The 254,566-nt window shown below is 43.8% G+C and overlaps 1 protein-coding gene and 1 pseudogene across 1 annotated transcript; one reads left to right on the forward strand and one right to left on the reverse strand.

Moving 5' to 3' along the window:
- The first annotated feature begins 26,918 nt into the window (after positions 1 to 26,918).
- On the forward strand, positions 26,919 to 27,395 carry LOC118592757 (annotated as a pseudogene).
- A 4,946-nt stretch (positions 27,396 to 32,341) lies between these two features.
- Positions 32,342 to 180,661, reverse strand: Niban1 (niban apoptosis regulator 1). The gene is given in 15 exon segments (XM_036202396.1): positions 32,342 to 33,910; positions 35,402 to 35,513; positions 40,570 to 40,677; positions 44,196 to 44,306; positions 45,148 to 45,309; positions 48,826 to 49,013; positions 53,760 to 53,826; positions 53,828 to 53,923; positions 54,214 to 54,318; positions 61,426 to 61,541; positions 100,883 to 101,047; positions 105,262 to 105,376; positions 109,096 to 109,227; positions 113,271 to 113,401; positions 180,531 to 180,661. Coding segments are annotated over 15 exon segments (2,802 nt in total). The 5' UTR covers positions 180,586 to 180,661; the 3' UTR covers positions 32,342 to 32,771.
- Between the last annotated feature and the right edge of the window lie 73,905 nt (positions 180,662 to 254,566).

Raw genomic sequence — 254,566 nt, forward strand, 5'->3', positions numbered from 1 at the left:
ACCGTGTCCCCAACCCCCTGCTTTGCTTTTATAAAAGCACATCCTGGGGCTGGAGAGGTGGCTCAGCAGTTGAGAACTTACACCGTGCCTGTATGTATGTGTTCCCAGCACCCACAGCAGGTGACTCACAACCTCCTGCAACTCCAGCTCCAGGGGCGCGCGCGCGCACGCGCGCGCACACACACACACACACACACACACACACACACACACACACCCTTTAAAGTTCTTTTTTTTTTCCTTTGCATTGGGTATGAGCTTGGCACTGCGGCATGAAAAGATATGACTGTCAGCTCATCCCTGAAAACTGGGGGACTTTATTGAATATTTGTGCAACTAATCGATAAGCAAATTTTACCTTCAGAACCTTCTTAGGCCTTCTGTGGGGGCTTGCAGCTAGTTTTGGTGCCAATCGTTCCTAGGATCCTGCTTATACTATGCCACGTGAGATCATTTCCAGTTTATGCGGCATGCCTGTTCATATACCTGTACATGGGGCCTAATCCTAAGTGTTGAACTTTGCGTAGTGTGTGAATGAGATGTATTATAAGTCTAAGACCTATAATAATATAATACACTTTTATGGTGTATAAAACAGTTTCTTAAATGTTCAGTTTTAAGTTGTATTTTTTCTCAATGTAAATGATCAAATGAAGTGAGCAGAGGTTCCAGGTGTGAATCTGGTTAGTTTAAAAGCAGGGAATAACTGTTTCACACAGTCTGTGCTGCCTAGTTTTCTATGAACTTGACACAAGCTAGAGTCATCCGAGAAGAGGGGGCCGCGACTGAGAAAAAGCCCCGACCGGATTGGCCCATAGGCAAGCATGTGGAGCATTTGCTTTATTAATGATGTGAGAGGGTCCAGCCCGTTGTGAGTGGTGCTGTCCCTGGGCTGGTGGTCCTGGGTTCTATAAGAAAGCAGGCTGAACAAGCCATGAGGAGCAAGCCAGTAAGCAGCACCCCTCCACGGCCTCTGCATCAGCTCCTGTCTCCAGGTTCCTGCCTTGAGTTTCTGCCCTGACTTCCCTGGATGATGGATTCAAGCTGTGGGACGAAATAAACCCTTTCCTCCCCAAGTTGCTTTTGGCCGTGATGTTTTATCACAGCAATAGATACCCTGACTAGAATACAGTAATCGTACAAAACTACTAGCTTGCTTTCAGCAAATAATTATAGTGGCCAAATTACAGGAGCTGGGAGAAAATTAACTATTACCTGACCACCTCATACCCATTAAGACAAACCTCAGGCTGATTTCTCTTGGCAAGCAATGACAAGGTAACACATACAGCCAATTAGAGTTTTGTTAAATCCCAGGTTCTGTATGTTTAGGGTCTGCAGCTGTGGCCCACATGAAACAATCACTTGAGGCAGGCAGGACACACAACAGCCTGTAATTCCAGCTTCGGGACTCCTCCAACACCCTCTCCAGACTTCTTCAGGTACCTGTGCTCACATGTACATATCCCCACACACATACACATAATTGAAAAGAAAGCTTTAAACCGGGCAGCGGCGGCATTTACCTTTAATCTCAGCACTAGGGAGGCAGAGGCAGGCAGATCTCTCTGAGTTCAAGGCCAGCCTGGTCTACTAAGTGAGCTCCAGGACAATCAAAGCTATTCAGAGAAACCAGGTCTCAAAAACCCAAAATAATAAATAAATAAATAAATCTTTAAAGAGAGGGAACACTGGGAAAGATCGGCACGGTCAGCTGGACAAGCTGGAATGCACTGGCTGTAATATTTTACCTTGAACCTTAGATTTGGCTGGACCCTTTCTCTTTCCATAAACTACAGGAAGGTTTTGGGTGGTGGGGGATAAGCCAGGGAGTAGAGAAAAGGGGAGCATCGCTAATCAGAATTAGCATGATCTGCAAGGAAAAATACGTTTCTTCAGCAAAGAATGCTAAAAATACAGAGCACAGTATTGTGTGAAATTATGCCTATTTAACTCTAAATCACAAGTCTCCTTATAAAATCCTCCTCAAGGAACAAGAAGTAAAAATCATTTTCTAGTAAAATTGCTTTCTACAATTTAATGAACAATACGTAATAATGAGTATTTATTATTCATTTCAGAGGATCAGAACTCAACGTTAAAAATAAAAATGTGTGCAAAAAAAAAAAAAAGATTACCTTATGGCAGACTCTACCATGTAAATAGTTGTGAAAAAGCAACTTTTTGTTATTTTTTGCTAAAACAATATTCAGTATGCATAAATCCATTTAATAAATATTTACTGAGCCAGGTATGATAGCTTACACTTATAATCTCAGCAGTCAGAAAGCAGACAGAAGGCTCACCACAAACCGGAGGGCAGCCTGGTCCACATAGAAGTGAGTTCTAAGCCAGCCAGGGCTACATAGTGAGATCCTGTCTCAGTAATCCATTAATAAATAAATATTGATAAAATAAGCCTAACTTACACGGTGAAAACACCCTCTGGGTATTTGTAGTGTCATAAACAAAGTGGTAGTCCTGGGGCTGTGTTGACCTGGGTAGATAGGAGAATTATCTTTCCCTATTTTCCATTCTTTCCTCATCTAGACAAGCATCCCCTTATCCTCTGTTCTCGTGCTTTCTTCCTGTAGACTAATAAGAAAATAATGGTTTGTGTCTTTTGAACTTTGAAATGATTGTGCACGGAGTGCTTTGTTTTCATCCTTTAACAGTATCTCGGTGAGCACTGTTTGTAATGTGTCTCCATTCCAAAAGAAAAAGGTAAGGTACCAAGAAGCCCTTCTCTCCCACAGTGGAGCTGAGTCTCAAATCCATGCATGCTAGCCTTGAAGCAGCATTCAATCACCCAGTACCTGGCCTCATCTGTCCTTCCTATGGTGAGTTAGTGTATCCCCTACTGCCTTATCAACTAAAGCACAACTCTAAAGTTTATGTAAATACTGAGCTTGCTGCTCTCATATTTAAAAAAAAAAAAATAGAAGGGGGCTGAAGATATGTCATTAACATTAGTTGGGGACATATGTTCTTGCAGAGCACTGGGGTTTAATTCCCAGCACCAATATGGCGCCTCACCAACCATAGGTAATTCTAGACCCAAGGGATCGAACACCCTTTTCTGGCCTCTGGGGGCACTGTGTACATGTGGTGCACAAAATACATGCAGATTATACACCCCCACACATGAAAATTTTGAAATCAACATAAACTTTATACTATTTGTAATATTGACTTGATGTGTAAGATATTTACACTATCTCTAAATGAGTTTTTGTAAATAATGAAAAACGTTTCATTAACTCAATTACGAACTTACTCTCCTCTTCCGAGTTATAAGTCTCAGAACCTGGAGCAGGGTTGGAGAGAGATCTCTTTGCTAGGATACAGGATAGACACAAAAATCATGAAGCAGTCGGTATCTGCCACCAACAAAATGCAAATAAAAATCAAAGAGAGTGCAGGGAGGTGATGCCGCCAGATTTGGTGACCTAAAACTCAAAAGGGGATCCCGTCTTCCTGAGCATCTTTAATAGCTGCTGTGTATAAGTCGTGCTGAGCTCTTTGGGGCTTACATAAGGAGTGAGATATCAGAGAAACTATTAATAATTGAGCATGTCTTAGTCATGTGGTAAAATTAATAAACTTCAATAAATTATATTTATATCACCTGAAACAGTATTTTCTGACCAACTCTGCTCTGTAATCTCCTGAAAATGTTATCAAATTTAAATTTTTAATGAAATCTGTACTTAGCATTGTCCCTTAAGGTAGTAAATACTCAGCAGTATGCAGAATTGAAAATAGGCTTGCTGACATCATTCTCAATAGTGATTATTGCCTTCATTATATTTGATTAATTTTTCCATTCATTCATTACTTCAGATATTTAGCAAGCATTTGTTAATAAGTAGCAATTTTGGGATGAATCCCTTACATCTTTATTATTTAGGAGAGTGATTAAATGGTGTTGCCACTTACTCCAATGGAAACCATAGGGAAAAACGATGTCCATATGACTCTGACAATTATAAAAGACTTGAGCATTACCAACCAAATGGTACTTATAGCCACAAGAAAATGGCTCTTGCCAGCCAGTGGTAGCACATGCCTTTAATCCCAGCACTTGGGAGATAGAGGCAGGAGGATCTCTGAGTTTCAGGCCAGCCTGGTCTACAAAGCTAGGTCCAGAACAGCCAAGGCCATGCAAAGAAATCCTGCATCAAACTACCCCCTCCCCCCAAAAAGTGGTTCTTAACCTGAAGATTGGGCACTCCTACAGAAGTCTACCAGTTGCTTTGGGATGTCCATGTCACCCTAAAATTAATTAAATTTATGTCTGCATTCACAAATTAAACACATAGGAAATAAGACAATGCTTTATTTATTAGGTCATTTATAAAGTTTCTTTTATGTAGTTCACTGAATCATTCTCCCAAATAATTAAAGTGAACTCTGTACACAGGCAAAGTTGATACCCACTTCCGTGGGGGTGATTAAAGATGTCTCTGCTTCACTATCTCTCCTGTCATGGCACACTAGTGTTCCAAGGACCAGTCATTCTGGAAGCAAGTACATGTCACCTGGATTTCATGGGATATGAGCCACACTGGCTGTGTAAATTACTACAGAAATATTATTAATCCATATGATAACTCTTTCTTCTTTCTTATTGAAAGTAGTTTTTCTCATACAATATATTCTGATTACAGTTTCCTCTCCCCCAACTCTTCCCAGACCGTTCCCGAACTCCCCACCCACCCAAATCCATGTCCTTTCTCTGTCTCTCATTAGAATACAAACAGGCATCTGAAAATAATAAAATGATAACAAACTGGAATAGGACGAGACAAACAAACAAAAGAAAAAGACCCAAAAGAAAAGAACGAGAAACAGACACAGAGACACACACATTCACACACACAGAAATCCCATAAGAACACAACATCAGAAACCATAATATATCTGCAAAAGACCTGTAAAGGAAAGAGGGGAGGGAGGGACGGGGGAGGAAAAAATTAAAGTAATGCTCAAAGTATTACGAGACAACCTCCAAAAATACCTTTGAGTTTGTTTTGTGTTGGCCATCCACTGCTGGGCACGGGGTCTGTCCTTAAGAGTAGTTGTATACCCAGTGAGACTCCATTGGAGAAAACTCAGTTTTCCTTTGCGGGCAGTTAACAGCTGGAGATAGCTTCTGGGTTAGGGATGGGGACTTGTGTCCAATTCCCCTCCCAGTGCTGGAGCTCTATCTGGCACAGACCCATGCAGGCCCTGTGCACACTGCCACAGTCTCCATGATTTTCAACGTGTGTCAGTCCTGCTGTTTACAAGGCCCTGTTTCCTTCCTGTCCTCCATCTTTCTGGCCCTCTCTCCCATAGCTCCCTGATTCCTGGTGGGCAGGGAATTGATAGAGACATCCCATTTAGGACGAAGTGTTGGGAGGTCTCACTCTCTGCACATTGTCCTGTTGTGAGTCTTTGTTTTTGTTCCCATCTACTACTGTAGGAGGAAGCTTCTCTGGTGATGGCTGAGCAAGACTCTGATCTATGGGTATAATAGAAGGTCACCAGGAGTCATTTTATTGCTACATTCCTTTAGCAGAACAGTTGTATTTAGGTTTCCTCTAAGTCCCTGGCCTATCTAGACTCATGTTCTTGGTCACCCAAGCAATGTCATGTATGGGTTCCATCTCAGGGAGTGGGCCTTAAATTCAGTCAAATATTGTTGGTTACTCCCACATGCTTTGTACCACTATCACACCAGCGTATCTTGCAGGCAGGTCACCACTGCATTCTGCAGGGTTTGCAGCTGGGTTGGTGTTTACCTTTCTCCCTTAGTAGCATGCAGAGTTACCTTCCAGTACCATGAACACTAGTCCGTAGGGGTGGAAGATGCTAGCTAGATACCAGCTCAACTTCATATTCAACGAGTTGTGTAGATGTGATGACTCCTTGACAACTCTTTTTAATTTAAAGAGGTAGATCTTAGATGCTTAATTGCATCATTTAATACTAACAATCTGCTCAAAGCTGGTAGTTATAGGAGCTTTTTAAAGAAAAAAAATGTCCTGGAAAAAAGAGACCCCAAAGATATCAGCTTGTACAAGATGGTGAGTGTCTTGATTTATTTTCCCATTACTGACTAAAGCAATTAAGGGAAAAAAAGGTTTGTTCATTTCACAATTCCAGGTCACACACCATCACGACAGGGAAGTCATAGCCGTAGGAATTAAGGGAACTGGTCACATTTCAGCCATAGTCAAGAGCAGAGAGCAGAGAATTAATGCTTGCTAATTCTCAACTTGCCTTTACCACCTCATATAGTCTGGGATCCCCCGCCCAGGGAACTGTCCAACTCATAGTTAACGTGGACCTTCCCATATAAATTAGTGTAACCAAGATAATCTCCAATAGACATTCTTAGCAACTAACCTTAATCTAGACAACTCCTCACAGGTGTGCCCAAAGACAATTAGTATTAACCATCACAGAAAGACTTAATGTTTTAGCTGTTTCTTTTTTACTTTTCATGTGAATTAAATTAAATTTGAAATTACATTAGATTCATTTCTGTTGGGCAGTGCTGATTTAGAAGCTATGTAAGAGAAGTGATAGATGACCACATTTACAAGCTTGAATTGGGCTATGCTACAGCACTTTGTCTTGTCCCAAAGGCTAGAAAGGTTCAAGCTTCACCACCCTAAAATCCTTTAGAGTCCAAATCAGTGCAATGTTCAGAAGTGAGTGGGCAATCCAGGGCTAGTGGGCAAATCTATCCCTCGTTCATCTAGGAACTCAGGTTGCTGTCCCATCCACTGAAAGGCCCTGTGTGACTGGCTCACCAGTGTCATAAACACCCAGGTAGCCTGAAGGCAGAAAGGAGAAGGAAGGAAAGCAAGCAGCTTCCTTTGGAAGGGATGTGAATGGGAAGTGGAACATGTCTCTTTCCTCATATCCTTTTCCAGTGGAGTTACGAATTGGTCACACCTAGTTACAAGGCTTGGGATTTGATTCTCAGTGAGCACACATGTGCCCAGCCTTAAACTCAAGGGATTCTGTAACTGGAAAGGAGAACAGTAGTTGCTGGCTTGGCTTGGTAGTCCATGCCAAGTCCTTGTTGGATGTCCTTCAGCATGCTCACTTAGGAAGGTGCAAGTAGGAATTTTTGGTTCATTCATAGTTTGTTTTTTTTTTAAACCAGGTTAGTTGTGAAAAGCAATCCCCTTAAAATATTATTATATATAATTTTGTTCAGAAAAATAATGAGGTTCCTGGAGGAGTAAGAGTATATATAACACTCATTATTTTTACTAGGAAAACCAAATAGTTGCAAAAGGGGTCATTTTTATTATCATGACTTCCCTTTCCTTTTCTGTCTGCATGAGATGTGCAGAGATAATGTGTTATTGGAAGTGCAGTGAGGCAGCCTCCCTTGTGAGTATCTAAGTCCCATGGTGATGAGAGAGGCAGTGAGTAAACAGTAAAAGCTATGTCAGTCATTTCAGGGGCTCCTGGAATGGTGTATTAGCATCAACAAGCCGCAGGACTGGTATTTATTGTTCCACCTTTGGAAACGGGGACTCTGTTAGAAGTTGATAAGGAAGCTCAATAGTTTGCAAAATTGGTTGATACATTTAATAAAAGGTTTGGTAAGGAGGCACAGAAATGATTAGTGCTGTCGGCCAAGGAAACAAGGACGTGTATTTGTTAAATGGAACTCTTTCTCCATCATATCCATTCCCCTAGGATGCCAGAGAACCTGGAGTTTAGAAACCATTTATACGGATTTGTGAAAGTGTTCCTCCCCTACTCCTACAAAATTGATTAATGGTTTCATCAATGGCGCATGCTAGAACTGTGCAGACCAGCACAGTGGCACCAACCACATGTGGCCAGCAAGCACTTGAAATATAGTTAATTTGTAAGTGCAGATATACTTTTAGATTTTCTTCCAAGATACTAGGTTTTAAAGGCTTGTTAAAAGTGTAAAATAAGGGGGCTGGAGAGATGACTCAGTGGTTAAGAGCACCGACTGCTCTTCCAGAGGTCCTGAGTTCAATCCCCAGCACCCACATGGTGGCTCACAACCATCTGTAATGAGGTCTGGTGCTCTCTTCTGCATACATAATAAATAAATAAATACCTCCTTTTTAAAAAGTGTAAAATAAGGCCGTTGATAAGGTTCAGTAGGTAAAGTCACCTGCTTCCAAGCCCTGTGACCTAAGTTTGATTCCCAGATCCCACATGGTAGAAGGGAACTAGCTCCCGAAAATTGTCCTCTGCCCTCCACGCTCATGCTGTGGCAGTGCACACGCACACGCACACACGCGCACACACACACACACACACACACACACACACACACGCACATGCACGCACACGCGCACACACGCGCGCACACACACACACACACACACACACACACACACACACGCACGCACGCACACACGCACACACGCATGCATGTACTTTAGATAGACTGGGTTAAATAAACTATCATCACTAAATTTTATGTAAGGCTCAGCTCTGTTGGGCAGTGCTGATTTAGAAACCACGTAAGAGAAATGATAGACGGCTATATTTACACGTTTGAATGGCCTATTCTCCAGCACTTTGTCTTGTCCCAAAGGCTATAAGGATTTAAGCTTCCCCACCCTAAAACCCTTTAGACCCCAGACCAATGCAAGATCATTGCTAGCATTTCCAGGACTATTGGTGTTGGGTTAAGCCTTCTCTGATGGTGAATGTTTTGCTATTCTGCTTAATACTAACCATTTATAACTATTCTAATGACCAGAAAGCCCTCCTCACACTGGGAAGAATTTTGTTCTTTGTACTTTCAATGTCTGAGATTTTTTTTTTTTTCTTGAGCATAACGAAGTCTAATCCTTGCATTATTTAGACTTTTTGTTCCAGAGACAAGTACCCATGAGAAGCAGGCAATGAAGTGAAGTTTTTTGTTTATTTGTTTCTTTTGGCACCTGCTGCTTTTGGAGGTTTCAGTCAGTGATCTCTGGCTCCATTGCTCTTAGGTCTGTGCAAGGCCTTAGGGACTTCCTTAAGTGATGAACTCTATAGGAGATGACCTCTTAAGATTATATCTCCAGTCTACTTTTGGGACTCCTAACACTGGGAGCAGGGCTGTCCCTAATGCTTTGGCTGGCTCTTGGGAACCTGTTCCTCATAGTGGGTTGCCTTGCCCAGCCTGAACACAAGAGAGGTGCTTAGTCTTACCACAACTGGCTATGCCATGCTTTGCTGATTGATAACCAAGGGAGGCCTGCGCCTTTCTGAGGAAGAGTGGGTGAGGGGATGTACAAAGGGGAGGGGAGGGGAGGGGGGTGGGAGGAGAGGAGGGAGGGGGAACTTAGGTCAGGATGTAAAATAAATAATTAAAAGGAAAGAAACGACACCAGCGAGGTCATTTGCTGTTTACTGCCCGAGTCAGAAAACGACCACTTCAGCTTTTCTTCCCACTTAATAAAGGATCTCTCTGTGAGGCAAAAAAAAAAAAAAGATTCTATCTCTACATAAAGTTTTATAACTATCCATTTATTGTGTGTGTTGGAGGCATTGAGCGCACTCTACCTACAGTCTTGCTGTAGGAGTGTTGTGATTACAGATGTGCACTGCCACAGCTGGCTTTTTCCGTGGGATTGGACACAGGCTGTCAGACTTGCTCAGCTAGTGTCTTCACCAGCCAGTATGTTCCCGTAAGAGCTACAGCTAGCTGTGCATTTATCTTTTAGTACTACGTTTTTGTGTTTGACAGTACTCTTTCTTTGTTAAAAAGAACCTTACTTTATTTTTAATTGCGTATGTATGTGGGTGTGTGGTGCACATGAGTGCACGTTCCTGCAGAGGCCAGAGGTGTCAGGACCCCCGGAGCTGGAGTCACGGGTGGTCATGAGTGCAGTATGCGCTCGCACACCTCCTGAGGTTACTCTGTTTTGTCCCTGATCTATTTGCTTTTGTCGATCCAATGATCATCTGGTAGAAGGAACCAATGGAATTGTTTGAATACCTGGGATCTGGACTCTAAACTTTATATACTGAATTTTCTTGAAATTCTGACATTTTCATTTCTAGTTCTTCATCTTAATTCAAATAAATACTTTTCCAATCTCTCCTCCATATTTTTAGGAGCATTATATAAGTGTGTGTGTGTGTGTGTGTGTGTGTGTGTGTGTGTGTGTGTGTTATAGAAGTACTGTATTAGGCCTTTGTGGTGGTTTTAATAGTGCCCCTCCACCCTCACAAATATGTCAATGCTCTCTCCCCATAACCTGGAAATGTAGTCTTGTTTGGGCAAAGAATCTTTGCAGATATGACCAAATGGAAGACTTCAGGGTGAGATGACTCCAGATTATCCAGATGGGCTTAAAACCCTGCAGAAAAGCAGAGCTGGGAGATGTGCAGCCACGTGGGCATGGCCAGGGCTTTGACTTCAGGCTTTCTTCGGATGAAGGCAGCCATTGTATTTTCCTTGGTACCCAATTAGGTTGAAGCTGCAGAGTCATTTCCTCGGGCAGAAATCATGCTCTTTTCTCAGCCGTTATCTTGGTAATTTGAGCAAGTTATTATGCCTCTTTGGGCCCGGGCTTGGCTACTCTTTAAAAGTAGGGAATTAGACCAGAGCATCCCAGACTGATATCTTTCTGATGTAAAGGATATAAATGAGAGCCTCCTGCAACTTCTAAAAAGCCAAGAACTTGCCAGGTGGTGGCAGTGGCGGTGGTGCACACCCTTAGTCCTAGTACTTGGAAGGCAGAGGCAGACGGATCTCTGTGAGTTCAAGGCCAGCCTGGTCTACAGAGTAAGATCCAGGACAGGGCTTGTTCTTTTCTGGGGAGGGCGGGGGAGGAAAAGAAAAAAAGACCAGGAACTTTGACTAGTGTTCTGAGTTCAGGTTAAGTATAGAAATACTGTGACCCACAGCATTTTTCTCTCACTATAGCTGATTGGGGATCGATGCCTGCTCCAAATGAGACCTCACAAAGTCTCTCTCCCAGGGATTTTAAATTGAGATTTATTTCGTGTGTATGTGTACGAGAGAGGGTCAATAAGTGTGTATGTGCCGCAGCTGTGTACGTGTGGTAGTCAGAGGACAGTTGGCAGGAGCTGGCTCTCTCCTTCCATGAAGGTTCTAGAGATCAAACCTGGGTCTTCAGGCTTTGTGGAGAGAGCCTTTTTTTACCTGCTGAGCCTTCTTGCTATCATCCCAAGTCTTCTCTCTTTTAGCCCAAGGTTTAAGTAGTGTTTTGTTAAACCCAGAGGAGCATTGATTGAGACAGATTAGACTCTAGTATGTTGCATTTTATCTGGGCATCTAAAATAGGCAAAGAGAACAGTGCTAATAAACAAACCCTGAGGGGTGGGAATCGAAGATGCCGAGAGATAATAGAGAAGAAAGCAAACTTTGGATAACTTCACAGCTCCCCCACATCCTGGTGCTGATAGGATGCCCAGAGTGTGTGCCCAGGCCATCAGCACAGGAATAAAAGGGAGGGCTTGTTTGGCTCTTAGTTCCAAAGGTTTCAGGTCCATGGTTTGTTGGCTCTGTTACTTTGGGGCCTGTGAGGCAGTGGCTGGGAAGTGGGGTGGGGCACAAAGTGCCCACTTTGTGGCATCAGGAAAGCAAAGAACATAAGAGGAGGGGCTAGGGTCAACGATAGGCCCTTCCATGCCAGGCCCTCAGACATCCCCTCCATGGCAGCCCTCCAATATCCCCTCCATGGCAGCCCTCCCCCCATCCCCATGGCAGCCCCCTCTATGGCAGCCCTCCCCCGATATCCCCTCCATGGCAGCCCTCCCCCCAATACCCCCTCTATGGCAGCCCTCCCCCCATATCCCCTCCATGGCAGGCCCTCTGACATCCCCTCCATGGCAGCCCTCTGACATCCCCTCCATGGCAGCCCTCCCCCCATATCCCCTCCATGGCAGCCCTCTGACATCCCCTCCATGGCAGACCCTCGGCGACCTAACTTACTCCCAGCAGGCTCCATGTCTTAGAAGTCTCACTGCCTCCCAGGAATACCACAGGCTGAAGATCAAACCCTTAATACATGGAGACACAAGCCTTTTAGGGGACATTTCAGACACAAGCTATAACAAGGAGATAACCCTAACATGTGACAGTCTCCTTTCTCAAGGCTTTTACTGTAATGTTATTGCTTCCGGATGAGTAGTTTTTCAAAGAAGATTCTCAATGGCAGTCGTTTGTAAAGGATGACTAGTTTTAATTAAGTATGATCAAGTCACTGCTTCTGTGATTAACTATTCTGTAAGTGGGAGGAGAAAGAGATTTAAAGGCATATCCTTCCAATTTTTAGGGGGTTGCTAAATTATAAAGACTATCATTGAACCTATTCTGCTCCTATAAACAAACTTGAATGCTTTTTGAGTACATGTTTTTCTTTTATTTGGTTTGGCTTTTTGGTTTTATTATTATTATTTATTTATTTTTTGCTTTTGGCTTATATGTTTAACCCTATCTCCTTAAATAGAGTCTAGCAACTTTATCTTAAGTTAACGTTTTCCCTAGCAAGAAGAAATTTCTGGTTTTGTGGCTTTAAGTATTATTTGACATCAAAAGAACCATCTGGACACCAAAAGACACGCAGGTGAAAAATTTTAAACTCGGTATGTTTTTCAGACTTCAAATACCATCCGTGTGTTTTCACAGCACGGCATGGCACACTTTCTCAGCAGGAGTCCTCGCATTCCTAATTTCTTCAAGTGTATCAGGAATGGCAGTGAGCGAAACCGTCTTTCACAGCAGCCCTCATGAGAGAGTTCTCAGCGATGCTCAGCTGAAAACACAGCTCGGGCCTTTCCTATTCCCACCTGGGCAGTCTGTCATAGCTCTTCATGTTTGCATGCCTGGCTTCCCACAGTAGGAGGCGGCCGCCAGCCAAGTGGCTTGGAAGGTGCCATAGAGAAATCTTTGTAGAGAAGATCAGAGGCAACACCAGGATGCCATCCACATTTTTAAAAGTGTATTACTCATTTCTTGAAATTTTCATAGTTGTATACAAAGAATGTTGATCATATCTACCCTGACTTCCCTCCTCCAGTTCCCCTGTAGTGGCTCCCCCAACACATCTCTCTCCCAGATTCATGTCCTCTTCCTTTTTATTTATTCTCTCTTTCTCTCTCTCTCTCTCTTTTTCTTTCTTTCGTCTTCCTCTCTCTCTCTCTCTCTTCTCTCTCCCTCTCTCTCTCTTCTCTCTCTCTCTCTCTCTCTCTCTCTCTCTCTCTCTCTCTCTCTCTCTCTTCTCTCTCTCTCTCTCTTTCAAGAATTCTCTGGCCGGGCAGTGGTGATAGACATGCCTTTAATCCCAGGGAGGCAGAGGCAGGTGAATCTTTGAGTTCAAGGCCGGCCTGGTTTACTTAGCAAGTTCCAGGACAGCCAGGAATACACAGAGAAACCTTGTCTTAAAAAAAAAACAAAAAGAAAAAGAAAAAAAAAAGCGAAGAAAAAAGAAAGAAAGGAAGGAAGGAAGGAAGGAAGGAAGAAAGAAAGAAGGAAAGAAAGAAAGAAAGAAAGAAAGAAAGAAAGAAAGGAAGAAAGAAAGAAAGAAAGAAAGAAAGAAAGAAATATAGAAAGAAAGAATAATTCACTGAGTCCAATTAGTGCTGTCCACATGAACATGGTGTGAGACCACCTACTAGAACATGGACAACCTGCTCCCAAAGAAAACTGACTGCGCTCCCCCCAGAAGCTGCCATGCAATAGCTCCTCAGCTAAGGTGTCCCCTCTTGAGTCTGTCTCATCCATGCAAGAATTTTGACTGGCTTGATCTTGGGCGGGTCTTGTACAAGTAACATCAGCTGCCGTGAACTCGCAAGCTCAGCAGCTGTGGCATGTCCACAGGCTATTTGGCAACATTATTTCTCAACTTTGGGCTCTTACAGTCTTTCTACCCCTTCTTCCACAAAGCAAGCAGAGGAGGCCTTTCAGAATAGTGTCCTCAAATGATTCATCATGAAGCCACACGTCCATTCGTTATTTGTTTGTTTCTGGGGTGCTGAGCATCTAACAACACATGGCCTCATGCATCCCTGGACAAGTGTTCCATCACTAAGCTGTATGGCCACCCCCAGGGACCCAATTTTTAACTTGTCGAAGACTTCTTCTCCTTGCTTATGGGTCACTCCTAGTTATGTACTGTTGTTAAAGGGGCTGACTGTAAGTGAATGCACCGAAAGAATCCTTTAACCTATGGGATTCTGGGGAAACAGGACAATTTTGCACATTTTATATTTTAATTATTTTTAAATATTCTAGTTTGATATTGCAATGTACATTGTATTGATAAGTTGTGTTTATTTGAGCTCACTGAGAAGTGGGTTCTGGAAGTAAGGTTGCACACAGCTTCCCATCTCACACCCAAACACCGGTGTCTCAAAGTGTCCTTCTAAAACCTTTGTCTGGGGACAGACTAGCCCCCCTAAACTCTGTATCAGGGAGGGAAAAGCCCAGGAATAAAAATATTATATCCTTAAAACTGGCTAGAAGATAAGGCATTTCCAACAAATGTTACTACTGTTTATCCCATGATTCAAAGATGTTTTTAGTGAAAAAGAGAGTGTTCACCCAGAAAGAAATCTCTGCTTCCCTGGCCCTTCAACAACTTCTGCTGATGTTGTCGGGATCCAACCTGATGATGCTGTCTCTACCCATTTTATTTGTTCTTTTACTCGGAAGCCTCACCTCAGAAGACAGTGCTCTGCCAGAAACTCCAGCTGGCTTCCCTACAAGGGCTTCCTCGGGCAGTTTCTGCTGGATGTTGAGAAGCTCCTGATTTGATGGTGCAAAGTTCCTGATATTTTTTTTAAAGATTCATTCTATTTCCTGTGTGTCTGAGTGCCTGTATGGATGTTTGTGGACCATGTGTGTGTGTGTGTGATGCCTACAGTGGCCAGATCCTGGAGCTGGAGTTATTGGTGGTTGTGAGCCACCAAGTGAGTGCTGGGAACTGAACCCAGGTCCTCTGGAAGAGCAGCCAGGGCTCTTAACCACTGAGCCATCTCTCCAGCCCCTGCCCTTCTGCTGTTACTTGTTCTTTTCCTTGGAAGCCTCACCCAAGGGGACACCAGCTCATTGCCTTAACAGGCTTCCCCAGTTGATTCCTGCTGCTTGTTTTGAGCACTTGATGTAATAATATTTTGATATCTATATCTATCTATCTGTCATCACTATTTATTTTTTTATTCTGGCTTACTATACATCTAATAAACTCCTAACTCATTCAAACCCAAAGTATGACTGTCATAACTCCCTGTCCAGAACAGAGCGTAACACGTCTTCATCGTGAGGCACGGCATAGAGTGGCAGCTAGACAAAGCAACAGCCACCATTTAAAATCCCTCCCGACCAATCTGCCCTTCCCACATCACCAGCTTTCCTCAGGACTCTTTTTCATGTATATATTTAATCTCTGATGATGTTTCTTAAAACATACCCACGGTTTTCCCACATTATTAAAATTCGTTCGCACATCTTTCTAAAGCTGCTGCACCCAAAATCGCTACGCATTGAAGATAAAATAGCTCAGCAGAGATTCAGATGGCTTCTCTTGGTGTTCTGAAGTTTGTGACAGCCGTGAGCTTGGAGAGCACAGGCAGAGAAGACAGTCGTCTTCCTTCTTCTCTTCTTGTGGTCTCGATGGAGACTCAACCTGCTTCATGTAGATGAGGAAGTCAGGCTATACCTCAGTGCAGGTAATGACACCCTCTCCTCTATGCTGTAGTGAGGCAAAGGTTATCCCTAGGACAAAGCCACTGATCTCAGTGATGGTCCAAGGCAGCATATCCATGGCGTAGTCATTACCCAGACTGTAAGGGTCTGGAGGAAACACGATATCTAATGCTTATTCTGTCAGTCATTGTTCTTGGCTGTAAACGTTGGATAGTTTAAGAAATTAATTTCGAATGTAAATGAGTGTAAATGTGCTCTTAGAAAGCCCAAGATCCTGGCTTGAAGAGGTTGTACTCTCAGCTCTAGAGGAAGAACACAGTCACTGCCATTGTGAGGCCTGGCTGTCACTCTGCTGAGCAACCACACTCAGAGTGGATTTGCCATAGGTAACCAGCACCTGATTCCAAACAGTCTTTGCAACTGGACTTTTATGAGTGTGCTGACTGTTAGCATCCACCCGTGCCCTTGGATGCGAAGGGCAGTACCAAAGGAAGCTGGTGGCTTCTAACTCAAGAACAGGTAGACTCACTGGGCATGGAAGTACATTTAGGGTCCCAGAACTCTGGAGGCTTGGACAGGAAGATCCAGAGTTCAGAGCCAACCAGGACAGCATAACGAGACTCTTTTTCAACAAAACAAAACAAAGAACAAAAAGAAGGTGGATTTTTAAGGTAAGTTCTTCTCCCTCACAAAAGAGACTCTTCATAAGCTGCTGGGCAGATGAAAAGTATGATGAAGTTCAATACAGCTATGTATTGCCAGATTACATAAACTTTTCATAATATATTTAACAATTCCTTATTAACAATTGTTGGAGCACGTAAAACTGTTTTCACGGGGAGAGACTCAAGCTGACACGTTCTTTGCTAAGGACTTACTGGCAGCTGATGATGGTTGCAGAAGGGAGAGTCATTTTTTTTTTGGCGTTGTGGCCACTGTAGGTTGACCATGCTCCTGTGGGTGTCTTGAGGAAAAGAAGTTGGGAGTGGAACATGGTGGGTCCAGAGGATTTCAGAGGAACGGGTGGTGGATATGATTAAAATACATTGTATACATGTATGAAATCTTCAAATAATAATGTTATTGTATAAAATATTTTAAAATACTTTATTTAAAACATTTTAGATTGCCGGATGTGGTGGCACATGCTTTTAATCCCAGCTTTCGGGAGGCAGAGGCAAGTGGATCTCTGTGAGTTCAAGGCTAGCCTGGTCTACAAAGCAAGTTTTTGGACAGACAGGGCTGTTACACAGAGAAACCATGTCTTGAAAAAAAAAATAGATCTATTGAGGTAAAATTTATATGTGAGAAAAAATGGATACTTTTATACCCTAACCTTCTTAATACATAGTTTAATGAGTATTGACAACTGCATACAGTCATAGTGCAGCCACTATAATCAAAATATAGAACAGTTAGGGCTGGAGAGATGACTCAGCTGTTAAAAGCTAGCCTCACAACCAAAGTATAGAACAGTTTAATCATCCCCTGAGATTTCCTCATGTGCCCCCCACAGCATCCCAGCTGCTAGCAACTAGTGATCTACGCGCTCTTGCTTTATGTGATGCTTTGGATGAAACTTCTTTCTCACAGGCTCACGTGTTTGGACACCTGGTCCCCTGCTGGTGGTGCTGTTTGGGGAGGTCATGGAGCCTTTGGGAGGTGTGTCCATGCTAGAGGAAGTACATCCCTGGGGGTGGGCTTTGAGAGTTTATGACCTCACCTCACTTCCTGTGCCCTCTGCTTCCTGTGTGCGGTTGAGGTGTGACCTCTATGGGCGTCTAGCTCTCTGGAAACATAAGTCAAAAGAAAGGCTTCCTTAGGTACACTTTGGTCATGGTATGTTATCCCAGCAACAGAAAGGTACCTGCTGCGCTGTCTACTAAAATTCTTGGGAGACCAAGAGGAAGACTCATTTGAGTTCATGGACTGAGTAGCTCCAGTCCATCATGACAAGGGTGGCAAGGTAATGCAGCTCACCTCATGGCTGACAGGAAATAGATGGAGCCATAACAGGAAGTGGGTATGTCAAGTTCTAACTCACAAGGATATGCTTCCAATGGTCTTCTTCCTGCAACTTTTCCCCCACCTTCCACATTCTACCACCTTGTAGTCAATTCAAAATTTTAATTCATTGAGGTGTTAAGATACTTATTAGATGCTGGGAGATGGTGGCTCATGCCTTTAATCCCAGCACTTGGGAGACAGAGGCAGACAGATCTCCCATTTCGAGACCAGCCTGGTCTGGCAGAGTGAGTTCCAGGACAGCCAGGGCTACACAAAGAAACCTTGTCTCAAAACAAAACAACAACCCATATGTGTGTGTGTGTGTGTGTGTGTGTGTGTGTGTGTGTGTGTGTGTGTGTCTGTCTGTCTGTCTGTATGTATGTATATATGTATGTATATGTATGCATTTAGAGGCTGTACAATCTAATCAATTATCTCTAGATATGCCCTTGTGGACACACCCAGAGGTGCAATTTAGTAATCTCCTATATATGCCTCAGTTCAAGGAAACCGACAATCAGATTAACAGTCAGATTTCCCCACACCATGTAAAAACAACCACATAGTATGTAGGCTCTTAAGTTGTCTAGTGTTTTTCACTCTTCCAAGTTACTCTGATAGTCATTTTTGTTACTGGGCCTATCAGTAGAACATTCCTTCTTTTTATTGTTGTGTAGAGTTCCATGACATGGATAGACCTCAGCTTCCTTGTCCATTCTCCAGCTGAAGGACATTTGGGGTATTTCTAGCTCTTGGAAGTTCCAAAGACAACAACCATCGGTGCGTAGGAACTAGTGTTTATATGAACAAGAATGTTCATCTCTCCGTATATGTGTAGGGGTGACAGTACTAGATCAGATGGTAACGGGATGCTTACTCTGATAATGCTGACCTGTTCTCCACAATGGCTATGGCATCTGCATTCATCACCTGTGAGGACTGAGAGTGGTGGTTTCATCCTCATCAGCCCTCAGTTTTGTTTTCAGTTTTAGCTGTAATGTATGTTCAAAATAATATGGGTCACAAGCCAAGCACTGCTGCATACTGCCGTAATCCTAGCACTCAGGAAGCAGAGGCAGGAGGATGATAAGTTTGAAGGACAGCCAGAGCCACAAAAGCAAACCCTGTTTCAAAAAACCAAGGGCTGGAGATGTAGCTCAGAGGAAGAGCTCTCACCTAGCACGTGCAAGGCCCCAACTTCAATCCCCAGCACCACAGTGCTAATCCTGGATGAAATTCCAGGATGGAAAAGAGAACTGGGCTGTAACACAGGATACCCAGGGAAGTCAGACTCTTTCCTTGTGACAGATCATCTGCTTGGAAACAGGTGTGGAATAGGAATGGAATGGAAACAGGCAATGGGGTGAGTTCAGAGTTGCTTCCCTGAGCACCCACACAAAGGGCATAAAGCCCTTAGAAAGGAGCTAGGAGACCAGTCTTGTATCATGCTTTTCCTTATCCAAAAGCCTTTGGAAGTGTGAAGGACTATTGCCTTTGCATATGGAGAAGAGGAAATCAAAGCCAGTGGAAACCCCAGAGGTCTACCAGCTGGTTAAGTCCCTCCATTGAGCCTACTGTCCCTGGATGATTCTTTACTTTCTCTAAATTCCAGCTCTGTCCTTTGTATTAAGTCTGCTCATCTAGGCAGTGATTTGGCTTTGTTCCAAGGTTCCAGGCCATTCCTTAGCCACTACCCTTCTCCTCCTTGAACAACTTCTGCTGTCAAAGTCATCCCCCTGCTCCAGACCTGCTAATATCAGTGTTTTGACACTTCTTATTGGCACCTCTGACTCAGCCCTACCCCCACCCCCAAACCCCGGCTCTTACCTGAAAGCATGGGACTTGACATTATCACTAACTTGGATAGAAACGACAGGTGAATCAAATGTATGGATGACATGAAACCAGGAGAATAGCTAATATCCCAGATGACAACAGAGTTATGCCAAAGATTGCCATAATCTGGAACAAAGAACAAAAATGAACTAACAGGAACTGTCGCTGAGTAGAACTCTGAGCTTAGATCTCTACTATGTAAGCACAGGATGGGGAGTCATGAGTTTCTGCTGCTAGTGTCATGCAGGTGACAGGAAAGCAGGTTCTATTGCACTTGAATCCGTTGAATGGCGTACTACATAGTACTGTCCCCTAAAAACACAATAATTAAAATAATCCTCTCCGACCTTAATAGGGTATGATGCTCTTGACCTCAGTTTACTGTATCAGTCAGACTACACATAGCACTTAAAACATGGTAACTCAACATGTAACTCACCCCAAGGCAGATAAAGAGAAATGAGTGTGTCTGCTCCCATCTCCTATTACAGTCCAGATGCTGTCCTACCAAGGTACCAATGACTTTTTAGGATAAACGATGGACAGATTTCATCACTTACCAAACCCAAGCTGTCCAAATCACTTGGAACACCGATTGCTTCCTCTTTCAGGTTGTTCCCTGGCTTTTCATCTTTACATTTAAAACAACAAAAACACAAACCAACAAACAGACTTCTGTCTTTTTTCTCTCCTTATTCCACAAATGATGTTACCAAAGTACCCTGGCTCACTTGTCTATAGATTTTCTATCTATTCCCCAAGAGCTTCAATCACCAAATTCTTATTTCTAGACTAACCTTTTTTGAACTCTTGAACTCCTGTCCTGTTTAATTTATGGCGTGTAAAGAATTTGGTCAATAAACATCCATTAGAAAACAAAGAGGTCTCTAAAGGGAATGGGACAGTGTCAGAGGGGATTCACAGGACAAACCTGTAGAGAGTTAGTGCATTCTGGAAGCCCTTGCAGGTAACAGCATGAAAGCCCTGGGTTTGCTCGAATTGCATTCTGGGGAGAATTGTTTTCTTGAGGGAGTAGATCCATACACTCTGCGATCAGTAATAGAAGATAGCAGGGCTAGAAAGAAAGCTCAAGCTCAGTTAGGAATGTGTTTGCTATGTACGCACACACGTAGCCCTGAGTTTGACTCCCAGAACCTACAGGAAAACACCAGGTGTGTTGGCACAAGCTTTTAGACCCCTGGGGCTTCCCGGTTGGCCTGTCTAACTTAATGGGCATGCTCCAGGCCAATGAGAGACCATGTCTCAAAATAGGGTTCTGAGGAACAAAAGTTGAGATCATCTTCTGGTCTCCATACTCACGTGTTTACATGTGCATGTACCTGTACACATAAACACACACACACACACACACACACACACACACACACACACACACTAATAGTAGTGGTAGTGGTAGCAGTAGTGGTAGTGGTAAAGAAATGGAAATGTGTGTTTGGTGAGTTCTACTTGTTTAGAAGTAAGCAGTGGGCCGACAAGCAACAATTATTTCCTCACTTTCTCAGGAGTCAAACCTTGATAACCTTGGAAACATAAATAAAAATGTTTATTCTTGTAATTTCAGAGGTTTTATCATTGTTATCTGGGTTATCTTCCCATAGTGTTTGGAAACAAACGCTATAGCAAGGAGGAGGGGGGAAGGAGGAGGGGGAGGAGGAGGAGGAGGAGGAGGAGGAGGAGGAGGAGGAGGGAAGAGGGAGGGGGAGGAGGGGGAGGAGGAGGGGAGGAGGGAGGGAGGAGGGAGGAAAGAGGGAGGGGGAGGAGGGGGAGGAGGGGAAGGAGGAGGGGGAGGACGGGGAGGACAAGGACGAGGAAAGGGAACAAAGGAGGAAGAAGGGAGGGAATTATTTGTTTCCTGCATTCCTGTGATATGGAGGAAGCCAGGTGTGGGGAGCTGAGGTCCCAGAGCAAACAACTTAGCCCAGGATAGAGAGGCCATGGGAGATTTCGGTGTTTTGAGGAACTTCAAAAAGTAAAACACGCGGGTTGGGGATTTAGTTCAGTGGTAGAGCATTTGCCTAGCAAGCACAAACGAGGTCCTGGGTTCGGTCCTCAGCTAGAGAGGGAGAGACAGAGAGAGGCAGGCAGAGAGAGGCAGGCAAAATGGGTCAGTGGGTAAAGGTGATTGTGGCTAAGTCTGATTGCTTGTGTTCAGTCCCTGGAATCCAAATGGTGGAAGGAGAGAACCAACTCTCACCTGCTGTCCCCTGAATGCCACACATGCACCGAGGCACATGTGCACACATACTTGCATGCACACACACACAAACACACACATAAAATAAGTGAATAAAAGTTTAAAAAATACTGACAGATTTACCTATTCAAGTACTTATAGTTACAATACCTGACAGACTGGAAGAGGGAAAGAGAGTTGTGTGTGTGTGTGTGTGTGTGTGTGTGTGTGTGTGTTTAAATTCTTCAAAGCAACACTGATGATAAAAGGTGGCTTTCGTTCACCGAGAGACTTGGATAAAGACATTTACAGGAGTGCCGGGCAGCAGGGGTACATTCCAGCACTCGGGAGGCAAAGCCAGGTGGATCTCTGTGTCTACAGAGCGAGATCCAGGATAGGTACCAAAACTACACAGAGAAACCCTGTCTCGATAAACAAAAAACAAAAAACAAACAAACAAAGACATTCACAGCAGCTTCCCGACATGGCCAAGACTACAGATAACTAATAGAAGTGCAGATACATAAATTGGACTATACACACTCAATGAAATATCACACAATAATTTTCTAGGAGTAGTAGCGTCTGCCTGCAACGACAGTATTAGAGGCAGAGTCAGGGAATCATGGGATCTAACCCAGATTGGGCTACAGACTAAGTTTCAAGCCAGTGTACACTAAACAGTGAGACTGTCACGAAAGGAAGCCAACAAGCCAGGTGTTGTGGCACACGTTTTTAAATTCCGGCATCCAGGAGGCAGAGGCAGGCAGATCTCGGTGAGTTTGTAGCTAATCTGGTCTACATAGTGAGTTCCAGGCCAGTGGGGGCTATGTAGACCCCTTGGGGCAGGGAGGCAGAACGATAATTTACTTCCTAGGTGGTGGCATACAGCTAACACCAGTACTCGTGAGGTGGAATCAGAAGCATTAGGAGTTCAAACCAGCTTTGGCTACTTAATGAGTCTGAAGGCAGCCTGGGCTACACAAGAAACCAGAGGGAGGGGGAGGGAGGGAAGGAAGAAAGGAAAGGAGAGGGGGCAGGCGGGGGGTGAGGTGGGGGGTGGGGGGGGAACTATAGCAATTTAAAAAGTAAGCAAGTAAGCTGACAGGTGATGGTGCACACCTGTAATTCTAGCACTGTAGAGGTGGAAGCGAGAGCATCAGATCAGGTCAGCCGTGGTTACACAGCCTGTGCTATATGAGATCCATGTTAAAAAAAAAAAAAAAGCAAAACCTAGAAAATAATGACTACCTTACAACATAGATGACTCTCACTGGCATAATGGACCCTCTAAAGACAGTCACCCCATTATCTGTCCCAGAGTCTTCTAGAATGTTTCCATAGCCAAGTCTAGAGATAAAGTCTATGTGCTCTCCCCTAGATTCCAGAGAGACTCTATCTCAACACACAGAAGGTAGTAGATATGAGGCAGTATTACCTAAGGCTAGACAATAAAGTCTTGCTCTTTCACCTTGCTCTCAGGATGGTCCTCTCTTAGAAGGAGCCACCATGCTGTATGGAAACCCAAACAGCTCAGGAAAGACACACATGCATGATCAGTAAGCCTGAGTAAGCTGCACTGCTGTAGCTGAGCTGCTCACCAAGAGCAGCACACACTCTTGTCCACCACATCCCTTCCTGATCTGTCCATTCCAAAATGGGTAATCTGCTCTCTTCCCATCTGCATGGTCTCCTCATCTCCAAATACGTCAGCAACTTACGATGTTTAAAGAGCAGGCATGGTGGACACATGTGCAAATCTAGCCTTTGGGAAGTGGGAGAAGGGGATCAAGAAGTCCAAGGCCAGCCTGGGCTACCCAGTGAGCTACAGGACAACCTGGTCTACAAACTGAGACCCTGCTTCACAGAACAACAAAGATTGGGAGCTGGAGAGATGGTTCAGTAGTTAAACAAATATATTGCTTTTGCAGAGGACCCAAGTTTGATTCCCAGATATATTATAAATTATGAAAGGTTAACATCTCTAAACTATAAACTCTTACAAATGACCAAAAAAAAAAAGAAAAGAAAAAAGAAAAAAGGAAGAAAGAAAGAAAGAAAGAAAAAACATGTAAAAGCTCAAATCAACGAAGGTGAGAGGATAGGGATGTCACAAAATACTTTAAAAATTCAAAGTTAAGGAATACCAATGAGTGTCAGGTGTGGTGGCCCATGCCTTTAATCTCAGCACTCAGGAGGCAGAGGCAGGAAGATCTCTGAGTTCAAGGCCAGACTGGTCTACACAGCTGTTCCAGAACAGCCAAGCATGTTACACAGAGAAACCCTATCTTGAAAAACAAAAGAGGAGGGGTGGAGATTTAGCTCAGTGGTAGAGCACTGAAGGCCCTGGGTTCCATCCTCAGGGCAGAGGAGAGTTCATTTAGCCGAACCAAAAAAACCAAAAAAACAAAACAAAACAAAACAAAACCCACAAGGAATTCATTTATCTAAGAGAAAGAGAGAGGGAGAAAGATCCTTTCAAAGCCATGGAAAGAAAGAGGACAGGAAGGAGGGAGAGGGAAGAGGAGGTGTTATAGAATATTACTTTAAGATGTGTTACATTTGTTTATGCTGTGGAACATTTATTTAATGATGTAAAGATGTGTTGCATTCTTTTATGTTGCAATTGTTTAACTCTGTGAAGCTGTGTCACTTTGTCTAAAACACCTCATTGGTCTAATAAAGAGACAAACAGCCAATGGCAAGACAGGAGAAAGGATAGGTGGGGCTGGCAGGCAGAGAGAATAAATAGGAGGAGAAATCTAGGAAGAAAAGAAGAAAGAGCAAGAGAACAAGGAGAGGAGGGTGCTAGAGGCAGCCACCCAGCCACCCAGCCAGTAATGGAGTAAGACTGAAAGTAAGATTACAGAAGTAAGAAAAGGAAAAAGCCCAGAGGCAAAAGGTAGAGGGGATTATTTAAAGTAAAGAGAGCAAGAAACAAGCCAAGCTAAGGCCAGGCGCTTATAATTAAGAATAAGCCTCTGTGTGTGATTTATTTGGGAGCTGGGAGGTGGGCCCCCAAAAGGTCTAAGAACAAGAGTAAAGAAAACAGTCAACAACAGAGGGGAGAGTGGGGGAGGAGAGTTGAGTTAGGGTCACTCAGCCATTTGGAGGTGTAGATTGGTGAGTACAGCCCTGATGGACAGAATGGGGCCCATAGGCAGAAATTATGGCTGTGGCTGGTTCCAGAAGGAAAGGAGAGGATATCTTTGTGCTCTAGCTATAGTTGTCTGGAAACGGAACGTGCTCCTTGGGGAGACGGTGCATTTCCCATCCCTGGCAGGTGACCACATAGCAGAAAAGCCTAAGGAAGGAAATGCGGGCACAGTGGGTGGAACCACACTGGAAGAACCCACCCCCGTGAGTGTGTGACCGGCTGTATGTCACTAGGCATTTATAGAAAACTCTCTTCTAAAAGCTGCCCATCTGGTTATGAGTCAAAGCACACAGGAAATCATTAACATTTTCTTGGTAGCACATACTTAAACACCAAAACCAACATTGTCAGCAGTAATAGCTGAGAGAATGTACCAACAGGAAGCTTGAAGGTGTTGGAGTAGCCAGTGTCTTGCTACGTCCTTATGGAAAGGGAAGAATGTTCTTGGTGCATAGCATGTTCAACATGTAGAATGAGGGCTAGGCCTATAGCTCCATGGTGGAGTGCTGGCCTTGCATACCCAAGGCCCGAGCACCACAAAAAATGTGGGATTGTATAGGCCTCACGACCAAGCCTTTGGTCTTACTTTAAACAGTAAGGAAGGGCAGCCTCTGCCTGAGAGCTTTAAAGACTTGGGATTCACACTAACGGGTGAAGGGGATGCAATGGATATTCGCAGATCAGTGACTAGGGTCACTAAGAATAAAGATGATGACCATGCATAAACATTGTAAGATCTCTGTTTGGTGGCAGAAAATTGAGTTCTAGCTAACTTTCTGGGGCCAGGAGGTTGCTTTAGAGCAGTGGTTCTCAACCTGATATGAGACCTCTTTGGGGTTTGCATTTCAGATATCCTGCATATCAAATATTTAAATTACAATTCATAACAGCAATCAAGTAGCAATGAAATGATCTTATGGTGGGGGTCACCATCACATGAGGAACTGTATTAAAGGGTTGCAGTGTTAGGAAGGTTGGGAACCCCTGCTGTAGAGAGAAGAAAGGAATTCTCTTTAAAAGTGGGTACATATTTAAAGTTACCCTCATAGATGGCAGCCTCTTCAAAAGACTATGATTAGATGTTATAGAAAAAACATGTCTGAGTCTGAAATCATAAAAAGTGTTTGTCCGTCCCTCATCTTGAGAGGATAAACATGTTGGCCATGACTCCTGGTTGCCTTGGGAGTAACCTCACAGTATATAAGCAATGTGAATTTTGTTGCTTAGTTACAGAGGGAAACATCTTAGTTTTAAAATATTTTGGATGACCAAAGAGATGACTCAGTGGTTAAGAACAAGTCCTGCTCTTATAGAGGACCCAGGTTTAGTTTCCAGCACCCACATAGGAGCTAATAGCTGTCCCTAACTCCAGTTCTGGGGATCCAGAACCCTTTCCTGGCCTCCACCTGCACCAGGCATGCATACAGTACACATATATCATGCAAGCAAAATACCCATCCAAATTAAAAAATCAAATACATCTTTAAAACATCTTGGGGCTGGAGAGATGGCTCAGAGGTTAAGAGCACTGGCTGTTCTTCCAGAGGTCCTGAGTTCAATTCCCAGCAACCACATGGTGGCTCACAACCATCTACAGTGAGATCTGGTGCCCTCTTCTGGCCTGCAGGCCGAACACTTACTGTATACATAATAAATAAATCTTAAAAAAAAACAAAAAAACAAAAAAACAACCTTAAACCTTAATCAAAGTATCTTCATTTTTATTGTTTTTAAAATCTTTTTTGTATAGACAGGGTTTCATGTGCCTTGAGGTGGCCTGGGCCTGCATATGTAGCTGAGGATGACCTTGAACTTTTGACCCTCTTGTCTCCATCTACCAGGTGCTGGGATTACAAGCATAAGCCACCATGACCATTTGTTTTTGTTGTTCTGTTTTCTTTTTAATTTTCTCTTTTAAGATGGGGTGGGGGGGGGGTCTCAATCACTTTCAGGCTCCCTCTGGCTGCCGTCTTGCCTCCCCATGTGAGTGCGCCTTATCTCAGCTGATCTGCTGAGACCACCTGAGCAAGAACCCTACTCCCCCTAGTTCCCGGGACAAGATGGAAGAAACGACCATGAACCAGGAGAAACTGGTCAAACTGCAAGGGTGCATTGGTGGGAAAGGAACTGTGCGCAGATGGAAGGAGGTGGGTCACAACAGCCGCAGCAGATGATAAAAAAAAAACCTGCAGTTCTCCTTAAAGAAGTTAGGGGTGAACAATATCTCTGGTATGAAGAGGTGGACATGTTTACAAACCAAGGAACAGTGATCCGTTTTAACAGCCCTGAAGCTCAGGCATCTCTGACAGTGAACACCTTCACCATCACAGGCAAAGCAGCTGACAGAAATGCTTCCCAGCATCCTAAACCAGCTCGGGGCAGACACTGTGACTAGTTTAAGGAGACTGGCTGAAGCTCAGCCCAAACAATCTGTGGATGGAAAAGCACCACTTGCTACCGGAGAGGAGGAGGATGATGATGAAGTCCCAGATCTGGCGGAGAATTTTGATGAGGCGTCTAAGGAGGCGGCAAACTGAACTGAGGTGACTTCTGAAGGTGACGCCTGCAGAAATGACAGGAGCTGCTATTTGATATCATGACTGCTTTTTAAAACGCTTTTGTTTATGGGTCTGGCAAAATCTAGATCGCTAATATTCTTAAGCCCGAGCCCCTTGGACACCACAGCTCTTTCAGTTTTTGCTTGAAGACAATTCATTCTTTGCAGCAAATTAAGCTGAAGAAGTCTGGGAATGAAGTTTGGAAAAGGGTTAATAAAATTCTTTTTCTAGTTAAAAAACAAACAAACAAAAAAAGGGAGGTCTCACACTGTTCTCCAAGTCCTGAGCTCAAATAATCTCCCTCTTTTGGCCTCCCAATATCTGGGACACCATCATGCCTCACTCAAAAATCTCATTTACGTCTTTCTTAGGAGATTTAAAAAAACGGGAATAACACAGTCCCTTCCCACAAAGAGGGGACCCAGCTGAGTGTGCAGAAGGTCTAGAGCAGAGTCCATGGAAGACCTCTGCTTCCTGGAAAGAGCTGAGGTAGGGGGCGGGGTAAAGGAATCCTGGGAAGATTTCTCCTTTAGGTCTGCACGGTCTTCCCTGCCCAACCCAAGAGAGCTGGCCTGATGGCCATGGTGTTCATGGTCATTTGCTCGTGTTGTGCAGACCAGATTGCACTCCAAGGGAACTTCTTAACCTTTTCGGATAGTTTACATCAGAGACCTTAGGAAAATCTAGTGGTGACTGCCTACTACCCTGAAAACTAGTTCTATAGTCCTTAGCATGATTTTTTTTAAAAAAAATGATGTGGCTCTTCAGGACACTTCCAGAGATGTATGCAAAACACATGGTCAAGCTACTACAACAGATGTAACTCAGAAAGCTGAGGATGCATGAATAAACTTCTAGCACCCCAAGCCCTGTGCTGAAGGGACAGCATCTACCCTATCTTCTCTTGTCTCCATCTGGGATGAAGGATGTCTGTCAATTCATTCATTCAACTTGGGTTGAGCATTTTCTCTGTGCAAGGATCCCTTCCCCAAAGGCACCAAGAAAGTAGATGGCTGCCCTGGAGGGAGATAGGATGATCAGAAGTATAGGTAAGTGAATTAGGGTCAAAGTTCAGAAAGTGATCCTGGAACAGAGTGTCCTGAGTCTCCAAGGGAAGAAAAATGGGAACTGGCCAGCTGGAGAACGGGGAATCAGATGCTTTGGATGGGTGAAGATTATGGCAAAGGTTCTGAGCAGTTCAGAGGCAGAGCCACGTGACCGCTCCCAAGACCTCCGTGTCTTCCCTAAGTCACTCGCAGCCAATAACCATCTCATCTAAGAAGGACTTGCAGGAAGAGTTTCAAGGCAAACTCCCCCACCTCCAACTCCCATCTTGTTAGTGTCTCTATGTAGAACTCCTGGAGAGGCCACTCTGGATGACCTTTACACACCGGGAGCCTGGGGGGCAGGTGGAGGGAGTGAGGAAGTATCAAACATCTCGAGTGCCTCCCGTCCCTACTGGACTTGCCTTTTCCACTGTGTTCTTTTCTTCTCCTGAATTAAGCTGTTGGTACAGAGCTAAGACTAACATCATAGAGGAAGTTTATGACATTAGAGGAAGCAAACGTGCACTGTAGGTTCTGCCTGGCTCTATCCACCCTGAGAATTTGAGAATGTCGAGGGTCCTACCCATGCAGTCACTACTAGTCTACCATTCTCTGCAGCAGCTGCCTCTAAGAGACACACAGTGACTCTCTGTGGATGCCTGAATCCACGGAAAAATGAGCAACTGTGAATGTTGGTAAGTAAACAGTTTTAATTATAATTACAGCAGGAAAAAAATGTTTGACTCAATCTCGCCCACTGAAAATATACTTACGTTTGAACAGCCGTTCAATACATCAAGAGTAATTGCCCATTGCTGGATTATGATCCAATTCACTGAAAAGTAAGCTTGTGTGTTATCAAAGCAGAATTTCATTGGGCATTAAGTGGTGCCCCAGCAGATTTCACCCTGACAACAGAGCGAGAGGGTTAGTCTCCAAAGCCAGCAAGAGTGACTCACCTTTTCATTTTTAAGGACTGTTCCTTGCAGCTCCAGTATGGCATTTGCTTAAAAGATGAAGCCAGCCCCATCCCAAATAAAAGACATCTGGACAACCCTTTAGGGATGAATATTTTATTGGAATATAGGCACTTGGCAGAGTAAATACATGGTTACAAAGTGTTTTTAGTTTACTTGCTTTATATAATGAATGCAAAAATAAAACCACAGTGTAGAATTCTTTTTCACAAAGTCCCAGACTTGAGAAAGCAAATCCCTAGTCGCGTACGTTTATGGTAAAGAAGGCACAGGGTACCAGCTTTCTCACATAGTGAAACTATATGATGGTTTACGACTTTGAGTTAATAATGTCATTTCTTCCCCCATATTGAAATGACTGATGACTATTTAGCACATGTCACATAGCTCCCCTGCCGCCCCCACTTTTGGGTTAAAGTAGGACCTCCAGCCTGCTAGGCAAGTACTCTCTCTGAAACCATACCCTCAGGTCACACTTTACAAAAATAACAAATCAAAATCACTTTTGTCTGGGAGAACTGTAAAATCCTCTGAAGCCACTGGCTTTAATCTGAAGAATTACAAGAGCACACATGAGGATCTGCATAATAAAATCTACAGAAGGACAAACCTAATGACCTGCCATTCTTCACAACTCAACCTCTGTGGAAACAACAACAGGAACCTGACGCGTGTGTGTGTGGGTGTGTGTGTGTGTGTGGTGTGGTGTGGTGACTGCATAATTCCATACACTGTGCCAAGTTACACAGAACAAAATGACAAGTCATTTCTTTTTTTCAAGGAAAATCTCTTAGTGAAAGGTCAGTAAGTAGCATAACTGGTTTAAAGTCCTGGTGTTTTGGCCAAGAACCAGGAGTCTGTAACAGCTTTGCAGAGGCAGAGATTGCCCATTCAGATTACCAGCACCTCGCTCCCCCATGGAAACACTAGGCCACACACAAATTAATGAAAAGCAAGACATGCTTTCGACGTGTTACCACACATGCAGACTTTTTCAATGGGCTGCAGGTTCCTCATCCATGACCCAGTGTAACGGCTGCCTTGCCTATTTTGGAGAACTTGGCTGCGTGAAACATGCCCAGAAGGGTTCTTGGTGTGTTCTAGAATGGCTTGCTACTTAGAGCCTATTCTTCTCTGGCCTTCCTGATTGGCACTACTTCCTATCCAGCTAATTCAGTGACATGAACTCTCATTTATACTTCGATTCTCATGGAGTGAGCAAAAGCAGGCCAGATGGAATGTTCTAGAGTGGGGTTGGCATCAGCTGGGACTCTGTGATAGCCATGGCTCTCTGAGAAAGCAGGGCAATGTTTGTGGGGCTAGACACTGTTCTCTTGGCTCCCTGCCTTACTGGGCAGTGCTGTGGGCCATTTGGCCACCTGCCCCTTCAGCGTTGGACTGTATGGGGAGATTCAACATGGTCAGAAAGTTAATTAAAAACCTTTCCCTGTCTAAAAGCAAGCTCCAAACACAGTAGTGTGCCAGGTGTTCAGTTCCCACCTCTCAGGAGCAGCAACAAAGCTTCTCAGTCCTTGTGCTAGGCCCTGGGACGTTAAAGTTACTTGGCATGCAGGAAGCCATTATTCAAGGCTGTGGGTTTCCAGCAGAAAGAACAAATGGTGAGTAATCCCTAGTTTCAGTCCTTGAAGAAAGGAGGTTGTGGAAGAGACAGGAAGTAAACACTAATTTTGGTACAGCATGCCGAAGGCCAGGTATCAGGTAAGCAGGGACCATGGGAGATTGGCCATAGCTTCCTTACTTAATGATGGGCTATCTCATGGACACTGAGGATACAAATGTTCTAAAGAAAAGGTGCAATGATTCAATATGAGGCCATGCTGATGTGATTATTACTCATCCTTGATGACTTAGAAATCACACAAATTCTTGGTGGGAGAGGTGGGGGGGGGGAATAGCTCCATTCCTGCTTAAATGACTCAAGTGTGGGATAACTTCTCTGAAGGAGATTCTTGATGGTGCTGAGTCAAAACAAGCTTGGAAGACCAAGTGTGAGGTTCTGATGTTAAAATGTGAAAGGAAGTTTTGGGCCCACTGCCTGGGACTGCAGCTTTCAGGGAATGCTCTGGGATTTTTCTGGGAGCCAATAAGATACATCTTTTTGATTGCACCTTAGTCCGCTCATCTCTTAGACTAACGGTTACACAGGCTTTGATCTCCTTTAAAGGTGAATTCCTTCCTGGCTCCTTCAGAAAGGAGGAGCAGTGGTCTTTTCTTCATGGTATCCCCAGGCTTGGTACCTGACAGAGTACCTAAGGAATTAATTTGTTGAATGATGAAATCATTTCTACTTTTGGTGATGTCTTTGGTAATAACATAAACTTGACCGATTTCATTCATTCCTGCGTTCATTATGCATTCCCGTTCCCTTCTGAGACTAAACCAGGACTGTGAATGGAAGGAGTCAAGGCTGTCACTGAAACTTCAAAATTGGAAAAGATATTCTTTCCTTCTAAATTTTCACGAGCCCTTTCATTTATATGAAGCAAAACACCTGATCTTCTATTTATTCCTGTGCCTAACAGAGCAGACACTAGCCGTTGAAATAATGCCTGTGTGATTGGCAGGTTTTGAGCTAGAAAATGTAGCCACCAAGCTCTTTGCATGCTCTAAGGCTAATTTGTGCCAATGAAATCTCTTGCCCCATCTGAATTTCCTGAAAAGGTGATTAATTAATGCAAATCAACAAAATGAACCAACCAAAAATTGATAGTAGGATTAGGAACAGGGCTTCTAGATGGTTCCACAGATCTTCCATCTTGGGGTCTTTGCTCCGCCTCGCCTGAGATCTACCTTCACAGGGCAGGGGTGCTTGGTGTTCAAGACTTCCTTTTTCCTGTGCCCTGGCAATGGACAGATGCCACTTAAGAGGCAGTGAAGCTGATAGAGTGGGGGGGGGGGTGGCTGGAGTCACCATAGACCTTTGCACTCTCGTTAAAAATACCTTAAAGTGCAGTACAAAATTTGCACCACATTTCAGTGAAGAGAATATTGAGGTGCCAGTTCCTGCTCTTTCAGTCTCTGCTGCAGGACTTCTCCCTCTCTGGAGCCCCCTTCACTGCTTTTCACCCCAACACTCTGGTTCTCTCATCATTTCTATTAAGATGCTAAAGGAACCATTCACAGGGAGCAGGTCAGCTCCCCCTAGTTGGCCTCGGTGTTCACACCCTGCATACATTCCCTTTGGCTTTATCATTCAAAGGAAGAAAATATTTCCAAGTTTTTATAGCAACCCACATGCATCCCCCTATGGATACCCATAACTAAAACCCTTGACTGATAGTCTTGAAAGAAAAACTACAGACATTATGTTTTTAGCACTCCTCAGAGGGCTGTTCTGGGGAGCTCACAGCATCGCCAAGCACATCAGGGCTGTCAGTGCCTGGAGCATCCTCTACCACCCACTGGCACCCATGGACATGGGTAGCATTGACTTGCTCTGTAGCCATAGCAAGGGCTGGCCTATCATTCCCTCCCAGTACCTCTTGATCCTCAGAAACCTGGGGTACCTCATCCCTCTCCACAGAAGAGATGGGATTGGAACTTAGTGTGGCCTCCTCATGCAGTGTGACTGCCACAGCATGCACAGCCTCGCCTCCTGCATGGGTGGCGTCCTGTGTGGACACCATGGCTGGGTGTGCCTTCTCAGTGGGCTCTGGAGCCTCAGATGGCTCCCCTGAGGGATCTAGACAGCTGGTGTCCTCCGTGAACCCCCCACCAATGGACTGAGAGGTAGGGCTGCTAGCCTCTGGCAATGCCCCTCCGTCTACCCTAGGAGCCTCAACTTCCAAAGGGGTAGGATGAGCTCCCCCCTCTCCGACCTCACTTTCTTCACAGTTGTCCTGCTGGCTGGCAGCTGGCTGGCTGGCTTCTGGGTAGATCTTGTTTTCTTCTTCTTCTTTTTCATTTTCTTGGGGAACAGATGTCCCCTTGTATGTATCGTTTTCAGTCACTGGGGCAGACTCCACAGACACCGTCACAGTCAGCAACTCTTTCAGCTCCTTCAAGGACCCTGGGATGGTGACAGACTCTGGCCTTTCACGGGTCGGTTCTTCATCTTTAAGGGTCTCCCCACCTTCCACCTTCGACAAGTGTGAGCTGAGGGGTCCTGCTGTGTCCTCTGCAGTGAGAGGACTCCCAGCAGAGTTATCCACACTGGACACAGTCACCTGCCCATCCCCACCTGTAGGAGGACCGGACTCAGGGATGGGAGTACTTTCTTCTCCAGCCAATGAGCCAGGCACCCCAGGCTGCTGCCTCTTTTCCTCTGGCTCCTGGAACACTTCATTATCTGGAGCTCCTGGTAGAATGGCAGACACTCTTCTGGCTGGGCTAGCTTGATTTGACCCCATGGGGGTTTTGAGATCTGTCAGGCTGGATACGCTTTCACTGGGCAAGGCCATGTTGTCTTCAAATAAATTGTGTTTCTTCAAGACAGCCGCCTCTGTTATCACTGAGAGAGACCAGACAACAAAACACGACATTAGCACTCTGCCAAGCAAACCTGGGTTTTCTGATTTTACCCTAGAAGGCAGCCTTCCTACCAGCTCCTCTGGCTCTCCAAATTCTCAGTTTCAAGATCCAGCTTAGGACCAATCTCCTCCAGGTAGCCTTTTCCTGATGATTTAACTTTCCCACCTCTGAATCTGAGTAGTGTTCATTCACAAATGTCTTTAACCAAGAAACCCTTGCTGGGCCTCTAAGCTGAGGCCAGCATCAATCCAGGAGACTGGAAGAAAGCAAGCCTGGGCTTTCAAAGAGCTCCAAGTCTACAGGGGTGTCATCTACATCGGTGTGGCTGGATACAAAGATGAGTAGCTTGTTTGGAACCCCACCACGACAGGGGCAGGCTTCCCACTTCCTTGTTTTGTCTGACAGTGTGTGGTCCTGACTGGATAGTGGGTCTTCAGTGCGAAGTGTACAGCGGAGAGAGCTTGTGTGGCCTGGAGTGGCCATTTGTTTGCACCTTTCTCAGTCTCGAAGGCATGGAGAAGAGCATCGTCAGGAACAACAGAAACAATGGTGCCTGGCCATCTGACCACAGACCTCTGCGCGGGGGTGTAGTGTCGAACAATGCCACCTCGAAGAGGGTGTCACTCCTGACGGAGACAGAACTAACTGCTAAGGGCAGTGGGCACGATTTTTTTCAGCAGGCAGCACTCGTGGGTGCTCTGGCAGAGGGCATGTTTCAGGCAGACGGCAGGTTGTGGAGGAGAGGAACCCTCTGTAGCAGGCTGTCCACGACCTCTGTGCTGATGCCATGTCAACACCTTTGCCGTCCTCCTCTGGGACCCCCCTCTGATTGACTACCGTGACCTGAGGCTTGGGCTGGCCCAGTTCTCTCACAGGAGGAGGTGTTTTAGTAATAAACACTAAGTATGTTTCACTCACACAGACGGCCGCCTCCTCTAAAGTATTTTCAGTGTCTATCTGTCCACACTGTAATCTTAGACAGGGCCCCATTACACAGTGCGGTGGATGCCAGGCTCCTAAAGAGGCTCTCAGAGTGCCATGCCATGGGCCTGTGTTTCTGTCTGGCTGAGCGGAGGGGAGGAATGTGCTGCCAGAGCAACGGCTGGCCCTGCTGCTGGAGTCACCTCTGTTCAGCTGTGAAAGCCTTTTGTTGTCCTGACACAGAGCAGCAAAGACCCTCAGTTCAGCCCCACTAAGCCTCGGCTTCTTTCCTCTCCAGTGATAAAGCTCTCACCCTGCAGATTTCATGCTTGCTTTGAAAGCGGCCGGCCTGTCATGACCACAGGGTGCAGCCCTCGTGCATGCACAGTCAAGGTTGGTCCTGCCTGCCGGCCTGCCTGCCCTCTCCTGGCTGTCTCCCCTGCACACCAAAATCAGTCGCAGCTCTTCCTCACTCTGGGTTCTGTTTCAGGAGTGCCTGCCACGAAGGAGCGAGCATTCCCTTTGCACAGTGCCGGCAAGCTGACCTTACCTTTCAGGGTTTCGTCAAGGAGGATCTGATACAAAATCTCTTCGTAGACGTTCTCGACATGGATCATGTTGGTATGATCTGCAAAGATGAACTGCTCATATTTCTGAAGCTCCTGGGGAGTGAGGAGAGAGAAAAGGATGGAGAAGAGGAGTACAACTGCTGCCTCAGAGTTCCATCTCACGCTATCAGAATGGCAGAAACCCAGTGCTGGGGAGGATGTGGCGAGGAGGAGACCTTTCCACATGGCTCAGAGGTATGGGAGTTAGTTGAGGCGTTGTTTACATTTGTATGGACCTTCCTGGGAAAACTAAAATTAGAACTACCGTAGGATCCAGCTACCACTCCTCCTGCACCTGTATCTGAAACTGTTCTTTCTTTCTTTTTTTTTTTTTTTTGGTTTTTCAAGACAAGGTTTCTCTGTGTAACAGTCCTGGCTGTCCTGGAACTCTCTTTGTAGAACAGGCTGGCCTTGAACTCACAGAGATCCGCCTGCCTCTGCCTCCCAAGTGCTGGGATTAAAGGCGTGCGCCACCACCGCCCAGCTAAAGGACACTGTTCTAACAGCCAGGCTATGGAGCCAACTTAGGTGCCCATCAACAGATGACTGAATAAAGAAAATGTGTTCCAAATACAATCAAATGAAAGTGTGTCCTATGCAGGAAAGTGGATCAAATGGAGATCCGTGGAATAATCCAGACCCAGAAGGAAAGATTTAACAAGACAAACAGCAGAAGGAAGGCTATTTGGAAAGGTGATTAGATGAGAGAAGAGTGGGGACAAGAGAGGGTGACAGGTTGAGAAAAGTAAAAATGCATTCTGTGCACACATGAAAATAAAGAGAAACCCATTATGTTTTAATTAATGTATGATACTGAAAGCAAAAGGGAAAAACTCAAAATGCTTATCTTCCAAAGAGATAAGGACAGGGTGACTCCCACACGCCTCCATGTAGAGGAGTGTGGGAAGACAGCATCTGGTCCCACAGGTTAAAGCTGCTGGGATAACAATGCAGCCAATGGCTCCCTGTGTTCCCTTTGCCTCCAGCCTATGTACTAAACACCTTGTACCTCTTAACTGTGGAAGGAGGCACTCAGCCGCTGGTCATGCCCATCCCTTTCTGTGCACTGGGAATACATATATGGAGCAGCAGCTCATTCCTCTTTATTGATAAATGTCATTCACTACATAGTTAAGTTGGAATTGATCATCCATACTAATTTGACATTGACTGTGGTGATATGAATAAGAATGGCCCCCATAGGGTCATATATTTAAATGCTTAATCATGGAGGACTGGCACTATTTGATAAGGATAGGGAGGTGTGGTCTTGTTAGAGGAGGTGTGGTCTTGTTGGAGGAAGTGTGTCACTGGGGGTGGGCTTTGAGGTTTCAAAAGTGCACACCAGGCCCAGTTTCTGTGTCTCTGCCTCTCTGTCTCCCCAACCCCTTGTGTGTCCATAGGTAAGATGTAGCTCTCAAATACTTCCTCAGCACCATGCCTGCCTTGCATGTTGCTGTGCTCCCTGCCAAGATGATAACGGACTAAACCTCTGAAACTGTAAGCCAGCCCCAATTCAATGCTTTTTCTTATAACTTGCCTTGGTCATGGTGTCTTTCCATAGCAACAGGACAGTCATTAAGACACTGACTTCTTCACTAATGGGCATTTTTGTGTACATTCTATTCTGTATGGACAACTTAAGAACTTGTTTCTCTTAGGTAGATACCTAGAAGTGAGGTCCCTGGATCAGGTGTAGCTGTATGGTCAACATTATTAACGCACAAGTCCTTTTCCAGCTGAGAACCTTTTCAACTGGCACTGATGGTCTCCAATTCCAAGACAGCCCAGACAAGATACAAAACCCCTTGACTTTCCCAGCCTCCCAAAGCCTTCCAAAACAATGCCTTATTACCAGCATGAAGACCAGGCAGGGATAAAATGCTACTAATTATATGCCAGAGATGAGTTATCCAGGCACATGACAGTGCTGGAGGAGGGCTCCCTGTTATGCAGCTTTTAGAAAACCCAGGGACTTGGCAGTAGGAGTTGATGCCTTTTGCTCTGATTGCCAGCATCTGTAGCAGGCAGTAAGAAACAACCCCATTCAGACAGCTTTCCTTGCTAAGACATGGGGGTGCTGTGGCCCAGGATTTTATGCTACCACCAATGGGTGGCAATGGGGCCTGTTTATGTCCACCTGAGAAGGAAGGGGAAAGACCAAAGAGACATGAGCTTCAGTGAGCTCTAGAAGGTCATAAAGATACAGAAGGGGCACTGCCTCGGAGACTAGACACTGCTCGTGGGAGCCTGGGTAAACGGGACACCACTCTGAGTCTGTCTTTACTTCTATTATATGAGGGGTACAAGCTCAGACCTCAGTGGCCCTGTTATTTCTCACCCCTCTGTTACTCAGCCACTGGCACCAAGTGCAAGCATGACTCTGGGGAGTCCCCTGAAGGGCCCAAGCTCAGCTATGGAAGTTGCTACCTTTGCTAGAAGCTGCCACCCGGGGCGGCCACTCTACTGTTGCTCACATGGCAACTCCCTCTATACTGTGAACTCCAGGACAGCAGGGACGGTGACCTGGATGCATGTTTTATGCATGCCACAGTACCTGGATCTTGTTTGATACACTTTTGAGGTGTGTTAGCTGAATAAATAGAAAACAAATTCCCATCCAGTTAAATAATCCTGTGGGAAGGGAACAGAGGAATATTTGTGTTGCTGGGATGTGTCTGATTTTACAAAGCACATCTTCCATGATGAGACAATTGAACTGGGTCAGATGCTTAATTTTCTGGATCAACTAACATGGAATCCTGACATTGGGACTTGGAGGATAGTTAGGAAAAAGAAATTGCCACCACAGGCAATTCTAATGCATAGCCAGGGAGGAATGGAGTGTCACAGACCTGGGAAACTGCTACTAAAAGAACTAAGAAAACTTCTCTTTAGGAAAATAAAGACTTCTATGAAGCAGATAATCCTCTACTATATCTGCCTATAAACCTGGGGTTTTCAAAAGCTCTTGAGACCAACACAATATCCTTTATCACTGAAAAGTCAGGGTCATGGGCTCTTTTGAAAACAACCTCTCTCAACTACAAATGGCAAGAGCCGTGGCTGGGGGGCATGGCTCATTGGGAAAAGCATCATTTTTGCCTGTATTCAGGTCTCTAACACCCACATAAAGGTAGGTGGACACAGAGGGGGGTTAGACTGCCTGTAAACCCAGTGCTTGGAAAACAGAGACAGGGTCCCTAGGCCCAGTTGTCTAGATGGACTGATTGGCAAGCTCCATGTTCAGTGAGATGGAGGAAAAGATTCTGTGGCAATCTCTGGCCTACATGCACACAGACATACATACCTGAAAACATATGTGCACCCATGCATGCAAAAGACATGTACACACACACACACACACACACACACACACACACCCCACATGCACCAAAAAAAAAAAAAAAAAAAAAAAACACCAGCAAGAGCTGCACAGATTGGGCACAGGAAGAAGGGGAGCCCTCCTTCCTCCCCCTCACATGGGGAAGGAGGTAGTAAGGCCTCCACACTTCCTTTGGGAGTGAAAACACATTTTAAGCAGCATATCTGTGTGAAGACACATTCTAAGGTAGACTAGTAATCCCTCAGGCTGTCTATCACATTCAGCCAAGGGACACTCATACAAACCGATTGCTTTCTCCTGTGGTTCCTCAGATCCTTTCCACCAAAGAAATACTCCAGGAATAAATAAATACAAGACTGAATATGCCAATGACTATCTGAAGAAAAACAGCATTTATAGAATATGAAAACAACCAGAGAAAATTCCACAGTATAATAACCGACACAAAGGATTTTAATGTTCAGTGCTTGGAGACTCTCCAAACTGTCAAAAAGCCATTTAAAAATTCTATGATGCTCTTTCTTATTGACTCCAGTGGAGAATGGGCCTTGAAAATGGCCAGGCTCCTCAGTCATTTTTTGGAATGCGGGAGCAGTCATTGTAACAGTTGGAGTAGAGGCTGATGCCATTTGCTGAGTGCCAGCTGGGTCATAGGTAAATACAAACTGGATTCAGCCAGTGGTAACTGGCTTTGTGACCCTGGGCTTGCTATTCAACCACTTAGCTTCCCTCTTTTACATCATGAGGATGTGAATAGTCTCCTCTGAGGACTGCTGGGAAATTCATTTTGATGACGGATAAGAAACGTTTAACACCATGCCTGCTATACGGTGTGAACTCCATCAGATGGAAAATGTGTCATCTGAATGTTCTCATTCTTGAGACAGACAATGCAGTCCAGGTGTGGAGGTGTAATTTCAGCATGGCGGGGGTGCTAGGTCAGATGGGTCAGGAGTTTAAAGCCTAGCCTGGGCTACACAGCAAGATACTATCCAAAAAAAACAAGCAAACAACCAACCAAAAACCAAAAAACAAAGGAGAGTTGAAAGTAAAAGCAAAAGAAAAAGGAAGATACACATTATTAGATGGATTTCATAAATGGTGGGAATTGATCAAAACAAGAACAGGGGCCCAGAGCGGAGCACAGGGGCCCAGGACTTAGACACAAGCCTGGAAGAATCCTCCAGGTGCTTCTCGTCTATTGCTCTGCTCACACCTCATAACCATGGCTGTCCTGCAGCCCCATGCTCACAACAGCTTATGTCAGAGATGCCAGTAAACTAAAGTTACAAAAGGTAAGAGAACAAGTCGGCCTGTGATCACACTTAAGATCTTTTCGGGGTATAGCGGCCAACTTTGAGTGCACATGCTGAACGAGACTAACAGTAAAACGGGAGACCATCTCATCTCCTTTGGCAATCCATGACAGCCCTTAGAGCTTGGCTCAAGTCTGATCATTAGCCTTTGAGATTTCCTGTAGTTCAGGAGTCACAAATCCTGGGCTGCATGCCTACATGCGTGTGTGCGTAAGTGTACCGAACTGTAGACTTTGTCTATATATTTGTGTACTATCTGTGGCTGCTGTAGCACCACACAGCAGTGCTGAGCGCTTGCAACAGAAATACCCACAAACCCTAAAACATCTACCTCACCACTTATCCCTGCTGGTTTAGTCTAACATTTGCCAATGCAGGAGTGCCAGATAAAACATTTGAACTGAAGGGTCAACAGGAGCAGGCTCCTGGGAGCAGCCCCGTTCCTTACTGGTTTGCATGTGGATGCCAGTGCCTTCTGCACGGTGGGCAGTGTGATTTGAATCAATGCCTCCTGGAAGATCTTCTTCCGGATGGTGCTGCTGTCATAGTCATATTGCTGTGAACACAGAGACACATGCTAAGGAGCACAATTTCCATCCATAACTCTTCGCTTCAACAAGAAGACAATACACCCACCCGGTCATCTCCCTTCCTCAGCCTCCACTAACTTCTGAGGACTCTCATAAGTTTAGGGTGTCAGAGATCTTTTTCTGGAACTCTTGCATAAACTGGGTATTGGGCTGTGAAGTCATGACCCATTTCACCCACCCCTTTTACAAATACGGAAACTGAGGCAAGATCAAAACAAAAAAGGTGATATGTTTTATAAAGATGTGGCTCAAACTAGAGAGTGAGTTTGTGCTTCATTAGTCCCAGCTGGGTAGACACAGGGGAGCCACGAATATCAATTATTCTCTGTCCTGCAAGGGTGTGTGTGTGTGTGTGTGTGTGTGTGTGTGTGTGTGTGTATGTGTGTGTGTGGTAATTATGTCCATGAGAGGAGAGAGAACATGGCTTAAAGCGCCATCAACCCAGCAAGCACACTGGACGTCCCACACTGGAGATACACAGCAGAGCTGAGTGGCTGCAACAGAAACAGGCCGCTGAGACTAAAGCATCTACTTCCTGTCACTTACAAAAGAGTTCACCCACGGCTCTCTGGTTTAGTCTAGTGCTTGAGAGTACAGGAGTGTGAAAGAACACATTGGAACTTAAGAGTCAGCAAGAGCAGGCTCTTGGGAGCAGCCCATGTCGATCCTGGTTTGCGTGTGGACACTGGTGCCTTGTGCACGGGCTCTCTGGAGAACTGCCGTGGGCATGTAAAGACAAGGGTTCAGCAAAAGAATGGCTGGAGAGGAGAGCGCTTGCTCTGGAGATCATAAATGAGAGCAAAATTACATCCTATGCAACCAAAAGCCCCCAACTGGAGAAGGCACTCCCCCAAGTGGAGGAAGGTAGAATTGCCAGTACCAAGAGCCTGGATCTAACATGGGTAGGCCTGTTCTTGCAGGCAAATTTGTGAGAGGTAGAAGCGGCTGTCTTGGGAGGTGAAATCTGTTCTGAGTTTGGAGGTGTCTGAGTACTTGTGGGACCATCCTTGGCACCCTGGCAGGAACTTTTTTTTTTGTTTTTTTTTTTTTTTTTTTTGAGTAGCAAATAGTTCATTGGTAAGTTCATGGTTTTAGCTGCAGCAATAAGTTCATTTGAATAGGAGTGTGGTGGTTTGAAAGAAAATGGCCCCCAAAGGGAGTTGTACCATTTGGATGTGTGACCTTGTTGGAGTAGGTGTGGTCTTGTTGGAGGAAGTGTGTTATTGTGGAGGTGGGCTTTAAAGTCTCGTGTTTTTATTATTTTTTAATTTTTAAATTTTTATTTTTTTAAAGATTTATTTATTTATTATGTATACAGAAGAGGGCGCCAGATCTCATTACAGATGATTGTGAGCCACCATGTGGGTGCTGGGAATTGAACTCAGGACCTCTGGAAGAGTAGTCAGTGCTCTTAACCTCTCATTTATGCTCAAGATACTGCCCAGTGTCTCAGAACATTTCTTGTTGCCTGTGAGTCAAGATGTATGTGAATTCTCAGCTACTTCTCTAGCACCATGTCTCCTGCATACCATTAAGCTTCCTGCCATGATGATAACCAACTAAACCTCTGAACTGTAAGCCGCCACCCCCAATTAAATGTGTCCCTTTATAAGAGTTGCCGTGGTCATGGTGTCTTTTCACAGGAACAGAAAACCTAAGACAAGGAGACAATAAGCAAGTCAAAACAATAAATGGTTGCAAATTACCAGAAAATCTGTGGCCATTTAGGCTTCATATAGAAATCCAAAATCACTGAAAGGCCAGATCTTGAAGATCTGCCTTTTTTTGTTTTTGTTTTGTAGAGCTGAGGATCAAACCCAGGGCCTTGTGCTTGCTAGGCAAGCACTCTACCACTGAGCTAAATCCCCAACCCAAAGATCTGCCTTTTTGTTAGTCCATATGATGTCGGTCCCTGGTATCTGATGTCTGTAGAATTCAGTAAGTTATCACCTTCTAACCACACATATAACTACAGCTTTCACAGGTACTAGGTGGGAGGATTTTGTCTCCTTCCAAGCCAATTGCTCTTTCACAAATATTTGATTTTCGGATCACTTGAACTTTTCTGCAGCTACAGTGTCGCCGCCTCTCTAAACAAAAGGAAGGCTGAGCTGAACACGGTGAAATGTCGCCAGTAGACCCGGGATGTTTGAGTTGAGGAATGCAAAACCATCAATAGCTAGACGCCCACCACACAGGTCTGTTCTACGGTTCATCCAACGTCTAGGATGGTTGCAAGGCTTCCAGGAAACCCCGACTCTAGCGCACGTGTCAAAGGGTATGTGAGTCATCCACAGCTGTATTCCTGTAGCCCCAAACACCCCTGGAAGTTCCTGCCCCAGGACTCAGGTGGGCCCTGTTCACTGGGCAGGAACAATTTGGCACTGGCTGCACTGTTGACCTGGAGGTGTTCTAAGGGCCTTTCACCCCAATGCCTGGAGACTGGGACACCTTTCTCCCGTCTGCCGGAGCATGTGATGACCTTTCCCCTCAATCGCGAGTGTGTTAGTATTTGTGTTGTGATGATCCATGCTTTCCAGCTCGTGGTTCACCAGCTTGCTGGGCTTGAGTCAGAAGTCCAGCCTTCAGAGCACTGGCTTCCTCGTCTGCCATGGGCTGAAGTCTAATGAGCTCAGGGTGAGTCAAAGGAAATGGTACACTTCTGGGGTCTTTTTCTTCGAGGCTTTAAACAGGCCTGAAGGGATGGCTCTGTGGATAAAAGTGCCTCCTGCTCTTTAGAGGACCCAGATTCTGTGCCCGGCACCTACATTGGATAACTCCCAACCACCTGCACATCCAGTTCCAAGGGCTCTGACGTCCTCTTCTGGCCTCCATGGGAACCCAAGTACAGATGGCATACGTTCACACAGACATGTGTAAACATGCATAAATAATAAAAACTAGAAATATAAATCTTCGGAGTGACAATTTAGGAACAACAAATGTTAGGAACGTGAATTTTTTAAAAGGCTTTAAGTAAGTACCAGATACATGTAAGTTCCTATTATCACAACAGTCTTATTATGCACTTATACATAAAGCTCATTAAAAACCATCTCATGTGGCAGGTATACTTTCCCTTGGGATGGTTCCTTTGGCTCTAAGTTTTGGTTTGTATTTAAAATGTTGACTAATTTAATAAATTTTATTGTGCTTGGAATGCTGGGCTGCATCTGACCTACGTCATATACCATGCAATGTCTGTCACAGTGTTCGCAGTGGCCAGTCAATACGCATTTGTCAAACTGTGAAAGTAAACCCACAGGTCACATCTAGCTCGTTTGTGCTGAGGACATGTGGTTCCTGAAGAGGCCACTAGATGGCAGGAGAGTCGCGCTAGGGAAACTGCTGCGAACCACGGTCATCTGCGCTTGGGAAAAGACCGGACGGGTGAAAGGGCGGTCAGGGTATTTCCCACTGAGGAACAGGACAGGGGTCACAGTCTCGTCAGATGCTCCCTCCCAAATGAAGACGAAGCTCTTACCTTTAAGACACGGAGCTTAACCTTCTCGATGGCAGCTGCTGTTCTGGAAGCCTCTCCTTGGAGATGTGGGGTGAGCAACTGCTCAAAGGTGAACACAGCGTTCTCCATGAGCTGTCCATCAAACCACAGAAGCATACCACAGTCAGGGGCTGGGAACTGATCCAGCTCAGGTGTCTTAGTCTATAATTGTGCCTGTGTTTCTCCAGCATCCAGAATCATCCAAGGGACTGTTTTTACACTGTCACATAAGTCTGCCATTTATCCCTTATGTTTTTTAAGGCAGGGTTTCATTCAGCCTAGGCTGGCCCTGAACTTGCAATATAGACAAAGGAAGACCTTAAACCCCTGATCTGATCCTCCCTCCCCGAATTTCAGGCATTAACTCTAGGTATCTGACACCCTCTTCTAGCCTCCAAGGGCACCTGTGTGTTCATGGTACACAAACAGGCAAGCAGGCATGCACAAACATACATGTAATCAAATAAATTAAAAACAAAAAACAAAAATCAAATATGAAGCTGTAGCAGGTCTCTTTGCAATGAGGTAGGGAACTCAGCCAGTGTTTCTGGATCCTGGCTGCATATTACAAATAGTAGGATAGAAGTAGAGGCCATTCTCTAAGAATTTCAAATATATTATAAAACATATATATTTGAAATCACTAGAGATCAGTAGTTCTTAAAATTTCCCCACGTTTCTAACATGCAGCCCAAGTTTGAAGTCTGACTCAACCCATCAAATAATTACCAGCTAATGTTACTTTATTTCTGAGGAAAGATGAAGCCAACTGGAAGGAGTGTGTGTCCTCAGTCAACCTGTCTCTGGGAAGAGGCCTCACTTCCCTGAGCTGCAGAGCACCCCCGCCACATCTGCCAGCATGCATTTCTCCTTCTCTCCCTCTTTGCCACTTCATCCTCATCCTCATCCTCCCTCGGTTCCCTTCTTCTCCCACCTCTTGCATGTAGTTCTGTGTCCTCTGGACCACCAGATCAACGTGAGGGAACCGGAAGCGGCTCTGCAGATCCAGCAGGCGCTCAGGAAGCAAGGTGACTTTAGTATAACAAGGCTCCATCTTCACAGACTCCAGAGGAAGCTTCATCAGCTGGTCCAGATGCTGCATTTTGGTGAAGGAGAAAAGCAAATGCCCTTAGATTTAGGAATCCTTCCTCGATATTACATAATACTAAGACCTACATTTGCAATGGTCAAGTGTGTGTTCTGAGGATGAATCACTACTTGCACATTCTATCTGAGACCTCTTCAATTGTCTTCCTTCTTTCTGTGGTTCCCTAGGGCGGCTTTACTGCTGGGAAAGAAACAGAAGAACCAAGGAGGTATCAGGAAGTCTCAGAGGCACACCCAAGCAGGGGCTCCTGTCTCCTTAAGTCCTCATTAGCTTCCAAAGTCCCCACTTCCGGAACTCAAGAACCAGCAGGCAGGCTCGTTGGCAGCGAGAACTGTTGCTGAGCCCATGAGGCTGCATAAGGTTCTTTAAGGAGTGGAAACTTGTTCCATTTTCTAAGCTTAGCTTAAAATGGTTTTAAATTTGAACACTGGAAGCTTAAAATAAACAGGAGACTGGGTGAAGACAGGGAAAAAATGCTGACATGGAGAGCTCCCTAGAGAAGCTGTGTGAAAGGCAGGTGAGTGTGAATAACACAGGAGAGCCCGTGTGGTGGGAATTTTCAAAGGGCCCATGCCACGGTGCTTTAAAGGGGAAAGTATTCACTTTAAGTAGTGAACAGTGACAAGGCCTGCTGAAGCAGAGTTAAAGATTAGGAGGGGGAAAATCATATTGTTACATTTGCTTTTGTCCTATGATTGTAGGACAAAATGTATCACTTCTTTTTTAAAGACTCAGTGTATTTTTAAATATGAGTATATGTGTATGTCTGTGTGAGTATGTGCATGTGAGTGTAGGTACTCATGAAGGCCAGGAGAGGGCATCAGATCCCCCTGGAGCTGGAGTTACAGGTGGTTGTGAGCCATCTGACATGGGTGCTGGGAACTCAGTTCAGGTCCTGTGGAGGAGCAGCAAGTGCACTTAACTGCTGAACCATCACTCCAGTGCCAGGAATACATTACTCTGAAAAATGAATTAAATAGGCAAGAGAGGAAAAATGGGTGCCTACGTTATTACTATCAAATTATTGAGAGTTTAAATAAATGATAATGCCCCTCACAGATGGTAACATGGGGAGAAGGCTCCCTGCCACAAACAAATCAGTACAATGCAAAACTTAAAATTCTTTCAAAATTGAAGGGAAACATCTGTTAACATGGAAATATATCTTTTAGCCTAGGGATCTATCCCACTGAAACAAAAGCATCAAGATATAAGGACCATGCATGTGTACGCACATATGTGTATCTACAATGATAGGATATATGTACAAGGTTATTAATTATAGCTTTGCTCATGGTATCAGCAATAATGGGATGGCTGAATAAATCATGGCATTTCTAAACAAGAAATATCATGCTATCATTACGAAAAGTGGCTCAGAACTAGATCAGTTACCTTGGAAACAGTTTCATGAAATCATTTTGAAGAAGAAACCTGATAAGCAGTTTAGTATATAAAATAACTGTGTTTTTCTAAAAGTGAGCAATGTAAGACAACAGCTCTGAAATGTGTGCATTTTCTCTATCTTCTAAGAGGGAGAGAGTACAGAACAGCTCAAGCTGAGGTGGTGCTTTTATCTATCATCTATCTATCTATCTATCTATCTATCTATCTATCTATCTATCTATCTATGCAAGGAAGTGAGTGGTGCCCGGAAATGAAGAGGAATAAAGCCAAATTGAAACACACACACACACACACACACACACACACACACACACACACACAAAGTACCTGCACACGCATACCCATACACATGCACACACACATATCACACAGGCATCCATACACACATAGCCATACATACACATATGCACACACATACTCACATGCTTACACCCTCACACAGGCGCGTGTGTGCACACACATGCACACGTACGGCTGTAATAAGAAGCATCAAGGCATTTATGAACCGATTTTGGTTTTGTACAATCACACACGTGGGTATGTGCATAAAGAAAATGCAGCATGGGAGGGCGGCTGTGGCTTACAACAATCTATCATGTATTTTATAATGAGCTCAAGGAGCTGCCAACCCACAGAAATGGAAAGTGTTTAAGGGAATGGAAGTGGTCATTACTTCCATCATTCCACACCATCTGCACATATAAACTGCTGAAGCAGGCATGTAGAAGCTGCTTGTGTTAGAAAAGCAGGGACTCCTCCAGCAGGTCGGCAGGTCACTGAAGCAGAGTAAGTAAGTAAAACGCTGGCATCTCCACCTTCACTTCAGATCTCTCTGGCTCCTTTCCTTTGGCTGAAGGCACAGAGATAAGTCATTGTCCTAAACCGACACTCACTTTGGATCCTAGGAGGAGCAGAGCCTCCAGGATTAGCCACATATAGATGACGGCGTTACCCTTGCAGGCACAGCTACCCCTGAGAGATCATCCTGCAGGGATCAGATGGATCCCCTTATGTGTTAAGATAAGAGCTATGTGGAAACTGAAGAGTTGGAGGTGGAGCAGTGGTCAAGGAGACCAGGAGAGCCGAACAGGGCCCCTCCCCCCAGTTCTCCCTCCATTGAAGCCTAAAGCTCACGCCAGCCCCTCGGAGACAGACTTGGGTCTCTGGACTCCTTTATCCGCTCCTCTCCCAAGGTGGGCACATTGAACAGACCTCTTTCCTCTGCCTGTCACCATTACTCATCTCTTTTATTGGCATTTTGTGACAGGTAGCTGAGCGTAGCCTGTTGGGGCTGCTGGAGGCAGGCTTCTGCCTTCAAAGATCTGTGTAACACGGTCACACTGTAGCCCATAAATGTGTATAGTTACAATGTACCAATTAAAAGGACAGCCCTTTTAACTGATAACAGGAAGGAGGGAGAAAGAACCATCACCCTAACAAACCCTGTCCTTAATGATATGCTAAGTGCAAGGCAAGCTGCCCGTGTCTATGGCAGCAAATCTCCGCTGGGGTTCTATTAGAGCAGATCACACCCCTCCCTTACTTTCCGATTCAATAGAATGAGGGGTCACTGCTGCTTGACAAGCATGGGTTTATTATCAGGAATCTATAGCTGTGGAAACAAAGCAGCGAGTGTTATTTAAAAGAAGGAGATAGGCTTACACATGAACAAATGAAGCACGCGGGTAAATACACACTGGATTATTTCTACCAGTCAGTTCCAAGGCCTGGGAATGGAGGCAGAGGGAGGCAATAGGTATCAGTTCTGGCTACTAATTTTGCCAATTTGTGGACATAGAATTATAGATTTGAGTTGGTTGTTTCACCGGTACAAACGTTATTTTTGCAACTTGAAAACCATTAATAAGGAAAATTAGGTGGGTTTACTTATGAATGGATGGGTGAATGAGTTAGCTGGACAGATGGTAGAAATACCAGATAAATGGACAGAAGGGGAAAAGGGGAGAGAAGGAGAGGTTAGCTAGAGGGGACAGGAAGAGAGGGGAGGACCAAGACGGGGTGGGGAGGGGGGTGGGGGAAGAAAGGCACCATGGGAAGGCAGGCCAGCAGCTACTGGGAACTTGCTTGCTCTCCTACCTCCTTCAGCTGGACACCGTCCTGGGTGGCCTGAAAGCTCTGCCTGAGCTCATCTACTTCTTTTTCGAAAAGGGCACGGACTTCACTGAAGCCTGAGCTCACCGGCCCCATCAGCTCCTCCAGAATGGACGCCAGGAACGGCTGCACACTCTCGCTGCAGCTCTTCGCCGCCGGCTGAGCCACCATCGCTGAGGAAGGAAAAGGTCAAAAGGAAGCATGACTTAGGGCAAAAATTAGATTCAGAGGCCACATCACAGCTACATGGCCCCACGGGCAAGTTCAGATGGGCAGAGCAGACTAGCATAATGGATCCTTTGCCAGCATCCACCAGGCTGGAAACCCACTGAGTGCTTTGAGACCTAGGGTGTCTCCAGGATGTCTCCTTCCCCGAGCGCCATCCTGCCCTGGGAAGAATGGAGTTCTCTGTTTGATCTCCACAAATGTGCAACGGCCAGATTCCCTCTCCACCGTCATCGTCACAGATGAACGCTTTGTCATCGTCACAGATGAACGCTTTGTCATCTAAAATAGAATTTATCAGTTTTCATTCATTTCTCTGAGCACTAATTCAGTGTAGCTCCACCACCTTCTACCGTCAAAGAGACCTTTAAAGCCCCCAAATACAGCCTCAGGCAAATGGCACCAAGTTCCATTCAGATACACACACACACTTAGGAAATCATAGGAGGGATGAGAACAATCAATTTCACCATCGTCCCACCCTCTAGAGACAGACACTGTTTTTGATCCTGGCTCTGCGGAAGCTGAGCAGGGCAGGGAACCTGCATGGTTTGGGTGCAGAGGACATCCTCCTGGCCACCCAGGTTCAGAAGCAGCGATGTGGTGGGAGAGGAGTCTCACAATGCATGGGCTGGGAAGGCCAACTTGGGAAAGTTCAGTGGGTCACATTATCACAGACCCAAAAGGGAGGAACCAACGGCCTTGGCTGCCCAACTGTTCCACTTTCCTTATAGAAACAAGAGAAAGCTGACCAGGTTAGATGACTTTACCAACGTCAAGACTAATGTGCAAATGGAGGACTGTAATTCAGAACGGTGTTTAAGTTATGCTGGACATGGCATAGCTGTTGCATTCATGAACTCACTGCATGATGGTTACCCGCTCAAGACCTGCACAGGGGCCAGCAAGATGGTCCAGTGGGTTAAGACTGTCAAGTCTGGTGTTCTGAGGTGACCCCCAAGACCCACATGGCAGAAAGAGAATGCTGGCTCCTGGAAGATGTTCTTTGACCTCCACACATGGGAAATGTGCACACACATGTGCAGACCCATTTGCATACACGCACACACACAAGAAAAGGGTTAAAAAATAAAAGGCCTCATAAGACCAGTCAACATTCTCACAGGTAGCACTAATTGGACTTGGTGGTTTACCGAGAAGAGAGAGAGAATGAAGATGGGGTGTGGGGGGGATGTGGAGGGTGGAAGAGGGGAGTCATGAGTGGGTATAATCAAGATATATTGTATACATGTATGAAATAATCAAAGAATAAATAAAAGACCCTCTTGCTGATAGATTTTGAATACGAAACAATTTGAGTATTGTAAAATTCTAAAGAAGGACTCATTTGAAACCAAATTGCAAAGGTGCTTGCCAAGAAAATAAACTGTTGGTTAATCAACTGTGAGAGGAACAGTTTGAAAAGCATCTAATTGGAGTTTTGGGATAATCCTGAGCATTGACAACACCCAGTGAAGGTCTGGCAGAGCTGGGGATGCCATTTGTGAGGTGAGTAGAGATGCCATATCCCTCTCCTCAGTTTTCTGTCTGCTACTGACAGCCCTGCGCTCCAGCCCCAACTCCACCCCACCCCCATCCAGTGTCCTTCCTTCCTCCACCCCTGCATGTCAACATCCTCTTCATCGTGTCTTCAGGGTCCAGTTCATAGGGCACATACTTGGGACAGCCTAATGACCTCCATCACCAAACTTCGTGACCTGTGGCCTGCAGGTGTTTCCTTCCGGGCAGAGTCAAATTTGAATCCCACATACATACACGGGTGCCCTCTTCCAAGTACACAGGGATGAGGCTGCGGTGACTATGGTGGTGTGACCCTAATTCAAGGGCCTCCCTGATGTTTGGCAGCTGTGGAGAAGCCTAGACAGCTGGAGCTGCTGGGGCTGGAGTCAAGAGCCTGCTGCACACTAGCTTCGGGGAGTCAGGAATGCTCCTTAACTGTGGTCTCAGATTTCTTATCTGTTAAGCAGAGGTCATAGGAGTAATTATTCTTAGGGTTATGGTGAGAAGGAAAAGGTTACTATTTTCAATAGTTGTGATGCTTGAGGAGCATAGGGCTGCAGGCCTTCTCACACTTTCTCATCACCTAATACTAAAGCAGTACCCTCCTTAAGAGGCCCCCAGTTTTCTGAAATGGCCCTTTTTATTCTGGCTTCTCTTGGAGTATTTAACACATTTTCTTTCTGTCTCAGCATCTACAAAATCTTCATGTCTTCCGTGGGTAAAAACGTGTTGATCAGAAGCCTCTGGGTCCTTACACTCAGAAAGAGCTGAGTAAGTTCTTATTGAACAGATAATTGTGGAGCAGAACTGAAGACCAACGGCTTTTCTCCCAACTGCCATATGGAAGAAATGAAGAGATGACCACTGTGGTGTTTGAATAGGAATGGTCCCCATAGGCTCATCTATTTTAATGCTTAGTCATCGGGAACGATGCTACTTGAGAAGGATTAGGAGGTGCGGCCTTGTTAGGGTAGGTATGGCGTTGTTGGAGGAAATGTGTCACGGGGAGCCAGGACCAGTGTCTCTCTCTTTCAGCAGCCCATGGATCTGGATGTAGACCTCTCAGCTACTTCTCCAGCACCATGTGCACTCCCATGCTCCCAACGTGATGATAATGGACTGAACCTCTGAAACTGTAAGCCAGCCCCAATTAAATGTTTTCCTTCTATAAGAGTTGCTGTGGTGATGGTGTCTCTTCACAGCAATAGAAACCCTGAGGAAGACAGCTGCTTAATACTCCCAAAGCTTTCCCAAAATCCAGCACCCTTCATCAATGCAGTTGGCTTGCTTATTTTAAAGGTAGACAGGCAGAGGCCCAGTTACAATATGCCTGATATGTTTTTCTTCCTTTCTGCCTTTCTTCCTTCCTCCCCTCTCTTCCTCTTTCTTTCTTTCCAATGTCACACTTTCTTTTCCAGCCTGGAACTCACCATCCTCCTGACCATAGCCTCCTGAATGCTGAAGATTACCAGTGAGTCCACTGCACCTGCCTGATACTTGTTTTCAGAAAGGTTTGCCTATTACTTCCTCACAAGAGTTATTTTAGGGAACAACTACCAGTCTGGGAGCTACAGAGGATCAGGTAAAAGACACTGGTCTAATTTCAGCCTGGGTAGTTAGGCCCGGATGGGTCTGAGAGAACAGAACGTTGGCAGTTTTAGGTATATATAGAATTGCAACATACATTCCCCTATGTGGGCTGTGAGGCTGGACAGTATCAAACAGAAATCACTCTGATGCTAATCTGTACCTGGCGTTGGAGGCAATGCAGAGACAGGCCCACACACACCACACACTTGCAGAGTTAAGCCTCTTCTAACCTCCTCTCAGGAGGAACCGCCCATCCTAAGAGCTCTGGAGCATGTTGGGCTGTAGTATGGAGAAGGTATGAATTGCAGAAGAAGCCAGGCAGACAACCCCCTTTTAGACAGGCTACTTCAGGAGCACAGAATCTCAAGCTCTATTGCTAGCTCAGAAAGCACTTAGCAAATGTTCAGTGTGTGAGCAATTACCTGCGCACTGACTATCTAGAAATACTGCTGAGAAACAATAGCTGAGGAGCTTCCAGGCCCTCCCTTCCTCCTTCCTCAGAGACATTAGATACACTATGTGCATCAGGGTCAGGACTTAGACAGGATATGAAACTGCAGAAAGTATCCTATAGACCCCTCCAAGGTTACCTAAGGTGTCTCTGTGGGGATGGGCCAGTCATTTTCTGCCAAGGGCCAGATAATCTGTGGCCCTGCAGTTCTTCCGGTCCCTCTTAAGGTTCCAACAACTCAGTTCTAATGTGGCAGCACAAAGCAGCTTAGACTGTGAACTTATGAATGAGCATGGCTGTGTTAAGTACGACATCATCGACGAAATCAAGTGGGACCAGATCCAGCCTGAGGACCACAGTTTGCCAGCCACACTCTTGTTGGCCCTTCCAATTTCAGATTAGGAGACTAAGGCAAACAGAGGCGAAGCGACCTCCTTGGGAACACCTGACTGGCTCATATACACACTGACTCGGGGCTACAGATACAAGTTGGCTGACCCTCAGCAAAAACTGGAGGCTTTTCTGTCAAAGAAAAATGCATTCTTTACCACAACACACAGGCACCATCACCAGACAGGAAGCAAGATCCCCTCCGCCTTGAGTCTACAAAGCATCCAGGATAAGTTGAGGGTCCTTAATAACTATGGATGCTCCTACTGCAGCTGCTATCAGCTCCCCTCAATTCCCTCAGCTTAATCCTTCTTCTCTGAAGGCAGATATACGATCTGAGGGCAGTCGGTTCTGGGATCCCCCACCCCCACCTTAGAGGAGGCCAAAATCCTTCAACACTAAAATTCCTGCTAGCAAATGATAGAGTCTTTTAATAGAACCTTGCACATCCAACCACAGGCCTCCCATGCTTAAAGTCATCTTTGGTTTACTTTTAATACTGATTACAATGTAGATGTCACATAGCTGCCACACTATTGTTTGGGGAATAATAGGAAAGTCTACACTTGATCATCGCCAGACATTTTTCTCTGGGCATTTTCAATCTGTGGGTGGTTGAATCCATAGATGTGAGACACCTCCCCCGCCCCCCAGGTACAAAGGATCAACACATTCTCTCTCTGTGTGGATCTCTAAGTAGACAGCTTATTTATTAGGAACAGCAAGGGGTTGTTCTACCAACCTCGGATCTTCCCGGCTAGAAAGTTCTTTGAGTTCACGATCTGATCCATGTCTGAGCGGATGGTCCCCTTCTAGGCCCTTGGTCAGAGCTCGGCACTCCTCCTTCAAGGCACTTAATCCTTCCGAAACTTGGTGCTGAACCAGAGTGTAGGCTTCCTCCAGAAGCTGTAACAAGGAACACAGCACAGGACCCATGGCTGAGGGGGTCACAGAGGGGAGAGAAGCAGGCCCAGCATAGACCCCCCCCCTACCTAAACAAGACCGAGTGCACATTCAACGTCAAGTTCAACTCTGTTTACATTAGTTCTTAGGTCAGTGAGATGGAGCAGGCTCGAGGTAGACAGTTTTCTACCTAGAAAGGAATTATTTGAAAATGACACCAGATGCCCTAAAAACGCAAAGAGATGGGAGCGTCCACCTCGACAGCACAGCTGCAAAGCCATGTTGTCACTTACACCAAACCAGGCTCTCTTCCTCTCGTTCCTCCTCCCCTTCATCTTGGGCAGCAGGTCGGTCTGAAGGGTTGGCAGGAGCTCCTCCATCACCAGCTTACTCAGGACCTGCAGGGGAAAGGGGAACCCCGCAGGATGAAGGCCAGCTAGAGGTCTCCTGACAGTGTCCCTGTCCTGGGCTACACAGGCTCACAGGTGGGGGCAGGGGGTGAGGAATGAGAGAATATGCGTGTGGATGCTGGGGATGGGACTCATGGCTGTGCATATGATAAGGACCTGAAATCTGGGTCCACAATCTCAGAGGTGAATATTCTTCAACATTCACAGGGAACAGAAGTGTGCTTATTGCTGTTATCTCAATGGGAAGAACATTTTCCTCAAATTCAAACTCTTACGTTCATGCTAAAAGGACTTCATGCATTTAGAATGAGAGGGGAGCTTGCTTTCTTTATTTTTTTTCCAATGTAGTATTGACATTATTTGGGAGTTTCACATAATGCACCCCAATCACACTTACTTCCCAGTCTTCCCAGGTCTCCCCTCCCCTCCCTTGTGATCTCCCTCAAAGAAAAGAAAAAAAAGAAAAACAAAGAAAAAAAGATACCAAGTCCAATTTGTGTTGCCCATATACTCACTGAAATATCATCCACCTTCCGGTGGCCAGCCCCTTAAAGAAAACTGAGTCCTTCCTCACCCCCCCCCCTACCCCGTCAGAAGGCATCAACTGTGAAGAGCTACACTTCAGCATCCCTATCGCAGTTTTTAAGAGTCGAGAGGGGAGCTTTCAATGGCAGACAAGGCATCCTTAAACAGGAGCATCAAGTTTGAACGTGATGGCGTGAGCCTGGTCTGTCTTCCTAGGACGATCATTCTCTGTCATGTCTCTATCTCCTTATTCCTGCTCTTCCCAAAGATGCTTTCCATCCTCCAGGGTTGACATAAAGAAGGAAGGGACAGAGTAAAGAGGGGGTGACAACAACTGCCAGACCATCCAGACCCGCACCACACTGCCCAGCTCAGTACTCCTGCCCCATCACTGCTAGCTTGCCCGAGGAAAGGGTTGGAGGGGGTGCTGTGGAAGACAAGGCCAAGGAAATGCACAAAACTGGAGACGCTCTTCAGGTAGTTGGCTAAACCTCCTCCAAAGAGATCAAGCCTTGGGAAAGGAAGAGACTGTACCAGAGGGACAAGGCAGAAGCCGATGCTGGCAAAAAGGGGAATCACCTGCAGGAAACATATGTCCAAACATAACAGGCATGGAGATCTGAAGGCACTGTTGATGCCTCTGTGTGTGTGTGTGTGTGTGTGTGTGTGTGTGTGTGTGTGTGTGTACGCGCATGCACGTGTGTGTATGTCTGTGCATACCTGGACACTGCCTACTTTAAAATATTATTTTTAAAGGACATTTTGCAGGATGTGCTTGCATGTGCCTATAATCCCAATACTTAAGAGGTTGAAGCAAGAGGATCAAACATCCTGGGGGTCAGTGTGAGCTACATGGTGAGATCCTGTCTCAAAAAACAACCAAGACGAAGCTACAGAATTGTTTTATTTGTTTTTAAGCTTACATTGTTAAGCAACGGAATGTTTCACTGCGTTTTAAAGGGGAGGGGGCCTATGTCATTAATAAACGTCTCCCAGGCTGGATCGCCGTGGCAGAAATATTTTTGCTGTATAGTTTGGAAGGACTATTTCTTGGCTCTCAGGAGAAGGGATTTCCTTCCAGGGACACACAGCCATCTGGGCTAATGTCCAGGGCACAGAAAAAGCTAAACTACTTTTTTATGGTCTCTTCTCCCACACTGCTTTCTGTATGCAATGTCATTAAACGCAGAGGCCTGTGAAAACCAGACTCCTGAAACCGGCTACTGGTATGCCGACTTTGCAGCAAGGCTGTGAAGATGGAGTCCCCTAGAAGAGCAAGTGGCTCCTTTTCTTGGCTGGAGAGCATCAGGCTACGTCTGCTACTTCCCTGTCATTTCCTGAGAGCCAAGGTTGGCTGATGAAAATGTGCTCAACAACATGTTGACTGTGGAGTGGTAACCCTCATTCTAAACAGTTCCTGTTGACCGAATGAAGACAACATTGTGTTTATTTAGACAGCAGCTTTCCCTGCAATCATCCATTAAAGAAGGGGGCTGCAAACTTGCTCCACACTTTTTTTAGCTGAGGATTGAACCCAGGGCCTTGTGCTTGCCAGGCAAGCGCTCTACCACTGAGCTAAATCCCCAACCTGTGCTCCACACTTTTAATTATGCATGCATTGGCTGGAATATACTATGAAACAATTTGACAGTTGTGGGCTAAGCAGCATTAATGGGACATTGAAAGTTTTTGGAGTGCTTTGTGGGAATTTTCCCAAAGCTATCCTAAAATTTTGTGCTGATCAATGCACATGTTCCCTTGGATCTGAGCAGTTCTCCACCCATCCACTCATAACGTCCCCACCCTTCCTTCTCTGCTCCCAGACCCTGACTTGGGGTGTCTCTGCTGCTCAGGCTCACTTAACCAGAAGTCTTCTCAGGGTCACAGCTTGGCTGCAACAGCAGCCTGCAGACTAAGGTCTGCTAAAAGGCGAGGGCATCGCAGCAGGCGGTGGAGCACACGACCACGCGAGACATCTGCTCTGTGAAGTTGCAATAATATTTATTCAAAACAACTGACCTCCTCCTACTCATAAAAATTAAAACTACATCGGGAGTTAAGGAAGTTCTCTCTGAGCTCATGGGTCAGCCACAAGCCAGTGGAAATCCTCACAAACTCACTGGACTTGGCCTTTCTCCAGGGCTCCATTATGGCAGGGTGGAACACGTTGGACTGAGCAACAAGCAGGCTGCTCCCTTAAGTCCCCTGGGCTCCTGGGAATGGAGCTGCTAGGCTCAGTACAGCCTGAAGGGCTGCAATGTGGATCTACCTCAAGTGATGAAGAAAGACAGGCCTTGAAAATTCACTGATGGATTGTGTTTGCCTTCCTTAACACTCTCTGTGGCCAACTAGAGATAAATTGCCATTTTTTTTTTTTAAAGGAAATTCTAAGAAACTTGACATGGGTAAACATCATGGAATCAGCAGGTTCAACAATTTGATTCAGTGGGTAACTAGTGGTCCCCAGGCCCCCTCCTGGGTAAGTTTTTGTTTGGAACCAATGCCCTAGAGTCACCCAGTGAGACGTGAGGAGACAGAGCTAAGAGGTGCAGAGACCAAAGCAAAACTGAATAGGAAATGCCATCATGGCTGAAAAGCCTTAAACTCAAGAGTCACAGTTATCCTGATTTGTCCTTCTGCAGAGACTGGATGGATTTTGAGTGTGAACGGATTTGAGAAGACACAGATGTCACACACAAAGGCCAAAGAAAACGAATATTCCATTTGGGTGGGCTTGCAGTTTTCTGGCCTTTCCCACACAATGTTCCAAGAAATTTGCTTCTATTTTACAATTCAGGGACTTAAAAAGAAAATATGTCTGGGAAGAAAAGAAAGAGGCGGGAGAGAAGCATAGGGTGGTGAGCGGGTGGGGGCTGGGAGCAGCCTGAAGCTGGCAGAGCCTGTGGTACTGAGGCCCAGCCACACCTTATCCCGACACCATCTTCCTCAGGATGCCAGCTCTAGCCTGACACCACTTTGTCCCTCTCCTGCCCACTCAGGGTCACCTGACCTGGCCAGCTCTCCATAAGCAAAGTCCTTTTGGAGGGAAAGTAGCTAATCTAATAAATACAATAGTGAAGGTTCTCTGACCTCCCCATCAAACGGGACATAATGAGTTTTTACCGTAAGGAACCTGAAAATATAATTTTCATAATTTTGTATTTTAAAAAGGAGAGAAGGTGGTCGGAACTTTTAACTGCTGGGACATGGAGACTAAAATTTCATCATACATATAAGAAGCCAAACGTGGGCCAGGCGTTGGTGGCACACGCCTTTCATCCCAGCACTCGGGAGGCAGAGGCAGGCGGATCTCTGTGAGTTTGAGGCCAGCCTGGGCTACAGAGTGAGATCCAGGAAAAGTGCAAAGCTACACAGAGAAACCCTGTCTCGAAAAACAAAACAAAACAAAACAAAAAAACAAGAAGCCAAACGTGTCATCAGATTAATCAAAACGAATAAACCAAGCAGGGCATGGTGGTGTAGGCCTCCAATCTATGACTAAGGAAGCTGGGGAGAGGTGGGGTAGGCAAGAGTTTTGAGGTCAGCCTGAGCTACATGCTGAGACCCTGTCCCCCAAAACAATAACAACAAATTCTAAACCACTCACAGAAGGCCACACCACTGTGCCCCCAAACAACTGGAGTGCACTCACTGAAAGGCTACCATACTTCCTTTCAGACCGAAAGCTGTGTGGAGGGGTGAATCCAAGAAAGAATGATGCCCTACCGAAGGCAGGCCCCAGGTCTAAATTATGGTGATATTTTATTTGTGCTGAAATGTGATTTTATTTGTATGTTAATAAATAAAGTTGCCTGGGGGTCAGGGCTAATAGCAAGCCATAGCAGAAGTCTGGCAGTGGTAGCACACGCCCTTAATCCCAATCACATGACAGGCAGACCTCTGCGTGTTCAAGGACACAGCCAGTAATGGAGACACTCACCTTTAATCTCAATACCAACCATAGAGACCAGGAGGTCTGTATAGATAGACAGTGACGAGGAGGTCATGCGGTTGGGTTTACAACCAATGAGAAGGCAGAAATAGAAAGTCAATAAAAAGACAGATACACAGGAAGTAGGTCTCTTTCTCAGGGTAAGGACAGCAGCGGCAGCGAGGGGTAATTAGGCGGTTTTAGTCTCAGCTCTTGGCTACTGCTCTGACCTCTTGGGCTTTTAACTGCATTTGGCTCTCGGTTTCTTATTTAGTAAGACCGTTACATCTACACTGACTAGCCCCTGTGTTACTGAAGGATGGTAGGTGAGCGTATCTATTTAGAGGACGAGGACCACATTGCAGATCATTTGAACTAAGACCAGTCTAGAAGGAATGGGCAAGACCTCCAATGTGGAAAGTTTTCTGGTCGTAGAGTCAGGCAGCTCTGTGGGAAGCACACGCTAGTCTCACCTCCCTGGCTGATAAAGGCAAATGATCAATGCACCTTGTGCCTGCAGCTACGTGACATTTTTGCAGGTAGCTTTCTCTCGTGATTTCAGTTGGCAGTGCTCGTAGTTCATATTGACAAATAGAAAATATGTTGATGTGTTTACTAGCATACAAATAGTTTCACCTTAATAGCCTGCCAGGCATGCTATTCTGAGACACTTCTCTGCCTGGACCTTTGCCTAAAATAACCATCACCATGAAAGGCCTGCCATACTTGTGCGAGTCATTACTACAAAGAGAACAACGTAAAAAGTGTCATTCAGCTTTCTCACACTGTCTGTAGCACTTAGCACAGGTTAGCCTAAAGGATAAAGTAGACAGAAAACACAAAAAAACTTAAAGACTCAGGCCCAGAAAAGATCTGTTAAAGATTTGTTTTCAGTGTAAAGGAAAGTGAACTGACATACGATTAGATTGTGAGCAGAGTTGGGTGGTGGTGGTGGCGGCAGTGGCGTTGTTGCAAGCCTTTAATGCTGGCACTCAGGAGGCAGAGCCAGGCAGATCTCTGTGAATTTGAGGCCAGCCTGGTCTACAGAGTGAGATCCAGGACAGGCACCAAAGCTACACAGAGAAACCCTGTCTTGAAAAAAACCAAAAATAAAAATAAAGATTGTGAACGGAATAAAATATGAAGCGAGGGGCATAGTCCAAGCCCAGGAAATGATAAATACCAGCCTATCTCCATGGTTAGTGTTAGGCTCCTGGATCAGGGGCAGAAGAAAGCCTTCCTTTGACATCTGCCCACTCACATATAACCCTGAGACCATCATCCACAAAGGCAGGAATCATTCTCTCATGAGCTCTGAACTACAGGCACCCAGCACAATGCCTGGGTAGAGTGGGCACTCAAAGTTACAGTATGTGTAAGTCTGCAAGGTCACTTAGCTCTTCCGTACCTCCCAGGTCCCTCGCATGACTTTCCACTCCCTAAGACTGTCAAGACAGACTCAGGATTTGAACATTATCAAATAGCACACACAAGCATTTTGATACATGTCTCTCTACTAACTATCCGTTAACTGTTAAATGTGTTGTCTGTTTCCTAGGCTGGTCAGTATTAAATGCTCCTACTTCTTGGACTTGGGGTTTTCTTGGGGGCATAAAGTATTGTAAATCTTTCATCTTCTCAAAGTTTTAAATGGATGCGCTTCTGCAAAGTATCAGAGTCCAAGAATTGTTGAAAATTCTACAGTGTTCTTAAGTTGGGAATATACAAATACGTGTGTGTGTGTGTGTGTGTGTGTGTGTGTGTGTATGTGTGTGTGTAGTGATGTGTAAAGTAAAGCCTTTTATGTCTGGCTTTAAGTGTCATGTATAGTAAAGACTTTGTGTCTGTCTGTCTGTGAGTGAAATGTTTCAGCAAAGCCTTTGCTATGTTTGGGTTAATAGTAGAGGCTGAGAAATTGTTTTGAGACTTGTTAAACCTTGAAGAAGTGTTGACTCTCTGGAGAATCTGCACTTGGTGCTATGTGAGAGCTTGCAGCTGCACTGATCTGGGTCCTAAGACATTTCTGGCAGACCTGGAGTCCTTACTTTTGATTACGGCTAGGCATGGTCAAAAGGGACTGAGATGTGTGGGTTGTCTGCTCTCATGGGCAGCAAAAGCAAGATAGCTGGAACCTTTCCCACTCCCTATTAACCTTGTGTATGTTTGAATAAGTAACTCGAGTGAGCTAGCTGGGTGTCAGTCTTTTCCAAGAAGGCTGTATCCCTCTGCTCCTTCGGAAAATGAAGGCTTAGCATCTTGGTGAGCGTCTCTCTCTACTGCGGCACCCACGACGCAACATCAAACAATATGTGGATGTGTATAAACATACTCAACACAGAGAGAGGGGAAGCCTTTGGCTCATTCTCTAAAACAACCAAGAGCATGTCCATTATTGTGAGCAAACGTCTGGCTTTGCACATTTAGTGACCTAACAGAAGTGTGTGGGCTGCCCTGCTGAATGCCAGGTCTGCTGGTCTTCATATTAGGTACCCAACGGCTTACTAACAAGGTGCTCTTCGACAACTGAAGGAAATGGCTTGGGAACCACAACTTGTATTTGTGCAGCTTTCTGAGGCTCGTTCGTTAAAGGGCCTCCTACTACACAGATAGAGGAGCCATAGCTCTGAGCCCCACATTACCTGGACTTCATCCCCAGTGATCATCTCCCATGAGCCATAGTGACCCTTCTCCTGCCGGAAGAACTGCACAGCTTCTAAAAAGGCTTGGGCTTCAAATGTCGTCTGCTTCGTGTAATCTACAAGAGAGAACGGGGGAGGGGGGGCGTTTAATGAAGAGAAACGCGGTCTTGCATTTTTTATGTGGTTCTTCAAGTCCAAGGAAGAAACTTTTTTATTACAAGGCACAAAACTATGAGAAAACAGAAAGCTAAGCAAGTCATCCATCAGCTATACATCTGCAGGTGTACATCACACTGCTTACTCACCATCCAAACTGATGATTCCATCACTTACTGAGCAAAGTGGTCAGGACCACCACCACCTTCCCCTACCTGTCTCTTCCCCCCCCTCCCTCCCTCCCTTGCCTCAAATGCTTCCTCCAGGCACCCAGTGATTGCATGTTACCAATAACAAACCCTCGTATGAGCAACCCCTCAGTGGTGCATCTGAACCCAAGGTAAAGTCCCATTTCTCTGTGAGCGGACATCAGCCCTTTCTGTCAAAAGCATGTCTATAGAGAATGCTAATTTATGTAAATGAAAGTGATAATTGATAGCACATAGGAGGATGCTGTTTATTTAAGCATATCACCTATTTCATGGAGAACTAACAAAAATCCCAGAGGAAAGCATGGTTATCACCTCCTTTGACAGAGGAGGCTGACAAGGCACAGAACGCTGAATTGACTACAGATAGTGAGCAGAGGATCCAGGTAGACCTGGGGTAGGCATCTGACTTGAAGCCTGCTTTTTTTTTTTTAAATATATTTATTTATTTTTTCATTTTACATACCAACCCCAGTTCCCCCTCCCTCCCCTTCTCCCGCCTCCTCACTTCCCTCCCTCTCTGCCCCCATCCACTCCTCAGAGTGGGTAAGGCCTCCCATGGTAGTCAACAAAGTCTGGAAACCTGCTTCTAATCATTACATTACATGTCCTAACTTGATGAGCTTGTCCCTTAAAAAATATGGCTTTTGGCTGTTCTGGGACTCGATCTGTAGCCCAAGCTGGCCTAGAACTCACAGAGATCCACCTGCCTCTGCCTCCCAAGTGCTAGGATTAAGGGTGTGTGCTACCACTGTCTGGCTAAGATCCTGCATTTTAACGGTGTTATAGCTGACAAATAATATATCACCAGAAAGGAATGACTGTTCAGTGGTGGGATTTAAGGTATGGAGCTGGGAGCTGGGACTGAATAACCTACACAGAATTCCATAGGTCATACTATATGTCTTCCTTCCCAACACATAAAACTAGCTTGGGGTCGTGTGTTTCTTTGTTTTTTGTTTTTGTTTTTTTGTTTTGTTTTGTTTTGTTTTGGGGTTTTTATTGGTTTGTTGTTGTTGTTGTTGTTGTTTAGGGTTTGTGGAGGGACTCACTCTGTAGGCCAGGCACACTTGGAACTCACAATCCTGTCCCAGCCTCCTGAGTGCTGGAATTACAGGCATGTGTCACCACACCAGCTAAAACCAGCTCTTGGAGGAGGAAATGTAACAGAATTGTAGAGATTTTCATGTGTGAAATGAACTTTAAAAATAATCTTGGACCAGCAAGATGGCTCAGAGGGCAAAGGTGTTTGCCGCCATGGTAGTTTGAAAAAAAAAAAAAAAATGACCCCCCCAAAGGGAGTGGCACTATTAGGAGGTGTGGCCTTGTTGGAGTAGTTATAGCCTTGATAGAGGAAGTGTGTCACTGTGGAGGTGGGCTTTGAGGTCTCATATATGCTCAAATCATGCCCAGTGTCTCAGGATCACTTCCTCTTGCCCAAGAGTCAAGACATAAGAATTCTCAGTTCCCTCTCCAACACCATGTCTGCCTGCATGATGCCATACTCCCACCCACTGTGTCCTACCATGATGATAACGTACTAAACTTCTGACCTGTAAAGGAGCCACTACAATGAAATGTTTTTCCTTTATAAGACTTTCCGCGGTCATGGCGTCTCTTCACAGCAATAGAAATCCTAACAAAGACAGCCATCACGTTTGATGATCTGAGTTCAATTCCTTAGATGTGCATGGTGAAAGGAAAGAACTAATTCTTATAAGTTGTCCTCTGACCTATATCATGGCACACATACCTCCACAATCAATCAATCAATGTAAATAAAATTCAAAGATAATCTAACTAGGCACTTCTGGGAGTGCAACTCAGTATAGAGAGTTCACGTAGCAGGTATTGGTCCTAAATTTGGTAAGTCTCATGTCCAACACACACACACACACACACACACACACACACACACACACACACCCCTAATCAAATCATAAAGAAATCCACTCCTAGAAGGGGGAAATATAGGGTGGTTAAAGGGTAAGCTTCCACTACAAAATGGCTCACAGCTCTCTTGCTAGAAACTGTAGCATATATATATAATCTATAATCTGCAAATATTGGTGCTATTAGAATGAAGGCAGCTGGCTGTCCTCTGGGAGATGTGGCACCATAGCTTTAGGCCAGCAGAATTACTCAGTCGAGGTTCAATGGTTGTTATGGGGACTGGGTATGACTTAAGAGACTCAGTCTGTCCTGGCAGGCAGCAACCAACCGCCAAATTGAGAATTACCTTCTGTGAGGTTGGTAATCTAGCTTATAAAGCACCAGGCACTTACAAGAAGAAACACAGCATCTACAAGAGTTAAAGAATCTTCACAGTCAGGGTGCCACAAAGCCTAAGAGAGACACCTTCGAAATCACAGAAGAGGAACCAACATTTCTAACATCAACAGAGTTTTGCTCCAAAGGGAAAATTGGAAAAATGGCCTGCCCCACAAATCAAGTTTTCAAATTGAAATATCTTCTTTCTTGCCATTTTTCTTGGCTTGGCAACTCATTCAGTGTTTAGCCTCAGAGGATTAGAAAATGAAAACGAAGGACATCGTCTTCTACAATTACCAATGCCAGCTGCGGGGCTCTCCCCACAGTGGGACTGTGATCCAGGGCTCAGCACGCTGGGAAGGACTGGACAGAGTGAAGTGGAAACTGTAATTATCATGTGGAGACTCGAGATGACTCATGTGCTCTTATTTTTAACAGCTGTTTTCATTTCCAATCTCAGGAAACAAAGAGATGGGGAGAAAATGTGACTCTGAATTTGGATCGGATGAGTATGGCCACGTCTGCCCGCCAAGGAACCAAGGTTTAGATTCCTCAGCACTTTACAAGCAGCCCGGCTCCTCTTACTTCTTCCCCAGATGACCTCAGTAACTGCAGGAGATATTTTATAAACTGTCCATGGCCTTCTATGTCTGTATCAAAGCAAACTGACATGTGTACCGATAAGTATATGTTAAAGGTCTTTAGGGGGGAAATGGAAGAAATTGGTTTTTGGAGACTATGATATCAGCTTAGACAAAAGTCAAAAAAGGAATGTCAGAAAGCAAACATGCAATAGCGTCGGAATGATACACTTTACCTCAGGCAGAGAAGAAAGGGACAAGGGACAAAATGGGCCACAAAAGAAGCCACAGCTGGTCAACAATGGAATCCGGGAGATAAAGTGCTCTTTCATCATTAGGACGAAGGAAAATTTTAGCTTTCCCCTTTCTATAGTGGGAGAAAGATCTATGTTGCTAATCTGTCGTTAGATTTTTCAACCGATAAGCTAATTAAACAAATTGATTTATGAAAAACTTAGAGAAGAAATCTGCCACAGAGTAAGACTCTCTGTGAGTGTCAGTTCTGGTGATCATAAGCAAAACTCCAAAAGCAATCGCCAGCTCACTAAGCAAATAGAGAATGAAGTTTGCCAAAGACAGAGCTGTGGGCGCAGTTGAGAAACGACCTCCCATTCTCTCCTGTTCTGTCTGGTTCTCTCCGGGTGTTTCAAGAGGCAGAGCTGAAGTCAGTACAGGTGTCTGACAGAAGGCAGATGACCAAGTTGTGTGATCAGCTTCCTGTTGGCATTCTCCAGGGAACACACTGCAGCTGCACAGCTGCCCTCTGTACCGCCCCCCACCCCCCACCCTCCCATGAGCAATCGAGAGTTTAGATCCCTGGCCTCCAGCATCAGTGGTTTGGGCTCTTCCACAAAGCTTTCCCTCTGCAGGAAGACTTATGGCAGGTAGCAAGCAGGCCAGAAACTTCCTTTTCCCACATGCTGTAAAGCTATACAAGGGGCCAGATGTACCAGGGAGCAACTGAGGCATTTGTTGAAGCCAGACGAAGAAACTGGGGGTGGAGGTGCTTTCTTAGCTAAAGGTCATACGGCTGGTCAGAGTCGGAGCCACGAGCTGAAAACTCGGCTCTGCCGGGTTCTTCGTGACCTTGGCATTCACACTTAAATCGTAGATTTCGAGAACCAGGAGTGATCTCACTGGTCACCGACCATGAGCTCTAGTGTCGAGAACCTTCAGAATGCCAGAGCTGCGCTCTCAAATAGTTCTAGAGGCAGAAAGCTCAGGATTTAATGAAATGCTTCTTTCTGCTTCTGAACTGCTCTAATTATTTTAAAATTTAAATTGTTTCCTTCTTCCAAGCCATTATGTTTCATGCACACAACCACCACCACCACCACCACCACCACCACCTCCACCACCTCCACCACCTCCACCACCTCCACCACCTCCACCACCTCCACCACCTCCACCACCTCCACCACCTCCACCACCTCCTCCACCTCCTCCACCACAATCCAATTCCCCTCTTTCAGAGTCATTCATTGCCATTATTCCTTTCCCATATCGCAGGGCTAAATCCCAGGCATCCGCTGAGTGGACCGATTTTCCTTCAACCACTCTTTAAAGAATTTACTCCTTGGATCTTTTGAATCTGACCCTCTTTTCTCCTCGGTGATCAACTCTAATTCATCATCCTTTTGGCTCTAGAACTCACCCCAACACATGGGATAGTCCCCTGTCCCTTTTCTGGTTTCTTCTTTAACGCAGCCACAGCATCCGGGTGACTCATACCTTTCTTGACATCCAATAAAATCCATAAATGGTTTTCATCTGAGACGCCTGCCAGCCTATGTGTCTCCTAACTGGCACTTCCCCTTTTGACTTTAGGACGGCCTTTAAAGCATAGCCATATTAAGTGACAACTTGCTGGGACCAGCCCCACTTGCCAAACCATTTAAAAATCATAATTCTGTCTCATATCCCCTTTCATCCAAGAACCAGAAAATTAGCTACATTTGCCTTCTTAGTTTTTATCCAATTCACTGGTAAAAATGTTCCTAAAGTCCAGAGCACAGACAAACCCTGGGAAACTATAAGTGTTTTTGGAGACATGTGGGAGACACATTGCATCCATTCATTCAACATTCAGTATCCCCAGGGCCAAAAAATGTCTAGGAAGCACGGCCCTCTTTGGTCTCTGCCTAGGTCCTCATCCGTGCAGCTGCATGGAAAACTCGTATTTGAAAGAGATGATTAAGGATTTTGCAAGGGAAGTTGTGCTTTCCTAGGCCTCTTGGGGACAGTTATTCAGGGGGCCAGCCAGAGAGACATCATTTTTGTTTTTTTTCACTTGTACAGATTTATAACATGCCTGAGTTAACCGAAACCCCAAAGCTCCCAGGCCTGTTGAGTCGCTGTATGCTGTGACTCTGGCCAGGCTGGGCCAGATCTGGGCTTGGAAGCAGCCTTGTTATTCTATTTTATGGATAACCTGTACTAAGCCCTGTTAACTGATCTGCCTAGCAATTTGGACAAGTTACGTAACAGCGTTACTCCCGGGCTGCTGTGGTTCCCCTTACCACAGACACGTTAAACTGTCCTTGGTGCCAGTTCCTAGTGCCCTCCTAGGCGAGTTTCTTGTCCTAGTGTTCTTCCTAGAACAAGGAAGAAAAGGTGTGTGGCCAAGATGACCAAGATTTATGAGTTACTCCCCTGGATTAGACACTGTCTCATAAAATCCCCATATTATAAAGATTAGGGCCTGAGCTTCTGAGTTAGCTCATGGACAAGCAAGGCCCGCTCACCTCCAGACACTTTTCTAACACTTTATGATTTAACACTTCCAAACCACTCTGAGATAATTCTGGATTCACACGCCGTGATGTAACGTGTGTTCTATATAATATATGTTTATACATATATAAATGATATAGGAAGAGCCTTGAATGCTCTTTTCCCAGTTTTTATCCCATGAAGACACATTTTTTGATTATCATAACATGAAACTGATGTGGATGCAACCTAAATTTCTCATTCAGATTTTCATAATGTTGCATGCGTTTCCCCCCCCCACCGTGTGTGTGCACGCACATGTGTGTGCGTGCAAGTGTGTTTGTGCAAGTGTGTGTGTGTGTGTGTGTGTGTGTGTGAATGAGAGAGAGAGATAGATAGATAGATATTAATGTTTGAAGTTATTTTCAAGGGGTGTTTTGTCCAAAGTTTAGAACCATGTAATTCAGAACTTTGATTACATGGCAGGTCTGTCTACCCTAGACTCTTCACTTCGCAACTGATCTGATCAAGATCTAAACAGACCACGAACAATATTATTAAAATTAAAGCAAAATAAACATAAATCTCCTCTCTAGAATTAATAATGGTTGGTTTCCACTCTAATAAAATGGGGTGAATGTTTTTTACTTTAAGAACTATTTCTACGTGACCAGCCTAAGTAAACATCCAGTATTACATTATAGGGGCTAACCCCAGGGAACGAGAAGATTGCTAAATTACCACACATCCCTGAAAGACATTTTAGAAAACTATTAGACTAAAATATAAGTCTATTACTCACATCATCTGTGTGCTAGTTAGTGGACATGGGCCCATTAGGCGTAGAAGATGAACACATCAGGAATATATGAACCCATTTCAGAATCCAGTGTCAGTTGCTCTGGGTGAATATATAAAAACTCAGAACTCCCTCAGAGGAGATGGAATACTTCTCAACAAATGCAGGGGAAAAAAGTATAGTGAAGAAAAATTACTTTGAGACAACTTTTAACCGCACAGAAAAAAAACCACATAGATGAGACATACCCAATCATCTCGTGAATTCTTGACTTGTCAATAAAACCCAAAAGACTATGAACAGAGAAAAGGAAATGGTGGTCATCAGAACAAGGAAAGGCAGACTGGCCTTACTTCCTTCAGATTGAGTGATTAGCAGGCTGTTGAAGACATCCTGTGTCTAGATTTTAGCAAGACACTTGCCAACAGCTTACATGATTTTGATTGGCACACCCAAGATAATGCAAATGAACTAGCAAAAACAGTTAAAATAAATGATGGGTGCTTGTTAAAGAGCTGAGATTATTGACTTCGTGGAGGGAGATCTGTAGAAGACACTAATGCATTGTCAATTCCTTGGAAATGTATATATCAATCTAGCTATCTAATACATCAAATATCAGATCTTATTTACCTATCAACATACCACAAACTGGGGTAAGCCCTGAGGATATGACAAAATGGAGAAAGTTTTTAACTCCAAGGTCTCTAATGTCTACTAGGTTACAGAATCTGAATCTAAAATAAATATGATATGGATAAATGAATTTAGAACTTACACCAAAAACATAACCACAAAATTAAGTGGCACATGCCCCACACGTTGTAGGTTCACAACAAAAGACTGGTAAGTAAATTCTTTTTTGTGAAATTCTAATCTTTAATTCCTTCTATATTTGTGGCATATATATGGACAGTTGTTTATATGTGCACATTTGAACATTCTACAAGCAGATGAAATCCTATCCTCAGATGCACACTTAAGGTAAGACATTGTGAAGTACAAAACTTGAAGGCTGCCCCTAAGCCTGGGCTTCTGAGTATCTGTGAGAGCAGTGGGAGAGGTCTAACATGGTCATCCATAAAGAGAGGGAAGCTGGGCTTCAGCCCTGTGGGTTTCAGCCAAGTCATGGGTAGACTCTGAGATTTGTTCTTCTGAGTTTATCATTCTATACTAGCCTCTCTTACAGAGCACCCAAAAATATGTTGCAAATATTTTTATTTGAGCTGAGGATCGAACCCAGGGCCTTGTGCTTGCTAGGCAAGCACTCTACCACTGAGCTAAATCCCCAACCTACAAATATTTTTAAATAAAGAAAAAAAAGAAGGCAGAGTACTTCAGAATTTGACTGAAAGAATGCAGAATCTCATGGCCTTGGAGAGTGAAATCCAGAGTGGAGGGGTCCTGGTGACTGAAGATTTGCTGTAAGAGCTCTGGTCTTGCTCCATGTCGATTCAGATCCTCGAGTCAGGATGGGCAAGAGTACACAGAGCGTGGCTGACTCTAACTCAACCTACGGAATGAATTTCTAACACCTAAGCTGATATAAAAATCAACCAGGTCCCAGCAGGCTGTTAAGAGTTCTCCAAAGGGGAAATGCTCTGTCATGGCTCAGTTACTTTGTAGAAGATTCGCTCAGATCCCTTTGGTAAATCCTCTGTGGCAACACAGTCTCCCCATCATGGCAATGATCATTTCATAGCTAGTATGATCATGTTGGATATATCTCAGTAAGCTCTGGGAAGATTAGGGCTGCTCTTTGTATTAATCTCAGCTTCCTCGGTTCCCAGTGCACAGGATTTATCAGATGATCAAAGAAAGAAGAGAGGGATTAAAATGGTTGATTGAGTATTAGACTAAATCTCCTATAAGGTTCCTTCTAATCAGAACCTTCGTGGTTACAGACAAAACCCAAGAGATGCCAATAATGAGAGTGTCTTAATGAGTCCCTCCCTTACTGCTTTAAAGAGCCACCAAAGGGATGGAGCTCCACCTGTGCCCCCAGATGAGCATCAGTGTGCCCTAATGACTTGTTCAAAAGATCGCTGGACACTCCACTCCCACAGGTTCTGATGTGGTGGACCTGAGATGGGGCCCAGAGTTTGCATATCTAATATGCGTCTAGGTGAAGTTCACTCATGCTGCGGCTCAGGGACACACTTACAGGAGCATTCCGCCACAGCATTGGGAGTATGAGTCTCACACATCAGAAGCACCAATGGATAGTAATTCCCAATAGTGGTCCAGTAGGCCTGGGATTGGAGCCGGGGTGATTCTGTTGCGGTGGTTTACAGACACGTATGAGTGGGGAGGGATGAATAACAGAAGAAATAGGTATAGAAAAATCTGATGCTTGAATATTCAGGGTCTTAATGACCTTGTTCCCCCATCAGCATCAAGTTAAGAAACGTCCTTTTTGGCCAGCTGTCATCCACTTAATACAAATGAAAACTTACAGTTACCAAATTAGTATTTAAAAATGGTATAAGGCTGAGATGTATCTGAGAATATATGGACAAATGGTAACCACTTGGGAAAGGTCAAAAGACCCGTGAAACTCCACCCCCCTTCAGAAGCAGTCACTGACTAGACATAAATCCTCAGATATAATCCTAGTTAATTTCATTTTCCCTTTTTGTGAGTGCTGTAGATATGCGGTCACTATTCCGTATGTGACAGCAGCCTACTCTTCTCTAGGATAAATGATCTCAGTTCCCTTTGCTTTAACTTTTTTTTTTTCAAAGCCGTAAAAAATAAAAATGGCCCATATCCAGCCTCATCCAAACAATATGGGTGCTGTCCTAGTTCCCTCTTTCTGAATTCCATGAAACACGCTGTGGTCAGAAGATGAGATGCACTGCAATGCTCTCCATGGCATGAATTCATTTATCACACTATGGGCCTCGACTACCTGGATGGAGCAAGGCCAAGAGGATAATGACAGAATCGATGACTTTCTGTGGACAAACAAAGGTGGCTGGGTGAGCAGGTTTTTGTCCTGAGGCACTAAGTTCAAAACCAGCACTCAAGACTCTGACAACCACTTGGGAGATGCCGCCAAACCCCAGCAAAGTGAATGAAAATGATCTCATTCCCTTTTGAAAAGGTGACTTTCAAAGTGTCTACCATCAAATGTTTTTTCAGGCAGGTGTGGTGACGCACACACTCAAGTTGCCTTTCTGCCCTCAACCACAGAAACCGAGTCACCCGCTTCTCTGTGACATTGTGGAAAGTGGTGTGGCTAACTCCCTGCAGGCAAACCTTTACCATACAACCTGGACAAAATGTAATGCATACCTGTGTTTTAAAACAGGGAAGATTCTCTCCCAGCCATGGACTGGTCTTTATCCATATTAGAACTGTATCTGGTTCCTGGAAATGGCTACTAACAAACTAGTATAATGTATCACAATAGCACAGGAGATGTTGGATGGAGTCTTCCCAGCCAATTCTATAGACAGTCTTCCCTTGTGAACCCAGAACACTGAAGTCTTAGCCACACTCATGAGAGCACACTTTCCACAAGTAGGAGCTGGCAGTGCAGTGTAATGACTGGACCAGGCTGACTTCAGAGAATGAATCACTGGCATGAATTGGTATCGCTCCATCAAATCCTAGCCTGACGCACCCACAGGGCCCAGCACAGTCTTTTGACCCTATCTGGCAGTATCCAAGCATCGTCATTACTGATGATGAATAGCGGCATCTACCTTCAACTTATCAGAATTTACAGTTTACAACATCTCATTTGATTCCCATAGCAATCTCATGAGGCAGGCAAGCCAGACGTAATCATTCTAGATAAAAAATGGGAAAAATCTGAGAAGCAAAGAAATTTATATCCCTGCCCAGGGTCATAGCAATAAATAACTCATTCTATCAAGCCATCAAGTGAGAATTAAAATAATAGGCAGACAACGAATTTCTAGTCTGATACAGACTCAACTTCAAAATGGACCTAACCTTACTTAAAACTTGTAACCATGGTCTACCTTATCTAGAGTGATATATTTCACTTTCCTTATTTATAACTTTCTCCCAAAGACCTGAAAAATTCAATTGACCCATACTCTCCTTCCTTCTTAAGAAAAAGGAATGAATGATAGCCCCTAGTGCCTGGGAACCTATTGACTGCCATGACTATGAAAGTGAGAACATGGGCTAATTTCTGGCATCCTCCTTAGGTTTTGAGGGGCAGTAAACTATTTGGGGCTTAAGTTCTTAGGGACCAGGTCCTTTAAAAATAATGGGAACCCCAGCAAGCATGTATCAATAAAAATAGTGTCTACATTCCTGACCCATGACGAGGAGCAGCTTGTGTCTAATCTCTGGGTTAGCTGATCCCATGCAGCATACCAGTTTTCATAACTGCTTTAAGCCAAAAGACACTTGGCAAGCATTTTGCTGTTGGGGTTTTTGAGGGCCTGGGACTCTGTATCGGTATGCGTTGTCTCACAAAGTAGTTACTTAATACGACTTTACACTTGGGCTCAACTGTGTGATTTGTGAAAACTTAAAGCATTTATAGTTATTTTCAGGAAGGGCCAAAGATGTCTTGTTAAATAACTAGCTTACAGCAAGTTTACAACAAGATAGAATTCCTGACTGGGATGGAAAGAGTAAAGCAAGAGTTGAGCTAGGAAGGTCATGGAAAAGTAGTCTACGATTGTTTTAACTGCAAAAATTATAAAATGACATACCCATCCTGATTTAGCAATGTACAGTGACTGGAAGGGAAAAGTAAGAAATGAAAAGAGTTATGGGGAATTTTTATATTCCGGCCTTAACATTTATGAAATGTATTAGCTGTCCTTTGGAAGATACATGTCGATTTAAAAAACATTTAAAATATGCTAGGCACCCTCAGGAGGCTGAGGGCAGAAGACTGCTGAGAATCGGGAGGCCAGGGTAGGATACAGTGAGTTCTAAGCCAGCCTGGGCTACACTAGGACCTGTCTCAAAAGAACACAATGATGATGGTGATGATGATGGTGATGATGATGATACATATATATATACATACATTTACTTATCTGCATGACCATGAGCTATTTTTATATCTCCAGAGTCAAAAGTAGTCCCATGGCACTTTGCCCCTTAGATTCTAAGAGAGTACCCATGAGCACATTCTAGGGTCCCCACATGTAGGGGCTGTGCCCAGGAGCCAGGAAGTAATTAGCACTAGTGGGTGGGATGCAGATGTCACACCTAAAGGATGGCTTTTTCACCCTGGAGGCATGTGGAGCTTGAGCCTGGCTCTCTCTTGAGCTCTCCTAGCAGTTACCTAAGGAGGTAGTTCTTGTCTCCTCTCCTTAAAAACACTGCTTAGCAGGGGTTCACTCAGAAGGCCCCTCTGCTTCCTTCCAGAGCTTAGCTCTTCTTGAACAGAGAACAAACCCTGAGGTCATGTAGTACTCCTGGGGCTTCTTACAAAAGTCTGTGAAAGTATGATTATCATCTGCTCTTCACCAAAGCTGAGCAAGATCAGAGAAGAACATGTCTACATGCATCTGCAATAAAACTGGGAGAACTTGTGTGCTGTCTGTGACTGCATCCTTAGGGACAAGGTCTGTCCTGTTTATCTTGCTACCCTGAATCAGTAGCGACTGCTGCTTCTACTGTGGGACTTAAGGCAAGTATTTTTCTTCTGGCGGTCTAATTTCAAATGAGAGGCAGCCCCTCTTAAAGGGCAGTTAGTTTGTCATATAGTGATTGCCATAACTGTATTCTTCTTTGGGGACAGAACGTTCTAGACTCGAGGCCACGTGTCCCTTTTCTTTCCCTGCCTTCTTGCCCAACCTCCCAAACTCATCTGTCTCTAGGCTGTAGGAAGTCACCTGGGTAGCTATAAGGATGCACTAAGTGACTGATGTGCCTTCCGTAATGCTTCTGCTGGCCAGTTGGTGTCCGCTGATCTCTCCCCCCGCTCCTGGAACAACACTTCATGTTATTTCCTTCTCTGAGCTCATCAATGGGCAGTCTAATTCAATGAGCCCATAAAACAGTGAGAATAGTTTAGTTTGCCACTATGCCAAAGTTAGAGTAAATCTGACACATAGGGCATTAAATCATTATAGTCACATGTGTGGGGGGGGGAGTAGACTGCCTGAGAGAAGTCATTCAATACCCATCCAAACACTGAACTTTATAAATTATCCAGTTCTTAGAAATACTGTCATATATGTTGACATGTAACTCTAAGGCCATTAAGACAGTCTATCTCAACCAGCATTTCCTCACTACTAAAATGCTATAGAACCAGATGTGTTATGACAAAACGCTGCAGAACCAAATGCACTTTGTCCAAACCAAGACTATCAACTAGAATATAGGTCAGTCTTCGATCGCCCATGTTAACCAAGGAAAGTGATGCCAATCATTCTGAAAACTTGCTGCTTGGATTTGTGCTGGAGCTCTGTGTGTGTGTGTGTTTACTCTTTTTTTTTTTTTTTTTTTGGGGGGGGGGGGAGCTGAAGATGGAACCCAGGGCCTTGCGCTTGCTAGGCAAGCACTCTACCACTGAGCTACATCCCCAACCCCTGTGTGTTTACATTTGAATGCTGCTGACTCTATTTACTTTAGAACAAAGCACAGATCTGCCCTATGGGAAGCCAATTTGTGCTTAGCTAGTCTTTGTTCTTTACTTAAAGTGACAGGTGGCATCTTAGCCCAAACAACTTGCTTCCTTTCCCTCCTTTGTTCTTTCGCTCCCTGCAGCTTTTTCCGCAGGTGAGCACACAGGTTCTCCAGGCTGCAGAAGATAATGAATACTTGGTTCTAAAGACTTCCTGTAGGAACTAACAGAGGACATGGAAGAGCAAAGAGCTTCCTGTCTACTGTCATTCAATAGACAGTTGATGGGAACTACATAGTCCATTTTAAATTTATTAGTAGCCACATTAAAAATAAAACAGATAAAAGTTAACTTTAGTAACACATAGCACTTACCCACAAATATCTAAAACATGTAACCAGTAAATACTGTCTTATTCATTTTTTTCTTTGTTCATTTGTTTAACTTTATGTGTGTGGATGTTTTGCCGGCCTGTATGTATGCGCACCATGTGCATGTCTGGTACCTGTTAAGGTCAGCAGGGGGCATCAGATCCCCTGGAATTGGAGTTAGGATGGCTGTGAATCATCACGTGGATGGGTCCTCTGGAAGAGCAACAAGTGCTCTTAACCTCGGAGCCATCTCTCCAGCCCCAGCTATGTTTAATCTTGATTGTCACCCTGACCGACTTGAAAAGTGCATGGGACGTTCATCAAGTACCTCTCCATGTATCTGTGGGGACATTTCCAGACAGGATTGACGAAGACCAGAAGACCTGCCCTAAATGTGAGCAGCACTAACCCCCCATACCAGGGTCCCCCCACATGGACTAAAAGAAAGGAAAAGTACAGAGATGATGCGTACTGGCATGCTCTCTCCTGGCTTCCTGGATGCCATGATGTGAGCTGTCCTGGCCCAACCTCCTAGATGTGATGGACTAAAATCATGAACAAAATGAGCCCTTCCTTATTGTTCCACCAACTATTCTGTCACAGAGAGAAGCCTGGTTAACAGTACAAGTGCTGTCAAGGAAACATCTCACACCCTTTTTCAGTACTAAGCCTCTGGGATCTGATATAACTTCCACACGTACAGAATATCTCAGTCTGGATATTTCAAGTACTCAGTGACCATGGGTGACTAGTGTCTGCCTTATGGATCAGGAAAACTCGGGGTTTAGAGGTAGTTGCTTATCCCAGTGGGGACATAGACAGAAAGAACACATAACCACTGTCCACCCCGGGAAGTTCAAACAACATCGTTAAAAAAGGATCTATTCTATACCAATAAAGGAAGCTCTGATCCATCATTACACAAGAGCAGAGCTCACCTAAAGGATCAATAGGAACTTGACTTGTAACAAGTCCCTACGTAGATTAAGCTTGGCTCAAGTTTCAGACGTTAACCATTGTCTCTTACAGACCCTCCTGGTGGCCAGTGAGGAGTCTGCAGTTTAACTTTGAGGGCTTTCCCCCAGGGCTGAATCATAGCAGCCCTGCTCCGAGTGGAGGAAAATTGCTAACTACCAACAGACATAGTAGATGAGCTCATTTCCAAACAGGATACAGCCTTACAACAACCTGCTTCATTTACAGAAACAACTTCTTCACCCGACTCCTACCCTCTACCAAAAAGAAAAACAGCCCAAGGGGGGTTTGATAAATTTTGGTGCCTCTGGCACCTATTGTCAGGAATGGCTAAAACTTTGGGTTACATGGTGTAATTACATCCCACGGAACTATATAAAGAATTGATTCAGTGATCAGATTCCCTTATGGTAAAACAGAGAAAGAGGAAATTAAAAAATAGCAAACCCTCCACCCCTGCTGGATGGGTCAGAGGCTTGAATAGACAACACATGCGATTTGCTTCCTATGGGAGTTTCTGTGTGAGTAAGCCAGCCAACGCCTCTTGTGTATTCATAGTTCCTAGTGGTATTTTGTGATTAAGGAAGACACAGTGGAATTACAGAATTAAAATGGGCTCTTACTGTCTCCTCAATTACCCTAAACACAGCAGTGTCTATTTATTGAATAACTGTGATAGCATATAAATTATTTCAGGCCTATTATCATTACTGATAATGGCAAAGACTACTGTGTATTAAATAGTGTGGGTTTACAGATCAAAACTAATCAAATGGAAGTCGTTCAGAAGACATTGCTTTAATTTCTCCATGTTTCACGTGTTAGAGCACGGGCCCTCTCATAAGCAAGGAGCGCCGGGGGTCGCTAGGGCCCCAAGTGAGGACATTTCTACAAGTAGCATCTTGAAGGCAGGTGGGTGTGTCACTGGGAAACCATGATGTCTTCCCAGGACTCTTCTCTCAAGCTGAGAGCTATGGTTGGATACTCTTGGACTAGGTCCCCAGGCTCCATACAGTGGAGCTCAGGCCCCACTATGAAGAAGTAAGGTGGAACTCAATCTGACCACAGTGCTGAACTGAGACCTTCCAGAGACAGTCAGGATTTGATAGGGACAACAGTTAAGGGCGCTGACTGCTCTTCCAGAGGACCCTGGTCCATTCCCAGCACCCACATGGTGACTCACAACCACCTAGAACTCCAGTTCCAGGGGAGCTGACACCCTCTTCTGGCCATTTTGAACACCAGGCATACACATGATACACTGATTCACATGCAGGCAAAACTCAAATACATAAAATAAACTAAAAAAATAATTAGTAACACAGCATCTCTACATCTCAACATTTCTTTCTAGTTCTAAGCTGGGCACAGTTCCCCTATTTAAGTTTGTATGTTTAATGCAATTCGTTTTATACATTTTAGCCGGCCATCACTCCTTTGCCCCCCAGCATGCCTTGGACTCCCTTAATCTATTATTTTTCACAGTATTTATGACATTAATCTAAGTTAATCATTTGTATTTATATTTATGGCTTATTTTCTATTTCTGCCATTGGCCCCTAATTATGCTTGACATATACTGTACACTCAATAAATATCTGCTAAATGAATGTTGTTCTGATCAGTACAGATTCTGAGTTTCTAATTAAGATAAAATTAATATGACACTTTTCATCTAAAGCCCATATTTCTGGTTGACCAGTAAGTGTACGAGGCAAGACAACAGTTAATTCTAAATTAAAAACAAATATTACTACAGTCACGGAAGCAACTGGGAATAACAGTGAGAGTATGGGAAATCAGCCCACAGATGTTCACCACTAGACCCCCAGCACTCTGCTTAATGTGTGTTTGCTAAAGGAATGCACAGCTACCTACAGCAAGATAAGTCACATGGCGTAGGTTGAGCTGCAGAGGGGGGCACGGGGGTGGGGGACGGGACAGACACTCAAGGCAAAGGGAGGGCTATGCCCCAGCATACAGAGGCACATCCCCGGCTCACCAAACACCATTTCCTGCTTCAAACACCCAAGCTATGAAGCTCTCAACCCACCTGGAGTTGAGATTTAATTTATGTCAGGTTCAGATGCAGAGACCTCCAGCAGAGTTCCATGGGGTGGGTTCCCCCCAAGCTCGGAAACTACCTAACTGTGATTGCAGTGGGGGTGTAAGGTGACACACCAGGAGTAAAGGACCCAAGACAGCCTGGCATTGGTAGTCTCTCTACAGCCACTCATACTTTCTTCCTCTCTTTTCCTCACATCCAAACTGCAGCCTCAGGCTCCACCAGGGCAGGGGGAACGCCCATTATGACAGGTCTAGCCCAGGAGCGAGAGCCTGGTCTTTCATGCAAATTTCTAACATCACCTGTAGACAATGTCAGGTGATCATTTGGATTGTTTTTCAAAAATAATTTAGAGCTTAATGAGCTTGCAATTAGAATCTCAGCAGGCATTAGGAGCTAATTAGCTACAATGAGTTAACAATAAGAATCTATGCTTAATATTGTCAAGAAAGAATCAATTGCAAGGGGGAAAGTCTTCATATCAGGTGTAATATTGCACAACAAATACCTATTATCTACCATAAACAAAAATTGCAACCACATGGTAAAAAAGAATACCCAGTTAACCATAAGATATAGGCTTATCATTTTAATATTCAGTGGGAAAGCTGTATTATTTCATAAATGATGCTGATACAACTGTTTATCCACTTAAGGAAAAACAGTAGACCACAGGCATACATCACATTTGAACATGATTTCTGCACAGATGAGAGACTTCAGTGTAAAACTCTAGCACTATAGGGAGCTGGAGAGATGGCTCAGCGGTAAAGAACACTAGCTGCTCTTCCAGAAGACCTGGGTTCAATTCCCAGCACCCACATACAACTTACAATCACCTGTAATTCCAGTTCCAGGGGATATGATGCCCTTTTCTGTTCCCTAGAAGCAACAGGTACACATGTGGGAACATAGACATACATGTAGGCAAAGCATTCAGACACATAAAATCATTATTTATATATATATATATATATATAAATATATATATATATATAATTTTTATAAATAATCAAGAAAATTACCTATATAATCTAAGGTTAAGGAAAATCTCAGCAAAGGCAGGAAATCCAAAAAACATGAAAAAAAAGATAGACATATTTGACAACAGAAAAATCAGACATCTTTGCATGGCAAAATATATTCTAATTAAAAGCTAATAGTAGCATAATGAGTTAATGGTAACAGATAAATGATGAACTTGAAAAAAATGTCAATGGAGATATACAAATATATATTATACATAATTTTCATAGGACTCTGTAAAACAATAATAAAACAATAGGAGAATGAATGAGTGAAAATAAAAATGGAAAATTCACCGGGCGGTGGTGGCGCACGCCTTTATTCCCAGCACTCTGGAGGCAGGGACAGGTGGATCTCTGTGAGTTCGAGGCCAACCTGGTCTACAGATCGAGATCCAGGACAAGCATCAAAACTACACAGAGAAACCCTGTCTTGGGAAAAAACAAAAAAAGGACAATTCACACAAAAAGGAAGTCTAAATGTTGACAACTACTAGGTAAGATGCTCAGATCCCATGGCAGTCAGGGAAGGGCCACCAAAATAAAGAAGAGTCATTTTTAATCTGGCAGTTTACCAGTGCTCACAAAGAACAGAAAGTCTAATGCCAGGATGCTGCTGAAGAGTGCTCTTGTGTACTGTAGAAATGTGAATGTTAGTCCAGCTGAAAATTGAAAATTCATTTACTCACCAACCGTACTTCCTGGGCACAGAAGTCTTTACAGAATATCTTTACAGAAATAGGAACATGAGGACATATATACAAGGATGTTAATATAATCGTGGATTTTAGTCACTGTGAGAAAAAAAAGGAAAGGCTATTAACAAGAGCTTGACTGACCAGCGCAGAGCATGGCTGACCAGCGCAGAGCATGGCTGACCAGCGCAGACCATGGCTGACCAGCGCAGACCATGGCTGACCAACGCAGACCATGGCTGATCAGTGTAGACCATGGCTGACCAGCGCAGAGCATGGCTGACCAGCACAGAGTGACCAGCGCAGACCATGGCTGACCAGCGCAGACCATGGCTGATCAGCGTAGAGCATGGCTGACCAGTACAGAGCATGGCTGACCAGTGCAGAGCATGGCTGATTAGTGTAGACCATGGCTGACCAGTGCAGAGCATGGCTGGTCAGTGTAGACCATGGCTGACCAGCGCAGAGCATGGCTGATCAGTGTAGACCATGGCTGACCAGTGCAGAGCATGGCTGGTCAGTGTAGACCATGGCTGACCAGCACAGAGCATGGCTGGTCAGTGTAGACCATGGCTGACCAGCACAGAGCATGGCTGACCAGCACAGAGTGACCAGCGCAGACCATGGCTGACCAGCGCAGAGCATGGCTGACCAGCGCAGAGCATGGCTGACCAGCGCAGACCATGGCTGACCAGCGCAGAGCATGGCTGACCAGCGCAGAGCTTGGCTGACCAGTGCAGACCATGGCTGACCAGTGCAGAGTGACCAGTGTAGACTACAAACCATGGAATATTATAATCTGCTGAGCAATGATTTAGAACCATGTTGGTTAACCAGAAGAGGTTTCCACAAGGCTGCACCAGGTAAGAACAGCAAAGGCAGAAGAGTAGGATCAGATGATCTTACTTTGAAAATAGCAACCAAACAACAAGCTTTGCCGGGCGGTGGTGGTGCACACCTTTAATCCCAGCACTCGGGAGGCAGAACCAGGCGGATGTCTGTGAGTTCGAGGCCAGCCTGGTCTACAGAGTAAGATCTAGGACAGCCACCAAAACTACACAGAGAAACCCTGTCTCAAAAGAAAACAAAACAAAACAAAATAAACCAACAAGCCTTATCATGTGTACATGCACATGGGAAAACATGCAGAAGACAGAGTTTAATATTGCTTGTGAAGGGGTGGAAGAAGAGAATGAGGAAAATGGCCTAGCTTTTATGATATGATCTGAGTTATGTGTTTACATAAACTGTGTGGATGTGTGTATACTATATGGGACTTTAAAACAAAACAAAGAAGGGAAAACACTCGCCTGAAAAGAAATCACTTGGCTTTGTACTTCTTACATGAATGCCCCCGCCTTCTGCTGTTACAAGTGCCCTCTTCCTCCGTGCCCCTGGGTAAGCCACTCAGCCTCCCGCCGCCATCTCTCAAATGATGGGTATGAAACACCATCTGTAAGATGAGTTCCAGCTCTGGTGTCCTTATTCGATGCCTCCCCTTCCACAGTCACGAAGGGTTAGAGAACACCAGTTTGATTTTGGTTTCCCTAACAGCACTGTAGCTGGTGGAAACTAGGCAACAGGATCCAAAACAGAAACCAAGCACATTCCACTACCTGTTCTCTGTTTCACCCACTCTGACTTTGTTTTCTCAGCCTGGCAGTGCTTCTTTTCACGATGCTGTGACACTGTCATGTGCTGGGCACAGTCGGTATGCCCCACAAGGCAACTGGGAGGCCTGGGTGCCTGCTTCATGGACAGAATGGTGGGAATGCTTTGCTATGGAAATTGAGGTCTGGGTAAGGAAAGGGGACAGTTGGCAAAGCAGTCAGTCTCCACCGTCAGCCTAAACCCTCAGATCGAATCCATAGCTTTTAGAATCATGACCCAGCAGCAATTACACGCTTCTCCAAGGCAGAAATCAAAGCCAGAACTCGAGGAGAGAGTGGGCTGAAGGAAGAGGACAGTGTAGTGCTCAGATCAATGACTGTAGGAAAGAAAGTGACAGAAAATTAGAGAAGACCCCAAGAACAGAGTCCCCTGAAGCAGCCGGAGAGGACCCTAGAACTACTGTGCACGGTGGGGTTGGACTTAAGCTGCGGGGTTAGTTCAGGGCTGCAGCCTGAGGCAGTGACCAGGAAGAAGACGTGCACTGGGGGTCATCCAAGAATGCCAAGGCTGGAGGAATATGGGAATAAGAGTAAGGTTTCAAGCCAGGCAGCGTTGGCCCACGCCTTTAATCCCAGCACTCGGGAGGCAGAGCCAGGCGGATCTCTGTGAGTTCGAGGCCAGCCTGGGCTACAGAGTGAGATCCAGGACAGGCATCAAAACTACACAGAGAAACCCTGTCTCGAAAAACCAGAGGAGTAAGATTTCAGTGGGATGTGTGCTTCCCTGCAGATAGCAGGGAATGGGAATGGAAGAAGGGAGGTGGGACACACACACACACACACACACACACACACACACACACACACACAGACAGAGAGAGAGAGAGAGAGAGAGAGAGAGAGAGCGCTCAAACTTACAGAGACAATATTATTTTGTAAATACACTAAAATTTTCAAAATATTATGAAATAATCTTAAAAAAAACTGAGGAATCATAATTTATACCATAGTTAGCTTTAATTATCAACTTGTCATAGCAAGGCACCATCTGAGAAGAAATCCTCACTTCAGAAACTGCCTAGAACAGATTGGCCTATGGGCATTTGTACCAAGGATTGTTATTAATCAATGCAGGAGGGCCCAGGCCGCTGTGGGTGGTACCAATCCTAGGCAGGGGGTCCTGGGCTATAAAAGCAAGCTATCTAAGCATGAGTTTATGAGAGAGCCAGCAAGCCGTGTTTCTCCATGGTTTCTGCGTCAAGCTCCTTCGCTGACTTCCCTCAATGATGGGCTGTGACCTGGAAATGTAAGCCAAATAGACCCTTGCCTCCCCGAGTAGCTTTTGGTCAGTGTTTTATCACAGCAACAGAAAAAAATCTAGAACAATTTACAAGCTATCACTTTTATTTGAGAATAAACATCATGAAAAAAAAATATATTGCCGCCAGGCAGTGGTGGCGCACGCCTTTAATCCCCGCACTCAGGAGGCAGAGGGAGGTGGATCTTTGTGAGTTCGAGGCCAGCCTGGGCTACAAAGTGAGATCCAGAAAAGGCACAAAGCTACACAGAGAAACCCTGTCTCGAAAAACAAAAACAAAAAAATATATTGGGCTAGGATAGAAAATAAAACAGAAACAATGGTCCTTTTTGTAAGATGGTATGAGGTGTTATTTTATTTTATTTTATTTATTTTTATTTATTTATTTATTTTTTGGCATCAGGTTGGGCCTCCAGATCACATATGTCGACTTTTGCTCCAGATCACATGGAGGGAGAGAGCGGAAGGTAGATAGGCCAGTCCTCATCCTTAACCTGTCCTGTGTGCTGCTCTAGAGTTCCTCAGAAAGGCACCAGTACCTCTCCCTCTACTACTGTGCATTCTTCTATCTTTCATCAAGAAACTATTTTATGTGTATCTGTGTTTTGCCTGCACGTATGCCTGAGTACTGTGCGCATGCTTGGTGCCAGCGGAGGCCAGAACTGGAACTGGAGTTACAGACAGTTGTAAGCCACCATGTGGGTGCTGGGAATGGAACTCTAGAAGGGCAAGTGCTCTTAACAGCTGAGTCATCTCTTCAGCCCCACTACCATCCATCCTTAAGATACCGTTAGAAGTCAAGTGTCCTCCTGTCAGTGGCCAGGGATGGAAATGTGGCTCTAAGCTATCGCTGGCCAGCCCTCAGCAGCTTGAAGAGTTCCCTTATTCTTTTGGAGACTCAGTTCCAGTGAAACTGCATCCTTGGCTTTGATACACAAAAGAATTTCAGGATGTGCCGGTAGGAAGCATGAGTTAGAGTTTATTAAAAATAGAAAGAAAGGCCGGGCGTTGGTGGCGCACACCTTTAATCCCAGCACTCGGGAGGCAGAGGCAGGTGGAGCTCTGTGAGTTTGAGGCCAGTTTGGTCTACAAAGCTAGTCCAGGACAGGCTCCAAAGCTATAGAGAAACCCTGTCTCGAAACCCATCCCCCCAACAAAAAAAAAAAAAGGAAAAGAAAAAGAAAAAGAAAGACAGACCCAGGGAAAGAATGGAGCATAGCTGTGGGCTCTCAGAGTAGAGTTACAATTAAGTGGCTGAACCTTAGCCACAGTTACCATTTTGGTGGCTCAAGTTACACCTCTAAGCCTTGCTAAGAAGCCTTTTCTCTCTCTTTGTGAGAGTGAGATTATAGGGTAGCTCCAGAGATGCCTTGGATAGGACTACAGTATGAAACCAGGAGCCACTAGGATTACACAAGAGTTCAAAAGGGAGATTTCTGGTGAGATCCAAGATAACCGGGTTTATAGCTGGAGGAGAAGCCTTAGGTGGCTGCTGATAACTGAGCCAGAGTTCTTGATTGTCAACGGTAGAGGCTTCAACCAGGTTTCTAGGTGAGAGTGTCCTTTTCCTTCCCAGGTCCCTAAGGGTTACTGTCTTTTTGTCCTGCCTTGCTTCTATATAGTAACAATTCCCTACCATCCTCTTCACAGATTCAAGTTACTGTGCCATTCAAAGAGAGTAGAAAATGGTAAGGTTCATCTGGTCTTTTTCTTGCCAAAAGTCAACATGAGAGTGTGCCCGGCACATATTATAAAACTGCCTACTGTCTTTATTTGCTCTACTGTTGCTGTGAGAAACACTGGTCAAAACCAACTTGGAGAAGGAATGTGTTTATGTGGCTTACAAGGTCCACCACTGAGGGAAGCCAAGACAGGAACCTGGAGGCAGAATCTGAAGCAGAGTCCATAGGGAACACTGCTCACTGGCTTGCTTCCCCCTGATTTGCTCAGCTAGCTTTCCTATGTAGCAGTGGGCCTACCTATCCAGGAATGGTACTGCCAACATGGCCTAAGCCCTCAGACATCAATTAGCAATCAATAAAGTGCCCCCGCAGATATGCACACAGGCCAATCTGATAAAGGCAGTTCCTCAATTGACTATCCTTCTTCCCAGGTGTGTGGAGGTGCCAACCAACAGCCACCATCACATCCAGACTCGTCTTGATACCTGCAGACCTCTCCTTGTTCATTTCTGAAGTCTCCTCCCCACCTCTCTCTGCTGCCTGCTGCCTCCTGCCAAGTTCAACAACAGCCATTGTGACGGGAGGGGAAAAAGCTGATGGACTAACCTACGTGATCTCCCTCCTCCTCTAGTCCTCTTGCCAGCGAGTGCTCCATTCCTCATCAGGTTCTATCAGTGTAAGAGCACCTGCTTCCTCTGAGGAGTGACAGGAACTTCGTGTTTAGCGGCTCGATCCCTCCTCTCCTCCACACCGTTCGTGAGATGTTTCTAGCTGACCTGTCCAATGCTGTCTGCTTTGTGGAGGCTTTGAACATGGAGACCAGTCCCCTCCACACACCAATGTTTGACCTTATCTTCCTCCAGAACAACTGACACTCTTAAGTGAATATAAAAGGAGGACTGTTCTTGTTCTCATCTGGCACGTTGAGGGCCAGCCCAAGGCTTCACCTCCAGTGTTCAGGAAGCACTAGTCCTTGAAGATGTGTGTGTGAGAGAGAAGCCACCCAAGGGCTTTAACTAAGTTCGTATTCAGTTTTCTCCATTTTAAACAGTAGACCCAACTTCTCTTTTATTAAATAAAATTCCAGGAAGCAAGCAAGTACACCAGTAATTTCAGAATCTAGCTTGCCTACGATTATAAGGGACACTTTTTACCCTTTGGATCCTTCTAACCGACACGATATTTGAAGACTCTTCCCTGCATAAATCACTAAACCAAATATTCTCAGTCTTCTCATCCCATAACCTGGTTTCTAGACCCCACAGAATTCAACCTTATCTGAACACATTCTAGAAAATAACACAAACATGGATCTGGGTGTCAGGCAGCTTACCCCTAATAACTTATGGTCTTACTGGTCTCAATTTCCAGGAGACTCACTTTGTCTGTAAAATGCAGGCTGACGTTACCTCTGCACAGCACTGTCAAGGAGACTGAATGAGTGTATTAAGCACCCAGTACACTCAGTGAGCATTTAGTAATTGGCTGTTCGTATCCTTACTTTCTGAAATCCTTCTTAAGATGTGTCGAGGAAAATCAAATACAATCCTCCCAGACCTGAGCTCTTTAACAGACAGCAGATAGGAGCCGGTGCTTCAGAGTCAAACACTTAGGCTTGAACTAGGAATCCAGCACTTGGTGACCATGCCATCTCAAGTTCTCTTAGCTGCCTCAACTTCAGCTCCTGCAAGACAGCAAAGCTCTCTCCTGAAAAGACTTGCTGTCAACAGTGGTTGTCCCGTAACAAGTGTGCAGGAATTAGTAACAGTGTTAACTAGCATGCTGCCACTAACTAGGTCATCACCCATGCAGCAAACCATGAGGTACAAACTATTTCATTTCTAGTTCATTCCTTCAGGAAGTTCAGAGAAACAAGTAGACATTTAGTATATGTGTTGTTGTAGTCTGTGAAGCGGTGTGATTACACCTCCGAATACGGCAGAATTAGTGGGAGCGGTTATCTTCCCTGCTCTAAGGACAGTCTGAGGCCACTTTAGTGTGAGGATAAAAGTTTGCACATGTGGAGAAGTACTGTCTAGTTTCTTTTGTTGTTGCTGAGGTCATTCATTCTGAACCAAACAGTAAGTTGCAATCACCGGAGTGACTGTAAAGAATTATGTGGAGAATGGCATCCAATGTACAAAAACCATTTTTTTTTTTTTTTAATGTAAGGAAGGAACATACCATGTGGTACAGCCAAGAAAATCAGTAACTTAAAAGATGGCACAACGCAACATGTTTCACTCTGCCTGTTCAGTCTTGGAAATCAATTTAAGTGGATTCTCATGAGTTAACCAAATAAGAATGCAAAAGTATTATTTGATGTTTTAAAAAAAAAAAAGGAGTCTAAATCGGAAGGGTAATGGGTGACAAGAAACATGAAAAAAGGTTACAAGGCGATGCACTTTTGGGAAAGTCAGTGGTAGCGTGGACAAATCACTGTGTAGACAGTCAAGAGAGAACTCTGTCTCCCAGAGAACGTGTGCTGTTAATGCAGTAAAGCAGGACTCTCCCCACAGCCGTGTGATTACACCAGTTTAAGAGTTCTTGCTCCTCTTCCAGAAGACCCACATTTGGTTCCCAGCGTCCATGTCAGGCTGCTCACAGCTGCCTGCATCTCCAGCTCAGGACAGCCTTCTTCTGGCCTCTGCAGGAACCCACATACCACCCACATGTGGCACATACATACACATGCATGTACACACATTCACACCACACATATATAATTTTTTTTTTTAAAATAAAGACTTCTGAGGAGATCACATAGATCCTAAGGCCTTGGAAAATTAAAGAACCCCAAAGTGAGTCTGGCCTAAGATTTGGTTCCCAAAGGAGAAGGAAGCAAAGTGTAGTGAACATAGCCAGTGAGAAGATAAGGAACACACTTCCGAGGTTATAATGTGGACCAATCCATTCATTGTTAGTTCCCTGTTATATGGTATTTCCATTTCAAATATGCTCCCTTCTTTTCAGTTATGAAATTTATATTTCCAGAGACATCTTCATTAGTCTATAGGCTGGCAAAGGGAACAGTACAATTTTATTTTAAATTATCAAATGTGAAACTAGGAATGGGAAGAGAAACTAGACATGGCCGCTGGCAAGTACTTCACCATTGCTGGGGATTTCCCTATACTTCATTACGACCAAACCCAACTATAAAAATCAATCAAGCTATCAGAAAACCAGAGATAGTCAGAACCACCCTTGGCAGTCCTACCTTAGGAAACTTTTAGCTCATGAAATATCTGCAGAGGAAAGAACAGAAGTTTCACACTTCCTCCAGACAACCAGACTTCAATTCACCTCTGTTCTTGTGCGTTTATCAGCACCCGCGTCAGTAAGGTGATTCATTTTGAGCGCAAGCACCAAATATTGTTGCCCTATCTGTTGCTGTTTTTCTTTTCCAACCCCTCCCCATGCTGGGGATTGAGCTAGAAGAAGGCTCCCATGCAGGGGGAGATGAAAGCAGTTGTGAGCTGCCTGACATGGGTGCTGGGAACTGAATGCTGGACATCTGCACAACTATGGCCATGACATTAGGCAAGGCCAACCAGAAAAGTAATTTGTAACCCCAATAAAGCACACACACTCACAGAGTACACACTGCACAAGTTGCCCTCCTGCCACACTGAATGCCCTCAATTAATAGTCTTGCTGCAAAATGTCACAGGTTTCAATTAGAGCACACAGTTTCAGAGAGCATAGCTCAAACTTCATTAAGGTTCTACAGGCAAGAAGTACTGGCCAGATGCAAACGACCTTGCTCTCAGTGAGGATGACTCACTGTTGTGGCCAAAGGGAATCTACAGCTTCATGGAAAGGCTGCTGACTTCTCAAAATTTTAAATGTTGAATCCACCATCTTAATGCTTGGAAATGCAACCTGGGAGCTTAGTTCAGTCATGGGGCATTTGCTTATTATTCCTGAGGCCCTGGGCTTAATCCCCAGCATGGGGAAGGGTCTTGGAAAAGAAATTCAGAAGGGTCCATCAACAACTGTCCTCCTTGCAGGAATCCAAGAAGGACAAGGCAGTGATCAGAAATGTCCCAGGAGGACATCTGTCCTGACTTAACACGCTCTTTGGAACTGAACCACTTGGGGTTGGCCAAGTGTTGACATGAAATGGGATGGAATGGGCTCAAGTGACATTCCTATTTCATGTTTCTTTTATTCCACTTCTTTAGCACCAGGAGCAAATAATTCCCCAAATTCTCCACTGTTGATAGAAGGGGCTAGCTTCACAAATACAAACACACAAATTGTCTGCCGGAAATTCCCTTGTGTTTCTGCTTTGCCCCCAGAATTTAGGACAATGGTCTAGACACAACACATCCTTTATTTAAGTTCTTTTGTTCCAACTTTTGTCTCTCCTGTAACTTGAAGGACATATTTGCATAATGCCAGTTGGAAACTGGAGATGGCCACCCAAGGGAACGGGCAGTGTGACTGGTCATCCAATTCCTTTGGGGAGTAGAGGAGAAACAGAGATGTTCAGATGAAATAGAAAGTCTTGGCTCATCTCACAGCTGGTCCTGACAGAGACCATGCCCTAATCTCCAGCAGGAAAGGAGGTTGGCAGGGAGTAGCTTGGCCTGGTAAGGTGTCGAAGTGACTATTAAGATATGGCTTCTCTCCAACTTTGCTCCCTTTTCTAAGCCCCATAAAGTAGGAGAGTCTCATTGACTGCTCAGTGTTGGTGACTTCAGGCATGACTTTTAGTTTCCTGAAGAAATCACTGAGAAACAAAATCAGGTCACAGCAGGATTCCTCTCAGCTGTAGCCAAGAATCTATCTTTTTAACAAGCCAAACATGGTGTCTCCGACCAGTAAGTAATTCCAGCACTCAGCAGGCTGAGGCAGGCAGATTAGAAATTTTAGGCTATCCTGGGCATCATAATGAGTTAGAGGCTAACCTGGGCTATGTGACATCCTGTCTTAAACAACAGTCCAGTTAACATAAAAAAAAGTTCTGGCTGGGCGGTGGTGGCACACTCCTGTAATCCCAGCACTCGGGAGGCAGAGGCAGGTGGATCTCTGTGAGTTCAAGGCCAGCCTAGGCTACAGAGCGAGATCCAGGACAGGCACCAAAACTACACAGGGAAACTCTGTCTCGAAAAACCAAAAAAAAAAAAAAAAAGGTTCTGAAGGGAAAACAGAGCAAAGAAGAAGTATTAATAGTGGTTCTCAACCTGTGGGTCTCGACCACTTTGGGAGTCAAATGACACTCTCACAAAGGTTGCCTAACACTATTGAAAAACACAGATGTTTACATTATGATTTGTAACAGTAGCAAAATTACAGTTATGAAATTGCAACAAATTTTTTTCTTTTTGGGACAGGGTTTCTCTGTGTAGCTTTGAGCCTTTCCTGAATCTCACTCTGTAGACCAGGCTGGCCTCCAACTCACAGAGATCTGCCTGGCTCTGCCTCCTGAATGCTGGGGTTAAAGGCATGCGCCACTACTGCCCAGTACGGAAATAAATTGTATGGTTGGGGGTCAGTACCACACGAGGAACTATATTAGGAAGGTTTAGAACCACTGATTTAAAACATAAAGAACTAGAGTACATAAGCACTATGAGTTCCCAACTGCATGCCTGCAATATATCCCACAACATTATTCTCAGCTATCTGTTTACACAAGCAAAGCCAATTCCAGCATCGGAGAGCAATTTTATAGCAGTTGACCACAGAAACATCCATTTGGGTTAAGTTACAACTTCATGTTTCCAAGTGAAGACTTCTGCATCTCAATTGCCACCCGAATTTCAACAGATGTACAGCGATTCACTCCCTTCTCAAACTAATACTAAGAAATGATCCATGTCAAGCGTAGTGTGAAATGACTAACCACAAATCACCGGGCCCCAAAGAGGAATTGGATTCGATTTTTCATAACTAGCAGCTAGTCAAATACTGGCTTACAGTAGGCGCTTAATAAGTACCTGGTGATAAAGAGTGTCCACAAGAACCATGGCTCTCACCTCACACGGATTAAGAGTTTATTCTTGAGCCAAATATGAACAACTGCAGCTGGGATTCAGGTTGCCCCAGCGAGCATGTTCCGACATGGGGACCGTTTCATCAGGCTTTCATAGAGACAGAACAAAAGAGGTCATAAGTCAATGAATCTTTAAATGTCCTGGGAGCCAAACATCAGTGAGGTGGGCTCAAGCAAAGAGAGGTTTCAAATGCCATCCCACAACATTATTAGTTTGGGGATGGAGGAAGTTAGTGGCCTGTTAATACATTCCGAAAGGTTCCTCATGGCAGTCACAAGGTTTTTAACCTGGACTCAAAGGTGGGATAACAAAATGGCCTCAAAGGAGCCTAGAGATAGCTCAAGAGGATATGACTCTCTGGTCCTGCAACATTCCAACTCTCCACAAGATCTGAATCAGTCTTGGAAAACTTTAGGCAGGGGAGTGGCCTTTCTCTGGAAGCTTCAGTTGAAGGAAAAGGAGTTTAAGGTTTATCTTCAAACTTCCTGGGTTTAAAACTTTGTGTTCAGAGACCTCATCTACACCATGAGAAGGATGTAATTAGCGACAGCACACACCACACAGTCAGGCCCTGAGGCGTCAACAGAGTGCTTTCCCAAGCACAGCACCCTAGGCCAGAAAGCGACTTTATCTGGAAACAAAGTCCTTGTAGACATACTTAGTTAAGATGATGTCATTCCAGAGTAGGCCAGGCCCCTCATCTGGTGTGACTGGTGTTTTTAAAGGGGAAGTTCTGGGTCAGCAAGATGGCTCAGTAGGTAAAGGTACTCATCAAACAACTGACATCCATCCCCAGAACTCACTTGGAAGGAGAGCACCAACTGCTACTGTCTTCTGACCTCCACATTCCACACACAAATAAATAAATAGATATGTAAATAAATGCAGGTGTGAACGGTGAAGGAGAGGGGACATTCAGACATAGACACAGTCATGAACATGAGCACAGACATAGGGGAAATGCCATGTGAAGACACAGACAAGTCTCAGTCCTTGGAGGAAACAGCCCTGCCTGCATTGTGATTTAGGACTTCCAGGCTCTAGAACTAGAAACACGTTTCCAGTGCTGAAGTCACCCAGCCACAGCAGCTCTGGCACACTACCACAGAAGCCCGAACCCAAGGTGGTCCTTGAAGCTATTTGAAAGTGTTATCAGCACCTAAGAAAATGCACAGCTAGACACGTTCTTATAAAACTCCAGAATACCCAGGACAAAGAGAGAGGCTGGCCTCAAACCTGCTAAGTACCGGATGCTGGCCTTGAACTCTTGCTCTTCCTGCCTTTACCCTCTCAAGTGCTGGGATTACAGACATGCATCTCCACACCCAGCTGAGAAAATGTTTTTGAAATAAAACAAATTATCCCCAAAGAAGCAACTGAGCTGACAGCAAATACCTCAACCTCAGTGATGGATGCTAGATGCTCACAGAGGACCTACTGTCTTCAGTGAAATGGCGGAAAAATAATGGCCGCCCCAGAATCTCATAGGCAGTGAAAAGAAATAGAACCTTGTCACAGTCCTAAAACAATTTACAAATAGAAGTCACTGGTTTTAAGTCTGCCCTCAGGAAGAGCTCCAAGAGGGGCTACACTGAGCCCTGCCCTGGCTTCTTAGCAGCTGCTGGCTTGCTGAGAGAAGTTAGCTTTCTGGGGTTGGGTGGAGGATGACCACTGGTGGATTGCACATGCAGCCGTGGATGACCTCACACCATGCCCATATGGGCAGCACTAATCAGACTCAGTGGATTTAAATAAATAAATAAATAAATAAATAAATAAATAAATAAATAAATAAGGAGAAGAATTGGGAGGGAGACATGTTGGGGGGACCCTGGGAGGAGGTGAAGGGGGAGAAGAAGGTGGTACTATCAAGACATAGCACCATGTATATGAACTTGACAAAGAGGAGCCTTAAGCTAAGAGGCATGAATGTGCACGATCCACCAAATACTAAACACATGCATCATTCCAATGTTACCTACTTCCTATTATAAAAAGGGGGAAAGAGAAGCAGGAATATTCCTTGATTCTTTTTAGGGAATACAGTTAGCTCAGGATTCTACCCAGGGCCTCATGCATGCTAGGCATGTGCTCGACCACTAAGTAACAAGTCCAGCCTTCCAATCCATTTTATAAAGCATAAATGACCTTAACAGCTAGATCTAAGAACATCAATAACCAACAGGAAACATACATACCAAATACACTCATTAACTTAGATGAGAAGATTCCTTAAGATATTACTAAACAAAATAAAAATCAAATTCCTATAAACAAGCAACACACAGAAAGTACTCACAGTAGTACTCTGAGTAACAAATGCTGGAAACAGCCCAGGTCCATGTCAACAGCCAGTTGAGTCTTAGAGATTACAGCATATTAATATGATGCAATAGATTTAGCACTGAAAGTCAGTGGCTTACCATTACAAGCAATAACACAAGTGAGGCACTGGAGCAGAATATTAATAAGGAAATCATGGGAGAAGACGAGGTCAGAATCCATGCGGATAAAGTCTTACGGTATGCCGGATGATCGATCACTCATCCATGACAAGGCTATACAAAAAAGCAACCCAAAAGCATCCAGGATGGCCTGACTTTAAAGGAGAGGATGGACAAAGGGCAGTGAGAGGCTTCAGGGGTAACAGTAATGCTCACTACTTCTAATAAATAAATCATAAGTATTCTTTCATAGCTACTCAATGTTCAACTTTCAAATCCCCACACAGAAAATAGAATGAGCCACAGCTCCTGATCAAGACTCTTCCCTCTCTCACCCTCCAAATCTACTCATAGCATGGGATGAGGGAGACACAGCTCACCATTCCACAGCCCAGCAGAATTTCCTCCAAATTCTCCTAAGTGCTGGTTTTTAAAAGAAACATATGCCAAGTAGAATCCTTTCATAATTCTGACTACCTCATCACATACTAAAGCAGCCATTACATAATCTCTCTCTGATGTGTTCCGAACTTTACATATCCCAACTACAAGTTAAAAAAAAAAACAAAAACAAACAAACAAAAAAAAAAAAACAAAACTTGAAAGCTATTCAAATTACTTCACAGGCAATAATATATATATAAAAAAACCACATGGGCTGGAGAGATGGCTCAGAGGTTAAGAGCACTGACTGCTCTACCAGAGGTCCTGAGTTCAATTCCCAGCACTCACATGGTGGCTCACGACCATCTGTAATGAGATCTGGTGCCCTCTTCTGGCCTGTAGGGATACATGCTGTATACATAATAAAGAAATAAATCTTTAAAAAAAAAAAAAAAAACCATAGTGATTTTGGAATATACCCAATCTTAATGATACAGATTTTAAATTCTTGCATGAATTAACTCTTCAATTATTTGCTTACTTAATTGTTTTCATTATTGGTCTAATTGGTGACCCTTAACTATTATAACTGCATCATTTTCAGACCTCTGTGCCAAAATAACTACTTAGCTCAGCAGAAGTGGCAAAAGGAATAGGTGCTGGGGTCCCTGAAACGCCATTGTCTGACAAGAGGTATTCAAATGTAGTTCCCTGGCAACAAGGCTTTAGGCAACCAAGAAACCCAAGACTGTGCTGGGGTAATGGACCCGAATGCCTGAAAGGCATGAGCTCTATTATTTCAGTCTCTGGGGGAGACCCTTCTTCCACTTCCAGCTCTTACACTGCTTTGAGAACACTAAGTAATTTAAATAGAATCAAAAGCATAAGTATTATAAAGGCATATTTAAAATCAATGATGTCTAAAGTGTTCCAGGCCGTGTATTCAAACGCAGAAGAAATTTTTAAATTGCATAAAATCATGCACATTTGCATTTTAACTATATAAATTTAACTAGCACACAGCCTACAGTATCAAACACTTTCTATTCCAGGTCTATCTAAGCTAAATGATCTGGTCGTGTTTACCCATTGGACAGAATACTAAGGCCAGCTTAGATAGCTCCACTAACCAAGAAACCCACACATCCCAGGTCTCCAAGGACCTTAGATGACAACTCCAGATCTATTTCACTGTGGATCATGGCAACAGATCATAAGAGTAGTTTGATTTAAGAATCATGTGTTCAAAATGTCCAGAAGATGGCTTGTCTTTTGGAAAGTAATGTTGAGAATTAGTAAATGGATGTCGGGGACCAGGAGTGAAGGCACTGGGTTCTCTTCACCGACCAGCAGTGTCCTACTTAAGCTTTATCATAAGTAAACTCGAAGACATAGATTAGGGAACCACGAACTTCCTTCCCAAGTCTAGGGTCTTATAAACAACCAGCAAGGTCAGAAAAGGACAAGTAATGACTTCAGAGAAACCCTCACACCCACAGAGGGACAAAGAGAAGTATTTGCCATTTTAGAGTATTAGCCCGGTCACACAATAAGCACGGGTGACCTCTAGAAGTGGTCTTGGTGAAGAGAGTGAGTTTAAGATCGTCCCTTCTAAAACAAGAAACTGGCATCTCATTTTTAGGGAACAGTAATTACCAAGCACTTTGTTCCCAGCTTATAAAGGGTGTGTGCTTGTGTATTTTGGGGGTTCACAGCTGTGTGGGTGCATGTGTTCATGCACACACATGCATGTGGAGGCTGGAGGTGGACAGTGGGTATCTCCGGCATCATTTCACCATTTTTGAGATGAGGTCTCTTGCTTAAAGGTTTTCTATGCATTGGAAGAAAAGGAAAGAATTTCTATAATTTCTACAAGTAAAAGCATTCAAAGAGCTGTTTATAAAAATTGTGGATTTTCTGTTTTGCTTATCTCCCAATATTGTTTATTTGTAATACATTGGCCAAAAATGATTAGGCATCAGTTAGAATTTTCCAACTCATAGGTCTGCTTGTTCATAAACATGTGTGCCACAAATTCAAAAGTGTTCCCTATTACATAATAAAATTCACTCAGTATTTTCAGTTAGCATTGATTGGTACCCACACCAGACAGTCCCTCACGTAATAAACTTGCTTTGTAGGTATTACTAGACTGTGTGTAGATATTAAGTTGGTGAAAATAAACCTTGAGATCTGCTGCAGACTGCTGAAGAACAGAAAACACCACATCGAAATAAACGCATTAAAAGGACTGACTGCATCTCATTTGAATTGAAAAGTCCTTTTCTGTTTCTGAAATCTAATTTAACTCAGCAACATGTATTGAACACTTGAAAATGTGAAGTGTCAAAATCAAATCTAATGCAAGTGTTTGCTTTCACCTGGGAGTTCTGGCTAAGAGCTCAAGGCACACGGCACTGTCAAAGGAACCGATTCAAAAATGCAATCACGTAGTAATAATATCCCATTGAGCCGGCTCACCCCACCACCAGAGCCCTTGGAAGTCACAAGTGTGATTGAATTGCTTTCAGGGTGTCCTTAGTGACATCACTGTGATCTCTTGGCCTGGGAGATCACCCTGGGTTCTTCTAGACATTCTCAACCCGCTGTCCTCTGTTTCCCAGATAGCCTACCCTCCCTCTTCCTGGGTGTTCCTAATGATGGAAATAAGCACAGCACTTGTTCAGTGGGAGTACTGGCTGTCCTTCAGGCTAGCACAGCACCACTGAACGAAGGTGTCAGCATTTACTTCCATGGAAGAGTCACCAAATACTGGATCTTAATAGCTACTCCATGTTCTCTTTTGTCCTGCTCCTTTAGAGCAAGAACTATGGCTTCCTATTGATGAGTTCCCACTAATTGAGGCTCTCTGGTGTAGGCTATGGCCATCTATTGTTGCTAGCCCCAAATTCCTAAGCACACCACAGAATGCTATGCTGCTTACGCTGCAGCCAACTGTGACCCCTTGAAAGGACATGAGTGGCAGGTCCCTTACCTACTTACAACTTTCAGAAGAAGTCCAAATCTTAATATGTAATACAAAGCCCCTTTCTAGTTGGGATCTAGTCCATTTCCCCATCTCCACTTCTCTCCTCTTTCTGATCTGTGCCCTCCAGCTCACAGAATTCCTTCAGCTCTCCTAAGAGTCCATAATCTGTGTTGCTTTTCAGCTCTCCATTACCCCGTTCCTCCTGCCAGGAACACATTCCCCCTGTCCTGTGTCTCCTGAGCTGGAGAAGCAGATGCATGCTGATAATGACCATTATCCCCATAGCCTGTGTTCAGCTCTGTATCTGTGAAGCACAAGATGGAGTTTTGGAGAAAGCTGCCTCAGAACATCTTGGAACTCTAAGTCCCACTTGGTGGCACCTGACATGGTCAGGGACTGGGAACTGCCGTGTGAATTCTAAATGGACAGGTGGCAGCAGCTGCTGTTCACAGATGCCATGCAATAAAATTGAGTTGGAATGTGATGTCCTATAAAGATTAATCTTGTGATATCTTCTTCTATCTACTCAAAAAAGAAAAACAAAACCAAACCAGACATGTGTCCACTGCCCAGTACAGTTGGAGCTCCTTGGCAAAAATAATCCTAGTGACTGCTCGCTCGCTCTTGCTCTCTCTCTCTCTCTCTCTCTCTCTCTCTCTCTCTCTCTGAAGGATGAAGGACCATAAATCTCTCCACTTGTCTTCATCTATCTTGAGACAGCCATACTATATAAAAAGAAGGTCAAGACAGGACCTTTGACAAGGTTAAAGAGGAAATACATAAACCTCTTAAGTACAACAGCAGTGCTTCTGGATTCAGAATGGATATGAATATCTAGAACAATTAGGACCTAACATTTTTGGGACAAATGGGCTGGGCTGTTGTTGACCTGAGCACCAGGGAATGTATCTTAAGAAGCCCACATAGTCGGGGCAGTGGTGGCACACGCCTTTAATCCCAGCACCTGGGAGGCAGAGACAGGTGAATCTCTGTGAATTCGAGGCCAGCCCTATAGAGTAAGTTCCAGGACAGCCAGGGCTACATAGAGAAACCCTGTCTCAAAAAACAAAACAAAACAAAACAAAAGAAGCAGCAGCCCATGTGGGATGGGCAGAGGCTGATACCAAGCACTCAAACATCTAGGACCCCGTTCTCCGCAGAGATGTAAGGTGGCCTTAGAGTCAAGGGAGCAGAGACAACAGCAGGCTGGGTCCTTTGGCTTGCTTGTGGCAGAAGATGACAGTAGCCCCTTCAGAGTTTCTGACCCTAGTTACAGCCAGTGTTTTATAGCCCTTCTGAACAACTCTGGTAAATACAGTGAACCAGCAGCTTGAGAAACCCCTTAATGCCTTATTCAAGACCACACAATGAATAATAGGTAGAGACTTGGGACAGAAAAAGTGATTCAGTAAAAACAGTGGTACATTGTGCCATCAAACACAAGGGGAAAAAATCAGGGGGTGGGGCAAGATGGGGAAAACCCCCATGAGCTCATTGGCCTGCAACAGCCAAGGACTGCTCTCTGTAATGCTATGATGGCCCATGCCCAGTTGTCTGCATACAGACTCAGTGGGGGAACAAATGGTCTTTGAAGAATATGCCACAGACCAGGGAACTATAACTAGACTTCATTGTCTTCGTGCCTTGACAACATCCTAGAGAGCAGAGCTGGGCTCTGAATTGGCTGAGATCTTCCATAAATGGTGTCTAAATGCAGGCTCCACATCATCCAAAACTCCCCAGAGAAATTCCTATTATGTACAAGGAATGGAAAATGCAGCAAGTCCCTTGACTGGGCAGAACTCATTCTCTGTTCAGTACAACTCTGTATTTCCTGAGTTAGTGCCAGCTGTGTGTTCTGACTAGACCAAGACTCGAAGTGCAGAGGTTCTAAGTCTACAGAAAACTAAGCTAGTGCCAGGTAGACAGGCATGATAGTAATAAGGGAATCATTTTTATAAAGGCTCTAATTCAGAGTCAATATTACGTTACCTGGAGTTGCTGTAGGAAAAGTTACATCTATTTTTTTTTTTTTATTAGCATCTATTGACATACACATTAAAACCAAGAGTTGGGAACTGGCTCTGCAGGTAAGGGCACTTGTTTCCAAGCCTGACAAAGTGAGTTTGGTCCCCAGAACCCATGTGGTGGCAGGAAAGAACAAACTCCCAAAAGTTATCAACTGATCTCCACATGCATGCTCTGACACATACACATACATGGACACATACACCATCCATCCACCCATAGATATATAACCAAGAACTGGCCGAGATGTAGCACTAGTGACTGTCAACTCTGTGGAACTGATAATGTCAGGGAAACCTCCAAACATGAAAATAAGTGTTTTACAAAATTAGCTGCAGCGTGTGTGTGGTGGGGTGCTTTTTACTATGACTCAGATCAAAACGCATCTGTTCAGAGATCTCCCCTGCAAAACAAAATTCTGTACAAGGCTGTAGGTATTGCTCAAGACTTGACAAAGTGCTTACTTAGCATGTCCACAGCACTATGCATACAAGTGCTCCTTGACTTACCATGGAGCAGCATCGTGACACGCCCACCGTAAACTGAAATTGCAGCTGATACACCTAACCTGCATCCCAGCTTAGCCTAGCCTGCCTTAGACAAGCTCAAATATTTACCTAATACTACCATGGAGTAAAAAAACCATCAGCTGCAAAGCCTATTTTACAACAAAGTGTTAAATCCCTCCCATACAGAGTACAGCGACGGGGGGTTGTTTTGTTGACTGGTAGACTGTGAAACCACAAAACACAATACTCAAAACGCTCTGGTGACCAGGCAGAGAGGGCCCTTGTCAGCATCAGGGAAGGGCACCACACTGCACACAGCCCACCCTGTGGGTACCACTTTTACACTCTCGTGATCTACAAGATCCTTAAGTTAAGCTACTTTGGGGTTGGGACCATCTGTTACACTTTTTCACTCCCTGTGACTTCTAGTTACTCTCTACCACAGTAACTTTGCTAGCTATCAACTTAGAACTTGTGGGTGTGTTTCTTCCTCCATCCCATTTGCGTTCAGACTCCCAAAGAGAGCAAATGCTTCCTTATTCTACACTTGTACAAGGTAAGCCCCTCTGTGACATTTGACTGCCTGTCTTTCTAACTGCCAAAGAACACAGTTCAGTTATCTGCAAGCCCAGACAAAACCATATTCATATAAAAAATGTCAGAGATGACACACTGGAATGAAAAATTTTTACTTACAGATGGATTAGTAAGTAAATCCATACTGAAAAGCAAAATAACACTATCTAAAGCTGTGCCACTTCAAGTGTGGCCAGTGACATCACTTGGCAGCTTGTTAGAAATGCAGAACCTGCCTCCCACCAATTGCACTGAATCGGACTATCTCGGGTAGAACTGAAGCTCCTGGGTTTTAGTTAAGTTTTAAGATGTGTTTTATTTTAAATCGCATGTGTGTATCTATGTGGGATTATATGCACATGGGTGCAGTTGTCCACAGAGGCCAGATGAGAGCATCAGACCTCCCTGGAGGTGGAGTTACAGACAGTGTGAGCTCCGCAAAGTGGGTGCTAGGAACTGACCTCTAGTCCTTTGAGAGAGTAGCAAACACTCATAACCACTAAGCTGTCTCTCTGGGCTTCAATCAGGTTCTCCTCACAATTCTTACGCCCCTTCCAAGTTTTAAGAACTGCCTCTGGGGTTTGGGTAAGTCCTCCTAAGGGCTGTGTGTTAAAGACTCAGTCCCCAGCTTTGGGCTTGTGGCAGTATTGTCAATGGTTGGAGTTCCTGAAGATGATTAAGAACCTTCCCTTGAAGCAGATTATGGGACCCCAGCCCCCTCCTCTCTCCTGCTTCCCTCTTGCTGAGATATGCAGCCTCATCACAGGCCCAGAACCACAGGGCCAATCCACCACAGACAGCAACCTCCAAAACGTAAGACAAAATAAACTTTATCCACCACAGCAACAGGGAGCTAACCAACATGCCTGCTAATTGAAAAACAAGTATTAGACTACAATCAACCTTCTCATTGATCTTAACTGAGTAACTATTACACAGAAATAAAAGAAAAAATGATATAGAGATTACAGCTTTACCAGGGTCAACTGGTACATTCTTGCTGGCTTATAATTAAAAGTACCAGGAAAACTGGGAATGGTGGTACCCGCTCATAGTCCCAGTGCTCAAGAGATTGAGGCAAGAAGTTTACTGTGAGTTCAAGACTGGGATGCATAGTGGGTATCAGAGCAGCTAGTATTACATAGCAAGACCCTGTATTCAAAATCAAATAGTTCCCCAAAACAAACAAACAAGGTAAAAGCACCAGGGAAAAGGAGTAGGAAGAAGGATATGATTGATGGAATGGCCAGGATAATGAATTACCAGAAAGCAGTCTAGAACAGGCCTGCACCTGCCAACACGCTCTGCTCTCTGTCCCACCAAGACTTCGGGCTCCTTGTTTTCAAGGCTCACTGCCCATGGCTCCCCTTTCCTTCCCGAGGGCAATGCCCTCTGAGGCTCTAAGAATTATGGTAGCAGATGACTGAGCGAGGCAGTTCAGAAAATGTGGCCACGAGGGAAGCCAGCCGCCGAGCCTACCATGATTCAGGTGTCTGATGCAGTCACTGAGAAGAGCGCTGAACCGCTGCTGCTCAGCGGCCTCCTGGAAACAGAAGTAGCCATGCCTGAGGTAAGGCTGCCACAGGTACACCGGGAATGCCTTGGGCAGGACCACGAAGGGCTGAGAGTTCTTCTCACTGGAAGCTAGAACGGAAGAACAGATAGTTGTGAAGCATGAGTTGTGTCTTAAATACTTATTTCAGTCTGTAAAAGTATCCAGGGAAGACAGGGGATGGCAGGGTGGTAGGGAAGTGGGGGTTCTTCATCCTACTGTCTGCACAGTCTGTCCTTCCCACAGGTATAGCCTACTCCTCCACAGAGAGAGGCAGACAGCCAACACACCTTCCTCGGCTCCCTGCTGTTGAAAGCATCTCCAAGACCCACCCGCAGAGCCCCCTTCCCTGCATCTCTGGGCCTCACCCACTCCTTGCGGGCTCTGGTTCCCCCAGGTTTCTCCCCCCTCTGTGGTAAAGCTGAGCAACATGTGCTGACTGCACAGCATACTCCTCTCCTCACTCCGCCTGATTGCTGCCACACCAGCTCCTGAACCCAATGGCTGAAGTCACGAATGTCACCGTGGCCACCAGCCCGCGGCTTACCTACCCATTGTCCGTTGACTTTGGTCTGTGACACGTGTGCTGCCAGCACTCCATTCTTCAGACAACATTCCCTCCCCGGCTGAATGTGCATCTCTCCTGGTTCTCATGGGGGTCTATGTTTATCCCCCCCACAAAGTGTCATCTCTTACATCCTTCGCCACCTCTCTCCCCGTGTCAAGGGTTGGCACTTGTACAGTTGTGTGTTTGGCTCCACTCTACTTGTGGTCTTTACCCCTCCAAAGGGTGTCCATCCCTTCCACAACTTGAAGTGATTCCTGCAATCCTTATCACCTTCCTTCTTTCCCATCATACTCTCTTAGAGAAAAATCATTTTACCTTCCACTAAGTGATTCAAAAGGTCACCTTCTCTGATAAGCCTTCACTGGCACCTGCCACCAGGACAGAACTATGTGATCTCTAATATTCTCTGAAAATAGGACAGTGGCCAGTTTCCATGCCTGCCCCCCACGGAGGAGGAAGGGTGGGTAGAGGAACCTTGCTTCTTGATTCTTGGATACACCCTTCTCTGAAGAGTGGCTTCTAGAGGATGGAGTCACTTCTGACATAGCCTTTGTGTGTGTGTGTGTGTGTGTGTGTGTGTGTGTGTGTGTGTGTGTGTGTGTGTAGAGTTGTAGAACCTAGAAGACATTCAACTTCATCGTGTTGAACGAACAGATATGCTCTGTTGATCTAAAAAAGTTGAGAAGCCCTGAAAAGACAAGACTAGGAGGCTACAGGTCTAGCTCAATGGTAGAGTAGCTGCCCAATATCTGGGTTCAACTCTATCAACACATGAGCAAACACAAAGATATAGCTAGAGAGACAGAGAGATAGATAGCTATAGATAGATATAAATATAAGGAGAGGTCTAACTATTTCTTCAAAATCAATCCCAGAAACTAATGTGAAACCATGCCTCTCTTCAGAAACCCTACCCAGCCTAATCCTTGCATCCCTATCACATGACATCACATTGGTTAGAAGATCCAACTTCTTTCTACAGCCATGGGGAACACACAGAAGGTACAGTGTGTCCTGTGAGAACAAATCTCTAGGAAAGGAAGGAAAGTGGATCCCTCTAAGAGGCTGGAGCATGCTGGGCATACCAAGAAATGGATCAGAACCATAAGGGAAGCTTTCAGAACTAAGTCAGCTCTTGGAAAATGAATAATCCAAGATAAAATGAGATTTGGTTACAACAAGTACAGGTTTCCACTGCCCTGAAATCTAAAGGCAAGAGACAGAATGGCCTGGGAACACAAGCTGAGCCCACTAGTGACAGCACAACACCCAGAACATAAGAAGGAATCAACACATGTACACAAAAACAAACCAACAGTTACACACGGAAGAGACTCCCCATTCCTGCAGTTGTGAGCTCGTCTTAACGGAGCAGGAAGTTTTGAAAAATGAAAATTTCACATACATTTCAGCCTCCCTTGGAGTATGGCAGCCTACTGTTCCTAAGCTATAGCCAATGTGAAATAACCTGAACTGCCATATCAGACCTCCTGCAGGCATCCTTAAAGAAAGCAAACACCCCCACTTCCTCCCTTTTCTCCTTCTTGCTACATGGAAGGAGCCATGGCTCCAGTATCCATGCTGCTGTTAGAATAGCAAGTGCTAATAAGCACCCAAACTTTAAAAAGGAGAAAGCCAGAAGAACCCAAGTCCTTGACAAATACATGGATCTGCCACACTAAGCCTGGAGTAGCACTCAAGTACTTTATATGAAGATAATAAAACCTTGCAGACTTAACTTGAATTTCATTGTGTGCAGCAAACCAGATTCTATCTAATAAAATGCCCAATGATTGACTCACAGTGGTAAAGCATGGGGCACTTTTGATAGATCACGCTGGCAGATCATGCCACAGAGAACATACACTAATCCCCTAGTGTCCAGTGCCTCCCCTCCAGCAATGTTAGCACCTCACTTTTTAAACATGTTTAAATTTGTTCTCGTGGGTAGAAGTAGCAGCATGGGGTAAATTTGACTCATGTGGTTTATGAAGCAAGTCTTCCTGCCCTTTCTGAGATGTCACAAATGTCACACAAATGGCAGAAAGTAACACTGACTCTCTCTATTCAAGAACTTCAGCAATCCCTACAAAATCCACTCCCTCTAATCTCCAGTTACCTCTCATTAAACCTTCCACAACATTTCCTAGATTCCATCCATCTACATTTTTTTCTGAGTTGATTTCCAAGACTTATCACAAATGAGCTATTGTGGAATATTCTATTTTTAAAACTCAGCAGGCCACACCATACAATAAAAATAGTCACTGAAATGCTGTGTGTGAAGCCCTGGGCTATCTAGGCATGAGTCACACAAGCTTTATGCTTTTCATTCCTTATGATATGATTTCATCAATAAATCCATAAGTGTATTGTCTGTTCTGACAGATTACATTGGAAAGTTCTGGAGAGATTCTCAAGAATCAACATGCTGGTATTCTCATTTTTAGTTGCGGGTACACAGCCAACGTAGCAGACAGGTAGATGTTGGGAAAATTTTTCATGTATTTGCTAGGTAGTAAGCACATAAAACATTGCTTTAGCCTGAATTACTTAGTAATAATTTGATAATCTAGTTTTATGGTCCGTGTACTATCCATAATTGTATTATTAAAAACACCACACTAAGCAATCTACCCCAGACTAACAACTGATGGAATGATTATATAGTTCTCCATAAATTCTGATGAAATGATGATGCCTATTAATAAGATCCAGGGCTCTCTTCAAGAAAGCAAGTAATGAATGTGCGGGGTGATTTACACAAAGGCAGATGGAGTTATTATATTATGTACAGTTCATGAATTTCTATGAAACGCCCTATTTAGCCTATATAGTATCCATCATTTTCTTCACATAAAAATAAGTGAAATGAATGAGAATCAAAGAATTTTAAAGCTGGAAAGAATCTTCCAAAAATTTCAAGTTCAAGGCTCCATTTTAAAGCAGAAGAAAGAAAGAGAAGCCAGAAGTGCTCAGGGCCTGCTACCCTGAAAACCATTGCTAAGCCTCGCAGTGGGAGCTACATCCGCATCCAGGCCCCCAGTTCTCAGCCAATGCTCTTTCTACAGCAGCGCTTGGCGTTGTTTATAGACGGGTGAACAAAGGCGGTGCTTTCTTTTACTCCGTAGCTATGAGTTCCTGTAGTATTTACTTAACATGTGCTTACTTTTCAACAACTGAGAATATTTTATTGCATATCACTGTAAAAATGAGGTAATAATCCCTAACAGGTCAAGACTTGCTTACTGAAAAAATGAAACTGTACCTGCCACACAGAATGCCTGACCTGTGTGTTTCTGCCATCTTGAGTGTTATTATCAAATTCTATAGTGTATCCCTACAGCTCTAAGATACCTGACTGAGAACACACTTTCCATTGCCTGAAACACGGTAATTGCCTGTGTGATTCAATGGATGTGAAGTAATAGAAACAGTATAACGTCCACCTAGAGTAACAAATTCCATTATCTAGCTGTATATGGAATGCCAGGGTTCAGCACAGGGTTTCCCCACCATAGCATTATCACTGGTACCTTAGGCTACTCATCTCTCTCTTTGGGGTTGCCCTGTGAACTGTGGGTTGTTTAACAGAATTGCTGGTCTAGATGTCTGTATCGCTCACCTTCCAAGTCTCCAGACACTGCCAAATGTCCCTGGAAGGGGACTATTCTCCCTCATTGAGGACTGCTGGTCTAGCTACACAAAGTAAGTTCAGGGAAAGACGGGGGAACTCACCAATGGGGTCTGGGAAATGCCTATCAGATAAGAGATTATATTCCTCTTCTGAGGTTAAAACCTTGCCTCCTGCTGGAAGAATTCGGCCTTTAGGAACAGCTCCTCTCTGATAGGCCTAAGAAGAAGAGACACGAATGAATGATTTCCCCCAATACATGTATTTTTAAAATGTCAGAAATCTTAAAAAAAAAAAAAAAAGACCAAACAAGTCCAGACACATATATCCAGTGTTAGACATCCCCACACTACGACATTCATCTTGTTTGGGTTTTCTTTGTTGGTGGTGGTGGTGGTGGTGTTTTTTCGAGACAGGGTTTCTCTGTGTAGTTCTGCAACTTTCCTGGAACTTGCTCTGTAGTCCAGGCTGGCCTCGAACTCACAGAGATCCGCCTGCCTCTGCCTCCCGAGTGCTGGGATTACAGGCGTGCGCCACCACCCCGGAGTATTTTTTTTCTTCTGTTTGACAGTCACTCCCGGAATCGTAAACCAGAGTCCCTAATCTCGAGGAGACTCCCGGGAGGTGTTCTTAAATGGAAAAACGGGATATCAGTAACATCTATGTCTATACCGCGGTCACCCCTTCAGATGCTGATGTCTCTGACTCATTCTGATAACCACAAGGTTGGCAACCTTCTCTCTCTCTCTCTCTCTCTCTCTCTCTCTCTCTCTCTCTGTCTGTCTTTCTCTCTCTCTCTCTGTCTGTCTTTCTCTCTCTCTCTCTGTCTGTCTTTCTCTCTCTCTCTGTCTGTCTTTCTCTCTCTCTCTGTCTGTCTTTCTCTCTCTCTCTGTCTCTGTTTTCTCTCTCTCTGTCTCTGTTTTCTCTGTCTCTGTCTCTCTGTCTCTGTCTCTCTGTCTCTCTGTCTCTGTCTCTCTGTCTCTGTCTCTCTGTCTCTGTCTCTCTGTCTCTGTCTCTCTGTCTCTGTCTCTCTGTCTCTGTCTCTCTGTCTCTCTCTCTCTGTCTCTCTCTCTCTGTCTCTGTCTCTCTGTCTCTCTCTCTCTGTCTCTCTCTCTCTGTCTCTGTCTCTCTGTCTCTGTCTCTGTCTCTCTCTCTGTCTCTCTCTCTGTCTCTCTGTCTCTCTCTCTCTCTCTCACACACACACACACACACACACACAATGCACGAAGTACTCAGCTGTCGTGGGCCACATAAGATGCTGAGTGACACCGTGGAACACGTAACTACGATGATGGTTACCATGGAGTCTCACCAAAAACACAAAGATGTTGCCATAATAAACGCACAGTCATTTGCCCTCAGACATGGCTGGATTGTTTGCAGTGAAGCTCTGGGTCAGCAGTGCAGTTTTAGGACATCAGAAGGCATTCTGGCTGGCAGATAAGACATTCTGCTGCCTGAGAAACCCAAATGAAATCCAGTGCCCTGCTAAGTGCCTAAGCCAACACCCGCCCCCCAGGGGCAAACAGAGGAGATGAAAATGCAAGTGTGTGCATCTGATGGGCAGGCTGGTTGTCAAGACAAATTACTGAAAGTAGTAACTTGGGGGCTAGTTGAGAATTGAAACCAAGAAGCTGTGGGACCCAAAGTCTCAAGTGTGCCCTTGGGAATAACTAAAATAACATTGATCTGGGCAACAAACTCAAAATAACAGTAACACATTCTCCATCTGTAAGGCGGGGCCTGGAGAGCCACAAACAAAACTTGTTTTAATTCTTGGAAGAACCACTAATCAGCTACTTCACCACACTGGGGACCCAGAGTATAACAGAAGAATCTTTATCTGTATCATTTTGAGATAGTGTGAAGCAATTGATTCAGACAGGACTCAGCTGTGAATTTTGTTTGGGGCTATAAGAAGCTTCTAAACACATTGTATCATTTGGTCCTCAAGACGGCACTGTGAATTAGATACTATCTCCATTTTACAAGTGAGAAAACTAAAACTCACAGAGGCCCAATAATGTGCAATGACCCAGCGGTGACAGATTCTGGACTCATCCTGGCATCTACCAAGTCCCCAGCGAATGTGAGGGAAATTGGGATGAAGTATGAATGAGAATGCTTTGGTGCCCCTGTGCTCACCACCAAAGTGGGCTCTCAATAAAGTAACAAAATATTAACAAATAATGTCTAACTCTTTCCAATGATTTATATTTGCTCTATGTGCATTGATGTTTTACCTGCATGTACGTCTGTGTGACGGTGTCAGATCCCCTGGAACTGGAGTTACAGACAGTTGTGAGCTGGCATGTTGGTGCTGGGAATTGAACCCAGGTCCTCTGTAAGAGCAGCTGGTGCTCTCTCTAAACTGCTGAACCATCTGTCCAGCCCCTAGCTAATGTCTTACATGTGATTTTAAGAAATACTTCTATAAATTAACAAACAGGACCTTGTTATAATGTCCAGCAATGATGACAAATTACATGGAATTTTTATTTAAATACCCAGGTGGTCTTGATAACTATTTAATCATTATCAAATTTACTCATATCTTTATAACCTAAACAAATTACTTGAAAATAATGAGCAAAGAAAAGAAAGAATAAATTTCAAATTGAGGGAGAACATCTTTAAAAGTGAAAAAAGGGGGAAAACCACCAAAATTTAATTCACAAAGAAATTTCATTTACTGTTAAATATGGGTGCAAAGCTCAATAAACCTGATAACAAGCTCTCTCGGTTAATAGCAATCCTATCAGGAACTGCTCTGTGCTGGACTACACCATGGGCTAGCTATACACTCGGTGCCTTGGTGTATTTATTCATTTTATTCTGGGGCTACACTTGTCATTGTGAGAAGAGAAAACTGAGCTTAGAGCAGATACATATGTAACTTAGCTAAAGACATGTATCTGGTAACTGTCAGAGGTGTAATTCAAAGCCCATAATGTTAACTGCCCACTGAGATACTGTACCTCACCTCAGCCTTCCAAGAGGACATTGTAGGAAGTCTCTGAAAAGCCTATGGTAATTTGTTACCATTGTCTGTAACATGTTGATACTTGGGGCTATGGACTGAATGAAATCCTAATATAGGTGAGCATTTCAGGGCACTTGAGACTGAGTCTGAATGAGAAATGCATATAGTATGGGATTTCCAAGGATCTGCTGGGATCATTCGAGCTCACCCCTCAGTTCAGCTGATGCTCGGGGACAGGTACGTCTCTTTATCCATAGTTTAATTCTAGCCTCTGGCACAAGTTGATCTAAACTTTAGATTTCCAAATTCACTCACTGCTCACTTCCCTCTCTAGGAGGGAAGGAAGCAGAAACATTAAAATCTCAAGTCCTCCAACTCTAGATGTGTTACACCCCTGATCTCATTTTCCCCTTTGTACAGATAAGACAAATAATGAGGGAAAAGTCTAACTGAATAAAAATCCCTGAGTCTAAGGGAAACGAAGCATTCAGAGTGCTCTCAGTTTGTGGGAACCCCTGGAAATGCAGACACTGTCTTACCGAATAACTAACTCCTCAGCCATGTATCATATGTGATGCTTCAGGTGGGAAGATACGGAGACAGAGCAGAGGGAACAGCAGCAAGCCAGTGGCTGAGAAGAACCCTGGGGTTGAATGAATGATCACTGAAAATGCTCCTACACCAAACACAGGTCACGCAGCACAACCTATTCCCACACTCATCCGCCACCACTTTTCCCAAGCCTGTCTTTTCCCAGACTGCAAGCATGTGTCTAGTCAACTACTATTCTTTCTGATGCATACAAGACATGTGGCATACAGTGGATATTCAACAAATATCTATTAATTGAGACGAGCACCCAATCAATCAAAGGCCAAAGCCAGGGCATGTCAATTAATGCATCCAAAGTTTTAGGAATATTGCAAGAACTGGTGGTTACCTGGGCATAGCTTACCTCTTTGTTCTCATAGCTTTCCACAGCAAAATCATTTTTAATCACAATGTATCTGTCCTTCCATTTCCTGATGTCGTCAACAAACTGGGAGAGCTCAGCTTCATACAAAACAGTTCCTGGTTCCAATGGGGGCTGAAAGAAGATGAGTACAATTAATTGTCACAAGAGATAATATACCTTACTAACACTACATTATTCATGATATTCAGGGAATAATTTAGGAAATTATGGTGTGCAGCGACCCTGAGGAAATTGTTGCTTTCTTTTAGATACCACAAATCATCCCTTCCTATTCCTTCAAAGAAAATGCAGACACTTGTTACATGGTTTTCTTCTGATTTTTATTTCCCTCTATATGGATTAGGAATGAGAGCATATGGTAGAAAGCCTATCCTTTGCATGCACGTGGCACTTAATACATGCTTGATAAACTGTAGGTAAGAATGAGTGAGGCAGTGTAATGAGTTCCCATACAGCCGTCTACTGTAACTCACTGACATGCCTCAAGGTTACTTCTAGAATCAATTGTTTTCCTATTGTCCTAGCTTCGTTTCTGTTGTGATAAAAATACCTTGACTTCCTAAAGCAACTTTGAGAATAAAAAGGTTGTTTGGCTCACAATTCCAGGCCATGGTTCATCATTTCAGGGAATTCAAGATGGTAACTCAAGCAGCTAGTCACATCAAATCCAGTCAAGAGCAAAGAGAATAAGTACATGGATTCTTGCTTGCTTGCTTGATTGATTGATTGCTCTCTCTCTCTTGTATTGCTCAATGGTGCTGCCCACAATGGGAGGCTGGGTCTTCCCATATCAATCAACAACTAAGACAATCTCCTAGAACCATAATGTAGTAGTTTGAATGAGAATGACCCCCATAGGCTCATATGTTTGAATACTTGGTCCCAGATTGTTGGAACTGCTTTGGAAGGATTAGGAGGTGTGTCCTTGTTGGAGGAAGCATGTGGCATTGAAGTGTGTTGGCGGGGAGGCGAGCTTTGAGGTTTCAGAACACTTGCACCATTCCAAGTCTCTGTCATTCTCTGCCTATGGCTGTATCTCAAGATGTGAGCTCTCAGCTACTACTCTAACACTATGCCTACCTGCCTGCTGCCATTCTGCCTGCGATGATGGTCATGGACTCTAGCCCTGTGGAACTGTGAGACCCAAACAAACTCTTCTATAAGAAATTTGCCTTGGTCACAGTGTGCTATTGCAACATTAGGAAAGTACCCAAGACACATGTCCACAGGCCAACTTGATGCAGATAATTCCTCATTAAGTGTCTCTTCCCAAGTGATTCTAAATTGTATCATATTGACAGTTCTGCCAGGTGTGGTGGCAAAGGCCTTTAATCCCAGTACTTGGGAGGCAGATGCAGGTGGATCTCTGTGAGCTCCAGGACAGCCAGGGCTACATAGAGAGACCCTGACCCAAACAAATAATGATTGACAGTTCAATCAAAGCAACTTTCTATACATCTCATCTTCTCCAAAAGCAGTGGTGACCTAGGTTGTGAACACTTTACCCATCTGCCTGCTTTTTAAGGAGTGCATGTTTGGCTGAAGAACAAGGCAAGCCAGCACCAATCAGTTCTACCTCTTGTATTCATGAGCAGCTCTCATCAATCTTGATATATGTGTTGTAGAGGAGCCTCTGTTGGTCCTCATTAGGTCTTTATTGAGTTTTCTGTATAAGGAGAATACTCACCCTGCTTTGCTACACAATTTCCACATTATTGTAAAATATAGGAATGTGCCTCTTGTCTTACCTGTCACTGGCATTACATTGATTTCTCCCTGCTAAACAAACATGCTACCTTCAAACATATATCACTATACTTTAAAGCAAGAAAATTATAGGATTCAGATGGAGGAGACAGGCCTATTTCTTTTAAGACTCATCTAAGGGAGAAAATAAATTCCATTCTGAATTCCAGGGCTTAAAGACTGTCCTGCCAGATAATGAGGCAACCTCCTATCTCGCCTCATTAAAAGATAAAAAGGATCTTTAAATGAGGCAGAAAGCACCTTTACAGTCCTTCTGTGCAGCTTTTCTCAAACTTAATCGAAACTATGGTCTCCTGCTAGACTTACTCTGTCTGAGTCTCTGGATTTGGGGAACAGAATTCACACTTGTTTTGTTTAAGGCAGGAATTCGTTGCCCAGGCTGGTCCCTCCTTAAATTTATTTATGTATGTAAGTGTTTCGTGTGTGTGTGTGTGTGTGTGTGTGTGTGTGTGTGTGTGTGTGTGCACCACATGTGTGCTTAGCACCCACAAAGGACAGAAGAGCACCAGATCCTTGGGAACTTGGGATCTGGAGTTGTGGATTTTGTGAGTCACCATGTGGTGCTTGGAACCGAATCCACATCCTTAAGGTACTCTTAATTGCTGAGCATCTCTCTAGCTTCAGAACATGCAACCTTAACATGCTCCCTATATTCTGAGACTCTTTTGTGGGATCTGCATGCTGTTAAATTCTCTGGTTAACCCCTCATCCTCTTAGCAGTCACTGGCCGTTCATCACTCATTCTCTCTTAACTCATTTCTCCTACTCCTCAGGGTGTTCTCTCTTAGTGTTTTTGTCCGGACTCTCTCCTCTTCAGGGTCTACAAATGGGGCTGAAGCTGGTGCTTCCTCCCTCTGTCATCCTCCCTCCATCATACGTCAGGACATTGCTCTTGGTTATAAACTAACAATCCCAGCCTCCAGCTATCTCCTGGGCTGCAGGTCAGACCAACCAACCACCTGGTCAACATAACCACAGATGCATGTAAAAATCACCGCCGCCACCATCATCACCACCACCATCATCATCTTCACCATCTCAGGGGCTAGAGAGCTGGCTCAGTAGTTAAGAGTGCTTGCTGCTCTTGCAGAGGATCCAAATTCAGTTCCCAGCACCCACACCAGGTGGCTCACAACCACCTGTAACTCCAGCTCTAGGGAACATAACACTATTTCTGGACTCCCTAAGGCACCTACACACACACACACACACACACACACACACACACACACACACACTTAAAATTCTGTGTCAATCTATGTGGTAATTTGAATAAAAATGGCCCCCATGGAGAACGTTACTATTAGGAGGTGTAGGAAGTGTGTCCTTGTTGGGGTAGGTGCAGCATTGTTGGAGGAAGTGTGTCCCAGACTTTTTCCTGCTGCCTGCAGCTCAAGATGTAGAACTCTCAGCTCCTTCTCCAGCACCATGTCTGCCTGCATGCTGCCATGGTTCCCATAATGATGATAATGGACTAAACCTCTGAACTGTAAGCCAGCCCCAATTAAATGTTTTCCTTTATAAGAGTTGCTGTGGTCATGGTGTCTCTTCATGGCCATAGAAACCCTGACTAAAACACTCTGTATATGGTACCCAGTCCTGGGACTTCCCATCACACTTAAAATCAAGCCTTTACAATGGACCTACAGTCTCTGGTCCCTACCAGTCTGCATGCAGTCACTGCCCACTGCTCTCCCTGACTCACAGAGCTCTCAGCAGGCTGATAATCTCAGGACTGAAGGTCTTCCCACTTCCTGCTCCCTCTCCTTGGGATGCTCTTTCCACAGCTATCCACTGTCTCTTCCTATTTCATCATCAGATGCAGTGCCGTCTCTACAGAGGGCTTCCTTCCCAACCAGCTTCCCCCAAAGGAGACTCTTGCTTCACGTTTCTCTGTAGCTTCTAGCATTACCTCACCATCACCTGCTATCAACTTCTCCCAGTGTTTATTGTCTGTCTCCTACATTGGAGCACAAACTCCAGGAAGGTAGGGAGTTTGTTTTGAAACACACTTACCAGATCAAAGACAATTCAGAGGAAATCATGTTTGATCATTGACCAAAACAAACCTAATCATGGTTTTGTTTTGTTTTGTTTTGAACTGAATTTCACAACAGCAAGCTAAATTTCCTGGTATCAAAACATTAATGATAAAAAAAAAAACATATAATGAGATTTAAAGCCTTCTAGCTTTGTTTCCATATAGATCATACAATAATCAAGAAATCATATATAGTCTCATGTCAAGGTGGTATTTTTTTAATTAATTTAAGCATAAAATGATTTTAGTGTTGTTTGAAAAACTGTAATCGGAATAATTGAAATATTAGCATCGCTATCCTTTTCTCCAGTGAGGGGAAGATGCACATCAAATGTCCTTGGATTACCTTGGTCTTCAGGAATTGTGACGTTAAATCTCTTTGCTCTTCCACCTCACTGCGCACATGATTACAGAAAGCCACCGAGTATTGACGGCTGTAGTAGGGACTGAAGTTTTTGATAGAAGCCTCAGTTTTTCCTGGAAAAATACAAGAACCCGAATTTTGAAATGTAGCATGCCTCACAGAGCACACATCAAACTACTTTGAATTATCCCCACCCCCGCCCCGTCATCTCCCAAACACCGCTGTTGACTGGGGTACCAGGGTTTGTTACCAGCCTGTCTTCCCTGGGAGTGTTGCTACCTGCTGCACCTGCTTTGAACCCTCTCTCATCTTCTAGCATCAGTCATTCGGAGGAGCTCAGAGTCCCCAGGGACCATTCGGAAGTAAGAGAAGTCTTTGGTGTACATTTTACTCCCTGCTATGACCCTAAGAGTAATCTGTCTTGCTTCCTCTCCAGGCTAGCTTGTTGTTTACTCTCCTACATGACAGTCATCCCAGAGTCTACCCTTCCAGACTCTGTATACCCAACTCTCGTTTTTCTTCAGCACCTGAAAGGTGAGCCTCTAGTCTTTTTGCCTCCACAGCCCTGGATGAAAACACAACACTGAGGTGGGAAGATGGCTCAGTTGGTCAAGGGCTGGTTATGCAAGCCGAAGACCTGAGTCTAGATCCCAACATCCATGTGAAAAGCTTGGCGATGGGGAGACAGGGGGATCCAGGGACTTGCTGGCCGGGGGACGAGCTAAATCAGTGAGATCAGGGTTCAGTGAGAGACCCTGACTCAAAAAACAAAGTGGAGAGCGGCTGAGGACATCCCTTGTCATCAACCTCTGCCCCCCCCCCCCTACTGTATGTGCACACACACAAAGAGTGAGGAAGGAAGAGAGAGGGGGAGGGAGGGAGGGAAGGGAAGAGAGAGACTTGTGCTCTTGTTCTCCTAGTTTAGGAGACTTTTGTGATACAAAGTGTCATATGATTGCCATGAGGTAGAGGGAGGGACTGATTTAAAAGTCTAGAGGCCTGGACTGTGAACACCATTCTGACTGTGTTAGAAATCACCATCTAACCCCAGCCAACTCCCTCAGCTCTCCGGACCCACTGTCCCTGATACTGAAGGGAGGTAGACTTGGGTCCACATTCTTCTTTGAGTTCAGGTGACTCTGGCTGACTCTGAAGCATAATCCTGAAGGCACAGCTCCATCATCACACTGGTCAGCAAGGATACCTCGGTCTCTTGGTAACAGGGGTGAAACTTGTTGTCAATCATGTAGGGCCTGGAGTTGGAGGAAGCAGAACATTTCCAAGCCTTGCTTGGCATGGGGGAGGACAGAAAAAGGAGTGTCCTGCATCAGATGAGAAAGCCTCTTGGCATGCGGTGCTTCTTTCCAAGTACCGAGGTTGATTTCACCATCTATTCAGACAAGCAGGAACAACATGGCATAGGTAGGAGAGGAGCTTGAGGGGAAACAAACCAGAGATAACTTTCCAAAATAGTTTTAAATACTTCACGGGAGGCTCAGCTTAACGGCTGTTTTTCAAATCTGATATTTTAGCTGACAGATAAATATTAAAATATAACTTGCTGGCAAGATTTCCACAGAGCTATTATGCATGTAAAATTTCAGAAATAAATGAATCTGAGTCAGGTATATGGAGATGCTCAGTAGGAGAACCCTGAATCCCACAGCCGTCTGGTTGTATGCCTATGAAATCACAGCTAAAGACCCATGTGTTCAAATACCCTCTACAGACAGAGACGCCTACTTTTGCTTGGGCATTTTTTATTCTTAAAATGTGTATGAGAAAAGAGAGTTCTTTTGTATTCCCTTAATAAAATGACATTTATGGGTTATATTTATGGGCTTTAGTAATTATTACTTGTAAGGTCCTTTGAGACCCACTAATAATAGATTCCATAGAAATGCAAATAAAAGCCCCTATAATTTGAATCAGGCATGCTTTTGCTTGCTCCCCGAGTTTATGGTATTACAATTAATCAGTATTTGCATAATACTTTAATATACTCGGGCTTAATAAGCATCTAATTGGTTATTATTTTATTAGCTTTTATTACAACGCATATATCCTTGTCTATAATTGTCTTACAATAGGAGTGGGACATCTTCGAGGATTCCCACAATGAGAGCGAGTCTCACTTTATAGAAACATGTCAGTGATGAGCAAAATTTGCCCTTTAATTCCAGGCAGGCCCTGTTTGGTCTGTCTGAAGAGCGCCGTGCTAATTGTTGATGCCAATTTTTGCTCTCTTCCAAGCACTGTAATGAAACAAAAGGAGGTGGTTGTCCTTTCGTGATGACGCCTGTGAAGCGGTTAAAGCTGATTTCCTACTACCTCACCAAGCCTCCTGCAGGGATCCCCTGCTCCTACCAGGATGCCTCAATGCCACCCCTCCCAACATATGAGAAAAACGTCTCTGGGATTTGAACATCTGCACATGGCATCATCAACACACCACCACCACGTCACACTTAGAACAAAAAGACCGCAGATTTCTTGCATCCTCTTAATGTAAATAAGAGAGCTAACAGCATCACAAGATCCAAGAAGAGAAGAAACAAAAGCTGATATCCAAATGCATCTAGACATTAGATAACTTTTCTAGACCTACATAGGAGCACCCAGTGTAAAAACTGTGAGGATGAAAGCAAAGTCTGGGGTTGGGAGGAAATAACAGTGTGGTAGGAAGACTGTGGAGTCAGACAGAGATAGGCTCAAGTATTTCTGCCACTTGCTGGCTATATGACCTCCTAGGAGTCACCTTTTCCTGCTTCCCATGTGAAAAACAGTAGTGGCTTCACAGAATTATTGTAAAGATCACACAAAGTAACTCAGTAAAGTACTTGGAGCAGTAGCTGACACACAGTTAACTTGAAAGTGACTAAACTGTTGGGGATGCTGGTAGTGAGGAAGCCCCAGCCAAGTACCAGGAGAGAGTCTTCAGTCTGAACTAATGAATTAAGAAAAAAAAAAAAAAAGCAATGTGTCTACTGTACTGTTGAGTGGACACATCTTGGCTTGCAGAATTGAGACTAGCTGCCCCACCCACTGCAAGCCTCAAACAAATATTACCCACAGTCCCATAGATGTTTTGGCTTAAGATGCCCTCCGTGTATCCCTCAGGTAAAAATCAACTACATAATGCCAGGCATAGCGGTGTGTGCCTGTAATTACAGCACTTAGCTGTCCAGTGCCAATAAGGGCTAAATAGTGAGGCCCTGTCTCAAAAGGAAAAACTAAATTAAAAAAAAAAAAAAAACAACTCAATTCCATAAAACATCAGCATTAATCAACTGGAGACAAAAGCATAGTTAGTATCTGTGTTACACTGAGCCCTGCCTGGTCCTCCTACCTGTAAAGTACAGATCCAGAGGAACCCCATCACAGGATTTTATGAGGAGTAAATGAAATACTACATATGCTAAAAACAGTATCTGGAATAGTGCCTGACCATTGGTTAAATAATACATTTTAACTATTATTTAGCATTTCTTTGTGAAAACATTCAAGTAAGTGGATCAGCCCATAAGCGCCCTAAAAAATAAACTCTGTGGAAAATAGCTTACTTTCCAGTTTTCAAGATTCCAGAGTATTGGACCTCCCTCATCTCCTCCCCCCCCCAATTCAGTGTGATACCCTCCTTTCTGAAAGTCAGGAACGCAGCAGAAAGGCTTCTTCTCCATTTGGAATATCAACGCTTTTGACACAGGCACAATTCTGCTAATCCTATTCAGTGGCTCCAGCCTGTGCTCAGCATCATATTGCAACAACTTACTCCTTCAGTGCAATCCTTACTAAAACCAAAAAAAGGCCCATTCCCGTTCTCGCCACAAAGCTTAGCTTTGCTTTGGCTTTGTACCGAAAAGGCATTTGTGGGTCCTTCCAAAACCATTTTCATACACAGAGACTCAAAACCTTGGTTCCTATTCAGTTCCTTTCTCTCTGATTCCTAGGTTCAATCACATCCTGTTACTTTTATTTCTACACTATTTTGAGTTTTATTTTTATTTTATTTATGTATGTTTGTATGAATGTATGTCATGCGTGTGCAGGTGCTTCCAGAGTCCAGTAGAGGGCACCAGATCCCCTGGAGCTGCAGTTTAGACAGTTACCAGCTTCATGGTGTGGGTGCTGGGATCTGAACTCAGGTCCTCTGAAGGGCAGTGAGTGCTCTTAACTGCTGAGCCATCTCTCCAGCCCCTTTGCACTGTTTCTTGAATCCATCCCCTTTCCCCCACTTCAACCTCCATATCATCTATTGAGCCTTTATTAAATCTCAACCCCCATAAGAATCTCTTAATTTGCTCTGTGCAAGAAGCTCAGAAAGATTAAATCCTTAGCTCTCTGCTCTAACACATGGACAAAAATGTGCAGAGCAGAAGAGGGGAATTCTGGGATGGAGACAGAGATCCCTAAAGATTTATGGAGTAGCAAGCAGCAGATTCTAAGAAGGGCTAGGGTCTTGGATGATGGGACAGGAGAGGTAAAGACAATACAGCCACTGGGACCTGTTCATACTAAACTGAGGAGAACAGTTTCCTGGCAACGGGACTGTCGGGACATTCTTTGTAAGGGTGGAAAGGACAGACCTCATTAGTTACAAAGGTCACAGATCTCTGAGGCCTGGCCTGCCAAGCTCCAGTGACAGGGAGCTGTCGTCACGCCATGTCACCTGTGTGTGTGTGACATCCCTCGATCGCGCCCCACTGCCTGTAACCTCCCAGTCTGCCACAGAAGGACCCAATGCACCTGTCTTAGATCATAGTACTTCCACGCATTTCAACCTTGCCCAGTGCAGACTGTCCATTCCACACCTGTTCCTTTCTCCCCATAAGAGTTCCAGCGTTCATTTTCACACCCTTCAAGCCACAGGCCGATGCCAACCCCAGAATGACCCTTTTCAGATCTGGCCAGTCGGAAACAATCTCACCACCTTCAGCCCTTCAGCATTCGGCCACTGTTGCTACAACTGTGTAAATATGGCTTATCTCTCCGCCAAGGGCACACTGTATTTGTACACTCAACACATACTTGGGGAGATGGATGGGAGAACAGCTGAGTAAATACTCAAGACTAAAGAAAATCACAATGCATAATAATAATGAAACCCATGATATAACCCAGGAAGGAAGGTCTGGGGCGTGGATTACTTTTTTTTTTTTTTTTTTTTTTTTGAGCTGAGGATCGAACCCAGGGCCTTGTGCTTGCTAGGCAAGTGCTCTACCACTGAGCTAAATCCCCAACCCTGGATTACTTATTATTAAAGGTATGCATCCATGAAGTCCAATGCATATTTGTTTACAGAAATCTGAATCTTACAGATTAATTCCTTTTAAGCTTTTAAATAAGTTTTGCCCATGAAAATATTTGAAATGATTAACAATCACTTCTTGGTTTGTTTGATTTGATCAGTATAAAAAGATGGAAAACATGTTAACAGTCTGACTGAAATTTATATAAAGTCTTAAGAATCTGAATTTGCTTGTTTCCTCATTCCAGAACAGTGGTTCCCAATCCATGAGTTACAAACCCTTTGAGGATCGAAAGATCCTTTCACAGGGGTCACCTAAGACCATCGGAAAACACAGATATTTACATTACAATTCATAACAGCAGCAAAATTACAGTTATAAAGTAGCAATGAAAATAATTTTAGGGTTGGGTCACCACAACATAAGGAACTGTATTAAAGGGTCGCAGCATTAGGAAAGTTGAGAACCAGTGATCTAGAAGGTTCTTTGAAAGATAGTACCCACAGCCACAATAGTTTACTCAAATCTGTTTCCCAGTTCCTTGATCTCTGCTCTATCAGACTGCTCATGGGCTTATGGTAGATCCTGCTGTTACTTCAGGAACTATAAATACACTAAAATCTGAAATCCTCTCAAAGAGGGAGGGGGTTCCTCTATTTCAATTCCTTTTAGAAAACTAGCTCATAAGAAATTATAACACGATTGTGTCATGAAACATAAAACAATTCCAACACTAATTTTGTTGAATTCCTTCCTAATCTTTTAAAATTATAGTACAGTTTTTATCCAATGTTATTTAGTTACCAGTTGATCTGTGACTTTTCCTGTAACATGGGGGGGGGGGTCATTGTTTTTAAGATACTAGCTTTCAATTATGAAAGATAAAAGTATAGATATCAGAAAAACTTTGAACAAGATGGCTATTTCACTGGGAACTGAGGTGAGCCACATAATAGAAAGACTAAGTGGGCTTTGATACAGTTTCTTAAGATCTGCTAACATTGCAGATGAAGATTAATTTTGATAAACAAGACAAATGCCTCCAAAAATTTGGTAATTTTAAGATATAATATATGCCAATGTGTATTTCTCCTGGGTTTCTAAAATTGTAGAGATTTATTAGTCCTCATGAATTACAGCATCAGCCATGATCTTGGGTTGCTAAGCACCATAACTTTACACCTTAGGGTGGAAAATTGGAAATCCCAATTCACAATACAGAGGTGCAGAAATCTAATTACATACAATGATGCCCAAGGACTCTCTTTCTTCAAGTAAATGCCTTAGAGAATGAGGATAAATTGGATTCTCCATAATTGAAGTAAAGACAGGAAGGGAAGAAGGGGGAGGGAGGGAGGAGGGAGGACAAGGGAGTGTGTGGGGGGAGAGAATGAGAACACATTTATTACTGGTGCTAGGTGACAGGCTTTTAAGCGGTTCCACCAGGAAATGGCAGAATGATTCATGGGCGGCCTTGAGTCTGCAGATTCCGCAGGCTTCTTGCAAAAACTCCACCATGAGGTAAAAGGTGAGAGGTATATAAACCAAGTTAAGCTCTCTATGATTTACTTTGGATGTTAATCCACAGAGAAACACACAAATATGCATGCTTCCAGGAGCTTACATCAAGCATATTAAAGTCACCAGCAATCACTCAGGGCTCAAGTATACATCTGGATTAAAAGCAGGCGTCAGGAATAAACAACACAACCCAGTTTCCTGGGTTTCCAAACTCATACTCAGAGGTCCAAAATGGTGAGGACAGTTTGCAATGGACCTGCCATCAGACCATTTAAATGTTTCGCAATCCCCGTCCATAGAGCAAGTCCCGCATCTTGTAATATGGCAGCAGAGCTCAGTCCTTTAAAGGCATGTAGATATTGTCTAAGGGAGCAAGAGCCAGCTTCGGTAAGCAGAGAAGCAAAAATGGTATTTTCTGCAAAAGACCACAGTCACGGAAGTAAACGAAAGTACCATTGGTACCACACGTTTGCAAAACAATAGTTCATGAGTTAATGCAAATAAGCAAAGCAGAAAACAATACAAGTGGGTACTCCACTATTTAATGAGTTTCATCACTACCTCATTCTACAGGAAAAATAAAAGCCTCGCTGTGGCCAGCTTGCCCAGGTTAAAAGGGAATCTGGGACAGATGTATAAAACTAACCCTAAAGTCTGGTCTGGTCTCTGGTTTTGTTGTTGGCTTTTAGTATTGTTAGACGCACACTCGCACCTGTACACACACACACACACACACACATACACACACACACACACACACACACACATTTCTTTAGCCATAGTCAGGTAGAAGTGATAAAGTGGCCCCTGTTTTTTGTTTCCCCTCTTCATTTTGATAAAGTGCTTGGATATTTTCAAGATTACTTTGCCATTTCTCATGCGTGCTTCTAGTGTCCTATGACACATCTGAGCGAGAGAATAAATCTTATTTATCTGGCCACTTCTCTAAGTTGCCCAATGTCCTCCAAGGAGTGAGAAAGAATTTAAACTGCTCTGACAGCTGATTTTCCAGACATTACAAGGATAATTATGCTTTTGTCCATCAGACAACTTCCTCTGGACTCAGGACAATATTACTGAAAATCAGGAACAGAGAGGATGAGATTTTCTTGGCTGTTTGGGAGGGTTAATCATAATTATTAAGTCCTTTATGCACATATTTTATATGCTTTTAAAGTATTCCAAAATCATTACAAAATTCCTTGCAAGTAAGTGTAACATGCACATTTTAAAAAGTCAGACCCGGTTAAAACAGACCAGAAACCACGCTGGGATATTCCCGATTTCTCCATCTAACACAGGAAGTTCTCTGCTAATCTTTTTCTTCACTTTTCTTTCAAACTATGCCCTTCTTTTTCTTATTTCCTTTTCTTGTCTCCACACAGACATTTATCGGTTTGATATACTCCGTATTTTCTGTCTCTTCTCTCAGGGATCTACACTGGACTGGCAAGATGGCTAATTAGGAAATGCATCTTGTGCTGTGAGGCTAGGGACCTGAGTCCAACCCCCAGAATCCATGTAAAGGCAGATGGACAGAAGTGAGTCCACAAAGTTGTGCTCTGATCTCCACATGAACCATACCACATGCAGATCCCTTGGCACAAAAAATATATATATTTATTATTTATTTATTTTAAGAATCCATGTCATTAATGTGAAAAAAAAAATCTATAGGTAAGTGGGGCCCAGATATGCTTACATTTGCTCATCTAGGATAAGGGTGGCAATAAGAAGGTGGCGCTAAGCCAGGAGGTGGTGGTGCATGCCTTTAATGCCAGCACTCAGGAGGCAGAGGCAAGAGGATCTCAGAGTTCAAGGCCAGCCTGGTCTACAAAGCAAGGGCCAAGACAGCCAGGCGTACACAGAGAAACCCTGTCTCAAAAATAAAACAAAACAAAAAATGTGGCGCTAACAAACTTCATGAAAAACTTGGTAGAACATTCAGCTTTCTGTGGGCCAGCCAACATTCTGAAACTATTTATGAGGGGGGATAGGGTACTCGTTAATAAAAATTATTTTTGCGTGCCTTAATTTATAAGATTTGAGAGCTGCCAAAATGATTCAGACCTGCCGGCTCCTTGGATTTAGCCGGTGCCAAATCTCTGCACACAGCTTTCGTGATAGCAACCCAAAATGGAACCTGACTGATGATAGTTTGGGACATGGCACAACACAGAAGCCAAACTTGATTTTTAGGGAACTCAATTGGTGCCAGCCGGTCACCTGGCTCTGCTAATCACTAAACTTGAAATTCCCTGAGTGACATACAACTGAAAACCACACAGAAGTGTCACATGGGATGCTCTAAAACTAGACAGGAAACTCCTGATCTGCTAGCTATTTAGATGGCACAAGATCATCCAAGATGCCCCTTTTCTATGGAAACTGTAAACTACAATCACAGGGCATTTAACAACTGTGCTGAGACCTCATGACAACAGCCCTACTTGGAGCCCAGCCCTCACAGGTGAAATTCACAGACCTCCAGAACTCAATGGATGATGATGGTAGGTAGTCTCAGATGCTCTCCTCTTTTCAAGCAAAGAACTTACCCATCCTAAGGTAAAACACAAAACTAGTTGGTAATAGCACATTTGTGAAATCTGTAAAACTCAGTGCCAAGATGTTAAGAGCATTTTCCTCTGTTAATTCCTACATCAATTTTAATGGAGAAACTCAAACATTTTTATTACGGAAGAAGGTAAACAGTCCTTGGTAATAAAAAGAGAGCAGTCAAGGAGCCTTGTGAAAAGATGTGCAGGCTAATTGTGTATTAGCCTGACCTAGACACTACTATCCTGAATGTCTCCAAGGGTATCTATACATGAGCTCTTCTCTCAAGTGGTAAGGCACATTTCTTCTGACTGACAGCTCTGAGCTTGGATATTAGCTGTGGTGGTTGAAATGAAAGTGGCCTCATAGGCTCATAGGGAGTGGCATTATTAAGAGGTGTGGCCTTGTTGAAGGAAGTGTGTCCCTGGGGATGGGCTTTAAGGTTTCAGATGCTCAAGCCAGGCCCAGTGGCTCACTCTCTCTTCCTGCTGCCAGCCGATCCAGATGTAGAACTCTTAGCTGCTTCTCCAGCACCATGTCTGCCTGTGTGCCAACATGCTTTCCTGCCCTGGCAATAATGGACTAAACCTCTGGACCTGTAAGCCAGGCCCAATTAAATGTTTTCCTTTATGAAAGTTGCCGTGGTCATGGTGTCTCTTCACAGCAAAGAAACCCTTAAGACATACTTTCCAGCCTTTGGACTCTTCCAGGTTCTGTGACCTTTCATCATTTGGATTGAAAGTACCCTATTAGCTTTTCTGGGTCTCCAGCTTGCCAACTACAGATTTTGAAACTTGTGAGCCTCCACAACGACATGGGCCAATTATTTATACTACATATATATTCAATCAGATACAACTGATTGAACCACATTATTAAATCCCAACACAATCCTCCATTTATTTCACTTAATAGATACCACGCTTTAGATCAATAACAAGTTAAAAGCTATGCAAACATATAGTGCCTAGTATTAAGCTCTAAACATCATCAGTTAAAAAAAATACTTGCTAATCCCAGCACTCAGGAAGCAGAGGCAGGCAAGTGGATCTCGGTGAGTTCAAGGCCAGCCTGGTCTACAAAGCAAGTTCCAGGAAAGGCACAAAGCTTCACAGTGAAACCCTGTCTTGGAAAAGAAAAAAAAAAAAAAAACACTCTGAAAAACAGGGAATCTATACTTATATCATTCCAACAAGCAAGTCATCTATGAAAGAAAATTAAAGCATTCAGCTCAGCTTTATTCCAGTCGGCAAAAGTTGGCATTAAAAAAAAGGGCAAAAATTCAGCAAAGTTCTGGGTACCAGGGAAACCAGCTAGTCTTATCTGAGCATTAATCCTATTCAGGTGTTCCAATTAAGTGGCATCAGCATCTCAATTAAAGCTGCAGTCTTTGCTGGCTGGTGCAAGAAGGTCCCCTGGGAAAGGCACTAATTCAGTTTTCTTGTCTAGTGATTACAAATTTGTTTTGCACAAATCGAGGTTAAGAGGTATTAGCATGGGCCAACTCTGTCATCTGAATATTTGAAATGGATGTTAACCAAGTTGCTCTGGTCTCTACTCTGCATCCAACTTCATATGCTCAACGGGGTGAGATATGTTGGGCAGGCCACTAGTTTGTACATTTGTGAGTTTTCTTTATTCATGAGATATTTCCAATATAGAGACTAATATGTTGGGTATTACATATGTAAAGTCTACTTGATAATAAAATACTATACCAGGGGGCACTCATTTTTTAAACCCAATGTTGTAAGTCTACCTGTAGGTTTTATCATCTACAACTTCACCTGGCACCATGACATTGAAAGAAGTGTTTATTCCTATAAATTGTTTTCAAATTCCAACAACGTATGTGGTACTTATGTCTAAGTAATACCATTACTGTGCATACTCTCAAACTTGACTCAAACCTCTCATTCTGCTGCCTCGTTTCTGACCCTTATTACATTCTGTATATGTGTGTATGTGTATATACAACATTAAAATATAATTATCATATCAATTACTCCACCACTGTAATAACTTAGACAGTATTGTATTACTATTTCCAGGATGGACATCAGACCACTGGAATAGAACAGAAAACTCAAAACAACCAATTCAAAGCTGGAAATTTGATATGCATCAGAACACACTATAGACAGACACACAGACACCCCCCCCCCAACACACACACACCATGATTTAGCATGTTCATTTTAATTGCAATATTTAACAGCAGGGTTTGGTTCCTTTTGCCTCTTACTTGTTTCCTCTTTCACCCTTACAATCAGCACTGGTGTGAACATTAGTGTATGAAGCTCCCGGTGCGTACATGTGAGTTCCTCTTAATGTGCATCTAGAATACTGGGACAAAGGGTGAGGATCTCACTGGCCCTCAGGATTGCCAAGCTTCCCACCAAGGCAGCAGCAACTGATATCTCAAATCCTCAGAATAGACCGTGCTAATATTCCTAACAGGTAAAAATCACACTTATTAGGAAGTTGAGTAGCTCTTCGGGTGTTCCTTGGCCATTCAGTTTCTTTGTCCCCAAATGCAGTTTCTCTGTCCCCAAATGCACACCCTCTCCCCACAGGTCTTTCTACTGACGTTATACACTGTTTATACAGTTCAAGAAAGAATCCTCCTCAGACGTAAACATGAACTATCATTTCCCAATCTCCGCCTGTTCAGTTACTTCAGCTATGGCGTTCTGTTGAGCAAAAGTTATAGAGTTTAATGAAGTAAGACTTAAGCCCTGTCTATGTTAGGAAACCCTCCTTCCTCTTTTGCTGACAGGGCTAGTCTCCTGCATTTTCATTTAAAAGGGCTTTTACGGGAAGGTCTTTCACAACCTGGAGTTTGTTTTATCTATCCTTTGGGACTCCATAGTTTCCATATGTAACACATATGCACCCTTTCCATTCTTGAGTGTTTTGCTTGGAGTTCTCTGCTCGGTCCAGTGGCCTAATGTTGACTTTGGAACTATCTGTACCATACTGTCTCAATTATTATAATATTAGACTAATTTCTATGTCTTCCCATATGTCCCTGATTTTTTTTTTTTTTTTAGATACTTCTCATCCAGTGTCCTTCCACATGAATTCATGGCAAATTATGTCAAGTCCAATGGAAAAACATGTAGGTATTTTCATCAGCATATCAGTGAATTTGTGATTATTAAGAGATTAATGGTTTTAGGATACATGTGTGAACAAGCAAAGAGTCTCCCAGCCCCACATGAATAGAGAACACATCATGGACTGGGCTTTAACTCTGCTTACCCTTGAGAACTAGATCTACTGAATGGAAAATTCTGGAGATGTAATTTATTAAAACTGTGCTTGAAAAAGTCCTCCAGGCCATAATGATGCAGTCCAAAGTGAAAATCCAGTTTGCTCAGTAACCTGCTGATGAGGCCTGTAGTCTGCTGTCTGTTATAAGCGACGGACAGGTTATAGGTACCTTTTGTTCCCGCGCACAGGTATGTAGAAAAACATAGGATACATTTGCAGAATGGAACAATAATTCACAGAGCAATTGCATGTCACTTTAATTAAAGTGGACACATTACCCTCATAAGAATTACACCGTTGTTCAATGCCACTGTAACATATGAGATTGTCATTCACACATGTCCTCAAACTCCTATAAACCTTGTCAACAAGAGAGGTGTCTGCTATGTAGCTATAGGATTAATGAAGAATCAAAAATATCATCCCAGCTACCTGAGATTGTGCCTGCCATTAATGATGTATAGTTAACACAAACTGAGGATCTTTCCAGCATAGGGACTTGAAATGCATATTTATAGCTACCACAGAAGAGCTGTAAATGCCCATTACATATAACCAATAGTGTAGTCACGATTGCATATGATTAATTCAGGCATACTATTCCTTTCATATACGTTGCAGATTTTTGAAAACTAGCCTGGATATCTTTTGTTTTGTTTTGTTTAGGGTCTCATGTTTTATTCCAGGCTGGTCTAGAATTGACTGGTTGGCCTCAAATTTATGACAATCCTTTGAGGTCTGTGTCACCACACCAACCTCAAGCCAACACTTATGATATTGTTTCTCAGACCGATAAGCTAGCTCATTGGTAAAGGCACTTGCCTCCAAGCCTGACAACTTGAGGTGGAACCCAGGGACCCACGTGGTAGGGCAAAAGAAGGGCCAGAAGTTGTCCTCCGATCTCCACAGGCATAGAAAAGCACAAGGCTGTGTGGACATGTACGGTAAAGAAAGAAATACAACTGTACATATTACAATTTTTGTAGTGCAAGAAGGACTCTCTGGATATGAGAAAAGTGATTGTTATTTCCACTTGGCAAAGAGTAACATTTAAAAACAGTCACCTGTGGGAGTAGATGAGGCTTTATGGTTGGCTGCAGAAGAGAGCTGTGTGGCTTTTGTGAAATGTAACTCTCTATGTACTTTCTACGTAGATTTCTGGCTGACACTTTCCTGAAATGTGACTTTCTGTGTACCAGATTTCTGGCTGTCACCTTCCTCTGCAAAAGTCATCCTGAGATGCTGCATCCAGCCTCTCTCTGGGAGCTCATGGGCTTTGGCACCAACACACCCAATGGGAGGTTTCTGGAGTTTCAAAGGCATCACAAAAGGACAAGTTCCTTCTTATCACAAGATGGGGCCTCAGTCTTCTCCCTAGAGCAGATTTGGTCCCTGCTGGAGGAGCTGGGCTTACTGCATCCCCAGAGTTTACTTGAGAAAGTGGTAGGTCCAAATCTCATTATGTTGGTACCAGTGCTTATTAGTAATATGACCTTAAGCAAGTTAGTTTATCTCTAGAACACGTTTTGCAGATGTGGAGGCCATCTGCTTGTGAATATACTGAAATCCTTTCAGAAGACATGAAACTTTATGATATCCAGATAAAGGATACAAACATTACAAGAAAGGTAATTACTTACAGATGAAGCAGTGTCCTAGGTTTATAAATGTGTTATCTAATAGAAGTATTGTCTGTGAATCAGGTTAACATTATCTATCATGTCATCGGTTACTTGCTTGAGATTGATAGTCTCCTTAGTTTTAATTAACTTTTATCTTAACAGCCTGTAGAAAAACTTCCATATTTTCACTTTTAAAATGAGAACACAGACCATGTATCTCAGTGTTTTCTTTTCTTCTGCTACTAAGATTCTCCTCAACAGCTTGATAAAAAAGTAGAAAGCTCTATCCCCTACTCCAGACTTATGAAATCTGAAACTACCTGAGAGGGGCCAGAGAAGCTATGGGTGGTGTGGTTCTCAGGTGAACTCTTAGGATAGAGCCAGTTTGGTGTATTCAACAGCACTGAAATGAACCATAGACATGGACATTCATAAACATTAGCAAGATGCCTGAAAACATACACGCCCAGGTAGTCGGGGCTCTGACCTAACACGCCCAATCATTAATGTCCAACATTCTCTCTAAGACTCTCTAAAGAATAGAGAAGCACTCTGGTGCTCTTAGGGGTGCGTGTGTGTGTGTGTGTGTATGTGTGTGTGTGTGTGTTTTAGGGTGATGGTCATGTTCCATGTTCCAAACCAGTAGGCTCCACTGTTTTGTGTGTGGGCATGCAAGTGCCATAGTATGCCTATGGAGATCAGATTACAACTTGGAGGAGATAGTTCTTTCTCCTTCTGCCATGTGAGCACCAGGTTTTGAACTCAGTTCGTCAGCCCTGTTGGCAAGCATGTTCACCAACCAAGTCATCTCTTCAGCCTGCAAATTATTTTTGAAATCAGATGAGTTAACTCGGGATGGGAGATAAGAGAAAACTGCCAATATGTAACTAAGCCTTAGAGATGTAAAAGACAGACAGACAGACAGACAGACAGACAGACAGCTTCTGGAAGAAGACCCAAGTCCTCCTTAATATCTGGCTTTATAAAACAGAGGAGAAAGACCTCAACAGGGTTAAAGGGTGGTTTTGGACACAAGGTCTGCATTCTAGTCCATTCCTGAGCCTGCTGCTGCTCCAGAGGTGTATCACACAACATCTCCAGAGAATCCCAAAGCTCTGGAAACCCATGGGCAGGCATTCCCATTCTGCAGATGGGTTCTTACGGGATTCTAGTGGGATTCTCTCAAAGCTCGTGAAGCTCTCCAATGGAAGGGGCAGACAATGCAGGAAGAGTGACCCCTTGCAGAGATGTTCCATGCTAATGTTTCTGTGGCCCTTCTTATCCAGAAAGCCGATCTGACAGTACAAATGAACACTGCTGCCTCTGCCTTATACCAAACAGAGGAACACAAAAATGGCAGGAGAGAAAGTCGCAGCAAAAAACCTATTTCTATGCAAATCTAAAAAACAAAAAGAAAACTAGGGCTAGGAACTTCACTTGAACTTTGAATTTATAATTTTTAATTTATTTAATTGTAACATTTACATGATACCGCTGGTCTAACTCTGAGTGTTACTACAGTAAATGGAGTATAAACTGGATACATGCGAAATATAAAATGGCACATTAACTTCCTTTTATCACCCTTGTGTAACTAATATACACATACACACATATGTTGAAGGTCTTTGTCAAGCACACTATTTCATTTCCAGGACAAGATTAAAAGTTGCCTTTTAAATTCTCCATTTAACACAACAGAAAATTATATTTATAAATGTCACAAAAAGTGATGCCATCTGTTTCTTCCTTAGATTTTGTAGTTTGTTGGTTTGTTTGTGGTTTGGTTTTGGTTTCTGAAACAGCATCTCTCTATGCAGCCCCCACTGGCCTTGGACATGCAATGATCTTTCTGCCTCAGGCTCCCGAGTGTTTTCCAGTCACAGAGATGAACCTCTCTCCTCCTCCCTCAGTCCCTCCCCACCCACACACACTACTGGCTTATCTTTTAATATCACAGTCACAATTAACTCCAGTCTCTTTTCTCTCTTTCTTTCTTTCTTTCTTTCTTTCTTTCTTTCTTTCTTTCTTTCTTTCTTTCTTTCTTTCTTAGGAGCTGAGGATCGAACTCAAGGCCTTGCGCTTGCTAGGCGAGCGCTCTACCACTGAGCTAATTCCCCAACCCTAACTTCAGTCTCTTACCTCTAATTACAGTTGTGCCGATTTTCCCCAGTTGTAGCCCTGTATCTACCTGGCTGCCGTTGCTCTCCAGCCACACAGCTGGCAGTGCAAAGCTGTGGGCTGGCTCCATGAAGCAAATGAGCTCAGCATTCGCTGGGCCATCACCGTTCCTCAAACCATTTCTCCTCCCCAATTCCAGTTCCACTTTTCAAAAGTGGCATTACGCCTTCCCAAGTATCCTCAACCCCCTGAAGTACCCTCTCTTTACTCCCAGAAGACTTCCTCATTTTTATTTTAAGGAAATTCAAGTTTCATTTCTCTCCTACCCAGCTCCAAGTTCATTTCCCAATCAACTCTATCCTTTCTTCCTTCCTGTTTGGCTAAATGGAAGTGCCTCTACACTGATCATCTCCTGTCATGGATCATTACTCCCAAACAACTTTCCTCACATCCTGAAGGAAACCAAGGCAGACAAAACAATCTCCCTCTCAGTCAACTGCGGCCCTTTTCTTCTTCCATAAGTAAATCTCTTGAAACAGTGCTTCTAAATCCCCTGTCCCCACCATCCCTGTCATCTACTCCTCCGTCTTCTACTCTTTCCCTAAGAAACACGAAGGCCAAAGGGCAGGCTGCACACTCAAATGACCACCAGACTCTCTAGACTCCTGATATGTATGTCCAACTCTCTCCTGCTAAGTAATTACACATGAAGTCTGGCAGGCACTTCAAAATTGTTCTCCAACTCGATAAAAAAGATCCACCCTTCCCTGGATATCTTCGTGGAAACCTCAAATTTTTCCCTTATTTTCTACCTTCCAGGACTGTACTCATCAGATCCTACCACTTGACCTCGGGTATATCTCTGAAATGCAGTCTTGCTACCAACTTTTGGTACAGACCTTCATCTATTGCAAGAAAGGTTCCATCAATGAGTTCCTGCCTTCCTTCCTGCCTCTGCTCACTCCCCTTCAAATTTAATCTTCCAGCTAGGCACACGGGTTCTCACAACAATCCAAAGGCAGAGGCAGGAGGATTGCTGCACCAGTTTGAGGTCACCTTGGGTTACACATGAATTCCAGGCCAGCCTGGTCTACAGAGTGAATCCCGTCTCAAACAACCAAACTAACTAAATCTGAGCCCCACCCCACGAGCAGAGACAACAGGCTACACAGTGCATAGCTAATCAGGACCCTCTTCTAGTCAAGATCACCTCAGACTCTTCCAGGATCTTTAATTTGGCTTCAGTTTTGTTTTTTCACGACAGGGTTTCTCTGTGTAGCTTTGGAGCCTGTCTTGGAACTCACTCTGTGGACCAGGCTGGCCTCAACTCACAGAGATCCACCTGCTTCTGCCTCCAAATGCTGGGATTAAAGGCGTGTGCCGCCACCGCCCGATGGCCTCAGCTCTTATCTCTAGTTCCTCTATCCACAGAGCAGCACTGGTGATGTCATCATCTTCCTTGGATGCACTAGTGACATTACCTTGCTCAAGGCTTTTAAGTACAGCAAATTCCTGACCTCCTGCTGATACTGTCCACTTTTCCTTAAACCTATAGACTCAGAAAAGCTCCAATTCATCCTCAAAATCAAACTGAAAATCTGCCCGGAAGGTTCTGCTAACTTTCCGGCATCCACCCATTTGAACTGCCGTGAATTGCTCCCTCTCCTTGCTCCCTCTCCTCTTCTTCCGCATTCACACAGCCCTTCACCTAGACCCCCAGTGTATCTATTTCTATCCTGCAGCTGGCCACAAGTTCGGGTCCCTCTGGTACAGCAGCTATTGAAAATGCATGCCGTTTGTCCCTTTCCGGGAACTAAAGTTCAGCACAGGACACATAAATAAGACTTCATAAATATTTACTGGTTTGCCATTTAGATATTAGCTCTATATCATGTATACTTTCCCTGCACGCCATCCCAGACTCCCTTCACAGGACTCCAGAGAAAACAAATGCAAAACGAATTTTTCACCCAAACCGAACACATATGCCAATGTTTAAATTGAGAACTCAGACCTCTGAAATTCTCTAGGAAATTCCAGTTCAAAACTGCAATTTTTTTCATAGCTGGTACATTTATTTTCCCTTCATTAGAGAAGAGTACAAATAAATGATAATTTCTCCATAGCTTCTTCCTAAAGGAATGCGTTTAATGACGAGGTCACTCGGCATGAGGAAAACTGGGGAAAGGTAATCCATAGCATGACTCTTTAAAAATCTAGAACAAAGAGAATTGTCCTGAGGAGTAGGTAATCAGACTAAGCCACTGGCAGCACCTTGGGGGTAAGGAGAGGTGAGGTGAGGTGAACAATTCCCTTCCTTTTTGCCCAATCCCAGCTAAAGCTCACACTTCCTCTGGGAGTATCTGAGGAAGTATCTGCACACTGCAGATTTACAAAGATGGTTTCAAGGTAAAATGTCCCCAGGACCCTGCTTAGGTGACACAAAAATCCTTAGTGATTTAGTCCAGCTCAGTGTGAGGCAGGGAAAGTCAATTTTAAGCGATCTGGGTATCAGAAGTTATTTACTTACTGGAAAGAAAGATAAGACTCAAATTTACTTTGGAAATAACTTACAGAGAGCGACCCTTGAGAAGAAAAGAGGTGAGTGGCTGGCTGTCTTATCAGAGTATGCTGGTTTTCATTGGGGACCTCTGAGATGCTGTGACTTGCCTATATCTGGGTCAGGGTAGCAGGTGAGGACTAAAGGGCAGGCTGTTTGCACATCATCCAGGGAGCAGGTTCTGTAAACATCCTCAGTCCTGAGCACAAACTACACACGAGTGGACAATCCTTTCTGTGAGTCACAGGCTCTTCAACAATCTGCATGCAAGTAACTAAACATACAAAACACAAATAATAGCCCAAATACATTTTCATGCTACATACTCCAAAACAATCTTCAGACTGAAGGAACTTCCCTTACAAGGAAAAAGGGTGAAAAGCCTAGTCTCATTCAAGTACGTAGGCACAGAAAAAATATATATATAGCTTCGCTGTTAAGCTTTTAAGTAAGACGTGCCAATCAAAGAAAAGGAAATGAGGCGAACAATGGAAAAGAAGTGGGTTTGAGTTTTCATCCACAGGGCATCAGGACTAACACACTGCAAGGTACAAACATGGAGGACCAAAGGCATTGTCTCGAGAACAAAACTCAGAGCCTATGCATGGACAATCACAATGACATCAATGCATCCCAAGTAGCCCTTTGTGGCCATGTGAAAAGATTAAAAGAAAGTGATCAAGAGAGATTAGGAAAAGAGAAAGAATTGTATGGAGAACCCTTTAAATTTACCATCAAATGCGTGCAAATTATTAAATAATAATTAACACTTTAAATATGGAAAGACAACACCAATGCTTTTGCATATACAATCATCTAAGACTATCTAACATTCAGTAGATCGATCTTTTCTTTTTTAAATTTATATTACTGTGTGCGTGTGTGTGTGTGTGTGTGTGTGTGTCTGTGTGTGTGTGTGTGTCTGTGTGTGTGTGTCTGTGTGTGTGTGTCTGTGTCTGTGTCTGTGTGTGTGTCTGTGTCTGTGTGTGTGTGTGTGTGTGTGTGTCTGTGTCTGTGTGTGTGTCTGTGTCTGTGTGTGTGTGTGTGTGTGTGTGTGTGTGTGTATGTATATGTGTGTGTGTCTGTGTGTGTGTATGTGTCTGTGTCTGTGTGTGTGTGTGTGTCTGTGTCTGTGTGTGTGTGTGTGTGTGTGTGTGTGTGTGTGTGTGTGTATGTATATGTATGCGTGTGTGTGTGTGTGTGTGTGTGTGTGTGTGTGAGTGTGTATGTATATGTGTGCGTGTGTCTGTGTGTGTGTGTGTGTGTGTGTGTGTGTGTGTGTGTGTCTGTGTGTGTGTGTGAGTGTGTATGTATATGTGTGCGTGTGTCTGTGTGTGTGTGTGTGTGTGTGTGTGTGTGTGTGTGTGTGTGTGTGTGTGTGTGTGTGTGTGTGTGTGTGTGTCTGTGTGTGTGTGTGTGTGTGTGTGTGCGTCGAGATCAGGGGACAATTTGTAGCAATCTGTTTTCTTCTTTCACCGTGTGAGTCCTGGGGGTGAAATTCAGGTTTAGTGACGGGAACCTATATCCACTGAGCCATCTCACCTACCCAACCTTATTTATCTTAGCTGTAAAAGTTGATCTTTTATCTGCTGCTTGACTGTTGTAATATAAAAACAGAAGCAAATAAAAAGTTTATTACATCAAAAATATATCTGTTGATTTAATAATGCATAATAAAGTACAAAGTATAGTTATGTTAAATTGAGTGTAACTTATGGAAAGATACTCATAAAAATGATCAAGATGTAAAAGTGTATCAGTAAAGAAAATAAAAACACCATGAACATTAACTTTCCTCTGTAGAGTGATCACAAAGATATAAAAAGGCAAAACCTACTAAGTAGACAAAAATGATTGGAAGGAGATATGTCAGAACCCATAGGTGACCTTTTCTATTTTCAAATAGAACTATATACTTCATAACATACTTCATCTTATGCTAAGAAAGGTTTTTATTGAAAAATTAGTACCAAAGCATAAAAATCTGCTTAGAAAATACAATATTTACCTAAATAAAATAGTTATATAACCATGTGATCACCACATAAACTATTTGCCACACCAAAAATCCAATTTGAAATAAACAATTCAGGGTATCTAACACACAATTACTTTTCTTCTCATTTAAACACTTAAGTACCCTAAAATCATAATATTTTAAATACTTCCAAACAGTGCTATCCTTTGACCTCCTAAATGATAAACAGTAAATCTGGTCTTCTAAAAGACAGGTAGGTATATACCAACTTACGTTTGTGAACAGCAACTCACTGAGAGACCTTTTTCCTACACACACACACACACACACACACACACACACACACACACACACGCTCTGAGACACTCTTTTTAATAAACAAAACTCACTTTTACAAGGATGTCCATCTAAAAAGTAGGTCTTATTTTTTTTAACCCATTAAATGGATCATACATTTAAATTTGAGTTGTATTTTTCCCTTAACACAACAGCAAAGCAATCATTGGCTGTGTTAGCTCTGTCAACGCATAGTCGGGGTGTTAAATACTGTATCTAATTAATAAGTTATCTCAAAATGCTAAGAGGAAGATGTCTGTTGCTGAACACTGTGCTTGGACCTTTAAACACTGCCATATTTCATCATCTGCCAAGACTGCCCTCTCCCCCCACTAGAACTGTCCTCTGGATGCAATAATCAGGGTGAATCAAAACCAGGAATTCAGAACTAGTCCACCCAAGGGAATTCCTGAAGGATGGGTCCTTTCCTTTCCCCTGTGAAACTGGTCTTGCTCTTGTGCCAGTGACCCTGGTGCCACAAACAGAAGCAGCCAGTAGGGTGATTATTCTTGCATGGGCTTCTCAGAACGACCTATAGTTTGCTGAGCTTTTCTTTGCCTCCTTCACAACTTCACACTGCCCTTTTCTAGTCAGCAACTGGAAGAAAAAGGATGACATAAAACCCGCACCTACCATCTTGCAAGTAATGAGCAAGGAAGAGGGAAATCTGCAGAGATTACACTCTAGGCACTACGCTGAGGAGAAAGTTTGAAATCTGCTCATTCGGAGTGATGGCTGCCAAAACACAGACGTCTTCAGCCGGCAAGAGGAGAAGATTGACAGTTTAATTTCCTTTGGCAGGTTTCCCACATCTCTATTTGTAGGGTGCACTCTGTAATAGGGGAATTCCTGAAATGAACACGCTCCAATGGCCATGAATGAAACTGACTCACGGAGGATGTCGAGTGATTTCAATACAGAAAGATATTAATTATGAAATATGGGACATCAGGAAGTAAACCAGACAAAAAACATTATGAAATAATTCATTAAATGGACTTCTAACTGGTGCATCTAACAAACAGGTAGAGAGCAGCAACAGTCCTTGCTTCTTCATGGCCCAGTTTGGAGAAACAGAGTTCAAGCGTGTGGACGTTCTGTGTCTGCCTCCCACCTGGCACAGCCCTTTGCTAGGGTGAATGCGGTCAGTGTACATGCATTGTAGCGGCAGGGCACGTGTTAGCATGCATCAGGAAACCAGAGCCACAAAGGGATGCAATTCTAGTGCAAGCAACTTCGTCTTGAAAACAAAAGAGCTGGGCTGGTGGTGCATAGCTGTAGTCATAGCACCTGGGAGATAGAGCAGCAGGATTAAGAGTTCCGTCCAGGCTGTCCTCCGCTACATGAGCCAACCTGGGCTACATGAAACTCTCCCTGCCATAAAGAGGGGGAGGGTGGTTCTGGGGAGGCGGGGAGACGGCTCAGTCTGTAAAGGGCCAGGAGAGCACGCATGAGGACCTCAGTAGACATGCCCAGCAGGACACATCTATAACTCAAGCACTTGGGGCAGGGGGTGGGGGAGGGGTGATGAGGGGTGGGGGTGGAGAGAGCAGTGAATGGCAAGGCTAACTGAATTAATGAAATCCAGGCTTAGCGGGTGTCTCAAAATGTAGGGGTGGGTAGAAGGTGGGTAGGGGGCGGTAGGAACTAGAGACACGCCTTAGCAGTTAAAGGGCACCTGCTGCTGCTCTTGCAGAAGATCTGACATTGGTTTCTAGCACCTACGTGGGCGGCTCACACCTCTCTAACTCCACTTCCAGCAGATCTGATACCCACTTCCGGCCTTCACAGGCCACAAGCCTGCATGTGGTACACACACACATAAAATAAAAATAAATCTAAAAAAAAAACAAAAACCAAAATCAAGTAAGGTGAAGTGATCAGGGAGAGGCGTTTAACATGAACCTCTGGCTCCCTGCATGCATGGACAGTATGCCCGCAACATGTACATAAAACACAGGGGGCAGGTGAGAGAAAGATGGGGTAGGTGGTGTGGGGAATCTTCAACAAAAGTTAGGCTGGCCCGTGGTCATATTTTAGCTAATATATTCCATTGTTTCTTAGATGTACATTTTCTTCACATTTTAGCATCTATACATTTGGAGTGCTTACATACCCCAGGCTGGCCTTAGGACACACTATGTAGCCCAGAATGACTTTGGACTTCTGATCCTCTGCCTGCCACTTCTGTCTCCCATGTATGCCACCAAGCTACAACCACTGGCCCCAGAGAGTGTCTAATGAACGACGAGACTGTCTCCCAGCTGCCACTGGGATGTGACTTGGTCAGAGTTGTTCACTACACTGCCACTTAGGCCTTGTTTATAGTTAGTGTTTAACTTAATGGCCACTTCACTTGCCTTTCAAAATCACAGATTCAACAAAAAACAAAAGCAAAAACAAAACAAAACAAAAAAACTACAGCATAAGCAGAAAGGCGTAGAAATGGGTTTGCAGAGTAAGTTCAGTATTAGTAGACAAGTTTGGAAGGCTGTCTGCCTACAAGCCCTCATTTTACTGTCTACAGTCACATTCAGTTGCTTTTATCATACCCAAAGGGTAGGGAAAGGAAACTGAGTTGCCTTTCACTACAGAGATTCAAATAAAGGATTGCCTGTCTCATGCCAAGCAACCCAGGAAAACGGACAAAGTCCCAGAAGGGATGCAAGAAATGGGGAAGCCGTGAGAAGCCAGGTGACCCATCCGGATGTAGTACAGGGTGACCCCTGAGCACAAGTGGCAAACATTTCTAAGGACTCATGAATCAATGGAGAGGGCTCGCAGCTGAGGTCACAGTCTAGTCCACGAAACCTAATGACTAGAGCTCTCTGTAGTGACCCTCCACGCTCTCTCTTCCCTCAGATACAATGGCTCAGCTATTCCTGCATATGCACCCTCTCTCCCTGTCTCTCAGTCTCTCTGTCTCTCTCATGTGTAACAGTAATTATAAGCACTTGGGAGGCAGAGGCAGGTGGCTCTCGGTGAGTTCAAGGCCAGCCTGGTCTACAGAGTGAGTTCCAGGACAGCCATGATTGTTACACAGAGAAACCCTGTCTTGAAAAACCAAAAAATAAAATAAAATAAGTTATAAGCAAGGTTAGTTGATGCTGTAAGACTGTATTTTTTAAGTGTGTGTGTGTGTGTGTGTGTGTGTGTGTGTGTAGGGTATGTTTGTGTGAGTGTGTGTAGAAGTCAGGGACCAGGGATCAAACTCAGGTAGTTAGACTTGATGGCAAATGCTTTGATCCATAGAGTTTCTCACTTGTCTATTAATTTAATTAGAAAAAATAATTTTGAATTATTTCTTGGGACAATCTAAAATGCACAGAAAACTGTGAGTTGAAGTATATTGGTGGATACAGTGTATCAATTCATCCAAATTTTGTGATTTTTTCCCCCTTCTGGCTTATTGGCTTTTTTAAAAATTTGATTCCTGTAATTATTTTTTAAAAGCTTATTAGCCATCAATAATGTTCAGTCCAATACTTGAGGAAAGGAGAATTTGGACACGGAGGAAAACTACCCTGCTTCTATTCTGTCCAGGGTCATTGTCTCAGTCAGTCAGGGTTTCTATTGCTGTGATGAAACATGGTGCCCAAAGTAACTTGGGGAGGAAAGGGTTTATTCAGTTTATGCTGATCACAATTCATCATCAAAAGGAGTCAGGACAGGAACTCAAACAGGGCAGGAACGTGGAGGCAGGAGCTGATGCTGAGGCCATGGAGCAGTGCTGCTTACTGGCTTGCTCACCATGGCTTGCTCAGCCTGCTTTCTTATAGAACCCAGGACCACCAGCCCAGGGATGGCTCCACTACCACATCAACCACTAATTAAGAAAATGCCCTACAGGTCGAACTAATGGGGGCAGTTTCTTAATTGTGGTTACTGCCTCTCAGATGACTCTAGCTATAAAACTATACAGCACAGTCAGTCTTGTTATTTCTTTTATTTCCTTTTTCTTTTTGGTTTTTGTTTTTTGAGACAGGGTCTCTCTGTGTAGCCCTGGCTGTCCTGGAACTCGATCTGTAAGCCCAGGCTGGCCTTGAACTCACAGAAGTCCACCTGCCTCTGCCTTCCGAGTGCTGGGGCTAAAGGTGTGTGCCACCATCACCCAGAAGTCAATCTCTTTATATCTGGGGGCTTTTCCAGGAAAGAAGCAGAGAGAGAGAGGGATGTTGATAGTTACTGTACAAAAATATCATCTTTATCCCTACAAGTCCTGCCGAAAGCGCTTTCTGAGAGGAGGGATAAAACACATGGAAAAGCAGCCACAAACTCTCAAGTCTAGAGGAGACAGAAATTAAAGAGAGACTCCACTGGACTCGACACATGCCCGCTAGTCTACCACAGAAAGTCCTGTTAGTGCTCTGGTGATAGCCAGCTCACCGGTGCCACATAATTCTACCTCTCCCCTGACCTGTCAAACTGCTCTGCCAGTAAGACTCATGCTTTCCCAGGTCCATGTAGCACCCCGTGGGAATCCAGCTTTATCCAGTCAGCAGAAGGGGATCACCATCCACTCGCTGCCCAGAGGATCCACTGTTCGGCCGCTCCCACATGCTGCATCTTCCATGGCCCTTTTGGATCCATAAGACCACTTTATCTCCCCTTGCTTTGCATTGCTTCTTGGACATTGAAGGTAACGGGAGGTAAAGCCAGGAACTTCCCATACCTTTGTATGATTTCGTGCTCACATTCTCAAACAGGAGTCTCCACAGGGCCCCTGGGCATATGACAAAAACTAGTGCTCATAAATTCATGTTCATGGCAAGAGTTCCACTCAAGAGCATAGCCTAGATTTATTAACTTTTGCATCGGGGCTGTTTCCATCAATATTTCAGCAGCATCTATTTAATGTTATTATTATTTATATCTCTATTACATTGGGACAGGTCTTGAATCGTACTCTACTTTATGTATAGTTTGAACACCAGCTACAGAAATGTCTGGTTTAAATATGACCCAGGTATGTCACTCTTGGGCATATATCCAAAGGACTCTAAGTCAACATGCCACACAGATACTTACCTATCTGTGTTTATTGCTTTACTCTTCATAATAGCCAGGAAATGGAAACAGCCTACATGCCTATCAGCAGACAAACATGAAGAAAATATGGTATATATACAACACATAAGTTTATTCAGTGGTAAAGAAAAATACAACCACAGCATTTCTAGGGAAATGGATGGAACTAGAAATCATTGTGTTAAGTGTAATGAGCCAGACAGAGAAAGACAAACACTGATACTTTTCTCCCATGTGCCGAACCTAGATTTAAAGTTAAAGTGTGTGTGTGTGTGTGTGTGTGTGTGTGTGTGTGTGTGTGTGTTATGAAACTAGAAAGGAGATCAAGATTACTTTAGGTAATGAAAAATCATTTTATTTATTATTACTGCGTGCATGTCTGTGTGTGGTGTGTAAGTGCACATGTGTGTACATGCACATGTGGAGCACAGAGGTCAATTTTGGCTGTTGTCCCCAATCACTCTCCACATTTTTCAAGACAAAGTCTCTCACTGAACGTGGAACTTGATTATTTAGCTAGATTTACTGGCCAGTAAGCTCCTGAGATCCACCTGTTTCTGCCCCCAAAATACTGGGGTTTTTATTTAGAAAGAAATCCATTCAAATACATTATTATGAGCCAGCCTTGGACTAAGATTTGTTTTGTTTTGTTTTGAAACAGGGTTTCTCTGTGTAGCTTTGCGCCTTTCCTGGAACTCACTTGGTAGCCCAGGCTGGCCTTGAACTCACAGAGATCCGCCTGCCTCTGCCTCCCGAGTGCTGGGACTAAGGGCATGTGCCACCACAGACCAGCTGGATTTTTTACTAAATCTACTGCCATGAGGCTCACATTGAGCTCTTACAGTTCCTCAGGAAGGAGAAGCATGCTTCTTTTGAGTGCTTAGGTTAACATTTTGAAGACTCTGGACTCAGTTGGCGTGCCTGGATTTGGGTCTTGGAAACCATCCCACCAGGTTTCCTTTTGAGCCCACGATTAGTCCACACACACTGTGAAGTATTTTGCCCTTCTCATCCTTTCTCTACTTCTGGTTTCCAGTAAGAGTTCAGCACAGGCCCACTTCACACAAGGCCAGGAGGTCAGTCCTTAAGACCACCTGAAATGTTGGCTTTCTTTGGCCTCTGTACATAATATTTGCATCTTCTCAAATCCGTTCACACTCAAAATCAATCCAGTCTCTGCAGAAGGACAAATCAGGAAAACTGTGACTCTTGAGTTTATCCTTAAAAAAATGGCAATTTATCTCTAGTTGGCCACAGAGAGTGGTTAAGAAAAGCAAACACAGCCCATCAGTGAATTTTAAGGCCTGTCTTTTTATCTTCATCACTTGAGGTAGATCCACATTGCAGCCCTTCAGGCTGTACTGAGCCTAGCAGCTCCTTTCCCAGGAGCCCAGGAGCCCAGGAGAGCAGCCTGCTTGTCCTTTCAAGCCTCAGAGCATGCTCAGTCCAGCTAGTGAGTTCCACCCTGCCATAATGGAGCCCTGGAGAAAGGCCAAGTCCAGTGAGCTTGTGAGTATGTCCACTGGCTTGTGGCTGACCCATGAGCTCAGAGAGAACTTCCTTAATTCCCAATGTAATTTTAATTTTTATGAGGAAGAGGAGGTCAGTTGTTTTGGATAAATATTATTGCAACTTCACAGAGCAGATGTCTCGAGTGGTGGTGTGCTCCACCGCCTGCTGCGATGCCCTCGCCTTTTAGCAGACCTTAGTCTGCAGGCTGCTGTTGCAGCCAAGCTGTGACCCTGAGAAGACTTCTGGTTAAGTGAGCCTGAGCAGCAGAGACACCCCAAGTCAGGGTCTGGGAGCAGAGAAGGAAGGGTGGGGATGTTATGAGTGGATGGGTGGAGAACTGCTTAGATCCAAGGGAACATGTTCATTGATCAGCACAAAATTTTACAGGTTTAGGAACATTCCCACAAAGCATTCTGAAAACTTTCAATGTCCCTTAATTCTGTTGAGCCTACACATGCCTCTTTGAAAGCCACTCAGATCATGGTTTCAGAGTTGAGAGGCACCAGTGTATTGGTGAGTTTTGATTGTCAACTTAGCACAATCTAGAATCTCCTGGGAGGAGTTTCAGTAAGGGACACCATCTCAATGAATTGGCCTGTGGGCATGTCTTCGGGCGATTTTTCTTAATTAGATTAGATTATCACAGGTGGGGAGGCCCACACTACATGTGGGCAGCACCATTCCCTAGGTTTATATCTAGACTCTGTACGTGGAGAGAGAGCTGAGCACAAGTAAGCATATGTGCATTTATTCTCTCTGCTCTTGACTGTGGCTGTGACTACAAGTGCCTAAGTGCCTGCCTCCAGTGCCTGTCTAAGTGTCTGCCTCCAGTGCCTGTCTAAGTACCTGCCTAAGTGCCTGCCTCCAGTGCCTGTCTAAGTACCTGCCTAAGTGCCTGCCTCCAGTGCCTGTCTAAGTACCTGCCTAAGTGCCTGCCTCCAGTGCCTGTCTAAGTACCTGCCTAAGTGCCTGCCTCCAGTGCCTGTCTAAGTACCTGCCTAAGTGCCTGCCTCCAGTGCCTGTCTAAGTACCTGCCTAAGTGCCTGCCTCCAGTGCCTGTCTAAGTGCCTGCCTCCAGTGCCTGTCTAAGTACCTGCCTAAGTGCCTGCCTCCAGTGCCTGTCTAAGTACCTGCCTAAGTGCCTGCCTTGGCTTTGTTGCAGTGACAAACTGTGACCTGGACTTGTAGCCAAATCAAACCTTTCTCTCTGACAGTCGCTTTTGTCACGGTGTTTTATCATGACAGAAAGGAGCAAGGACACATGGCTATTGTCTACTCCCATCTACTCCTGTGACTGACACACAAATAGGGAAGTTCAGTCTACTTAAAGGTTTGCACTTGTCCTAAATGAATTAGATCACGTGAGCTTGTCCACCAGTCCTAACCAGCCATGTTCCCAGCCCCCATCACCAGATGATGAAAGGCAGACAGTGGACACTCTAAGGGATGCACATGCGCTCTGCCTGAACTGTGATGGGGTTGGAGTCTGAGGGTCCCAAGGAAGAAAGAATGACAGGAGAGCTCACAAACTGCAACCAGAGACTCTTCCTCACTTTGATCCACTGAAGAGTAAAAACTGATAGCTTTCCAGAAATGGCAATGAAGAGCCGTTGAAAGGATCCTCCTAATTTCTGGACCTCATAGTGACCACACAGACTGAACATCCCTAATTTGGAAATATAAAACCCAAACGCTCTAGAATTCAGAACTTCTTGAGAATCAATATGACCACAAGTAGAAAATCCCACCCCCCAAAACTGTTTAGGCAAAATTAATGAAAATGCCAAATTATTTTCAGTCTTTATGCATAAAGCATATCTGAAACACAGTGAATTCTGTGCTTGGATCCAGGTCCCATCCCCAATGTATCTCATTATATAGCTATAAATATTCCAAATCTAGACATGCTGGTCCCAGGCATTTCAGGCAAGTGACACTCCACCTGTATTCACATACTATTGCGTCTTGGTACCTGTTTCCTGTGGCTGATGCAATCAATCACTACACACTTAGCTGCGTAAAGTGACAGAAACATATTCTCCCATTGCCCTGGAAGTCAGGCATCTAAGCTGGTATCACTGGAATAGAAATCAAGATAACAGCATATTTAATGCAAGGGTTGACCCATTCCTCACAGCTTCCATATTTGGTGACTTCTGGCACTCTTTGGCTCATGAGTGTCTTACACTCCGCATTGCCTCAGTCTTCAGATTACCTTCTGGGTTCACCAAACATGGCACAGCTCTGTCTACTTCCCTCTACCTTTCTGTCATCAGGACTGATGCGGTTGTGTGAATAACCTCAGGTTTAGTTTGTTCTGGCTTTGGGAGTCTTGATTGTATGGCTGGCTTTGAACTCCTCATGTAGCCAAGGATGCCCTGAACTTCTTCTCTTCCTGCCTCTACCCCTCAAGTGCTGGGAAATGCATGTGTCTACCAGTCACTACACCCAACTTTCATCTCAAGACCATTAATCAGAACTAAAGAGGAAAAACAGAAACAAAGCCCCTTTTTCCAAACAAGGTAATATTGGAAGGACCTGGGAACTAAGACCATCTTTGGGGGATATTCTTCAGTCCGTTGTATTACAGCAAACATCACTTGTGCCCACTGTGAATAGAAAAACTATTCTCCGGTAAAGAAGCCAAGGTTCTCAGATGGAGCTACAGAGAAGGCACTTCATCATATCGCTCTCCTCGCTGATTCTCTGTGCACAGGAATGTTTATTTACAAGGAATAAACCTTATTCCTCATCCAAGAAAGCAGTAAATGTTAGGTAATACAAATGTTCAAAAATGACCTAATAAAACCATCTAGCTGTTTGCTCCTGATTTCCCTAAGAAATCCGTCTTCAACGCGACTCTAGAGGTCACACAACATTCTTGGTCCCACTTCTGCTTAAGAAAGTACCCCCATTACTTTTCTTCTTCCTCTCCTCCTTCACCAGAAGGAAAAGTCCAGGGGAATGAATTGATCCTTTGCAAATGGGTAGTGTTTGTATGCTGTTCCATTTACTCATTGACCACATCAATAAATACTGCTTAACTCCTCTCAGGAGCTAGATAGACACTGTGGTAATCATGGAGCCCTAAAGAAGAAAGATGGGCTGACCCCTCCCTCCCTCACAGTGTAAATGGGGGAACAAACAGGACCAATGGAACCCCAGGAAACTTGGTGCTGGGGGGAGCTGACAGCTGAGCCAGCTGATGGGAATGACAAAGAATGTGCTCCCCATCCCAGTTTACCACATTCTTACTGTGTGTCCTTTGGAGTATCCTTTGAGCTTCTTTCTTTCCTGACCTGTAACGTAGAGCCAAAGACTGCTCACTCTAAACTACTGTGAGAGCTAAGTAATAGGATAGGCTACGTAAATCCTCGTGGACATGGACACTGCAGATACCAGGACCATTGAACCCTGCAGGGGCCTGAGGCAGTCTGACACAGCAAAAGAGCCTGAACTCAAATGCTTCAAGTATGTACATGCTCATGAGCAGTCAGGAATGGCGTAATCAGGGGGTCAGGAGGTGCCGCTAAGGAGGTAGACAGGACCCTGTTTAGTAGGTTAATAAGCATCCGTTTCTAATGAGGAAGTCACGTACTCAAATGTTATAGACATACCAAGGGTGGTCTGGGAATCTCAATCTCTCAACCTCTCAACCTCTCAATCTCTCTCTCTCTCTCTCTCTCTCTCTCACACACACACACACATACACACACACACACACACACACACACACACACACACACACACACACATACAATGAGTGTTACAGAGGTCAAGTGCAATAGCCCTAGCAAAAGGATACTATTCAGCACAAAGTTGGGCAGTGACATAGAAACATAGAAGAGGAGTCAAATAAGACAAATTCTGGAGTTAGAATTTACCATGAGTGGTGGGTTGTCTGGAGAGGAGGGAAGAGATAGGATGGCCTGAAGAGCCTCAAGTTGTGGCTGGATTAAAATTAGCTAAGAGAATCAGTTTCTCTCCTCTCTCCCCCTCTCCCTCTCTCCCTCCCCTCCTTCTCTCTCCCCCTCTCCCTCTCCCTCTCTCCTCTCCCCTCTCTTTCTTTCTCCCTCTCCTTCTCTCCTTCCTCCTTATTGTCTCTATGCCTTTTCTTTCTTTCTAATCAAAACCAATCTACCCTTGTCAATCTAAAAAGAAAGCCACGCTGATACACAAACAGTAGCGTACGTCCGACATATTTGTCTGCTTTCAAGTGGTTGTTCTGGCATCAGGAAGCCACTGTAAAAGTATTTCTAAGTCCTGCCAGGCTTTTGCATTCATAAAATGCAACAATTCTGATGGACTTCTCAAATTAAGGCATCCTTCAGGCCAGTAGAAATTATAGAGTATCAAGAAGACTTGGATGCCAATACACATAAAACTTTAAACACAGAGTTTTAGCTTCTGCCCAGTAATCACGAACAGCATCCCAAGACCAGTGGCTAAACTGAGGCAGTTAAATGACTACTTGGGTTGCTTACATCACTGTACCACCATTGGCTAATTTGCCATTTCATCCAGGAAGCATTATGGGTTGTTTTGACTTTATGAGAAGTTTGCATGTCTCCTGCAGACTAGCGTCAGTCACCATGCAGGGAATGTGTTGGGCTCTCCTTATGTGCAGTGGGACTAGAAGCCACAGGATTCTTAAGAAGAGTTCGGTTTAAAGGTGATGTATAGCATGTTTGTCCAGGGCACAATACACTGGACACTTTGTAAATGCTATAAACAAGGCTTAGAGTTCAGAGGAGAGTCGCCGAAGTCCCAGGGGAATAAAGGAAGGCAAACACAAGGGGAGAAAAAAATCTTAGGCAGACAGAACCTCAAGGTAAAAAAGCAGAAAAAAATGACAAGGTCAAGACTGGTCTCTTTACTGAAAAGCATGTTCCTCTCAACTAAGCTTCTTTCCCTAAAATATTTCACCTCCTTCCTTGTTCTCTTGACCTCTCCCCACCTCCACCCCCCACTGGTCTCAACTCAAAGCTTACTGCCTCCCTGTCCTTTTTAGGTAGAATTTCAAGTTTCCTTTTGGAGAGTTCACAAAGCTCCTGGGGGTATATTTTAAACATATCTACTGTGCTGGTGATGTGTGCACAAAGCCATGGGCTAGATTTCTAGCACAAAATAAATCCCAGCATATTGGTACACTCCTCTAATCTTAGTACTGGGGAGGCATGGGGAGTTTGCAGCCAGCTTAGCTACCTGAGACCCTGTCTCAAAATAAAAAAATAAAGTACGTTTATCACTGACTATTTCAGAATGATTGGTAAAAGCTGCTTATCTTATTTCTACACTTATTGCACTTGGAAGATGCGGAGTCAACTAAAATTGGTTCAAAGTTTCTTGGAGGAGAAACAAATTAGGAGAAAATAATTTAATAAGTGAATGACTTTTTTAAGTTAGGTTCAGAAGAAAATCATACAGGTGTAAGCTTTAAGAGCTGAGTGCACAGTGCAGATCTCAGGAGTGAAACAAACAAAAAAAAACCCAGAAGGAATGTGCAAGTCACGGAGCCTACAATGGCCTCACACGTCTCAATCTGGTGAAGGAAAACCAGGGACAGCCTGAGGAAAACAGAACCACAGGAAGAAAGGGCTTCAGGTGAAGGTTTGACTCCAGCACAAGTACGGTCCAGAGGAAGGAGGAAGTCAGAGAAAAGACATATCACGAACAAAAGCTATTGGTAGTACATAAAGTACTGGTTTTTATACTAAAACGACAGAGCCAGGCACACAGGGTGATGGGCAGTGAAGCGAAAGGAATATATATAAAATCCTTATCTGGCCAAAAATAAAGAAATGAAGGTTGGTGGTGAAGGCACATGGCGGCCTCGGGTGGCCCTGTAGAAGGAATGACTCAAGGTGAAACCACAGTTCGACAACATCTCCAGACGTGGACGAGAGCTAAGGGTGAGGATTCGTGCTGATCTGCATTAAGGGACAGCACGAGAAACAAGTGGCTATTTTGAGGCAGTACTGGCTGGCAAGAGACCCTGGCAGCCCCGCCCCCAGAAGTGTGGCTGGACCCCAAGGTTGGCCAAAAGTCCGCCATCCACGGCCAGATACCTAGTTTTGAAGAAATGAGTGATCATATAAGAAGATATATTCTAGGGAATAAATTTCCTCAAATACCTTTAGCGGGCCCAGCCATCACTCAGAACTCTTTAATTTCTTCAGATTGTGTACAGCCACAAACTTCTCCCATACCACTCAGCAATGTGATTTAAAATATAGAAGAAAAAGCAATTTCTGATTGATTGTTTTAAAATGTTTTTCTGCTGACTACACAGTGATTAGTTTATAGTGTCCTAATTAGCATAAATTAGCATAGCCTCATTTATTGTGGTAGGGGCCTGGAGAGAGGACTCCCTATTGTCTTAAAAATCCTGCGACTGGCAGTGGTGGTACATGCCTTTAATCCCAGCAGGCGGATCTTTGTGAGTTCGAGGCCAGCCTGGTCTACTGAGCGAGATCCAGGAAAGGCGCAAAGCTACACAGAATAACCCTGTCTCGAAAAACAAAAAAAAAAAAAAAAAAAAAGAAAAAGAAAAAAAAAAAAGAAAAAAAATCCTGCGACAATAATGCAATTTCTTATTAACTTACAAAGCAGATCATTAACAGGTTAAACAAAGCTCTTAAATAATAATATAATGTTTCTCATTCTGTGAGAAAAAAAATGCCCAGGCATATATATTCACATGTTCAGTTAATAGCCAAAATAACCTTTGTAAAAATGTGTCAGGTCTTTCCTGCATATGAAAAGGGGTGCTAAAATCTCCAACGTTCTGTCAGCTCATTCTGCATGAGGCCAGCTGAGCGGGTGAACTTCCCTCATCCCTCAGCGGACTAAAGAGCTGTGTAAGTGCAGACACAGCAGAAAAGGCATCCAAACACCCTTTGGACCAGCCTTTCTTCTGTCTGGATTATTTTGTGGGAAACCCCGATACAGAGTTTATCAACATGGACATCACTTACAATAATACCCAAACCACTTGGGGATCTATTTGATGCACTAGAGCAGGAAAGGGAGAGGGCAGGGCTTAAAGAAAGGAGAAGAGACTAACAAACACCATTGGAAGGCATTTGGCATTCCTTCCTTCCCATCTCCAAGTCTTGTTCTAAATTAGGGAACCTGCATGTCTAAAATGTCAACACTTTCACTTAAGGAGTCTGGGAGAGAGTCCATGGGTCTCGTGGATTCAGATCCCAGAGGGAGGGGTCGAGAGGAGCAAGGCACATCCCTTTTATACTAGTTGCTTTACTCTGGTTGCTAAAAACTATGCTCAGTGGCATCACAGATGGGGCCTGTTGCCCACGCTCCTGATGGATACCCTGAGACAGAGCTACAGGTGAGTTGAGCATCACCCCAGCGGCTCAGAGATAAACAGAGAAGACAATATTTGCCTGGAATGGCAGCAAATCCTTCAACTGCTGCCCTCTGACCTCCAAGCACCTAAGGTGTGGTCCCCACAATTGTGTGGAAGTATTAGTCCCACCACAGACTGTACTCTAGGGCCAGGAAAGACAGACAAGAGCGTCAGTAAGGAGAGGCCATTCTGTAGTCGAAAGCTGTGAGGTTGCTTCCGAGTTGATGGATTCGGCTGCTCTGATAAGCGTACAGAGTTCAGGTGTGTAGCTGACAAGTAGGTGTTCACAGTTCCCAGAAGAGGGAAGCTTTTTAACCCCAGGATGTGCAGACACTACATAGACAGGGGAGATAAAACAGAGGACACACCTTGACACAACATCCACGCCCGTAGCTGAACAACGAAAAGCTAAGACAACACACATCATCACAATGCTCCTTACGATAAAATAAAAGACCAACTCAGGAGAAGAGCTTAGAGCTTGCCAGGGTCTGGAGCTATTTGTTCAAACACATACACACTACTGAGCTGAAGAATAATTTCTGAGGAAGCCAGGAAAGTTCATAATGAAAACTGGGAAGGGTGAGAGAACAGACTAACTACTCAACTTCTACTTCCTGTGTGCGCCAAAGTGATCTTTAAAGTCCTTTTAGCTGTTCCCACCTTAAAAGAAGAGATGCATGTGGTAAGTTAAAAAAAAAAAAAATACAAAAACATTTAGCTTTGGAGCAGATCTTAGCACAACAGGAATACAAATGAAATTGACAGGAGCCCTGAATTTCATCACCTGCTTGGAGAAAAATCTTTACAAGCGTATTTAATGGAAAACTTGAATCTCGGATATATATGCCATGGAAACACCGCTGACAGCATCTTCAGAAGAATTTGGTTTCTCTGGTGGGCTGTCTGCTGATGTGCCTGATGGGCGGCTCACACTCAGCTCTGGGGTAATGACTGATGAGAATCATCCTTCACTCTGTAACTCTGTGCACTGACTGGCACCGCAGCCGGACCCCATCATTAGCCATGCTGAGTATGAAAAAGGCACTTCCACGAGACTTGGAAAATCTTCAACATGGACAAGGAAATGTCATGCATCAAAATAAGAATATCACCGAGGATGGAAGCAAGGTGTTTTGCTTATCTTGGAGAGAAAGCGATCCCTTATAATCTAAGAAAATGGGTGTGAGTTTTGACTCGTGCGCCACTTTATGAACTTGATGAAGGCATTGGACGCTAGGGAGAAATGTGCTACAGATGTAAAATTCTGCTATGTCAATTTCCCTGGCCCCAGATACTTAGTGAATTCACTATGGTGAATCCTTCCAAAGCTAACAAGACTGGTGGTCTAAGCTACAAAATTAGATCAAGGTGAGTCTCATCAGGAGCCTGTTGTTATCATTTGAATTTCAAATATCAGCCAAATTTCCAAAAGCTCACATTGGAGGCTTGGTCTCCACCTAATGGTCCACTGGGAAGTTGTCCCCAACCTGATGGTCCACTGGGAAGTGGTCCCCAACCTGATGGTCCACTGGGAAGTAGTACAAACTTCAGGAGATGGCCCTTGTTAAAGGAAGGGAGTGTATTTCAGGTCTTTCTTCTCACTCCTGTTCCCCTCCCCCACCCCCCTTCTTGATCTCTTAAGAACCTTTCCTCCATCTCATTCCCATCATGCTTCACTGCCTCACCACAGACCTTAAAGCAACCAGGCCCAGACCAAGGACCATAAACTTCACCTCCTCTATAAACTGTCTATTTCAGGCATTTTGTCACAGTGACAGAAAGCTTTTAGACATGTCTGTGTGGCCAACAAATGGAAAAATAGTGAGCTCAGCCAGGCAATCTGAGGCGATCACCTCAGAATTTTATTAATTCTTTCATTCAGACCTAAACTTAATTTTTTAAAATGACAACTCTTGGGATTGATATGGGCACTTGATCCCTACAAATTTGTTTGTTTGTTTGTTTGTTTGTTTGTTTGTTTGTTTGTTTGTTTTTCAAGACAGGGTTTCTCTGCCTAACAGGACTGGCTGTCCTGGAACTCACAGAGATCCACCTGCCTCTGTCTCCTGAGTACTGGGATTAAAGGTGAGTGCCACCACACCTGGCAAGCTCATCATTTTAAAACATGCCATAAGATAATTTTCCTAAGAAAGGTATTTGGAAAAATCATGTATTCATTTGCTCCTGAAGCTGGAAGATGGTTCAATGGCTAAGAGAACTTACTATGCTTGCAGAGGGCCCAAGTTCGGTTCCTAGCACCCATGTCATATGGCCTATGACACCAGCTCTAAGAGCAGCCTATAACCCTCTCTGCTCCATGGGCAACTGTACTCACATGAACATACCCATCTGCAGATACATACTCATGTACATACTTAAAAACAAAAATAAATAAATCATTTGACCCTGGCATACTGGACAGCAACAGCTATGTAGTTCTGGACATCCTCGGCTGCTGACTTTATATGCATGGACCTTGAGAAGTCACATCCAGAAGACAGCTAAGTGTCCTCAAGTTTCACTAATGTCAGGAAGCCAGCAATGCCATGGAGACAGGAGATGGTGTGAGGAGTTCTATACAGACAAGAGATGATCAATTGATCTTGCTAGTAATTAGTTCTAGACTATAGTTGTTACAACACACAAACCACTAACCCACGATCCATCAAGCATTCACAAGAATGTCTATACTGCTAGAAATAAAAGAGAAGTGTTGGCTTTTAAGAAATCATGGGCTGGAGACTCAAGTCCCAGAATCGCAGAGTCTGGTGGCCTCTTCCTCTCCATGTGTAGGGCTGTGGAAAGAGAGACTTTAGGGGAAGCAGAGGGCTGTAAGGAGGTGAACGGGGAAGGGATGTCATTTCCTGTTTGATGCTGTTGGGTAATTCAATAGTGAACTGTAGAGAAGGAAGTACATCTCACAAGGACAATGAGGCAAGCCTTGGAGAATATTAGTTTGATATCTAAGTTGGATTTAAAACAAAAAGTAATGATCATATAAAATCATAAGGTCAATTGCCACGGACGTCTATAGTCATGTCCTGGAGAAAAGAATGATGTAGCAGAGCCCTGAGATTCCTACAATGGAAGGATTCCAAAATTATACTCTGGGGTTGGAGGATCTTGACAGTTATGTAGGAGCAGTACAAAGCATGAGAACTTGAGGAATAGATTATAAATACAGCCTCCCAATAAGTCCTGGGGTTTGGTTAAACTACAAAATATCATATACCAACAGGAAAGGTAAGTCGTCTGTACGAAAGGCCCTGACCTCTGTGGTAAGGATGATGAAAAGGCATCTGAACAAGAAGTTAGGGAGGAAAAGCAGAAAACACACTACTGATGAACTTGACATGAACAGACCATCGGGCCAAAATGGAAGAACTGGGTGATGTGTTACTTAGTTTTCATTGCTGACCCAGAAGCAGGAAGCAGTGTGGTGGGAAACTTCAGTTACCTTTGATTGCAGACTCCAAGCCAAAGGCAGAAAGTCTGGCAAAGTTAAGGCTTTGGGCTGAACAACAACTTTATGTTTCTTTAGAGGGGGAAGTAACCATGGGAACTGCTACTTGGAAAAAAAAACCAGCTGAAGAAACTTGGGTGAAAGCAATGGCATTATTATAGCCATGACAGAGCTGTCCTAACCTCATGGCACCCCCACACCACTGTTCATTACCTCTGTAAGGCATGCCTGTTGATGCCCAGAGTGCAGAGGGGCAGTGCAGCCCACTTCTCTCAAAGATCTCTGTGCCATTTGCCAGGGACCGTGTTTACCAACCACCAGTAGTGTCTCCTCCTAACCTATGCCAGTCCTAGATATGGCAGATACACTGTTTACACTAAATATTTCCAGCTGAATAAATATTAGTGCAACAAGAAAAAAGCTGCTATGAACTGAATGTTTCAGCATTTGACAGCTACTAAAAAGAACTGCTATTAAATTCTGTGCAGGCAAGACAGCTGCATAGATTGTTCGAACATTTAAAATCTGCAAAGAGCATAACAAATGGAGATTGAAGGTTGACCATGCTCCGGCAGATGCCCCATACACACGCACATATGGGCAGCATGACTTGGACTTGGTAGATTATTTTTACAAAGGGAAAGAAAGGAAAGATGGAGGGGAAAAAAGGCTTTTTTTTTTCCTTCTTCAAGACAGGGTTTCTCTGTGTACCCCTGGCTGCCCTGGAACTCACTCTGCAGACCAGGCTGGCCTTGAACTCAGGGATCTGCTTGTCTCTGCCTCCTCGAGTGCTGGCATTAAAGGTGTGCGCCAGCACTGCCCTGCAAGACAGAATATTTTATCTGGGAGGAGCTAGAAGGGGAAGTGGCATTGAGTATAATCAAAATATGTTGTATGCATGTATGAAATTCTCAAAAAATAAATTTAAAATATTATATTAAAAAAACCGAGATTGAAGATAACATTTCAAAACCTACAATGTGAAACTTGAATTCTTTAAAAAAAAAATCCCTTTATCCCTATACCAAAAGATGGGTAGATAAATACATTTGTTGTACCAGTATATTTTAAGTTAAAATAAACATTCAAAGCCTGTGACATAACTCCATGGCAGAGCGTTCATGGTCTCCGCTGACACCAGGACTGCACATGGTACATAGACATACATGCAGGTAAAACAGCTACACATATAAAATAACAACCTAAAAATCACTGAACACACACACAAGGACCATCCCTGAGATGACGCAGCATGGCCTGTCACTCGTGAACCTAATGAGTAGACTAGCAGTTCATGAGCGATCAGCAGCCAGGTGGAAGGGACGGAGAGGGTGAGTGTGGGGGTGGGAGCAGGGCTGGGATGTGGTGGCAACAGCCAGCACACACTGTATGCACGTGCAGAAATACCACACCGAATCCCACTAATACACACAGTTACTGTGTGATAATAAACATAAATAAAAAGCACAGAGGGGAAAGCAATTACCATCTAGTGTACTTTAAAACGTACGAGGAAGATTACTAAGCTGCTGTCAGCCATCAGAGATACTGGGAGAGTTGAATGATCGGGTTCAACCCTGAGTCCCCCAAAGATGGGAAGGAGTAAATGGAGAGTTGTGCATAATATACTTAAGCCTTGAGCTTATTTCTAATGCCAGGAAAGCTTAGGGGGTTGGTGCTAATACATGGCTTAAAGAAATACATCCTAGGTAGTGTTTCTTTCTAAGCTAACAGCTGCTATCAGATTTATTAGAGAAATAATAGAGACATTTACTTTAAAAGCAGCATCGAAACCAGAATGGCTGCTGCTGGGTGCAGAGGAGCACCAATTCTCCACTCTTGTACCTTTTTTTTCAAAAAAAAAAAAAAAAAAAAAAAAAAGAATGTGGCCAAACTGGAAGCAGAAACGGCCTGAAAGGAACAGAGAGTTCAAAGCAAAGGAATGCACAGTTACTCCTGCCTTGCTGTTGGTTGGATCCAGTACTGGGTAGCCAAAGCCCTTGAGATCTCTGTAAAAGTGTGGCAACCCTTGAGCCCAGATTACTTAGGAGGGTTAGGTAGACAAAACTGTGTTAGTGACAGAGGGCAAAGCTCCTGAGATAAGGTGTTGCAGGCAGAAGAGGTCTGATAGGAGATGTATTGGTCTCTTCCACTTACATAAGGTCCTACAACAGTCAAACTACTACAAAGAGCATAAGAGAGGCTGCTGGAGGGTGGGAAGTTATGATTTACCAGCTTTAGGGTTTGTGCTTTTAATTACTAAGATTAAGGTATGTTTTGAATGTATCCCCAAAGGTTCATAGGCTGGAAACTTGGTCCGCACTGTGGCAATGTCAAAAGGCAGTGGAGTCTTTAGAAGGAGGAGCCTAGCATGAGATATTTAGGTTATTAGGGTTATCAGCCTCAGAAGGACTAATGAATGGAGCACCCGAGAGACAATGAGCTCCACTAGAGAGGGTTCTTATGGGAAAAAAGCCTGGCCCCCAGTCTCTCTGGCTTCTTCTGCCAGATGGACTGCTCAGTCTATATATGCTCTGGCTACTATGGTACCACCCAGCTTGAGGTTCTTACCAAAGGCCAAACAGATGTGGCTGCTCAAATTTGGACTCTCCAACACTATGAGCTCCATAAATCTCTTTTCTTTACACACTGCATGGCCTCAGGTATTTTGTTACAGCAACAGAAAATGGGCTAAGACAAGCATAATGAAAAGGTGGGGGTAGACAGCATAAATGGTTTTACAATATTGTGAATTCATTTAATGCCACTGAATTGCTCACATACAAACCATTAAAATGATAAATACTGTGTTGCTTATGTTTTCCCACAGTTATAAAACAGAAGGCTTGCTTTTGATCAGAAACCATGAAGACTTAATGTGAATTCCAGATTCTCATCATTTGGACTAACCTCCTACACACACAGGAGCCTTGGCACTGACTAGGGGCTCATGACCAGAAGCAGCTGGGCCTGGGCAAGGCAGGGTGGCAGAGGACTTGGCATGGGAACCAAGTGAGAGAAAATTGACAAGAGTGAGGAACTAGGAGGAATTCAGCCCTGGCACGACTCACTGGCGAAATAGCTTCCTAAATATGGATTGACTGGCTTCAGGAGACACGCGTCCCTACCACTGGGGACGTGAGAAGTTGCTCGCGTCTTTGGTAAGAGCATTTAAGCATGAGGTGACTCTTAAGTTCCCTCCCAAAAGAGCAAGCAAGTAATGTTCATTCCTCTACCATGATCCCCTAGACCCATGACATTTCCAGAAATGTCCCCACTGGTGAAAAGTAAGGGAGGGAAAGGGACTCAGTGATTTCGCCGCTCCACCACTCTTTGAAGAACAGTTAGGATATTACAGAATAAGCAATGAAAGGAAAGAAACCTTAGCATTGAGAATTGCCAAGCATCACGGTCATCAGGTCATAAACTCATGGGATTGGTTTTCCAGAATCCTTCAGTTACCCAGAAAGGAGTTTCTATCTTAGAAAAATCTAAACGCCTCAGGGAAGGGGGTGTGGCTCAGTCAGGAAAGTGTTTGCTCTGCAAACATAAGGACCTGAGGTAGATTCTCCAGACCCCCTGTAAAAACAACAGATAAACAAAGGTCAAGGACAAATTCCTGTCACCCAGCACTGGGGAACAGACAGATCCTGGAGCTCTGGCCATGGAGCTCCTACTTGCCCAGCTCCAGACCAAAGAGAGAGAGAGAGACCATGTCAGAATTAGAAAAAGGGTAGGCAGAACCTGAGGAACTATATCTGAGGTTGCTCTGGCCTCAGGAAGGAAGGAAGGAAGGAAGGAAGGAAGGAAGGAAGGAAGGAAGGAAGGGAGGGAGGGAGGGAGGCAGACACAAAGCTACCTCAGCCCAGCAGTGCTTATTTAAAACTACTCTATCATACCTGCACTCCTGCACTCAGGAAGTTGACATGGAAGAATTCAAAGTTCTAGGCCAGCCCGAACTACATAGTTCCAGGCCAACCTAAGGTAGGATATATTATGAGACCCTGCCTCCTCCCCACCCCACCCGAAAAAAAAAATCACCTTTCAGTGAATAAGAACCTTTCCCAGTCCCACCCCAGATGAACTGTGCACTGCTGCCATGCTTTTGCGAGCTAACTCACAGGCAGGTCTCCAGACATAATAGAATTGGTCTCCATATATTATTATGGCTCTGACAAAGGGACCGGAGTCTGCTGGTGAGAAGGTGACTTTACCCCCTAGGCATCCAGGATTGTTTAGCCCACTGAGATGAAATTTACAAAAGGTAACTGAATGATGAGAAAGAGTTAATATAATTTCTTCCGCCAGAATAATTTACTTCCCATTTTCAGGCAGACAGGCCCCGGCCACACGGTCTTTTCACTCCATCATTCTCCTGCAGTATAGCAGGGGCCATTAAGCTAGGTAAAAAGATGAATTGCTAGAGATGATTATGCTTGCCTCCAGCAGCCCAGGAAATGTACTCAAGAACAATAAAAATACCCAATGACCTGTCAGGGAGATACTTATGCAAATGAGAACATCACCATTCTACATGAGCTTGTTCATCGAAAGCCCATCGTGAAATATAGATGGAAAAAAACTGCAGCACAGCAAATAAGAAACTGGTTTCAGATTAGGATATGCTAGAAATGAAAATTCACGTCCAAATGCCTAATTCAGCTCTAAGAGAAGACGATGGTGGACATAGATCAGCGCCCAGGCTCATTTCCTTTGGAAACAATAACTCCACGAGATGGACAGCTCTTGTTGCTCTCGTGAATGATACCACTGGATGCTGAAAATTCTTTGTAATCCTCGGATGTAAAAGACATTGTAAATCTACGTCAACAGAACCTTTCTGCTCTTAAATAGTAAACGGTATTTCTGACCCCAGATGCATTAACCTTCAAGGGATCTGTGAGAACTTAGAAAAGAAAGAAGCCGAGGTAACCGATGTAAAGCCAAGCAGTGAACCCCTTGTGGAAACTGGAGCTGAGCCGAGGAGCCCTGTGGCCCAGCCTCCTCCTCTCAAGAGCTGGACAGCAAAGAACACCCTAAGTAAAAGCCGGGCTTTGTCTTCCAGGAGCGCTTTGTCAGTTACACATGAGACATGTGGTCTTTACCACAGTTTCCCCGGGGCTTGGGCTTGCCATCTAAAAAAAAAAAAATTAAGCATAACAGCACCTATCTCAGAGGGCTGTGGTGAGAATTTTAATGAGGTCCCACTTATAAAGTTCTTAACATAGTGTCTGGCAGGTAACTAAGGCCTCATTTATCACATGCCGGTTGCTAGCAGATGAGACACCCACCTGGCCACCTGCCGAATCCACTTGAATCTCTATCATTGAGATGGAAAAAGTACTCGTCACTGGCACCTCCAGTGTGCCCCCCAGTCTCCCCACTTCCATAAGCTGTTCAGATCAGAAACTTCAGTATTATCCCCCACATACATTTTTAATTGAAAAATGGATTTTTTTTCTCATCCAGTATATACTAATTAGTTTCCCCTCCTTCTACTCCTCCCAGTTCCTCCCCACCTCCTCTTCCATCCAGATCCACTCCCTTTCTGTCTCTCATTAGAAAGGGACAGGCTTCTACGAGATAACAATATAACAAAATAAAATACAGTAAGATAAAACAAGCCGGGCGGTGGTGGCGCACGCCTGTAATCCCAGCACTCGGGAGGCAGAGCCAGGCGGATCTCTGTGAGTTCGAGGCCAGCCTGGGCTACAGAGTGAGTTCCAGGAAAGGTGCAAAACTACACAGAGAAAGCCTATCTCGAAAAACCAAAAAAAAAAAAAAAAAAAAAAGATAAAGCAAAAAACACATTGAAGTTGGACAGGCAAATCAATAGAAAGAAAAGAGCCCCAGAAAAGGCACACGAATCAGAGACAGATCCACCTGTTCACATACTCAGAAGTCCCATAAAAATACTAAGCTGAAAGCTACAATATCCCTAATACTTCTTTAGCACATCCTGCAGGCTCTACCTCTCAGATACACTATAACCCCGCTCCTTTCCGCTGCCTCCAGCTCCCACATTGTCCAAACCACCACATCCCAAGTACCCGATAGCACTCCCAAGGTTTCCTAGCTGGCCGGCTTCCTTCTTGTCCCATTAAGAATCTGTTCTCTACTCAACAGTTAGGAAAATCATTCTATGACATTCAGAACTCCCCGTGGTTTGCCCTGCCATGCAGGGAGAAGGTCCTAGTGCTTGTCTAAGCCTACAAATCCCTCTGGGTGTGGCTGCTCCTCTCTCTATGTCCCCCCACCCCCTGCCCACAGGTCCCATTGCTCATTCTCCTGTGACCATGCTGGCTTGGCTTCATGATGCTTATTATTGCATGCCATCTTGTTCCTTCTATATTTCTCCCCACTACCGCTTTCCTGATGAGAACCCCACAAGAGTAGGGGTGTAGCCTTTTGTCTTCACCACATTTCATAAAGCAGGGCACGGTCTACGTTGTGACCACAATGAACGACTGACTGGCAGTGAATGCCTCACTCAGGAAATAAAGCATAGAAATGAATATCAATTCATTTCTGTTTCCAAATGACTGAGGATTTTTTTTAAGTTTATTTACTTTTATTTTATGTGCATTGGTGTTTTGTCTGCAGGTCAGATCTTTGAGTTACAGACAGTTGTTAGCTGCCATGTGGGTGCTGGGATTTGAACCCGGGTCCTTTGGGAGAGTAGTCGGTGCCCTTAACCACTGAGCTATCTTTCCAGCCCTAACAGCTGAGGATTTTTAAAGGAAGAGGTTTTATATAGCGTAAAATAAATTTGCAATCTCTGAATCTGAGGTTGGAGAGATAGTTCAGTGGGTAAGACACTTGCTGCATGGCATGAGGACCTCAAATTGATCTGAAGAACCATGTCAAAAGCTGGGCATAATGGTGCATGCTAGTCATCCCAATACTCGGGTGGCAGAGATAAGGTGGATCCCTGCTAGCAGCAGAGCCTCTCAGTGGGCACCAGAGAGCAAGAAACTCTATCAAAAAAAAAAAAAAAAAAAGAAAGAAAGAATAAATCTTTGATTGTGGTTAAACTGATAAGGTATGCTAATACAAATGGTAAAATAACCACGACCAGCTACTAAAAGTTCATGCCCCAATCACAGCGTTAAATACCTTACAAGGACTGGCACTATGGATCTCTGCAAACACCTTCTGGGACATTGTTATCCCCATTTTGCAAAAGTGGGAAGGCTGCACTTGTAAGCCAGTGACGGAACCTGGGAGGGCTGTCTACAGAGACAAAGTTCCGCAGTGAAAGAAAGCTCCACAGTGAACCATGCTGATAAATGCTTTACAGGGATTTACCTACTCTACAGGGTTCTTATATTTTTTGTACTTTTCTGAAAGGGAAATAGATACATGTTGTAAATATTATTTTGAAAATTCTTAGTACAAATCTTAGTAAAATAAGGCATATGTATAAATTTCTCTTTTAAATTAACAACACAGTTAAAAAAAACTCTTAAGAAGAAATGATGAGTTGAGATTATCAACACATTTCAAGGGTGTGTGTGTGTGTGTGTGTGTGTGTGTGTGTGTGTGTGTGTGTGTGTCTGTGTGTGTGTCTGTGTGTGTGTCTGTGTGTGTGTCTGTGTGTGTGTCTATGTGTGTGTCTATGTGTGTGTCTATGTGTGTGTCTATGTGTGTGTCTATGTGTGTGTCTATGTGTGTGTCTATGTGTGTGTCTATGTGTGTGTGTGCGTTTAAAACAAGGACAGTATCACTTTATAACCCAAGCTGGTGCAGAGTTTGAGATTCTCCTACCTCAACCTGTTGGAATTAAAGGTGTATGCCACCATGCTCAGCTTCATATATTTTTACAAAACCATCTCTTTTCTAAATGAACCATGTGCTGATATGAATGGTTTGGGCCCTTTTATCAGATATCCATGATGCCAGGCCCTGAGATGATCTATAATGAACAGAAAGTAGAGAGGTCCTCATCAAGGTGTCAAATAACAATATAAAAAGAACAGGCACCAAGATGTGAAGCATGTCAATCATGGTTCACTGACATCATAACAAGTCAGAAGGCATTCCTCTTAGCTCATGTCTGCTGTGGGATGTCTTTCTGTATGTTGTGAATATGTGTTACTCCCATTGGCTAATAAATAAAGCTGCATTGGCCTATGGCAGGGCGGCATGGACCCAGGTAGGAAAATCCAAGAGAGATAGTGAAGGACAGAGTAAGGGGAGACACCAAACCGCCATCCAAGGAGCAACATGTAATGGGACGCAGGTAAAGCCACGGAACACATGGTGATACATAGATTAATAGTTATGGGCTGAGTGAAGTTGTAAGAGCTAGTTAGCAAGAAGCCTGAGCCAATAGTCCATAGAATTTGCAATTAATATTAAGCCTGAGTGATTATTTTATAAGCAGCTTTGGGACTGTGGGACCGTGGGCCAGGTGGGGCCAGAGAAACTTCCAGCTAAGCGTTTCAGAACTTACTGAGCTTTCACAGTTACTCTTGAGAAGACAGGACAGCCCCAGAGTGTGAGGGGACATATGATCTTTCCAAAGAACGCTGAGTAAGGTGTTGATGCGATTTCAACTTCAACAGCATTTGACATGACTCAGAGCACATTTACATTATACAAGATTTCTGGGGGGAAATTATAAGCCGTAGTGGCAATGCATTGTTTAAGATAAAGACCTTACTGTCTGTATGCCTGTGGTAGTTTGAATGTAATTGGACCCAATAATCTGATAGGGAGTGGCACTATTAGGAGGTGTGGCTTTGTTGGAGTGGGGGTGGCCTTGTTGGAGGAAGCGCATCACTGTGGGAGCAGGCTTTGAGGTTTCCTATGCTCAGGATAGCACCCAGTGTGTCAGTTGACTTCCTGTTGCCTGCAAGATGTAGGACTCTCAGCTCCAGTACCACATCTGCCTGCTCACCACCATGCTCCCCACCATGATGATAATGGACTGAACATCTGAAACCGTGAGTCACTCCAGTTAAATATCAAATGCTTTCTTTATTAAGAATTGCTGTGGTCATGGTGTCTCATCACAGCAATAAAAACCCTAAGACAATGTCTTTACCTTAACTGTTATCTAAATGTGCATTGCTAACGTGGTCCTGTGGAAATTGAGGTGCTACAGTGGGGAGTGAGAAGGGATGGGGAAACCCATGAAGCAGGCTATGGTGGTGTGTACCTGTAATGCCAACACTCAAGAGGCTGAGGCAGGATGCCAAGAGTTCAAGGCTGTGTTGGTCTACACAGCAAATACTAGCTCAACTATATCACAAGACTTTATCTCAAAGAACAAAATAACCCCACCTCACTCACTTGATGTAATATTCTGGGACTAAAAGGCATCCTCCTAGATGTGATGTTATAGAACTTAACATGGGATAAAAGTGGGGGGAAACCAATAAAAGAAAATGAAACCTCTTTTTAAAATGTTCTTTATTGCTATCCACTCATATCTATTTTGCCATTACCTGGCTAGGAGAAAGTCATGTTAAATACTATTGGTCTGCACATTTCTGTCCTCTGAAGATACTAATCCAGAGAAGATAAAGATAGCTCATATCTTGGGCTTTTTGTGGGGGTGGGTACAGAGGGAGATGTGCTTGTAAGTTTTCCAGTATGGGTGCTTGGAGCTGAACACAGGACTTCTAAAAGAATAGGAAATACTCATAACCACTAACCATCTCTCCAGTCCCTACACTTTTTTTTTTTTTTAGCTTAAAGCATTCAACAAAGGGAAATGCATGAGACCGGGGGTGGAAGAGACTGACCTCAGGCCTCCTTTGTCAAGGTTGAGAGAAGTCATGTTCCACCAGCCTGCCTGCCTGTGCCTTGGATAGCAAGGAGCTATAGTAAACTTTAAATCTAGGACTGAAGAATTTGCCAGATGAGGGGAAAAAAGAAAAGGCTTATCATTTTAGAGTTCAAATTTATAGCTCTGAATTAGAGTGTCATTCTGATCTGAACTGGAAACTTCATTTTGGGGTTTAAGGCTGGGTTTGGTTTGGCTTGGTTTGACTGGTTAAAAACCACATAATAGGAAAAGGAGCCGAGAATCAGAAACATGGCAACCTGGATTCCAGTCCTGTGTCTGCCATCCTGAGCAGTGCAGGTAGGGATCGCTCATTCATCCTTTCAGCTTACAATAATTGAGGATGCTTGCCCTTGAGACTATTGGCAGCACTGTGGACCCTCTGTGAATCTTTTTTCAAGCACAACAATAAAGAAATGACAAGTGAATGATAGATGTGAGCCACAAATATAATTTAATTTTTTTTTTAGATTTTACTTTATTTTGTGTATAGAATATCTTTTCCTGGATATGTGTGTGTGTATACTGTGTGCATGCCTGGTGTCTACAGAGGTGAGAAGAGGGTGTCAGATCTCTGGAACCAGAGTTATGGATGGTTGTGAGCCACCACGTAAGTACTGTGAACCAACCCTGGGTCCTCTGTAAGAGCAACAAGTGCTTTTAACCACTAAGCCAATTCTCCAGCCCCTTAAATTTAATTTTAGGCCTTCTGATAGCTGCATTAAAAGTTTTTAAACTTGTTAATTTCATTTTAACATACTGTGTTTGATTCAATAGTGACAACCTTGTATGACTTCAATATGTAACTACTACTTATGACATAGTTCAAATTCTTTCCTTCTTTTTTTTGTTTCCTGTTTGTTTGTTTGTTTTTCTAGACAGGATTTCTCTGTGTAGCTTTGTGCCTTTCCTGGATCTTGTTCTGTAGACCAGGCTGGCCTCCAACTCACAGAGATCTCCTGGCTCTGCCTCCCAAGTGCTGGGATTAAAGGCGTGAGCCACCACCGCCCGGCTTCTTTCCATCATTTTTAACACTTCAAAAATCAATATAGCTTGGCATTACAGCTTCAAATTTTACAGTAAATCATCTAGCTGGCATCATGTCCCAATAATTTCAGCTATCCTTATTTCAGGTTGCTCAAAGCACACCTGCTTACACACTGTAGACTTGGAGGAGTCTAACTGGCCTAAAGACACAGCAAACCTTTAGCCTATCTTCCTTGCAGGAATGTACTCAAGAGCACAAAGACTCTTCATAGAGGGTTGAGTTCCACATGTTCAGGGGGACATGCAGGGAAATGTGACAAAAGGAAAAGAACACTTCCTTGGACAGGAATTCCCATAGTAAGGTGCAAAGGGATCCGGTGTGGTTGTTAGAGCCGGGGAGGTGGCTCAGTGGGCAAAGCGCTTGCTGCATAAGCATGAGGCCCTGAGTTTGATCCTCAGCACCCACAGAAAAGCCAGGCACAGTGACACATGCTTCAGTGCCTGTGATGCAGAGGTGGAGAAAGGAGGATGCCTGAGGATGGCTGGCTCGCCAGTGTAACCGGTTAATGAGCTCCAGGTTCAATTAGAAACCATGACTCAAAAGAATATGATAAAGGATGAATGAGGAAGATATCAATGTCAACCTTTGGTTCTCTCTCTCTCTCTCTCTCTCTCTCTCTCTCTCTCTCTCTCTCTCCTCTCTCCCCTCTCCCCCTCTTCCCCCCTCTCTCCCTCTCAATTATAAACCATGACTCAAAAGAATATGATAAAGGATGAATGAGGAAGACATCAATGTCAACCTTTTGTTCTCTCTCTCTCTCTCTCTCTCTCTCTCTCTCTCTCTCTCTCTCATTAAATAGAAATATGCCTTGCCTTCATGCCTAGCTCACAAAACATAACCACACAATCTTCTGCTTCCCTTAGCTGCAAACCCATGCACAAGGTCCATTTAAAGGTTTTTGTGGCCCTGAGAATAATGGGTCCAGGAAGGCAAGGGTTCTTAAGTTGGGATCTAAGAAGCATCATGGACTCTGTGGGTAGGATTCAGGAGCTCCAGAAGTTGAATAGGGAAAGACAGCATCTTTATTTCTATTAAGCTCCAACTCCAATTCAGCATCCCGCTCAGTTATGAATAAAGGCAATGACACTCCATGGAATTAGCACACCTTGTCATATGCACAGATGACACATGTTTTCACAGCACACTTTAATTCTCACATACCCTAGAATAGCTCTTGTTCAATGTGACAGTACTTATTAAGCCTACTTAAGACCTTAGTCATTAAATAAATGAACAAAGAAGTACAGATCTTTCTATAGCACAGGATTTTTAGAATGTTTTGATTTTAGCATTTTAGTAAAATTGGTTCCTTTTTTAATCCTGTGATACTGTTGGTTTCTTTTTGTTTGTTTAAAAATGTCAACCTGATTAAAAATAAATAAATAAAATGTCATTCAGAGAAGCAATCTAAGGGAGTTCACGTTGCATTTGTACTAGTGATAAAAATGTTTGTCTCCAAACAATGGCCAACTTCCATCTACCTGGTCATACTGGATCACTGAGACCTGGGGTCTTCCTTCAGCTTGGAGTCCATTCTGACTAATGTACCCATGAAATGCAACTTCAGGCCACTGCCCAGGGGTTCCTACTTCCAGCACATATGCACTAAAAAGAAGGGGATTAGCATGGTAGTGCATGCCTGCAATCTCCTAGCACATAGGAGCTGGAGGTAGCAAGACCAAGAGTCATATTTAGCTATATAGTAAATTTGAGGCCAGTTTGGGGCACATGAGATTCTGTCTCAAAAAAAAAGGAGTCTAGAAATGAATAATATAATGTGCCCCTCGGATCTCTCATCCCTACAATTATGCTAATTAATTTATTTTCCTATCAGTAATGGCATCTGGCCTTTGCAGAATAAATAATTGGCTTTCGAATTCTGCCATATAATACCTAGCTCACACATTTGTTCTGTAGACTAATTAATGTTTGAGTGTTTAAACACAATGCCTCTGCAGAAGCAATGGCATTATAATGTGTTGGGACACTACTATTGTAATTAGTACTAATTAGATTCTTTTCAACAGCTTGTTGAATTTACAAATTACTGCATGTTAGGTATTCCGCTTTACTTGTTCATTATGAAAGAATCAAACAATAGTTAAACAGAAACCTTTAAGTAACTATTCTCTTCCAACCACTCCCCTAAAGCCAGGAAGGGCACTAGGAAGCCATCTTTGTAGGAACTGCCAAGCCTCTGCAGGGGTCTGCCAGGAGCCAGCTCATGTTTGGTGGCCAACAGTGCTCTGGACTTCCCCTTCCCATCTCGAGAACAGCGATCCCATATTGTGACTGAACCAGTCATCATAGAAGTGACTGCTGTCCATCCTTCCCTTCCTCCGACCTCTCCCTTTCTTCTTCCTTTCTCCCATTCTCTCCCTCTCACTTTCCTGAAACTCCATTCTATCTCACCAGGCATTAATGCTGTCCCCATTTTACATATGAGAACCTGAAGGCAGTCAGTCAGTCCATAGATCAAAAACTTACCAAGAATTCATCTTCAGACTCAACAAGTCCTCAGTAGAGTGTCACATATGTTTTTCACCTTTGAGAGCTCCATTAATGCCTTGCTCTTCAAATAGATTTCCCTTTATAATGGAGAAGTTGACTAAAGTCATCTTTTTCTTTTTTTCGGGGGATGGGGTGGAGTGGGGGTGGAGGGCGGGTGGTTTTGAGACAGGGTTTCTCTGTGTAGTTTTGGTGCCTGTCCTGGATCTCACTCTGTAGACCAGGCTGGCCTCAAACTCACAGAGATCTGCCTGGTTCTGCCTCCTGAGTGCTGGGATTAAAGGTGTGTGCCATCACTGCCCAGCAAATCATCATTTTCTTTACAGTAAAAAGAGGGGGGCTGAAATGCTTCTGTCACCTATTTGTAAATTTTACAATGTCTTACTAGCATTTGGATTAATTTTAGTTTCTGGATTAAGCTACTTATGATCTACCATCTCATCTATTAAAAATATTCATCTCAGCCGGGCAGTGGTGGCACACGCCTGTAATCCCAACACTCGGGAGGCAGAGCCAGGTGGATCTCTGTGAGTTCGAGGCCAGCCTGGTCTACAAAGCTAATCCAGGACAGGCTCCAAAGCTACACAGAGAAACCCTGTCTTGGGTGGGGAAGCAAAATAGGACACCCCCATTGCTTTCATGCACACCCATCCATGTACACATACACACATGTATAAATGCATAAACCACACACACACACAGTACAGTCATACATGCATATGTATGTGTGTGTGTGTGTATATATATATATATAATTTGTTTAAATTTTTAAAAAAAGATCATTTAGGATTGAGATATAAAACCAAAAGCTCAGTAAATGTTTTAACTTCTACCCTGGAATAAGTTACAGGAATAGATTTATACAAGACAGTCTCAAAAATTGAGAAGAACATTAGCTATCTATTTCCTTTCTTCTGAGATGTTTACTTGCTGGGCACATAGGCACTTAATAAATGTCAACTTTTACTATTGCCTTTATCATGCCTCACATGGAGAGTTATTCTTAATTAAGAGCTGACATCTCGGTTTGCACAGGTCTTAGTCATGCTTGAAAATTCTTATTTACTTTTAAATTTAAACAGGACATTTCAATTCTTGTTACTCATTTAATCCTTCTCTCCAAAACAGCTATTTTAAATATTTATACTCCAGATATTACATATTCACCATTGTTGCTAATAAAATCTATCATTATTCTAACACTAAGCCTGTGTCTCTTTGCTTGGGCAATTACTCAGACATATCATCTCACACATTCAGCATGACTTGCATAGGAAATCATTCTTTAAACAAACACATTCAGTCCAAATTTGGAAAACACTCTGGATTCTTTTGAGCAAAACACAGAAATTGTGGGTCCCTGAGTCAAGGGGACCTGACCACTACAAATGATAACCTTTCAAAAGAGAATTCATGTTTTGCTTTCATTTCTGGACCGACCCCACTCATCTGTCCAGACCCAGACCAGCTCTGGGACCTCAACAGCTACCCCTGAGGCCCCAACAGCCCTCTGCAGAGGGACAGAGAAGGTTGCCAGCAGGTGGATACAGCTTCGTTCTCCCCAGAAGTTCCAACAGGGAACAGAAACAGAGAAGTCATGTAATCTCCCAAAATACTGGCAACTGAAAATATGCTTTTCTAGTTTCCATTTCTCATGGCATTTATGTCTTCCTGTCATATGGAACATGTTCCTCATTGCTGCCTCAACGTCACTATTAAATTTACCACACCTGGAAATCCCGAGTCTCTCTCTCACCTTGCAGCTATGGATGTTTCTCTGTTTCTTCGGTTTGCCTCATGATTTTCAGGCGGATGTTGACCTTTACGGATTGCACGCATTGAAAGGGTGAATGGCCGAGTCCTATAAGGAAGCAGGCATTTGATCGGCCCCGCAGTTACATTACTCAAGCCAAGCTTGATTCTTTGCTTTGCTTTTGACTTGTGCATTAGCACAGGTCCAGAGTGGCCTGTGGTTTAGGGGTCATTTCTGTCACCAAGGACTCTGCCCAGTGCCTGTGTATTGCATGTTCCTTCTCCCTTACAAGGTGGGAGCATGAACTACCTCTACCTCCATCAGCCCCAGAAATTGTCTGGCCCTATAAACCCATAAGCACATGGTCTTCTGTTCTAGAAAACAGCTTTTAGTTATTTCTTTGGTAATTTGCCTCCTTTGTCTTCTTTATTCTCTAGTCAGATGTTAAACTTTTTTTAAGATTTATTTGCTTGTGCTTACAATATTCTGCCAGCATATATGCCTGCATGCCAGAAGAAGGCACCAGATCTCATTGCAGATGGTTGTGAGCCACCATGTGGGTGCTGGGAATTGAACTCAGGACCTCTGAAAGAGCAGCCAGTACTCTTAACCTCTGAGCCATCTCTCCAGACCAGATATTAAAATTCTTATTGACTCTTTTTTTTTTTTTTTGAGCTGAGGATTGACTCTTTTTTAATATTGTCTCCTTCACTTTTCTCTCTTTTGATATTTGTACGGTTTTCTGAAATATTTCAACTTTATTCTCCAAGAAACAATAAAATTAATTTTTGGTTCCAGGATTTGTTTTGATTTCTAAGAGTTCTTTCTTTTTTAAAGTTCTTTTATCATCTAGGTGTAAGACGAAGAGGTGAGGGTGGGGGCGGCTCACACTTATGTACATGCCCAGCTGCCGTGATGTGCATGCAGAGGTCCAAGGACGACTTGGTGGAAAAGTCATTAGCTTTCTAATTTTTCGCCTTTCGTTCACTCATGGAGCTAACATTTATCAGTAAAGAATCATGCCCCAGACACTGACCTGCCGGCTGCAAATGTCCCAGTGAAGCAAAGTCAAGACTCTGCTTGTATGGTGCTCACACCCCAGTGACACTACAAGAGCAACAAACTCTGACCAGGAACTTCCTCCCATGGAGTCCCTCCTACTTCTCGCTATTCCGAACACACCAACACACCACCCTTCTTCAGCTCCCTATTCCGAACACACCAACACACCACCCTTCTTCAGCTCCCTATTCCGAACACACCAACACACCACCCTTCTTCAGCTCCCTATTCCGAACACACCAACACACCTCCCTTCTTCAGCTCCCTATTCCGAACACACCAACACACCACCCTTCTTCAGCTCCCTATTCCGAACACACCAACACCCTTCTTCAGCTCCTTCAAGTCCCTCCCTCTCTTCCCATCCTATGGGAACCCAACAGCCTGTTGCCCTAGTTTTTTTGGCAGTCAGCAACTATGAGCGTCTTAAGCACCAGATCTAACACACACCTCATCCCCACCTCAGCACCATCATGGATCCGGTCATAAGCTCCTTTCATTCCTCTCGTGGCCTTTATCAAATGGGTAATCTTATTTATCTACCCAACTGCCACGTCCTTCTTGTAATCCCACCTGATTTTGTTCAGGAACCCATGACCTTGCTGCTCCCCTTGTGCTGCAGCAAAGTGCTAAGCCAGGAGTGTTCTTCACTGGTTTAGCCAACCATGCTAACTCCGCGCTCTTGCCAATGATGACTTAGGAAGGAATGTGTGACTTGCCTCTGACCAGTGCGGCTGTCAGTGAAGTCTGCTAGAAGACAGACTTGAAGACGTTGCCATCTCCAGTGAATGAATGAGTCTGGCAATGAGTGCCCATGGCTTCCTGCATTATGTAAAGAGAGGCACCTACACAAGCCAGCAACCAGCCTTCTTTCTGGTGGAGAACCCAGCGCCATCTGCACTCCTGACTCAAGGACTGACTCTTAGGCTGACCTAGAGCCTGCTCCTCTCTGTTGTAGAAAATATAGAAGAATGTGTGGAATTGTACCACGAGCAAACTCCAGACCATGGAAAACTCCATCTGTTAAACAGATAATTGGCAAGAAAAGAAGAAAGACTTAGGGGAAAACTCTAGCTTATAAGAGACTTGAAAGAAGACATGCTTAAGTATATAAGACAACAGTGACTAAAACCACAAGGAACTATGAAGAAGTCATTACAAAATACAAAATTAGGTCTACTTTTGGGACTCCTAACACTGGGAGCAGGGTCTGTCCTAATGCTTTGGCTGGCTCTTGGGAACCTGTTCCTCATACTGGGTTGCCTTGCCCAGTCTGGCTACAAGGGGAGGTGCTTAGTCTTACCACAACTGGCTATGCCATGCTTTGTTGATTGATAACCAAGGGAGGCCTGCCCCTTTCTGTCTGAAGGGAAACAGAGGGAGTGGATTGAAAGGTGAGTGGGAGAGGGGATGGGAAGAAAAGAGGGAGGGGAAAATTCAGTCAGGATGTAAAATTAATTAATTAAAATTTAAAAATCTGAGATTAGTGGCCTGGTAGAGTGAGATTGAGTAGCCCTAAATAGCCCGTGTGTAGTCCCCCCCTGGAATCTAGGATGACTGAGTTGTCCCTAATCACTATAATGTAGCAGAATAATGCGACAGAGCACGTCATAGCAGAATGTTCTAGCTGTGAATAGCAGGAACATGAGGCATCTTGTCACACTGCTTCCACAGCCCAGAGCAAAGAGTGCTGATGCTCAACTCACCTTCTTTTAGTCATGGTGACTCTTCCCTCAATTAAACCTTTCTAGAAACACCCACAGACACTCAGAGATGTGTTCCCATGGCAATTCTAAATCCAGTCAAGCTGACGATGCAGGTGACCCATTGCAAGGCCTAAGCCATATGTGATGGCTATTTTTGGTTACCAACTTGACCACATTGACTAGAATTAACTAAAACCCAAGCATCTGGGTTCACCTATGAGGGATTTTTGTTCTTAATTAAATCATTTGAAGAAGCAATTAATCCTATTTTGGATTTTTTTTTTCCAGAGCTCAGGACCAAACCAAGGTCTTGTGCTTGCTTGCTAGGCAAACTGCTCTACCACTAAGCTAAATCCCAACCCTTATTTTGGATTTTTGAGGTGAGATGATACATCTATAATCCAGATCTTCTGAGGTGGGAAGATCCACCATGAATCTGGGCCATACCTTCTGCTGGCAGCCTATATAAAGGACAGGGAGGAAGGAAACTTGCTCTCTCTTTGCCTGCATGCTCTTGGTGTCACTGGCAAGTCCTTTGCTGGCATTAGAACCTACTTCTTCAGGATCCTGGCATCTACTGAAGACCAGCTGAGACGTCCAGCCTCATGGACTGAACAACTAGTGGATTCTTGAACCTTCCCCTAGTCATTGTTGGACTAGCTGAAGCACAGCCTGTAAGCCATACTAATAAATCCCCTTTAGATGGTAGATGGGTGGGTGGGTGGGTGGATGGATGGATGGATGGATGGATGGATGGATGGATGGATGAGACAGACAGACAGGCTCTAGAAGTTCTGTTCCTCTAGAGAACACACCATAAGAAGTCCCAGCACCTTCTAGGGTCTTGAGCATTCTAGCAAACCCTAGCTTACTATTTTAAAAGTCTGACACTCTACTGAAGAGACCACATAGAAAGGTCATCTGGAGAGAAAAAGTTCCTCAGGTAAGTTCAACCACCCGCTGACACCTGCTAAACAAAGCTACAAGAATAACCACCAATGAAGACAACCAGAACCACCAGCTAGATCCAGTTGAGATAGCAGCATTATAAGCAAATGAATTTAAGTGCCAGTATCTTTAAGGTAGTTTCTTGGGTGGCAATAGACAGCTGAAGACAGTAGCTATTTCTGGAGAGACAAGGGCACATGGAGGCTTCTGTAATGGCCAGTGTGGTCTTTCCCTCACCAACCTGGGTGATGGCTGCAAGGATGTTGTGACTTACAATGATTTGCTGATCTATGCATCTGCTTTGTGTGGTTTTCTGCATCTGTGTTTTATTTTAAAATAAAAATAGTGTTTAAGAAGGAAAGGGAAATAAATGTCCACATGGCTTGGCAAAGAGAAACAGGCTTTTCTTCCAAAATTCCTTCAAACCTTTTAAGCATCGTTCCTGGGATCCTAGCAAACTCTGTTCTTTAATTCTGACCTCATAGATTCATTCCACACATCAAGCACAGAAATACAAGCTTTTTTGGGTCCTCCTGGTCCTAGCAATTTGCAAAAACAGAATTAATTGCTTTCGTCTCACTAAACCTTTTGTTTTTGCTAAGTGAGAAAAACCACACAGTACCAGAGAAAGGGCACTTCTAAAATGTTAAAAGCTGGCTTACATTTTTCCTGTTGGCAGCAATGTGCTATTCTCTTTTAAATGTGTTTCCCAGTTTCAGAGAACAGAATCTGTATTGCATTTGTGTGGGTGCTTGCATGTGTGTGTGTGTGAGTGTGTGTGTGTGTATCTGTGTGTGTCTGTGTGTGTATGAGGCATTTAGTTGAAAACTGTAAGAATCTTAGCTTTCATGTCTTACATTTTCTAAAAAGGCCTTAAGCAAACTGTAGCAGATGAACAGTGCTTCTTTCTTATCTCTCTATTCTCCTCACTTCATTTCCCACTGCAAATTGTTGCCGTGTGTACTTTACTTCGTAGAGTGACAGTACCTTGCTTTACTAACAAAAAGTAATCAAAGTTTCTGTTTAGGAGATTAAAATTCACCACCATAATTCACACTGCATATTTTAGAAAGCTTTCGAGCTGCGTGTATTTTAATTAAGTCACAAGTTCCTGCTAAACTTGTGTTCCTTCTGTTGCATTTTCCACCTGTGAGCTCAAGTCAGACACTTCCAAAGATTGCAGTTGAGTAAAACTACCATCAGTTCACAGTCCTCAACAAAAATCAAGTAACTGGGCCTGGAGCTCAGCTGGTAGAGTCCTTTCTGGGCTCACAGAGAGCACTGGGTCCTACCCACACCACCTCACAGACTTGACCTGCAGGAAACACCTGTAGTCCCAGCACTTGGCAGGTGGAGGCAGGAGGACCAAGAGTTCAAGTCATCTACAGACACAAGTTCAAAGCCACCTGAACACATGAGAGCTTGACTTAATGCAGAGACCATCAAATAATAAAAATTGGTATTGTCGCCTTGGTAGTTATGATTGCTAGAAACTCTTGTTCACATGGTCCTCTCATAATCCATGTCTACATAAAGGGAAATGTGTTATAAAGACCAGGCCTTACAGATCTCTACGAGTTCCAGGACAGCCAGAGCTCCACAGAGAAACCCTGTCTTGAAAAAACAAACAACAACAAAGACTAGGCCTTAAGTTTATTTATTATTTATTTTGGTGTGTGTGAGTGTGTCTGTGTGTGTGAATGTGTCTGTGTTATGTAAGAGTGTGTGTGTGTGTGTGTGTGTGTGTGTGTGTGTGCGCGTGCACATTTGCACACACTTGGTGCAGCACACTTGTGGAAGTCAGAAAACTGTGAGGAGTTCTTCCTTCCACCACGTGGGTCATAGGGACTAAGCACATGTCATCAAGCTTGGCAGCAGGTGCCTTTACCCACTGAGGCATCTCACCAGCTAAAAATCAGGTCTTGGATCAGCATTGTGTTCTATGGAGTTCCAGGCTCATCTTAGAATTCATGGGGAAAAGTAAAGATTTTATTGAATCAAAAATAAATCCATCTCAAGTCACAGAATCTTTTCTGATTTTGAACATTAGATTTGGGTTTATATTTTTGTTTGTTTGTTGGGTTGGTTGGTTGGTTGTTTTTTCTAGACAGCTGTCTCAAATAGCCTTGACTGTCCTGGAACTCTGTAGCCCAGGCTGGCCTCAAACTCACAGAGATCCACCTGGCTCTGCCTCCTGAGTGCTGGGATTAAAGGTGTGAGCCACCACCACCAGTGGATTTGGGTTTCTTAAAGATTATCTTTCCACTCCCGGTGGCTTGGTTCCCATTCATAAAGATGGGTAGAAGCAAAAGGTATTAATGACACTGGATGGAAATTCCCAGTCTCTGGAATTAACATTCCTTCAAATTTCTATTCACTTCATCAATAGTTTGGAAAGATTTAAGGGTTTTGTTTTGTTTTTTTTAGAGCAGAACAAACTGATATTGAACCCTCCCTCCCTCTTCCTTCTGCTTTACCTCTCTATTCTTTCCTGGGAGCTGTAATTCCTCACTTCTTAGTAAGAAGTTGTTTCTAAGGAAGAAAGAGGCTGGAGAGAGATGGCTCAGTGGTTAAGAGCAAATACTTTGCCAGGGCAGCGGTGTGGTAGGCCTTTAATCACAACACTCAGGAGGCAGAGGCAGGCCACAATAAAGCTAACACTAATTTATTACCATTTTCTCCTGTCTTCCAATCGTTTTTGCTTAAGGGAACCCAATTGGCTGGGATACTTTGGGCCACAGATAATAGAGACAATTATATTAGCTAGAATAAGGCTTCTCCGTGTACAATAACAGTTCCACAAATAACACCAGCGTCTATAAGACACAGTTGATTCCTCTCTTGTCAGGTCCAAAGGAAAGTAGTCCCAGGCTGCTTATGGAGATTTTACTCATGTGACTCGCATGGGAACTGAGGCTGTTCTCATCCCTCTACTTTGCTCTATAAAAACTCCCTAGAAGGATAGGTCATTGTCATCCAGACAAGGTCACATCCAGACAAGGTCACATCCAGACAGCATCAAGAACAGGTTAAAAAACAAAACAAAACAAAAACCATAATTTCCTATCCACTTTGACCTCTGGACCAGTAACTTTCTTGAAAGATGTGACACTTTTACTTAGATCCCACTGACCAAAAGTCAATTGCATATCTCCATCTTGACGCAAAGGAGGCTGGGAATATCGTTATTATAAGGGTTCATGTGGACTTAGAAAAACTGTATATCCCACTATTGAAGACAGAAAGGAAAGCACTAATTAGGAGATTACTAGCAATCTTTCTCATCTCAGGTTGGCTTTTTTGAGACCAGGTCTTATTGCTGAATAGCAATTTCCTCAAGCTGAAACCTCCCATCTTGGAGGGAAACTTCTTAAAATATAGATATAAAAGGAGGCTGAAACAACAGGGTATTTTAGGACAGGGTTTTTACAAGGAGGTAAAACAGGATGTTCCAGGGAGAGGTAAAATGCACTATCCTGCAAGGAAGTGCCTTAAGAAGGTTAGCAAACAAAGATAACTTCAGGAAATCCCTGAAACTGACCAGATTCATTAGGCTCCTCCCTCACCAACAGTGTATAAACAAGTAGAAAAGACTGCTGAGAACCACTCTCAGACAAGACAAGCTGCACAGAAGACTGCAAGACAAGCCCACCAGCCAGGAAGAAGTACATACTCCCTCAACTGCCTAGAAGAAACTAAGACCAGCCAAGCAGACTAGAAGAGACTCACAGAAATAGCCACCTGGAAAGGACACACCCCAACTTGTTGACCTGCCTGCAGGCTGGGCAGTGTGCTCCAGGTTCCCAGCTTTTGTGAGCAGTCACCTATGCTGGGGCAGGCTTTGGTGGTGCAGCTGCCTTTGAGTCATTTCTGCTCCCATAAGTGACCCCTCACCCATCTTCCTATAAGTAATCCCCAATACGATTTGTTGATCCGCCATGTTAGACTTTGGTGGAATCCACACTTCGGTCTGTCATGGGTTCCCTATCTGGGGTGAATAGACTCTGGCTCACACCTCCCCAGGAATAGTGTCACACAACACCTATGCAAACACACGATGGCTTCAGATTTCCTATGGAACTAAAAATGGCTTGAACTCCAGTTTCTCCGGCCTCCACCTCCCAGATGCTGGGATTGAAGACAGCCAGCAATCTTCACTATTCCAGCTCAAAGAGGATTTTGCATCTCACACAAGATATAGCCAAGGCACATTCAAGCAGGCTGTTAGCAATTTGACAGGGTCCTGCCTCCCCGAGACTTCTTCAGCCTTGCAGTTCCAGGAACAATTACATTGAAAGGAGAGAGCACTCTCCTTGTCTCCCTTTGATTTTATGTCTATTTTAGTTTTGATAATTTTGCTGTTGTTGTTTTTCGAAACATGGTTTCTCTGTGTAGCTGTAGCCCAGGCTGGCCTCGAACTCACAAGAATCCACCTGACTCTGCCTCCCAAGGGCTGGGATTAAAGGCGTGTGCCACCTATTGTAGTTTTTTACTTTATTTTTATTTTTGATTTTGAGATAAGGTCTCCCAATGTATCCCTGGCTGGCCTGTAACCATGTAGGTCAAGCTAGCACGTGGCAATCATCCTGTCTCTGTCTTTCTAGTACAAGGATTATAGGAACTGGCCCCGCCTTCTCTTCCTTTGTATGGATGCAAACCTATGTATGCTCATGTATGTGTGAGTACATACACACATTCGTGCATGTGTGTGTGTGGAGGAGGCCAGAGGTCCATATTGGGTGTTATTCTTAAATCACTCTCAACCTTACTTTTTTGAGCCAGGCTCTCCCACTGAACCTGGAACTCGTGAATTCAGCTAGACCAGCCAACAGGCCCCTGGGAACTCCTCTGGCTCCACTGAGTAGCAGGTGTGCGCCCCAGCACCCAGCTTTTTATGTGGAAGCTGCAGATAGATCAGGGTCAGGTCCTCCTGGTTGAACAGCAGACAGTTTACCAACTGAGTAGAGGAGGAACTCCTTGGAGCCAAGCTTCCCCCACTCCAGCATCACTGACTAGACTGTACCATCATCCTGCCTGTGAAACAATCACTGGTGAGGAGAAGCCGTCACTGTGATGAGCACAGAACAATCTCACCCCGTCTTCAGGGTCCATAATTCGGACGAATCTCTCGAAAACAGTGCTACACCGAGAAACTTCAATCCGGAAACAACTGAAGGGTTCTTTCAGGAAGCGGGATGGGAAAGGGATGTTGGGTTGGCAGCCATAATCTGTATCCTAATCGTCTCTTTGAAGATACAGCCGTTACTAATGAGAAATTTCGACTCTGAGGCCACACTGCCATAATGATCAAGATAAACCAGATCTGTTAAGATGTCCATCCCTCAGCTGGGTAGTGGTGGCTCACGCCTTTAATCCCAGCATTCAGGAGGCAGAGCCAGGTGGATCTCTGTGAGTTCCAGGTCAGCCTGGTCTACAGACTGAGTTCCAGGAAAGCCACAAAGCTATACAGAGAAAACCTGTCTCGAAAAACCAAACAAAAAGATGTCTGTCCCTCACCAACAACTGAAATGAATGAATGTGTCCATAGGTCCTGAACAGGCAGCTTGGGCAGACCTCAAACAGGAGCCATTCACCCCTCCTCTGCCCAAGGGCACTTCTCTCCCAGATCTATTATCAGCTTCAGTTTGAGACACGGCTCAGAGCTTAAGAGTACACTGCTCATGCAGAGGACCTGGGCTCAGTTCCCAGCACCCTAATCAGGGGGCTCACAACTACCTGTGAGTCCAATTCTGGGGGGCACTACTGCTTTATTCTGGCCTCGAGGGGCACCCACACATACACGTACACATAAACCCACAGGGGCACACAGACATACATCTAAATCTTGAGAATGAACCCGAAACTCATTAAAGGCATCAACCCATTGATGGACTGTTTCAAAGAAAGTCATTGAGCCCTTACACTGAGTATGTAACAGTGAGTTCAGGAAAAGATCTTCCCCCCTACCCCCCCCCCACTTCATCCTTCCACCCTTCTCCTCATACAGCCGACACTGGCTTTGAACTCTTGAGGCTCCAGCCTTCACCTCCTGAGTGCTAACATTACACATGTGCATCACTGCACCCAACTGAAGAACGGTTTCCTTAGGCACTTGCTTAGCTATTTCCTCCACTCAGGTTGGCGGCAGGCAAACCTTTAACCACTGAAGCCATCTTGAGGGCCCTAAGTAGGTCAGGGACAGTTTCCTTAACTACTTGCTGGTAGCAGGCGCACATGTGTCCTCCAAACCCACGCTGCACCTTCCAGGACTTTCACAGTCCTCTAAGGATGCCTTAGGTGGGGAAGTTCAGATTTCTTCTCTTTTTCATTCTTTGAAAATGCAGTGGTATTTCTAGTTCTCTACATGTGTTTATCCTCTGTAGAGGTGGGAACATGTCATGTCACAGCAGAGTGTAGGCTAAAGAACATTCTATGGGAGTTTCTCTCTTTCCACCATGTGAATCCTGGGAGTTGGACTCAGGTTTAGCAACAAGTGTGTTTCCCTGGTGAGCCATTTCACCTGGCCTTCGTTTAAGCTTTGCATTACATTTATTTGTTTGTTTTATGGAGGGGAGCATGTGTACCACAGTGTGGAAGTCAGTTCTCTCCTTCATCAAGTGGATTCTTTTCTTTTTGGTTTTTTTCAAGACAGGGTTTCTCGATGTAGCTCTGCCCATCCTGGAACTTACTCTGTAGACCAGGCTGGCCTCAAACTCAAATTATTAGGATCCAACTCAGGGCCTCAGCGAGTGACTCTACCCACTGAATTATGTCATCAACCCTCAATAGTTCATTTTAAAAGGAGACGAAGTTATTGTTTCAACAAGAAAAAACATAGTACGTGTGTTTTTTTTCCTCTTTCATCTAAAGTTTTAAAACATCTTGCTGGCCTCAAAAAAGGCCAGCAAGATGTCTCAGTGGGTAAAGCAATATTCATGCAAAGCCTGGTGAACTGAGTTCAGCACCTGGAACCCATGTAAAAGGAAAAGGAAAGAGCTCTACATAGTTGCCCTCTGACTTGGGTATACATGAGGTGGCACACCCATGCTCACACATCATACTTTTTGTTTGTTTGTTTTGTTTTTTGAGACAGGGTCTCTCTGTGTAGTTTTTGTGGCTGTCCTGGATCTTGCTCTGTAGACCAGGCTGGCCTCGAACTCACAGAGATCCACCTGGCTCTCCTGCGATTAAAGGCGTGCGCCACTACTGCCATAGTAAATGATTTTAATGACATTTAAAAAAAAAAAAAAAAAAAAAAAAAAAAAAAAGAGCATCTTAGGGCCAGCCACTGATGCCTAGACTGAATGAGCTTCATTCCTGATTAAAGAAAATTGCAAACATTTTATACAGATAGTAAAACAGTCACTAAAGGCTGCCAGGTAGTATCATGACTACAAGTCAGTCTCCGGCCTACTTATTAATAAAAATGTCCTACAGTTGCTCTAAACCATCCTAAAATCAATCCCTTTTAGGAAACATGAGGGTGTTGGTAATCTTCAAAACTGCCACCTTTAGGAATGAAGTAATTCCTTGACACACCAGGCATCGCATTGCTTTACTTGAAGACTGACTGAATTCTAAGACACGAAGGCTTTTCAAAGCACCCACAGGGAAGTTTGGAGGCGCACAAACCAAGTGGTACTTAAGCCATTGGCCTGGAAGTAAGTGCAGATAGAGTGCTACAGGGTGCTAGCATCCTAGAGGCACAGCTGCTCCAAACAGACACAAAGTTAGCAATTTATAGACTAGTTATCCAGAGCCCTGGCAAAGGATACCAGGGCCCAAAGAACGTTACTGCCTCCGCAACAGAAGCTTTCAAATCCACGTTTCACTGCGGCTACTTTATGAGGAGTGGATCATAAAACCGTATTTAAACTCGACCTTCAACCCTCCAATTGTTTTACTTACAATTAAGTCAAAGCTTGGGGGTATTTATGGGCTAAAGGGTGGGCAGAGGGGTAAATGTAGGGGTGTGGTTTTCTTCAGGGACCTGAAGCTTCAGAACACCGGGAAATCAGAGCCCTGTGATCTTCGTTTGCTCAGGCGGGAACAATTCCCAGCATTTTTCCAAGGCTCCTTTCCCTTCTGGCAGATCTCGGCTGTCACGTGTAGCAGAGGCTCATTATCCCTGGAGGTATTTTAACTCTTTCTTCCCTCTCCAGTATGTACACCACAAAAGCCCTCTTCCAAAGCAGAGAACACTGACTAGAGCATGTAATGATTGAAGTTTTACTCACTTAAATAGGTTTATTACTTGTGTGTTACATATTTTGATAAAGAGGATAACACTTTCTTATTTGAGTACAATACTTGCATCCATCACAACAAAGGTCCTGACCTTTAAGTGTGTAAACCAGCTTATCTCCAACTTTGCCAGGGGTCCTGATACCTGTAGATGGCTATGCAACAATTTGAAGTACTTCTAACTATGCTGTGAAACATCTTATGAATGCAAGCCCCTGGTTAGTGTTCTGGGACATCTCTGAGCTTGGCACTGGGGAAAAGAGCAAATAGCAGAATTCTAAGAGTAAGGCAGGTTTAGTCTTTAGCTAAGTAAAACATCCATCGTTTCTCTCTTCCACAGAGGGACTAGTGACTAAGTTTTATCCCCCCCCCCCCCCCCCACCATTGCCAGTTGCTGATGATTCTCTACGTTGAAGTGCAGAAGCAAGAATCTGGAAGATCAATTACAGCCTCTGCCCTTCATATGGTATCCTTTACACATGTTTTGAAATGTCGCTAACTGAGAACAAACACCAATAAAGAAATGGATAAATGCTTCCTTTTTTGACATAACCTCAAGGTCCAGAAAAGGGGCATCAAGAAAAACTTCACTGTGTCTTTTAAAGAGTTACAGTAAAACTTGGAGCCGAAAATACTTATTTTTAAAGGTACTTCGGAAGCCAGGAGCGGGACTCACTGGATTCACAGGCTAGCTAGAGTGTCAGCAGCTGAGGGCAAGATCGGGGTGGGTGGGGTAGGAGCCCAATACACCGATAGATAAGGAGTCAAGACTTCCTGCAGTTTCTGTTCCGTTTGGTTTTGGTTTCTTCTGCCTGTCTGTCTTCTCTGAGTCACCCCTCCGTATCTCAAGATCTCCTAAAAAGACGAGTCTCTCCCCGTCTACAATTTTTAACAACTGTTTCAAAACACGCCAAGCTTCCTTCCCCTTTTGCTTTCCTCCCTCTCTGGGGAAGGAAGGGAACCATCCAACCTGAAAAGGTGAAGACTTCATCCTTTCTGTTTCTGATGAAATCGCCCTGCAATTGGTGTGAAGGTCGGGGGAGGTGTGGCTGACGCTGCACTTCACAAAACCCGGCCAATATGACCACAGGGAAATTCTCCTCGATAGGCCAGGAATCCCCCTAGCAAGGAAATCTCAACACTCGAGGGGATATCCCCGGCAACCTCTGCGGCCACTTTTAGAAACCACTCAGAGCCAAGTACAAGCAAGAAAGATGTTTCTCCATCAGTGAAAGAACAGATCCTAAGGGATAGAGGGGCGCGCGTAGGGGGCGAGGACTTGGGCGGGGGGTGACAGAGTCCTCTCCAACCCTCCTGAGAGGACCTGCCTCTCCTGTGCGTCCTGGCGAGTCCCGCATCATTCCACCCCACCCTAACTGCGCGGTGCTTGAAACGGGACACCGGCTCCCGGAGGCGAGTGCTTGTCTCGGAGCCCAACTCCCTCGGGTGGCACCAGCTAGCCAGCGCTCCCCTGGGGGACCGGTGCGCAGGTGACCGGGCTGGCCCTGGCTCTGCGCTGCCCTGAAGGTGACTAGGCTAGCCCGGGCTCTGTGCCTCCCTGCAGCTCCGGCGGCGGGCGGTCGTACCTCGGATGTAGGCGCACTTGCTCTCGTCCAGCTGGCTGGAGGCCGAGCCGCCCATGGCCGCGGTGCCGCACCGGAGGCAGAGGACTGACACCGACTGGGTCTGCTGCTCGCTGCCGAAGGTGGATGCGACCGGGAACTGGCTCTGTAATTAAAGGGCCAACTTCCTCGAGAGGCGTCGCCGGCGCGGGCGCCTCCTCCAGGTCCGCGCCCTCGGAAGACATGTGGGCCGGCCTGGGGGCTGTCTTCCCGCCCTCGCTGAGCCCCGGGGGCTGTCCAAGGAGCTCCGGGGACTGAAAAAGGACTTACCTCCTTCCTGCTCTTGGCTGACTTTTCACCAGTCTGGGGACAGCCCAGGCATGTCTTAGAGGGAGTGGAGAGAGCGGATCACTTCCAGGTGACTTTAAACGTCTGCCAGCTGGAAGCTTCATTCCCCCTATCCCACAGGTGGAGATCAAGAGCCCATTTGCCTTCCTGCTCTCCTGCCACCTGTCCAGGGTCTGTTTTCAAGGCCCTCCAGAAAGTTCCCTTGCCCGGAAGTCTGGGAACCAGAGAGAGCCATACCTTCCTGCAACCAAGCTGGACTTAGGCGGTGGGACATGGAGGGAAAGCCAGGCAGTCGAGGGAGAAGCCTGGCAAACACCAAGGCTGGTCTCTTACCCTCTAAGGTCTGCCTAAGACTCAAGGATCTGTCCTTGAGGCTTTGTCTCCTTACCAGATGGGAAATAGCTGGTAGGAAACGACAACAGTCTTTTCCCCACAACTGCGCTTGGCAGCCTCAGGCGAGATCAGCCTGGGCAGAGGGGGGTCCCCGGATTTCTCTCTGTTCTTAGTGATCAGATTGCTAGCCATTCCTACCAACTTAACCAGGCCTGAAGAGGACTTGAATTAAGGGTTCTCTACACCTGTCTCTGAAGATAATTCTCCAGAACTTTAACACAATATTTCTCACAACCAGTCACACAGTCTCTCATAATATATATATATATATCCTGTCTAATTTCAAAACATATCCAATGTCGGGCGAATTCTTTCATCTTCCACTGCCCTCATTTCGCCAAGGAGAACCACTTGTGTTACTCTCTGGGTGCCCTGTTTCATTCAAGACCACTCTGAAATTCTAGTATCTCTGGGCCAGAGAGTAGAGTGATGGCCCAGCATTCTGGAAGCTCTGGGTTTGAGTCTCATCATTTCAAAACCAAGGTGTGTCAGTGCACACCTGTAATCCCAGCCTTTGGGAAGTAAATACAGGAGGAGTGGGCTACATGGAGATTTGGGGGCTAACTTTTGCTACATGGGGTGCCTTTAATCCCAGCACTGGGAAGGCAGAGGCAGGTGGAGACCAGCCTGGTTTACAAAGCGAGTTCAGGACAGTCAGGGGCCAGAGATACACAGAGAAATTGTGTCTGGAGAAACCGCCACAGACAGAGATTTGGATAAAATACCTATACACATAAAATAAAATCTTCCAAAAATATTCTGGCTTGCTCCTGGAGTATATTTTTTCTGAGTAGTACTAATTCCTTCTGTTACAGAACATGATCTAATAGCTCCTCAGAATTCCGTCCTGGTTGAGGAAAGCAGACTCGGATCTCCCGCCAAAAGCAGTTGTCGCTTGTCTCTACTGGTACAGGTCATCTGAGTTTGGGAAGCAAGTAATTATTCTGATCTGTCTCTCTTCTTTTCTGTGTACTTCCAGGTGGAAAGATTTGTGTGGAGTAGAATCAACAAGTTTGTGACCCGTCCGGTTCAGCTTTGGAGCACTGATTGGTCACATGACCTGGTCAGATTGCCTAACTGTGGGGTTAGTCTTCTCGTTGTGAGAAAACGCTGAGGATAATCGGCTTAGCAGAATTAGTGTTTATCTGGCCACAGTTCAGAGGTTCAGACTGAGGCCCAGTGGTCGCATTACCTTCAAGCTTATGTCAGCACAGTGTATCATGAGGTGGTTTTGGTTTTTTTCATTTATTTATTTAGGGTTTTTCCTACCCCACCCCATCCCTGCCTTGGTTTTTGGAGACAAGGCTTTGCTCTGTAATCCAGGCTGGCTTCAAACCTACAATCCTCCTGTCCTGTTTCCTTAGTGCTGAAGATGCACTTAGCACCTGACTCAACATTACACTTCATGACAGGAACTTGTAGCGGAGCTGCTGGATGGTTCACAGCAGCTGGGCACCAGGAGGGGGCAGGAATCTTAGTATCTCCTTCAAGAACACACTTCAGTGACCTAACTTCCCTACCCTAGACTCTAGTTCCTGAAGGTTCCACCACCCTCCTTCAGCACTCGGGGCTGAAGACTAAGGTTTCAATACATGGACATTTGGGGAACATCCCTATGTGGGTTTCTTCATCAGTTATATGGAGTCAAAATCAATTTTCATCATTAAAACACCTAATGTACTCCAAGGAGCATAGTAAGACTACAGTGGGTGGATGCTGGGATTATCAGCAAGAGCAAGACTAGAAATGAAAGACATTTCTAGAAGTTGTTGTTGTTGTTGTTGTTGTTGTTTGAGACAGGGTTTCTCTGTGTAGTCCTGGCTTTCCTGAAACTTGCTCTGTAGACCAGGCTGGCCTTGAACTCAGAGGCCCACCTGCCTCTGCCCTCCGAGTGCTGAGATTAAAGGTGTGTGCCATCACCTCGTGGACATTTCTAGAATTTTAATTGACCCTTCAGATAATTCATGCTTCATCAAGATAGAAACAGGTGTTTTCCCCCTTCCTGCCCCAAAACAAGGATATTATTCTCTCAGTGGTTTATAAGAAATTCATTATTTTGATCTTTCTTACACTTATTTGCTTCAGGTGTGGAGCGTACACAGTGGTCAAGTGGTGCACAGAGAACCAGTTGCCAGAGTTAGTTTCCTCTTGATCTACCATGTGGTCCCAGGAATTGAACTCAGGTCATCAGACTTGGCACCACTACCCACTAAGCCATCTAGCTGGCCCCCAGAATTCTTTTTTTTTTTTTTTTAATTTCAGTCATAGTATCTAATACTTGCAAATCCTGTGTGAGTATCATTTTATTAATTACACTTTAAAACGAGTCTCTAAGCAATTCAATGACTTTATGAACCTAGCTCAATTTCCTATGACTCAAACCAGCTAGTTTAGAAATCTGTGCAGGGCTCTGTTCCTCCTGCATCAACACATTTTGCTTTGAAGTAATCTTAAGGCCACCTCTCCCATATCAATATCACAACCCAATATCACATATACGTTAAGATATAATCCATATACCATAAAATTCACTCCTTCGGATTATCCTTTTAAAGATGACAAGACTTTAATAGGTACTTAATACTCTTTTGTGGAGGCAGATTTTGAGACAGGGTTTCTCTGTGGCCCTGGCTGTCCTAGAACTCTCTCTGTAGACCAGGCTGGCCTGTAACTCACAGAGATTCACCTGCCTCTGCTTCCTGAGTGCAGGAAGGACTAAGGTGTTAAAAGGACTCCACCACTGCCTGACCTATAGTTAATACTCTTAAAGCTTGTGTGCTTGGGGATTTCCTTGCATGTCATGGAACTATGAACCCCTCATTTTCTGTGTTCTCATTGAGACAGAGGGCTCTGCCACTGTGTAATTGCTTACACTGCACGGGAGGTCACAGGCTTTGTATTTCTGCAAGTACCTTGCTCTGCTGGGTGAAACTGGAGCTGGAACTCTGTAGTTAGATGATTTCTAAGTCCATGAGGTGCTACATCAGGGAGCGATCCGGTTTAATCCTCACCAACCCACTGAAGGAAGTGCTATTTGTATTACCATTTTTGCAGATCAGGCAAACAACAGTAAGGAGTGTGTCTAAGGGCATCTGTGTTTTGGGTTATCACAGTTCATCTTTTTAAACCCTGTGCTGGTTCTTCTGTCCTAAACCTTGATTTTTGTCTGTTTTTGTGAGTAACCTAGGTTTTACTACAAAAAAAAAAATTAAATGACAGAGTTAAATTTAAAGAAAGGATAAAGATCACCCACCCACAAGCCAGTGATCAGTATCTTTGCATAAACCCAATTATCAGCTTGACGTACATTCTTACAGATTTTTGGATTATAAATGTCTGTGTAGCTATGATTTATAATTGTATAGAAACTTACAGTAGTTATTTGTCCAAGTGAAATAGTGTTTTAATATACAACTTTATGTATTTTTGGTCATAATTTTAAATATTTCTATTTAAATAAGTGTCTTTAAATAAGGTATTCCACTGTATAATGGATTTTAATTCAGGCACTCACCAGCAATGTGTGTGTGTGTATATGTTTCCCTATGCCTCTGTCACATCACAGACTTTTATAGTATTTATTATTATTTTATCAATATTTGTCAATTTGGGCATCCAAGTCAGGATGATATTCTGTTGTCCAAACTTCAAGTCCCTAGAGCCAAGGCTTGAATTTTTTCCCCCATGGACTTTCTAGCCATCCATGTTCCTCATCATGAATTTGGAAGGTCTTGACTTAGTAGTACAAGCATCAATCCCTTTGCTGTAGCATGGACTGCCGGTTAAGCACATCCTTCATACTGCAGCGTATTTCCCTAGGCTTTCTGTTGAATTTTCTCCTTTGAACATCGGCATCACCATGGGCAGACCAGTCAGTCCACTGAGCCTGTCTCGGGTGCATCCCATGTTTCCTTAACAGTCATCTTCATCTTTTCTTTTTATGAATGTCTGGTGCCTGACCTCTTACAGTCTGTGGCTCCTGGGGCTTTATACAAAATGAATTGACGATTCAAAGTCACTTCATGAGTTTTTTAAGTATCTCTTTATTTATCAGGGGCCTTACAGTTTGTTGAAATGAGTCAATTTCTTCTGTCCGGGCACAAGCTTCAGGTGGGGAAAAAAAAAAAACCATGTTTCTATCCTTTGTGGTTTGGGGAAATAACACCGTTTATCTTTTGTAGGGTGAAGTTTCTCCCATCCTGCCTGGCCACTAGGTCCAGACAAATCTCTCCCACCCGCAATCGCTCAGCCACTTATTAAATAATTACTCCCGGGTGGTGGTGGCGGCGGCGCACGCCTTTAATCCCAGCACCTGGGCTACCAAGTGAGTTCCAGGAAAGGCGCAAAGCTACACAGGGAAACCATGCCTCGAAAAATTACAAAAAAAATAATTACTTGGAGGTTTAATATTAATTATAAACTGTATGGCCTATGGCTTAGGCTTCTTGCTAGCTAGCTCTTATAACTTAACCCATTTCTATTCATCTATGTGTTGCCACATGGCCGTGGTATTACCGATCTGCTGGCATCTTGCTCCTTGGGCAGCGGGGCTGGCATCTCCCCACTCTGCCTTTCTTCTCTATCTCTTTCGGATTTTCCTGCCTGGCTCCATCCTGTCCTGCCATAGGCCTATGGGGCTTTATTTATTACCCAGTGGGAGCCACACATATTCACAGCGTACAGAAAGACATCCCACAGCAATCTTTCTTCTCTTTGTTTATTTGTTTAGAGTTGCTTCACTTTATTTTTAATTTGGGTTTGAGTTTGGGGTTGATTTGCTTCTTGTTTGCTTGTTTGTTTTGGAATTTTTGTTTTTTCAAGACAGGGTTTCTCAATGTGGCCCTGGCTGTCCTGAAACTCACTCTGTAGCCCAGGCTGGCTGTGAACGCAGAGATCTGCCTGCCTCTGCCTCCTGAGTGCTGGTTGTTTTAGATTTTTTGAGACTCTCTCTAGTAGCCCACGATGCCCTCAAACCTTCTAGGCAAGGATGGCCTTGAACTACTGATTCTCCTGCCTCTCCCTTCCAACTACTGGGATTAGAAGTGTGTGCTACTGGGCTGGAGAGATGGCTCAGTGGTTAAGAGCATTGAATGCTCTTCCAGAGGTCCTGAGTTCAAGTTCCAGAAACCACATGGTGGCTCACAACCACCTGTAATGAGATCTGGTGCCCTCTTCTGACCTGCAGGGATATATGCAGACAGAATACTGTATACACAATAAATAAATAAATTTTTTAAAAAAAGAGAAGTGTGTGCTACCATAAGAACTCAGGGAGACTGTGGCAGTATGCACAGGACCTGCCCAGATCCAAGACAGATAGGATCCCAGCACTGAGAAAGGGAAGTAGACATGAGCTCCTCCCTAACCAAAAAACTATCTCCAACTGACAACCACTTGCAAAGGAAAAATTAGTTTTCCAATAGAGTCTCACTGGGTACACAAAACATACTTGGGGAGGCCCCATGCCCAGCAGTAGATGGCCAACAAAGACAAACTGAATGACATTTTTCCACATCTTTTTTTTGTCTCATGTTGCTTTGTTTGACATTTTTTTTTTCTTACAGATCTTTTGCCTATATGTTATGGTTTCTGATTTTGTGTTTTTATGAGTTTTGTGTTTGCATGTACAAGGTTTTCATGCTTTTCTTTGTTTATTGTTATTACTGTTATTTATGTATCTTCTTGTTTCTTTTATTTGCTTGCTTGCTTTCTAAAGAGAGAGAGAAAGAAGCTGTGTAGCTGGATAGAGATGAGGGAGGATCTAGGAGATGAGGGACAGGAAACCACGATCAAAACGTATTGTATGGAAAAAAATTCTTTTCAGTTTTAAAAAAAGAAAGAAGTATGTGCTATGCCCAACATAACTCTAGTTTTCTAAGGTTCACATTTCAGACCTTTAAACTTAGGATATATGAAAATTAAATATCGTATGTACTGTATTTTACATATGCTAGCACATACTCTCTAATTGTAGCTAGTGTGATAACATCTATGAAAAGATAATCTAGCAGGTTTTGTTGTTTTGTTTTGTTTTTATCAGTGTGGTTCTTTCTTTTCGTGAGTATATTACAGTACTTATATGACCAGCGTCTAAGGCTCGAGGGAGAGGCAGTATCAATAGAAGGAAAAAAGTAAATCTAGTTTTTAAAATTACTTATTATCATTGTATGTACATGTATGTGTGTTCACACTCACGTGCAGCCCATGATATGTGTGTATGCACATGTGTGTGCACGTGTGTGTGCACGTGTGTGTGTGTGTGTGTGTGTGTGTGTGTGCACTAGTGCCACAGCACTTACTTGGAGGTCAGAGGACAACTTAATGTAATGAGTTCTCTCCTTCTACTTTTATGTGGGTCCCAGGTCTCCAGGTAAGTGCCCTTACCCACTAAGCCATCTCACTGGGCACTATATGTGTGTGTGTGTGTGTGTGTGTGTGTGTGTGTGTGTGTGTGTGTTTTCACAACATAGAAAGCTAAGCTGACTAAAATACTTTCTGGATGATTCTGCAGACAAGACTCAGCTGGAGCTCCAGAGTATGCAAAGTCTGGCTTTTAGAAAGATATCAGATATATATTGTTTTTTCTTTTTGCTTTTTCCTTTTTTTGTTTTTATGGGTGAGTGGTGGCATACACTTTTAATCCCTCACTCAGAAGACAGAGGCAGAGACAAGTGGATCTCTGTGAGTTTGCCAGCCTGGTCTACAGAATAAGTTCCAGAAGTCAGGGCTCTTTCACAGAGAAACCTTGTCTCGAAAAACAAAAAAATAAATGGATGAATGAATAAATAAATAAAAAGGAAGAAAGAAAAAGAAAAAAAGAAACATTTATTCAATGTGATTGTGAATCATTGTAAATAAAGACAAGAGACACTGACTCTAGAACCAGACACATTTAAAGGTGCCTATCCCATCTTCAAACCCAACAAGACCAGAGCAGCCCAGATCCCTTTGGGAAAGCTCTAGGTATGTTGTGGCCCAAGGTAGCCAGATTCTACTGAAGGCCAAGCTCTAACCCATCTTGGATTGAGGGGGTAAAAGATGTTGCCTTTAGTGCACAAAGGGAAGAGCGCCACCTGCCGGGTTGCTAATGATACTCCGTGCCTGGGCGGGGCCTCCAGGCAGAGAGAACCATCAACACCAGTCTAACTGGTTTCACCTAGCCTCTCCCCAGCTAGAGTAGTTTCACAGTCATCTGACACTATCATGAGCTTCTTACAAACATTTCTTTTTCTCAGTTCACAAAAGAGTTACTGTCCTAGAAGGACGTTTCCTGGAAGTCCGGTCTGTTATTTAATAGTGCAAGCTTAGTACTCACCATGTGTAGCATACATCTTAGTATTAATTTTAATTCAGTTTCTAAAGATCAGTTCCCTGTGCTCTTTATAGTACAAATCACCAACTCATATTAATTCTCATAGTCAGGTATCAAAAGTTGCTGGAAGGTGGCTTGCCAGGTTTGTGACTTTGAGTCTGATGTGTTTACATCACTGGGAAGAAGCATTGGTGGGGAACCCTTGAGGACACTGGGAACGAGAGGCGCTGGTACCTCGAAGTGAAGAGGGATATTGCAGCAGTAGCATTGTGTGGAAGTTCTCCGTGTGGTGAAGGGAGTTTTATTATTGCAGACCGCATCCTCCTAGCATCCCCCCCCCCCCACACACACACACTTAGACTTGTGAATAGTTGCATTCACAAATGGAATGAAGAGCAGGGAAGAGATGTCCAGATATTTATGACGTCTGTATGGAAAGAATATACCCATTCCTAGATGGCATGGCTAACTATACCTGATTAAAATTGTCTTCATCCACACCTCCTTAAATTCTGTCTCCTGTGTGATGGTGGGCCACTTATTTCCCTTAGGCTACACATGATAACAATATCATATCAAATGTGTTTCTATTTGATCAGACTGCTTTCCACTTAAAATTTAGCTAAGATCAGCTCACTGCCAGAATCACATTTGAAAGGAGAATGAAGGCGTCAACTCCGAGTATTTACATATGGGTACTATGCTAATTCTCCTAACCCAGGTCAATCACCATCTTGACCAGGATTATTGGTTTTCAGGAAGACTGGCACCCCCTGAGGTTGCTAAGCTAAGGATATGTATCTTGAGCTGCCAAATGGGTATTTGTCAACCAGAAGCAGAGCCCCTGCTTGAAAGAAAAAGAAATGTTCTGATGACATCTCATTTGTTTCATCCTGGTTTATCCAGTTCTACAAAACAATAAATCTGCCTGGGTTTTTGCTTCTTGTTTTGTTTTGTTTTACTTTGAAATGGATTTCTGTCTTCCTTCCCATCCTTGAGCGTTTTGATAAATTCAGGGCTTAAATAGTGCTTATTTGCCGGATAAAATCATTCTACGGGTGTCTTATGTCCTTGTATATGGTTGGTTAAGACAAACATAAATGGACATCCTTTTCTATGACTCCATCAGCGGACGCCAACCAGGGTCAGTGCTCACAGTATACGGCCATTCACTTTTCTTAGCAATTTGTCATTCTTTGTAGTCCATTTGGAAAGTGATTTTCTTTCATCCAAGACATTTGATTGATTATTGACTGCATTATACACCGATCCCAGCTTAGATTTAAAGGTAGCTGGCTCAAATTTTGGCAAGAGAATCAAAGTCCTTCTATGAGTAATGACCTCTGCACATGAGCATACACACACACACACACACACACACACACACACACACACACACATTTCTAATTTACATTTGACCCCTTTTTAATTAGATTCGGAAAATTGTAAATTTTAGCTCCAGTCATGATACTGTTAGATAAGGAAGGAGGCACTGTAGAGTTGGGGTTTGAATTAAGGCAGATTGGCCAAAACTGATGCATTCATGGTTCTGCTTTACCTGGTATCTTTAAAGTTAGAGACATGGGTTGGGGATTTAGCTCAGTGGTAGAGCACTTGCCTAGCAAGCGCAAGGCCCTGGGTTCGATCCTCAGCTCAAAAAAAAAAAAAAAAAAAAAAGAATTTGAAGGGATCCTGCTGGAGGGGGCGCTGTATCTTCTGGGAACACAAAGAAAATTTTAGGATTATGGAGTAGCCCATTAGGGTGAACCTCTGAGCCAGTTGCCTTGAAACCATTCTTGATGTCAGATCATCTGGGCCATGGTGTCATCGGAGACCTTTCAGGTGGTCTTGGCTGATCAAACCTGATGTATCTTAATCTGGAACAAATCCACAGCCACTGGCTTTCTGTGGAAACAAAAGCAGAGACTCCTTTCCAAAGCAACATATCCTTATATCCAAATTTTGAAGTCAAGGTACCTTTAAAATTTACATATTTGTTTAACTCAACAGCTTTTATGATCAAATCTTTTTCTGTAGTTAAAAATCCCAAAGACAACATAAACCAGATTCTCTGTGTAATATCCATCTTTGTAAGACTGAAACACCACTGTGGCTGCTGACTCCGCCCACCTCAGCTTCCCAACATGGCGGTGGTACAGTTTACCGCCAGCTCTGGGTCTGGAGCCATGTGTACCATCAACTATCAGAAGCAGTTCTATCAAAGCAGTGCATAGCCCAGAAACCTTTTTTTTTTTTTTTTTTTTTTTTTTTAAACTCGCAAAGGCTAAATCCACCATGCAGCAGAGTAAAGCGTCGCTTATAGATTCCTCATTCCCACCACACTGCAGGTCAGACGCACACGCCAGGAACCCGCCATAGTAGCTCAAACCGGCAGGCTGCCACTAACTTGAGAGAGACAATTAGGAAGCTGTTTTTAGCTCCGTCTTAGAATCTTTTTTCTCAGGTTTTAGGTGGAAACTCTTGCCCCACGTTGGGCGCCATTTGTAGTTAAAGTTGTCCTGCCTGGCCCAGTCAAGACAAATCTCTCTTACCCACCAGTCCCACAGTTGCTCAGACCCAACCAAGAAAGCACACAGAAACTTACATTGTTTAGAAACTGTATGGCCATGGCAAGCTTCTTGTTATCTGCTTCTTCTCTCTTAAATTAACCCATTTCTGTTAGTCTATACTTTGCCACATGGCTTGTGGCTTACCAGTGTCTTTACATGTTGCTTTTCATGGCGGCTGCTGGCGGTGTCTCTCCCCAGCCTTCTACTTCCCAGAATTCTCTTCTCTTTGTCCCGCCTATACTTCCTGCCTGGCCACTGGCCAATCAGAACTTTATTTACACAGAGGGATATCCACAGCAGAGACAGACAGGCAGGTCAGAAGTTCGAGACTGTCCTCTGCTATGAAGGGGTGAGAGCTTGGGCTGAGAACACGGTCATTAGCAGATAGAGTGAGAGCCTCCACAGGGAGGGCAGAATGTTATGAGAGGGAGCTGCTTTCAGGAAGGTGCGGAAGAAGGAAGGACTAACATAGAATGGACCTTATACACAATTCATTGCTTTAGGCACTGTTGAGTGTACAAGTCACCAGACTGTACAACCATAATCACTATTCAGTGTTCCCCCACTGACCCAAACAGAAATCTTACCATCGTTAAGCAGTCGCTCACCACTCCTCCCCCTCTACACCCACTGCTACCTGGAGTCTACGTTCTGTCACTGTGAATTTGCCTAGTCTGGGTTCCTCATCAGAGCAGATTTGGAATACTTCTCCTTTTTGTTTCCGTAGTATTTCTTCTTGAATGAATGTTTAATTGTGTGTCTGTGTGTGGGCATTTAACTGAGTGTGGGTGCTGGCAAATGCCAGTGGAGGGGGTCAGAGCCTCCGGAGCCGCAGTTACAGGTGGCTGGGAGCTGCCTGATGTGGGTGCTGGGAACAGAACTCAGGTCCTCTGCGAGAGCGGTACAAGCTCTTAACCACTGAGCCATCCCACCAGCCCCACCTTTACTATCGGCCTATTTCACTGAGACTAACGCCTTCAAGTTTCTCACGTAGCATGTGTCAGAATATCATTCCTTTTACACAGTTTCATTTTGTTTTGTTTTGCTTTAAGACAAGGTCTCATGTAGCCCAGCCTCAAACTCATTATGTAGCTGAGGATGACCTTGAACTTCTGGCCCTCCTGCCTCCATCTCCTGAGTGCTGAAATTACAGGTCAATGTCCCACACCTGACTGTATGTGATACTAGGGACTGAACCCAGGGCTTCATTCCCAGAAAGGCACTTTATCAACTAACCTACATCTCAAGCCCCCATATTGCACTTTTTGTGATCAGGAAATTGAAGCAAGAAGGATAGTAATTGTGGATACATCAGGACTAAATGCAATATTCCAATTGCAGTGTGTGCTGGGGGAGGAAGAAAGGAAAGATGGAGGGAGAGAGAGAAGGAGACAAATGAACTGGGAGGCTAGAACAGATGGCTGAGTGCAGGAGCAGAGAAGTCTAAACAGAGTAGCAAAGGCATCTTGGAGTTGGAAACCAACAGACAGTCTGAGAACCAGAGAGAAAGCTGCATTCCCAGCCAGACAGTGTGGTGCATGCCTTTAATCCCAGCACTTGAGAGGCAGAGGCAGGCGGATCTCTGTGAGTTCGAGGCCAGCCTGGTCTACAGAGTGGGTTCCAAGACAGCTAGGGCTACACAGAGAAACCCTGAAACCCTGTCTTGAAGAAGAAGAAGAAGAAGAAGGAGAAGAAGAAGAAGAAGAAGAAGAAGAAGAAGAAGAAGAAGAAGAAGAAGAAGAAGAAGAAGAAGAGGAAGAAGAGGAAGGAGAAGGAGACAGAGACAGCTGCATTCCCACTTATCAAGGCCTGGCGGGCATTAGCTTTGCCTGAACAGTTCAGGGAGATGAGGGATATGTATGGCACCTATGTCTTTGGCCTCTTGCTTCTCTACTGGTTAAAGAAGAAGGGTTAAGAGAAGCTAGAGAGGCACTTCAAGAATAGATCCTCATGACAGATGGACATGCAAATGGACGGAGAGAAATCCCAGATTATGTCAAAAGCTAGATGTGGTGAGCCTTATTGAGAAAGGCAGCTTCATTTAGAGAAGCTGAGACTGGAGACACCATAGGGATGAATGAATTAAAGAGAAGTAAGCAATTGGAACTAAAGCAACCAGGAGCCTGTACACACAGGACCAGGGCTCCCAAATCTTTAAGGCAGTTGAGGAACCTATCACTTCTGACTGCTCCTATTTGATGTTCGTGTTTCTGAAACCTCAAAAGACATCAGTACAACTCTGCTCAAAAGAAAAAAGTATTCTGGTTGGCTGTAGAGATGTAAGCATAGTACCAGCATGTGGTAGGCTGGAGTAGGAAGTATGAGTTCAAGGCTATCCTGTATTCCATAGCAAGATCCTGTCTCAAAACAAAATGAGACATTCTGAACGCTTTCAATTTCTACAGGTGAATGTAACATGAATTGCTAAATGGCCTTATTTAATAAAAAAAAAAAAACCTGGAGCCAGATATTGGTGTGAAAGCTGAGAGATCAGAAAAGCAGAAAGAAACCAGCTGCATTCTTTTTTGTTTGTTTGTTTTTTTGAGACAGGGTTTCTCTGTAGCTTTGCGCCTTTCCTGGAACTTGCTTTGGAGACCAGGCTGGCCTCAAATTCTCAGAGATCCGCCTGCCTCTGCCGCCCAGTGCTGGGATTAAAGGCATGCGTCACCACTGCCTAGATTTTTTTGGGGGGGGGGGCAGCCACATTCTTAGGACTAGGAAATCCTCAGCCAAGAGAGAGCTACTTCCCATATACTCACACCTATAAACCTCTCTGTGCCCTGCCATCTTACTTCCTTTTTCTGCCCAACTACATCACTTCCTCTCTCTGCCCAGCTCTATCACTTCCTGTCTGTCTGTACAGACCTCCAGACCTCCATGGTTAGTGCTGGGATTAAAAGCTTGTGTCACCACACCTGGCTGGCTCTGTTCCCAGTGTGGCCTTGAACTCACAGAGATCTAGATGGATCTCTGCCTCCCGAATGCTAGGATTAAAGGTGTGTGCCACCATTGCCTGACTTCTATGTTTAATATAGTGGCTGGCTTTGTCCTCTGATCTCTAGATAAGCTTTATTGGGGTGCACAAATAAAATATCACCACAGGTGAACGCTGTGAATGTCTCTTTGAGCAAATAAGGTTGTTTTTGTTTTGTTTGTTTGTTTGTTTTTGGTTTTTCAAGACAGGGTTTCTCTGTGTAGCTTTGGAGCCTGTCCTGGAACTCACTCTGTAGCCCAGGCTAGCCTCAAACTCACAGAGATCCACCTGGTTCTGTCTCCCAAGTGCTGGGATTAAAGGTGTACGCCACCACCACCCAGCTTGAGCAAATAAGTTTTAAACAAGAAGCTTGGCTCACTAAACAGCAGTAACTACCCACAATGATTTTGTCTTGTAGTAAACACACCCACTAAGCTCCCACGTCTTAGAATTGACTACTTTTGATGAAAACATCCAAGAACAGGATCAGCAATATGAATCAACAAACATAGGCACTTACCACAGGCCAGACAACCTTAGCTTCATTCCTGAGATGCACACAGTGGAAGGAGGGAACTGACTCCTGAAAGTTGTCCTCTGACTTCCAAATGTATGCAGTGGCACACCCACAACACCCCCCCCCAACACATACATACACACACAGCATATAAGTAAATAATTAAATCTAATTTTTTTAAATCCAAGAATATAAAAAAGTTATAGGGCAGTGGTTCTCAACCTGTGGGTCGATATCAGATATTTATATTACAATTCAGAACAGTAGAAAAATTGCAGTTATAAAGTAGCAATGAAAATAATTTTATAGTCAGGGGTCACCACCACATGAGGAACTGTATTAAAGGGTCACAGCATTAGGAAGGTTGAGAACCACAGTTGTAGAGGTTATTTTACACAACCAACTATCTTCAGTCTTTCAAATATATGGACATTTAACTTGAGGTCTGATATGTGGGCTATCCTGGAAAAGTCCCATGCTTTGGGGAGAATGAACAACTGTTGTGAGGTAGAGGACTCCACACTATGATGGTTGACCTCAGTTGTCTATTTGTTTAGCTGTGTGTAGGAGACTGGTAAAGCCAGCTCCTGGGTACATATCTGAGAATGTTTCCAAAAAGGATCAACCACGGGATCAAGTGTAGCGCCATCCAAACAAGTGGAGGACCAAGACCAAGATAGGACAGAGGACCAAGAGAGGAGGGAGCCAGCTAGTAAAGACACCCCTCTGCATACTTCCAGTCTACCCCAGGGCAAGGGGACAGCCTCTGCCGTATGCTCCTAGCATAATGTTTTCCCCACCATGGTTTGATAAACAGCGAATTCTTTCCAAAGCATGTACGTGATCCATTCTTGTAACCCCAGAACTTGGAAGACTGAAATGGGATGGTAGTTGGAGGCCAGCCTGGACTATCTGGTAAGATCCTGTATGAAGATAACTAAATAAGGCAGCCTGAGCTACATAGGGAGGGAGTTCCAGTCTAGGCAAGGGCACAGAGTGAGATCTAGCTTCACAAAAAGGCAGGGGGTCGGGGGAGCTTCTGTTTCAATTGTTCTGGGCTCTGTCTGCTGGTACCAAGGATCGTGCTGAGATGGGCACTTAGTGTGGACTTGGGTCTTTTCTGAGCTTGGACCCTGGTCTATTTCTCCTCTGTTTGTTGCTGCTTTCGAATAGCTTTGTCTTCAAGGCCCGGCTCCTAAAAGGAGGGAAAAAAAATATTGAGAGAGGCTGAGGAACAGGTCTTACCCCTTCCACCCTCTACAGGTCATTTCAGCCATATGGGAAGGCAGCCTGGACACTAATAACTGCTACCTCTTCATAAGCTGTGGTCAGTAACAACAATCGATGTCCAAAGCATTTGATATGGAGAGATCAGAGCCCTTTTGCCCATCTGGGGGCCTAGAAGTTGTGTCTGAGCTTTGCCAGACAGGCACACGGTGGCCTGCTACAGGGCTAGAGCACTGAGGTGGCGAGTGCTACTGTGCTGAGAGCTGAGACTGACTGAAGGAAACCTAATCTGCTCTTCTTTGTCTAAGCCTTTCCCCAGACGTTCAACAGACCGTGGATTCCCATAGTCGTCTGTTGTGGAATGTTCCTTTACACTGTGTGAAGATATGTCACTCAGATTGGTTTAATAAAAACGGCCAATAGCTAGGCAGGATTTGGAGGGCAGAGAGAATGCTGGGAAGAAGGTGGAGTTACAAGCCAGACGCAGAGGAAATAAGACTTTCAGGATGAGAGGTAAAAAGCCACAAGCCACGTGGCGGCTCATACATGAATAGGAATGGGTTCATCTAAATTATAAGAGATCATTAGAAACAAGCCTAGGGTGTGGGGGTCCCCCCAAGCATCCCGGCTAGAAGGGAAATGACCCGTGTGAGGTAAGAAGGAGACTCATTCAGCAGGACTTAATTAGCCGGTGCTGGTTCAAACTTCTGGAGTCTGACATTAGGCCAGTTTATTTTAGACATATTTAAGTCCAATTATCCCAGTCCTGTGTGCACAATAAAGCTTAAGGCATGGTGACATCGAGACTCTTTTGCAAAGTACATGTGACCTCCACCGTGAAGATGGATTCTATAGCTTAAGGGCCTAAGATCTGGTGTGGTCTCTGAACAGAACAGCATAGAGGTCAGCAGGCTTTGAAGTGCTTGTGATAGCTCCCCCGAGGATGGGTTCTACTGACTGAGAGCTGAAGATAAAGGGCTAGGGAGGGGAAGTCTGGAACAAATATTCCAGGGTATTTGGGTGAGGCCTGGCCCTACAGACAGATAGCAAAGGTCACCAGGTTATTAACAGCACCCGCTCCCAGCCTTCTGGGTGAAAAACAGGTATCCATTTCCTCTATTGAGAAGACAACCATAATTAACATTCCTGGGTTCTCCAGTGATAGTCTGTGAGCACTCAGGCCTTCGACACCAGAGTCCTATGATCTAAACTCTTCTGTTCTCAGAATTCCCATCAACCCTCCTGAGAATCTCACCACTCTAAAATAAAGATATGCTATCAAATTATTTTCCTCAAGCTATTTTCGTCCCTAAAATAAATTCTGCTACCACTTGTAAAGATCATTTTCTTCACCTTCCTACATCTTAAAAGACTTCATATTTATCTAGTCACGGACCATTATCAAGCCTGTGGTCATTATGCTTATTAAAAGTCTATTGTGATTTGAATCCTAGATGTTCCTGCCAAGGACTCATATGTTCACAGTTTGGTGAGCTTTTGGGAAATCAGTGGGTTCTAAGAACTTCCTTGATGGAGTCATAATATGATCATTGTATTGGGAGGTAGGGCTAAGGGCAGGAAGTCACTGGAACCATGCCCTGGAAGATGTATCTTAACTCATTTCCCCCACCACCTTTCTTTCTGTCTTGTCTCTTAGTGTGGGACCTAGGGCACACTTCCCACAGTGGTGTTCAGGTCTACATCAATGCAGCTGTCTGACCGTGGACCAGAGTCTCTGAGACTAGGAGCCAAAGAAAAATGTTATACCTTTAAGTTGTTTTAGCTAAAGAGGAAAAGTCTGACTAACTCAAGATGATAAGCTGATCAAAAACCAAAATGCAGCCAGGCAGTGGTGACACACGACTTTAATCCCAGCACACCGGAGGCAGAGGCAGGAGGATCTCTGAGTTCAAAGCCAGCTTGGTCTACAGAGGGAGTTCGAGGACAGCCAGAGCTACAGAGAAACCCTGTCTCAGAAAAAAAGGAAAGAAAATGCAAAATGAAATTGTTGTGTTTTTAAAGCGGCAGGAAGGAGTCACACCGTACATCAGGGCCCATGTAAGAGGTTTATTGAGGGGAGGGGAGCAGAGAAGGGGCAGAGAAGGGGGCATGGACTGGTCCCTGGGTTGAGAATGAAGGAAGAGATATAGAGAGACATGCGAGGTGTACAGGGCCCGCCTTCTATACGGAAATGTAGTAGCAAATGTGCACAAATGGCTGCAGCTGAGGATCTATCCTGCAGGACCCTAAGGGAAGGCCAGTACAGATGTCTAAATGCTAACAGAAATAAGAAGGATGAGAGAGAGAGAGAAAGAGAGAGAGAGAGAGGGAGGGAGGGAGAGAGGAGAAGGAGCAAAGATGCCGTCTCCTCAGGGAGGCAAACCACCAACAGACAGGAAAGAGATTTCACTGAATTAAGAACACTCATTAATAGAAATTTGAAAAGACGTGTTTCACACACCAGAACACTTCAGGAGCTGGGAGTGTTACTCAGTTGGTAGAGGGCTAGCCTAGCATGCACAAGACCCTGGAATCGATCCCCAGCATCACACAAACTGGGCATGGTGGTACCTGCTTGCAATCCTAACACTTGGGAGATAGAGGCAAGAGCATCAGAGGTTCCAGGGCGGCCCAGTTACATAGGGAGTTCAAGACCAGCTTGAGCTAGAGATTGTCTTCAAAACCAAGTCCACTACTGCAGGCAGTACTCCACTTACAGCCCAGCCTACTACCCTCTTACAGGGTACTCAAGTAACCTTTCTTAAAAAGGAAAGCTGGGGCTGCCAAGACGGCTGGAAGGGTAAAGCTCTTCCTTTGCAAGCCCATCGGTCAAACTTCAATCCTTGGAAACCATATACCGGTGGGAAGAGAGAGCCAGTTCCACAAAGTTGTCCTCTGACCTCTCCATGTACACCCTACATATACAAATGCACACACACACATCGCACACATATAGACACATGCACACACACATGTACACACATGGACAAACATGAACATGTCCACATGTTCCTATACACATGTGCATGCACACAATGAAGACAAATGTTTTTAAAGAAATGCACTTAAGTAACTATTTATTTTTGCTGCATAAACTAGATCTAAATTCAATCATCTAGCTATTTAATAGTTTGTGAGAGCATCAAATGAAATAGGCTTTGGTATTTAACCATGTCTATTCAAGATACAAGAGTCCCTGATCATAGCTAATACTGTTTCTCATTTTCAAGTCAATGTCAGTCTTGAAACCATCCATTCTCTCTGAGGCCTCCGAAAGTTACTCCATATTCCAGTGACCTTGGACCTCCGGGCTCTGTTTCCTTTTTTTAATCTTCCAGAGACTGGCTTGGAACAGCATTCTCAGAAAATAACAAGCTACAGATTGTTTATTTCACACCTCGTGGTACCCCCAACGAGAACGACAGCTTGTAATAACTAAACAAATTAAATTAGTGGAAGGCCAGCTTATGATGAGGCCGTACTAGCTAGATAATTAACAGATCTGGGTCGCCAGCCTGTCTGCCAAGAATACACTTAATAATGAGTTAAGAAACACTTATTAGCATCTATTATGTCTTACCATTTCAGATAGATGCTCTCCCTTAACCCTTACAGCCAGGCCACAAGGTATGTCTAAATATCTTTATTTTGTAGTAAGGAACATTAGGCTGGAACAAGTCAACAATGGTCACACACACACACACACACACACACACACACACACACACACACCAATTAAGCAGCTAGAAAGCCAGGCAGAGTGGTAGTCAGCTATAACTCCAGCATGTGGGACAAGAGGCAGAAAGATTATGAATGAAGACCAGCCTGAGCTACAGAGCAAGATAGAGATTGGACTCTGGCAAGATGGCTCAGTGCATCGAGGGCTCTTCTGCCAAACTTGATAACCTGGCTTTGATCCCCAGAACCCACATGGCAGATGGAGAGAACCAGCTCCTGCAAGATGTCCTCTGAGCCCCACATGCTGACCTCATCACACAACTGCCCCCCAGTGAATAAGCAATGTGATTTTAAAAACAGCTTAAAGATCAAGGTCTGCCTGGACTACATAAGGAGACTTGTCTCAAAATAAATAAATAAGAACTAAGAAGTGATAGAACCTTACATAAACTTAATATTTTTTCCAACTCAAAAGTCTATTATGGCTGGGCGGTGGTGGCGCACGCCTTTAATTCCAGCACTCCAGAGGCAGAACCAGGCAGATCTCTCTGAGTTCGAAGCCAGCCTGGGCTACCAAGTGAGTTCCAGGAAAGGTGCAAAGCTACACAGAGAAACCCTGTCTCGAAAAACTAAAAAAAATAAAAAGTCTATTATGCCTTTTTTTTTTTTTTTTTTTTTTGGTAAAATACTTTTTGTTGTTGTTGGGTTTTTTTTGTTTTTGTTTTTGTTTTTGTTTTTGTTTTTTGTAGTGCTAGGAAGGGCCTTGAGAATCCTAGGCAGAGATTCTATCATTGAGCTACAATCCCATCCTCTGTACGCTGGAATACTATGAGGTTTTGTCACGTGGGGCTGCCGGCCATTTTAATATATTCATTCACAGTATTTCATCCAGAATTGGGAAATAGAGCAACTTCCCCACTGATACCATGGCTCCACTGGGCACATACAAATCAAGTTTCACTTGACTTACTTTTAAATTTATGTTTCTAGGTTTTTTGTTTTGTTTTGTTTTGTTTTGTTTTGTTTTGTTTTGTTTTGTTGTTCTAGACAGGGTTGCTCTGTATAACAGTCCTAGCTGTCCTGGTACTCACTTTTTAGACCAGACTGGCCTTGAACTTACAGAGATCTGCCTGCCGAGTGCTGGGAGTAAAGGCATGTGCCACCATCACCCGGCTTGTGTTTCTAGCTTTAAGAAACTTAAATCCTTTCAAGGAAACAGTTTAAATGTTTTTTTTTCAAACAGTAATCTTATTTGTGTTTGAGATGAGCCTTACGTATTTCCTAAAGTATTTACTGAATCTTGGCAGGGGTTTATTTCACCCAACAGATAAAGTAAAATATACACAAATGTTTTTTAAAGTTATTTATTTATTTATTTTTATTTGATTTTATTTTGAGAAAGGGTCTCGATATGTAGCTCAGGCTGGCCTGGAACTCATTATGTAGACCAGGCTGGCCTTGAATTCACAGAGATCTATCTGCCTTTGCCTCCTGAGTGTTAGGATTAAAGGTATGCACCACCATACCCAGTGAAAAAAATTCCTTTCTTATAGTTATTATCATAAAGCATGTTCTCACATTTGTCTCTCCCTCAGTTCCTCCAAATCTCATTTAAATTACACAGCTGCAATCTGGCTTCTTCCTCCTGCCAAGACGCGCACATACCCATACCCAGAACCACAGACAATAAACCTTGATGATTTCATGACTATGAAGAAGCTTAAAAATAATGGCCTTTTTTCCTCTCCCCTATAAAAGGTATTTTAGATATAGATTATAGTAGATTTAGTTATAATGAAACTGTTTACATTCACCCAGCCATGGTCACATGGAAGGAGAGAACTAATTTCTCCAGGTTGTTCTGTGAGTTTCAGACATGTGCCAAAGCACGCGCACACACACACACACACACACACACACACACACACGTGTTCCCACAAATAACTGCCATAAAAATTTTAATGTTTAATTTTTAATTTAAGAAATCTCGGACCGTGCGATGGTGGCACACACCTGTAATCCCAGCACTCGGGAGGCAGAGACAGGTGAGTTTGAGGCCAGTCTGGTCTACAGAGCAAGTCTCCAAAGCTACACAGAGAAACCTTGTCTCCAAAAAAAAACCCGAAAAAGGAAAAGAAAAAGAAATCTCCAAATGGCTAGGGAATAGTCACTAGCAGACTGGTGCTGCCAACCTGCACTAATAGTCCAGAGCGTGAATAGGTTTTTGTTTTTGAGACAAGGTCCAGTGAGGTCCAGGCTGGCCTCAGGCACCTGCAGAGTGCTCTGTTTATCAACAGGTCTCATCACACCCAGCTGGCTTGATTTTGTTGTTGCTGTTGATTGTCTGTTTTTCAAGGCAGGCCTTGCTATGGAGCCCTGGAGGCCTCGACCTCACTATGCAAACTAGGCTTGTTTGAAGTCGTGGGTGATCTTCCTGTCTCTGCCTCCTGAGTATTGTGGTCACAGGTATGTACCACTTCACTGGCTTTGGTTTGATATTTTTAGTGAAGATTTGCATCTGTGGTTAAAGAGGGGTTAATATTAAATATGTAAATGAGTTAATATAACATCCTTTACTGAATTAGACACTAGCACCGGGTGAGAAACAGCAAAGGCTGCTAGGGTAGCTCTGATCTAGTCAATTGTTGGGGATCTACACTTTCGACAGTTTCCTATGAGACTGACCAAAAAAAAGAAAAATAGTTATGGTACTCATTTGAAAGGAGATTTCAGGGAACAGTAATGTGTGTGGTGCGTGTGTGGTGTGGTGTGTGTGTGTGTGTGTGTGTGTGTGTGTGTGTGTGTGTGTGTGTGAAAGAGAGAGACACGGAGGGAGAGAGATAGGTACTAGCGATGGAACCCAGGGTTCTGCTGGAAATACCCAACAAGAAAACACTCACCTTTATACACTGTTAGTTGAAGTATGATTGTAAATTTTCAGCTGGAAAGTTTAAAAATATAATTGTTTTTCAGGCAGACAAAGTGTTGCATGACCACAATCCTAGCACTCAGAAAGTCCAAGAAGGAAGATCAGGAGTTCAAGGTCAGCCTTGCATTCATCAGACCTGTCTCAAAAAAAAAAATTGTTTTTAATTGTTTATGTGTCTGTTGTGTGTGTACTTGTGCACACACATGTAGCGCCCTATGGAGGTCAGTAGAGGGAGTCATATCTCCTGGAGCTTCAGTTACAGGTATTTGTCAGTTTTCTGACATGGATGCCGGGAACTGAACTCACGTCCTTTCCAAGAGTAGAAAGTACTCTTAACCACTGAGCCACTCTCCAGCACCCTCAAAAAACTTTCTGTTTTGCTTTTTTGTGACAGAGTTTCTTTCTCTGTGTAACAGCTCTGGCTGTCCTGGAACTCACTCTGTGGACCAGGTTGGCCTTGAACTCAGAGACATCCAACTGCCTCTGCCTCCTGAGTGCTGAGATTAAATGCATATGCCACCACCGCCTGGCTCAAAAATTATTTTTAACATTTTAGCTATTTGGAATGCCAGTAGTAAGTATTTCCATCAGAAGGGGCCCCTCCTATAGACGTAGTCAGTGCTGATGAGGTACATGTATATGGAAACATGTATGTAAAGATGACTATCATAGACTATCTCCCCCATGTTATTTGGGATCTAATCAACAAGCGAAAATGTTGCTATTCACCCAAGCGTGGTGGCACGGGTCTGTGACCCTGGTACACAGAGGCTGAAGCAGGAGGATCAAGAACTCAAGGTCATAAACATCGACTGTCTCTCTTGTATGTGGACATCCACTTCAAATTTTTAGGTTAATGTGTTTGTCTTAAAAAGCCAGGAAGCTAGAGCCGGGCAGTGGTGGCACACGCCTTTAATCCTAGCACTTGGGAGGCAGATGGATCTCTGTGAGTTCGAGGCCAGCCTGGCCTACAGAGCGAGATCCAGGGACAGGCACCAAACCTACACAGAGAAACTCTGTCTCAAAAAAACAAAAAAGAGCCATAGAGAGAAGGTGCATGGTAAAGGGTTCTTAGGGTTACAATAGAATGAAAGTTCAATGAGACCAAGGGGAGAGGCAATACTGAGGTTGTAGAGGTTAAATGGGGTATGGGTAAGGATTAGCCCAGACTGAGGATGTCTGAAAATAAGACACAGTATCTGCCTGCAAGGGGGGGGGGGGTGTTAGCATTCTTCAAGCATGACACTTACAGGGATAGGAATGTGCCTGGGTAGGAAAGTGCTTGCCCAGAAAGTACAAGTCCCTGGGCTAAAACTCTAGTCCTGAAAAGAAAGAAATGTGCTATAGATTATAGAGATTATTGGACTTTCTATGAAACCAATGTAAAAATAGCCACCCACTGCTCTGTTGGATTGTATCACTAGTATGCATTCTTTTGAATTCCCTTGGCCAGGGACACTGCTACCCTATACTGGGTGTTGCAGCCCAAACCTGTAATCCCAATGCTTGGAAGGCTGAGGTAGGTGGATTATGTGTTCAAGGCTAGCCTGCTACTATCTTGAGTCTGTGCTGGGAAAAGCTGAAACCCATTTCCAATTGAATGCATCTTCCCTTGAGATTAGAGGGCTCATGCAAGCTCCTGGCCAAATGCACTGTTCTAAGTGTCCTCTTGGAAGAGTGGAGGCTGGTCATTCTTCTGTTTGGTCTAGTGATGGTTTCTAAACCTTCCTTTCACTTTCAAAGAGATTTGTGTTGGCTGTTTGCTTTGGGAGAGGTTATTATCAACCAGCAGCCCACGGCCCCTGCTTGACTTCTAGTTTAAATCATATAGTACATGCATGAGTTCAATTTAGTGCCTGCGTTCCAGTCTGGACACACATTTGTCTTGTAAGGACAGGTGACATCACTTCTACACAGGAATAGGATTTTCCTAGACATGCTTGTGGCATGGAGTGGTTTGGAGAAACAGTATGTAGAAAGAGTACTGCCTACATGATGGGGGTGGAGTCACGAGGAGGAAGGGTGTATTTCTTCCTTAGCTTATCACAATTAGAGATATTTGTGTGAAAATAGAACCTCTGTTGCTTAAGTGTTGCTCAGCTCCTGCTGATAGGTTCTCACTCACAGGCAGCGTCCTTTGTGATATAATAGTTAGTTGCTGTGGAGATGATTATCCTGTCATGGAGAGGAGAGACATGAATTTAAATGAAGAATGAACAGCAGGAGCAGAGGAAGCCAAGCACTTCATCTAATTTAATTTTCTCATGCCTTTTTAATATATGTTACATCATAAAGTTGGGTGCATCAGCTTAAATAATAGTTTCAGGGCTAATGATGAATAATGTCAAAAGAAATTTTAAAAGAAAAGGCCAGCCAGGACATTGCCACCCCTGTAGAGGCAAGAATCAGTTCAAATCATAAAAGCATTTGACAATAATAAGCAGTTGCTGTTGACCTATACCCCAATGTTTAAATAAACAAACTATTTAGATAGTTCTATTATTGTTGAACTTCTGATGAGTTGTTGAAGTGATTTAGGCGTTAGCCATCAGGTACGAAGCAAAAGTTAGTATAGACAATGGGCTTTGTATCTGAAACAGAGGTAGGTTAAATCCCTACTCTACCCTTTGTAAGCAGCTGTCTTGGGGAGGCCATTTGCCACACTCTGAACTTTAGCTTCACTTCATTCTAAATTTGAGAAAAAATTGTAGGGTATTTTTCAAGACTACCCAACTGGTATGGATGCCTATGACTGTAGCTCTGGATAGCTATACTGGTGTAACAGATAAGTTATGAAATGCCGGTGAAATTGTATTTCTTACTCTCATAGATTACAATGTAGGTCAGGCAGATTTCCTTCCTTTTGGGGCGAAAAGTTTCCAGTCCAAAATTTTGATAGTAGAGATGTAGGAGCCCACAGAGGTTTCCTAGTGAGATCTGAGCTTGCTTTACCCAACAGAGATGCATAAGGAGGTGGCTTGACCAGGTGCATGGTTACCAGGAGTGTGGAAGGGTCTGCACTTGGCTGCGTGGTATGCTTTGATCTAGCAAGGGGGAGGTCTTCTTTTGCAGAGACAGAAAGGACCAGTGGATATTGATCCAGGTCTTCCTGAAGCAATCCTGTGTTTCTGTCTGTCTCCATCTCAGCTATCTTTCGATCTACAAGTTTCTCATCCCTCTCTCAAGAGCACCCTGGGTAAAAGAGGGAGCTGCCATCCCACATAAGGGGAGGTTGAGATGAGAGAAGCATGCCAGCCTCTTTTTTTTTTTTTTTTTTTTTTCCCGAGACAGGGTTTCTCTGTGTAGCTTTGCTTCTTTCCTGGAACTCGCTTTCTAGACCAGGCTGGCCTCGAACTCACAGAGATCCGCCTGGCTCTGCCTCCTGAGTGCCGGGATTGAAGGTGTGCGCCACCACTGCTCGGCAGCATGCCAGCCTCTTAACTCTGGACTCCAAACAGGCACACATGGCTTCCATTTGTAGACCATTGGCCAGAGCTATCTGTATGCCGCCAGATGCTTCTCCCATCCATAAGGGAGGCTCAGAAATGAAGTGGGAATTAGGAAGTTGTTGGTAGGTGGTGAGAGTCTTGTTATGTCCTCAATTACTTTTTGTGGGACTTGGATGAGATAGTGTCTCCCAAGGATTTACAATTTTACGGATGGGCCAGCTGGGATAACAAAGGCACCATGGTCCAGGGTCAGAAATGGTACAATGACTTGGTTGCGATTATTTTCGTTTTCATCTCAAACTAGTAAGGAGGCAGAAGGAAGGGTACACTTGAAGTTCAATCGGGAAGCAAGAGAGTGCAGGGTGGATGCAGGGTAGCAGCGCACACAACTGCTGGGTTCTTTACCGCGGCATGGCTCAGCTTCAGCAGCCTTCGCTCCAAACACAAAGAAACGAGTGCCCTTTCTTCAAACCTTCTGATGGGATTAACAGTGTAAAAGTCAGCCCCTGGCCTGGCGCCTGATAAGGCCCGCATAATAGACACTAATGATGTGTCTTTAATCTCTTATTTCATCCCAGCTTTTTCGTTATCCATCACAGCCTGCTGACGGCTCCCCAAATAGACCGTGCAGTTTACGCTGCTCGTCCCGCCATGTGGCTCCCGTCTGGAATAGTCCATTCTCTGCTTGTCAAAATCTTACATTTCCTTCAAGACCTGGAGCTCAAATCTCCTTAATTGAAACAGCCTCCTCCTTTCAGAAATCACAGCACTGCGCTTACATGATACAGTAGAATGGCTACGCCGTGTTCATCTCCGCCAGAAAACTGTGGTCTCCGAGAGGACATATGCCATATAGCATTGGGCTCGCTTTTCATGACAAATGTTTAAGAATCTGAAAATTCTTTACTCTCCTTTCAGACATTTTGTTTGGCCTTACAGTTGGCAAAGTGTCTTTTTTTTTTTTTTAAGCTGAGGATCGAACCCAGGGCCTTGCACTTGCCAGGCCAGCGCTCTACCACTGAGCTAAATCCCCAACCCTGCAAAGTGTCTTTATGTTCATTAGTAAAACATTCATTTCCCTGGGAGAGTTCTCAAAGGCTCCAGCTGGAAATCATGACACAAATCTTCTCTTGGAGCTGATGAGTGACTAGTGGTTACAGTACAACTTCATTCCTGGCACAGAACTAACTTCTAATGCGCTGTCCCGCGGCACTTTCCTCTTGAAATCTGCTTGGGAAAGATGGTTTGGCCGGTTCTTCCTGAAAGCTGAGCGCTGACCCATCTCATCATCGCATGGTTCACCTCATACCTTGACGATAAAGCTGCTTTTCAGACACCCGGAGCTTGTACAGCTGATAACCCAGGACCTCAAGGGATAAAGATATTTTCCTTGAGTCTCAGGGGCCGACTAAGTAAAGACCAATACTTCTCTTAGTGGTCTGTGCTGATGTAATACCTCCATGGCCTGAGTGTGGTGTGGTGGTGCACACCTGTAATCACGGCACTCAGGAAGCAGACACGGAAGAATGGCCACAAGTTCAATGTTACCTAGATCTACACAGTGAGTACCAGTCCAGCCAAGGCCACATAGTGAGGCCTTGTTTAAAAAAACAATACATGAACACATAAACAAATGAAATCCCCAAACACCATCAACTTGATAGATAATGAGCAGACATTTATTTCTCATGGTTTTGAAGGGGACTCTGCTTGGTTGCAGGCTCCTAACTTCTTGTTATCCTTACATGTCCAAAAGTGGAAAAGAAAGCTTTCTGGGGTCCCTTTTATTAAGGGTACCAATTCAGTTCCTAAGTCCTTATAATCTAATTGCCTGACAAAGGCACTTCTTACTGTCTGCTGGGGCTGGGATAGCAGCCTGTGAATTAATGCAGACACAGTCATTGCAGTTCCTCCCAATGGTCAACAGCCCTTCACTCAAGGATAAAATGACAGACATACAACACAGATGGCAACCCCTGAGCCTAATTCTCGCTAACATTCTTAAAGATTTAATGCAACCCTAACAGGTTACTTTTGGATAATAATAATAAAAAAAAAAAGAATCCTAAAATTTATACATGCAGAAATAAAAAACACAAAAAAGTCAACACTTTTTGAACTGACACTACCCAACTTCAGGATTATGATTTTTTTTTTTCTGGTTTTTCAAGACAGGGTTTCTTTGTGTAGCCTTGGCTGTTCCAGAATAGCTCTGTAGGCTGGCCTCAAACTCACAGAGATCTGCCTCTGCCTCTCAAGTGCCTGGCCAGGATTACTATTGAGCTACAGTAATCAATTAAAAAAAAAGTCAATAGGGCCAGCAAGAAAGTTCAATGATAAAGGTGCTTGCTACAAGCATGACAACCTGTGTTTGGCCCCCAATACCTTCAAGATGGAAGGCAAGAACCAACTCTGAGCCAGGCGGTAGTGGTGCACGCCTTTAATCCCAGCACTTGGGAGGCAGAGGCAGGTGGATCTCTGTGAGTTCGAGGCCAGCCTAGGCTACCAAGTGAGTTCCAGGAAAGGTACCAAAGGTACACAGAGAAACCCTGTCTCAAAAAAATAATAATAATAATAAAAATAAAAAAATAAAAATAAAAAAAATTAAACAAAGAACCGACTCTGGAAAGTTGTATACACACACACACACACACACACACACACACACACACACAAATGTAAATTTTTTATTTAAAAATAAATAAGTAAATGCAACAAAATAGGGAATCCAGAAATCAATTTTCATGAATTTAGCAAACTAATCTTTGACAAGAAATCAAAATTAATGCACTGGAATAAAGGTAGTTTTTAATAGCATTTTTGTTTCTTTCTGTGTTTTTTAATTTTTGGTTAATCTTTAAAAGAAAAGGGGGAGGGGGCGTTTCACTTAGCCCATGCTAGCCTCATATTGTGTAAGAGAGTTGGCCTTGACCTCATGATCCTCCTGACTCTATTGAGATTAAAAGCATGTGCCACCATGCCTGGCTTGCATTTTGTTTTGTTAGACAGAGTCTTATAATGAAGTGATGACCTTGTAACTCACTACATAGCCCAGTGGTGAGATTAGAGGAATAAACTACTAGCAATGGATGACTTAAAGATAGTCTCTTTCGGGGCTGGAGATGGCTCAGAGGTTAAGAGTTCAATACCCAGCACCCACATAGTGGCCCACAACAATCTGTAATGAGATCTGGTGCCCTCTTCTGGCCTGCAGCCATATATGCAGACAGAACACTGTATATATAATAAATAAATCTTTTTTTAAAAAAAAATCTCTTTCAACAGATGGAAAACTGGACAGCCACATGCAAAAATAAATAAATATAGGCAGTGATCTTATAAAAAATGCACATGCACACAAACAAACAAAAATTCAAAATGGGACACATATGAATGTGTCTGTGTAAATCTTAGTGCAAAACCAACTATGATGCTCCTAGAGGATAAATAAGAGAAAACATGAATGTCCTTGTGTATGAGGACTTTTTAAATATAGCATAAAAATGTAAAAGGAGTGGTGAGCTTCACTAAATTTAAAAACTTATCTCTAAAAGATACTGTCAAGGGCTGGTGATATGGCTCAGTGGTTAAGAGCATAACTGTTCTTGCAGATGACCTGGGTTCAATCCCAAGCACCCACATGGCAGCTCAAAACCATCTGTAACTTCATTAACAAGGGTTCCAAAGCCCTCTTCTGGCCTACACACACACACACACACACACACACACACACACACCATACAGACATACACACAGGTAAAATACTCATTCTGGGGAGCTGGAGAGGTACCTCAGCAGTTAAGAGCACTGGCTGCTCTTCTAGAGGACCCAGGTTCAATTCCCAGCATCTACATGGCAGCTCACAACAGTTTGTAACTCCAGTTCCAGGGGATCTGACACCTTAATACAGACATACATGCATACAAAACCCCAATGTACATAAAATACAAATAAATAAATTATATATTTTTAAAAACATACTCATTCTGTTCTAAATACAATTGAAATAATAATCTTAAAAAGATAGTGACAAGAGAATAAGAAGATAAGCTACAGACTGAAAAATATGGCATCATTTGCAAAATACATGTCTTCAAAATGTATAAAGATCTTTAATAGTTCAGTGATAAGAAAATAAACAGCCTACTTAAAAATGGACAGACACCTTTTCCAAAGAGAATATCCTCAATATTGTACATCACTTACAAATTAAAACAAAAATGAGATACTATTGCACATTTTAGAAAGACCAGGGTTGGGGATTTAGCTCAGTGGTAGAGCGCTTGCCTAGCAAGCACAAGGCCCTGGGTTTGATCCTCAGCTCAAAAAAGAAAGAAAGAAAGAAAGAAAGAAAGAAAGAAAGAAAGAAAGAAAAGAAGAGAAAGACCAAAGACCAAAAATCCCAAATACCAACACCTCAAAATGTTGGCTGAACACACAGAAATGGGAATTCTCACTCAGGCGAAAGAGCAAAGCCACTCTGGGAGATGGGCAGTAGCTCTTACCAATCCTGGATATGCTCTCACCATACAATGCATAAACTGTATTTACAGTGTACATTTACACAAATGAAGGAAAACGAACATTCACACAAAAACCTGATCACAAATATTTAGAATAGCTTTACTCACAATGACCAAGACTTATTATTGTTTTGTTTCATGACAGGGTCTCTTTTTGTAGTTCTAGCATCCTGGAGCTTGCTATGTAGACCAGGCTAGCCTTGACCTCACAAAGACCCTACCGCTTCTGCCTCCCAGAATGCTAGGATGAAAGACGTGTGCCACCAGCAATTACCAAAACACATAAAACAGGAAAATTCCCTTCAAATGATGAAAGGGTAAATAAACCACTGCACATCCAGATAGCAGAATGTTCAACACTAAAATAAATGAGTTGCCAAGCCACAAGAAGATGTAGAGGCTGGCAAGATAGCTCAGTAGATAAAATTTGCTCCATGGTGCAAACTTTATAACTCGTTTCATCCCTGGAACCCGGATTTAAAAAAAAAAGCAGAATGCAGTGTCTCAGTCGATAAAGTGCTTGCCACACAAGTGTGGAGCTCTGACTTAAGGAGCCCCAGAACCCCTGTAGAGCTGGATGTGTTTTAGAGCATGCATCTATAACCCCAGAGCTCCTACACTGAAATAGGAGGTGCTATGGAATAATCTTTTTGTACACTGTGAAAATGTGTCCTTGCCAAGGCACCTTTTTAATGGTTTAATAAAAAGCAAAATGGCCATTAACTAGGCAGGAGGTATAGGTGGGATAGCCAGACACAGAGGATGGTGGAGGCCATGAAATGCAGAGCAAGCAGGATGGGAAATATATAAATGAGCCTGGGGTAGCACATAGGTTAATAGAAGTGGGTTAATTTAAGTTAAAAGAGCTGGCTAAAAACAAGCCTAAGCTATCAGCCAAGCATTTATAATTAATAGTAAGTCTCAGGGTCTCTGTGTGGTTATTTGGGGAGTGGCTGGGGGAACAGAAAAGTCTGCCTACAGGGAGGAGTCAGAATTCCCAGAATCTTGTGGTCCAGCTAGCCTGCCTTATCCACCAGAGAATGAGCAGAAACCTTGTCTCAAGCAAGGTGGAAGGTGAGGACCAATATCCAAAGTTGTCCTCTGACCTACTGTGTGTAGGTCACATGGTGTGGCAGATGCACTCCCCATACTCATAAGTGCGTACTCAAAGGGTGGAGATTTTTAAAAGATGTACTCAGTGGAAAAAGCCATTCTGGAGGCTACATACCATATGGTTCTGGAAAAGGCAAAACTACAGAGACAGTGAAAGTACCTGACTTCCAGAAATTCAAGAAGAAAATGAGATTAAGAAACAGCACCAAGGACTTTTAGGATGTGAAACTGCTTGGGTATCATGAAGGAATTGTGACAGTTAATCTTGAGTGTCAACTTGATGGATCTGCAATCCACTAAGAGACAAGCCTTTGGGTAGGTGTGTGAGTGTATTCCCAGGAAGAATAAGCAGAGGGGAGGAGGTGGCTTCCATAGAATGCTTGACACTTTCTGGCAGGTGGCAGGTGGCACATATATGAAGATGTCCCAGAAAAAGGCCACGTGGCTTACTTGCTGCCCAGCTCTGCCTCTGCCTCTTGCTGCTGAGTTCATTTTGCCTGTGGCTCTGCTGCCATGCTCCACTAACATCTGACTCCAGCCAGCCTCTGCCTTCTGAGATGGAAAGAAGACCCAAAGCTCTCCCAGCATCCTCCAGGCCTCCAGTGCCAGACTGGGACTCCTGAGGCATCTGGCTTCCTGAACTGTGTAGCTACTGGATTCTCAGCTTCCCCAGTGTGCAGGTGGCCACTGTTGGACTACCCAGTATCTATCCTATAAGCCACTCTGGTAAATCTGCTTTTATAATATTTATGCATTTATCAATCTATTACGCATCTATAACATCTATACATCTATATAATGTTCTCTCAGTTCCATTCCTCTTTAAGAAATATGAAGACATGCTGGGCATGGTGGCGCACACCTTTAATCCCAATACTTGGGAGGCAGAGGCAGGCGGATCTCTGTGAGTTTGAGGCCAATTTGGTCTACAGAGTTCCAGGACAGTCATGGCTACAGAGAGAAACCCTGCCTCAGAAAAACAAAAACAAAAACAAAGAGAAGATAACTGAAAAAATAGGCAGAAAAAAACTTGAACAGACTTTTTTCTTTTTCGAGACAGGGTTTCATTATGTATTCCTGACTGGTCCGGAACTTGCTTTGTAGTCGAGGCTCATTTCAAACTCAGAGTCCCACCTGCCTCTGATAGGCCTGAGTGCTGGGACTAAAGGCATGCACCACCACCACCCAGCTTGCACAGATTTTGTTTTGGTTTGTTGTTTTGTTTTTGTTTTTTCGAGACAGGGTTTCTCTGCAGCTTTGGAGCCTGTCCTGGACTCACTCTGTAGCCCAGGCTGGCCTTGAACTCAGAGAGATCCACCTGCCTCTGCCTCTTAAGTGCTGGGATTAAAGGCGTGCACCACCACTGCCCTGCAAAATAACTTGGTAAGTGGTAATTTTTTTGTTTTTGTTTTTTGAGACAGGGTTTCTTCGTGTAGCTTTGGAGCCTGTCCTGGATCTTGCTCTGTAGACCTGGCTGGCCTTGAACTCACAGAGATCTGTCTGCCTCTGCCTTCTGAGTGCTGGGATTAAAGGCGTGCACCACCACCACCCGGTGGCATAGACATTTTTTAAGGCTTCACTTAGGTTTAGTATTTTTAAATTTTTCATACAATATATGAATATATATTGGAGCTGAGGACCGAACCCGAGACCTTGTGCTTGCTAGGCAAGTGCTCTACCACTGAGCTAAATCCCCAACCCTCATACAATATATTTTAATTATACTCTTTCCCCTCTCCCAAGTCTTCCCAGATTCTCCCCACTTCCCTCCCCATCCAAATTCTTGTTCTTTCTCCAGACAAAACAAAAACAAACAAACAGGGGTTGGAGATTTAGCTCAGTGGTGGCCAAAACAAAACAAACAAACAAACAAAGCCAACAAACAGCTGGGCAGTGGTGGTGCACGCCTGTAATCCCAGCACTCGGGAGGCAGAGGCAGGTGGATCTCTGTGAGTTCGAGGCCAGCCTGGTCTACAGAGCTAGTCCAGGACAGGCTCCAAAGCCACAGAGAAACCCTGTCTCCAAAAACAAAAACAAAAACAAACAAAAAGCCACCAAACAATAGCGAAAAAGCACATACATACAAAACCATGGAGTCTGGTTTTTTTTCATCTCATAAAAATTTTAATGGACTCATTTATTTTATTTTTTTGGAACATAAAAACAGGTTATAATTCAAGAATCCAGGGTAATTTGAAACTGGAAAATATTTTCTCTGTAGAAAATAGTAAAAAAAAAAAAAAAAAAAAAGCCAGGCGGGGGTGGTGCACGCCTGTAATCCCAGCACTCAGGAGGCAGAGCCAGGCAGATCTTTGTGAGTTCGAGGCCAGCCTGGGCTACCGAGCGAGATCCAGGAAAGGCACAAAGCTACACAGAGAAACCCTGTCTCGAAAAAACAAAAAACAAAAACAAAAAAGGAAAGAAAACAGTAAAAATGATAACATTTCCCAATAAGCCCTTTTAAGCTAAATAATAACTGAATTATACACATAAATATTGGTTTGGTTCTGGGATACAGAAGAAACCTTTCTTTATATGTTCAGGGAACTATGTTTTACTTAAGTTGTGTAAGTGAGATTCCTATTCATTTTCCATTTCACTGTTTGATTTATGGCAGACATTTTTCTATAGGCTAATCCATAATCTAAAAAGATTTTAGCCTCCCTTCCTGAAAGTACAGCCAGTATATTCTTTCATCAGCTTTATATGGTACAAATTCTTATCCTAACAGTGAAATGTTTCACTAAAGCTTGCCCAGTGATTGGGCGAAACCAAAACTTTTTATAAGGTACAGTCATCCTAGGGGCCTCCCTGCCAGGTATCCTCCTTGGATCTGTGGGTTGCAGTCTCGATATCCTTTGCTTTATATCTAGTATCCACTTATGAGTGAGGACATACCATGTTTGTCCTTCTGAGTCTGGGTTATCTCACTCAGGGTGATATTTTTTACTTTTACCCATTTGCCTGCAAAGTTCATGGTGTCATTGTTTTTCTCTGCTGAGTAGTACTCCATTGTGTATATGTACCACATTTTCTTAATCCATTCAGTTTGCTAGAGGCAAACTAAAATTCTCATCAACAGGATTATGAATTAGAAGTAACTGTGATATATGTATACACATGAATATTACACAATTAACTCCTAGTGCAATACCATGAATCTCCAAGCCAATGGTTCTCAACCTTCTTAATGTTGTGACCCTTTAATACAGTTCCTCATGTTGTGGTGACCTCCAACCTCAAAATTATTTTGTTGCCACTTCATCACTGTAATTTTGCTACTGTCATGAATCATAATGTAAATATCTGATGCACAGGCTATCTGATATGAGACCCCTGTGAAAGGCTTGTTCAACCCCCAAAGAGGTTGGGACCGGCGGGTTGAGAACCTCTGCTCTAAACTATTAGTTGTAACTGAGAAGTAGATTAAGAATATATATTATACAAGTCCATTTCTGTGGCTTTCTAGATGATATATCCTATGGTGACAGCGGAGAGTTCCTCTAAAGAAAGGGATCAGAACAGAGGAGGGTGTACAAGAGGTGTTAGACATTTGCCACTGTGACAGCCACTGAAGAGAAGTGATTTAAAGGAGAAAAGATTGATTCTGACTCGTGTTTTTTTTTTTTTTTTTTTTTAACATGGTTGTTTGTGGGCTTGTGGTAAAGAAGAGCATCATGGCAGAGAGGTGGGTGCCGTGCGGCACAGCTGCTTACCCCGTGGCAGACCGGAAATAAAAGTCAAAGGACCCAAAGACAGGGTGAGTCTTCCAAGTCACGCCCCCAGAGAACATCTCCCTCCAGCTAGACCCCACCTTCCAATAATGCCATCCTGCGATGAATCAATCAAGGCGTTAATCTTCAATAGATTAGACCTTCCCCAAAGCCTTTAATAGTGAGCATTTGGGGAAATGTTTCCGATTCAAATGATAATATTCCATTCCTGGAGCCAGGGAGGTCATGGTCATCTTAGAATGCAAAAATTTGCCTTTGATCTGTGTAGAAGCCTTTCACATTCCATGTACCTGCAAAACCGGCATCTCATGAACACCAAAACCTGCCTCCAGCTTGAGCTGTACCAGGGCTCCATTGGACCATGGCAGCAGCTCCTCTGAGTACCTAGGTCGCTGAATTGCTCTGAACAGAACAGTGTGTCCCAGAGGCACGCTGTGGGGAAAGTCTTTGAAAGGAGTTAGCCCTTGACTCTGTGAAGGGCAGGTTGGCTGATCTCCTGGGTTGTCCTCAAACCACTTTCCGACTGTGCTGATGAAAATCGTTAACGATGCTAACCTCTTTACCAACCACACAATCCTTGTTAACAACTTTCAACACACTCCATCTCTGGCCAAACTGAACCTTTCTTCTCCTGTGTCCTTGGCTTGTAAAACTCCCAATTTTTACTTTAAATCTGCTAAAAGCAGCCAGCAGTAACTGTCACAGTCTAAATGCTTGGGTCTAGTTGATGTCCTTCAAACTCTGCCTCCAGGAAAGTCTCAGGGGAGGGGCAAAGCACTGAGAAGTTCTTTGCAACAAAATAACAAGAAATGTTTCTAGTCAAAGTCCAGAACCTTCATGAATACACTTTTCTCTCCGTGTTCCTATCTGCGTTCCCAACCGAACTAACTGCCCATGAAACTCTACAAACATTATTTTAGGGCTTTTCTGTCTTCCGCTGGAACCTCCAACTCGCTCCTGCTTGATCCAGAAAGCCCCATTCCTCTCTCTCCAAACCTCAGTGCCTCTCAGAAAATCTCTAAGAAAAGGCACCAAAAAGCCCAGTTTCGCATTTTTGACGGCTATGGCAGCTCCTTGCCTGAAGTTGCCAGCTGCCCAAGTCCTCACCTAAAGTGCTCAGCTTTTGACCATACTTGGGCACAAACCCAGTTTGTGGCGGACACGTCATCACCCCTCACTACAGGGTCTTTAAGCTCCCTGCTTTAGTTCAGACTTCTGCCTCGAACTCTGCTTTGCTCAAATATACCTGTTTTTGGTTTGGTTTTGTTTATACTTATTTAATTTGGCTTGATCTGGCTCACTGCATCGGCGGAGATACCTATTATTGGGGTACAGAAAACCTCCAAACGTCTCCAAATCGATTCCAAAGGCCTTTGGACCTCATGTTCGGGACTTCGAAGTAACTGTTTCGCTTCTCTGGTACCAGTTTTCACATTATACAAACTTCCCATTGCTGACACAGTGTTTGGGAAAAGCAGTTTTAGAGAACTCTGTCTTCTTCCCTACCCGTTTCTCCTCTCTGTCCCCCTCTTCCTTATGATGCTCTGATTTATCTCAGGGTTACAGTAATTGGGTCAAATAACTATGCACTGAAACCTCTCAAACAATGACCCAAAGTAAATCTGACCCCCTGTACTGGCTAGTTTTATGTCAGTTTGACCCAAGCTAGAATCATCAGAGAGGCAAGAGCCACAACTGAGAAAAGACCTCCCTAAGATCTGGCTGTAGGAAGCCTGTAGGGCATTGTCTTATTTAACAGTTGCCTGGGGAGAGCCCAGCATTGTGGTGGGGTTATACCTGGTGGTCCTGTGTTTTATAAAAAAAAAGCAGGCTGAGCAAGCCAGTAAACAGTGCCCTTCCATGGCCCCTGCATCAGCTCCTGCCTCCAGATTCCTGCCTTGCTTGAGTTCCTGCCTCACTGCTTTTGATGATGAACTGTGATATAGAACTGCTGTGCCCTGGGCGCAAGACCCCCGAAGAGACCACCAAAGACCGGAACTCACCGAAAAGCAAAGTTTATTGAAGCAGTTCAAGCCACGTGGCAGGGACCTCGTCAGGCCATCCAACACGGTAGAGGCTGGAGGAGGTGCCCGCCCCTCTGCAAGCTCAGGTTTTAAAGGCAAAAACCTAAGGCTACATCATTTAGAGGTACTAGTACAGGTACATTTCTGATTGGCTCAGGTTTTAGGGGCTTTCCAGAATTTCTGTGTTATCTTACTTTGTAATTTTAACCAGTTGTTTGTCAAACTTTATAGACTACCTCTAGCATCGGGGCATTCTGTGGTTAATCGATTGCTACCAGATAGTCCTTCAAACATCCTGACTGTACTTTGATCATCTCCGGCATTGGGGCATTCTATAGTTAATCAGTTGCTACCAGATGGCTCTTCAAACATCCTGACTTTGCCCTGGGACCTATGTCAGCAGCTCTGAGAATTTTGAAACTCAGGCCTGTTTCAAGCTGGAGTGAGGGGCTTGCTTGAAATGGGGGTGCTTTGGCTCTTCAGAACTGTGAGTGAAATAAACCTTTCTACCCAAGTTGTTCCGGGTCATGGTGTTTCGTCACAGCAGTGATAAACCTAACCAAGACACAGGGTTTTCTCAGTTGTTTTTTGTTTGTTTGTTTGTCTCAACAATGAAAAGTCTACCACAGGAGCTATCTGGGCACAATAAAAAAAATCTGTTTTATAACGTATTCATGACATTTTCATACATGTATAAAATGCACTTTGTAATCCCAGCACTCGAGAGGCAGAGGCAGGTGGATCTCTGTGAGTTCAAGGCCAGCCTGGTCTACAGAGCGAGTCCAGGACAGGCTCCAAAGCTAAACAGAGATCCTCCTGCCTCTGCCTCCTGAGTGCTGCGATAAAGGCATGTTCCACCACACCCAGTGGAAGAGGGAATCTTAACTGAGAAAATGCTTCCGTAGGATTGGCCTGCAGGCAAGTCTGTGTAGGGGGGTATTGTCTTGATTAGTGATTGATGTGGAAGGCTCTGCTCACTGTGAACAGCACCATCCTTGTGTAGATCACCCTGGGCTGTATAAGACAGCAGCTGAGCAAAGCCTGAGGAACAAATCAGTAGGCACTCCTCCATGGCTTCTGAATCCTGCCTTCAGGTTCCTGCCCTGACTTCCCTGGATGATGGACTACAAGCATAAGGTGAAATAAACCCTTTCCTCCTCATGATGCTTTCAGTCATGGTGTTTATCATAGCAATAGAAACAAAATGATTCTTATTGTTTTGTTTTGTATGAAGCAGAAACTCACTCTGTAGCTAAGCTAGCCTAGAACTACACAACCCAGGCTGACCTCAAACTCATGGAAACTTCTGCCTTAGCCACCCAAGCATTGGTATTATAGACAAGTGCTATCATGCCTGGCTTTAAAACATACCATATTAATACTTTATCCATTTTCCCATTGATGGGCACCCAGGCTGATGTCATCACTCGGTTGTCATGACTAGCGTTGTAATAAGCACTGGTGTATATACATTTCTATTGTATGATAACTTTTATTCCTTTGGGAATGACATAGCCAGAGCCTATAGTAACTCTATTGCTTTTGGAGAAATTACCAACAGCATGTAAGTGCTCCTTCTCCTCCAAATCCTTGCTAACATCTGCTGTTTGTTTTCCTAACGATTGCATTCTGACTGGAATGAAATGAACCCTCAATACAGTTTTTAAATTGATTAATTAATAGTGTTGGGCTTGGATACAGGGTTTTGTGCATACCAAGCAGGCATTTTATCACTGAGCTATATGCCCAAGGTCCTCTGTGTAGCTTTAATTTACATTGCTTTTATGGCTCCAGATGCTGAACATTTTTCAGCATTTATTGGCTAGGGAATTTCTTATACATTGATTAGGGTATTGGCTACATTAGTGTGTAAAGTTGTTAAAAACCATCCAAATGTATACATAATATCTGTGCATTTGACTGTGTATAAAATTTTCCTCTATATCTTAGCTAGGGTTTCTATTGCTATGAAGAGATACTACAACCACGGCAACTCTTATAAAGGAAAGCATTTAATTAGGGCTGGCTCACAGGTTCAGAGGTTTAGTCCATTATTGTCATGGCAGGAAGCATGGCGGCACACAGGCAGACATGGTGCTGGAGAAGGAGCCGAGAGTTCTACATCTGGATCAGCAGCAGCAGGAAGAGAGAGAGAGAGCCACTGGGTCTGGCTTGAGCTTTTGAAAACTCAAAGCCTGCCCCCAGTGACACACTTCCTCCAACAAGGCCACACATCCTAATCCTTTTAAATAATGCCACTTCCTATGAGCCTATGAGATCCATTTTCATTCAAGCTGCCACACTCTGTAATAAGGAAATATGAGCATGTGGTCACCCTGTTAGCTAATTTTCTTAGTGATATGACAAAATACCTAAACAGAGGCTATTTAAGAGAAGAAAGATTTCTATTGGGGGTAGTTTGGGAGGGTACAGAACATCACAGCGAAGAAGGTATGGTGGCTATGTAGTCTTGGCAATGGGAGCTTTCATTAAAGTTTATTACATCTTGGCAAACCACAGAGAATTGAGCCTAGGCTCGAAATGGAGCCCACCTCTAACTCTCAAGTCCCACCCCCTTAACAACCTACTTCCTGTAGTTATGCTCCACCTCTAAAAGTTCCACAACAGTGCCACCAACTGGGTGTGGAATGTTCTGTATGTCAAATGTGTTGCTCTGATTGGTTAAAATAAATAAAGTGCTGATTGGCCAGTAGCCAGGCAGGAAGGATAGGGTAGGCGGGACAAGGAAGAGGACAAGGCTGGGAACAGGAAGACTGGGAACAGACACCGCCAGCTGCGGCCATGAGAAGCAACATGTAAAGAAACTGGTAAGCCACAAGCCATGTGGCAAAGTATAGACTAACAGAAATGGGTTAATTTAAGATAGAAGAAGTAGATAACAAGAAGCCTGCCATGGCCATACAGTTTGTAAGCAATATAAGTTTCTGTGTGTTTACTTGGTTGGGTCTGAGCGACTGTGGGACCGGTGGGTAAGAGAGATTTGTCCTGACTGGGCCAGGCAGGAAAACTCTAACTATATCAACCCACAACATACCCTAAGGTTGGAAGGAAGACTTCATTTATCCATCGTATTGGTTTTCTCCCCAGTGCCTAGAAGAGTGTGCAGAATGCAGTGAACACTTCAATATACATTCACGGAAAGGCAAACAGATAAAGTAGCTCTTGGAGTAGCTTATAGACATACATGGCATTTGAGCAGCCTTTATTAGGTGCCACTTGACTGTTTCCTACATATAATTTCTTTTTTTTTTTTTTTCTATCTTTCTTTCTTTCTTTTTTTTTCTCAAGACAGGGTTTCTCTGTGTAGCTTTGCACCTTTCCTGGAACTCACTTTGTAGACCAGGCTGGCCTTGAACTCACAGAGATTCACCTGGCTCTGCCTCCCGAGTGCTGGGATTAATGGTGTGCGCCACCAACGCCCGGCCATATAATTTCTTATTGGAAAAGGGATGGGGTTGGCAAGTAAAGGGCTTGCCACTCTAGCCTGGCCTGAATCAAGCCCTAGAATCCTTGTGAGAAAGGCAGACACAGGGAATCAAGTCTGTAATCCCAGCACTCCTGCAAGACCGGAGCAGGCGATGAGAGAATGGGCAGACATGACAAGACAGATCCTGCCTCAGAAACAAGATGGGGGCAACAAGCATGCCAAGCTGCATGGGAAAAGGCATGTGGCTTCAGCTCTACACAAAGAATTACAGGCGACTAAGGAAATCCAGGAGTGATAGAGGCGGCTTCGCCAGGGAAAAGTACACCAAATGGGTGTCCAGGGACAAGCAGTCAGCGCTGGAAACATACATACAAGTAACATTATATGGATTTAACGGATTACACTCAAGAGTAGATATGGAGCCAGGCAGTGGTGTCACCGATCTTTAATCCCAGCACTCAGGAGGCAGAGGCAGGTGGATCTCTGTGAGTTCGAGGCCAGCCTGGTCTACAGAGTGAGTTCCAGGACAGCCAGGGCTACACAGAGAAATGCTGTCTTAAGAAATGGAAAAAAGGAACATGTATGTATATACAAATACATAAATGCATGCAATAATAGTTAATGAAAAAAGCCATGAAGGAGAGTTGAGAAGGCTATATAGAAGGACTTGGAGGGAAGAATGGGAAGAGAGAAATGTAATTAAATTATAATCTCAAAAATAAACAGTAACAAATTTTTTTTAAAAGTTAGGATAGGAGAACACACTCCCCAAAAGTTGTCCTAACTGCCACATGTTTGCCATGGCATGTACTGCATATGCATGCATGCATGCATATATACATACATGTATGTGTACATACATACACACATATGCTACTTTGCAGGAGAAGGGCAGGAGGGAGAGGCTCTTCTGTGCTTTTCTCAGACTCTGAGCAATCACTCTGCTTTGGAGCAAATTAATTTTTCTTGGCAGTCATTTGTGTGAATGTGTGCAGATGTGTCTCTACAGCATAACTAATTGTCGTGGGTTGTTCTCCTCTATTAGAATCATCTAGATTGACTATTTTTAAATTTTTATCTTAACATAATAAATGCACCATAAAGACAAATTTAAAAAAACACACGTATTTAAAACAACAACAACAACAACAACAAAACTTTGTTTAACTGATTTTTTTAAGATAATGTCCTTTTAAAAAGAAATGTCTGAGCCTGGGCAGTGGTGTTGCATGCCTTTAATCCCAGCACTCGAGAGGCAAAGCCAGGCAGATTTCTGTGAGTTCATAGGCCAGCCTGGGCTAAAGAGCGAGATCCAGGACAGGCATCAAAACTACACGGAGAAACCCTGTCTTGGGGGAAAAAGAAGAAGGAGAAGGAGAAAGAAATATCTGGCTGGGCTGTAGTGGTGCACACCTTTAATCCCAGCACTCTGTCTCGAAAAAAACAAGCAAACAAACGTCTGAATTTTATATGTATGTATTTTTGTTTTTAATATTTTTTGTTTTTGTTTTTGTTTTTCAAGACCTGATTTTTCTGTGTCCTGGAACTCACTCTGTAGACCAGTTTAATTTCATTAAACTGAAGTTATTTTCAATATTTAAATGTGATTTGTTGTTTTTTTGGGTTTTGCTTTGTGTTTATTTTTGAGTCAGTCTTAAACTCACTCTGTAGCAGTGGATGATCTTGACAACCCTTGGTTCTACCTCTCCAGGGCTGAGATACTGGTTCTGGTTTGCTTCTCTACTCCTGTAACAAGAAACTGACCAAAAGCAACTTGGGGGAAGGGGAAGGTTTGTTTGTCTTATTGGTTATAGTCCGTCACTGAGGGAAGCTGTGGTGGTTTGAATAGGAATGGCCCCCATAGACTCATGTATTTGAATGCTGGACCCATAGGGAGTGGCACTATTAGGAGGTGTGGCTTTGTTGGAGTAGGTATGGCCTTGTTGGAGGAAGTGTATCACTGTAGGGCCAGGCTTGGAGTCTTCTGTGCTCAAGCTGCACCCAGTGTGGCACACAGTCTCCTTCTGCTGCCTGCACATAAAGATGTAGAACTCGCTGAAGAGATAGCTTAGCTGTTAAGAGCACTGACTGCTCTTCCAGAGGACCCAGGTTCAGTTCCCAGCACCCACATGGCAGCTTGCAACTGTCTGTAACTCCAGGTCCAGGGTACCTGAAACCCATGGAAAACACTAATACACATGAAAAAAATGGAAAAAAAAAAAAAAAAGATGCAGAACTCTCAGCTCCTTCTCTAGTACCATGTCTGCCCACATACCTCCATGTTCCAACATGATGAAAATGGACTAAACCTCTGAAACTGTAAGCCAGTCCCAATTAAATGTTTTCCTTTATAAGAGTCTTCAAAGGAATAGAAACCTAAATTAAGGCAGAAGCTAAGGCATGGACTCAAAGCAGGCACTGAGAGGCAGGAACTGAAGCAGAAACCATGGAAGAATGTTGAATGGCTTGTTCTTCATAGCTTGCTCAGCCTGTCTTTTTTCTATGCAACCCAGGACCACCTGAGCAGGGGTGGCACCCCCCCCCCACAGTGAGCTGAGCCCTCCTGCATCAATTATCAATTAACCCTCTATTGCCCCACTTCCACACCACAGACATACTCACAGTTCAATCTAGGGGAGTCAAATGCTCACTTGAGGTTCCCTCTTCCCAGATGACTCTAGTCTGTATCAAGTTGACGGAAGCCAATCAGCACAGGCTTACACCACCACACTTGGCTGTGTGTAGCGGGGACGAACTCTGAGCATGTTAAGCAAGCACTCTACCAATTGAGCTATAGTCTCAGCCCTGAAAGAATAAATTTTTAAAGTTTCATTTAAAAGAAAGCAGATGGCAGACAAAAATGTGTTGCTGAATTCTATGTGATAGCTGAATTCCAGATGAGACAGAGCAAATGGGAATTGTGCAAATGTTAATATTTACATATCAGAGATGGCTTTCCGGGAATACTTTACTTCAGCTTAAGTAAAAATTACTCAGAAAATTTCGAGTCTTTCTGAAGATGAAAATAATTGCATTTCAAAAGCCAGGAATTTTCCTAAACTTAGAGATTAAGAATCGGAGTTCTGGTTAATTTGAAATACGTTTGGGAAACTTTCACCCTAACGAAAACTAGCTTTAGAGGAAATTTTGTGGAGCTCCGCAGTAAGGATTCTGTATTTCAAGTGGAAGTTCTTGTACCCTGGGCACCACAGATAGCCTCCTCCTTCACATCTGTTTAAGGTCCTGCCATATGTGATAAATCAATGCAGAACACATAGTAAGATAGGAAGAGTGGATGCCTGTAGATTTGCCTTCTTTCTCAGCCTTGGCAAATATGAAGTCTTCTATTTTTGTTTATTAATATTACAGTAATAGATGGTCCACAAGGCTGAAGAGACGGCTCAACCGTTAAGAACACTGGAGTTCAGTTCCCTGCACCTATGTCAGGCAGCTCACAACTACCTGTCATTCCAGCTCCAACTGATCTGACGCCCTCATCTGGCTTCTGTAAATACTTACACACAGTACACACACACACACACACACACACACACATACACACACACACACACACACACTAATAAAAACAAATCTTTCAAAAGAACCAGTCTGGCCGGGTGGTGGTGGCGCACGACTTTAATCCCAGCACTTGGGAGGCAGAGGCAGGCAGATCTCTGTGAGTTTGAGGCCAGCCTGGGCTACAGAGTGAGTTCCAGGAAAGGTGCAAAGTTACACAGGGAAACCCTGTCTCGGGGAAAAAAAAAAAAAAAAAAAAAAACATTCTGGAACACAGAATGCGCTGTACTCTTTTTTGCTGTTGGTTCTGTGGTGCTGGAGATTAACCCACTGTCTTGGGCATGCTAGGCAAGTCCTTTACCACTGGCCATGTCCCAAACGCTACAGAATGCGGCTTAAAGGGAAGACCTTATCGTTAGGGCCAGCAGATGAGCTTGAAAGAGCCAATCTCTTCTATCGTGTCCATAAATGGAACATTTCATGGGGCTGGGCTTCTTGTGAAGTCATCTTCGTTTTTTGTTTTTGTTTTTTTTTTAAATCCGAGCATGTTGAGTAACTGAAGATTCTTACCACAGTACAATGGTACATTTACCGTTTGGCATATTCAGATTTTTTTTTTCTTCTTTCATTTAAATACAAATGTGCCCTTCAAGAAACCAAGTACCGATGATAAGAAGCCAGTTCTAACAACAGCGATAAAGGTGTGGGTTTCCCCGCCTTGTCATTGTGAGGCCATTCAGAAGCATGTTGAAGCCTCTGTTTACATTTCATAGGATGGAGATGAGGGTGGTAATTTCCTCAGAGGGTGGTTGTGATGAGTCAGGTGGGTGGCACCACACATTCAGCATACCACTTGATGGACACACTTCACAAGGCTGTTGTGGATTTACCTACAACTCCTCTAATTTCCAGGATTGAAGCTAGTATCTCCTGACTGGAGACCTGAGGGTGACGCTGTCCCAAGTGTGCAGTCACTAATGAGCCAGGGGGAGTTTTTCCTGCTGCTTTACTCTTACTTATTTATCACCCTTCTTCACATTTGGTATGGGGCTGGGTCCCCAACGACATGCTGAACTTTTTGAGGATAATATCTATGTTCTACCTTAAATCTTTTTTGACGTACTGAGTTTTATTATTCATAGACCAATTTTTGTTTTATTTTATTTTATTTTTGTTTTTCAAGACAGGGTTTCTCTGTGTAGCTTTTGCGCCTTTCCTGGAATTCTCTCTGTAGACCAGGCTGGCCTTGAACTCACAGAGATCGACCCGCCTCTGCCTCCCGAGTTCTGGGATTACAGGCATGCGCCACCATTGCCCAGCCATAGACCAATTTTAAAAAATATATTCATATATCCGCCCCTGAACTCCCATCTGGACCAGAGGTGAGTGCCTGGGGTTATAGTCAGAGAGGCAACCACCTCTGGGTCCCACCCCTGGGCACCATCCTGGGAGGACCTGCCCAACTTGGCCCCAGTTTCCGGCCAATTGGTGGGCCCTGTGGGAAGGCTCCCCTTTTCCCAGACCGCAGGCAGACCCTGCAGTCTCCACACCATGCCCTCACACCCATTTGCCTGAGACCCCAGCCACTTCCTGAGACTCAGAGACCAACCCTCAGCTCCCATCCACCCCGTAACTCCCATCTGGACTAAAGAGACCCTCTGGTTGACGCTACAACCTCAACGCCTTGCCCTCACACCCATCTGCTGGAGACCCCAGCCACTTCCGGAGACTTAGAGACCAGTGTCCAGCATTCCATCCTGTCCCAGATCTCCCATCTGGACCAGAAAGCCCCAAACTACCATCTGGACCTGAGCTTCCATCCTGTACCTGAACTCCCATCTGGACAAGATAAGGAGACCCCAGGGACTTCCTGAGACTCAGAGTCCAGCCCCCCAGCTCCTATCCGGTCAGCACTATCATCTGGACCAGAGCTCCCATCTGGACCAGAGAGAAGCTTCCTAAATCTGTCAGCTCTGTCTGGACCAAGTACACTGATAAGACCAAGAACGAACACAAGAGGAGATGGGCAGACGTCAAGGCAGAAGTACATACAACAAAATAAACAGCTAGACCTGAACATCACGGAATGTAAGAAGAAGAAGAAAACAACCTTATGAGTAACATCATGAAGAGGCTAGAGCCTTACATAGAAGAAATCAAAAATAAAGTGGAGGAACAGACAAACAAAAAATGTGAAGAATGCTATAGGAAAGGACAATTAAAGCAGAAGAAAACAATAAGTCCCTGAAAGAAAATCATGAAAAAGCAAGGGAAACAGTCCAAGACCCAAAGAAGGAAATAGAAAAAATGAAGAAGACACTAGCAGAAGGAATGCTGGAAATAGAAAATCTGAGTAAATGAACAGGAACTTCAGATGCAAAGTATACCAACAAGAATGCAAGAGATGGAAGAGAGGATCTCTGGTGTTGAAGATACAGTAGAAGAAATAGATTCATCAGTCAAAGAAAACATTAAACCAACAAAGTCATGACCCAAAATGTCCAAGAAATTTGGGACACTATGAAAAGACCAAACCTACGAATAATAGGGATAGAGGAAGGAGAAGAATACCAACTCAAAGGCACAGAAAATATATTTAACAAGATCATAGAAGAAAACTTTCCTGCCTTAAAGAATGAAATGCCTATGAAGATACACAAGAAGCCTATAGAACACCAAACAGACTAGACCCCCCAAAAAAGTCCCCTCACCATGTAATAATTAAACAACTAAACGTACAGAATAAAGAAAGAATATTAAGGGCAGCAAAGGAAAAAAGCCAAGTGACTTATAAAGGCAAACCCATCAGAATAACACCCGATTTCTCAATGGAGACTTTGAAAGCCAGAAGGACCTGGACAGATATAATGCAGACACTAAGAGACCATGGATGCCAGCCTAGACTAATATACCCAGCAAAAACTTTCAGTCATCATAGATGGAGTGAACAAGACCTTCCAAGACAAAAGCAGATTTAAACAATACTTATCCACAAACCCAGCCCTACAGAAAGCACTAGAAGGAAAATTCCAACCTAAGGAAGGCAGATACACCCATGAAAACACAGGCAATAGATAACAGCACAGCAGTAAACCCCAAAGAAGAGAAGTACACACACACTACCACCAAAAAATAAAAATAATAACAGGAACGAACAATCACTGGACATTAATATCCCTTAATATCAATGGACTTAATTCACCTATAAAAAGACACAGACTAACAGAATGGATATGAAAACAGGACCCATCTTTCAGCTGCATACAAGAAACACACCTCAAATTCAAAGACAGACACCTCCTAAGAATAAAAGGCTGGGAAAAGTCTTTCCAATTAAATGGTCTTAAGAAGCAAGCTGATGTAGCCATCTTAATATCCAGCAAAATAGACTTCAAACTAAAATTAATCAAAAGAGATGATGAAGGACATTACATACTCATCTCAGAAAAGATCCACCAAGATGAAGTCTCAATTCTGAACATTTATGCCCCAAACACAAGGGCACCCACATATGTAAAAGAAACATTACTAAAACTTAAATCACATATAAAACCCCACACATTAATATTGGGAGACTTCAACACCCCACTTTCACCCATGGACAGATTGGCCAAATTGAAACTTAACAGAGACATAATGGACTTAATTGATGTTATGGCTCAAATGGACTTAATTGATAACTACAGAACATTCTACCCGAACAAAAAAGAATATACCTTCTTCTCAGCACCCCATGGTACCTTCTCTAAAATCGACCACATACTTGGCCACAAAGCAAATCTCAACAGATACAGAACAATTGGAATAACCTCCTGTGTTCTATCAGACCACCATGGTTTAAAGTTAGATTTCAACAACAGAAAAAACTACAGAAATCCTACAATCTCATGGAAACTGAATAATGCTCAACTGAATCACCAATGGGTTAAGGAAGAAATAAAGAAAAAAATTAAAGACTTCCTAGAGAGCAATGAAAATGAATACACCACACACCCAAACTTATGGGAAATTATGAAAGCAGTGCTAAGAGGGAAATTCATAGCACTGAATGCCCACATAAAGAAGCTGGAGAAATCTCACTCTAGTGACTTGACAGCACACCTGAAAACCCTTGAACAGGAAGAAGCAAAGTCTCCCAGGAGGAACAGACACCAGGAAATTATCAAATTGAGAGCTGAAATCAATAAAATAGAAATAAAGAGAACAATACAAAGGATTAATGAAACAAAGAGTTGGTTCTTTGAGAAGATCAACAAGATAGACAAGCCCTTATCCAAACTAACCAGAAGACAGAAGAGAGCATCCAAATTAACAAAATCAGAAATGAAAAGGGGGACATAACAACAGACAATGAGGAAATCCAGAGAATCATCAGGTCATACTTCAAAAACCTCTACTCCACAAAACTGGAAAATCTAAATGAAATGGATAATTTTCTGGATAGATACCACATACCTAAGCTAAATCAAGACCAGATGAACCATTTAAATAGTCCAATAACCCCTAAGGAAATAGAATCAGTCATTAAAAGTCTCCCAACCATAAAAAGCCCTGGACCAGATGGTTTCACTGTAGAATTCTACCAGATCTTGAAAGAAGACTTAATACCAATACTCTTTAAATTGTTCCACACAATAGAAGCAGAAGGAATATTACCAAACTCCTTCTATGAGGCTACAATTACTCTGATTCCTAAACCAAAGATGCAACAAAGAGAACTACAGACCGATCTCCCTCATGAACATTGATGCAAAAATATTCAATAAAATACTGGCAAACAGACTTCAAGAACACATCAAAACAATTATCCACCATGATCAAGTAGGCTTCATCCCAGGGATGCAAGGATGGTTCAACATACGAAAGTCCGTCAATGTAATACACCATATAAACAAACTCAAAGAAAAAACTACATGATCATCTCACTAGATGCAGAAAAGGCATTTGACAAAATCCAACACCCCTTCATGATAAAGGTCTTGGAGCTATCAGGAATAGAGGGAACATACCTAAACATAATAAAGGCAATCTACAGCAAGCCAACAGCCAACATCAAATTAAATGGAGAGAAACTCAAAGCAATACCACTAAAATCAGGAACAAGGCAAGGTTGTCCCCTCTCACCATACTTATTCAATACAGTACTTGAAGTTCTAGCCAGAGCTATAAGACAACATAATGAGATTAAGTGGATACAAATTGGAAAGGAAGAAGTCAAGCTTTCCCTATTTGCAGATGACATGATAGTATACATGAGTGACCCCAAAAATTCAACCAAGGAATTGATACAGATAATAAAAACCTTCAGCAACATAACAGGATACAAGATCAACTCAAAAAAATCAGTAGCCCTCCTATATACAATAGACAAACAGGCTGAGAAGGAAATCAGAGATACTTTACCCTTTCCAATAGCCACAAACGATATAAAATACCTTGGGGTTACTCTAACTATGTATGTGAAAGACCTATATGACAAGAACTTTAAGTCCCTGAAAAAACAAATTGAAGAAGATGTCAGAAAATGGAAAGACTTCCCATGCTCATGGATAGGCAGGATTAACATAGTAAAAATGGCGATCTTACCAAAAGCAATCTACAGATTCAACACAATCCCCATCAAATTACCAACACAATTCTTCACAGATATGGAAAGAATAATACTCAACTTCATATGGAAAAACAAAAAAACCAGGATAGCCAAAAGAATCCTGTACAATAAAACAACCTCTGGAGAGATCACAATCCCTGACCTCAAGCTCTACTATAGAGCTACTGTAATAAAAACAGCTTGGTACTGGCATAAAAACTGACATGTGGACCAATGGAATCGAATTGAAGACCCTGACATTAACCCGCACACCTATGAACATATAATTTTTGACAAAGAAGCCAAAAATGTACAAAGGAAAAAAGAAAGCATCTTCAACAAATGGTGCTGGCATAACTGGATGTCAATGTGTAGAAGGCTGCGAATAGATCCATATCTGTCACCGTGCACAAAACTTAAGTCCAAGTGGATCAAAGACCTCAACATAAATCCAGTTACTCTGAACCTGATAGAAGAGAAAGTAGAAAGTACTCTTGAACGCATTGGCACTGGAGATCACTTTCTAAATATAACACCAGTAGCACAGACACTGAGAGAAACAATCAATCAACGGGACCTGTTGAAACTGAGAAGCTTTTGTAGAGCAAAGGCCACAGTCAACAAGACAATGCGACAGCCTACAGAATGGGAAAAGGTCTTCATCAACCCCACATCTGACAGAGGGCTGATATTCAGAATATATAAAGAACTCAAGAAATTAGACATCAAAATGCCCAACAGTCCAATTAAGAAATGGGCTCTAGAACTAAAACAGAGAATTCTCAACAGAGGAAGTTCAAATGGCTGAAAGACATTTGGAATTGCTCAACATCCCTAATTATCTGGGAAATGCAGATCAAAATGACTCTGAGATACCACCTTACACCTTTCAGAGTGGCTAAGATCAAAAACACAGAAGACAGCTTATGCTGGTGAGGATGTGGAGCAAGGGGAACTCTCCTCCACTGCTGGTGGGAATGCAAGCTTGTCCAGCCACTCTGGAAATCAATATGGCGCTTTCTTAGAAAATTGGGAATCCATCTCCCCCAAGACCCAGGTATAGCACTCTTGGGCATATGCCCAAGGAATGCTCAATCATACCACAAGGGCATTTACTCAGCTATGTTCATATCAGCATTGTTTGTAATAGCCAGAACCTGGAAACAACCTAGATGCCCTTCAACTGAAGAATGGATAAAGAAAACATGGTACATATACACACTGGAGTACTACTCAGCAAAGAAAAACAATGACATCATGAAATCTGCAGGCAAATGGATTGATCTAGAAAAAATCATCCTGACTGAGGTAATCCAGACTCAGAAGGATGAAAATGGTATGTAGTCACTCATAGTAGGATACTAGATATAAAACAAAGATGACTAGACTGCTACACAACTCCAGGGAGGCTACCTAGAAAATGGGACCCTAGGAAAGACACAGGGATCACCCAATGACAGAGAAATGGATGAGATCTACATGAACAACCTGGACGACAGTGGGAGTAATGAAGGACAAGGTTTGAGGGAAAGAAAGCTTAGGGGAGCAGGAGATCCCAGCTGGATCAAGAACAGAAAGGGAGAACAAGGAATAACAGACCATGATAAATGAAGACCACATGAGAACAGGAATAGGCAGAGTGCTGGAGAGGTTCCCTGAAATCCACAGTGATACATCCTCTGTAGACTGCTGTCAATGTTTGAGAGAAAGCCTGATCTGACCTAGTCTGGTGATCAGATGGCCAAACACAGTCGAGCTGGAACTCTCATCCAATAACTGATGGAAGTGGATGCAGAGATCCTCAGCCAGGCCCCAGGTGGAGCTCCAGGTGTCCAATTGTCAAGAAAGAGGAGGGACTGTAAGAGTGTGAATTGTTGAGCCCAAGATTGGAAAAATACAAGGACAAATAGCCAAACGAATGGAAGCACATGAAGTATGGACCAAAGGCTGTGGAGCCCCGAGCTGGATCAGGCCCTCTGGATAAGTGAGACAATTGAATAGCTTGAACTGTTTGGGAGGCATCCAGGCTGTGGGACCCGGACCTGTCCTCAGTGCATGAGCTAGCTGTTTGGAACCTTGGACTTGCACAGGGACACTTTGCTCAGCCTGGAAGGAAGAGACTGGACCAGCCTGTACGGAATCCACCAGGTTTAAATGAATCCCCAGGGGAGTCTTGGCCCTGGAGGAGATGGGAATGGAGGGGAGGGCGTGGGGGGAAAGGGGGGGGAGGGGGGAGGACAGGGGAACCCAGGCTGATGTGTAAAATTAAAACACAAATATAATAATAATAAAAAGAAAAATATATATTCATATATGTATTTATTTAGGGTATGCGTGCTTGCTTGCTTGCATGCATGCATGCATGCGTGTGCATATGTGCATGTGTGTGTAAGTCAGAGGACAACTGGTGAGAATTGATTGTCTCCTTCCACCATATGGATCCCGGGAATTGAACTTAGTTTATGAGGTTTGGCAGCAGTATCTTTACCCACTGAGCCATCTCCCAACCCTACTTATAGACTCTTTTATTTTTTATTTGTGTGTGTATGTGTTCACACATCATTGTGTGGGTACCTGCAGAGTCCAGAAGAGAGCCTTGGATCCCCTGGAGTTCGGGTTACAGACAGTCGGAAGCCACCTGACTTGGGTGCTGGAGACTAAACTCAGATCCACCGGAAGAGCTGTGAGTGCTCTTCACCTCTGAGCTATCTTTCCAGCCCCACATCTGTAGGTTCTTTGTAAGCAAATAATATATCATTGAAATTGCATTCAGACACATTAAAACATATTTTACAGCTGAGTTCTTTTGTTTTCTTCTGTGTTTTGTGTTTGTTTTTTGAGACAAAATTCCACATAACCCATATTGGCCTTGAACTTGCTATAAAGCCAAGGCTAACCTGACTCTAAATTTCTGAGCCTACAGCTCATACATCCCAACTGCTGCCATTACAAGCATGTGCCACCATGCCTGGCTACATTTGACTGATCTTGTGGTTTTAAGTAACTATATAAAACAACTTCCTGTAAATATTTTTAATCTAGTAAAACAACATAGTAGAAGTACAAATAAAAAGATATATATTGTGCTTCCATTTCAAAAAGGATATCCAGCTTTGCCTTGTGGGTAGTTGTGGTTTGTTTTGTTTAAGATGACAATGTTGTGGTCTTGGCTTATCTCCAACTCCTGGGCCCAAGTAGCCCTTAACCTTCCTTCCCTTTCCAAGTATCTGGGTAATCACCCTTGCACTTGGCTGCTTTAGGCCTTTCCTTGGGAGGTGTGTTAGGGGGTTTCATGTATCCCAGGCTGGCCTTGAACTCTCTATGTAGGCAAAGATGACCTTGAACTTCTCTTATTCTTGCTTTTAGTTTTTGTTTGTTTTTTTAAGATAGAGTTTCTCAGTGTAGCCCTGGTTGTCCTGGAACTCCCTCTGAAGATCAGGCTGGCCTCGAACTTGGAGATCTGCCTGCTTCTGCCTCCCAAGTGCTGGTGTTAAAGGTGTGCACCACCACATGCTTGGTTTTTACTTTCTAAGCAATGGAGTTACAGATATGTTTCATCACATATAGTTTATGAATTGGTGGGGATCAAACCTGTGGCCCCATGCATACAACAGGCAATCTATCATCTGATCTACATCCTCAGCCCCACCATTAGGCATTTTGACATTGGATACCTACTAGATATATTGAGATGGGTATAGTGGTAGTTGGAGATAAATTAAGAAAGATCTGCAAGTATGAAACTGGCCCATGAGTTTAGAGAGAATTGAGGTATGTCAACATGTGGGAGGTATTTAAAGCCATGTAACTGACTACGATCACCAAAGGAAAGGATATAAGTGAAGGGAGAAGTCCAAAGTAAGTCCTGGGACAATTCTAGACTTACAACATGAGGAAAGGATGGGAAGGTACAAAGGAGAGTGAGCAAAAGTGGGTCAGAAGTCAGAGAGAGGAGGCATCCAAATGAAGGCCATCCTCACTGCGTTCTGCTCTTGGTGTGCCTGGCTCCATTTAGCAAGAGGCCATTCTCACTGTGTTCTGCTCTTGGTGTGCCTGGCTCCGTTTAGCAAGCAGCTTTTGACTTCATTTTGAGTGTGGGGAGTGAGTGAAATCATGGATAGATGGGTAAGCAGCATCACTTGTTCAGTACCATCCACAAAACACAGATTGATAAATGACTTATTTCTGGTAGTAGAAAGGGCATCACCCTATACATTTGTCAGGGTTAATTGAGACTGTAGCATATTAAGATTGTATCAGGGAAACCAGTTCCAAGAATTTATCAGGTATTTTAATACCAGGGGAAAGGTGCAACTTTCTCATTGTGGTCTATAAAATGACATGTTGTAGAATATTGCTTCTACTAGGCAAAGATGTGTTACATTTGTTTATGCTGCATTTATTTAACTATGTAAAAAATGTGTTACATTTGTTTATGCTGCATTTGTTTAGTGAGGTAAAATGTGTTGCTTTGCCTGATTGATCTTATAAAAAGCTGAACAGCCAATAGCTAGGCACAAGCATAGGATAAGGGCAAGCATTCATAACTAATATTAAGTCTCCATGCCATGATTTGGGAGCCGGTTGGTGGCCCAAAAGAAAGCCTGCTACAGTGATAGACATTTAGCATTGGGATAGAAAGGGTCCTACACTAATCTATCACCTGATAACCTGATGTGTGCTTTAAGGACTGATTAAAAATTCCAGGCTGTCCCTGGGGCTTTAGCTCTCTGTTCTTTCTCCTACTGTTGACATGGCCTACTCTACTGACATCTGCTCATCCACCTGTTCATTTGTCTAGACCTGTGTATTAGTTACTTTTCTGTTTCTGAGATAAACCACCATGACCGACACAACTTATAGAAGAAAAGTTTATTTGGCTTACGGTTCCAGAGGGCTGAGAGTGTGTGGTGGTGAGGAAGCCAGACAGCAGGAACCGGATGCTGAGAGCTCCCATCTGGAATGGCAAGCACAAAGCCGAGAGAAAACTACAAGTAGGACAAGGCCCTAAGTTCTCACCCCCCCCAACCCCCCCCAACACACACACACACACACACACACACACACGCACACGCACACGCACACGCACACTTCCTCCAGCAAGGCCACACCTCCTAGCTCTCCCCAAACAGCATCAACTGAGGATCCGTAGTTCAAATGCCAGAGACTAGGGGGACCATTTTGGATTCAAACCACCACAACCTAGACGCACCGGCTTTGTCTCTGTAGCTGACTACATTTTCACCTCAAACCTGACTCTCCCACAGCCTGCTTTCAGAGTTTTTTGTTTGTTTGTTTTTTGAGACAGGGTTTCTCTGTGTAGCTTTGGAGCCTGTCCTGGAACTCACTCTGTAGCCCAGGCTGGCCTTGAACTCACAGAGATCCGCCTGCCTCTGCCTCCCGAGTGCTGGGATTAAGGGTGTGAGCCACCACCAAGCTGAGCCACAGCCTGCTTTCTACAAACAGCTTCCTCGAGGTTCTGGGATCGTTAGCTTGTTAGTTTGCATTTCTGCTTGCATTTCTCACAGCTCACTTCTGAAGCCTCTTGTTCTGCCTAGCTCTTTAGCAAATTAATTCTATAATGACAGATTGATATGGGGGTGGGGGTAGTGGAGAGTGGTTATTGATGGAGCCATGTAGATTAACCATTAAGGGAGAATGCAAGAGTATGTAATGTTCTAATCTTTGGAGCAGATCAGAATGTCATGTCTCCTCCCAGGGCCAAAGGTAGATTCTTTTGACCAAAAGGAAATAGCAAAGGAAATGACCAAAGGAAATGGAAACCAGAGGAATCTATTCTTTTGACCAAAAGGAAATAGCTTTCCATCCATAGGCTTCTATAGAACCCAGATATCCATCTTCAATATCCTCCAAAATACAGTTACATTGTTACCTCAAGAATTAAGACCCTAGAGTCAGGCATGGAGGATCACACCTTTAATCCCCACACTTGGAAGGCAGAGACAGACTGATCTTGATGAGTTCAAGGTCAGTTTGGTCTACATAGCAAGTTCCAGGACAGCCAGGGCTGCATAGTGAGACCCCTGAGTCAACAAAACAAAACAAAAATCAGAAAAAAAAAAAAGTTACAACCCTAAAATCATTTAAGAGATATAACTGGGAAATAAAAATATAACCATTTCCACCATAAAAATCCAGAGCTCTGGTTCCAAAGTTGTTCATCAGAAAGGCTTAGTGTCTGGACTAGAGTTCTGCTCACAAAATTAGGTATCACTTCCAGATTAGGATGCTCATTTAGAGAGAAAAGATAAGGAAAACCAGACTGCCCTTCTGGCATCCCTGTCATTTGGCTAGGACAAAACTGTTGAAAAGACTGAGGACATATCTGGCTTTGAGCCAAGGAGGGGGGAAAAAAAAAACCTGTTCATTGGTGTCCTGTGCTCTGAACTGCCCAGACAATTTCCATGTCCTGCCTTCATCAGCAGACCCATGAGACAGCTGGTCACGTTGCTGACGTAGTCGGGAAGAACAGAGTGGACAAGAAACAGAAGAACCCTGATGTAAAACGGCAGGCTCCGTCTGCAGTAACCCACTTCTTCCAGCAAAGTTCCACCTCTTAAAGGTTCCACAACCACCCAAAGCTCGTGAACCTGTGGGAAACATTTTACATTCAAAGGACAGAGCTCCCTTCAGTCAGTGTCAGCCTCCAAGACAGATTGTTAGCTGTTTGATTTGCGATTACCAAACTTACACCCAAGGCTTTGGTCATCACTTGAGTTATTTGTAGACTCTATCAGGTCCCTACAGAGATCTACAGCCAGTATGAAGAGAAAAGACTCTCCCAGTTTATGGGTGTCTCTTTGCCTTCCTCAAGGAGCACATTCTGGTGGGAGTCATTTCATTCTATTATGGAACTCTTCCGGTTCCGGTCACTTTCCATTGGTCTGATCCTGACATCACCCAAGGCAGTGTGGGCACTTCAGTATTTAAGATTATTCTATTTCCTCCATTCAAAGGAGCATCTTTCACTAATGTCTTATAAAAAGGCAACAAATACCCTTCGAGTGGGAATTCTCCTGTTCAAAGTCCTAATCACTATAGCTTGGTGGCACTCACTGGCATTTCCCATAGGCTCCCGTCCAGGCTTATGTGTTACCCATAAGCTCTGGTCCAGGTTTTATGTGCAGTTGCCACACAGAGAATTTGTTTATGCCAGCAGCCAAGCTGTTATTTTACCTGGTGGCACTGAGAATTCTTACTGGCACACCCAATTAATATTGCGTAAAGGGTAGGTAGATACCCATGCCTTGGAAAATCTTTTACCACAAAACATTAAAGTAAATGTGCTGATTTGAATGAGATATCCCTCAGAAGTCTTGGATACTTGAATACTGATCCCCAGTTTGTGGCTGTTTATGGAGGATTCAGAGATGTGGCCTTGCTGAAGGAAGTAGGTATGTCACTGGAGGTGGGCTTTGAGGGTTCAATATACTCATACCATTTTGCCAATGTGTTCTCTGCCTCCTGCCTGCACCTAGAGATGTGAGATCTCAGCTGTTTCTGCCATCGTGCCTTTGCTCCACTCTCATGGACTGTAGCCCTCTGTCTGGTACCATAAGCCCAATCCAATACTTTCCTTTGTAAGTTGCCTCGGTCATTGGGTCCTATCACAACAATAACTAACTGTAACTAACACAGTAAATGTAACACACAGTAAATGAAATACAGCATCATCACATAAGGCTTGTTAAGCTTCCACTTTTTACTACCATATCAACTCGTACATTTTTCTGTTCTCCTAATCAAATTGTAACCCGAGCCAGGGCTTCACCCGTGGATCTTGGCACAGTGAACAGAGCTCCAAGATCAGTGAATCTGCTATTCTTCCTATCCAGTCCTGACCACTGAAGCCACTTGCATATGTAAGGCTTTGCATCCTCAGGGGCAGCTGGGCCAAAGGACCCTGCCTTTCTTGTCAATCTTTACCTTGAGTTATAATGTTCATGATTGTTGCTCTGGGCAATTTCAGATCATATTTTTCATGATGACTTTTTCTTCTCAGTTAAACATCTCCAAACCGGTAAATATAGCAAACTTGTTTGGAATCCCCTTAAGACTGTATTGTAGTATTATTTTCTTTCTTTATCTTTTTTTTATTTTTTTATTTTATTTTTATAGAGAGTTTCATGTAGACTGGGCTAGCATTGAATTTTCCATGTAGCTGAGGATGACCTTGACCTTCTGCTCTTCCTACCCCATCTCCCCCATGGCTGTGATTACAGGCATGAGCCACCACACCAACTTTCATGCCGTGGTCTGATTGAACCTGGTGCTTGGCGCAGCCTATACAAGCACTCTACCAACCGAACTACACCCCCGACTTCCACTTGTCTTGTTCTAACCACATCGACTTCCATCCTTGCCTTTCCTCTCGTGGCACTACGGACCGCATCCCAGAGCCCTGTGCTTGCTAAGCATGCACAGTGATGAGGTCAGGAGGAAGAAGCAGATCAGACAGTTTAGGGCAGAGACCCTGTGGTTGCTGGGAGGGAACCCTAGAGGGCCAAGAGAAAGAAAAACAGAAGACAGCCATGTGGACAGTCAGTGTCCAGTCCAGGCTACCTGCAAGCCTGAGAGTTCTCTGCATACACAAAGACTGACCATATTTCTCAAGCAGCCCGTTGCCTCCCCTCCCCTCCCCTCCCCTCCCATTCTAGCCAACACTGCTTCCTTGGTAGTCTAGAATACCCTTCACAGTGTTTGTCGCTGTCCATGGACTACAGAAAGGAAGTCCCCAAACCCTATCTTAAAACCCATTTTACTATCCTACTCACTCATTCTGTTGTTGCTTTGCTTCCACCACCCACCCCCCTTACAAATATGGGTTCTCTGGAGCCTGTGCATGTACACTTAAGTTGTTTTCCTGGAGAAGCCTCAGATCCACCTCTTTTTTTGTGGGGCGGGGGGTTTCGAGACAGGGTTTCTCTGTAGCTTTGGAGCCTGTCCTGGACTAGCTCTGTAGACCAGGCTAGCCTCGAACTCACAGAGATCCACCTGCCTCTGCCTCCTGAGCTAGGATTACAGGCGTGTGCTACCACCGCCCGGCCCACCTCTTTTTCAGAATCCTACAACAGCCCTAAAAGCAGTCATGGCCAGACACTAGAAATGTCCTTGGTCTTGTCATGTTGGAGGCCAGAAATGCAAGAAGTATTTGGGGGCTCTGGTTCCTGGTCTGGCTCCTGAATGATTTGTGGGTGGGGGATGTCTAAACTCTCGAGGGTGGAATGTCATAGAATGTCAGAAACCACTGGAGCTGTGGATCCCACCTTCCCTCTTAACAGTAGAAGGATAAACGTTAGCTCCCTCACTTCTTAGGCTTTCCTATCTCGTACAGGTGGTGTTATCTAGGCTCTGTTGAAGTCCATGGAGGGAAAGCTATTTTCTTCTGATCAAAAGAATGGAATCCACCTCTGCATTCTGGCCTGTTGCAAAGATACGAACATTACATAGTATTGTCTCCTCTCCTTAAGAGTTAATCCAGCTGGGCTTGTCAATTAATCACCTGGCCAGGAGTCCACCCCTTAGGAAAACTGATTTACCCAAATCCCTGCTAAGAAGTCTGGGAGAATGATTATCCCCTTACTGAGATAATATAGTTAACTCTTGCTCCAAGGCAGTCTCTACTAGAATTTCCATCCTGTGTCCTGCTGGCTTTTCTGAGTCGCTTAGAAAACTATGCTTTTCCTCTGTCTTCTTTTTATCTTCCTTACTCCTCCCCCCACCCGCCCCACCCCAAATACTGGCTAAAGCCTGGGCGTGCTTTTCCAGACAGTTTGGGCTTTCTCTTTCTTCTCATCTGAAGGCCCCAGTACCCTTTTGCCACATAGCTGCTTGGTTAGTGTGGCTGCGTGCAGATCTCTGTTACTGCATCCTCTAGCTCTCTCTCCCCCATCTCCCTCCTCCCAGCAACTGATGGAATTTACAGCTTGCCTGCCCTGGCACTTAGTTCCCAAATTCTTGACTTCCTTTCAAGTTCATTTCAAAGTTATTTTATTAACAAGACTAAGAACCCTGCTGGGCGGCGGTGGCACACTCCTTTAATCCCAGCACTCAGGAGGCAGAGGCAGGCAGATTTCTGTGGGTTCGAGGACAGCCAGAGTTACACAGATAAACTCTTTCTCAAAAATAAATAAATAGGGCTGAAGAGATGGCTCAGTGGTTAAGAGCACTGGTTGCTCTTCCAGAGGTCTGAGGTTCAATTCCCAGCACCCACGTGGCTGCTCACAACTGTCTGTAATTCCAGTTCCGGGGGATCTGATACCTTCACACCAGTACCCATAAAATAAATTTAAAAAAGTAAACAAATAAATAAAACCAAAAACCAAACAATAACAAAAAGACCCTCTCCCCCCAAAAAAAACAAAGAACAAGACTAAGAACGCAAAGATCAAACCTCCAATTCCCAGGTAAGGACACTACTACTGATCTGTACCATCAGCCTATCCCATTTGTTTATTGTGTTGGTTTGATTTACTGGCCAGGAACTAATTGTGAAGACCAGGCTGGCCGAGGATGGGTTCTCCAGCCTCTGCTTTTCAAGTGATGGAATCACAGGCAGGTGCACCACGCCCAGATTTCCATTTTGTTAATTCTTCTTCTTTTATTATTATCTTTTTTTCTTTTGGCTTTTCAAGACAGGGTTTCTCTGTTATATCCCTAGCTGTCCTGAAACCTGCTCTGTAGACCAGGCTGGCTTTGAACTCACAGAGATCTCTGCCTGCTTCTGCCTCCCAAGTGTTGGAATTAAAGGCGTGTGCCACCACTGTCTGGCTTGGTTAAGTCTTAGTAATGGTCTAAAGATTTCCACTCTCTTTGGACCAGCCATACAATTCTTCATTTCCTCTTATTTTCATCTTTATTAATATTTCCTTTATCAAATTATTTCTTAATAACCATTTAAAATTGTTTTCACCTTCTTGGGATAAGTCCTCTGACTGCCCTCTTGGCCTTTTCATGTTAGTTTTTTAGTGTTTTCGTTAGCATCTATAAGTTCGATGAGAGAAAGCAGGAAAAGGTGCATCTTGACCTGTCTTTCCATTTTGCAGCAGCAAAGATTTAACTTAACGTGTATGCCCCTAACCACAGTATTTGCCGTCATGGTAACAGGTATATTCAGTTGAATATTGTGCTGGCTGGTCTTATGTCAACTTGACACACCAACTAGAGTCATCTGAAAGGAGAGAAACTTAACAGAGAAAAGTCTCCAGAAGATCCAGCTGTAGGACATTTTCTTAACTAGTGAGTGATGGAGGAGGGCTCAGCTCATGGTGGGTGGTGTCATCCCTGGGCTGGTGGTCCCGGGTTCTATAAGAAAGCAGGCTGAGCAAGCCACGAGAAGCAAGCCGGTAAGCAGCACCCCTCCATGGCCTCTGCATCAGCTCCTGCCTCCAGGTTCTTCCCTGTTTGGATTCCTGTCCTGAGCTCCTTCTATGATGAACAGTGATGTGGAAGTACTAGCCAAATAAACCCTTTCCTCTCCACTTGCTTTTCAGCCATGGTGTTTTGCCACAGCAATACAAAACCCTACCTAAGACAAATATCTTAGTCATATAAAAGCTAGTCCCCAAACCAAACGGCTCAAATATGACATGTATTTGCTGCATTTATCTGAGATGGTCCACATGCCATGTTAAAGGATAAAATCACAGCAAATTTACTTTTGCAGATTTTAATTGACTTTATTTGCAAGTTCTCAAATCAGACATCAGTCTAGACCAAAAATGGTTCAGCATGTTCCTCTTCACCACTTAGGCAGGTTATATTTATAGCCAGAGGAATGGAAATAATGTGCAGAAAATGGAAATGAGATACAGACACAGCCCAGCTGTATCCAGCTTTCCTGTCTTACGGAAGCATGTTTTGAACCGTTGGCTACTTGTGACCGAGGCTCAGCTAGTTCTTGTAAGAGTAGGTGACAATCTGTTTACATGGTGCACTGTGTATAGAAAAGCTCTAAGTGCAGCTGGGATATAGAGAGCGGCTGCTTGAGACTACACTTCACAAGGGGAAGCCTAAACATACTTCACAGTGGCTTTGATCTAATCTATTAGATGGGTGGTTCCTTCTACAGTGAGCATTAAATACAGCCTTCCATGATATCAATCTAAAAGGTACGCTGAGGCACAGAAAAAAAATGAAAACAGAGTTTGTTAGAGCTAAAATGAGGAGAGGAAGAGAGAAAAACAGGGAAGAAAGCAGCAGGGGTAAAGGCAGAGCAGGGGGAGACAGCTCTATTGTATATTTTGTTTGTGTTCTGACAAAGCTTGCCTGGAGATCAGAAGGCAGAGCTAGCCACCAGTTAACCAGAGAGGCCAGGCCGTGGTGACACACACCTTTAATTCCAGCACTTGGGAGGAGGAAGCAGGAAGATCAAGGCCACCCTGGACTATACGAGATTGAACCAGTCTAAAAGAAAAACAGAGCCCGAAGTGGTGGTGCACACCTTTAATCCCAGCACAATCGGGAGGTGAAGACAGGGTCTGGGGTGGGGGAGATTCATTTTGAGGATTCGTGCATGTAAGAAGTTTCTAGTGGCTGCTGCTCTGCTTCTCTGATCTTTCAGTTTTCACCCTCAATATCTGACTCTGGGTTTTTATTGTTAAGACTAATTAGGATCGAGCTTCACAGCTCCATGGGTAAAGTGTGTTTGGATCTTCAGCACCCATTATGGTGAACATCTGTAACCCTAGTGCTGGCAGGCAGAAACAGGAGGATCCCTGGATCTTACTGGCCAACCAGTCTAGACAGTTGACAAGCTCAACAGAGTGTCTAAAAAATTAAAGTAGATGCTGTTGTCATGTTAAATGGCCACGCTGTCAAATTGCCTTCTGTATTAGTGACTTCTCTAGTGCTGTGATAAAAACACCATGACCAAGGTGATTTATAGAAGAAAGCATTTATTTGAGCTTATGATTCCAGAGGGCTAGAACACATGATGGCAGAGTGAAGGCACCTTGGCAGGAGCAGGAAGCTGAGGACTCACATCTTGAAAGGCAAACACAAAGCAGAGAGACTTCTAGAGGTGGACTGGCCACCGCACAATCAGCCCACAGCACCTGTGGACACCTGCACAATACCAAGCCAGTCAGAATTCCAGCATGGGTTATGGAGGGGGCCCCAAGCCTCTACCCTTGGTAGAGGGGCTAATAGCACTTGGTGGTTGCTGAGGGAAAGAGATGCATTATCCTTTGGGGAAGTAGGTTGCCTGTGCTCCAGTGGATGGCCCTGTACCCAGGCACCAATGGGCAACCATAACTGGACTAGGGTTATTAATACCAGCACAGAAAGGAAGGCCATGAAGTTGGGAGAGTGGTAGGATTGAGGGCACAAGGGTGTGTCAACTGATGACATGACTGCTCTGTGGTATGGTGAAGGGGAACTTTTTGTTTTAGATCTGAGAGAGCACGAGAACAGCCAGAGGCATCTGGAAGAGTCCAGAGGAGAAAGAGAAAGTAGTGGATTGAATATAGGCAGCAGACTAAACTTGGCCCTGAGAGATGCAGGAACCAAGCAGAGAGAGGGAGGAGAGAGAGAGAGACAGAGAAAGACACACACACACACACACACACACACACACACACACACACACAGACAGAGAGAGAGAGAGAGAGAGAGAGAGAGAGAGAGAGAGAGAGAGAGCGCAAAATAGCAGAGTTATAAGGAAAATGAGTGTGTAGGGGGAGCCCATGAACTGAGTGATTTAAAGGTAGGGAAGGAGGTGAGAACAGCTAAGATTCTAGCATGGACTTTGAAATGTATAACAGATACGTATAGTACTGAGGGAGTCTGGAAGCCACCATGGGCTTTGATATGCTAGTAGGCACCACAGATAGTCATTTGTCCCTTCTGCCTTCGGGAATTTGGGGAAATGCAGTTTCCTTTTGGAATGACTTAGAGTAATGGGGAAGGGTTAATGGTAGGTAGATATGATCATAATACGTTGTGTAAATGTAGGAAATCTTCAAGTACCAAATATAAATATTATCTAAAAAGCTAAGGTGGAGATTGGAGGAAGACACCTGACTTTGGCTTCTGATCTCCACATGAATGTGAAGACACATGTGTTAACACACACGTTAAGATAACGAACACAATACACAAAGCCAAGTCAAGGACAACCAGGTTGACAAGGATTGAGCACTGATTAGATCATGTGCAAGAAAAGACAATTGCATAGAAAGCAGACCTATAGTAGTCTTCCAATTTTTTGAAAAGGGTCAATCCAAGGCAGCTGATTGGATGAGGTTTGAGAGTATGCAGTCTAGGAACTGAGGATGGATATCTGCAAGAAGGAATAGAATTGGAGGGCTGGCTTGTGTAGCAGTTTCCTCTGAGGTCATAAACCTTCCATCTAGGAAGGGAGCTTGTTAAGACATAGCATGTGAAAGTAGGTGAGACTACAGGCTATTCTAAGGGAGGTGAAACATCCTGCAGGGAAGCCCGGGAAGCTCAGGAAGTAAATAGCTCATAGGCTTCTTAAGAGTGTGTTGCCACAGCCTCCTTCATGTCTTCTTCCTCTTGTTGCTCCTCCTGCTCCTTCCCTTCCTTCCCCTTCTCCTTCTCCTCCTCCTCCTCCAGACAGGGTGTTATGTATTTCAGTCTGGCTTTCAACTCCTATGTAACTGTGGATAATCTTGAACTTCTGATCTTCCTGCCTCTGAGATTACAGGTGTGTGCGACTATACTCCATTTTATGTGGTTCTGGGGATGGGATCTAGGGATTTTGTGCATGTTAGATAAGCACTGTATCAAACCAGCTATAGCCCCCAATGCCCAATTTTTTAAGAATGATTTTTTAAATTATGACCATTATTTATGTATGTGTATGTGTGTATCTGTATCTGTGTGTGCATATGTGTGTGCAGGTACTCATAGAGGTTTGAAGGGGACCTCAGATCCCCTGGAACTAGAGTTACAGGCAGTGCATCTAATGTGGGTGCTAGAAGCCAAACTCTGGTCCTCTGGAAGATCAGCAAGGGCTCTTAACCACTGAGCCATCTCTGCAGCACTCCTAAATTTTAATATTTTTATATCACCACCATAGCACAAATCCTATCTGTACTAGTCATTTAGAAGAAGGAAAAAAAGCCCTCAACTTAAAAGGTTTGTTTGATGGAATACTTTCTACATGTTAGAAAACTAAAAACTAGAAATTACAAAATCATTTTTCATTTATATTTGAAATGGATACTACAGTAATATCTCACACTAATGTATGTTACATGAATCCTAAATGGTTTTATATATCACCACAAATGTACAATGTTATTAAGCACAAAGACACAAGTCTTCATGATTATTTATTTTTTAATTTATTTATTTTTCCTCAGAAGCAAGCCATCACAAATAGGACTTTATATATATCACTAAGAAAAATCTGAATTTTATACAGATTCTTGGACTGGCAGTTTGTACCCATCAGCTCTTTCAACTGTGGCCTCTGTCTCATTACCAGTAGTCTTCCCAGATCTACCACCTTCACCATGGAGCTCCATGAGGTTTCCCAATTCAAGCTTGGGTTTTCATTTTTACCTTTCTAACGAAAACAATGTGAAGAGGATAAATGAGCTGGCAAGGCTTTCCTATGTCTTTCCCAGTATGTCTTCGGTCAATTTATTATTCATTTATTTATTTAGTGCTGGGTCTCACTATATAGTCCTGGCTGTTGGGAACTCCCTATATAGACCAGGCTGGCCTCCAACTCACAGTGATCTGCCTGCCTCTGCCTCCCAAATGCTGGGATTAAAGGCTTGTGTGACCACCACCTGGCCATCTTGGATTTCCTAAATGCAACTTCATTATTCTGCAGATCAGCAAGGTTCAGTTCGAACACATGCCCCTCAAGGCCATCACAGGCAATTCTGGTTTATGACTAGTGTCTTTTCAATGTTTCTAATGTTGAATGTTGTAGTCGAAAGTTTTCCTGTGTCCTGGCCAGTGGTCAGGACAAATCTCTCCCACTCACATTCCCCAAGGAAACACACAGAGGCTTATACTAATTATAACTGCTTAACTATTAGCTCAGGCTTATTACTGACTAGCTTTTACACTTAAATTAAACCATAATTCTTATTTATGTTTATCCACATGGCTTGGTACCTATTCTCAGTTCTGCCTTCACATCTTGCTTCCTCTCTGGCTGGTGACTCCTGACTCAGCCCTTCCTCTTCCCAGAATTCTCCTCGACTACTTGCCCTGCCTATACTTCCTGCCTGGCTACTGACCAATCAGCATTTTATTTATCAACCAATCAGAGCAATCCATATTCACAGCATACAGAACATCTCACAGCACTTCCCCTTTTCTGTCTAATCAAAAATTTAACATAGTAAAATTACATACAATAGAACAGTTATCAAGCAAGATTTATACTTATAATATCTAGTCTATTTGTATTTGACAAAATTAAAGAAAATATTCTATTTTATATTTATGAGTCTAAAGTTTTATATCTAATTTATCTTTTATCATAACCAAGGAAAATTATAATTAAAACTATCTAGTCTTCAACTACATCAAATATCTCAGAAGGATACAATATTACCTAAGCAAACAGGAAATGCAATGTAAGCAACTTTCAAAACTCTTGAAATGACAGAGACAGCTGCCTGCCTAGTCAGTCATCCAAAGTTCCTCTGTAACTTTGGAGCATCCTTCTTCAGCCTAAAGGACTAGAGTCTCTCAATCGCTTCTCTCTGTGGCCTGTAAAATTTCTGGCAGTTTCTTCTACAAAGCAGGAACCTGAAGGACCATTTCACCTTGTTTTGGAAAATTCAGTGGTCATTTTCTCATGGGTCCTGTATGTCCAGTTTATACAGCAGTCCAAGTAAGAGCAATTTCTTGTCCAAATGGCTGTTTTTGCCAAGGTGAAGATAAACTCCATATGAAGTGTCTTCGATGCCCATCCTCCTCTCTGAAGTAAATTGGTACTGCCAGGAGCAGACATGTCTCACTGTCCAGAAAAGTCTAAAGTTTTAAAACATTTTAAATGCCATATTCTGTAGGTCTTTGAAGTGTTTGAAGATTATCTATCTGAAATATATCTATGTATATCTAGAAAACTTAACTAACATGACTATAAATGTGATTATCAGCCGTGTAGTGGTGGCGCACACCTTTAATCCCAGCACTTGGGAGGCAGAGGTAGGATCTCTGTGAGTTTGAGGCCAGCCTGGGCTACCAAGTGAGTTCCACAGAGAAACCCTGTCTCAAAAAAAAAAAGTGTGATTATCATAGATGACTATTAATCTTTATTTCTTTCTCTTTCTCAGTCTCTTTTTTTTTTTTTTTTTTTTTTTTTTTTTGTTTTTCGAGACAGGGTTTCTCTGTGTAGCTTTGCGCCTGTTCTGGAACTCGCTTTGGAGACCAGGCTGGCCTTGAACTCACAGAGATCCGCCTAGCTCTGCCTCCTGAGTGCTGGGATTAAAGGCGTGAGCCACCACTGCCCGGCTAATCTTTATTTCTTAATTATACATTACAATTTAAATGAATTACATAAACATAATACCGTAAGAGTAGAAATATACATACAATATAACAAAATTAACTTTAAATTTGTATCAATAAACCAAAATCTAAAGCAATTTAAAACAAGTTGTTCTTTAAAAGTAGATTCAATAATCTACCCTTTTATCCTAGCATATCAATATCCTATATTTCTATATCAGAATGTATCTAGGACTTTCACCTCAAAGTAATCTTTCTTAGAAAATGGATCAGTTGGATGTGGTGGATCTCTGTGAGTGCCAAGCCAGCTTGGTTTACATAGGGAATTCCCAGGCAGCCAGGGATACATAGTGAGACCCTTTCTCACAACAACAAAAAGAATAAAAAAGAAAGAAAGAAAGAAAGAAAGAAAGAAAGAAAGAAAGAAAGGAAGGAAGAAAGAAAGCCAGGCAGCTTTGGTGGTTCACGCCTTTAATCTCAGCATCTCAGCACTCAGGAGATGGACCTCTGAGTTGAAGGTCAGCCTGGTCTATAGAGTGAGCTCCAGGCCAGCCAAGGGCTACACAGAGAAATCCTGTCCTGGAAAAAAGAAAGAGAGAGAAAGAAAGAAAGAAGAAAAGGAAAGAAGGAAGGAAGGAAAGACAGAAGGAAGGAAGGAAGGAAGGAAGGAAGGAAGGAAGGAAGGAAGGAAATGGATTAGCCACTTCTTCTTAGCTCCCTTCTGTCACCGTGTGTCAGACCCTTGTTCTTGCTGACCGACACAATGTCACTCAGAGTCAAAAGGGCTTTTTAGTTTGTTTTTGACATAGGGTCCTCTATGGAGCCTTGGTCAGCCTGGAATTGACTCCATAGACCAGGATAGTCTTGAAATTGTGGTGATCCTCCTGCCTCTGCCTCCCAAGAGCTAGGCACACAGGTACGTGCCACTCACTCACCCAGGCTTCAACAAAATAAGAACTTTCATTCATTCTTTTGGCCTTTCAGACACATGCTAGTTCATTACTTTAATAAACTGCACTGACAGATGTGAGGCAGGAATGGTCACATTTGGGCCGTGGGAAGCACCATTCCACAGCTCCAGGGGAAGGAAAGGAAAATGATTCATCCTCTCCCAAAGCCTCTCTCACTAGCCCACCTCCTCATTTACACTGTTTAAGTCCTTTAAGCCGAATATTTTGTGCACAAGAGTGGCACCAATTATCTTGGTTGTCTCGGGAATATAAAAAGGAGCTACAACAACAACAGGAGCTACAAGGCCAAGGTGAGTGTTGCAGACACAAACCCACTATGCTAAAATACAAGAAAAACTCCACTCAGGTTTGTGGCTAGAGTCATATTTTTTCAGCTGAATGGGTGATAAATCTTGAATTGCCTGCTTCCTGAAGCCACTTTGAATTATAGGTCTCTTTGGGCCTTTCTACAGTTTTACCTTGGCTCTCTCCGAGAAAGGATGCCATATCTCACTTATAGCAAATAAAGATCTGGCCAAGGATATCTTCTGTTAGCAGTACATTCACCGGTAGTAGTTAAGCCCCAAGCTATTCCAGTCTTCTGCCTACCTTTCATTTTGTTTTATTTTCTTAAGCCAAGTTTCCTAAGAAAACAAAAACAAAACCTGTTGGTTTCCTGTCAACGGATTGTTATATTTGCATTATGTCTAGCTTCTTTTTTTATTATGTTTATTTATTTATCGTGTGTGTGTGTGTGTGTGTGTGTGTGTGTGTGTGTGTGTGTGAACACCACATGCTTGTCACAGAGCAAGTGTGGGTGTCAGAGGATAATTTTAGGGAGTTAGTTCTTTCCCTTTACCCATGGGTCTTGGGGGTGGAACTCAGGTCATCAGACTTGGTGGAAGGCACCTTTACCTGCTAAGTCACCTTAAAAATAGACCAAACTCAGGACAGCCAGAGCTACACAGAAAAACCCTGTCTCAAAAAAACAAAACAAGACCATACTTGGAAGATAAACGAAATCCTTGTTATGCAAATGAGGACCTGAGTTTTGCTCTCCAGCACACATGTAAAAGCTGGGCAAGGTGCTATCGATTATGATTCTAGTGATGGGGGCTGGAGAAAAATGAAAACAAGAGGATCCTTGGACTCACTGGACATTCAAGCTAGCCAAAACAGTGGGCTCCAGGTTCAGTGAGAGACCCTGCCTCAGAAACCAAAGTGGATAGCGGTAGAGGAGGACATGTAATGTGACTTCTGACCTCCACACCTGCAAACACATTTGCACAAACATCCATACAACACATACCCACACATCAATAAGTAAATAAATATAATCATATTGATGATTGGAACAATAGCTGTTTGTCTCATAAATGGCTTAAATGGCTTAAACACTGCAAAGAGGAAAGTGACCCCTAAGTGGGAGGAAAGTGTAGCACCATGAAGAATGTAACAGCTAATCTTCATTGTCAACTTGGCCACATCTGGAATCAACTAAAGCCCAAGATATTGGTTACTCCTGGGGGGATTTTTCTTTATTTTTATTTTTATCTTGTTTTTCGAGACAGGGTTTCTCTGTATAGCCTTGACTGTCCTGGAACTCACTCTGTAGACCAGGCTGGCCTTGAACTCACAGAGCTCCACCTGTCTCTACCTCCCTAGTGCTGAGATTAAAGGCGTGGACCACCACTGCTCGCTTTAACTTGGTGTTATTAAAAATGTTATTTCAGGATTATTTTTAAGATTTATTTATTTATTATGTATACAGAAGAGGGCACGTGATCTCATTACAGATGGTTGTGAACCACCATGTGGTTTCTGGGAACTGAACTTAGGACCTCTGGAAGAACAGCCAGTGCTCTTAACCGCTGAGCCATCTCTCCAGCACCCTCAGGATTTTATTTTGAGGCAGGGTCTCATAAATCTCAGACTGGCCTCAATTTCCCTATGTAGCCGATGATAACCTTGAATTTCTATTCCATCTGCCTCTGCCTCGTACTGGATTATACGGTTGGTATAAGCATGAACCACCAAACACGACTTTATGCAGGGCTGGGGATAAAACCCAAGGCTTTGTGCATGCTAGGCAAGTCCTCTACCAACTGAGTTACAGTCCTAGTCCTGACATTAGTGTTTAATTTGTCTACTTTGTTTTTGAGATGGGGTCTTGGTATGCAAAATGTTTGCCTCCTTCTCAGTCTCCTCCTTCTCAGCCTCCGGAGTGCTGGGATTACATGTGTACATCACCACATCCAGCAGCAGGATGGTATTCTTGGGTTTTTTTCTAGGATGATATTCTTTACATGAAATTTTAAAAAAATTAGCAAAAGGAATAAAGCCTCCAAAGAACATATCACAATGGATACTGAACATGGAACATATATTTATTAACACACAGATGCAACCTGATTTATCAAGTTATATCAATAAGTTCACAGAAACTTGAAAATATTATGAGTTGAAAACATATTTAATATTTCTAACTGTAAAACATCATAACCTAGTCTCTCTCTCTCTCTCTCTCTCTCTCTCTCTCTCTTTTTGGTTTTTTGAGACAGGGTTTCCCTGTACTTTGCGCCTTTCCTGGAATTCACTTGATAGCCCAGGCTGGCCTCAAACTCACAGAGATCCACCTGGCTCTGCCTCCCGAGTGCTGGGATTAAAGGCGTGCGCCACCACAGCCCAGCTAACCTAGTCTCTTTTAACCATGCTCAATACATGTATTTAATGCTAAGCTTCATGGAATTATCTAGCATGTAGCTGATTCTATAATAAAGCATTGACTATCTCTTCTAATTTACTAAATAGAAAATACTGTACCAGCTGGGTGGCCATGGCGCACGCCTGTAATCCCAGCACTCGGGAGGCAGAGCCAGGCGGATCTCTGTGAGTTCGAGGCCAGCCCGGTCTACAGAGTGAGTTCTAGGACTGGCACCAAAAACTACAAGAAGAAACCCTGGAGGTTGTGGGGGGAGAAAGAAAAGAAAATACTGTACCAAAAGTAAAAAACAAAACAAACAAACAAAAACTCCAGAATGCTTGTATGGGTATGCCTTTATATTAAAGTAAAAAACAATTATGGGGATGGAGAGATGGCTCAATGATTAAGAGCACTTGCCAGCACTCACGGCACGGCTCACAACCATCCATAACTCCAGTTCCAAAGGCTCTGACACCCTCTTCTGTCCTCCACAGGCACCAGGCTGCACGTAACACTCTATACACATTCTGGCAAAACACTCATACACATAGAACAAACACAGCTAAAAAAATTAGAGTAAAAATTGTAAGTTAATTACCATAAATTGGTAGTCTGTATTGTACAATTAAAACAGAAAGAAGGTGAACCAGATATAAATGGAGCATGTCTATAATCCCAGCATTTGGGAAGCAAAGGCAGAAGAACTGTTGAGTTTGAGGCCACCAGGAGCTACAGAAGGGCTTTCCTTTAAGAAAAAGAAACAAATAGGGGTTGGGGATTTAGCTCAGTGGTAGAATGCTTGCCTAGCAAGCGCAAGGCCCTGGGTTCGATCCTCAGCTCCACAAAAAAAAAAAAAAAAAAAAAGAAAAGAAAAAGAAACAAATAAACCAACAAAAGCTGGGAGTGGTGGCCTACGCCTTTGATCCCAGCACTTGGGAGGCAGAGGTAGGAAGATTCTGTGAGTTCTTGGCCATCATGTGTGTGCCACCACCGCCCAGCATTTGTAAGATTTCTTCAAGTGTTTTTCATAGCAACCAGGAACCATCAGGTGGCATCATCATGGCTAACATTATCATCATTCACCCACAACCCCACTTTTCCTGCTACACTTAGTTCAAGCGTTCACTCTCCTTGTAGATGTATGGAACTGGGTAACTAATTCTGGCTAATGAAATGTGATCAGTGATCTGAGCCCCTTCTAAATTAAGCCTTTGAAAGTACCTGGTTATTCTTCAGTTACTTTCCTTCTCTCCATGAAGAATAAATTACTGTGATGGCTATTTTTGATTGTCAACTTGACTACATCTGGAATTAACAGGAACCAGAAATGGAAGGGCACACCTGTGAGGGACTCTGGCTTAATTTAAGAGGGAAGATCCACTTTTTTTGTTTTGTTTTGTTTTTCAAGATAGGGTTTCTCTGTGTAGCTTTGTACCTTTCCTGGAAATCGCTCTGTAGACCAGGCTGGCCTTGAACTCAGAGATCCGCCTGCCTCTGCCTCCTGAGTGCTGGGATTAAAGGCGTGCGCCACCACCCACCTGCTAAAATCCATTTCTAATCTGGATCTTTAATCTGGGCCACACCTTCTGCTAGAGGCCTATATAAGCACACGGAGGAAGGAAGCTCTTGCTCTTTGCCTGCTTGCTCTTTCCTCACTAGCAAGCCCATTCCTTCATTAGCATCAGGATTCCTGCGTGTACTGAAGACCAGCTGAGACACCCCACCTCGTGGACTGAATAACTACTGGATTCTTGGACCTTCCATTCACAGGCAACCTTGTTGAATTAGCTGGAACACAGCCTGTAAGTCACTCTAATAAATTTCCTTTTTATATTTATAGAGAGAAATTCAATCTATGAGTTCTGTTACTCTAGAGATCAAAACTGACTAATACAAGGTGGTATAGCTAAGAGATGATTGTGTCTCTGTCAATCTGGTTCCTAGAGAGACTGGAACAGTGAGTCTGATCCTCACTAAGCACCAAGGATCAGCAGGCAATAAACTTTTGATGTATTGAAGCTGAAGGTTTTAGAGATGTTTGTTACTAGATGTCAGAACATAACCTTTCCTGTTTAATCCAGTCTGGGAGGATTCATGCCAAGTTTTGTTGAAGTGAAGAGATAAAATAGATGAAAGAATTACACTAATTTGTCACAAGTGCCTTTCTATTAAAGGATTTTAGCCTAAGGTCTAACTTTTTAAATAACCTTTAACCTAAATATCACGTAAGTTTTGTTTTTAAAACAATCCTACTGTGACTCTTTAATTATGATATTAAATTCATCCATAAAGTTTCTGTGCTTTCTGTAAATGATCACTTTCCTCAACATTAATGGACTGGCAAAATCTAGTCACACATCATGATTTCCAAAAGCATTTGAACTAGAGAAAAAGTTCTAAATTATGATCATTCTGCGGTGGAGGAGCAGAGAATCTGTCATTATTTTGGCTTTTATTCACATCTGAGGAAAGTTTAACCTTGAAGTGCTTTTCAAAGTCAGAGAATTGCTAGAATGGACAATAAGTGTGATGGCTAATCTTGGTTTTTAACTTGACCACATCTGGAATCGACAAAAATCCCAGCAGCTGGGCACACCTGAGAAATATTGTCTTGATTGAATCGTTAGAGGTGAGAAGACTCACTCCAAATCTGGGCCTCACCTTCTGGTGTGGAAGGCCCGTGCAAGTAGGAAGCTTTTGCTTTTTTCCTGTTTCCCCTCACTCTTAGCAGCAAGTTCATTTACCCTGCTGCTGAAGCATTACTTGGCTAATATTAAAACCTACTTCTCTGGGATTCCAACACAGACTGAAGGCCAGCTGAGACATCCAGCCTCCGGGACTGAACAAGTACTAGATTCTTGGCCTTTCAGTTGGAGACACTCTGTCACTGTTGGACTAGCTGGACCACACACAGCCTGTAAGCACTCTAATAAACCCCTTTAATATATGTGGATACACATGTATTTAATATATTCATTCTATTAGTTCTGTTCCTATAGAAAACCCTGGATAATGCAGTAAGTTAGAAAATCTTAAGCTACGGAAAAGGAATGCCATAACAACATTACTGGAAGCTATAAGCCAGTTTATCCAATTTCCACTGCAGTCTATTCTCTTTTACGCTGCGAGCGCCTTCCCATCTATCATGTTATCCTTGGTTATTTCTTCAAGGTTATCTTTTCAGTGCAACATTTTGAAGTTAAGGGGACTTTTTTACTTGTTACTTCTTTAGTTCAAAATTTAAATGCAGGAATTACTGAATTTCTTGTAGGCTAACTGGTTTTGTTTGGGGTAGTGATGACTATTTATCCATCGCTACTTAAACTCTCAAGTTCAGGTTTAGACGATAATACTCGACTTGAAAGAGCCAAGGAAGGTGACATAAACAGGAGCCAAGGGAATCAGCAGGAACATACTAACGGGCGCCCGACCACACACTTCCAGAGTTGAAGGTCACTTTTCCTTAGATCTTGCGCGTTTACTCAGCAAGGAAGAAGTGATGCCGGGGAGCCAAAGTCCCGGAAAGTTCTGCAGCTGAAATCCCGAGGATTTCTAGTGCAGGGATGGATGTGTAAGGGGGACGACGACGAAGTCA

The sequence above is a fragment of the Onychomys torridus genome, chromosome 11 (genome assembly GCF_903995425.1).
Source record: "Onychomys torridus chromosome 11, mOncTor1.1, whole genome shotgun sequence".
In the NCBI taxonomy this organism is placed as follows: domain Eukaryota; kingdom Metazoa; phylum Chordata; class Mammalia; order Rodentia; family Cricetidae; genus Onychomys; species Onychomys torridus.